We start from the raw sequence: 288,358 nt of genomic DNA, 5'->3' as shown, positions 1-288,358 counted from the left end.
TCCGGTGGTGCCACGCCGCGATCTGAAGCCGTCTCCCTTTCCAGTGGTGCCACACCGCTATCTGCAGCCGTATTAGGGCTCTCTTCGATCCAAATATACTTCATTCTCTAGATAAGTAGATATGGCTACTAAAACTTCCATTTTTTCCTTTGTTATATTTGGATCTCCTATGATTACTTCGGAGAAATTGGTTGGCAGTGACAATTATCTTTCCTAGTCTGCCTCTGTTGAACTTTGGTTTATGGGTCAAGGATATGAGGATCACTTGATTACACAGGAGGCAGATATCCCTAGGGTTGACCGCGTACAATGGAGGAAGATAGATGTACAATTATGTAGTGTATTATGACAATCAGTTGATCCCAAGATTCTTCTTCATCTTTGGGCCTACAAAACTTGTTTTAAATTTTGGACTCAGGCCAAAGGATTATACACGAATGATATCCAGCGTCTTTATAAGGTGGCTTCTTCTATTGTCCATATCAGCCAACAAGACTTGGATCTATCTACTTATATTGGCCAGATTGCCTCTCTTAAGGAGGAGTTCTTGACTGTGATGCCTCTTACTCCTGATGTTGGGGCTCAACAAACACAGCTTGACAAGTTTTTCATGGTTCTTACTCTTATTGGCCTCCGTCCAGATCTTGAGCCTGTCCGCGATCAGATTCTTGGTAGTTCATCAGTTCCGTCCTTGGATGATGTGTTTGCTCGCCTCCTCCGTATCTCCTCCACTCAGACTTTTCCATTTGATAGCACTTCAGATTCTTCTGTATTAGTTTCTCAAACTAGCTCTCGAGGAGGCCGCAGTGGTACCCGAGGTAGAGGTCAATGTCCTCATTGTACCTATTGCAATAAACTTGGCCACACTCACGATCGTTGCTATTAGTTACATGGATGACCTCCTCGCACTGCCCATGTGGCCCAGTCCTCTGATTCTCCGCTGCCTCAGCCTCCGAGCTCTTCCGCATCTCAGGCTTCTGTTACCTCTATTGCCCAGCCTGGTAATGCCTTTGCCTGCCTTACCCACACATCTTCTCTTGGACCCTGGATTCTAGATTCTGGAGCTTCTGATCACCTATCTGGTAATAAGGATCTTTTTTCCTCTATTACTACTACCTCTGCTTTACCTACTGTTACCTTAGCTAATGGTTCTCAAACTGTGGCTAAAGGTATTGGTTTGGCCCTTCCTCTGCCTTCTCTACCTCTCACTTCTGTCCTTTATACTCCTGAATGTCCTTTTAATCTTATTTCCATCAGCAAAATCACTCGGACTCTTAATTGCTCTATTACCTTTTTTGATAAATTTGTGACCTTGCAGGACCGGAGTACGGGGAAGACGATTGACATAAGACGTGAGTCTCAAGGCCTCTATCACCTCACCTCGGATTCATCTCCTGCAGTTTGCATTTCCACTGATGCTCCTCTCCTCATTCACAATCGTCTGGGCCACCCTAGTCTCTCCAAGTTCCAGAAGATGGTCCCTCGTTTTTCCACTTTGTCGTCGCTTCCGTGTGAGTCATGTCAACTTGGGAAACATACTCGTGTCTCGTTCCCAAAGCGTTTGAATAATCGGGCAAAGTCTCCTTTTGAGCTTGTCCACACTAATGTTTGGGGTCCTTGTCGGATTGCGTCTACTTTAGGATTTCAGTATTTTGTCACTTTCATTGATGACTATTCTCGATGTACTTGGTTATTTTTAATGAAAAATTGAGCTGAGTTATTCTCTATTTTCCAGAAATTTTATGCTGAAATCCAAACCCAGTTCAATATTTCTATTCATGTGTTACGCAGTGACAATGCTAGGGAATATTTTTCAGCCCCATTTACTTCGTTTATGTCTCATTATGGGATTCTTCATCAGTCTTCTTGTGCTCATACTCCTCAACAAAATGGGGTAGCTGAACGCAAGAATCGACATCTTGTTGAGACAACTCTTACTATCCTCCTCCATAGTAATGTTCCTTTTCGTTTTTGGGGGGACGTTGTTCTTACCGCTTGTTATTTGATTAATCGTATGCCCTCCTCTGTCTTACACGATCAGATTCCTCACTCTCTTCTCTTCTCTGACCAACCACTTTATTTCCTTCCTCCTCGTGTCTTTGGTTGTACTTGCTTTGTTCATATTCTCACTCCTAGACAGGACAAGCTTTCCGCCAAAGCCATGAAGTGTCTCTTCTTGGGATATTCCAGACTTCAGAAGGGTTATCGTTGTTATTCCCTTGAGACTCATCAATACTTTATCTCCGCTGATGTCACCTTCTTTGAGGACTCACCATTCTTTTCCACCACTTCTGAGTCTCTTCCTGTTTCTAAAGTCTTGCCCATTCCCATTGTCTCCCCACCTGATGCTATGCCTCCTCGACCACTTCAGGTTTATCATCGTCGCCCTCGTGTCGTTGCTCCTCTCCCTTTTGCTGAGGCACCTGCTGACTCACTTCCTATTCCTTCGGCTTCACCTGCCCCGACTCTGCCTTCTCCTAATGACTTACCCATTGCTGTTCGGAAAGATACTCGCTCTACTCGTAATCCTCATCCTATTTACAATTTTTTGAGTTATCATCGATTATCTTCACCCTATTCTGCTTTTGTTTCTACTATATCCTCTGTTTCTCTTCCAAAGAGCACCCATGAAGCTCTTTCCTATCCAGGCTGGCGACAGGCAATGGTGGATGAAATGGCTGCTCTACACTCTAATGGCACTTGGGATCTTGTTGTTTTACCCTCTGGTAAATCTACAGTTGGTTGTCGTTGGGTCTATGCAGTTACGGTTGGTCCTGATGGTCAGGTTGATCGCCTTAAGGCCCGCTTAGTTGCTAAAGGCTATACTCAGGTCTATGGTTCTGATTATGGTGACACATTCTCCCCTGTTGCCAAGATTGCTTCTGTCCGCTTGCTTCTCTCCATGGCTGCTATGTGTTCTTGGCCTCTTTATCAGTTGGATATTAAAAATGTCTTCCTTCATGGTGATCTTGCCGAGGAAGTTTATATGGAGCAACCTCCTGGTTTTGTTGCTTAAGGGGAGTCTGGTTTAGTGTGCAGGTTTTCCCGTTCTCTATATGGCTTGAAACAATCTCCTCGAGCATGGTTTGGCCGTTTTAGTTCTGTTGTTCAAGAGTTTGGCATGCTTCGCAGTACAGCAGACCATTCAGTTTTCTATCATCATAACTCCTTGGGGCAGTGTATTTATCTAGTTGTTTATGTGGACGACATCGTCATTACAAGCAGTGATCAGAATGGTATTCAGAAACTAAAGCAACATCTTTTTACCCACTTTCAGACCAAAGACTTGGGGAAACTCAAGTATTTCTTGGGAATTGAGATAGCTCAATCCAGTTCTGGTGTGGTCCTTTCCCAAAGGAAGTATGCTTTAGACATCCTGGAAGAAACCAGTATGTTAGACTGTAAATCGGTACACACATCTATGGATCCGAATGTCAAACTTGTACCAGGACAGGGGGAGCCTTGAGGAGACCCCGGGAGATATCGACGGCTCGTAGGTAAATTGAACTATCTCACCATTACTCGTCCAGACATTTCTTTTCCTGTGAGTGTTGTTAGTCAATTCCTACAGTCACCATGTGATAGCCATTGGGATGCCGTAATCCGCATTCTTCGATATATCAAAAGTACACCAGGCCAAGGTGTGTTGTACGAGAACAGAGGTCATACTCAGGTTGTTGGTTACACAGATGCAGATTGGGCTGGCTCACCTACAGATAGACATTCCACTTCAGGGTACTGTGTTTTTATTGGAGGTAATCTAATATCTTGGAAGAATAAGAAACAAGATATAGTGGCCAGATCTAGCGCTGAAGCCGAGTATCGAGCTATGGCTTTGGCAACATGTGAACTCATATGGTTGAGACATCTTCTTCAAGAGTTGAGATTTGGAAAGGATGAACAGATGAAACTCATCTGTGATAACCAGGCCGCATTACATATTGCATCCAATCCAGTCTTTCATGAAAGGACCAAGCATATTGAAGTTGACTATCATTTCATTAGAGAGAAGATCGCATCAGGATGTGTTGCTACAAGTTTTGTTAATTCAAATGATCAACTAGCAGACATCTTCACTAAATCTCTCAGAGGTCCTAATATTAAATATATTTGTAACAAGCTTGGTGCATATGACGTATATGCTCCAGCTTGAGGGGGAGTGTTGAATATAATGTTTTTATAGTATATAATCTTTCTTTGTTAATATAGGTCACATGTATGGTAGTTAGGACTCCTAGCCTTGTATATATATATTTCTCAATTGTAAGTAGACATTACATGAATGAGAATTAAGGTTTTTCTTCTTTCTCTCTCTCTCAACAATAATCATAATTAAAGTATTAGGGTATCAAAACCAACTTTAAAACATTTTAGAAATCCTTTTTAGATTCAAACACCAAATTTAGAGAGATATAAATATAATTTTAAAACTTATCAAAAATAATTTTTTAAATTAAAAATATAGTGAAAATTAAATTAAAAATTACAAAGTAATTTTTAATCTAATTTCTTATATTAATCATTTCAAAAGCTTTAGCAAACATAATATTTACCTTAAATTTTATGAGTTCAAACAATTCGAATCTTAATCTAATAAAGTTCGAAGTTGTATGAAAACAAATAAGTGACATTGTCAACTAAATAAAATGCATGAACATGGGTGAATGAAAGTCTTATAAAAATTACGTGTCTTTGTTAATCACTTCTTTAAACTTTTAATCTAAAGGGAATTTTAGATTTGCACAATTCTGGCCTCTAGCATGCTTTTAATTTAGAGTTGTATAATATTTTACCCTTGAATTTTCTAGTTTTTACTAAGTGCAAAAAAAAATAAAAACAAAAACTGTGTATTTGCAAATGCTGGTATAATGGTAATATTTTTCATTACAAAAAGAAAAAACAAAAGTTTCTAATTGAATAATTTTAATTTGATTTAAATGTCAAAAAGCACAAGAAAAAAACAATGAATGAGAGATTTAAATGCTAAAGGGTTAAAGTAAAGATAAATAATGGACGATGTATAATTTTAAGACTTTGTTGACTTAAAAGATATCGATTGCCTTCATGGAAATTTAGGGCGTCCTCAACCTTCAACATCAAATTATCTTTTCACATCATCATTTCCTTTTCCTTTTATCTTTTTTTATTTGTTATATTTTAAATGAAAACAATCTCTATAACAAAAAAATAATTCTAATATATTGAATGAACTTCTATTTGATCAGATTACTCATAGAAGTTCATTCACCTTTAGGCTTTAACCACTTGAGTTTAACTTAGTGTCAATTAAAAACATACTTCATAAAGGAGAAAGATTAAAAATAATAGTAGAAAAGTACAAACAAATATAGAAGAATACTGCATAAATGCAAAAGCAGAATGAAATATTATTAAATGTAAAAAATATAGATAAAAATAAAAAATAAAAGCATTGAAAATTGAAAAAAAAGAAAAAGAAAAACCACATTAATAATGACAGCTATAAGAATTACATCGGGGCAGTGATATGAACAGGCACTGCTGTTTGAGCCACACGAAATTTTGTTGACTATTGGGTGGTCCATATCTCCTTTAAAGATTTCAGAAAATATCAAGGATATATGGTGGGTGGTTCTTCCCGCCCACCATGGTTAAAAGTCTTTCCAATAAGCTTCCTACCTATTTCTCAAGGCTAAGTATCATCCTTCCCCTCTTTCATACCTTGAAGAGAAATCAAGCCTCAAACTTCTCTTCTTATGACCCAAAAATGGCTTCCATGTGCAACCTAATATCCTCTTCTTCTACTTCTGTCCTTCGATGGAATCATGATGTTTTCTTGAGTTTTAGAGGTGAAGATACTCGCTACAAGTTTACTGATCATCTGTACGCAGCATTGGTTAATAAAGGCATACGAACTTTTAGAGATGATAAACTCAAGAGAGGAGAAGAGATCGCACCGTTACTCTTGAAAGTTATTGAAGAATCAAGGCTTTCCATAGTTGTATTTTCAGAAAATTATGCTAGTTCTAGATGGTGTTTAGATGAGCTGGTAAAAATCATGGAGTGCAGACAAAAAATTAGACAAATATTGGTACCAATTTTCTACCATGTGGATCCGTCCGATCTTCGGACACAAAAGGGGAGTTTTGAAAAATCTTTTGCCAGCCATGAAAGACATGGAAGGGATTCCAAGGAGAAGATACAAAGGTGGAGGGCTGCATTGACTGAAGCAAGTAATCTATCAGGATGGCATCTCTTTGAAGGGTAATTTAAATTTCTTCCTTTTTTTCATTTATAGTTGGATTTTATTCACTTGTACATGAATTCTAGAGTCTTATTATTATAATGATAGGCTGAAAGCCATTAGTTATGGACAAGTTCATTAATATTATTAATTATAATTATTATGATTTTTTACTTTTATTGTCTGTCAGAGCAACAATAGAGTTAGTATAAAAAGAGTAGTAGAATAACAATTATATGGCTTTCTAATTATAATAAATGATAAAATAATATGTGGAACTTATTAAATGTCAATGAAGAAGTTTTAAAATTTTAGAGAATAATTAATAATAAAATAATCAAATCAAATCTTATAAACTAATGTTTCAATTTTCAATAAGCAGTCCATTGATCATACAAAAATTAACCAATTTATTTGAAGAACTGTTTGAATAATTATACAACCAACAGTAAAAAGCTAAGAACAAAAAATAAATAAAACGTACTAACATCTATTAAAACAATTCACAATGTAGAACAATTTAAATTTGTGCAAAAAATCATGTCCAGCATTCAAAATTTAAATTGATCAAATTATTCTGTATCTATAAAACAATTTAATCAAATAGTAAATAAAAAATTGATATATAAAAACAATATTTTCTCTATGATTCTAATTACTAAGGTGGCATTTAATTTTTGGTCTAAAATCTATTAGACCTTACTTAACTTAAGATTAAATAGAACTTTAATTGAATTAAGTATTTGTATGTTTTTTTTATTAATGTTAAATATTATTAATTATCATTTATTTTATTAATGTTTTAATGTTATTATGTGTTATACGTAAACGATCTTTATTCTTAAGAAAAATAATAGTTCTGTCTTAGGTCACAAATAGGCGCTGAGTATCCGTGGAGTAAAACTCCAAATGTTAAAAAATATGATTAAATATTAAAAATAAAATACTTGAAGACCTTTCCACATATAATATAATTTAATTATATTTAATTAAATATATATAATATGAATTAGGGAAAAAATGAAATATCTCTCATGTTTAATATTATTTGGAGACTTTTCTACAGTTTATATTTTAATAATTAATTTTTATTTCTTAATTAACAATATTTATAATTAAAATATTTAATATTTGATAAATAAAAAATAAATTATAATGCTAAATGATATATATTATATTATATATCTAAAAACATTTTGTATATATTGAATATTATATTAACTAATTAATATTACGGTGAGTTATAATATATGTATATATAATAATATGAAAGAGAATGGAAAAAAGAAATGAATTTATGATCATCAGATATGTGCATCTCATATAAAATATTACATCTTATGTATAATAGATATAAGAAATATGCTAGAAGCCAATCCTAACTTATTTTATCTTAAAGCCAACTAAAGATGAGATATTAATATAAACAAATTAAAAATTAAAACAAAGGGATGAAATAAATAAATTTATGATCATAGGATATGTGGATCTCATCTCTCAATCAAATTATTATATCTTATATATAATAAATATAAGAAATTGACCTAAACCAATCCTATATTTTTTTTTTCCATTGTCAACTAGAAACCGATTATAATTATATATATATATTGGAGAGCTTTTTAAATGTGCTAGAATCCATGATAAAAATGGTTGGAAATTTATAAGTTTTTTTGTATTTTATAATTTATATCTCATCACTCACCATATGTGCTTTATAATTTGCAGATATGAGTCGGAGCACATAAAAAAAAATCACTAAGAACATATCAAGTACATTGAATTGTAAACAATTTGATGTTGCCTCTAAGTTAGTTGGTATGGATTCTCGTGCTAGAGAGATAAGTTTGCGATTGGATTTGGAATTAGATGATGTTCGTATTATTGGGATATGTGGAATTGGCGGAATAGGTAAGACAACCATCGCCAAAGTTATATACAACCAATTTTTTTATCAATTTGAGCATACAAGCTTTCTTGAAAATATTAGTGAGATTTCCAAAAATCAAGGGTTACTTCATTTACAAAATCAACTTCTTTGTAATATCTTAGAGGTGGAAGAAAATATATATATAAGTGCAATTGGCCAAGGATCTAATATGATAAAAAACATTCTCCGATCTAAAAGAGTTTTCATCGTTTTGGATGATGTTGATGATTCAAATCAATTGGAATCCTTAGTCGGAAATCATGACTGGCTTGGAAATGGAAGTAGGGTCATCATAACAACTAGAAACAAACATTTGCTAACAGTGCAAAGAGTAGATGAGTTATATGAGGTTGAAAAATTAAAATTTGAAGATGGTTATGAGCTCTTCAATTGGCACGCCTTTAGACAAAATATTCCCAAACAAGATTTTATAAATCTCTCATATGATGCAGTATGTTACTGTCAAGGCCTTCCATTAGCTTTGAAAATTCTAGGTTCTCTTCTGATTGATAAGACAAGACCTCAATGGAAAAGTGAATTGAAAAAATTGAAAAGAGAGCCAGACAAGAAAATTCACAATATCCTCAAACGAAGTTTTCATGGGTTAGACCACACACAAAAGGATATATTCCTTGATATTGCATGTTGTTTTAAAGGCAAAAAAAGAAATTTTGTTTCAAGAATATTGGATGGTTGCAATTTTTATGTAGAAAGAGGACTAAAAGATCTTAGTGATAAGTGTCTTATAACCATTCTAAACAATTGGATAAATATGCACGATTTGATACAACAAATGGGTTGGGAGATTATTCGTGGAAAGTTTCCTAATGAGCCTAGCAAATGGAGTAGATTGTGGGATCCCGAAGATATTGAACGTGCATTTGCAACTAGTGAGGTAAAAACCAAGTTATTTTATGGGAATATATGAGCTTTAATAATATCACTTTTGTGATTTATTTCTTTTGTTTTTTGCCTTATCCTTTGCTCTTATTTTTCAGGCAATGAAGAAAATGGAGGCAGTATTCCTAGACTTGTCAAGATTAAAACAAATGCAATTTAATACAAAAGTTCTTTCAAAGATGAATAAACTTAGATTGCTCAAAGTTTATTGGAGGAGGCATTATGGTCATGTGAGAAAGGACTATAAATTGACTCTTCCTGAAAACTTTAAATTGATCCTTCCTGAAAACTTTGAATTTCCTTCCTATGAGTTAAGATATCTTTATTGGGAAAGATACTCTTTGAAATCTTTGCCATCAAATTTCAAAGGTGAGAACCTTGTGAAAATCAAATTGCCGAATAGTAATATAAGACAACTTTGGCAAGGAAATAAGGTATGATTACCCTTAGTATGTTATTATTGTTTTGTCTTATATTATTTTATAGAATCTTATTTATTAAAACAATTTTCTTTTTTTTCTTTTACAGTGTCTTGGAAAGTTAAAGGTCTTAGATTTATCGGATTCCAAGCAGCTCATTGAATTACCAAACTTCTCAAATATATCAAATTTAGAAAAACTAATTCTTCATAACTGTAGAAGTTTGGATAAGATTGACTCATCTATTGAAGTGTTGAAGAACCTTAATGTTCTAGACTTGAGTTGGTGCAAAAAGCTTACCAGTCTGCCAAGTGGCATGCAGTACTTGGACTCTCTTGAAATTCTTAATTTAAATGGTTGCTCAAACTTGGAGAAATTCCCAAAGATTAGATGGAGTTTTAGGAAAGGCCTAAAGGAGATTCGTTTGGATGGTACTCCTATCAAAGAATTGCCCTTCTCAATAGATGATCTCACCTTAGTTAAGATTTTATCTATGGGTGACTGCAAAAACGTGAGGAGTCTTCTCAGCAGCATTGGTAGTTTGAAATCCCTTCAACTTCTCTATCTCCAAGGCTGTTCAAACCTAGAGACTTTTCCAGAAATCACAGAAGACATGGCAAGTTTAGAACTCCTTAGTCTATCAGAAACAGCTATAAAAGAGTTGCCACCAACCATTCAACATCTAAAACAGCTCCGATTACTGTTTGTGGGTGGCTGTTCAAGACTAGAGAAATTTCCCAAGATCCTGGAGAGTCTGAAAGATTCCTTAATAAATCTAGATCTTAGCAATAGAAATCTGATGGATGGAGCAATCCCCAATGAAATATGGTGCCTATCCTTGCTGGAAATTTTAAATCTGAGAAGGAACAATTTTCGTCACATACCTGCTGCTATAACTCAACTTCGTAAGCTGACACTCCTAAAAATCAGTCACTGCAAGATGCTTCAAGGTTTTCCAGAGGTTCCATTAAGTCTAAAACATATAGAAGCACATGACTGCACAAGCCTGGAAACTTTATCAAGTCCATCAAGTAAACTATGGTCTTCTCTTCTCCAATGGTTCAAGTCAGCAAAATTTCAGGTATGATTCTTATTTAACAATCATATCAACTTTTTATGCAGACACCGGATTTACATGTTAATTGTTGATTCTGCAGGATCATGAAGCGCAACCAAAGTGTGCAGGAATTATGATTCCCGGAAGTAGTGGAATTCCAGGGTGGGTATTGCATCAGGAAATGGAAAGAGAAGTGAGAATAGAGCTTCCTATGAATTGGTGTAAGGATAACCACTTCTTGGGATTTGTTTTGTTCTGTCTTTATCAAGATAATGGCACTGATCCATATTTAAGCTATGATTTGAGATTGCATGATGATGAGGATTCATATGAAGCTGTGCGTCGTGGATGGTTTGGTTGTCAATGTGACTATTATCCTAATATTTATAGTGGTGTATTAGATGAATTGTGGGTGACATATCATCCTAAGATTTCTATTCCAGAAAAGTACCATTCCAATCAGTTCAAGCACATTCAGACTTCATTTTCTGCTTTAACTGTTGGAGTTATCAAAAGTTGCGGGATCCATCTTATATACTCTCAAGATCATCAACAGAAAAATACCGCATTACTAGATTCTCTTGGCACTCAAGATGATGATCTTCCCGACAATTTTCAGGACAATACTGAATCAGTAGCAGAAGATACGAATGGTAATGTCAAGAGACGCAGAATAAACCCAAGCAGAGGAGCCACCCCATAAAAGATTGAGAACATCCATCTCTATCTTTAATTCCTTCACTCAAGTTGTCATGAAAAATTTTCGGTAAGTCTTCCTTTCTCTTCGTAGTTACTAGAAGGGGTCGAAGTTCTTTACCATATCTTTTTCTTATTTTTCTTATTTATTTTATCATGAGATTGATATAAAAGTAATTTAAAGGACTAAGGCCAACTAAATTAGAAACTCAAAGGCTAAACATATATAATTTTTTTTTCTTTTTTTTTTTTTTATTGCTTTCTTCCATTTTATTATTATTTCTTTAATATTTTTAGGACTTATTTTTAGAAACTCATATGTGGAATGTGTTATCAAACTCAAAGAAGAAGAGCATATGCAATTTAGAACTCAAATTTGGAATATATTTAGGTTATATCAAGTCAAGAAAAATAATAATAATAAAATTATTTTCTCATATTTTATTTCACTAGGAAAAATATATATAAAAAAAATCAAATATAATGAAAATTAGTAAAAAATTTATGTATTTTTAAATCATATAATCTTTATATAATAAAGGAAAATAAGTGAAAATGAGTTTGAAGAAATATATAAAAATAATTTATTAACTTTGAATTTCGTTTTTTTTTTATTTTATTTCTTTCTACTTTTCCTTTAAATTCCCTTGCATTTTCTTTCAAATTTTTCAAGAACCAAACATAACTTTAGGATTATGCTTATATATATTTCCATCCACTAATCTAAGTTAACCATAAAATTATGATGGTTGATCTTACTAGATCAAATCTTTTATCTAAAGATTTTTGTATTAGTAGTTAACAAACATGACATGTTTCAAGTCATTCACAAGTTGTGCCAAGAATGTCTCCAAACGGCATCCTCAAAAGACTCATGGGTGTGTCAACTTCCCTTCTTTAAGTTTCAAGGACAAAGGGATTAAAGTAGCTTAATTTATTTATGTATTTTCTTTTGGATTTAAACACATGCTTGCTACAAAAACCTTACTCATGTCACCAAATTTCTTTCCCTAACCACCCTTTGTAAATCCTAGATTTTTAGATAGGCATTTTTTTTATTGATTTTTGAAAAAATACATAAATAAATAAAATAGTTTAAAAGCTAATTAAATTAAAAATAATTAAGAAAATTAAATAACCTCAAAATTATACAAACATGCTAGAAAATTAAGTTTAATTAAGGGGGAATTGTGTTTTGGGCCCAGCTGGGCCCAAAAATTAACAAATGGTCCATATATCTAACAAAATTAAGCCCACCACCCAAGTAAAGTCTCAAAATTGATAAGAAGGATATCCCATTTATAATATTTTGAAAATGCCCTTGGCTGGGGATTTTAAAAAAAACCTGAAATCCACGTTGGATTTCCCTTTGTTTTCCCCAAATTGGAGTTGTTTTCACATTCCCGGCTTCGTCCCCCTCTTCCGCCCAAAGAATGCCCTAATCCTCAGTCCCAATCTCGTAATCTCTCAAGCTCGTGTTTCTCGGCCTTCTGATTGTTGGTGTAGGCAGTCTCGTTTTTCATCTCTATCGATCCATTGGCGTCGACGATCACAACTAGATTTCGGCTCTGTGGCGAAGTAGTTTATAAGTGAGATTAGTAGGTTGATCAATTTCATTTTATGCTTCATTTCGGCTATCCGGACCATTTGATTTTAACCCAAATACATTGCCCTAATTTATCTCGCCATTTCAGTTTGCCATATATTGTGCCCTGATCCATCCTCACCGGCGGTGCCCTCCGTATTGGTTATATTTTTTCTATTTTTTTCTCCTTGCATTAGTGCAGACATATTTTTCCTCCGTTGGTTGAAATCAAATCTTTTAGCATTATAGTGACTTCATCGTGTGGCAGTCTAGTTAAGTACAATAGTTCATATGTTAACTTTCTTCAATAAAACCCAAGTTATGGTGACCCTATAGTATGAGATATTGTGGGCTACTTAGTATGTGTAGATAGATTATCATTTCCAACTTCATGAAATCTGTAGCTAACATGAATATAAGTGGCAAATAAAGAAACAAATCAGTTGAATTCATTCAAAACACTAACCACATAGCCATCATATGTACATTTATGAGTGTCAAAAGTAACTGTTATGTTCCCATTGGGATCCAGAGGGTGATAGCAGTATGCAAAAACAGAGAAAGAGTCAACCAATTTGTGAAAAAAAAAATAATAAGTGAAGTAACAAAAGGAAAAGTATATGTATAAATGATTTATTATATACTTGACATGGCGACTAATAATAATGTCAACTTCAAAGCCAAAGGCGACACGGGAGAGAAGATCAACCCCATTTTCTATACTATGCATAATTGATTGTTCTATAATATGAAATTTCTGCTATGTTTGTATAGGTTGATGGACGCAACTAATATGATATATTGTTACATTTTTGTGGGAGGCAAACTTGTCCAAAAAAATGATGGGCAATGGGAATACGTGGGTGGAAGAAGCAAAGGTATTCACATATATAAAGGAATACCATTTGAAGAATTCACCAAAAAAATCTTAGAAAAATTCGACATCTCGTTTGATGCGATGAAGATGCACTACACCTTCAAGTTCAACCCTAGAGTCATCCAAGATTTAGAAGATGAGGATGACTTGGATAAGGTGGTTTCCCATAGTGATGACTTTGCAAATGTATACCTAGTAGACTTACCCTGTGTGGAAGCCATTGAAGCAAATATACCGAATACAGAATTGGCAATTGGGTAATGGATGTTAACATGAATGTCTATTTAAAATATTGTGAATATCATTTTTACGCATCACGTAGTTTAATTATGTTAATGTATGTAAATGCAGAGTTCCACCTGCGTCGTTTCCTTCCTCTAATGCATCATGCGATGCAATTCCTAATACTATGATGCTATCAAGAGGTTTTGTGTCGCGTTGTGCAGATAGTGAGCACACCCCTTTGGAATCAATTCGTTTTCGTGAGGCAATATTAGGGTCGGGACATACATTTAAAAATGCAGAGGATTTTCGCAACGCAATTTATCAGATGTCATTAGGTGGAAGGTTTGAATACAAGTACAAGAAAAATTCTCCTACGCATATGTCTGTAAAGTGTTCGGTTGAGGGTTGTCCTTGGAAGATAACAGCTCACGCTGTCGAGAGAAATGTCATCTTGCGAGTTCATGCTTACCAAGTGAATCATAATCATATAGCTCAGGATGAGTGTTCATCTAAGGTCAAGGTTTCTTCAAAGAGAGGTGCGGTTGTTGTTGAAGATGTGTTTAGAACCACTCCAGACTATCTTCCCCGTCAAATTTGTGAGGATTTTGAACGTGATCATGGAGTTCAATTGACATATAACCAAGCATGGCACCTTAAAAAGAAGGCAAAAGAGCGCATATATGGAGCTCCATGTGAGTCCTACACGTTTGTCCCTTGGTTATGCCATAGGTTAAGGGAAATCAACCCCGGCACAATTGCGGAGTACACTACCGACGAAGGTCACTTCATGCAATTGTTCATTGCCCATGCATTTTCAATTCAAGGGTTCATCAAGGGGTGTCGACCAGTATTGGCTATTGATTCTTGCCATCTAAGCGGACCATACAAGGGAGCTCTTTTGTCCGCCATTGCATATGATGCAGATGATGGAATGTTCCCTCTTGCCCTTGGTGTGGTCAGTTCAGAAAATTATGAGGATTGGCATTGGTTTTTGGAGAAATTAAAGGGGGTCTTAGATGGTAAAGAAGTTGTTATTATATCTGATAGACATCAAGGAATCTTGCATAGTGTTTTCGAGTTGTTCAGGATAGGATATCATGCATATTGTTATCGACATGTTAAGGAAAACTTTTCTAGCTTCTTGAATAAACAAAACATTAGAGGAAAAAAAGAGAAAGAAGATGCTTTATTACTTCTAGACAGCATTGCATATGCCAGGTTGGAGATAGACTACAACGAGGCATTTGAAAAACTTGTGCGCTTCAATGACAACCTCGGTAAATGGGTTGCGAAAAACAATCCGGAACATTGGGCAATGTCAAAGTTTCTAAAAAAACGATGGGATAAAATGACAAGTAACATTGTAGAGTCCTTCAATGCATGGTTAAGAGATGAGCGTCACCAAACAATTTATACGTTATTGTTAATGCATATGGATAAGCTTGTAGCCATGTTGGACACCCATATGCGTGGTACAGAAAAGTGGAAGAGCGTGGTTGGACCGAAAACTGAAGAGAAGCTAATGTCAAATATCATGAGGTCTGGTCCGATTAGTGTGTTGCCATATTTGGGGGGGACGTTTAAGGTATTTACCTGGGAGGTTTATTTGGTTGTCGATATCAATCAACATACGTGTACTTGCATGACATGGCAAATGTCCGGCTTGCCGTGTTCACACGTATGTGTTGTCATCCGCACACTCAGACACGACGTGTATGACTATATTGACCCATGTTTTAATGTCTCCACCCAACATTTGATTTACTCTGGTCAATTTCAACCATTACCAACACACAATATGCCGAAAGTTTGTGAGGATGGGAGTTTGCAAGATTGCGCTGGCAACTTCTTTTCTGCTCTCCAACCCCCTCATGTCAAACGTCCTCCAGGAAGACCCCGCCAAAGACGCATTAAGTCACAGTTTACTCATAAGAGAGCAATTCATTGCTCTCGATGCAATGGCATAGGTCACAACCACTCTAAATGTAATAATTCGTTGCCGTGACATGTGGCTTGTTTGTGCTTGTACGATTCTCATACTTTGTATCAGCCCATACGTTCTATTGTAGGGTATACGGTACGGTATTTTTGTTTTTCGTTCCTATGTATTGGGCTGGTTATAGGCACGATGCACTATCTTGTTATTTTCATGATTTATAGTTGCTTTGCTTAACCTACTTAATTAAAAGTGCAATTTGAATGTGGTTTCTTTAAAGTTGTTATTTAATTCCATCAGTGTGTCTACATTATCAAGCATTTGTGGTTCCACCTACTAAAAAATGTCTTTTCATTTGTCTTGAATGAGATATACTCGTTTCACACTTTGTAAGCATTGTAGTTATTATCTTGTAATTCATATGATCTGTTGGCAGTAGCATAGTACTTCACTCACATGTTTGCACCCAAATTGTTAGCGCTTTCCTTAAATGGTTTTATTTATTTATTTTATTTATTTTTACCTTATACATCTGAATATGGTATAGCCTGACGAAATTTTTCCAACTGATTAATGGTATGATAGTGAAATGACCTTTCCCTTTATTATTAGTCTCTCCAGCTCATCGATCACTACTATAGCACCCTTTGGAAGTCACCGATTATTCTAAAGTTCAAACCTCCAGCACTAAATTCATTCTTCAATAGCCATTGTGGAGATATTGCATTATTTCTTCGTTATTATTTTTCATTATTTATTTTGGATACTTGATATTTTAACCTACTTAACACAATTACTTGTTATGGGTCTTACATATTCATTATCAGATAAACATCGAGTTGTAAATTATTCATCCGCATTATTTTGTTTGTTAGTTCATTCAATTGTATTTCCTTTTGCACCACGTTTATGTATTGATATTGTCTTTGTTATTTTTATGTTGATTACTAAAATGCATCTGTTATGTCCTTCACTTTTAATGCAGCCCACAAGATTGTTCACACGTTGTTCATCTTCGAGATTCTTAAAACTATGCAACAGGCTACCAGTTGATAAATTGGAAGTTGTTCGAGACCTTCAGTTTGGAGGTCTTCTCAACTTAAATTGCAAGGAGATACGACATAATATATGTTTATGGTTGATCGACCATTTTAACGTTGGCTTTAGACGCATAGACATATCATTCGACAAAAGCTATGATCTTACTGCTGTAGATGTTGGCCTTGTATTTGGCCTCCCGACAAGCGGACAGATTCTACAAATTGCATCAACCCCGTCTGAGCATCCATTTGGTACACTCAACACTTGTGAGGAGAGACTCCTCAACTTACCTGTCGGGGAAGAGTTCCGTAGATGCTTCCTTTACTGCGCATGTGCGACGATATTGGCGCCAATGTCAAGGATAGATGGATGTCGAAACTTATGGCATACCATCCATGAAGATGGTTTTCGAAACGATGCCAACTGGGGCCAATTTTTTGTTGACCAGCTGGTTGAGGGTATTAGACGATTTAAACAACGGAACAGTATTTGGGTACATGGTTGCATCCCCTTCCTCCAGGTATTGCTCTGCTTTTACATTGATAACTTGGTCACTTTTACATTGTTCACATCACTACCATCAAGTAACGAATCCACATTTGTTTATTTCCATTGTGCAGCTCCACTACGTAATTAAATTCAAGATTCCTTCAGTTCATGTTCCCATGACAGTGCCCCTCCTCTCCGCATGGTCAGATGAGTTGATAAAGGAGCGCTTAGCTGCTGAGATAAGTCAGTTTGGTAGTTTCGAACATGGCGAGGTAGCCATTTACTCTATATTCATTTTGTTATGAAGTTTGATGACATAGAAATTGAATACCTTGAAGGTTTATACTTCTTAATTTGCATCATGAAATCAATTGTAGGGGTTTGATTATTCGTCACCGCCCCGTACGACACCGCCCTGTACACATGTGGAGTTTGATAGTGGCCCGACAAGTAGTCATGTACGGATACTGTTTGTTACTTTACGCATTAACTCCGTCTGAATGCCATTACAATTAGGTTTACTGACTCAATTGTTTGAAACCATTGGTTCTAAATATTTTCTTCAATATTTTTATAGTAATTTATGTGCAAGCTATTCGTTAACATGTCACATGAACTACTTGAGTAATACTATGCAGCATAACGTGCAATAAATCAATATCAAAAGGGCATTCAGCACCAGCTAGGCATCATGCATGGTGTGATGCATACATTGGATGGCCAAAAACAGCGAAGTCGACCTTCGCTTGCCGCTGGTGACTCAAGCTATGTAGCCCATGAATTTTCGCAGCCCGAACCGCATTCAGACTATGGCGGAGATGACATCGCTTCCCATGGCACTATAGACGTACCTGACACACCAATTTGGCATCCATCAGATATTGGTAACAGTATGGGGGACATTCATTACTGCATGAATTTGTACATAATAACTCATATTATATTACTCTGCATTATGAATTAACTGTTGTTACTCCAAACTAACAGCCGATGAAGAAGTAGTCGTCCTTGAACAGTTGCCTTTGCAATCTATGGTTGTGGCTCCATCTGATAGGAGTGGCAGGCGACGAAGAGTGCGTCAGTTGGCTCCCAATCTATTGTCACCATTCATAGCGCAACCACAAACCCGCCAGTATGCCATCAAGATGGGCCTCAAAGAAGCAGCTGCAATTGTTTTTTATGGCGCCTTGGACCCAAGGTTTGACATAGCATATAATACTCCACTTTCAAATGTATTCACCTCCACATATTTGGTATTACCCTAACGTTGATAGTTTTGTTGACAACGAGGAAATTGTTGCAATGCATGACACGAGTTTAAGCAGAGGCAACCTCGCCTCTTTCCAAGGAAACAGCTGGATTGGCAATCATGTTAATATATCAATTTCTCCATTACTTTGCAATATTTTTAATTTAATATTCATGTACCATCTTGTCATTAGTGTCTCTGAATATTGCTTACATATTAATCACTTCTTCTCTTAGGTCGTGGATACATATTGTAGATTGTTGTAATTCGATGATGTATCAAGGATCAAACTCTTTCTTTCGCCATACATAGCTGTAATGGAGGGCTTTGATGGACACTACAATTCAATGTTTTGTTGTTATAACATGTCAACAAGTTTCCTTACCCTATAAAGCTTAAACTTTTTTCATATCATATGCAGGAAATGGTCATGCGTTCCAACGCCAAACATTTGATGCACGAAGCAGTAATTGGCCGTTTTGAGCCATATTTGTATCCTTTCGATGTTTCCTATCAGAATGTTAATGAGGTCAGCTTAAATGCATTGTTCGAGGTTTCTACACTTGTCATCTCCTTTACCTAATATATGTTGTAATCCATTCTGAGTGGCATCATGCAGGTCTACTTACCAGTTTTTCTCAAAAACCATTGGACGCTTTATGTTTATGACTTACATAACAAACGAATCCAGCTCTTGGATTCTCGACTTGGAAGGAGAAGGAGTTGTATGAGTGGGATACAACAAAATTTGGTAAAGTAGCTATTAGTTGCGTAAAATTTTTTGCTTCCATTGTACCTAAGATGGGAAGGTTGAATGCATCTACATTCTTTATTTAAGGCCAAGGTTGTTCTATGGCTTGTTTCCTACAAGAAACAAATGGTGGATGTAGACTTGAAGATGTTCTGTTTTGTCATGCCAGACGTACCAAGTCAACCAAATGAGTTAGTGTTTACTTTGCAGTCTGTGACTAGATTTAAATTTTATTGCAAGTCAATTTATGTATATTATCGTTGCTATGTCACGCCTAATAAATAATTACCCGTTACTTTGTGTGATAACAATGACTGTGGAGTATTTGTTATGAAATTCATGGACAACTGGTCAAATGGAGGCCTCTCCAAATCCATCGATGTGGTATGACCGTACACAATTTTAATATACCATGATTATATCAAAGTTGCATTCCATGGCCAAAATATTTAACATTTCCTAATATGCCTTTTAAACATTAATGAATGCAGGGCAAGATTAAGAAGTATAGATTGAAGATATTGGGGAGATTGTTGCTTTCCTCACATAATGCACATCGACATCGCTTTCTCGTGGATTGAAGGACACTATTCAATTGGTTGTGCCAAGGATATTTTCAATTGATTGTACATTATTTTGTGAAACCTAACTATTTTCAATGTATTGTATATAGAAGTTAGTGATGAATGCACAGCTAAGGTTAACAACAGTACGATTTATGTTTAAACCAAACAAGTTAAGCGTTCAAAAGCCCTTGGCTTCATAAGTATTCAGAAATGAAATTGGGATTGCTACTTGAAATGTATACAGTATACAAAATTGCGTCGGAATAAGAGTTGTACTTTGATTGGTCATTGCATGGATCACACATTGCTACTTCAGTTGACATGAATCTCTCTCATTCTCACTCTCACTCTCACATGTCTTTAATTTCCACTGTGATAGTTAATATTAAGATGGAAAGAAATAGGAGGAAGAGAAAGGACGGACATGATGAAATGAAACATGCCCATACAATTTCTCTCATGGACCACACTATCACATAATCTCTCTACCAGCTTTATAGAGAGGGTGCAAGGGAGTTGAAGTGAGGGTGAGTCTCGTGGGTTCACTTCACTCACAAGGCCCATTTTACCCATAACGTACCTATTTTTGTTGTGAGTGCTCACTGGGGTATGACTATATGAGGGCTACGTCATAAAATAATGTCATAAAAAATAGATTAAATAAAAAAAAACAGTTATCGCGTCCGGAGATCGACCGGTTTGCGATCGGGTATGCTTGCCCGGTCGACCGGTTACTAAACCATCAGCTGATCGCCCTGTGTTGCACAAACATGCACTCGACTGGGATTCGACCGGATCACGTCCGGTCATGGGGCTTCACACGACCGGGAACACACAACCACTAGGAGAGAGATAGTGTAAAAAAAACTCTTTCGATCAGAATTCGACCGGTTGTCAACTAGGAAGCCTCCCTCCTTAACTGGACAGACACAGCCACTAAGAGAAAGAGAATGTAAAAAAGACTTGCGACCGACATTCGACCGGGTATCGACTGGTACGCGACCGGTAACAACCAGCCACTGGGAGAGAGAGAGTGTAAAAAATGCGCTCGACCTGTTATCGACCGGGTATCGATCGGAACTCAACTGGAAGACCTGATTCCTCGATCGGTCACAAGCAACTACTAGGAGAGAGAGAAAATGACAAGCGCTATTTGACCGATGGTCAACCGGCCGAAGTGAGCCGGTCGACCGGTCGATAAACCGGGCGCGCAGATCTTCGACCGGTCGACCTAATTTTGCCATTGTTTTTGCTATGAAAAAATAGGTGTTTTGTATTTAATTATTGATAAAACATATAATAGCTAGAGAAAGAAGGTTAGCTTTATGTTTTATTTTATGATTTAAGCAAAATTTGATTCTAAGAAATAGAGGATTTGTGTTGTTTTAAAAAAATGATCATTAATGCTAAGAAATAGAGAATTTTTTTTTTACGTGATACTTGATTTGGGTTTTTTTTTCTCTCACAAAATAAACATAAATATTGAACAATAATAAAATAATAATTTTTTAAAATTAAAAATACCATTAAAACTAAAAATACTTAAAAATTTACATTCTTATTCTCTATTTCATGAATCCAAACATGGCCTAAAATTCTTATTTACAATTTAGTTTGTAACATCTTAATTATTTTTTAAAATTTAGGAGTGGTAAATGTTATTTTTTAAAAAATAAAAACAAAATATCCATTAAATTATATTTAAATAATAATAAAATTTGGATTTTCACAACATTAAAACATACATATATAATTATAAAAGAATGTATATATATATATGTTAGAAACTTTTTCTCGTATTACTTTTTTTTTACCATTTTACTTTATTTGTGTCGGTTTTAATCATGGACATGTTCATGGCCCATGACGCACAAAAGATTAAGTCATATCTCCGATACCAATAATGGTCAACAAATTACACTCTTGTGATTTATTATAAACATTAAGGTTTGAACGGAAAACTTTAATTATTATATTTTCTAGTTATTGGCATTTCAACATCGATATACCTGTAACAATTTTCATGATATACCTTTATTTGCAGCAAATGTACAAGGTGTAGAGATATTTATTTTGACCACCACAACAATTGATAACCACAAGATAATTCAAGTTTTCCTATTTTCTTTTCTTTTTCCCATTTTCTTTTTCCAATGATTTTCATATTTATACTTTAGTTTATAGTTAGTTTTGTTATATTAGTGGTTTAAAATACTTATATAATAAATCAATATTATTTTATTCAATAATAAGATTAAAAATAGAAAATAAACATTAAGCCAACCCCAAAAGAAAAAAAATAAAATCAAACATTTTTCCGGAATTTTTTTATTTTATCTTAGTTTAATTTACAAAATGTAATTATCTTCTACTATTCCAACAATTTAAGAAAACTTTATATCTCAATATGAAAATTTCTTAAATTATTTATTGATTTATTTATAATTTGAAATTATCACTTATATATATATATATATATATATATATATATATATATATGTTTCCACTCATAGGTATTCAATTGAAAAGAAATCAATTACAAATGAAATTTAAATTCAATTTCATTTAATTGTTATAGAGTGTCTGAATTCCAAGAGACAAAGCAACTCTCACACTTTCCAAGCCAAAGCGACTGTTCGGTTTCTTACTTATAGAGGGGGTCAACCGCTGGTGGACCGGTCGAGCGATTGGTGGGGTTGTCTTTTGAAATACCCTCCCCCCCCGCGCGGCATTTTGACAATCTCAGGCTTCAAGGGTTTTGGGTATTCAGCTTGGGAAACCTACTTTGAACGACATTGCAACTATTTCATGGCTTCGGAGTGGGTTTTGAAGGGTGTGGAATGATCTTTGGGACGTCGGCCGAAGGGCTCCTCATTCAGCACGCGTCAAAGGCAGTTTCTCACCTATTCCCACGCGCCAATCTGCTTAGCTTCGGTTTGTTATCACTTTGATCTGCTCATTTATTTCTCTACCATCCTCGTCCTCTTCAATTTGACTCTCTGATGCCGCCTAGGAGAGATACGACTGCCTCTAGGGCACAGGGCAAGCGCCCTACTGAGCCATCTCAGCCCGGTGAGGCGGAGGCTCGCCGAAAGGCAAGGTTTGACACCGGTCTTTTCACTTCCATGGAGGAATATCAAAGGTACAAGCAAAAGTTTTCCCATAGGAAGGTTGTTCCAGGAAGAAATATTAATTTCTCCCAACTACAACATTTCGACTTTGAGGGACTATTCGCACGTATGGGGTGGCTGCCCTTAGTGACTATTTCGAGCCGATATTTCCGACATTAGTGAGGGCATTCTATTCACGAGTGACATATGGACATGGAGGGCCGATTGTTTCGACCGTTAGAGGTGTGCAGATCAAGCTTGACCCGGAGAGCATATGCCGCATTTTAGACATCGCTCTAGTCGGACTCAGGGTATATGAGTCTAAGGCTTGGCCCACTCTGGCGGGTTTCGAGCCTAGAGAGGTGATACAGAGAATGTGCGGCCTTGTTAACGCGCAGGGGATGGGCAAACCATCGGCACATAGCCTGACAGTCAGATGTCGCATCTTTCACCACATGATCCTGTACATTCTCTTGCCATGAGGCGGCCACCGAGATGAGGTATCATATCTAGAGGCATTTCTCATTGATTCGATTATGACGGGGAGATGGATTGACGTTGGATATGTGATGATGATGCACATGCTTGCATGTTGCGAAAGCTCCACACGCGTTCTCCCCTATGGCCACTTTTTGACACCAGTATTCAAGGATGCGGGGGTTGATTTGAGTAGGGAGCAAGACTTTGAGGCCCCAAGTAGATATGACACATATGATGAGCAATCGTTGGGCCGTATGAAGTTTGAGAAGGGCCCTGATGGATCATGGATTAGGAAAGTGGAGCGACCAGTAGCACATCCTGCCGTTGAGGAGGAGGCGGAGATTAGGGAAATGGAGGGTGGGGTTGCCCCTTAGAGAGATTATGAGCATACACAGACTAAGTTTGATATCCATGCACAGCAGTCCGAGGGTTTCCAGTTGGGAGGCGACTGTATATTGACTTTGAAGGTTTGATTGCCTGTGGGATTGAATATTTCCACCACTCCGTTGGGATGCACTTCATGAATTATGAAAGGACCCGTCCACCTGGATTTCAATTTTCCTGGAAAGAGATGAAGTTTAGAGTCATAAAGCAAAACTTTTTGTCCTTTGGTAAAATTTTTCTGATTTACCAACTGATCATGCCATTTTTTCAATCTTGCTTTGGCAATTTTTGAATTGAGGTATGCATCATTCCTCATTTCCTCCAATTCATTCAAATCCAAACATCTCTTTAACCCGGCTCTTGTCAAATCCATGTTGAGCTTTTTGATTGCCCACCATGCTTTATACTCAATCTCTACTGGAAGATGACACGCTTTGCCATAAACAAGGCGATAGGGAGACATTCCTAGAATGGTCTTGTAAGCGGTCCTATAAGCCCATAAGGAATCCAGGAGCTTGATAGACCAATCCTTTCTATTCACATTGACCACCTTCATCAATATATTCTTGATCTCACGGTTGGCCAACTCAACTTGGCCACTTGTTTAAGGGTGATAAGGTGTAGCTACCTTATGCTTAACCCCATACTTGGCTAGAAGAGTCTCAAAAGGTTTATTGCAAAAGTGGGTTCCCCCGTCACTTATAATGGCCTTTGGCACTCCAAATCTTGCAAAGATGTTGTCCTTGAGGAATTTAAGTACCACCTTATGATCATTGCTCCTACATGGGATTGCCTCTACCCACTTAGAGACATAATCCACTCCTACCAAGATGTAGGAATGTCCAAATGACATTGGAAATGGTCCCATAAAGTCTATACCCCAGACATCAAAGATATCCATTATTAAGATGGGGTTCAAGGGCATCATATTTCGGCGTGTTAGCTTACCAAGCCTTTGACACCGATCACATGCCTTACACATAGAATGGGCATCCTTGAAAAGAGAGGGCCACCAGAAGCCTGATTGGATCACTTTCATAGCTGTTTTCTGGGAGGCAAAATGACCTCCACATGCATTATCATGGCAATGGGAAAGAATTCCCGATTGCTCTTGCTCAGGAACACATTTCCTTATAATTTGATCTGCACAATATTTGAAAAGAAAAGGTTCCTCCCAATAATAAGCATGGATCTTAGCCAAGAAATGCCTCTTGTCTTGAGCACTCCACTCACTTGGTACTTCTCCAGTAACCAAAAAGTTTGCAATGTGAGAATACCATGGAGCTAAATCTACTGACATGAGAGACTTCTCAGGGAAGTCATCATTGATAGGTAGACCATGTGAGTCATGTGCTATCACTAGTCTGGACAAGTGGTCAGCTACCACATTTTCTACCCCCTTTTTATCCCTGATTTGGAGATTGAATTCTTGGAGCAAAAGAATCCATATTATCAATCTTGCCTTGGCATCTTGCTTGGTTAGCAAGTACTTCAAAGCAGAATGGTCAGTGAACACTACTATAGAGGACCCTACCAAATAAGCACGAAACTTATCCAAGGCAAAAACTACTGCCAACAACTCCTTCTCAGTAGTTGTGTAGTTCTTTTGAGCCTCATTCAAAGTTCTGCTTGCATAATAGATCACATAGGGCTTTCCATCTTCTCTTTGGCCTAAAACAGCCCCCATAGCAAGATCACTTGAATCACACATTACCTCAAAAGGTAATTTCCAATTTGGGGCTCTCACTATTGGTGCAGTTGTGAGGAATTGCTTCAATTCCTCAAAACTTCTCTGACACTTCTCATCCCACACAAACTTGGCATCCTTTACCAAAATCTCACACAGAGGTTTTGAGATTTTTGAGAAATCCTTAATGAACCTCCTATAGAATCCTGCATGTCCAAGGAATTGCCTAATTCCTTTAACATTTGTGGGAGGTGGCAACTTAACAATAAGTTCCACCTTTGCCTTATCTACCTCAATGCCATTTTTGGAGATGATATGTCCTAAGACAATTCCTTTTTGTACCATAAAAAGGCACTTCTCCCAATTTAGCACTAGGTCTTTCTCAATACATCTATGGAGAACAGCTTCTAAATGCATCAAACACTCCTCATAAGAACTTCCATATACAGTGATGTCATCCATGAAAACTTCCATGATGCGTTCGACCATGTCACTGAAGATGCTTAGCATGCATCTTTGGAAAGTTGCAGGAGCATTACATAGACCAAAGGGCATTCTCCTATAAGCAAAAGTACCAAAGGGACAAGTGAAGGTTGTCTTTTCTTGATCTTCCAAATCAATTAATATTTGGCAGTACCCTGAATAACCATCTAGAAAACAATAGAAAGGATGTCCTGAGACTCTCTCAAGGACTTGGTCCATGAAAGGCAATGGAAAATGGTCCTTCCTAGTCACTGAATTCAACCTTCTATAGTCTATACACATCCTCCATCCTGAGGTAGGACGTGTAGAGACTTCCTCCCTTTTCTCATTCTGGATCACAGTGATTCCAGATTTCTTTGGGACTACTTGGGTGGGACTCACCCACAAGCTGTCTGAAATGGGATATATGATCCCAGCTTGAAGTAGCTTCAAAACTTCACTCCTCACCACCTCTTGCATGTGAGGATTCAGTCTCCTTTGGGGTTGCCTCACTGGTTTTGCATCATCCTCCATATAAATATGATGGGTGCACACCAAAGGGCTAATCCCTTTCAGATCAGAAATTTGTCATCCAATGGCTTTCTTACATTTTCTGAGGACTCCTAAAAGATTATCCTCTTGATCACTAGTGAGGGTTGAGGAAACTACCACTGGACATTTCTCATCATCCTCCAAGTATGCATACTTCAACTCCAGAGGAAGTGGTTTTAAAATAAGCTTTGGAGGGTTCTCCACAGCAACTCCTTGTGAGTCTTCCTGGTTGAACAGTGGTAAGATCTCTTCCCGTCTCCTCCAAGGAGACATAATGGCTAGCACATCAGAGGGTTCAGGGAACCCATCTTCAAGGACTTCCAGGTTTTCATTCAAGCTCTCCTCTAAACTCTTGTCACAGTGCTCTTCAACCAAAGTGTTGATCAAGCACACCTCCTCAAATCCTTCCTCCTCTTCAGGGTAAAGATGCCTCTTACATAAGTGGAATATGTTTAATTCCAATGTCATGTTTCCAAATGTGAGCTGCATCACCCCATTCCTACAATTAACAATAGCATTGGAGGTAGCAAGGAAAGGTCTCCCTAGGATGATTGGTACATAATTTTCTTCCTTGACAGAGGAATCAGTATCAAGCACCACAAAATCCACAGGATAGTAGAATTTGTCCACTTGAACTAGAACATCCTCTATCACTCCCCTTGGGATTTTGACAGACCTATCAGCTAAAGAGAGGGTCATGGTTGTGGGCTTTAATCCTCCTAGTCCCAGTTGCTTATACACAGAGTATGGGAGCAAATTCACACTTGCTCCCAAGTCTAGTAAAGCTTTTTCCACATGTGTCCCTCCAATGTTGACTGATATGGTGGGACATCCCGGATCTTTATACTTAACTGGGGACTTACTCTGAATGATAGCACTCACTTGCTCAGTGAGGAATGCATTCTTTGTCACCTGTAAACCTCTCTTGACTGTGCACAAGTCCTTTAGAAACTTTGCATATGTGGGGACTTGCTTGATCATATCAAGTAAAGGTATATTCACCTTCACTTGCCTCAGCACTTCAAGAATTTCTGATGAATTCTTGATTTCTTTCTTTCCATGTAAAGCTTGAGGAAAAGGGGGAGGCATATGTTTCTTCATCATATCCTCCTTAATCACTATCCTTGGTTCTTCTTCAATGCTTGATTTGGATGCACTTTTCTTCCCACTCTGCTCTTCTTGGTTTTTGCCCTCTTTAATCAAGGGTCCCTTTGATCTGAGTTCTTCATCAGGCCCCAAGTTAGGCAAGGGTTGATCAACCTCCTTTCCACTCCTCAAGGTTATCACAGCTTTGACCTCCCTCAACTTTGAAGAATCCCCCTCTTGGGTTTCAACTTCATGAACACCCTTAGGATTTTGGCTTGGTTGAGAGGGGAATTTTCCTTTCTCATTCACTGTGTTGAGGTTGGTAAGTCTAGAGATGGAGTACTGAATATTATCTATCTTATGATATAGATCATTTTGCATCCCATCCATTCTCTTATTTAGAGAACTCTCAACATTCTCAATTTTTTGGTGCAATTGGGAGTTGATTGCCCTTTGTTCACCCACAAAGTCATTCATGACTTTACTTAGGTTTGCAATGGCTTGCTCCACTGAAGATGATTGTTGAGGTGCTTGGATTTGGCCTTGAGGTTGGTATGGAGGTGGTCTTGGTTTCCAAGAGAAATTTGGGTGGTTTCTCCAGCTTGAATTATAGGTGTTACCATAGGATGCACTGTTGTTAGGCCTAAATTGCCCCACAACATTGGCTTGATCACCTAACATTTCTCTCACGGCTGGCATGGTTGGGCACTCATCTACCACATGATCACATGATTGGCAAATGGTGCATGGCATGGCATGGGCTTGAGTCTCGGAAATAGCTTGGACTTCATGCATCTTTTTCAACTCAAGTTCTTCCAACCTCCTAGCTAATGTTGCCACTTTAGCTTTCATGTCCACGTCTTCACTCAACATGTACATTCCAGCCTTTGGATTTTGGGTTTGTTGAGAGGGAAACTTTCCTTTCTCTCTTGAGTTGGGTTCATCCCATCCTCTTGACACCTCAGCCACATAACTTAAAAAGTCCATGGCTTCATCAGGATTCTTACTCATAAAATCTCCCCCACACATGGTCTCAAGAATTTGCTTCATGGAAGAAGACATTCCATCATAAAAATAGCTCACTAAGAACCATGTATCAAAACCATGATGAGGACAAGCATTGATGGCTTCCATATACCTTTTCCAACACTCATGGAACTTCTCATTTTCTTTTGCAGAAAAGTTTGAGATTTGTCTCTTCAACCCATTAGTCCTATGGGTGGGGAAATATTTCTTCAAAAATTCAGCTTGAAGATCAACCCAATTCCTTATGCTCCTTGGCCTTAAAGAATTAAGCCATACTTTTGCCTTATCCTTCAAAGTAAAAGGGAATAGCTTGAGTCTCATCAAGTCTATTGAAGCTCCTCCCTCTCTAAAGGTATTACACACCTCCTCAAACTCCTTGATGTGAGAATATGGATTCTCACTCTCCATTCCATGGAAAGTTGGTAGGAGGGGTACAATATGGGGTCTTATAACCAACTGCTCAAGAGGGGGCAGGATGCATGAGGGTGCACTCATCCTTGGGGGATGCATTCTATCCCTCATGGATAGGTATGCATTGGGATTACCCCCTTGACCTTGTTGAGAATTCTGATCCTCTGGTGGAGGGTCCATGATATTTACACAAATATCCAACTCTGTGTCTTGAGGATTCTCAATCTTTACTAATCTTCCCTCTTGGTCCCTAATCCAATAGGGCATGCACAATTTACTACTTACCTGAAATAAGACAAAAACAACAAAAACAAAAGGAATCTAGAAAAAGAAAAAAAAAATTAAGGTTAGAAAGAAAATGAAATTAAAATTAACAAAAGGAAAATGAAAGAAAATGAAATTAGTGAAAAAGGAATTCACCTAACTTGTGATAAAAATCACAAGTAGCCTCTAAAAGGTTGTATCACTGTGTTGTGGCACCATCCCCGGCAACGACGCCATTTGATTCGCTTGAATTCCCAGCCGGGTCTTTTAATCAAAAATATTTATAAAACCTATGACCTTATACTGGCGTAGCAAAGCTACTATAGTATAGCAGTTCTAGGGTCGAACTCAGGGATGGGTTTTCACTCTATCAGTGACAGACTCTAAATTAGAAATTGATTCTGATGATTTCCTTTAGCACAAACTTGAAATTTAAAAGAAACTAAAATTGTTTTGAAAGTGGTGATTTAAACTAAACTCACATAGAACTAAGTAAAAAGTGGAAAAAAGAAAGTCTCCCGGAGCTAAAGGTTGCTAGGTTCAAGTACCAGATGCAAAGTGGAAAATTCCGGATTTTTCTCCTCGCATTGGGGATTTAACCTATAGTTATTTCCCGAACCGGTATAGGTTTGACAATGAAGTTTTAATCCATAAAAAGTCACTAGAGATGGTAGTCAAGGTCCATTAATGGCTTAAGACACTATGGGCTATCACCTTGAATCACTTTCCAATGGCTCGTACATGATAACTAATGGACTGATATGGATCTAGCAAAAAGCATCCACAGAGACCTTAAGCTTACCATGTATTGGCCAGTCAAAGTGATCCTAAGGGATTTAAAGCAAAACTTTGAATTTAGAAACCATTTATGGACTCCAACTACCTGAATTTAATGCACGGAAATTTTCCACCTTTTAATCTGGACTTTTCACCTAGCTTCCTTTACTCCAAGAAACTTTTGGTTTAGCCTCTCATCCTCTGGGAAAACATCCTCAGAGGGTGTTTGGCTTGCAAGAAAATAGAAAATAGAAGAGAGAAAATAAACAAAAGAGATCTCTGTATAACAAAGTTACATAAGTTGGTCTCCTGGAGAAAGCTCCCCGAAAGATCCATTTTCAGTGATTACAAGAGAATTTATATAGGAAGGTAATTTTACCCTTCCATGGATACTTCCTAGCTAAGGAATTACATGAGTGGTTGAATACAAGGAGAAAATGGAAATTTAGACACAAAAATATCAGAAGAAAAAGAGTCGGCAAAAATATCAGAAGAAAAAGAGTCGGCAAAAATATCCAATTTTCGCACGCTGAGTTCCAATTTCGCACTTTGGTTTGAGGTGTGTGAAATTTTCGCACAATGGACTGAGGATTTCGCACCTTGATTTCCATCGTGCGAAATTTTCGCTCAGCCTGATGCAGTTGTCTTCCGAAGGCCATATCTTTCTCATTTCAGCTCCAAATCATACATGGTTTGAACCGTTGGATTCTTGACTTTCTGAGATTTGAAATGGTATATAGAATGTAAAAAATGGACTTCGGGAAGTGCTCCAAAAGTGCAATGAAAGACTGCAGCTGTGTCCCCTGTTTTCATCCCCTGTTTTCCTCTTCTCCATTGTTTCTTCCTTGTATACTTTGAACCACTAAGGCAAAAGATTATGAGGCTCCATAGCTTGATTTCTTCATAAATTTAAGCTTTCAAAAGCTTTGCCCTGAACTATAAATAGTTCTCCCTCATTCTTAAATTGCTTTGGTGAGCATAAAGCTATCAAAAAGCACCAAAACTTAACACAATTGTTAGAAACGATTGCAAGGGCTCCTAACATGCTAATTGGGTTAAAAGGTAATAATTACTACTCAATGGTGTTTAAAAGAGCTAATTACAAGCTACAAAATAGCATGTTTTGAGTAGTAATCACGCATACATCACCTCATCAAGCTCCATACGGCCCTAGTCAGCCTTGGATGGATTTAGGTGCTCAGATCAGCTCACTGGGCACTCGGATTGAGGAGCTTGCAGTTGTCAAGGATATGCGATTCTACTCTATGGAGTATCGCATGGATCATTATCAAACAGGCTTCACTGAGCAATTCCAGTGTATGCAGCAGAGATTTCAGAGTATTGAGGATCGCATGGATCAACAGTAGGCTACGTTTGCGCATATCCTCCAGAGGCTTGATCGCCAGGACAGTCAGCATGAGGACATGATGGCTTACATCCGATCGGTGTTTCCACCACCACCTCCTCAGTCGTGATAGCAGCGAGAGCTATTTAGGATTAGCATACGTAGATGCAAATCATTGCCATCTTTGTTTTAGTTGTCTATGTTTCCTCTATATTTCACTTGACTATATATATATGTCTATGTTTATGTCTATATATGTCTATGTTTTCTCTATATTTCAGTTGACTATATATATATATGATTTCTTTTGTCTTATGTGAATTATACGTTTACTTTTGGTTCCACCTAAACCCCTCCCATTGACATGTGTGGAATGGAGCAAGACATAGCAGCATTCTGTTTAGATATATGTGTACATGCTATGTTTACTTATCATGTTGTTTTCCTGTTAAGTGTTTTTTTTTTTAAATGTTGAGTGTCGCACTTCGTACTCGTCATTTGGATGCTTCAGGTGGAATTGGATGATGCATAGATTGTTTCAAAGTACCTGGGAGATTTCATTAAATGATGGAAAATTTGATCTATTGACGGTTATGCCTTTAATTTTATTCCTTGATTAGCAAACATATAGGTCAGTTTCTTGGCAAAAGGGGGCACTAACAAGAAGCAGTTATGGAAAAATAATTATGTTGTAGCTTTTGTATCTCCTTTATATGTACCGTTTACTTGTTTAAATCACATTTGTTTTCTTTGTATTGATGTTGGTGTCCTGCATTCCATTTCAAAAGATCTCTCATTTTCATGGTAGTTTTATTATGTTTCAATAAAATGTACCTTCACCATGAAACATTATCATAATGAAATTTAAAATTAGTGCTGAAATCGTATGAATAAAAGTGTGGATGCTCGAAGCCTTAAAAAGTGATAAAATTATGTTGTGTCCATATGCACCCAAACAGACGTAATGTGCGATTTGCTGCTCAATCCTACAATCCTTATATAGCACTTTGAGTTCATGAGGTATGGCTGTTGAGGTTAAATAGGGAGAAAACAATATTGATGCAATATATTAATTTCCACCCTAAGCTTATATTATATTGAATTTGAAGCTGATGACTTTGGTATTAGTTTGATTGATTGCTTAGGTATCTCTCAATGGGATACCCTCAATTCTAAATCATACTCTTATATGTAAATTAGGAGACTTATGCTTGACACACACCCCTTAGGAAAAAATATTTAAACAGAAAGGCAAGTGGGAAATGAAAATTTTTGTTGGCAGATTGAAGTTGCTGATTAACAGTTGGTTTATGAATTTGAGACTCTAATTTAAACAAGTTGCTTGCAAAATACTTATAATCAAGAATATCAAGATCATCCGAAGTCAAACTTTCATTTTGGATTAGTATTATATGGCCTTTGATTAACGCGTGATAAATGGATTATCGTGTGATGGTACTCATTGTAATAAATACTGGAAAATTTTTTATATGATGTTGCTGGTTTTGGGCTGGTCTTCTAGTGAGCTTTAATGCCTCTGTAATTAAGGTAGTCAAGGTCATTATTGAATTTTTTTTCATAAACTTGGGTTGGTTGCTCAGAAAACCAAACCAAGACCAACAAATTTGCCCTCTCTAGTAGAGCCATCTTTATGATCACAGATAAACCTGCTTGCTCAAGTGTTTAATATGAATCTGTATCCCTCCTTCATTATTGCTACAAACATGATGCAGAAGAATCCAATAGGATTGAAAGGACCAAGTTGCTTAAGCTGGACTAACAGTTAGCTTGGATTTGTAGTCCCTATTCTATATGAATTTGTTTTGTTTTGTTTTGTTTTGTTTTATTACAGTTTAAGAGACAACTATTTGGTTCCAATTCTTTTCAAGTAGAGTATTTCTATTTAAGCGAATTGGACTCATTGGTTTGCTTCTTTCAACCTAACACATGATATGAGGGATCCTAATTTTGTGAAAAATTACATCATGGGTCATTAGGTCATCAGATAACTAAACAAGCAAAAACAGTTTTCCAATGAAGTATTTTTCTCTTAAGCGGTCATGTGAGTTTGTAAGTAGTGTGAATGGCCAAGATTAGAGTTGAAGCTTTGTGTTGTGAGGAAGTTGGTCTAATGGGATTTTAAAAAAAGAAATAGAAACAGACTACTCATTTTATAGAAAACTAATGTAACAGTACCAAAAAAGAGGCTAAACTATAACAATTATCCTTCAATTGGGATATGACAACATAAACAGTACAACACAAAGGAACGAAAAAAACACAACAGAAACTAACAAAGCTATGCAACTCAAGATGAGAAAAAAGTCCTAAAAAATGGCATTAAAAGTGAGGTCCCACATTTATTAGGTTTGAATTTATGGGTTGCAGAGATAGAGGTTACTAATCTGTATGGGTCTTGGTTTCTCTTTGATTCCTGTTTTAAATGGGAGCTGAGCTAGTTTTAGCTGAAAGTGGGAGAGTCCTAAAAGGTGAGTTGTTTGTTAGGTTAATCAGCCTTCGAGTTTATTTATGGTTCAATGAATTCTCCAGAGAAGTGGGTGATCGGTGTTTGGTTTCAAAATCAATGAATTCATTTATGGGTTCAATGAAGGCATAGTAAAGAGAAGCTGTTTTTATTATTATTATTATTATTTTTTATTTTTTTATTTTTAATGATTCTCATATTAAGAGGCCCAAGGGCAATTTTCATGGGGTTGGTGTCATTATGCTTTCTGCTCCTATTTGGTTCAGAATAGCTGTCAATGAGATGGGCTTGATTTGGGAGATGGGTTGGTAAGAGTTCATCATAGAGGACTAGGCTTCCTGGTATGAAGCCTTGGTGGAGAGATAAAGGCATGGACATGCCAGATCAAGATGGATAGATGAGTTCAGACATGTGTTCCAAATTTACATCCACGAGGGAGGGATTCTCAAGCATCAGCCATGAAACACATCATGGTACTCAGGATACTTGGGTTTGACATAGGTCCTATGGGAGTTGAAGGATTTCACATTTAAATTGAAGTTAGATTTGAGCTTGAGTGTGAAGTTGGGCCAATGCAAAAATGTGTTGGTCTTGGGACCAAATTTTTTTCATAAATTTGGGTTTTTTTTTTTCATTGTTTACAAAACTCAATCATGATGCTAATCAAAATTATTGAAAAGTAGTATACAATGTGACATAACTTCAAAAGGAAAATTATTTTTATGCCCCGCTATAGAGATACAACAAAGAAGTCCTAAATTTGATTTATTTTACAAATTATAAAGGGTATTTAATGGGAAATGAAATGAATTTCCATTATTTTATTTTGTTATATTTATTCCAACCATGGAAAAGGGTTGGGAAGATTAGAAAAAATTAAAAACCCTAAAAATTAAAAATTTTAAAATAAAAGAAAACATAGAATTTCAAATGTAATTTTTTTAACTATTTGTTTCCAAAATCAAAACAATAAATATGTGAAAAAAAAATATGTGGGTGCTAAACAATAACTATTTGTTTCCAAAATCAAAACAATAAGTATGTGAAAAAAATTATGTGGGTGCTAAAAAAATTTGTATGAAGTTAAAGTAAAACCTCCAGCTTTCAACTGATCCATCTGATCGGCTGTTACAGGCGAGGGTGTGTGCTACCGGTCGTCCATAGAGGTAACCGGTCGACCGGTTACACTTGCCCGGTCGATTACCGGTCGAGTACCGGTCATGGACCGGTCGAGTATCGGTCATGGACCGATTGAGGTGCCCAACTCATTATCTCTCACATAGTTGCTTGCATCTTAGAGAGTCAACATTGTATGACTGTGGTTTTGCATTACATGGGGTTAAATTATGAACTAGTAATTGGTTGTTGAAATGACATGGCTTTTTAAGTTTTCAATGTGATTTGCCTTGGATCCATGTCCGAAGGGCCTAACACAGGGCCGGTGAAGGGGATAATACAAGGCACCATTCGAAAGTTATCATTGCCCTCACAGAAAGGCTACGGTTACTTCAATTATGCAACCGTATATGGAAGGGGTCCTTCCAATTATATCCAGTTATAGTATGGTTATATAATGCATTCCAATAAAATTTCAAGATTATAAATACAGTAACTAATTGATCAACATGTCCATTATGTCAAGACTTAAGTAATGGTAATAATTCAAAAAACATTATGAATTATGTATATCAATTGATATTTTGTTGTTGTTTATATTTAATTCAAAACTCCTAACACAAGTATGATCATAACATGTTAATTCAGTTTTGTTCCTTGTAGTCTCCACATTCGTTTTCCTCAGCTGTAGCAACCATCAACTCATCAAAGTTCTCGGTCTTGCGAACTAAAAATTCAATTTGAGAGCGAACAAAACAAAGAGGGTAAAGTCAGTCTCGCATCCTCCAAGGTGCCTTGAAACAGTAGGAATTAATGACTCATAATAAATTAATATGACATCATGTCACAACTTGGATGTTTTCTTCCCTTTTTTATGCACACATACAACACTTACATAAATCAAGGCATTTAGAAGATACTATGTCACTCGAAATTAGTTTGTCATGGTAGGCAACATTATGTGACATCGAAAGTAAGGAGGATGAATATAGGAAGAAGGGAGGTTTGAAAGAATATTGAAAAAAGATATGAGCAAAGAATTTTGCGAAAATCGTTTGAAATCCTTCAAGTTAGGTAGACTTGTACACCCTTGTACAGTTAGCACATTGGCCTTGTACACTTAGTGTAAATGCCTTGTACAGTTGGAGAAATCCGACATAGGTACAGCTGAATGAGTGTAAATGGGCAGGATAGCCACTCGCTGATGTCATGGGTCAGTGAAAAAGGGGAAAATGAAACCCAATTTAGGTTCCCATTCATCATACGTGTGCTAGCACATTCCAATGAATGTGTACGAAGGGAAATAAGGGGGGAGTACGAGGCATGTCCCCCTTTGACAAAAGAAATGAGCAAATAATTTTGCAAAAATCGTTTGAAATCCTTCAAGTTAGGTAGCCTTGTACACCCTTATACAGTTAGCACATTGGCCTTGTACACTTAGTGTGAATGCCTTGTACAGTTGGAGAAATTTGACATAGCTACAGCTGAATGAGTGTAAATGGGCGGGATAGCCACTCGCCAATGTCATGGGTCGGTGAAAAGGGGGAAAATGAAACCCAATTTAGGTTCTCATTCATCATGCGTGTGCTAGCACATTCCAATGAATGTGTACGAAGGGAAATAAGGGGGGAGTACGAGGCATGTCCCCCTTTGACAAAAGAAATGAGCAAATAATTTTGCGAAAATCGTTTGAAATCCTTCAAGTTAGTTGGTCTTGTACACTCTTGTACAGTTAGCACATTGGCCTTGTACACTTAGTGTAAATGCCTTGTACAGTTGGAGAAATCCGACATAGGTACAGCTGAATGAGTGTAAATGGGCGGGATAGCCACTCGTCGATGTCATGGGTCAGTGAAAAGGGGAAAAATGAAACCCAATTTAGGTTCCCATTCATCATACGTATGCTAGCACATTCCAATGAATGTGTACGAAGGGAAATGAGAAGGAAGTATGAGACATGTCCCCATTTGAAAAAAGAAATGAGCAAAGAATTTTTCAAAAATCGTTTGAAATCCTTCAAGTTAGGTAGTCTTGTACACCCTTGTACAGTTAGCACATTGGCCTTGTATACTTAGTGTAAATGCCTTGTACAGTTGGAGAAATCCGACATAGGTACAGCTGAATGAGTGTAAATGGGCGGGATAGCCACTCGCCGATGTCATGGGTCAGTGAAAAGGGGGAAAATGAAACCCAATTTAGGTTCCCATTCATCATACATGTGCTAGCACATTCCAATGAATGTGTACGAAGGGAAATGAGGAGGAAGTACGAGGCATGTCCCCTTTTGAAAAAAGAAATGAGCAAAGAATTTTTCGAAAATCGTTTGAAATCTTTCAAGTTAGGTAGCCTTGTACACCCTTGTACAGTTAGCACATTGGCCTTGTACACTTAGTGTAAATGCCTTGTACAGTTGGACAAATCCATAATAGGGACGACCAAACAAGTGTATATGGGTGGGAAAACAATGCTTCCACTCTCATGGATAAGGGCAAAGGATGAAAAAGTTAAGCCTCGTTTCGCTTCATATGCATCATTAGTAGGGGAGCTAATATAATGAATTAACATGGTAGCCATCACATAACACTATAAGAAAAAAGGTCATTGTTGACATATATTGTCTTGACTTAAGGTGATATATGTCAATATTATCTATTTAAATGAACAATAATGACATAAACCACTTGTTTAAACCAATAATGACATATATAAAATTTATTGAATTCTTTCATGACTTGTATAATAGAATCTTGACAGATAATTTATAAGTCAATGTATAGTTAATATGTTTATATGTCAAGGTACTTAAATAAAAACAATAATGATAACACTTTGTTTGATATGTGTAGATCTAATTTACTTACTAAGTATTATAAATTGAAGTGAGAACAATCTATTTTGATTAAGGAAGTCAATGTATATTTAATAAATTATTTTAGTAATGCTAATATCAATCTTCATTTTTTATTTATCAAATTGATTAAATCATTTTTTAGTCTATACCAATAATAATGAAATAAATTTTTATAAATAATTTTTTATTCACTAATTTTAGTGAAATAAAATTTGCTACATTATGGTTTTTTTAATAACTGATATAAATAAAATCAATCTTAATAAACTATTTTTTTTATTCATTGATGTTAATGAATATTTTGTTTTTGAGTTTGTATTAATATAATCTATTTTTATAAACTATTTTTTTATTATTGTTAAATTAGTAATTAACTTGTATTTAATTTAAAATTAATTAATTAATTTATGTGAACTTGAAAATTAAGATAATTGAAATTATAATTTAAGGGACACGACATTGTGTCCACATAAGGGGATAGTTGTTACAAAATCTATAATATTTTAATTAATATTTAAATGGTATTATTTGGTAAACTAATTTTCTAAATATAATCTAATTAAGGAAAATACAATATCCAGACCATAATTAAGCTTAGCCCATTTCGATATATTCGGACCTAGTCCAAGTGAATATCCAGGTCCTAGCTTATATTGGGGTTAGGGTTTCATTGACTACAAATTTCCTCGGTGAAGAAGGCAAAACTTAGAGAGAGAGAAGGAAAGAAAGAAAATCAATGGCGTCGACAGTGGGATCAGGTGCGGCGGTGCCATTCTAGAGAGCAGCGGCGGTGCCGTTCTGGAGAGCGGCAGTGCCGTTCTGGAGAGCAGCGGCGGTGCCGTTCTGGAGAGCAGCGGGGATGACGTACATATCTTACTCGAACATCTACGCGAATCTGGTGAGAAACTGCCTCAAGAAGCCATTCAAATCCGAAGACCTCACTCACGAGAAGGTCCATTTCTCCATTTCCAAATGGGATAATGGCGTTCCCCAGAAGCCCAGTAATCCTTTGTCTCTTTCCATTGTTGGTTTTTTCTTTAATTTTTTTTTGTCGATTCGCTTGGTTGCCGAGAAAATTTGTGAGGAAAAAGATGAGGAATTAAAGCATAAACTCATCGTAGCTTCATTTTGTCTTTTCCATTGAATTTAGTGGTTTGGTGACTCTGGGTATTTTTAGAATGCTTTTCTGGATCTGTTTGGTTGCTGAGAAAAACTGAGGGAGAATGAGATTAAAAAAATTGCATAGAAAATAATCATAAGCTCACTTTTTTTGTTTCAATCAGTTTTGGATTTTTTTTTCTTTTTTCAAATTGTAGTGTATGTCATATTTCTTGGTAACTGATTGTTTGATTAACGAGAATCTTGGTTGAAATTAGGATTTGTTTGGCTGTTGAGGCATTTTGAGTAAATAAGGGTGAAATTTTAAATTATTTTTCATTGGCCTGAACAAAACTTAGACTAGGCATTATAGGAATTTTTTTTTTCTTTTTTCTACTGGAAATTGAAACAGCAATGTAAAAAAAAAATTCAAATTTTCACTTTTTTGTTTGTTCCTTTGATTCTCAACAAGCAATTGGCATTCCCATGTTCACACGACTACCACCATTACTCATCGCCCTCTTCCTTTCATAGGCTTCCACCAACGCACCTCAGCACACTGCCACCAACTCTATATTTGCTTGTGGAGAAACAACAGGAAAAAAGAACTAATAAAGTGAGAGCTTTGAATATCCTATTATTTGAATTTGTTCTTTTAATTTGTTCTTTTCTAAGATTTCACAATGTTCATGTATTGGTGAATTTTACTCTGTTATTTTCTCTATCATCTTTCACTTTATCTTTTCCCTTTTTACTCTCTTTGATTATAGAAAAACTAAGGAAGATAACTACAAAATAATAATAATAATAATAATAATAAATAAATAAAGAAATCTTGGAATATCCTATTTTATAATTTTTTTTTTCCCATTCTTTTCTACGCAAAGTGTTTATTTGGTTCACAATTTTGAAACTTGAAATTCATGTTCAATTTCATTTTTATGTTTCAAATTAAGTTTATAGGCATCAATGGTTAATGCAATTATGTGTCTCGTTTTTGTTGTGCCAAAAATAATGTGACATCTAACGAGTTCTTTTTTAATCTTTTGTTTTCGTTTTCTGCTAGTAAAAGATGATGTTTCATTTTCTTTAAATTGATTTATATGTTGATCTATAATATTTGGATGTGTTAATTGAAATAATTATGAGTAGATTGCCGTTAACTTTTATCTCTACTATTTCCTTTACAGGTGTATAGCAATACCATTGGATTTTTAATTCAATTTGAAGAAACATAACTATATATTTGGGCACACAAAAACAATTTGCATAATGTGATATGGTTTTCTCTTTAATATGGTTAATTGTTTAATTTTATTTATTTATGCACTTGAATTTTTACTTGGGTTCCTTTGGTTTGGTTCTTTCTCTTTGTTTTTTTTTCCTCTCTTTTTAGGGCTAAATTTTAATGTTTTGATTCATGATTGTTTGAAACTCTTTCTTTAGTTAAATGTTGATATGCTATTTGATTGATAAGCAATAAATCAACCCTCACAAAATTTTAATTTTTCATTTCATAGTCACAAGCCAACTAAAATTGTTTCTATAGTCCTTAATTAATTAATTAATTTCTTTTCAAAATTTATAGATTTAAGCTCTCAACTAGATAGCTTGTGCATTTATTAATTCTTGAAATAAAGACAAAATTTGCGCACATAATATCTATTACCCAATTAGAATTGAATGAGAATATCCTTGATTTTTTATTTTGTTAAGTTTAGATGCATTTGGTGCATGAAATTAATAGTGAGTATGATTTCTATGGATTTGAATTTAGATATTTCATTATTTGTGATTGAGATAATTAAAATTTCTACTCAACTTTAATTTCAATTATTTCTTGGATAATGTGAGTTTTTATCTATTTAAAAGCCAAAATAACATGAAAGATATAGTTGGAACTTTCTTTTTCTCTTTTCCTTTTTGCATTCCTTTTAGAAACAAAAATAAGTATATTTTTATAGCTATTTAGGTCCATAATATAAAAGCACAATAATTAAACTTAGAATTCATTCTTAAAAATATTTAATTGTAGTTAGATATCTAATTTCTCAATTTGAGTTTTCTTTTTGTTAACATGGTTTGTTTTTTCTATCATAGGTTTGAGATAGAGGTGTTGGCAAATTTTGGGGTCTTTTTAGAGGGCAATGCTTGAAGATTAATGCTAGAGATATGGTATCTACAAATTGCATATATGTTTGATGTATTCTTGTAATTGAAAGTACCTTATAATTTGAAAATGGCTATTTTGATACTTGTTACTTACTTTTCTATTAATGTTGTGTCTATCTTATTAGGTATCCAAGAAATATGGCAAAAAAAAAAAAAAGAAGATGATGAAGAATTAGAAACCCTCCTACGAAGATAGTATTGTACTTTTTAATTTAAGTTTGTATATTATTGATTACTACCCAAAAAGTGCTATTTTGCGCTTTTAATTCATTATGTTTTAAGCACTTTTGTGTAGTAGTTCTCCATTTTTATTCCAATTGGCATGTTAAGGACCTAGCAATGACTTCTAATCATATTTGTGGCTAGTTTTAGTGTTTTGACAGCTTTTTGGTTCATTAAGACAAGCCAAGTAAAGGAGAGAAGCAAAGAGGAAAACAGAGTGAAGAAAATAGAGGACAGCAGCTGCAGTCTTCCTTTGCACTTTTGGAGCACTTCCCGAAGTCCATTTTCTACATTCTATATACCATTTCAAATCTCAGGAAGTCAAGAATCCAACACTTCAAACCGTGTACGATTTGGAGCTGAAATGAGGAAGATATGGCCTTCGGAAGACAACTACACCAAGCATGTGCGAATTTCGCACAGCAGCCCAAGCTTGTGCGAATTTCGCACAACACCTTCCCCTTGTGCGAAATTCGCACCAGCCCATGCGTTTTTGGTGCGCAATCTCCTCTGTTCTGCCGACTCCACATGAGATCTTTTCTTCAGATATTTTTGTATAAATTTCCATTCTTCTCCTTGTAATCCACCAACCATAAGATTTCTTAGCTAGGAAGGTTGGAAAAACTTCTCTATATATATTCCCTTGCATCCATTGTAATAAATATATAAGTATGTAGAATCGATCAATATATAGAATATACAGAGCCTTGCTCTATTTTTCCTTCTCTTTTATTTTTCTTTTTCTTGGAAGCCAAACAACCTCTGAGGATGTTTTCCTAGAGGATGAGAGGCTAAACCTTTGGTTTCTTGGAGTGAAGGAAGCTAGGTAAAAAGTCCAGATGCTAAAGTGGAAAACTCTCGTGCATTAAATACAGGTAGTTGGAGTTCATAAATGACTTTTAAATCTAAAGTTTTGCTTTAAATCCCTTAGAATCACTTTGAATGGCCAATACATGGTAAGCTTCAGGTCTCTGTGGATACTTATTGCTAGATCCACATCAGTCCATTAGTTATCATGTACGAGCCATTGGAAAGTGGCTCAAGGTGAAGACCCATAGTGTCTAAAGCCATTAATGGAACTTGACTACCATTTCTATTGACTTTTTATGGATTAAATCTTCATTGTTAAACCTATACCAGTTCGGGAAACAACCATCCTTTATGTTGTTGTCCCCAATGCGAGAAGAAGAATCCGGAATTTCCACTTCGCATTTTGAACTTGATCCTAGCAACCCTTAGCTCCGGGAGACTTTCTTTCTTCCATTTTTACCTATTTCTATATTAGTTTAGTTTCAAACACCACTTTCAAAACAAATTTTATTTTCTTTTAAACTTTAAGTTTTTGACAAAGGAACTCATCAGACTCAATTTCTAATCTTGAGTATATCACTGGTAGAATGAAAACCCATCCCAGAGTTCGACCCTAGAGCCACTATGCTATAGTAGCTTTGCTACGCTAGTATGAGGTCATAGGTTTTATAAATGTTTTTTATTAAAATACCCGACTTTCACGGAATCAATTATCTTAATTGAATGTTTGTAATTAATTTTTTTTTGTATATAGAAAATAGAGAGTAACTAGAAAAATATTTATTCCATTGTGTTTTTAATATTCAAATGTATATATAATAATTTTTTTCCTTGAGTAATAGTTCATTTGTCTGATTTTAGGACTTAATTATTATTATAATAATTAAATAGTACCAAATATGGTAATAGGTTCATTTTCCATTAAAAACTAAAAATTATAATAAAATAATATTACATTTTTCATAGGCAACCTTGACAGATGGCTAATGCCCAACATTGACATCTGCACTAGCGAGAAACCTTGACATATTATACTTATCCTTAACATTTGTTGCAGCAACCTTGATAGAAAAGCGAGTTAACATTAACATAAGATCAAAGAACCTTGACATATGTTGAATCCAACTATGACAAAAGTGAAAGAGACATTGACATATGTCATACTAACAAAGATTCCATAATTAGTAGAAATAGAAACAATCTTGATATATGTAAATGTCAAGGTAGATTTAAACTTTTCTTGACACTGGCATAGATGACATATATGAATAGTAACATACCTTGACAAATATACCCTATCTTGATGGTGAAAAACTATCAATGAAAGCCTTTTTTCTTGTAGTGTAAAATGCGTGCAATGAGGCACCATTCAAGCAATATGTGTGAGCAATGTCCCCGACGATTGGAAAAAGTAAATGAGTAAATTCTTCAAAATCACTTAAAAACCCTTAAGATACACGCCCTTGTACACCCTTGTACATTTAGTACATTAGCCTTTTACACTTAGTGTAAATGCCTTGTACAGTTGTAGGAAATTGACCTAGGTACAACTTAACCAGTGCATATGGGCTGGTTAACGACTTCCCAATGTCATGGCTTAGTGAACAGGATGAAAATGAAACTCAATTTAGTTTCCTATTCATCATAAGTGCACTAACTAGTCCCCATAGCTTACCTTCTGCACCATACCCATTTATTCTCTAGAATATAAACCCAACAACCAGATTATAAAGTGAGGAATTTTCAAATAGCTGAAATGCCAATTTTTAGGAGATCTTTTCCGACGGATTAACTGGAAGTTTCTTTCATTTACTTAGCTTGTGCTTCATTCGTATGAGGCAAGATGGATATGATCAAAGCCTCATTTATACCCCACCCTGCACCCTAAAACACGTTGTTATTAAGTTCAAAATTTTTTAAGAACACCCCAACACTAGATCAAAACGGATGTCTTTCCTCAAACCTTGTAAACAAACATCCACCACATCATCAAAGTAACCAACATGAAATCAAAATCTCAGAAAATTTAATCACACCCACCCTCATTTCGATTTGGGAATGATGATGATCACATATATGCGAAGGCTTTTCTAAGTTGCTCACAATCCTCGGCTGCACGATTAGGGGACATTCATAGTTGGCTTCGTCTTTGACCATGGTGTTTACAGAGAGAGAGAAAGGGGTAGGAGGGTGGTGACCCTTTTTGCCATTTATTTGAGATTTTTTAGTCAGCATGACATGGCATTTCAAGTTTAACCACTTTAATTTACAACCAGCTGACTTGGAACTAATGAAGGGCATATTGGTCAGTTAATATCTCATAGCCTTCCTATTAATTTTGTTAGATATATGGACCATTTGTTAATTTTTGGGCCCAACTGGGCCCAAAACACAATTCCCCCTTAATTAAATTAGGAGTGTACTAGAAGTGATGTCATACTTAAGGGTTGTCAAATGTCATATCTAAATACATGTAGAATTGGGCACCGCAAAACAATGGAAGTATACCTTAAATTTTGATGGCAATCAAGGGTAGTTTGGTTACATCCTAATATAGATAAAGGTAGTTATGTCAACTCATATTTGAAAAGGAAATATAAAAATGGAAAAATATAAAGAAAATCATTTCTCTTCATGTTCCCCTAAGGTTCTTCTTTCTCTTCTTCTCACCTCCTCCTCCTCTTTCTTTGAAAATTTATTGGCAAAAAAGGGTGTAGAAGTTGGGTACAAACATCAAAGAGTAGAGATTTTTCTCTCAGCTTAGAAGAGACATTAGAAGTTAAATAATCTCATATTATATTTTTCCTTTTTCTTCACCTATTCTTTGGGCAAGTGTTGTTAGAAATTAAGTTTTTGTATGTGTGAATTTTTTTAATATTTTCAAACCATTTTTTCTTACTTTTTGGTACTAAGAAAGTGGAGGAAAATATTTTATTTTAAGCTTGATTCACATGTAAATTGTTGAGAAGTAAATGAGAATGATTTCCTATGATGTTGCTACTCAAGGGGTATTTAGTGATACTTGTCAACCCATAATGGGTGAACCCTAATTTGTTTCAACATTAGAAAGACTCAAATCAAGTTCAAACAATCTAATATAATAAATTGATTTGGGTTTATGGAGGTAACTTTGTGAAAAAAAAAAAAAAGGATTTCCCAAGAATGAGAAATACCCTATTTTTCTTTTTTAATATTCTAACCAGTTAGTGATTTTTTATTTTTTGGGACTTTTTGCTAAAATATTAAAATTCTAAATTATTTTTATCAAATAGTAGACTTGATAATGAGTCTAATTACCATTCAAGTCTTATTACATTTGGACCATATTTGCCCTATGAGAAAATTTTGAGAAGATTGGGAAACACGAGGGAGTGGTTCACAAAGATGGTTTAGATTAATTATGTTTCTCAAAATTTTTGGGATTAGATTTGAAGAATATTATGCTCCAATTTTTTTATATATAATATTAGACTCCATAAGGATCTAACCTATAAATTTCACCCATTTAGAAATTGATAGCTTAGTATGAAAAATTACAAAGCAATGGATAAGAAAATAACATGATTCAATTAAAATAATTTTGAACCACTTAGGTTTCTTAAAATTTTGGAATATTTTGGTTAAGTATCATGATTCTTAATTATTTTTATATGTTGTTGCACTCAAAAAAGGAAACTATAAAGTTTAATTTCATATGATTCCAAATTTGTTTTCATAGGAAAACAATTAAGTAATCCTTCATGGATTTTTAGTTAGTTATGGTGACATAGTTTTTATTCTTAAGAGTTTTAACATTATTATAATTTGTTTTAAGTTTATAAATTATTTTAAAAAAATGTAGACTTATCATATATAAGATTTGAAGAGTTTTATAATTTTTAGAACTTTCTTGGTTGGTGAGAAAATTTGAGAAAATGAGTAGCATAACAACATACTATGTTTTTGGACAAATCCGGAACTAATTTAGGTTAAGGCTTAATTGATGGTGTTTTAATGACCATTTGACTCAAAAATTAATTTATGAAATTTCTAAACTCATCAATAAATTCTTTGACTTAAGTTTCACCTAAATTGAACTTCATTTGTCTATCCTTTAATTTTTAGGAAAATTACATATTTTAGTGAGTGTTGTCTAGTTAAGAAAAAGTTAGGAGAACCTTAGAATCATAGTTCCCTTTTTATGGAATTTTCAATTCTCTAAGCCCATTTAAATTTCTTTTGTTAAGGAGGATTCAGACTTTGTGGAGCCATCATACTACAAGTTCTACTCTAGTTTTGATTATGAGAATTTCGTGAGTAGTTAAGCTATGTATGATTTTGCTAAATTTTTCCTAAAATAAATATCTTTTGCATATGTTATAGATACTACTTGTTTAATTTTTCAAAAGGCACGAGATATATGTTGAATTCTTATTTGATCAAAATGCACATGATTTATGTTGAGTTGCAAAAATAATTCTTACCTTGCTTTCAATAACTTATTTATTACTATGCAAATGTTTACCACTAATGACATTATAAGATATACCCTCACAAAGTGTTTTGTGTAATTTGTTCCAAGACTCCACACCACTTATGTAGCAAAGAGGGAGGCCTTAAGATGAAATTGTGGGTTATGATGTCGAGCTAGGAGGTAAAGCCTAAAGCAGTAAAGTATGCTTTGTTGTGCCCTTAATGGGATGACCAACAGATGAGCTCTTTGGTATTGTAATCTAGGGTAGTGAGACCCTGAATACCATGTAGATGTGGGGTTCAAGGGTAATAGATTTTTGTATGGTCAATCGATTAACCATAAATATGTCTAGACCTATGATTGCATATTTTTCATCTCATACATTCTTTAAATGTTATTATGATTATTCTATACTAGTTTGTAAGTATCAAATTTATTATAGATATGTTTTAGAACCTTTAATATGGATTGATTATCCTAACACTTGTGTATTATGACTATTCACTGAACCTTGTGTTTAGCCGATAGATTTAATATTTTTTTTTTCTTTTTTTTTGTCATGAAGACTTTTGTATTCTTGTTGAAGAGAATTAACTTCAAAGAGCAAGTCACAAGGCATCTAGCTATAGTGTTTTCTTGTTAGACCTATGGGACATCTAGTCTATCTCCATTATGCATTTTAGTTCAACTTAGTTAATCTTAGTCATGTGGCTCATCTTGTAAAACTTGTTTCTGTTATCATTATATCTAATCGTTGTTTTATTAACATTATCTAGTAGTATTGTTTCATTCTTTTTATGCTCCATACAATTATTAGAATGATGATTTCATTTTAAATTTTGATCTATAGTGGGCTCACTATTTCCTAGCGAACCCTTGTTAGGGATGGTCGCTACACCTGTGGTTAAAAATCCATATGCCTAAATTTTCAAATCATTTTGATTTTATTGGAGAAACTCCCAAAATGTCTACTATAGGGTCACATTGGCCTTGTCATGTACCTATTGAAACATGCCCTGTTTTCTAAACAAGTTTAGTGGATGAAATTATGCAATTTCTTGAACTTTAGTATGAGGACTTAGATTCTAGGTGGGATATCTTTAGTGCCTAATTCTGAGCATGATATGTTAGTTTACACATCTCAAGTAAAATTCCAATTTTAATTAAAGGGAGAATTACCCTTAAGGGTAGGTTGGGAAAAAAATTACCGAGAATGATGGGTAGATTTGATAATTCTTCTGAAGGCCTAACATTTTTATTAGACCAATTTACCCTGAATTAAATTCTAAAATTATAATTTTTAAAGAATAAAAGAATTTAAAAAAAAAATGGGAGAAGACTACCGTTCCAATGTCTTTCCTTTGAAACCTTCCCTTTCGCATCTTTCCCGTCAAGGCTTCCCTTTTAGATCATCTGGGTGTTTTCACGGTGGTATCATATTGTGTGAGATACTGAATCTCGCGTAGGCGTGTATAGTTCCATTATTCTAGTGGTGACCCCATTGAAGACTTCCATTCTGCATCATTGTTGGCATGTCTCCATTTTGAATATTGTGGCTTTGACGATGTCTTCAACCGCTTTTTTTTTTTTCATCGTATCTGAAAGAGGCGATTTTTTTTTTCATTTAAATATGAGAAATCTTAGATTTTAGTTTCTAGGGTTCATTTAAATTTTTTCATCATATGATTTTAGTTTCTAGGGTTTATATGGAGTACCTATTCACTGAACAATTGGATTATTGCGATGTTATGTTCTTCGATTTGTAAGAGAAATGGAAAGATAGAGTATGAATGAAGTTTGATTGCGTTATTTAAATTGGTTATTTGGGGAAAACCAATCTGACTTCTTATTGAAGTTGTTGTAGTTATTTTCATTATTTGTTGTAGGTGGTCATTGAAAAATGAAGGAGAAGAATGGAAAAAATAACTTAAAATCTTATTTTCTTTTCTAGCTTTTAGTATTAGTTTCTCAAATATGTTATCTTTTAGATGTTCTATGTAATTTGTATTATTTCTTTAGGATTGTGTTTCCAATATTTTCTTAGGGAATATTGGACATCATTTTTTAATGCAAACAAAGAATCATCTCTTTTTCTACATTTCAATTCTTTCAGATTTAATATATATATTCTTGGGAGTTGTTAGACACCATATTGGATGGTCAAGGGACATAGCATATGAAAAAATAAACATAAATAAATTAAATTATGTTGTAATATATTGTAATGTTAGTGTATTTGTATCGTAAGTATAATGCATTTATGTTGTACCTATTTTTATAAATTATATACGGTTTAAAAGGTTAGCCATGATGAACATTTACAATGTGTACATATTAGATTACCATCAAACAACTTAAATGTGTTATCCACTAATACAATGCCTCAATGTGTTTACAATAGCATGTATGTAACGATATGTGGGATCACTAATAGTAGTTATACCAAAATAAATAAGAGTACAATACAAATGCCCTATATTTACAATACAATTGCACTAGAAGTACAACATATAACAACATTACTTGATTCATTATACATTTAATTATGACAATTGATTATTTGATATAAATTCTATAGTGCAGTGTGGAGTATAATACATGGATAAAAGGCAAAAAATCATACAATACAACCAGGTTTGAACATTCTTTTAATTAGTATTATTTTATTTCAACTATAATAATGTTTGACATTGTTGTTTAATTTTACTGTATTAATTTTTATTTTATAATATCGTTTATTTACTTCTACAGGAGGTCAAAATAAATAGTCGTTGCTCCACCAAAAAACTTAGACATCTACTTGATGATCTAAGTGATGAAAAGAAGAATATAATTCAACATATTACCTTTGGTGGATTGCTTCAGCTCTCTTCCATAGAGATAAGGCATAACTTATGTAGATGAATGATAAATCATTTCAATATAGCCCACTGTAGGTTAGACATGGGACAAGAAAGACAATTTCTAATTACTTGTTTTGATGTAGGTGAAATTCTGGGTATTCCATATATTGGTAGGAGGCTCCTACTTTCACCTACCAATAAGAATAATAGGATGGAAAACCTATCAGACCTTATAGATAGGCTGATCTCAATGGAAGACATGGGCGACTTCAAAAAAAAATTTATATTCTTCTCATGTGCTACATTACTTGCTCCAACATCAAAGTTGGATGGTAGTCATGAGTTATGGTGTACTTTGCTTGCTGGAGACTTTGACATCGATGTTAATTAGGGCCAATTTGTACTTGACACATTGGTTGTTGGAATTAGACATTTTTTATTGGGTAAAGGCTCATGGTTTACAGGTTACCTTATTTTTTTGCAGGTAGATACCTTTTTTTATTAAATGCTGAAGGTTTCCATATCATTTTCTATGTTTTAATAAGTCTTTTCTAAATAACGTATTGATGTGTGGAATATTTGTGTATCAACTTTTTTATGTAAATAAATTCTACATTCCAACCATGTTGGTGCCATGTACCATCCCAATATGTGCAACTTGGAGTGATGACTTGATGAAGAAAATAGTGTATGCAGAGTTGTAGGATTATGGTGACTTTGGACTAGCCGATGTAAGGGACAAAATTTTCTTTAAACATTTTCTTTTATTTTCATATTTGAAAAATAATTTTTTTTAAATTGTATATTCTTTATATTATTGTAGGTTCAGGAAGATGAAAAGGGGAAGATGCGCATGAAGACCCTGTTAATCAAGTAGATGAAGTTAAAGAAGAGACTAGTGATGTGAGAACCTTCTACATCTATTATTTTATTTAAAGAGCAAACCAAATATGTTATGCATAATAATATACATCTTTTACACTTTGTACCATTTTATAGGAAATTATAGTAGAATATAATGCAACGGAGAGATAGATTCACTAATTGCTTCGAACAATGAGAGAAGCAATTGATAAACTAGCAAAGTGGCATAATACAAATAAAACCCCATCATCTTCTCATCGAAGCGGAAGTCATAGCCAACTTGATATCAATGATTCTTTCCCATCACCACCACATGGTAGTACGGTTTTTATAGCACTAGTCATTATAATTTTGTATTACTTTTAATTTAATTGCAAATATTCTATAATTTTTTTTTGGAAAAATTAATTTTGGTTGTTATGCAATTTGAAATTAGTTTATGGATCACCACTGAATGATTGTTCCGCTAATGGTGAAGATAATGCAGGCCCATCGACCTCACAACCAGCAGCACAACATAGCAGTATACTTTCTTCATTTTTATTTTTTAATATCAAAATAATAATGAGTACATAATAATGGCTAGTATTTCTTGTGCATGTTATTTTCGTTAATGAATTTTATTTTCTCTTATTTTCTATACATATAGTTGAAGATGAAGTTCAAACGAATGCTATTATTCCTTACCAGACTGGACATCCTCCATTACGTTCATATCGGCTACGTCGACATGCTATTGCCCTATAATCACCATATGTGGTACAATCGTCAATCAAATTTTCAGCGTCTTCATCTGTAGCAAAGCAAGTTTTGGCATATGAATTAGACAATACACGTGATAAAAGGTAAGGTTAAACTTAATTTAGTATAAACAAATACAATTAAAATAGCCATTTGAAATAATTAGTTTTAATTTCTAACATCTTAATTATTAATGTGTAGCCAAATATTATGTTCCATGTATGATTTCTTCTTGACAAGGTTTGACTTCAAATGCTCGGGACCCGACAAATTGGTTGACAATAAGGTATTCATATTTAGTTATGTGAAGTTAGGGTAAAATTAATCTAAAACTATATATCTAATTTTCATTAATTTACATGAAGGTTGTAACCATGCATTGTTGAATTTTGAATGGTATGAATAAAGAAAATAGGAAGCATCTCTTATCTCCAAACTTTGCGGTAAGATATATTGTAAGAATTATAGATTGGTTTTCTTGTTTTACGTAGATTGTTTTACTCTAATGTATGTTTTGTATTTTTTTTTTATTACAGTCTGATGTGGAAAAGAAGAGGGGTACATTATCTCCAAAATACATATGTGACAATTTATGGAAATATTTAAAAAATACTCGGTTGCACACATATGAACGGGTTTTATTTAGTTTAATGAAAGTCATTTGTAGTTGGATATTTTTAAGTATTGTGTAGAAAATACATTAACACAACTAATTTGATAAAATCATTGTTTTTTTATTTTTTTGTTCATTTTAGTTGTTCATACCAATATGCAAGAAAAATCATTGGTACTTAAACATTTTGAATATTCATGCAAAAAGAATCGAGTTGTTGGATTCATTAATTGACGGAAGGAAAAAGCGGATGAATGCCTTCACTGAGAAACTGGTAAATATAGTTATAGTCTAATTACTTATGTGAATTGTTGTCATTATTTTTTAAAGATGTTCATATTTATAATTTTATATTGTGTTAAGGTGAACGTTTTGTCAACTGTCATTAGGATTCAAGAAAAAAGACCATCAATGGACATGATAGAATTTGAATTCGTTGTTCCCGAAGTTGTCCAACAATTGAATCCGTAAGTTGCAAGATTTGTATTCCTCTTTAACTATGGAAAGAAAATGAGGTTATAAATTTACTAATTTGATGCACAATTTACTTATAATTTCCTTAATTACTATTTACAGGATGGATTGTGGCATATTTGTAATCAAGTTTATGCAATTATGGAGTAACGATGGATTTTTTCTACAATTGCAAATGTATTATATTGTGTTGAATAAAATATTTTTTATTTTTTATGTTCGTGAATTTTCGTTAATATTCTATTATATACTCTTTTGTATAAGACAAGGTCATAAAGTACAGGGAAAAACTCCTAACACAACTGATAATGTCTCCAGAAAATGAAGTCAAGGAAAATGTCTACCAATCTATGGATGAGTGATGTTGTTTCATTAGATAATTAGGCTATGTTGTTTCTGAAATAAGATTTATTTAAGATTATATAAGTTGAGAAAAGTCATTCTAGGAGTTTGTTTGGTCTATAACATTGTAAGCATGATGAAGTCACATTTTGAAATTATGGTTGGCAGGTGGATAATAGTTCATACAAGCAATAGTTTGGAAATGGAAGTTCTATTATGATTTTCTTATTTTTTTTGTTCTTTTGTTGGTTTATAGTAGTTGATTTTTTTTACAGTCTAATGGAGTTCTAATTCCAAATTTACTAGTCTGATGAATGATATAGATATTGAAATGACCATTGCCTATTTTATGATTTTTTTTGCAAGTGGAAAATGATGATTGCCTATTTTACCATCGTCATATACCTTCCTAACATTTCAACCTTGACATGGTAAAAGCTACCATTTTGAGTTCATTTGAACCAAAAAAAAATTAGAAAAAAATAGAAAAAATAATAAATAGATTTTAATTTAATAAAATAAAATTTTAATTTGACATATTTGTATAATTTATTTCTACACAAAAATAAGTTTATAAATACTCTATTCTATAATATTTTCAGATCGTTGCAATTTAAAAAAAAAAATACAAAAGCTCATTATCAAAGCTAAAAAGACATTTCTAATTTGAGGTTACAAAAAAAATTATTTTAAGACATACTTGGTAAGAAGGATATGATTTTCCTTCAGTATTATGTCTTGGTATTTGCCTTTGAAAGACATTATACCAATCGTCGTGAAAAATTACAAACATAAATCTTTCAAAAAACAGGTGAATATGGCGACCAAACTTTTCAATCAACTTTTCTCTGTTGCTTTTAAGTAGCTTCACATTTGTTGAACCATTATATATAAGAAATTGGTAATCAACCCAACAAATTGGACTTTATTTAGTCAAAATATCGCATTGTTAGTTTATGTTGTAATTTATCATATGATTAGTGTTTTTTAAGATAATGTTAGTGAATTTATGTTGTAAATGTAATAAAAATGTAGTGAAAACTGTGAACTATTACAATTAAAAATCTAACACAAATCCACATGATGGAGATAATTAACCTATTACAAATAACTACAAATACAAATAGATCACAGTACAATAAAATTAAGCATTACATGTATAATCCAAAACATAATAGACATGAAGTAAGTGTATGATTAAACAATTTTCAAACATAGAACAAAAAATAAAAGTAGTCCTACTAAAATTACTTTCTGCATGAACTCAATTCTTGTTCAAATATGTTTAAAATCTTCATCCACTCCATACATTCTTCTTTGAACAACCTTTTCTAGTTCTTGGTAGGTGTTGTTATCACCAAATCTTTCGGGGAATGCCCATTTAAAGAAATGATAGTCATCTCTAGTATTTGCATATTGACAACAATAATATAACCTATTTGGGTTATCCTTTGATTCGGAAATTCTAACAATTGCCCTCTGTCTTGGTGAACATTTACACGTTCAGTTATGATAAAGTAGATATTCATTGTTTCTAGTATTACCTCTTGTATTTCTAAATGAAGCACTTGAAGATGTCATGATATAACCTGTATTTCAATGGAAAAAAAAGTTAAACAAATGTAATGAACATGTACAAAGTTAATAAAAATAAAAACATGGTTACAAACCACCTTAAATAATGATAAGATCATAAGTCTAACTAAGTGACATATGTAATACAAACATCTTTGTCATGACAATCAAGTAAATAAGTAAGTTCCAAAACAAATTCTTACAAATTCTAATTTCATAAACCACACATATCATCACAATCAAAATAAGATAAAAAGTAGCATGCCACCATACAAGCATAACACTAAAATCATGGAACAGGTAATGGATTTTTGCATGACGCTCGATTATGGCCTGCAACTTGACATAGCAAACAAAAGGTAAGCCTTTTTTAACTAAATTGAGACTCTATTCAACGGTGTCGAGGCCTTCCAGGTGGTTGTTTTGAGCATGGAGGTTTAAGTGAAGGATATAAGCGACCTTGAGCATCACGAACACATCCATCAGCATCAATTATTGGCATATTGTGATTTGGAATTGAATTGAATGTCTAGAATATATCAACTCTTGCATTGGAAGCTTGAAATATGAGTTAACATATTCATAAACATCATGTTTCATCTCGCGTATTGCTGCACATGCATGCACACAAGGTATTCCAACCATTTGCCAAGCCTTACAAGTACATGTACGCTCTCCCAAGTTCATGTCTACATATACCTTCATATTGAATACCTTAAACACACCACCAACATAGGGATATACAGGAAATGACCAACTCTTTATAATGTTTTCCAACAACTTTTCCTCGGTCTTTAGGCCAATTGGAGCTTTCCAATTTATGTAGTAGTCATATGATCACATGCTAGATGAACAAACTTATCTAAAAGTGTCATTACTAAGTTGAAAATTGTGTAATGACGTTCCTCCATCAGCCAAGCATTGAATGATTCAACAAGATTAGTTGTCATCTTATCCCATCGTTTTTTGGCAAACTTTGACATTGCCCAATGTTGTAGACTGTTCTCTTCAACCCACTTCACTAGGTCACTGTTATATGTCTTTAATTTATCCATGGCTACAACATAATCGTCATCTAACCTAGCATACTCAACACTATCAAGTAGTAACAATGCATCCACTTTACATTTTTTTCCCTTCATACTATGTTTCATCACATAGCTACTAAAATTCTCTTTCATATGACGATAGCAATATGCATGATTTTCTACTCCAAAAAGTTGACAAATACTATGAAGGATTGCTTGATGCCTATTTGATATTATGACTACCTCTTTATCTTGAAGTATGCCCTTTAATTTCTGCAAAAACCACAGTCAATCCTCATAGTTTTCTGAACTTACAACACCAAATGCAATTGGGAACATGCCATCATCGGCATCATAAGCTATTGCAGAAAATAAGGAGCCCCTATACGGTCCACTCAAATGGGTTGAGTCAATTGCAATAACAAGTCAACAACCCATTGAAAACCCTTGAATTGAAAAATAATGTGCAATGAACAATTGCCAAAAATGCCCATTTTGTCTGGTAGATTCAGTAATCGTCCCTGGATTAATGTCTATCAATCTCTGACATAACCATGGCAACAACATATATGAGTTTTCTGGAAGACCATATATTCTCTCCTTTTCCATTTCTTTGTATGTCCAAGCTTGCTAATAACTCAATGAAACACCATACCAACTCCTGAAATCTTTGCAAATTTGATGAGGCAAATACTGAGAGGTTGCCCTTATTACTTGCTCTATGACATGAGCACCTCTCCTTCCCCGCATTGAAGGTTAGCTTGAACACTCAACATCTGCACAATTATTATGTACATTGTTGAAGATGTTAACTTTCAAAATTTTGGTTGTGCCTACTGAATTAGCAGTTATTCTCCAAGGGCACCCATCCACTAAACAACACATAGATATTCGCTTTGGAGAGTTCTTTTTTAATTTGTATTGAAATCTACCAACTAATGACATTGTATATAATGCATTTCTAAATCCATCTGCATTAGGAAAACTATGCCCACTCTCAATAACAAGTTGAGGACAAAGACTTAAATCATGTGGCTCAACTTCAGTTTCTGCACATCTGGACATGAAGCCTTGAGAAAGTCCTAAATTAGACTCATTGTTTGTTTGACATGATGCAACCGAATTATGTGTCTTCTCCATACTATTATGATTGTATTTTATAGCACACTCAATTAATTAATATTATAAGAACCTTGCATCATGGAATTAATGACAACTAATACAAGATATATCACTTACCAATAATCATTTTTCACATTGACTATACCTTCTTCAACTTCTACTCTTTGAGTTCGTTTTAATACATAAATACGAGCATAATCATAACTATGGGATAACATCATATACATGTCCTCATCATCATCCAACTGTTGAAGTGCAGATGGATCAAACTCAAGGGTGTAATGAAATGTATATCCATTTGAATTAATATCCAACCGTTCACATGCCTTTGAAACAAAATCAGCATATGACATCCCTTATCCAATGTACATGTCTTTTTGTTGCCCACCCTTGTATTATATTTGTTTATCCTCCTTAGGTACAATCTCCCTTCCTTCATGAAGGTAGCCATAAATGGAATTTCCCAAATCCATTTACCAATTCATAAGTACGTCTTCTTTCACCGACAATCAAATCAATCCATTTCACAATATTACAACCAAGGAAAATTTTACAACAAATACAAAATAAACAAATAAAAATTATAATCAATTGAAACATATTTTATATAATAAAGAACAATATTTTTTGTATATTAGACATGTTAGGGATATGCCAAAGAACCCACAACTGCCCAATTTCATAAGAATTTTGAAATTTTCAAAATTTTATCTTATCATAATGTATAGTAATGTTATTGTATTTGTATTGTAATTGTAATGTATTTTTATTGTACCTCAATATTTTTATATAAAAAAAATTAATTTTATAGATTTTTTTTATCCATCATTGGATTATCATCAACAATTGCATGTATTGAAATTACAATAGTGTATTTTTGTTGTCTTTTTATAATTTTGACTTGCAATGATGCTTTATGATAGGAATACAACATGATAGCCTAGAAATGTCAGTTCAGCAAAAAAAAATTCAATATTTTGTCATTTTGGTATATTGTAATGTATTGTAATGTTAATGTTTTTTCGTTATAACTATATTGCATTTGTATTGTACTTGTACTTTATAACTGAAGTAATGGTTATTTTACACAACCTTCAAACTACTAGGCATTCAACTCATCATACCAAAATAATACCTATACAAAAAGGTAACAAATTCATAACAAAAATATAGTGATCTTAACTTTTTAACAAATTCATAATAAAAAACAAAGTGGTCCCATACAAAAGGGATTTCAGTTTTCAATGAAAATTCAAATATGTTCATAAATACACAAACAAAGTAGTCTCAAACAAGCATGAGACAACTGAGAAAATTTTTTCTTCTGCCATGTCAAAAAAGTCTTAACAGCAAAACTAAAGTGCAAAACTTTTCAATGGAAATCAATAATAATCATATCAAACAACCCACCCAGAAAATAAATTAAAAATAAAAACACATCTTCAATATGACCAAAATAATATAAAAAATTCAAAATAATAAATTTAAATAATATTTTACTCAAAAAAAAATGTAATTTCTTTCTCAAAACCTCCTTCAATATTTCAAATCTAATATCTTAGATCTACATTGTTAAAATTGTTAACTTTTCGTTCCTTCAATCCGATTTTTAAATTATTTATTTATTTATTTATTGCATAAACTCACGTATTTTTGTTTTTTTGGCATTTAAAAAAAAACTTACCTTTAATGGATTTCCTGCTAGATTCACAAAAAAAAAAAAAAAAAAAAAAAAAGCTTGTTAAAAACGATTTCAGATCATGATTTGAACTGTTTGACCTTTTTCCTTTTTCTCTTTTTTCTTCTACAACACCGACAAACAGTAGGTAGGTTAAAGAAGACTTTTTTTTTTCTATTGTTTTTCACTTATTAAGGGTAGTCTTGACATTTAAACAAAATAAGGCCTTTGAAAGAATTATCATAATTTCACCATATCCTTCAGAAGAATTATCAAATTTATCCACCCTTCTCGATCATATTTTTCCCTAGCCTACCCTTAAGGGTATTCTCCCTTAATTAAATGTTTCCTCCTCCAATTATTTTTTGGTTGCAAATTGATAAGAGTACTTTATGGTCCATTTCTAAGTGGATATTCCTTGAGACTATGTCGGAAGTCTATGTTTAAATGAGAGTCCCTTAAGAAACATATCATAGCAGTCTACAAGTTCCTACCAATTCATATAACCTATTTAATAAATTTGATATGCCATGGTCACATGATTGCAAAACGACATAAGTATTTATATGTTTGAGTCAACTGTAATTATATTTATGTCATAATGTCAACCCATATAAGTTTTTTAATAAATTGACTACTCAATTTATTTAACTCCTTTATTTAATCTTAAAATGATCAAACCAATTATCTCCTATTTAATTTTTTATTTTTTATATTTAAAATTATAAAAAAATTATAAATATCATATAGTTCAAAAAAAAAATTAAATTACTAAGAATTTTATATTTTTTAAAAATTATAAATACTACAAATATTTATAATTAAAAATACTATAAATTAATTAAAATAAATTTATTGTAAATAAGTTAATTTTAATTATCTTATTATACATTTTATATAATAATTAAATACAAGATAAATATAAATTTAAAAATAAAATTATCAAAGATTTTTAAATAATTTTTTTATATATTTAATAATGTTTTTGTATTTTTCAATATATTTAAACTAAATATAGAGTTTGTTTGATAATGATTCTAGAAAGCGTTTTTTATATTTTAATACTTGAAAATTTTTATCATTTAAGTATTATAAATATTAAAAATACTTTCTAAAATTACTTCCAAACGTACTCATAATATCGTTTAACATTAATATATTTTCAAATTCGATATATATTGTTAATGTTACAAAATTATTGTACACATCAATTTCTTTATTAAAAAAACTTCCATATATATATATATTATTGTTTCGCTTCTTCTATTATTTTTTGGATTTTTTTTAATATTTTAATAAGTTTTGATTAATTTTCATGAACCTAACACTATCCCTAACATAGATGTTTTCAATTATAATGCAATTAACATTATTTTACTTTTCTTACCAAAAAAATTAAATATAATATTATAAAATTAGCACTTAATCCTTATGGCATTGGTACAACGAGAGTTTAACCCTTTTCACTAGCCCAACCATCCTTTCTCAGCATAGCGATTGGAATTACTTTTATTTTGAAAGTGTTTTTGAAAATAGTTTTAAAAATTAATTTTTGAAAAATATTTTTAAAATTTATTTTGTGATTTTTTATAGAATAAAAATATATTTAATAATTTGAAATGTTATTACCTTATTTTTTAAAATAATTTTTATGATTGTATTTTAACTTTAATTATCTTCTTTATTTATAAAATTACTTTTTAAAATAACTAAAAATGGAAACAATTAAAGGCATTGAAAAGAATTAAAATGTGTTCACACAAAACATATTTTATAAAACATGGTTTCTTTTTTCCATTTTTTTTTCTTTTTTGAAAATTGAAGACAGTTTTTCATAAGTCTCTGGTGTGCTTTGTTCTCTACATTGACACTCTCGTTTCTCTCTGTAGCTTTGTAGAATTTTCGTTCAAATCCTGAATTTGCAGAAGAATCCAACCACGTTTCTCTCTTTCTCTTCAGGTTTCTCAGGAAACTTGGAGTGTGGAGAATTGATGTGTATTTGCAATCTTAAATCAAACGGTACATTTCTCTCCATTTAGCTTTATCTCTCTACAGTACAACTTGATTGGGTGAGTGATCCGAATTTTTTAGTGATGTTTTTTCTGTCGGAATGGCGCAGATGTTGGGACGAACCCCTGAAAAATCTCTGTAGGAGAGCAGGTGCGCATTACCGCCATTCATGCAATCGAAAATGACGTTGTCGCAGGTTCTCTCTGTAGCTTAAGGCTGTGAGTGTGATTTGGAAAATAGTGATTTTCGAATTTTGATTTATTTGGCCTTTTTCTTTTTTTTTTTTCTTTTTTTTTTTCTAATTTTATGATTTGCTGCAATTTTGTGGATCTTCCTTCAATTTTATGAGTTACTGCAATTGTGTGTTTGGGTTTTTAATTATGTGATTTAGATTTAGGAAAATGGAAAGTTGTGAATTCTGAGTTCTTCTCTCTTTTTCCCTCCTTGAATCGTAAAGAATAGCTAGAATGTTGTTCCTGACTTCAGTGACCTATAAATGAGGGGCATCCTCTCTATGAACATAGGGTCTGGCAATATCAAAAAGGCAAAATCCTTGATTTGATAAAAAAAATAAAAAATAAAATAAAAAATAAAAAAATTGCAAATAAGGAGTATTATCCACATGATGGTGTTAATTTGAGAAAGAAAATGTGTTAAGTTGTTCAAATTGCAGACTACAATGGGTTAGCATAAGGACATTGAAGCTTATTCAACAAGAAAGAGTACCCGACCTGTCTGCCCACTCATTGAGGAAAGCTGATTCAAATTGCAAACTAAAAAGATGGAAGTGCACCTAGTCTTATATATACCAATCAGCCTTTTTCTGCAATAGCACTTACTATAATATGGTGTGGAGACAACAGATGGAAAATTACAAGAACAATAGGTTTAATTCCCAATTTTACTTACATTTTTTGGGTTTTGTACATTAAACATTTCTGATGTTAAAATAAGGGTCTCTTTGCTGTTTGTTTTGAGTTGTAACATAGGATCAGTACTCACAAACTTAGCATGCATGTCAGAGACTGTGAATTGGTATTTTCTTACCTATTCCACCTTTTTCTTTTTAATGAAAAATGAACTTCAATGTGGCAATGGACTCTGTAGCTAGCTGAAGGTGATAAACTCCAGAGAACTGGATATTGTCTTTTGAAAATTGTCCATTCTATATCACTTGTTTGGGTTCTCTCGCACATATTGTCTTGTGTTCTTTTTAAATGCTTGAATTAAAGAGCGAGGCTGAAGAATAATATTTCATTCTTCACAGAATACTTGTCAACAAGTATTTTAAAAGTCACAAGCTGATTGGATCTCTTGTTGTTTTTATGTTAAATGTAATCCAGAATTTCCTTTGGATCTTTTACTTCCTCTGAAGTTGAATTATTAATAACAAATTCCTCTGATTTTTATGTTATTTAGACTGCTGTTCCATCAAATAATATCATAACTCAGTTACTGTATTCTTTTATAGAACCATTGGAAATTTGTGCTTTCCCTATAATTTGGATTCAATCTAATGTCTGCCTAATTGGCTCTTGAAATAAATATGATCATTTAGGTATTTACAGTGCATTATCTTTCTGTTGCTCTTTCATAACACTTGAGTTCTTGCTTTTTACTGAAGAAGTTCCTTTAACTTGCTGACTAGAATTTCACACAGGTCAAGGATAAAACTGTTGAGCCAATAGGTGATACTGAAGGTATGACCTCTAGACTTCTTTAATATGTATTTCTTCTGTATTTCTTAATTTAAAATGGCCTTTGCAATCAAATATTTCTGTAAGGTTTTATAGCCATAGTTGACGGGGCATCTGATCTTTAATTTTGGGATGCATTTTGCTAAAGCAGTTAGTGGTTTCTATTGCCAAGAGGAGACTTGATTCATGCATGCACATATTACTTGGAAAAAAGGGAATTACCTACATTGACCTTACCCTTTTAACTCATCAGAAGGACCTTTCCCTTTTGACCTGCTATATGTTGCGCTCATCCCAAACTTTCAAGATTTTTAAAAATGAAGAAAGAGCTTAAAGCACCATATATTTATTTTTCCGCATGCATATCATATCTGAACTTGCTAGAGGGAGGACATGAGAGAACCTATTCCAACTTACAAGACCATTTTATATATCTTTCTTCATTGAGCAAAACACTGCAGTGAAAATCTGAATCGTCCAATCATATTAATTTTAATGAATAGATATTTATGTGGTCCAAATTGCAAACTAGGACATATTAGTGTTGCTTTTACGAATGTGCATGCACAGTATGTACCTATGACTTTTTCCCTATAAGTATTATTTTAAATGGGTGTGCAACTGTAGCCTAAGCTTAAGACAATGGAAAAAAATGAACATGGAAGAGGAACACAAAGCTGTCTTATTGGTAAAGCTGGAGAAGCTGAGTATTTGCACTCTCTGCAGGGCCAAATTGAGAAAGCTAACGTAAATGCATTTAGCTACTTGACTAGATAGATGTTTATAGAATTGATTTGGACAGATGTTTACAGAATTGAGAAAAAGGCAAACTAGCTGGGTTCCTAGTAACAAAGATCTTGACTAGACAAATGTTTATAGAAGTGATCCAGCATTGTGCTTTATAATGACTGAAAAACCATTACTGAGAAACAACAAAAATTGAAATAGCTTAGCATTGCGCTTTGCAGTGATTGAAAAATCATGACTATGATCAATGAAAATTGAATAGTAAGCTATATCAAGTATAAATTCATTGATTTCTCCAAATTTATATGTTCATATTGCAAAAGACAGTTGTGCACACATGTTAATTTGTCCTTTCCATATGGAAAATGTCCCACTGATCCATGGATGCCTCTTCTTATTTTCAATGTATTTTTCACATGCTTGAATGTCTTTGTAGAGCTAAACACAAGGTAGAATTGGATCTTTGTGCATAAAAAAATGCCGATCAGTTCCATGATCTTGGACTTCTCCAAAGGGCTGGAAGAAAATTAGCACTAGTAGTTTGGAATCCATTACATGAACATATGGAGACACTGAATGAGTAAATGTTTTACTCAGATGCTCAACACTAATAGATGCTCAACAAGCATGAAAGAATTGATACACAATTGGAGTAACTTGTATATTGTTTCCATGAAAACTATGTTAGGCTTGGTAATGCCCTTATCTGATGCTATACATATGCTGATTGAAATAATGCATACATACAATTACCTTTCCATTGTTATTTGGTTTTTAACTCTAATACTTGAGGCTGAAATATATTAGATGTGCTAACTTTTATGATTCATCACAGAAAAAATATCATATGAGAGTGTACACACATCAAAGCACAGATTACCTCCTGGAAGTTAGACATTTCATTTTAGGTGCCTTATAGTCTGAGGAATGATGTAAAAAAGTATTTCACTATGCACAACTTGTAATTTTATACACAAGTTTAGATATATATATATATTCTTCTTATATCAGGTATTCAGATTTAGGCTTTTACAATATATATGAAATCTACATGCATCAAAACATGAAAAAGGAAAAAATATAGTATAAAGGGGAAAACAGATCACTTGATCCCGAGAGTCAGTAGAGCTGCTGAGATATTAAGAGCCTCATAACCCTCCTCCACAAAGGCAATGTTAGGACTATCTTGTGGGATCATGTCCTCCCTTTTGAAACTCTCTTCATTGCGAAGAAGCTTCTCACTGCCATACTCCACTAAACCTCTGAGAATGATGGTCTTGTGCAGGCCAACAAGCAGGTCTTCATAATCTGTATCCCCTTTTTCCCCAACAAACACCACCATTTTAGAAAGGTCAATTCCCCATCTAACTGAAAGATACCTGCAGAAGACATAAATGCAAAGAGTCATTAGTGTTTTTTATGTGTGCCATATGTATGGGAAAAAGATCTTACCTTAGTGCTTGGGCCCTTGATGCAAATAAGGGTACCACATTCAACCTTGATGTAGCATGCGTATAGACAAGGTTGCAACGGAAGCCTCTCATCCGCATCCTTTGGTGCAAGTCATCAATTCTCCGAGTCTGCCATTCATTTATTTAAATAGGATCAAGCAGTGCATACTAGCCTCTACAAAAATTTTCATAGGAAATGGTTAGCAACAATCTTACCTTAGCTCCTGGTTTCACTCCATAAGAGTAGCACCTAGTACTACACACACCTGCATACTCCACAATGTCATCCTCAGCCCCCCCTTCTCCCTGAGCAAGCCTCGTCACTACTGATCTAACATTCTCACCAGGCCACCGATACTCCACGTGGGCTTCATACTCCAAATCAGCTATCAAATCCCTCCATGGATAGTAAATTTCACTCCCACTATTGCAAACCAATGCATCAATTTCTTCTAAGTTCACTTGGCAACACCTTAACTTCTCTAATATCTCCTGTAAACTCAAACCAGTCAACAATACAAATCCTATTAGGTTTAAACCAGAGCTTGTAGATTTCATCACATTTTTTATAATTGCTGGTAATCTCTCAGTGCAATCTCCATTGCTATCATAACAATCTGCTGCTATTACAAATAGCCCTTGCCTTCTTCCTGAATGATAGCTAACACTAGAATTTCCATTAGAGGAAGCCATGCGGGTTAGAGCTTCAATGAGTTCTTTCTGTCTAGTTGCTGCATCAAGCTCTCCATTAAGCTTGAAGTCTCCATCAACAGAAAACTTTAGAGAAAGGTCTTCTAAATCCCTTAGGGAGTCGCTCATGGGTTCTTCAATACTAGGTATGATCCCAAGATGGGTGTTGGGGTGCCGGTTCCGGCAATGCTCAACATGGGACAAGTAGTTACGACAGTGTTCCGGCCATGAAAACCGGTGGATGTTCTTTAGCCCATTTTTACGGCACTCTAACCATAAGTTCTTATCAGCAAGGAGCTTTAGAAGGGCATCTGCTATGCCTTTCTGGTCATGTGGGTCAACAAGGAGGCCATTGTTGAGTGCCTGGTAGATTAGAGTCCCTTGTTAGATAAAACAAATAGGTATGTAGAAGAAAACTAGTGAAGGTCCAATATATAAATTCTAATGACCATGGGTCAGGATCTAAACAAGCAAAATCCACAGGGTTGCTAGCCCAATAATTACCCATACTAGTCTAAAATTTACCTTGATAATATCCACAGGCCCACCGTTTTTTGTAGCAACAACAGGTAAACCATAAGCAGCTGCCTGTAAGGCAATAAATAGATTAGAATAGCAATCAGGAATTCATTATTATTCTTCTGTTAGAAAACTTTATATAGGTCAGAATGTTGTAGATTCACTATTATTTAAGCTAATAGGCTGCGAAGAAACTCAAGCTGTACCTCTATAAGTGTGAGACCAAATGGCTCCACAAGAGCAGGGTTGATAAAAACTCCCTTCAAAAGAAACCCACCACAGAAGTGTTACTGTTAGGAGTTTGTATATCACAATGAAAAGACAAAACAAGAAGGTTAAGGCATGGAAAACCATAAGTAGGAACCTAAGCGATGATATGTGGGTCTTGCAATTGACACAAAAAAGCTTAACCGAGCCATTTACACATAGAGATGATGGACCTTAGTTTTTCCGTTATCTTCTCCATCAATTCATATTATAAACTTTTAGCTAACCATTACCAACATCAATTTTTTGGATCGTAGTAGCTCTATTTTGGATCTTAGTCATCACAAAGTAAACCAGTGCCCACTACTGTTCTATCATAGTTCTCAGTGTGTTGAATGTTCCACAGGGGTTATGAAATTCACCTTGGTTTTAGCAGCCAACCTATATATCTCAGGAACTTCAGACTGTTTGTGATGCTTGGGATAGGCCACTTGACCATACAAGTCATACTTGTCTATGAACTTGAGCGCTGTTGTAAGAACAACTGAGCTGCTGTTTGACATTTCTTCTATGTCATCTCTGTTACCTAGAATCAAAGTCTGCAGAAACAAGACGAAATTAACAAGAAATTCAGCTCAGAATGAATGTTAAAATTGTATTTATTTTGTGTTTGGATAATGAGAAAAGGCTTAGAAGTGAAACTTTTTACCAAGTTGGCTAGCTCTCGGAGCTGTCGACACTCTCCAAAAGCCTTGAGCAGAGTGGTGACATTTTTCTTAGGATCTGGCCGGGACAGTGCAAGTATCATGGGCTTGTGTGGATTTGTGAAAAACCGCATAATCTGCATCATACTCAATTGAATAATTTCTCTTCCAGTTCAAGGGATTAACAACAGAGGATGCAAAATAAAAAAAATAAAAAATAAATACAACTAAAAGAATGTCTACCTCAGACCAGATTGGAGGTAGATGCCTTTTGTTTTGAGTTTTGTCAGAGCCGATTAAGGACTTGAGGTCACTGTCACCTTCTGAATCTTGGATTTTAACATAGCTGAAGTCCATCCCCGGTGGAATAACCTAAACCAGGAAGTTTAGTACCATTTGGTTTAGTTAGTTAAGCTATGGTTCTGAAGGGTTATCCAATTTTAGTAAAGCGATGCCATTTTAGAGCTCGTTTTTCTCTACCTTAGGCACAACTAGGTGCTGTTGGTTTTGTTATTTTAGGTCATTGTTGTGAGCACAAGAAGTAAAGAGAATGTCCATACCACCATCCTAGGCATGTTCCTTCCAAAGCAACTCACTCCTCGACGTCTCCTAACCCGAAGCTTCCTCTCCAACTTGAGATCAAACCCATCATACAGTCCCCATTGCTCTTCAATCTCTTGCCTTGTGCTAGTCACCACCATTTCAGCTGCATCCAACCCCAGCTCCTCAGCCTCAATTCTCCTCATTATCTTGTAAGTTGAATTTATGTCCTCCCTGGATAGCCTCCCTTGTTTGAGTAATTGCTCAAATTTGTTCCTACCCAGTGAATGTCCAGTTAGCACCATTGGCACATTCAAGGCCCCGGACAAGTGTGCTGCTACCTCCCCAGCATCAGCATAGTGACCATGAATAACATAAGGCCATATCGGCTTCCCTGCATCCACTTGTTCACCCAAAGCTCTTGCCATGTTGACAATGTGGCCTAGAGCCCCATCCACAAATTCAGGTATGTATGGCCATAGTGACTCTTTTGGTATGTACCTACATCAAAGTTCTTCTCATTAAGCCCATGTTTTCACCTTGTAATTACTCTAAAATCACAATGAAAACAATGCCAATATTGATGATATAGTTACCTATCACGAGGACCACACGGGATCCGGATAATATATGCTCCACAACTGCCCCCACCATCTGAAGGGCATGACAACATCTCAATGGGCTCACCATAGCTTGAGTCAACCTCTGTTGAGGTAATTTGTCTAGTGAGGAGGTCCACCCGATACACTCCCTTCGTATTTGCCAGAGCCCTCGCTAGTTCTACAACATATTTCACCTGGAAATTTCAACAAGACACCAAAGTTGGATTCATTTTTAGGCTCCAAACTGAGATAATTTAAACACCCTCTGGACTCAATTTGCATGAGATTGGCCTTGAGTTATGTGAAATAAAGCTTTAGTTATTTCTATGTCACAGAAAAGGACTCTTATACAACTTACTTGACCACCTGTATCTGAATCTCTTCCAAGTTCCATGTTTTCTCCACGTACTAACCCATGAATACTACACAAACAATAAACGTTATTTCTCAAAATCACATCATATTCAAAAATTTTGGCATTGTACGAGTATCTCATTTATATAACCATCATGATTCACATTCCATTTTGGTGATTATGCTTATGACAAAATACTGTGTAATTTACCTGATTAAGATAATATATAAGTGTCTGGACTTGTCATCATCTGACCATATATGCATATCAGAATTGATTCTGGTCATTTGCTCCTTGACAGGTTCTATTTGGTTGGGATCTCCTTTCTCCTTTTCCCCTTCAGAGAGCTCTGAAAGGTCATCAGCAGCATCATGGCGACCTTGCTCCCGCTCAAGACGCCGCTTTGTAAGCCTCTGTGCATCATCCCATGCAATCTACAAAACATAATACGTACTTCTTAATTCAAAAAGTATATAATTTAGAACTAAATTTATAGACACACAAATACAGAAGATTAATGTGGAGGCACTATAGCTCTTTAATACCAAAAGGGGTGATTGTTTTAGAATGAAAAATGGTGCGTGCAAGACTTTGTGGTCCTATGTTTTGTCAAGTTTTGAAGCAGCCCAGACCAATGGCCTGTTAACATTCAATTTCATTTGGTTCATGGCCCGGCTCATGCTCAACTCTGACAAATTCTAGGACAGTGAAGCACCTAGAGAGCTTGAGACGAACCTTGTCAGAGACAAGGATTTTGCTAAATTTTCTATAGGGCTATGCCCAAGTGTGGGCCCAAATTCACCAATTGATGCCTTTTTATTTCGATAATTCAATGAAATTTTGAAGCCAAATATTTATATATCGTGATTGGTCAGATATTTCTTAATATAAAGAGCAAATGGTAAGAAGTGTGGAAGGGGGACCTGCTTCTTTTTGCGAGCAAGATGCCAAATGCGCCAGCACATATTCTCAAGCCTGTTGCTCCTATCACGTGAGTTCCTTGTTGCTATCACCTGTCATTCACAAGTTATTTCCTTTCATTTCTCCTTTAAATTAAAACTTCTTAATAACATCAAAATCCACCCCCCACCCCAAACCAAAAATGAAGAAAAAAACCCTGGATGATACAACTCCCATCTCTATTATTGATGTTTCTTTCCCTTCCTTGTCAATTTTCCATGAGTCCATGTTCAAACACATTTTGTTATGAAATTTGTGCTATAAAGCATAACCCTAAATCACAATTTGTTTATTTAGAATCTTTCTATTTCTTGCTTAAATTGGGTGACTGCCAAAACTTAGAATAGGTATAGATAAATGTTTTAGACCCCCAACTTTCCTATAAAAGGAAATGACCTGACTTGAAATAAACCTCTTACTCTTTCCCCCTCAATAAATTTTCAGCAGATTATGTTTACTCTTTTGGAATGAAGTACTTTTTAACTGTTTTATTCAATAACACTAATATAAAAAATATACTTAATTATAAAAAACAGATTCTTTTCTAGGTCAAAAAAGGACAAGCTTTACATCAACCTCACTATAACCTTTATGTATATCATATATTTTTCTTTTTTTCTTTCTTTTTTTTTTGGGGGGGGGGGGGGGGGGGGGGATGGGGGGGGGATGCATAATTATTTGCTTTAGATGGGATGAGACACTTTTAAGGATAAGAAAGTTGAGTATGTTTTGAATAAAGGAGAAGATATGATGCCCATGCAATCCCATAACAACTGTAACCAAATTCTCTGTGTATGTATTCTCACTTGAAGACAGTGTAGGTCACTTTACAAGGTGCTAAATATCTTGATATAAGTATCTTCTTTTTTAGTACCATAAATTTAAATTAACATATATTTTACTTTGATGAATGAAAGAATCTAAGGGTGGTGATAGTGGTGGTGATAGTGGTGGAGAGTGGGGACAAACATGGTGATGCAAAGCTATGGATTCTCTCCATTGCATTTTAACCATCTTTGGCTTGAAAACAACCCCATAATTTGTCTACAAGTTAAGGGATTAAAGTCCATATAACTTAACATACAAACATTTCATTAAGGATGAATTTGAGTTTAACAAAAATCAAATGATTAATGTCAGAGCTTCGACCTTGACGATATAATACAATGTATAAATATTCTTGATTTTATGAAAGATTATATCCATGTCTATTATTATTTTTTTATATTCTCTTATTATGTTTTAATAAAAAATATATATATTAAATTCCATAAAATTAGTAAAATATTTTGGTTAGATTCTCATAAGTGACTTTCTAATAAAGTATCATGAATAACTATTCTTAATTTTGAAAAAAGTTATATCACATCAAACTTCAATTATTATAAAGGAAAGGAAAAATAGGGAAGAAAAAAACAGTTAGGAAAAATAAAAAACCAAAGAAAGGATTATGGAATTGAAAAAATAGGTGAGAGGAGAAGCAAGGAGCAAACCTTAATCCATGTCCTATGGAGATCAGATTCATCAAAGCTATTAACAACTTCTTCTACAAAGTACTTGGTGGGATTAAACACCTCCTCCTTCTCCTTCTCCTTCTCTTCCAACCTTCCAATTCTCACCTTCCCCTCAACAAATCTTCTCCTCCTACTACCATTATTCTTGCTGTTGCTCTTCTCATCACCATCTTCAACAACTCTCAGCCCATTTCTGCTACTTCCGGCATCCAATATCGCTTCCAAGTACCCGTTAATCCATTCATTTCCAGCCATTTTCCCACCCCTTCTCTGCTTCTTGGTGAGAAACAGTGGCTTTGAGAGTTCTGCTTCTTGGTGAGAAAGAGTGGCTTTGAGAGTCTGCAGTGCTTTGAAGAGAGGTAGAAGAGAGCGTTGGCTCTTTATAAGGCTTGAAATGTCTATTTTTCTATATATTGTGAAAAAAATTGACTTAAGATGTGAAGAGATTAAATAACTTGGATTGGGTTGCTTTGGTTCTCTGTCTCACCATTTTTTTTCCTCCCTTGAAGAGCATATTACTCAAACATCCTTATTCTTGTATTATTCTCTACAAGACACCTTATTCTTCTAATAGCCTCCACCACCCACCACACCTTTCTTTTTAAGGAAAAAAAAATTATTTGAACAACTTTTCAAAAAAATAAAGGGCAAAACTAATTAAACACATTGAACGGTTCATGTGGTGGAGAAGGGTTAGCCTCTTATATTTTATAATAACAATAATAATAATAAAGCTAATATGGAATATTCTGTGTATTAAGTGTGTTCAAAATTTTTGTGGTTTGACACCAGTGATTTGTATGCGCAACAAAGTAATAATAGTGTCATTGTTTTTTTTTGGTGGTGTTAGACATGGCATTGTAGTGTTATATATTCTTTTGGATATTCTTGGATGAGAATAGGAGAATAAAAACAATTTTTACGTGGTGTATTCTTTTTTTTTTTTAATTATTTTTTACTCTGAATATGTTTAAATTTACCTTAAATTTAACTGAAAATTGATATAAAAGTATCATTGAGGTGAAGATTTTAAATGGAAGTTAAAATTTGAATATTTGAAAATATATTTTAACTTAAAAAAATGAACAATAAAACAATGAAATTGATTAATAGTTTAGATAAAATAAATAAATAATAAATAATAAAAATTAATCTAGTAACTAATTATGGGAACAATTTTCTATTCTTCGGAATTAAAAAAAAAAAAGATAGGAAAATATTATTAACAACTAGAAAACAGAAATTATGGTATGTTCATATAACACTTTTATTTGTTTTTAATTATTTTAACTTATTTTTTTATGATATTTTTTAAATAATTATATAAATATGATTAAAAATAAATTATTATATATAAAAATTATTTTTAAAACATATTTAAAAATATAAAAAATATTTTAAGCTCTCAAACAAATATTTGTTATACAAAATATTAAAATACAGTTTTAAAAATTATTCTTAAAAGTTGGTTTTTATAATTGCTTTTAAAAATTGTCATCGAGGCTTCAAATTAGTTTTTTTTTGTATGCTACAATGCATTTCAATGAAAATAACAAGCTTTTATGCCTTTTCAAGCCCCTAAAACCCAATTTTCTTTGCTTTTGAATTTCTTCAAACTCCAAACGATAACTATATATGATCTCAAAGAACAACGATTGTCTATAAAAATTCAAAAGTCTCAAGTTCAAATTATGGAAAAATTGGGGGTGACAACAAAAAAATGTAAGAAGACATTTTCACTTGGTGGGAGAGCCCATGATAGATGGGCCCATCCTCCAACAACAATAACTAATTGAGAGCACCTTTCGGTTGTACATGGAGATGTTTCTTTTCTTTTTGTTTTTTTTTCCCTTTTTTCTTTTTCTTTTTCTTTTTCCTTTTTAATGGTTTAATTGATCAATACTAATGAGATTATTTTTCCTTAGCAAAAGATAATTTCTCATAAACGATGAAATGTATAAAGATCATAAAGAGCTCTAACAAAGAAGCAAATTCATATCAATACAATCTTGGTTCATTTTGCTTATCAATATTTTATTCGGTTTTAGATTTCTTAAAAAAGCTAAATCAATAAAAGAAAATATACACAATGAAACCAATTTTATTTTTTATTTTATTTTTAAATATACATGTATATCTATATATATATATATATATAATGTGAATAAACATTACATCAATGGTTCATTGGAATCTATGGTATCATTTGCACATTCATTTTCATGGGCTCAAGTCTACATCAAAAGGAATATGTAATTTTAACTACAAGAGGAGGGTCCTTTTAGTACTTTTCTTAAAGTATTGTTTTGTTTTTTCTACTTTTCATAGTTTTGCAAGTGCTTGCATGATGCATACAAAAACACATTCATTAACTATTCTTGTCCCAATATTCATAAGAGGACAACTCATTTTATTGCCAAGTTGGTTCCATTCTTCTATGATCATTTTTCCTTACCATCATTGCAACTATTAGTTGTTACCAATCAAGAAGAGTGTCATTTCACATTACGGGGACTTGCAACTAATTTCACAAATCTTAGCCGTAAAAATCCATAAATTATATAGCAAAAAATGTATGTTAATTTATGGGATGAACTTGACATTGAAGTTTTCTTTTATTTGAACGGAAACCCCATTCATTAATACTGGGTTTGGTTTTAGTGATTTATGTGAAAAGTATTAAAAAAGAAAAAAAAATCGAACAAATGAATAGATCTTCAAATTCTCTAATTTGATCTGTCTTTAAAAATACAAAATAATAATAATAATAATAATAAAATATAATGAAAATTATTTTAAAAAGATGTTCAAGCTTCAATTGTATATTAAATAAATTTTTAATTTCTTTTTCTCTTTTGCTTCCCTCAAACTTTCCAAATTCCAAAGGGGCTTATAGAATTTGGCATAGTGAATAGAATTTGTTTAGCATGATATTCTAGTATCCTTCCATTGAATATGTATGGCTTGTGTTTGAAGTATACCAATTTGCTTTCAAACATGACATGTTTGTGGCCATTCACATTCGCCAAATAATGCAATGCTCCAAGCCAAAAGAAAGAAAGAAAGAAAGAAAAAGACTCACTCAAACGGCAGTAGGAAGGCCCCATCACCATCCATGGACCATGGTTGAATAACCTCTACATTATTCATTATTATTGTTATTTATTTATTTATTGTTGGAATCAGATACCTACAAGGCATCACAAGAACAGCCCATTTGGGTGATTATGACAGGCCAAGGAAAAAAATTAAATAAAATAAAGCTTTTCCCAATAATGATTATCTAGAAAAGATAGAAGAAAAGAATCTAAGGGAAAGAAAGAAAATGATAAATTAAAAGGGAAAATGTTAATTAGACACGTATAATCCTTATTAATTCTTGCTTATTTTCATCTCTTTTTTTTTTCTTCAAATAAAAGGTTATGTGGATGGATTAAAATATCTTTCTCTTTTTCCTGAATTTCCATCAAAATCGTACTCAACTCACATGTTCTTAGTTTTCCCTTTTTGTTTCTCTCATCTTCTTCTTCACATTTTTTTAATTAAAACATTAAAAAGAAATTCGATCACAATACTAAATTGATGTGCATGGAAAGGCGTAATCAATTTGGTCATACCACATATATATTTTGGTTTCATTTCTTTGTTCGTCATATTATTTATGCCTAATAATCTTATTGTTCATGCTCTTATACTATAGTCTAGATTTTATCATGGCTTTTAATAACCCAAATGCAAAATTTAGTAAATGCCTTTTTGATAATTTAAAATTTTTCTAAAAACTAAATTAAAAAAGAGAGAAGAAATAGGGTTTAGACTAGTTTTTACCACCGGTCACAAATATTAAAAGTAGAACTTAATTTGAAAAAAAAATCTATTTGGATTTATTACTATTATTATTTTTTGTTTTGGCATCAAATACCGAAAGGCAAACCATTTGAGTGATTAAACTACGAAAACGTACACATTCTTCCAAAAAGGATTATATAGAAGAGATAGAAGAAATGAATCTAAGAAAAAAAAGGTTGGATAAAAACAAGAGAAAATCAAAGGCTATGGTGAGAGATTTTGGTTTATGGACATGGTGGGTTGGGAGGATTACATCATGGGGTGTGCACATAGAAAATGAAGTAGGCATCATTCAGAATAGGAATGAATTGAGGGAGGGGGAACACAATGGATATTTCAAGGAATATCCAATTTGGTATAGACTCTTATCATCATATTTTGTGGTCATTCAACCCCTTTTCTTTTCCATGTTCTTTGCCACCTTTTTGACACTACAACCACTTGATTTGGGAATTTTTTTTCTTTATAAGTATTATTTAAAAAATGGTTATTTAAACAAATAAAAATAAAAATATAATATTTTTCACAATTTGTTATATTTTTACATTAAACTTATCTTTTTAAAAGACGAATTTACTTTTTTTATTGAACCCATCTTTTAAATAAACGAGTTTAATTTTTGTATTAAATTTGTCTTTGAAAAAATCGAATTCATTTTTTACGAATTTGCCTTTTAAAAACATGTTACTTTTATGCTAAACTAATTTTTTCAAAAAACGAGTTATACTTGAAATTAAAAAATATAGTAATTTTAGAATTATTTTTTATAATACAATAAAAAGCCCCTTGATTAGGGCTCACAATCCATGCATTACTTTCTATTATTATTATTATTATTATTATTATATAGTGTCAGGTCAAAGATGGATATTTTTATTTATTTATTTTGTAAAAAAATCAAAGAAAACAGACCCAAAAAATTATATAGAAAGCTATTTCCTTCTCTCTTATGATCTAGGAATACTTAATATTATTATACTAAATGATATATTATGGAATCACTAGGAAGCATTGATTTCAATAGAGGCAGAAAGCGACTGGAGATTAATTGAATAAAGTATGGCTTCAAAAGTGGCCTTTCTGAAGTGTCACAAGATTTCTAGAGTAACTAAGAATAAATTTTAAGGAAAAAAAAATGACCAAGGGTTTAAACTTAGGTATAATCTGATTCCTATGCACATATATAATTAGGAACCCATATGGACCCCAAAACATATGCCAAAAAATTCCCTAACAGATATATATACCTACCCCACGAGGAGAGACGCTCTAACGCTATGTTTGGTTAATAAGAAAGTTGAGGGAAAATGTAAGAAAAGGAAAATAAAAAGGAAAAGTAGAATGAAAATAAAAAAATAGATTCAAAATTGATAAATTATTTTTATATAATATTTTAAACTCATTTCACTTCTTTTAACTCTTTAATATAAAATTAAATAATCTTAAAATACATAAGTTTCTAATTAATTATATTTTTTTATTTTTTTTTATTTTCATAAGATAATCAAATATGATAAAATTATTTATTTTACCACTTTTTTTCTTTCCTTATAACTATCCAAGAACCAAAAATAACCTTAGATTATGTTTGGTTTTATAAATTTGAGGCAACAAAATCAAGAAAATATATAAAATAAAAAGTAAAAAACATCTATAAAATTCTCTCTTATTTAATTGTTTATAAAAAGGTTAAAAAATATACATGTTGTTTGAAAAGTGTTTTAAAAAACAATTACTTATATAAAGATTAACAAATAATTTATTAAAAAAATATAAGTTCTATTTTGGAAGTATTTTAAAAAATAGTTTAAAAAAAAAAGTTTCTAAGAACAATTTTTAAAAATTGTTTTCATGTTTTATGAAACAAATGTTTACTTGGAGACATAAAATACTCTTAACTTATTTTTTTATGTTTTTAAATATATTTTAAAAATAATTTTTATCTGTAATATTTTATTTTTTATATTTTCATAATTATTTTTTAAAATAATCCTTAAAAAATAAATAAAAACAAATAAAAGAATTACTCTCAAAATACATTGTTTTCTATATTTAAGCATAAAAAACTGTTTTCATATTTTTTCCATGACACCAAACATGAAATTAAAGAAAATGTTATATATTTTTTTTTAACTTGAGGGCTTTTGAGGTTGGAAACGTAGCCTGGAGAACCTTTAGTTGAAGTGTGTGAGAGAATTTTAGAGCAATAGACTATTGCAAAACGGCATACATGTGAGGATTGTCTGGTGGCACCCAATAGAGAAGTTGTTGTAAATGAGTGAGTAGGCCACTTGCATATTGAGAACCTATGTTCATGGAGACCACCCTTTATGCCTTACACTTTATATAGTAAGTTCTTTCAATTTGACAAATGTCTTTCAAAATAGGGAAATATATGGATCTTCCAAGCATCTACTAAACATCAAATCTCTAATAGTTAAGCTATATATATATATAATATTTTTTAAATATGATTAAGAATATGTTTGATAGTGTTTATATTGGAAGTATTTTTTTCTCAAAGTATTTTTAAAATAATTACTTATCAAGAATTTCTATTAAAAAAAATATTATAAGTGATTTTTAAATATTACAAGTAATTTTTAAAATTTTATCAAATACCTAAATTTTTTTTTTAAATATTTATTAGGCTAAAAACATTTTCTAGAAGTACTGTCAAACGAACTCTAAGAATTCATTTGATAGTCTTTTGAAAAGCACTTCTAATATAAAAAATATTCTTGAAAAAAAATCAAGTGTCGGATAAAATTAAAAAACACTTTTTAAAAGTTTAAAAATCACTTATAATGTTTCTTAGAGAAATGATTAATAGGTAATTTTCTTAGCAATATTTGTAGAGAATAATATTTACATTAAAAGCATTTTGAATAGAGCATCTAAATTACTTTTTCAGTTTCAACATGATTGGGTTAAGATATAACACTATGAAACACACTGTATAAAGTAATTTTTAGGATTAATTTTATTTTCAATCTCAGAGCTTTAGTGTAAATGCACTAATCCACCATTGATTTTAAAGTTATGCGGGTGGCACCCTAATAGATTATGAGATTTAGTGTAAATACACTTTCTTCCGGTAGCATCCTAAAATATTATTTCATATATGTTTACAGACAAAATTTGAAATCAGTAGTGGTTATTTTACAAAATCTCAAGAGGCTTGATTGAAACTAATCCTTAGTTTTAAAAACTCGAATCTTTTAAGAAGTACCATCAAAATTTTCAAATCTAGTAATAAAATGTTCATTGATGATGAATCCTGCAAACTAATGTTAAAAAAATTAGTATTGTAGTTGTCTCACAAAGGCTAAAAATGTGGTAAGAGTTAGTGGCCTACTGCAGACTAACTTATTTGTCTATGAGAAAGGAATAAGAACAAATGCTTGATTCCAATCCAATAGCTTGGTTCTAGAAACAATTAGGTCAAAAAATTTGGATGGTAGTATTTCATGGAAAGATAGATATAAGTTAAGGTGACAACTTGAGGTTGAAGTTTGGCTTGGGAACATATAATTCAATGTACAAGAATTTGGGTGGAAAAAAAAAAAGCACATAAAAGGCATATTTTTAAAGAATTTATGAAACATCTATACAATAATTTGCTCATTCCAAGGGTTTTAGAATCTCCAAGAAGCTGGCAAAGTGGAGAGAGAGATCATGTGTGTTATTCACTAATCATCAACTTAATTAGATGTACATTCACTCAAACTTAAGATACTAAACATTATGTTATCTTAGTTTAAAAAATTAAATGTATTGTGACATGTAATTAATGACACAAAAAAGTATTAAAAAAACCCCTAAAAATGACTATGCAAATATATTACAATAATTCAAGTTGAAGCATTGGCTTTGAAATTTTCAAGCACAAATTATGGGACTTTATTTAGACTATGGAAGGTATAAGGGAGAAAAAGGAGGAAAAAGGAAAAATGGAAGAATATAATTTATATTCTTTTTTTTTCCGATACTTATGTGATCTAAATCTAATTAAATCTTAAAATATGTTGGATAATTGTTTTTTAAAACTATTCTTCAAAATAATAATAATAATAATAATAAAACAGGTTTGACAATAAAAAAAAATAGAAACTATTTCTTATTCTTAAAAACAAAAAATAGAGTGTTTTTATAAAATATTTTTAAATTGATTTTATTTATTTTCTAAAGGTTATTTTTAAATATAATTATACAAATATGAAAAATAGTTAAAACAATTTTCATTTCAAATTGTTTTTTTTTAAACAATTTAAATATAGTTAAAAATCAGAAAAATTATTTTTTAAAACATATTCAAAACATATTAAGAACATTCAAATTCTCAAAGTGATTTTTGTTTTACAAAATATCATAAAACAATTTTCAAAAACTATTCTAAAAATTATATATAAAATTATTTTTGAAAACATTTTCTAAATAGAATCTAAATTTTTTAACTTATGGTTAAAGTTCAAGCTTAGTTTAAATCATTCATAGATATGATAATAATAGTAATAATAATAACAACAACAAAATATGATGCTACAATTTTTACTGTTCTTATTCATCCATGGAAATTTCTAACCTTAAAACATATTTTGCAAGCGTAATAATCTATGTTAACAACCAAACTAACCTAGGAACCAAAATTTGTTTAAAAAAAATGAATAATTAGAGAATAATTTTGAACCCATTTGCTAAAAAAAAATAAAAATAAAAAGAACAAAGAAAAAACATAAATAGTATAAAGAAAGGGAATATAATGGGAAGTCACAACATGATTATATGCCATAGGCAAAGGAATAAAATTAAAATATAATGTGTGACAAAATATTAATAAGATCATACTAATACAAAGGCAGCATTTGAACTTGACCTCTAATAAAGAGACTAATTAAATCTATAAGTACTACCTGCAGAATCTCTGATATATTGGAGCATATATTCCATTGATTTGTACTTTAAGAATCAAGAATATGCCTGAAATTGAATTCTTGAGTGTCATTTCAATACATGGAACATTGATTTGGTCTGAAATCTTGATGAATTGGAATAATTTTGTTGATGGTGAATCACAAATATGATGGACTTTGTCTGAAAAAGCTTGGGGGGTACCTGTATGATTGACATGGAGCACAAGCTTTTTCCCATATGAAGCTTATCTTTAATTTGCAGTGTGCCATGTTTTCATTAAAGTTGACATGTGAAACTTTATCTTTATCTTCAATTCATAGTTTCATGGAAATACTAACATGTTTTTCAATCGAAGTATTACCCTCCATAATTGTTTAAAAAAAAAATTGGAGGAAGTTTTTTGTGTGGTCTTTAGTTGATAACTAATTTTAATTAAAAATAGCTAAATTAATTGAAAGTATGAAAGCATCTAAAGACTATTGAGAGTGTGTGTATGGTTATGGGATGTTCAAATAATTTTTCAAAATGGTGGGTTTCATAGATAACAAAGATGAATTTACAATGATATTGATAATAGATTTTTTTTTCAATAAAAAGCTTCACCACTCTCAACTTATTTATATTAGTTGTTTGAAAAAAAATCCTAAAATTTATTTTATTATTTAGAAAGATTAAGATTTTTTTGCTATAAAATTTATTAAATTTATTGAAATTATTTTGGAAATGCTTCATTGTGTTTGGAAGTATTTTCTTATAAAAATTAGGTGTTTCATGGATTTTTGAAAATTACTTTAAGAAATATAGAAGTAATTCTTGAATAATCACCTGGTAAATTATTTTTCCAAAAATATTTTTTTCTCGTAAAATACATCATCAAAAATTAGGTTGGATTGATTGATTATCAAGTCAATTAGTGGAATGCATTGCATCAACTTGAGAGCATTAGTCAATCTCATACATTAAAACAAGTTCTTATTCTCATTCCAATCTAGTCTAACTCTACTAACTCCCCCTTCTCAACCCCTATCTTGCTCATTCTAGAAACACGTCTTCCTATTCCCTCTTTTCTCAAATATCATTTAATAAAAGAAATAGATACTTTAAAAGGAATACCAAAACCTAGTTCACTCGGTGAGTCTCTTTGCATTCATGATTGAATGGTTAAAACGTCCAACCTAATAGAGGGGAAAATTCCTAAATTCGATTCTTGGTGGATGCACTTAGAAAGTTCTGTTCAATCACAACATGAGTAACTTGAGTCAAACTCAAATTAAGAAACAATCAATTTAATTTGAAATACTCAATCCAATTTTATTTTTTTTAATGTCAAGTTGAGTTGAGAAGGTTGTATGATTCAAAATTTGTTTATAATATTTATTAAAAAAAATTTTAAAATCTATATTTTTTAACAAAATTTAAATTGTAAATTGAATAAAATTTTAAGATTGTAACCAAAAAACATAAAAATAAATTTATATATCTTTCTAAATAAAGTGAAAAGGCATATGGTATAATTATGGTTTGATTTAATTTTTATTTTTTGGTGAAAATCTAAAAAGATAATAAATATTATTATTACACAGGATAATATATATTATAATGGGGTTTAAGTTAAGTTTGGGTTGTTTGAACTTTGACATGAGCTCAACTCAAAATAATTTCGAGTTGATAAAACTTAACTCAAACCCAACTTGAATATTAAAAATAATTGCACGAGTCTACTCAAACATTATGTTAAGTCAAGTCAACCCATCTAAGTTGCATCCCTACCAAAAAATACTATTAAAGCATTTTTTTTAAGTTATACTCCTACCAAAAATAGTATTAAATCATTTTTTTAAAAGATTTATATTTAAACTAAGCTATTTTCTTTAAAACATTTTCAATGGAACGGCTAGTAAAAAAAAACGTATTAATTGTAATAACTCTCGGATGAGTTCTAAGTGATTTCCTTTAAAAGTGTTTCTAATGGAGTCGCTTCAACAGAAGTACTCCCAAATAGATTCAATGCAGCAATGAAAGCTTTTTACCATCAAATTTTCCATTTGAATTGTTTGGATACAAGGGCCCAGAGGGGCTGCCTAGGCTGAGTTTGCGCTTAGGCCTCTCGATCTAGGCCATGCTCCGGCCTTTAGAGCTGGGCTTGGCTCGAGCTGCTAATGAGTCCAGAGTTACAGGGTCGGGCCGACTTTGGGGCCACTGGAATACTACGTACAAATTCAACATATAGGGTCCGAAAAGGTGCTACCTTTGATTAATTTCATTACCTCTGCATTATTGATTGAATCTTCCATATTCCCTTTTCCAATCACTTTCTTTTATTCATCAATTAGAAAAAACCATAATTCACCCAACACCTCCATGCATGCTTGAAAATGAAAAAAAAAAAAAAAATGAAAAAGAAAGCAAAAACAACCATAGCTCCTCCTCCCTTCGATTGCTAACTTAAGTCACTGATCCCCAAATCCTGTTCTCTCCTTCATAAACTCCCTCACCTCCTCCACCATCAAGCCACTCTCCGGCAGCTCCGGAAATACATAAAACCCATGAATCCCATTTCCATATTCCACCACCTTCACTTCATTCCCACTCATCTTTAGTCCTTCACAATACCTCTTCTGCCACTCTTTTAACGGATCGAAACCTCCTATAAACACCAAACTTTTCGGAAACTTCACCCCCGATATGCCGCTCGATTTCGGCCCGAATACATTCGCCGCCGCATGGTCTCTGTCCGACCCCTCCGGCAAAAACGCCCTCCAGTACCAGTCAGTGAGCTTCATTGAAAGAACCGGAGCTCTGGCTAGTTGGGTTTCCGATTCGGTTCTCTCTTCGCCGCCGAAAAAGGGTTGTATCGGTATGACTCCGAGGATTTTCAAGTTCCGAAATTCGAACTCGCCGGCTCTGGCTGTGACGTGGTGGGCGAGGTTGCCGCCAGCACTGTCTCCAGCGATGAAGCACCGGGTGAGATCGGCGTTTGCGGGAGGGTTGTCGTCTAGAAATTTAAGGGCGTCGAAGCCATCGTCGTATTGGGATGGGTAGCGGTGGTCCGGCGAGAGGCGGTAGTTGACCGAGACTACGATGGCGGGGAGTTTTCGGGAAAGCCTGAGGCAGAGGTCGTTGTACGGCTTCGAGTTGGCAGCGAGTAACGCGAAACCGCCGCCATGGAAGTAGACGATCATGGGGAGGTTCTCTCCGGAGGCGGCCTCGCGAGGCCGGTAGGCGCGGAACCAGATGTTGCGGGAGGAATCGACGGTCGTGTCGGAGGTGGTGACGCCCTTGATGGGTTTCTTATTGGTAGAGGATTTAAAGTCAACAAGGCTCATGAGGCAGCGGTTGACGGTACCGTTGCGGCGAAGAGAGACTTTGGACACGGCGGAGAATATGGCGAGGGACAGCCGGAGCTTCAAAGGTAACTCCGGTGATGTACGGACTTCGCTGCCGGCCATCTCAGTCTATGCAACGTTGGAGGGAAAAATCAAAGGTAATAATGTAAAGACGGCATGTGGTCTCATAATATTAACAACAAAAAATAGTTATAATATTATTATCATTTTATAATTATAAATGATAATTATTTAATAATTAATAATATTATTGTAATAATTCTTATTATTATTATAAGAGAGCTTAGTAGGAGATGAGGATAACAATGATACTCTACTAAGAGATTCTTGTCATCAATTGCTTCTTTTTAAGTTATTTTTATTTTTATTTTTTATTAAATTAATCCATTAAAATACAAATAATTCTTATATTTTAAAGAGTAATTAATTTTTAACATAAATATTCTTAATCATTTCAAGTATTTATAATATGTTTTAAAAGAAATAGTTATTTTCATGAGAAAACAATGAAGGTATTTTTATTAAAATAAAACTAAAAATGATTGAAGGCTTAGATTTCTAAAATTGGTTTTTTTAATAATTTTTTAATTGGATAACCTTTTTTTATTTGATAAAAGGAAAAATATTGAACTTTATAAGTTGGTATTTATAAAGGATAGATAAATTTTGAAGAAAATAAAATTATTTTTTATTTGAATAGGTTGTCAAGAAATGAATTAGTAACAAAATATAATAAAACATGTTTTTGATATAAAGCCTATAAAATTTCAAAACTGATTCCATTTATGCTAAGTTAAAATTAAAATATTTGAAAAAAAAAACTTTATACCTTACCCAATTGAAATAAAATAATTTATTAGGGTTTACTATAAGGGTTTAAATTCTTGAATTAAATTATTGGGTCGGTTATTTATTTATTTATTTTTTGTGATCAATTTTATACATATAGTTGCTAACCAAAATATTTACCCATCATCATTTATAAAAATTAAAATTAGCGATGAATTTAAGAAATTAATGGAGAAGCTTCCACTAATAAACTTCTTAGAAATATAGGAGAGTAGGCCAAATTCACAAACAAGAGGCCGGCACTATGTTCCACAATCCCAAATTAACTAAATTAGTGCCATCCCATAATCATCCACCTATGTCTATATATATTTGGGTTGGGTCCATATGAGTGATTTTGAGAGGACGGAAAGTATTTTTTATTGTTGAAAATATTTCTTTTATAAATTAGATATTTAATAATGTTAGAGTTTGGTGAGTGGGAAAAAATTTTTGAAGTCCGTGGCGGTAACAAAATGGGCATGCTTTGTTAATTACTCTTTATTAATATATATTACAAGTGGGGATATATTTATATATTTACGTCTATGCAATAGCGGCTCACATTTTTCCCTTCTTGTAATAATTTTTAACATGATAAATCTTCTTCTCCTCTACCCGTGATTTTTCCTATCAAAGGTTTTCCACGTAAATCTACGTGTTCTTATTTTGTTTTTCCTATTGTTTATTCTCCTTTTTCGTAATAAATAATCTTTTAGAAATCATTGTTATTTTTTTTTAAAGAATTATGATTAAAATGTATTTACTACTTTGATAAATTAACTTGATATTGATTTAATAATTTGATTTAAGTCGTTAAATATGATAAGAATGTGTTTGAGAGTGTTTTATTTAAAATGTTTTTAATAAAAGTGTTTTTTTTAAGGCTATGTTCCGTTCTCATAAAATTTAAAGGAAAATACAATGGGAAGAAAATATAGTAGAAAAGTAGAGGAAAATAGAGGAAAATAAAAAATAAATTTAAAGTAAATAAATTATTTTTATTTATTACTTTAAACTCATTCATTAAGCCAATCTTTCACCTCTCCATGATATGCGGTTTCCTTATGCACATTCAATCTCATCATGTGTCATGGTTCATTTCATACACCATAGTCATGTCGTACACCACTTTTCTTTCATTTCTTGTATCACTTTATAAAGACAGAATTGTCACGTTCAAGCTTAAGAAAGTGTTGGATTAATTCGAGGAAATCCACAGCCTCCAATACTCACTGATTGCAACTGTTTTCATACCTTTCTCATTAACATGAAAGACTTAAATACAACTGAAAATAACAACTGACTCAATCCACGACGCTGATATTCAACTAACAACCCAACCTAAAGACCTATTCTTAAGCCAAAATACTTGGCTGTGAATTAACGGATGATGCCCACATACAATTATTGGACCCAAACAATTAAATTAATCAACTCAACATGACTCTGACTCAACCAAATTAAATAATAAGCAACCAACAAATTAAATAATAAGCATTACACAACTAGGCCCCAAGTGCACATGACATTGCCCCCCTCATTAAATGACCTTGTCCACAAGGTCTGGAAATTCATTGACTAAGGTAGAATATTCCACCCAAGATGCTTCATCTTCACCGAGCCCCTTCCATTTCACCAGTACTTCGGTCACCGCATGATTTTTTTTCTTCTTCAACCTCCTGTGCAATATTTCTTCTGGTTCTGGTCGAATAACTCCATCCTTGTCTGCTGGTGGAAGAGTAACAACCAGCTGGTGCCTTTCTCCCAACTTCTCCTTTAAGCAAGATACGTGAAACACCGGATGTATTTTTGCCTCAAGAGGAAGCTCAAGCCGATAAGCAACAGTACCGATCTTCTCCAGCACTCTATATGGACCATAGAATCTTGGAGATAATTTCAAATTCCTTCTTTGCACCACCGATTGCTGCTTGTATGGTTGTAAGCGAAGGTAAACCAAATCCCCAATGTTGAAACTTCTCGCAGTCCTCTTAATATCTGCAAATTTTTTCATTCTATCTTGTGCCAACTGCAAATTTGTACGAAGGATGCGGATGATTTCATCTCTGGTCTTCAAAGTATTTTCTACTTCTTGGAGTTGTGTGGTTCCTGGCGTATAAGGAATTAATTTTGGGGGTGGGTAGCCATAGACAGATTCAAAAGGGGATAATTTGGTAGATGCATGAATGTTAGTGTTGTACCACCACTCAGCCAACGGAAGCCATTTAACCCATCCCTTTGGCTTGTCCCCCGAGAAACACCTAAGATATTGCTCAACCATCTTGTTGACAATCTCTGTCTGGCCATCCGTTTGAGGATGGTAAGCTGATGAAAATTTCAAAGTGGTTCCCTGCAGCTTAAAGAGCTCCTTCCAAAATGTACTCGTAAAAGTAGGATCTCTATCAGTAACAATGGAATTAGGCAGCCCATGTAATTTAAAAATATTGGCTAGGAACACCTGAGCAATCTTTGAGGCAGTGTACGGATGAGAAATAGGAATAAAGTGAGCATACTTAGACAGCCGATCCACGACCACCATAATAACACTGTAGCTTTCAGAGTTCGGTAATCCTTCAATAAAATCAAGGGAAATATCAGTCCATACCTTAGTAGGAATTGGCAATGGTTGCAGCAATCCAGCCGGGTGGATATTCTCAGACTTGTTTTGCTGACATATATCACATTCCTTGATAAACCTTCTGACCTCCTTCCTCATTCCTTCCCAATAAAATTCAGACTTAGCTCTATGGAGAGTCTTGTGAAATCCTGAGTGTCCTCCTTGTGGGCTACTGTGCAGCAAATAAAGAATTTGTTCTCTCAACTCCTTTGAAGCTGGAATATACAATCTTCCTTTGTAAAATAATAATCCATCCCTTTGTTTATAATTTTGGGATGCAAGACTTCCTTGTTCCAAATTTTTAATAATCTGCTGCAATTTAGGATCTATAGCATAACTGGTTCGGAGTTGTTCTAGCCAAGTGTTAGCTGGTGCAGTAATAGCATATAGCTTTCCTTCCTTCTGATCTTCCATTTTTCTGGACAAGGCATCAGCAACCTTGTTTTCCTTTCCTTGTTTGTATTCTACCACAAACTCATATCCCAAAAGTTTGGTAATCCATTGTTGCTGAAGAGGAGTACCCATCTTTTGTTCCAGCAAGTAATTGAGACTCTGCTGGTCCGTTTGTATCTTAAAGTTGTGTCCTAAAAGATAAGACCTCCATTTCTTCACTGCTAAGACCAATGCCATCAACTCCTTCTCGTAGGTAGATAGTTGCAAGGCTTTTCCATGAATTGCTTGACTCATGTATGCTAAGGGCCTGCCCTGTTGCATTAATACAGCTCCAACACCAATACCAGAAGCATCACATTGAATAGTAAAAGGAATAGAAAAATCTGGTAAAGCTAAGACAGGAGGGCTAGTTACAGCATGTTTAAGATCTTGAAAAGCCCTTTTTGCGGATTCGGTCCATTTGAAGGAATTCTTTTTCAAAAGGGCTGTTAAGGGGGCTGCTATAAGTCCATATCCTTTGATAAATTTTCTGTAATATCCAGTTAAACCTAGGAAGCCTCTAAGGGATTTAAGGCTGGTAGGAAAGGGCCAGTTAAGCATTGCTTCAATTTTGGTAGGATCAGCTTGTACCCCATCTTTTGAGATTAGATGACCAAGATACTCAATTTCAGAACATCCAAAACAACACTTAGATTTTTTTGCAAAAAGCTGGTGCTGTTTTAAAATGTCTAAAACAGTTTGTAAATGATGGACATGGTCAGCAAGGTTTTTACTATAGACAAGAATGTCATCAAAAAAAACCAATATAAACTTTCGTAAATAAGGTTTAAAGATGTCATTCATAAGACTTTGGAAGGTTGACGGGGCATTGGTAAGCCCGAAAGGCATTACCAAGAATTCATAGTGGCCTTCATGGGTACGGAAGGCTGTTTTAGGTATATCCTCTGGGTGGACCCTAATTTGGTGATATCCCGACCTTAAATCTAGCTTACTAAAGATGGTTGATCCATGAAGTTCATCAAGAAGTTCGTCAACTATAGGTATAGGAAATTTAACCTTAATGGTTTCTTTGTTAAGGGCTCTATAGTCAACACAAAGCCTCCAACTTCCATCATGTTTTCTTACTAATAAGACCGGGGATGAGAATGGACTTTGGCTAGGTCGAACAATACCAGATTGTAACATTTCATGAACTATGTTTTCAATTTCAGATTTTTGAAAGTAAGGGTATCTATAAGGCCCTACACAAACTGGTTTTGCACCTGAATGTAATACAATATGGTGGTCATGATTTCGAGTAGGGGGCAATCCTTTGGGTTCTGAAAACACTTCTGGATATAGGTTAAGAAGGTCATATATTAGTGGCTCAGCAGAAGTTTCAATGGACAGCAAACTGGAATTTTCAAAATCAATAAGCTGAATAACTAGTCCTCTTTTATTTTGCCTAGAAACTTTACCAAATTTTTCTCCTTCTACTAATGAGATACCAGTTGGTGACATACCTTGTAGTTTTCGAGGTTTGTCCTAAACTGAGAACTCCATTTGAAGTCTTGAGAAATCCCAAAGGATAGGTCCCAAGGTTTGAAGCCATTGAACACCCAGAACAATATCACATCCTCCTAGGGTCAAAATGTAAAAATCAATGGTATAGAGATTACCCTGCATATGTAGAGGTACTGCTGCACAACTCCCCTCACTACGAACTGCTTGCCCATTAGCCACTTTGACAGAGAGCCCTTCTGTTGGATTAGATGGTAGGTGAGCCCTTTGAATAACAGATGGGTCCATGAAATTGTGTGTACTTCCCGTATCAACCAAGATTACTACTGCCCTTCCACAAATGTGCCCCAAGAATCTCATTGTTTTTGGGTTTGGTGACCCAACTAATGCATGGATAGATATTCCGGGTTCTATCTCCACTATAGGCGTTTCCTCCTTAGACTTGCTCGCACGCCCTTCTGCAACTTCAGATTTGGGCACCTCATCATCACTTGATTCATCACACTCCATGATAAACAGTCGGGCTGATTTGCACTTATGCCCCGGGGCCCATTTGTCATCACAATTATAACAAAGTCCCTTATCCCGTCGCTCCTTCATTTGGCTAGGTGATAATCTTTGGACCGAAACAATGGCCCTTTTTTCAGGTGGGCTCGGAGGCCCAATAGCCAAACGTGTAGGAACTGATCCTAGCTTTGCAGTTCTTCTAAGAGCAGCCATATTCTCTTCTTGCATTTTTGCTAAACCAAAAGCAATATGTAAATTTGAAGGATTAAGCATACGTACCATAAACCGAATATCTTCCCGCAACCCACTTAGGAAACAACTGAGTTTGTAAGACTCAGCCAGTCCTCTAAGTTGGTTTGAAAGAGCCTCAAATTGGCTCTTATAATCTTCCACTGTTGAAGTTTGCTTTAACCGAATAAGAGCTTCCATGGGGTCTTCATAAGGTGATGATCCAAACCTTGTCTGAAGTGCACGTACAAATCCCTCCCAACTACTAATTCCCCCTGCAGCTTCAATGTCCTGGAACCAAAACAAGGCCTTCCCTTCCATATGGAAGGATGCCAATAGGACTCTGTGATGTGGATTGGTTTGATGGTAATTGAAAAATTGATCAGCTCGATAGACCCACCCACTGGGGTCTTCTCCATTAAATTTAGGAAAATCCAACCGTACTGCACGAGTCTGAATTCCCCCATTATCTTCAAAAAGAGGGTTAGTCATCTGTCGTTTAGACCCTTCTGAATCACCTGAATTATGCTTAGTCTTCATTTGCACTAATGTCTGCACATTGGAGGCAACCACTTCTAATTGATGGGCCAGCCCTTCAACCACTTGTTGCAAAGAATTATGATTTTGCTGATACTGCTCTTGATTTTGTTTGACAGCTGCCAAAGATTCAGCAAGCTGGGAATATCTGGTACCTGTACCCTCAGCCATTGGAACGACCTGGCTCTGATACCAATGTCACGTTCAAGCTTAAGAAAGTGTTGGATTAATTCGAGGAAATCCACAGCCTCCAATACTCACTGATTGCAACTGTTTTCATACCTTTCTCATTAACATGAAAGACTTAAATACAACTGAAAATAACAACTGACTCAATCCACGACGCTGATATTCAGCTAACAACCCAACCTAAAGACCTATTCTTAAGCCAAAATACTTGGCTGTGAATTAACGGATGATGCCCACGTACAATTATTGGACCCAAACAATTAAATTAATCAACTCAACATGACTCTGACTCAACCAAATTAAATAATAAGCAACCAACAAATTAAATAATAAGCATTACACAACTGGGCCCCAAGTGCACATGACAAGAATAATTAACTCTACCTTAACAAAAAATTCATTTTGCAATTCTCTTGTAGGTTATGTTCTTCTTTGCTCTTCTTGAAATCTTGCTTATCCAAACATATTCAACCAAAACTCTTTCAAACATTTTTAATCAAGGTTTTTTTTAACTTTTTTAACCAAAGCTCTTATGGACATCTTCAACTAAGGCTCTTTACAACTTATTGTGCATGTGAAATCTTTAATGCAAACATAAAAATAAAATCATCAACACATAAAAGTATACGAGGTTTTAACATAGTTCTACCATATCTACCTTCATGGATGAAAGATAATATTCCACTATATGATGGAGAATATTATTGAGGATATATAGAAACAAATATATTAACATTGAGTCATAAAACATCTCATGTTTCTCCATTCTTTGCATCTTCATCCTAAATCATGTGTCCTTTTGCTCTAATCAGTTTCTCACTATTTCTCACATCTACATCCTTAATCTCAAACCTACTTACTCCATAAGATGTATCTTCATCTTCCTTACTTCTCTATCCTATATGGATACTCTTTCCAAGTTTATATCTTTCTCACAACTTTTTCCCATCATGACCTAGGATATTATATAAAGAATCTAATTACAATCATATATGAACTTAAGAAATAGTCTATATAACATTCCTTACCCAAAAAGAAATATATTTGAATTAGGAATTTGTAATACTTCATAACACTTTCCACCTTGAATCAAATTCTAGTAAATTAATTTTTCACCCCTATATGAGATATATGGTTTCCTTGTGCATGTCGCTCATCTAATGTGCCATGGTTTGCTTTATGCACCACAGTCTTATCCTGCACTATGATCCTCTCATTTCTTCTATCACGTTTTGATGAGAGAATAATTTTGTAAAAAGAAATATACTCTAATTAAGAGATTGAGATGTTTTCCAACAATTTTTAAATAAAAAAAAGATAAATGTAGAATAGCTAATTAACTTTTCGTTAAAATTTTTTTAAAAAAAATTTTTGCTTTGGAATGGAAAAATAAAAAAAAATGGAATAATTTATAATGAGTTTCATAAAATATTTTGAGTTAAATTCTACTTGATAAATTTCTTAAATATTAAGATGTCAAATTTTTAAATATTGAAGCAGCCATAAAAACATTTCTTACACTTTTTTAATATAAGAAAATTGGAACAAAGTTAATGCAAGATATATATATTTGTCTAGTTAAAATTTAGAATATAGAAAATAATCTTTTATTTTTAATCAAAATAATTTAAACATACAATTCCTATATATATATATATATATAAGGCCTTTATTTATTTATTTATGATAAAATTATTTCTTCATAAATGATTGTAGGAGATACTAATCTATATCAAATCCAAAATAGATTCATTTTATTTGTATAAATCAAAATTATATTCCCGTAAAAATTAAATTATTAAATTGAATATGATTTTTTTTTTTTTTTTTGACATAATGGAGACATTATCCGTTTGATTTGTGGAGTGGTAGACTGACTGCCTTCCACTTCTCTCCTCCACAGGAGAAATGTCCGGTACGTCCGGCAGCGAACTCCGTACCTCTCTGAAGCTTCCATGGAGGATCCGGTTCATCCTTGCCGCCTTGAACGCCATCTCTAATGCATCTATTCGCCGTAATGGCACCGTCAACCGCTGTCTCATGACACTTATTGACTTCAAAGTGCCCCCCTCCGACAAGCCAGTTAAAGGCGTTACCACCTCCGACAAGCCAGTTAAAGGCGTTACCACCTCCGACACCACAGTCGACCCCTCCCGGAACCTGTGGTTTCGCTACTTCCTTCCTCGTGGTACCACTTCCGGGGAAAATCTTCCGATCATCGTCTATTTCCACGGCGGCAGCCTCGTGTTCCTTTCCCCCAGCTCCAAGTCCTACGATGACCTCTGCCGCCGCCTCGCTGGAGAACTCCCCGCCACCGTCGTCTCCGTCAACTACCGTCTCGCTCCGGAGCACAAATTCCCCTCTCCGTACGAAGACGGCGTCGAAATCCTCAAATTCATTGACGAAAACCCCCCAGCCAACGCCGATCTAACACGCTGCTTCATCGTAGGCGACAGCGCCGGCGGCAACCTGGTCCACCACGTAACTGCAAGGGCCGGGGAGCACGACTTCCGAAACCTGAAAATCGCCGGAGCCATACTGATACAACCATTTTTCGGCGGAGAAGAGAGAACAGAATCCGAAATTCAGCTCGCTGGAACTCCGCTATGGTCCGTGGAGCGCACGGACTGGTGCTGGAAGGCGTTTCTGCCGGAGGGGTCTGACCGAGACCATCCGGCGGCGAACGTATTCGGGCCGAAATCGAGCGATATATCGGGGTTGAAGTTTCCGAAAAGTTTGGTGTTCATGGGAGGCTTTGATCCATTAAGAGACTGGCAGAAGAGGTATTGTGAAGGACTGAAAGGAAATGGAAAAGAAGTGAAGGTGGTTGATTATCCAAATGCCATTCACTCCTTTTATATCTTTCCTCAATTGCCTGAATCAACTCTATTTCTCACGGAGCTTCAAGATTTCATTTATTCTCAATAAATTTTCTTTTGATTTTCCTTGGATTTTTCTTTTGAGTTTGCTTGTTGGATCAATTTTAGTACTGTGTTTTGTTCAATAAATTGTGAGTGAAATAAATTAAGCAAGGTTGTTCAGTTTTTATTTTTTATTTTTATTATTATTATTATAAAAATGAGATTTTTTTAAAAATTAATTTAAGGGTAAAATAAAAGTACATTTAAAAAAAATTATTTTAGTGCTTTAATTTTTAAATGCACCTAAATTATATGATTTATAAAGTATATATAGATTATCATTAAAATAGATATTAAATTGAATCATAAAATAATTTAAATGAGAATTTAAATTAATATGTCCAAAATAATAATATGATTACAAAGAAAAAGACAAAAAAATGAAATATACATATTTTTCAAATTACATAATAGCTTAAAAATAAAATTGAGAAAACAGGAGAAGAAGTTAGAAAAAAGACATGAGATTTATTATGGAATTATAATTATTTATTGATTTTAAGCTATCATAAGGTGAGATAAGGCTAATTAATTAGGTGTGGTTTGAATGCAATTTTCTTATATATATACTTTTAAATATTAATATCAAATTTTAGATGGAAGGCAAATGTAGAATAGTTAATCTACCTTTTTTTTAATGATTTATTTATGAGTTTGCTTTAAAATGACAAATTTATAGTTCATCTAGACCATATCTTCATCAAATATTTCAAAGGTGTTTCATTAAAATATTTTTTGCTTGAATCCCATTTGATTGATCCTTTAAAAATTAAAACCACCTTTACAATATGTGTGAGTGTGATTCTGAATTTTGCCAATGGATCATGATAAGTTTCTATAATACAACAAATTCTCATCTTTTATAATACTTTCCCTTCGACAATAATAAGAACATGTCTCAATTAAACCTTAGTAGGAGAAACAAATAGGAAAAACTCTAACAAAGAAAAAAAAAAGTAGAATATTCACAATATTCTTTAAATGATTTCACTATTAGGACTCATTAAAAATCCTACTAGCAAAAGCTGGTGAAACAAAACTTGGATGAAGGTAAAATAATAATAATAATAATAATAATAATAATAATAATAATAATATAGTAGATGATAACATTTTTATGAATAGATCCGCTCAATAATCACACGATCGAGTCTATTGAATATCAATTTCATTGTGCTCTTAGAGCTTATGCATATAAAAAAACTTGTGAAAGATATATTTAGTTCTGTCATTTTTTATAAATCCTCCTTTAATTTGTGCAATACAAGAAACATTCTTTTTATGTAATTAACTTGGTTGTATTATCTTTAATGGAGGATAGTCTACATGATTCCCAAATATATATATTAGATCATTAACCTTAATCATGCACATTCACGACTTCATGAATTACAAATATCTTTAAATGATTTGAAGATATGGCTAATATCGATTATGTGCTAAATTGATCTCCATGATATTGCTACTCTAACATAGGTAAATACATATTCTATTTGAGATTCGGTTTTGTGAAAATTTAAAAGATGGAAAACATCCCCATATCGAAGCAATTGAGATTTTACTTCTTTCAAATAAAATTAAATCACATCAATTGTTCCACAAAAATATCATAGTACATATTTGATTTCATTCTAATGTCTTCGAGTTGGTGCAAAGCAATATCTTGCAAGCAAGTTGACAAAGAATGCTAGATTTGGTTGAGTTAAATTTGCAAAATATATTAGTATAATTATATAGCTTCGGACTATGCATAATTTTGTTTACAATAAAAAAATTGCTATACAATATTTGATTTTTTCATAACTTTTGCTTATGAATAATAATAATTATATAACTTTTAACTTTACATAACAACAAAATATTTTGGCAAAACTTATAACATTTTCATAACTTTTGTCATGATTAATACCAATAATTGTATAGTTTCCTATTATGCATAATAACATAATTTTTTCCTATATAGCTTTTAGTATTTAGTTGTACATAACTTCGAACTATGACTAATTAAAATTTGTGTGGTCTTCCTACAAAGTAAGACAATAGACTATTATAATAATTATGGAAAATTTTATATTGCAATGTATCTTGCCATATAGTTTGAGGTAGAAATCTTAAAAAAAAAAATGATATTTCAAACTATTGGTTAAAGTATCATACTTATAACATGTAAAATAAAAGAATTAAAAGAAGAAACAAAAGGGAAAATTTTTGAATACTCAAAGAAAATAGAATAACATTTCTTTACCAAGTCTCCCAGTTAAGAATAAATTAGTTTACATCAGTATAAAGGATCATTCATCATATAATAAATTCTCATATTTCATAATAATTTTAAGCCTTTTTAAAATAATTATTTGAAATCATTTTTAACCGCTTAATGTTTTTTAGAAAAAAAAATCAAGAGAAGTCATTTCATTAAAATTATGAAAAAAGTGAAGTTATTATTCATTACTTTTAATAAAAATATAATGATCAATCACTTTCATCTATTTGAAAGTAGAAATTAGTAGAAAATTTTGAAATATATAATCAATTTGAAATTATTATAATTATTAAAATTATTATAATCATCATCATCAACTCCTCTCATAAAGTGAAGATGTTATATTTTCTTACAATTTATTACAAGGTGATGACAAATTATAAATTTTTAAATACTAATTTTAACTCTAATAGAAAAATCCTATTTAATAATAAATATCGAAATAGAAATAGAAATAATAATAATAATAATAATATATATATATTGAAGAACCTTCTTAATTTATTCACTCAATTTATTGAACAAAACACAATAGTGAAGTTGATCCAAGAAGCACACCCAAAAAAAAAATTGTACAGGGAAAAACGATCCTAGAGACAAACTCATCCAAGAAGCAAAATCAAAAGAAAAATTATTGAGGATAAATGAAATCTTGAAGCTCCCTCATAAATAGAGTTGATTCAGGCAGGTCAGGGAAGGCATAAAAGGAGTGCATGGCGTTTGGATAATCAACCACCTTCACTTCTTTTCCGTTGCCTTTCAGTCCTTCACAATAACTCTCCTGCCAGTCTCTTAATGGATCAAACCCTCCCATGAACACCAAACTTTTCGGAAACTTCAACCCCGATACATCGCTCGATTTCGGCCCAAATACATTCGCCGCCGGATGGTCTCGGTCCGACCCCTCCGGCAGAAACGCCTTCCAGCACCAGTCCGTGCGCTCCACTGACACTAGCGGGGCTCCCGCGAGCTGAATTTCGGATTCTGTTCTCTCTTCTCCTCCAAAATATGGCTGTATCGGGATGACTCCCGCGATGTTCAAGTTCGTGAAGTTGTGCTCCCCGGCTCTGGCGGTCACGTGGTGGGCGATGTTGCCTCCGGCGCTGTCGCCAACGATGTAGCAGCGGGTTAGATCGGCGTTGGCCGGGGGGTTTTCATCGAGGAATTTGAGGACGTCAACCCCGTCTTCGTACGAAGCTGGGCAGCGGTGCTCCGGGGCGAGGCGGTAGTTGACTGAGACGATGACGGCGGGGAGTTCTTTGGCGAGGCGTCGGCAGAGGTCGTCGAAGAGCTGGGAGCTGGGGGAGAGCATCACGAAACCGCCACCATGGAAGTAGACGGTGACGGGAAGCTTCTTGCCAGCCTCGGCGGCGCTAGGAAGGAAGTAGCGGAACCAGAGGTTCCGGGAGGGGTCGACGGTGATGTCGGATGTGGTGACGCCGTTAACTGGCTTGTCGGAGGGGGAGATTTTGAAATCAATGAGGTTAATGAAACGGCGGTTGACGGAGCCATTACGTCGGAAAGAAGCGTCTGTGAGGAACCCGAAGGCTGTGACGAAGAGTCGGACCTTCCATGGAAGATTCGGCGGCCACATTTCTGGAGACAGGATGAAACCCTTCTGCACCTCCACAGTCTAAATATAATGGCATAAATTATTATTTATTTTGTCAAATTTAATTATTTTTTAAAACATTATAACGACTGCACGTGGTGGAATAAATTATAAATATTTTAATTCTATCCTTATGGTCGGTGGAGGCACAGACTCCAATGAATGAATGTGATTTTTTTTTTTTTTTTTTATGAAGAAAAGGAATGTAATTTAGAGATAATTTTTCCACTGTGTCGAAAATAAATAATTTTTTTTTTCATATCCCATTAATCTTATTCATTTTAACTTCATAATTTAACTCTTAAGAGTATCGTCTTTGTTGGAATTTTTTTCATATTAATATTTATCTACTAATATTCTCATAGAGAAAGAATTTTCTTTTTTTGCCACAATTACAACTTAAAATTAAAATCAAATTTATAATTTTAAAAGGGTAATTATTATGGCCAAATCAAAAGAAAATTTTCTTCTATTCTTCACTAAAAATATGTTTGTGGTTGCACATAACTTCTAGTTTTGGTAATAGGAGCAATAGACGTCTTTTCACGTTGAATTTATCTCAAATTTTCCTAATAGGAAATCAAGTTATGAAAAATAAAATTCATAATTTTAAATATTATTTTTTATATTTAAATATTTTTTTTATAGAAATTAAAGTCATATTTGATAATATATCATGAAATAAGATGAGAGAGATGGTAATATTCATTGATATTTGATCTTAATTATATGAAATTAAGGTCATTGATCGAACATAACATAAGATATAATAAAAAAAATATATATATATATATATATATATATATATATATATATATATATATATATATATTTTATCATATATTTGGTTGATAGGATAAAATAAGTTATCCTACCACTAATTTTATTTTATATTCAATCAAATCTAAGATAAATTGTGGAATGTAATATACATATTTTATTTTATTTTTTTATTTATTTTATAAAATATATATAAACATAACATATCATATTCCATTGGATTTATTATATTAGGATATCATTTCTATTGAATATAATATTTAAAAATATCATATCTTATTAAGAATCATATCATAAAATATATATTTTTTATTTAATGGTATATGATATCTTATAATATACATATCATATCCTATTTTTATTCTACTAATTAAATGTAACTTAAGGGTAAACATGCTACGGGACTAAACAAAACTTTCTCCATGCTATATCAAAAAGACACCGATACCAATTAGATGGTGTCATATAACATATTCAGGTTTTAATATTCAGGTCTTATTTGTTTATATTTTAATTATATTTATCTCGACTTTTATACCTTAATTTGATTTATTTGTACCTTAATCCAATAATATAAATTTTATCATGCAGTAGCTCAAATTTGAAGTTTTGAAGGATATAGATTCTATATCTTAACATTTTCCCGATATTAAAATAAAAAAATATTTAAAATGCCACTTTTAATGTTTAAAAAGTTTTGTTACATAAAATTAAAATAAAAAGTTATTTTGATCGATAAAATTACAAGAAAAGCAACCTTTAAAAAATGGGGTCTTCCCAAAAAGCAAAGTCAAAAAAAGTTTGAATTTTTTATTATCTTAAACTTGATTTGAACACGAGTCAAACTCGTTTCTAACACAGAGGTCAGAAAAGATACAAGGAAGGAGGGATGGAAGGAGTCTCCCACTACACTTCTCTAAGGTGTTTTTTTAGAAATTAAAAAAAAAAAATGATTGACATTGATGATCTTTTCCTCCAATGTGACAATGTTATATTATTAACTTTAACTTTTGTTTATGTTTAAATAATAGACGAGCTTAATCATGTGAGAAATTTAATATTATTTTATCAAACTGATTTAATTCCCAGAAAAAATTAAAAAATTGCGGGGCTTAGGAATGAGTGCAGGTGAGAATAAAGACATTTTTATAATAATAAAAGAAATCCTCTTGATACTTGATCTTCTATCATATGTTACATTTTTTAATTAGTCAAATACGCATTGGATTAGTTGGGTAAATTGATATGATTTAGCCATTTAATTTAAATTATTAGTTCTATTGAATGTATTTGATAAAATAACTTAATAATGTTATTTAAAAACTAAAATTAAATTAAAGTAATAATTAAATTAAAAATAGTATTATATACTTGAAATATCAAAAGAAAATTTCTTTTAACTTCTCTCAAAAAAAACTTCTTTTGATTATTTTTTTTTTTCCCTTTTTTTTTAACAATAAGATTTAGATGATTCAATCAATAGACACTACTTAGAGTTAAGATTGTATGTTGGAATAATTATTGATAGTTGACACCCGTATTTATTTTATTTTCTGTATCTTTGGTTTATCATTTTATAAAATTTATGTGTTTTATATTAACGTATAATAATTTCTTAAGTATCTAAAAATTCTATATTTCATGGGTGGCAAAGCCATTTTACTTAAGGAGGCAACCATTAATGGTAAAAAAATAATAATATTTATAAATTATAAGTACAAAACAATTTATTGATCAATAACATTTTAATTGAATATATTTTATAACTGTCTTTGATGAGTTTTTATATTTTAAAAGTTTTGCATAATAGTTTCATTATCATTGTTATCAAATATATCTTTCTCTACATATATAAGTAAATGATAGTTCATTCATTGATCTCATATTCCATTTAGCAGTCGATTCTTTACAATATTCATAACAAAAAATATTTTCTTCACAATTGCATTTGCAATAGGTAGAATTAGATCCAATGCTAGTTTTGATAATAAGTGAGAAGATAAAGTATAACCTATTTCCCATATTGGTTTTTTTAATTTAAAAGGAAGGAAAATGGTGTATTTATTTATTTATTTGGATTATGAGAAGTAACTCTTTTAGATATGAGTACAAGTAGGATGTTTAATATTAATCCCAACTAACATACAATAGTTAATAAGTATTTGAGAAGTAAATTCACCAACATTATCAAGATTGTTAACTTAATTCGATAATTTGGAAATTGTTCTCACAATCAAATTATTTATTTAACGAACCTAACAATGGCAACGTTATGTGTAAAAATAAGACAAACGTGCGACCGCCTAGTAAAGGCACCAATTAAGACCATTAAATAAATGAGTTTGTCTGAATGGTGGGATGGATAGGCTCACATATGTCCTCATGTATTCTTTTTAAAAAGATTGGTAACTTGAATACAACTTTAGTAAAAGATACTATGATTATCAATTTGCCATGTAAGTAAGTAGCATATTGAATATTCATTAAGCAAAAAAATCCTCTAATTTTTTAATAAATACACATGTGAATGCCCTACTATTTGATGCATCATTGAGGACCCCAGCTGGCTTAACAAGTCATGATAAAGTATAAAAATGTTTGTCTTTGTGAACTTATAGTTCACAATAACATATGATTCAATAGGTTTTATGGTTGTATGATATAAGTTAGAGGATAAAGTCAAAAGCTTTTCCACATGCTTTTACGTAGAAATAATAGGAGTAATGTAAATATATTCTATAGTACATTATTCATAATTTCAATATGATACACATTTCTATGGATATCTTTAAATCTGAGAAGTTTCTTTTGAATTTTCTCTAATATAAAACATCATTTATATAAAATCTAGTCTCATTTGATATTGTTATATAAAAGCCAAGAGCTTTTACACATGCTTCTAGGTAGAAATAATAGAAGTAATGTAAATATATTTTATAATACATTCATTGATAGTTTCAATATGATACACATTTATATGGATATCTTTAAAACTAAAAAAAAATCTTTTGGATTTGTTATAATATAAAACATTATTTTATATAAAATCTAATCTCGTTTAATAACATGATATAGTACTATCATTAACCTTTGCTAATCTTAGATTGAAAAAAATATATTTCACCTTAAAGAATTATGTGAGTGATTGCATAGTCTACAAGACATAAATCTTTCTCGTTTATCTTGAAATAGCATATGTAATTTCATATAGGACTAACTACATTGTATCCTTTTAATTTTTTGTATATTTTACACTTTGCTCCCTCGTATTCAAAATCCAATATTTTACCTTTCAAGGTATTAGAAGTAGTACTTTGCTCTCAAAGGTGAATGAATAATTTGTTAAGTGAAGAAATAAAGTTGAAATACAAAGAAAATCACTTGTTGTCTAAGTTTGAAGATGCCACACTACACACTTATATGCAAAAATTATGAATAGTCATGAGAATATTTCTCAAAAGTCAAAAATCAAAACTGGTGGCTAAAATATTTCATAAGTGTTTGGGAAATTCCGCTCCAAGGCTACTAATTCAAATTTGGTTATACCTAAATACGAACTAGTGTTCAAATCATAGTGACAAAGAGATTAATCCCTTTTATAATCTATGAAGGGTTTGTAAATAATATTGAAATGTTACTCTTTAACAAATTTAGGGGCATAGTGTTGGATTTTCAATGTGAGAAGACAAGTAAAAGATTGGAGGAATAAAGTGTATTTAACTCTTTCATCTATGAAAAGTATATGAGAAAAACATAAAACATATTTCGCAAATTAAAATAATATAATAAATGTAATTGAAATATATAATATAACATCAATTAATAAGAATATGTTCATCATTTTCTAGAAAATCAAGTTTTCACAAGAACATTTAAAGAAATCCCTTTTCATCTTCTTTTTACTTTTATTAAGACCTTGTAAAAGTCAACTAATTATTTAGGTGTACGCCAGATATATGACCAATACTTTGTCATATTACACCCATAATAATTCTTAATATTGTGTCACTTCTAGTAATATGGTGTAATTTATTTTGTTATGTCAAGTTTCACTTTAATATTAACAATTAAGGAAGGATATTTGCATTCATTTCTAGGAAAAACATTACATTTGCTTTAGGAAATGAAATTGCATTCAATTCAAACATATATTGACTTTAGCCTTTGGCTATTAACAATTCTTGTGTAGCTTCACGTTATACCAATATAGTTTTTTGCTATATAAAATGCATATTGACAACTTTGACATATCTCTTAACCATATGAAGAACGTCATTATTATGTTTTTTCATAACTTCTAATAATGAATAACAACAATTATATAGCTTCCGACTATGCATAATTTTAATTATAATAATACATTTTCTATATAATTTTTCATTTTTTCATAACTTTTAGTTATGAATAATAATTATATAGCTTTTAACTTTACATGATAACAACATATTTTGATAAAACTAATAACTTTTTGTCATGAATAATATTAATAATAGCTTCCTTTTGTGCATAATAACACAATCTTTTCTATATGGCTACTTACTACATGACTTTTAGTATTTAGTTTTACATAGTTTCAAATTATGAATAATTAAAATTTGTGTGATCTTTCAACAAAATAAGAAAATAGACTATTATAATAATTATGGAAAAATTTTATATTCTGATATATCTTCCCATGTAGTTTGAGACAAAAATCTTCAAAAAATAAATAATATTTCAAATCATTGGTTAAAGTGTTGTACTTAAACATGTTGTAAGATAAAAGAATTAGAAGAAGAAACAGAAAGAGAAAGAATTGGAATACTCAAAGAAAATATAATAATATTTCTATAGCAAGTCTCTCCTTTTATAGAGAGTTAGGGAGAAATTAATTTATATCAATATTTCATAACAATTTTAAGCCTTTTTAAAATAATTATTTAAGTTCATTTTTAACCACTTAATGTTTCAAAAAAAATAAAATAAAGAAAAGTCATTTCATTAAAATTATGAAATAAAATGAAGTTATTCATTACTTTTAATAAAAATATTTTAAAAGGATAATGATCAATCACTTTCATCTATTTGAAAGTAGAAATTGGTAGAAAAGTTTGAAATATATAATCTTCGATCACTTTCATCTATTTGCAAGTTGAAATTGGTAGAAAAGTTTGAAATATACAATCATCAATCACTTTCATCTATTTGAAAGTTGAAATTCGTAGAAAAGTTTGAAATATATAATCATCAATCACTTTTGTCTTTTTAAAAGTAGAAATTGGTAGAAAAGTTTGAAATATATGATCATCAATCACTTTTGTCTTTTTAAAAGTAGAAATTGGTCAAAAAGTTCAAAATTATGTTTATTATTATTATTAGTATTAGTTTGAAATTATTAATTATTATTATTATTATTAAGAATAATTGTGTTTTGGATCTAGTTGGGCCTAAAAATTAAGATTCGACCCATAAAAATTACATAATTGATAGGAATGATATAAAATGTGAACAGATCAATATACCCTTCAAAACTATTTTGAGTATTTTCTATTACAATGTTTGACAAACTTTTTTATCTTAATTTTTTTTTTAATTATTGTGAAAATTTATTATTTTTAGAAAACTAATTTTAAAAAATATATATATCATTTAAAAAAAATAATTTTGACATAATTTTAGTTATTTTTTACACACACAATTTTAAAAATATATATTTTTCAAGATGTTTGATTTTTAAATAATAATAATAATAATTTATTTTTATTTTTTTGGAAAATTGTGTATTTTTTTCCAAATCACTAAATTAAATTAAATTTTATTGAGGTTTAAAAAATGAATAAAATTTGAATTAATATTTTTCTACTTTTTTTTTCATAGTCAATAAATGTCATTTTTTTTAAAAATAAAAAATTCATATCCTTCTTCTCAATTTCCACACTTCCTCTAGGTCTTGAACTTAAATGGTGAACTTATATGGATCAAAACTTAATTTATGGGCCCAATTAGATCTAAAACGCAATTGTCCCTTATTATTATTCACTTATTCCATAGAAAAGTGTTTGGTATGTTTAAAAAATTACTTATAGTATTATCCTAAAAACAAACTCTTTCATTTATAGTACTTTAAATAGAAATATTGTCAAATTCACTCTTAATATAACTTAATAGCTAAGAATAATTTGATTTGATTTCGAACAACAAATTTTAATAACTAATTTACCAAAGAGGTCCATAGTGTTTGAATATAAATTTTAAAAGTGTTTTGAAAAAGTTTTTTTGGTAAAGTGTTATTACAAAAAAAAAAAAAATGATTGAAGAATCACTTACCAATTAGAAACACTTTCAAAGGAAATTACTCAACATTTATCAAATATCTATTTAGAAAATATGGTTAACCACTTTCAAATTGGCTTTAAGCATGTTCTTAACCTAGAAACAATAACACATAATAGCTTAAAATAGAAGAGAGAGCAGGGAAGCAAAAGTTAGAACAAAGGCATCACATTTATTATGGATTTATAATTATGTACTCATTTGGCTTTTAAATTATCATAAAGCCATATAAGAAAGTGTTGGGCTTTGTGGAGCCTAGTTTTGTTTTATCCGATTTGACGACCCGACCCAAATAATATTGCATGATTTTTTAATGGGAGATTTACTGAGACATGTTGGGCCCGTTTAGCCCATTGTGGAACCACCTTTTGTAATTAGGGTTTTTTAGTGTGGTGTGGTTGTCGTGTTATATATAGAAAGAAAATATTGTAGATGTTGTGGTTGTACTCTGTATTATTCCCTGATAATACTGATATCCCTACAACTCTGTGGATGTAGGCATATTGCCGAACCACGTAAATACTGTCTTGTGCGTATGATTGTTTTTATTTGGCGTGTGTTTTTCTCTATTTTTGTTTCTCACAGGTTGGGAATTCGGTTTAATTCCCTACAACTGGTATCAGAGCCTAGGGTTAAGTTTGAGTGGGAGCAATGGCAAAGGAAGCAGGAAAGGTGTCTGGAATAGAAAAGTTCAATGGCACAGACTTTGCGTATTGGAGGATGCAGATTGAAGATTATCTCTATGGGAGGAAATTGCATCTGCCTCTTTTGGGGACAAAACCTGAGAGTATGAAGGTTGAGGAATGGGCGCTTCTTGACAGACAGGTTTTAGGAGTTATTAGGTTAATTCTGTCTAGGTCTGTTGCACACAATGTTGTAAAGGAGAATACCACAGCAGATCTGATGAAGGCTTTGTCCGGTATGTATGAAAAGTAGTCCGCAAACAATAAGGTGCATCTGATGAAGAAATTGTTCAATTTGAAGATGGCAGAGAATGCATCAGTAGCACAACATCTGAATGAATTTAATACAATCACAAATCAATTGTCGTTTGTAGAAATTGATTTTGATGATGAGATTCGTGCTCTAATCGTCTTGGCTTCTTTGCCAAATAGTTGGGAGGCAATGAGGATGACAGTAAGCAATTCTACAGGAAAGGAAAAGCTCAAGTACAATGATATAGGAGATTTAATTATGGCTGAGGAGATTCGCCGAAGAGATGCAGGCGAAACCTCAGGATCTAGCTCTGCCCTAAACCTTGAGACAAGAGGCAGAGGTAATGATAGAAATTCAAACCAGGGTAGATCAAAATCCAGAAATTTTAATCAGAACAGAAGCAAATCTAGATCAGGCCAACAAGTACAATGCTGGAACTGTGGGAAAACAGGTCACTTTAAAAGGCAATGCAAAAGCCCTAAGAAGAAGAATGAAGATGATTCTCCTAATGTTGTAACAGAAGAGGTACAAGATGCATTGCTTCTTGCAGTAGACAATCCACTTGATGATTGGGTTTTGGATTCAGGAGCTTCGTTTCATACCACTCCACACCGAGAAATCATACAGAATTATGCTGCAGGTGATTTTGGTAAGGTGTATTTGGCTGATGGTTTAGCCTTGGATGTTGTGGTTCTGGCAGACATCCGGATATCGTTACCCAATGGGTCTGTTTGGTTACTAGAGAAGGTTTGACATATTCCTGACCTGAAGAGGAATCTAATTTCTATTGGCAGCTTGATGTATGCTATCGTGTGTACAAGGCCAGACATTGCACATGCAGTGGGAGTTGTGAGCAGATTCATGAGTAGGCTTGGAAAGCAACATTAGGAAGCAGTCAAGTGGATTCTAAGATATCTAAAGGGTTCATTAGATACATGTCTTTGCTTCACAAGTGCAAGTTTGAAACTGCAGGATTATGTAAATGCTAATTTTGCTGGTGATATTGATAGTAGAAAGAGTACTACTAGGTTTGTTTTTACTCTAGGTGGTACAACTATATCATGGGCTTCAAATCTACAGAAGATTGTTACTTTATCTACTACAGAAGCTGAGTATGTTACAGCAACTGAAGCTAGAAATGAGATGATTTGGCTGCATGGTTTCTTAGATGAATTAGGTAAGAAGCAGGAGATGGGCATTCTACATAGTGACAGTCAGAGTGCAATTTTTCTTGCCAAAAATTCGGCTTTTCATTCAAAGTCGAAACATATACAAACAAAATACCACTTTATCTGTTATCTTATTGAAGATAAACTGGGAATACTTGAGAAGATTTGTGAATCTAAGAACCCAGCGGACATGTTGACTAAGGGTGTCACTATTGAGAAGTTGAAACTGTGCGCAGCTTCAATTGGTCTTCTAGCTTGAGGACAGGAGGATGAGTTGCAGGGATGAGGGATTGTTTCTTGGAGGATAACGGTTTGATGTTGGTGATTGAACTAGTCTCCAAGTGGGAGATTTGTTGGGCTTTGTGGAGCCTAGTTTTGTTTGATCCGATTAGACGACCCGACCCGAATAATATTGCATGGCTTTTTAATGGGAGATTTACTGAGGCCTATTGGGCCCGTTTAGCCCATTGTGGAACCACCTTTTGTAATTAGGGTTTTTTAGTGTGGTGTAGTTGTCGTGTTATATATAGAGAGAAAATATTGTAGCCGTTGTGGTTGTACTCTGTATTCTTCCCTGATAATAGTGATATCCCTACAACTCCATAGATGTAGGTATATTATTGAACCACGTAAATACTATCTTGTGCTTGTGATTATTTTTCTTTGGCGTGTATTTTTCTCTATTTTTGTTTCTCACAGTTTGGGAATTCGGTTTAATTCCCTACAAAAAGTAATGTGACAATTAGATGTCATTTAAATGCACTTTCATTTATATAATTTAGAAGTAAAAAAATAGCATAAATATTTGTGTCAAAAATGATAAAATGATCCCAAATCTTTAAAAAAAATAATAATAATAATTTTCACTTATTAAAAATTATAAAAGTAACCTCTATTTGATGTGAATTGTGGATAAAAAAATAATAAACGGTATTTTTATCTAAAAATAATAATTTTGAAATTCTATATTCTTTTTTTACATTGTTTATGTTAAGACGTTGAGTCTTATTTATATTTTATTGGTAATTTTGTTCTTATTCATCCTAACGTAGAAAATTTTTTAGAAAGTGACTTATTTTCCACTCAAGATCCAAAATTGTTGTTGGCTCAATTAGAAAGTTACAAGTCTAAAAATGTTTATTTAGTAGCAAATTAGGTAACTAAAGGCTTAAAGTGAATTGATATTTTTTTCTATGAACTAAAAATTGTTGAATTAATGTTTTGGAAAAAGCAGAAGATGCTCAAGCAATGAAACCAATGCTCAAACATTGGAATCGCTCAAGTGCTTATCCAACGCTCAAGCGCTCAAGACGCTTGAGCAATGGTTAATTGTGTTTGCCCAATTATCTAGATGTCTCATAATATAGCAAAATTCATTTTCTAGATACTGATCTCTTAAACCTATATATCTATATAAACCTTCTCTTAACCTATTTAGGATTGGGCACCGAGAGAATCAACTAACTTACCTTACTATTCACAATATATCAAGAAAGAATTCATAAGATTGAATGTTGGGTTGTTGAAAGGACCAACATACCTTTAGAGGCCGATAGAAATCTATTGGAACAATGGAAGTATGTGTTATGGATGTGGATCAAGATATTGGTGATTTTTTATTTTCTTTCATTTTTTTTTTACCTTTTACTTTTCCTTTCTATTTTTTTTCAATTGTATTTTCTCTCAAATTTTCCAACTAAACAGTGTGCTTTCTAGAATATCATTTTTCATTGGATGATAACAATTTTGAAGTCCACATCACTTTCCTACTTCAACTCATCTCATAGAAGAGAAGATGTTATATTTCCTTACAATTTCTTACAAGGCGATGACAAATTATAAATTTTTAAATAATAGAAAATTCCTATTTTTGTAATAATAATAATAATGATATAAAATATCGAACAACCTCCTTAATTTATTCGCTCGATTTATTGAACAAAACACACTAGTGAAATTAATCCAAGAAGCACACCCAAAAAATAATGTACAGGTATGCAAAATCAAAAGAAAAATTATTGAGGATAAATGAAATCTTGAAGCTCCCTCAGAAATAGAGTTGATTCAGGCAGTTCAGGGAAGGCATAAAAGGAGTGCATGGCGTTTGGATAATCAGCCTCCCTCACTTCTTTTCCGTTGCTTTTCAGTCCTCCACAATACCTCTTCTGCCAGTCTCTCAATGGATCCAAGCCTCCCATGAACACCAAACTTTTCGGAAACCTTAACCCCGATATATCGCTCGAGTTCGGCCCGAATACATTCGCCGCCGGATGGTCTCGATCCGACCCCTCCGGCAGAAACGCCTTCCAGCACCAGTCCGTGCGCTTCATGGACACTAGCGGAGCTCCCTCGAGCTGAATTTCGGATTCTGTTCTCTCTTCTCCGCCGAAATATGGCTGTATCGGGATGACTCCCGCAATTTGCAAGTTTCGTAAGTTGTGCTCCCCGGCTCTGGCAGTCACGTGGTGAGCGATGTTGCCGCCGGCGCTGTCTCCTACGATGAAGCAGCGGGTTAGATCGGCGTTGGCGGGGGGTTTTTCGTCGATGAATCTGAGGACGTCGACGCCGTCTTCGTACGAAGCTGGGCAGCGGTGCTCTGGGGCGAGGCGGTAGTTGACTGAGACAATAACGGCGGGGAGTTCTCTGGCGAGGAGGCGGCAGAGGTCGTCGAAGAGCTGGGAGCTCGGGGAGAGCATCACGAATCCGCCACCGTGGAAGTAGACGACAACGGGAAGCATCCTGCCAGCCTCGGCTGCGCTTGGAACGAAGTAGCGGTACCAGAGGTTCCGGGAGGGGTCGACTGTGGTGTCGGAGGTGGTGACGCCGTTAACTGGCCTGTCGGAGGGGGGGACTTTGCAATCAATGAGGTTAATAAGACAGCGGTTGACTTTGCCATTACGTCGGAAAGAAGCATCTGTGAGGAACCCAAAGGCTGTGACGAAGAGTCGGACCTTCCATGGAAGATCCGGCCATTTACGGACTTTGCCGCCGGCTGTACCGGACATTTCTCTGGTTCGTGGAGACAGGATGAACCCTTCTGCACCTCCAAAGTCTAAATATAATGGCATAAATTATGATTCATTTTGTCAAATTGCATTATTTTAATTAATTTTTAAAATATGATAACGAATTCACGTGGTGGAATAAATTATAAATATTTTAATTCTATCCTTTTGAACGGTGGAAGCAGAGGCACCAATGAATAAATATAATATTTTTTTATTTAAAAAAAGGAATATAATTTAGTGATAATTTTTCCATTGTGTCAAAAAGAAATAATTTTTTTCATATCACATCAATCTTGCCACAATTACAACTTAAAATTAAAATCAAAATTATAATTTTAAAAGGGTAATTATTATTACCAAGACAAAAGAAAAAAAATTTATATTTCTTTACAAAAATATTTTTCTTAACATTGCATATAACTTCCGGTTTAATTTAATAGTAAGAGTAATAGACGTGATTATTATTATTGGAGAGTTGGAATAAAATCATAAACACATCTTTTCACATTGGATTTGTCTTTCAAATGAGAAATCGTGCCATGAAGAATAGAATTCATAATGTTAAATTTTTTATTTAGGTTTAAAAGTGTCTTAAATTCTAAATTAGTAAAAAAAAAAATTGTAAAGAATATTATATAGAATATTTTCTAAATTGATATATTATTATAATATTAGATTCTCTTATAAAATAAGAAAAATTGTTAAGAATCTCTCTATAAATATTTTAAGTCATGAGAGAAAAAGTTATAAGATGAAAATAGTCTATTATGGTGGAGCGAGAAGAGCGTGATATGGTATAAATACAAAAAGTAGGAAAATATGAAATATTTCAGAAATCTAATAGTTGTATTTGGTTTTGTCATCTATAATATTATTTATTATATAATAAAATTATTTTCTCTCATTACATAGGTATGATTGATCGAATCACGTTAAAACCTCGTATGATTATAAATTCTATATCTTAATATTTTCCTAAAATTAAAATAGTATTATATATACATATGGTTTTCGCATCTCCGAGGAAAAGTATAAAAGGGTGTCTTCCTTACATTTTGAAGGACATGAAATATCAAAAGAAAATTTCTTTGAACTTCTCTCAAAAAACTTCTTTTGATTATGTAATTTTTTTATTCTTTTTGTAGACAATAAGATTTAGATGATTCAATCAATAGACACTATTTAGAGTTTTTGTGGACAATAATAGTATTTACTTTATTTTCTATATCTTTGGTTTATCATTTTATAAAATTCATGTGCTTTACATTAACGTATAATAATTTCTTAACTATCTAAAATTTCTATATTTTCATCTTTAAGGGAGCTAGCATTTTACTTAAGGAGGCAACCTTTAATAGTAAATAAAAATAATATTTATAAATTATAAGTACAATAAAATTATATTAAGCCATAACATTTCAATTGAATACATTTTACAATTGTCCTTTGTCATATTTCAAAAGGGTTGCGTAATAGCTTCATTATCAATGTTATCAAATATATCTTTTTCTATATATATATATATATATATATATATATAGATATATATATATAAGTAAATGCAACTGGAATTTTATTGGTCATATTGCACTATGATCCTTTGGGAAAATGGTTGCATGATTTAGGAGGTTAGATGGAAGTAATTTATAAATAAATGATTTTACCACATTTGGAATAACTTTCCTTTTTCTAATTTTGGCCAATAGTTGTACGTGAGGCCAAAACCAAAATTTTTAAAAGAAAGTATTAGTATAATAAATGTTTTATTAAATATAAAAGAATTTTTTTATAAATAAATATAGAGTTTTTTTTTTTTAGTTATAATCTCCTTAAATAAAATTATTCAAATAGACATTTTATGGAACTTAAAGAAAAAAACTTTTGACTTCCCCATAAATGGATCCAAATATCATTGAATGAAGAAGAATGGATTATGTTTCTAAGTTGGCATTTTGATTTATAACATCATGTTAATGATGAGAATAAAAAACTCATTTAAAAAAAAAAAATTCAAATAATTTCTTTGATTTTATTAACCAATTCACTTTTCTAAGATTCATAGGATTTTAATGTATGGACCAACATAATTTTCTCTTACCCAAGTCTTTCAATATTAGAATTTCCTTTATTTAGGATCTTTTCAAGTTTTATATTTTCATATTTGATTCCATATAATTTTCTTTACTATGATGAATTCATTTTGGATCGATACTAAATTATATTTGATATTTGTTTGGAGAAAAACATGGAAAGGAGGAATATGAAATAATTTTTCATATAAGTCAAAATAGAATTTTTACAACAACAAATATTTTTCCAACTTTTATATTATTAAACCATTTTCTTTAAATAAAATTAGTCAAATAATTATAAAAGCTCGTATATAATTTAAAAAAGAAAAGTTTTTTACTTCTCAGAAGTTCATCTAAACCGAATCACAACATAATTGAATGAAGCAAATTGAATTATATTTCTAAGTTAGCAATTTGATTTTAAACCTATTAATTCATGTTTGCATGGAATTAAGAGTGTGTTTAGTAATATAATTATTTAAAGTATTTTTAATAGAATATTTTTAAAAAAAATATTTTTCGGAGCATTATATATCAAATATTTCTCTAAAAAAATAATATAAATGGCTTTTTAATATTATAAGCTATTTTTAAAATTTTTAAAGATGTTTTTAAAATTTTGACGAAAACTCTTTTTCTTTTTTTTTCAAAAACATTTTTTAGATTAGAAAGTGTTTTCAAAAAACAGTCAGACCAACTCCATCTTGATTAGGGCTAGGAGATTGGACTAGTGAACTTACAGAAAACTATGGGTATGTTTTGATGCTTTCAAAAACACTCCCAGACTCCATTTCCCCTTCATCTCTTGGGCCTGTGAGAAAATATCTGCACCATAACTCTAATCAAAGTGGATTTTTGTGGGCGCAAATGTATGTTGTAGCCCGGAGCCCATCAAGTTACACCCAGCACTCTGATATCCTTGGGTCATTAATGAAGAATTCCTTGATTGCAAACTGCTTTTAAAAAATCTGGGAAACTAAAATGGGCTGCAGATTTCTGGGAAGAAGACTGTTTTTTTTTTTTTTTTTTCTCTTGTCCCTTTTTGCTTTTTGGGTTTGATTGGAACGAAGGGGATGTGGGATTTTGTGGGTGACATTTTGTTTGTTTTTATGTTGAGAGAATAGCAGCACTCTGTGAGAAACAAGTGTATATATATCAGAAAAATCGACAATGGAATTTCTAAGCTGGATGAAAATTTGTTTATGTTTATATTTAAAAAATTTTAAATTATTTATTTACAACATGTAAATCATGAGAAGAAAACACATAACTTATGTTTGGTTCCCGGAAAATACAAAGAAAAAAAAACTGTAAAAAAAAATGATTTTTTCATATTTAATTGTCCTATCAAAAATATCAAAGAAAATCTAATTTAATTAAAACTAGTTAAAAAATTTTATATTTTTAAATTATTTAATTTTTATATCAATAACTTAAAATAAGTAAAATAAATTTAAAATAATAAATAAAAATAATTTATTGACTTTTAATATATTTTTTATTTTTTATTTCCTTCTAGTTTTCCTTTGTATTTTATTTCTCTTACACTTTTCCTCAAATTTTCCCGAATCCAAATATAATCTTAATATTTTAAAAAATTTCAAGCAAGAATGTTTATTTTACTTATTTTATAGAATTGTTTATATTAAGTCCACCAAATATTTTTTTTTAAAGAATAATACTTTTTATAATTTAATTTTCAAAAGTAATTTTACTTCTATAGAAAACATAAAACTATTTTTAAAAATAATTATTAAAGAAATGTTGTCACCTAGCGCTTGTTATATCAAATGTTAAAACTAACTTCAATTTTTTTTAATATGTTGTTTGGAGGAAAAGAAAGGAAAAACACACACAACCCATAAAAGGACTTTTTTAGTATTGTATCAAGATAAGATAAAGATGGATGAGTCTTTCAAGAAAATTATTTACAAAATATTTTTTTATTATCAATAGAAGCTTCTTAAATAATAAAATAATATAAAAAAAATATTTTCACACCCTCGTTTACATATAATTATAAAATAGAAACTCTCTAAAAATATTTTCCAAATACGGTATCTAGAATAATCAAAAGATAGTAGTTAGGATGATCAAATATAAAACGTAGGATGGTAAAAAATAATACTATCTCATTCAAATGTAACACGTAAATAATCAAATATGATATATTTGACAAAAAAATATATAAAATATTAATTATTTTTAAATAATTATTTAAATATTGTATTCTATAAACTTATATTCCTATAATTTTATTCATATTGGTATATGAAACACACTTTTCCCTAAAATTAATTTTTTTTCATGTTGAATATGACTTTGATATTTAGAGAAAATTCTCATTATTTGTCTTGTAGTATGAATTGTTCTCCATTGCTGTCAAAAATAAAGTTCTATATTTTTTTAAAAATAATTTGTTAACATATACTTATGTGTAATAATATAAAAAAAATTAAATATTCTCTATAGTTTCAATTGTGCTTTATAATGCTTTATGAAAAAAATACTTAAAAATACCTTCAAAATTTTTAAAAAACACATGTTTTATAACATTTTTTCAAAAACAAAAATAATTAAAAATTTATCAAAAAAACATTTTTTATTCTAAAAAACCAAAGATTGTCAAAAATAAGAAAACTCTTACTAAGAGACACTTCTCATACTTGTCCTTATTCTTCTTCTTTTTTCTCCAATAGAAAAAATATCTGATTAAAATTTGATAAAATATTAAAACTACCCTTAGCCCCAAAAAAATAATACAATCCAATGATAATTAGTTCAAATTTTAGAGTTTTTAAGAATTTAAAAATAATATTATAATTATGAATTTTAAAAAAAAATTAAAGAAAAACTTACTTAAAAAAATATATTTTACTCTAACAAAACCCAAAACTAAATTTGAGGGGAAAATGAATTGAAAATAAAAATTATTCAAAATAAATGAAATTTCTAACCTCCTTGATAAACAAGCGTGATTCAGGCAATTGAGGAATCCCATAAAAGGAATGAATGGCATTTGGATACTCAATCACCTTCACTTTTTTTCCATTTTTCTTCATTCCTTCACAATACCTCTTCTGCCAATCTTTTAACGGATCAAATCCTCCGATAAACACCAAACTTTTCGGGAATTTCACCCCTGATATGTCGCCCGATTTCGGCCCGAACACATTCGCCGCCGGATGGTCTCGGTCTGAACCCTCCGGCAGAAACGCCTTCCAACACCAGTCTGTACGCCACACCGACACGATCGGAGATCCGGCGAGTTGGATTTCGGATTCCGTCCTCTCTTCTCCTCCGAAATACGGCTGTATCGGTATCAGCCCGAGGATTTTCAAGTTCCGGAATTTGAACTCGCTGGCTCTTGCAGCCACGTGGTGGGCGAGGTTGCCGCCTGCGCTGTCACCGGCGATGAAGCAGCGGGTTAGATCAGAGTGCAGTGGAGGATTCTCGTCCATGAATTTGAGCACGTCGAAGCCGTCGTTGTACTGGGAGGGGCATCGATGCTCCGGCGCGAGGCGGTTGTCGACGGAGACGATAGCGGCGGGGAGTTCGCGAGCGAGGCGGCGGCAGAAGTCGTCAATGGGCTTGGAGTTGGCGGAGAGGAACACGAACCCCCCGCCGTGGAAGTAGACGACGACGGGAAGATTCTCGCCGGCGGAGGCGGCTTCTCCAGGGAGGAAGAGGCGGAACCAGAGGTTCCGGGAGGGGTCGACTGTGGTGTCGGAGGTGGTGACGCCGTTCACTGGTTTGTCAGAGGGAGAGATTTTGAGGTCCAGGAAGCTCAAGAGACGGCGGTTGACAGTGCCGTCACGGCGGAGACAGGCGTCGGAGATGGTGGTTATAATGGCAAGCGAAAGGCGGACCCTCCATGGAAGATCTGGCGATGCGCGGACATGGCCGCCGGCGGTATCTAGCATTTCCTAGCGGTAGTGAGAAGTGGGAAGAAATGAAAGATGATACAAAAGCAAGTTTGGAGTAGATTGCGATATATTTGTAATTATTGGAATGTGTCACACATTCCTTATCAGTATTAATTCTTTGTATATAGATTGTTATAATATTATACTTCCATATAGAACCCAGAAAACATTGGTATTCGAGCCATCCGATCTTTCAGAACGTCTCCACGGGATCGATCTCAAAATGTGGGAGTTGTGGTAGGATAGACGTACATATCATAAGATGCTCCCACGAATGTAGTCTTCCTGGATTGACCCATTCTTTTTTTATTTCTTTCATTTGAAATAGGGCCCGGCCTGCTTCCAACGATTTGTTTAATCCATACAAATTGTGACCCAATCTCGCAGATATTTCGATTCCAGCAAATGATGACGCTATAGCTTCAATCCGATTAATTCTTAATAAATTAGTATTCGCTAAAAGTTGATAGGAATATCTTGATGGAATACGATGGACTTGTATCGCGGCTATATGAGGTGAACAGTGAGGGAGAACGATTTTCTTTGTGAAAATATTATTTCATTTTTCAAATTAACAAATTATTCTTATTTTCTATTTCAAATTCATTTCATTTATTTTTTTATTTTATATAAAAAAATAAATAATTTAAATATATATAAATTTTCTTTCATGTTTTTAATAATAAAATTAAATATAAAAAAATTATTTTCTTTTAGTATTTTTTTAACTTTAATTGAAACCAAACTGAATTTTAGTGTCTTTTTTAAAAATACAAATGGCTTCCAAACTTGTGGCTTCCAGGGAGGTGGGGGATGATGTTGGAAAGTATATCAAATTTCAAATTAATAATGATTTTTTTTATTTAGTAAAGAATATTATATGGAATATTTTCAAGAAAGTTGTTAGGAATTTTCTTATAAATATTTTAGATAAAAAAAAAATTATAAAATGTAAATGAACTTATATGTGGATAGAGATATGATGGAAGACGTCCAATGGATTGAAAAGACTTGTGATTTAAAATATGGATATAAAAAAATAAAAAAATAAAAAATATTTTGAAAACTTAATTAATTGTATTTGATTTTATTTTATGTAATATTTATTATAATATAATAGAAATATTCTCTTTCATCATGAATGATCTTATATTAAACTTCATGCATAGTAATTGTTTATATTAAAAATTTTACTAGCACATAACAACATAACAAATTGGTATTAGAGTTTCTGTTCACTCAACAAATAATAATTCAAATGGTTAATTATTTAAAGATTAAAAGCATAATACTCGAGATGAATTGAAAAATAAATATTTAATAATTTAAATTTTCTTTATTCACGCATAATATACAAAGCAGTCCTCTCTTATGTGCATATAAGACAAGTGGACAAAAAAATGGCTTTGACACTATTCCTAGGAGGCTAGGACGGAAAGCTTTTGCTTTCTAAATTTTTAGCTTCCACCTCATGATAGTTCTTATTTGAGAAAGATAAAAAAGAAAAGTATATAAAGATATTGCTTTGGAACATAATTTTCATAATAGCAAGTTCTAGGGATAGGCTGGCCCTAGTTTTAGGTTAATCCTTTAGACTATATTTAGCTCCCAAGGTTTGAAAGGAAAAAAAATAAGAATAAGGAAAATTAGAAAAAATAAGGTTTTTTTTTCCTACCTTTTTCCTTGCTATTATTTGTCCTAACCTTTCTTAATACTTTTCAGGAACCAAATCACAGCCTTCCTAGGCCTAAAAACTTATGACTAGCCACATTCCTTCAATGGTCCTTTCTTCTTATACTAAATAAATGTAATAAAAACTAATTAAAAACTTCTACATTTTCAAATTCCTAGTTCTTTCTTTATATAAAAGGAAAAAAAAAACATAAATAAATTATAAAAAGATTTTTAAAATAGTTTTATTTTCTTCCACTTTTTCTTGCCCCTCAAGCTTTGTGAGACCTAAATAAAAGCTTAAATGATCAAATTTGTTTCTCATTATTCTTGCTAATACTTCATATTATTTAGTAATTTTTCTTATTAAAATTTATCAACTTATAGCCTTCTTTATTAGAACAAAAATTATGAATAAGCTCACTATAGAATGAAAAAAATAACAAAACATCTGCCTGTTTCAATCACAAAGGTACACCACATCTCCTCTTCTTTTCAGACGAGTAGACTGTGATTAAATTGAGTGTACAAAACCCTAGAACCCTCTATATAATACATAAACCCTAATAATCCAAATAAGTGAAGAAATGCAAATCCCTAATATACAAATTCAAAGATGAAATTCTTCACATTGAATCAGTTTTATAAATTATAAATTCTAAAATACTAAAATAGCATGTCTCAAAGTCAACTGCATTAATTAAATAAAAAATAGCAACACAATTCAACCATAGTAAGATACAAAGGAAACTGGTATAATGACAAGCCAGGTCTTTCTTTTTCTTTTATGAGTAAAAGCCAAAAGGTAAAATGTGAAGAAAGCAAATTGAAGAAAGATATACCAGACTCTGCAGTTCTCTTTTATGGGCTAATATCAAGCATTTCCATGCAACTCCAGATGGAATACTTGACAGGATATTGTGATTTGATCATTGACACAACTCCAATTAAAACCTCCCTGGGAACTTTCTTACCTGACAGTGCATTTTAAGAGTGAGGAGCATTGAACTTCCTTGCCTTTCTGATAAAAATATGAAAGCATCTAACATTTTTTCAAATGAAATATTCTTTGAGTATACTTTCATGGAGTTTAGGAGTTAAAAATATAAGTTAAATATCCCACAAGATATGATCTGACTTAGCAAAGTAAAGGGAGGTGGAACCCTATCACACATAATCTCACTCTTGATGACAAGAATCTTTTCCTCATAGTCGATGTAATTTTCTAATAGACATGTTCTAGAACCCCCAGAAGCTCAAGTATCCAGGGGCTTTCAACTCTCTTTGGGTAAGGAACTTGACATATTGACCATATGCTTCTACATTATTTCTGTTACTAGAATACTTTTAGAATGCCTATAGCATTGTGATGAACTTAGGCCACCATTTTTTCATGACTAAATGATACTGTGCTGCTCAGTGAAGATTCCGGCAATGGGCAACATGACTAGAGGACAATTAAAATCAGAGTGAAATTATCCCAGCCTAATATTCGATATCAAATTATGGCAGTTGAAGAAGTACTAGAAAATCACAGTAAATGGGTGGCATGAGGGCCCCTTGTATGATCACTATAACATGGAGTCCTTAAAATAGATCAAATTATGTATCTCATTTAACTTCAGGAAGAAAAATAAAAATAAAAATAATAAGAACAAAAATTCATATACCTAATTTCATGAAATAATGAATGGTGAGATGTTGAACCACATGGTATTCAAGAAGTTTGTATGAAAGATTGATGGGAGGAGACTACAAACCGTGTCCAAGTCCTCATTTCTTAGTTTTATCAAGCACTTCAATGCATCTCTTTGGGATTCCATATTGTTCAACTAGATGTTTTGCCAGATCTTCAATCACACCTCCTTGAACCAGAACTTCATGTCCTTTCTTACCTGAAAGGGGCAAAATGAAAACAACAATCTCAAATTAACATAGAACATATATTTGAGGGGACATGTAGCAGATCAGCTGAATCCAAGAAGATAGCAGCTAAATGTCAGATTGAGCCCCACAAATATCTCCAGGCCATCAATTAATACAAGATGCATACTACAGGATAATTTTAAAAAGAAAAAAGAAAAAAGAAAAAAGAAAAAATGTATATCAGAAGACCACGTAATGAATTGATCAACTTTCCAGCTCCCCTAGTGACATAAGATACATACTACAGGAATTTTTTTTTTTTAAAAAAAAATGTGTCAGTGTAAATTCATAAAAACTTATGTGTGCGCCTAAAGATGGATGACTAATGAGGATGACTATAGCAAATAATTATAGATGGGATTTTTACCATTTGGTGAATACATTCTTTTTAATTTCTAACCATTTTTCTCTAATTTGGCTGAGCAAAATCATGACCAATGTCAAGTGCAACACATGGGCACATTTAATCTTACTAAAATATAGGAAATTACCAACAAATTTGAATTCCTATATTACATGCCATAATGATATGTTCAAATCCTTAAAAAGCTCTATTGTAATTGGGAACAAAGAGGACCAAAATAACATTTCTAAACCTAATTTTAAAAAACAAGGCCATCTTAAGAGTAGGGATTATTTCCTAAACAACGTTCATGCAAATAATAATAACAACAATACAATAATGATAATAATAATAATAACAAGACATTTTAGGAAATACCTGGCAGTTCTGCCACTGTCGTACTGCAAGCAAATTTCTTCTGCAACTCTGATGCCAAAGCTTCAGCATCCATCAAGAATGATTCAAACCCTGAGACTTTAGTCACCTTCTTGTTACCCTGCCTCCGTTCTGTCATTATCTGAATATTTTTAAGGGCACCTTTGCGAACAACTGACTCACCTCCTCTTGTCACTACATGATGAGCTTGCATGCGATTCACGAAGGTATGTCCTAACTCCTTCTTATGAATTGCAGTTGGGTAAGTTGATCCCTTTTTAATAGCTCCTTTGAACAAAGCATCGCATAATATTGCATCTAATACCACCATGGATTTGTCTGTTGGTTTGACCAGATTTTCTTTCTCAATATATCTGAAGACAATATCGGTGGCTTCAGAGGCACTGAACAGTTTCCCCGTATCGACTCCCACAGAAGCAAAAATAGGATTGACATGCACACTCGGTTTGTATATCTCAGCCACTTCAAGTGTTTTATGTGATCGACTTTCACTAGCAGCATGGTCACTGGTCTGATCACTTTTTTCCACTTGCCGTTTCTCAGGCCTGAAAGATGTGTACTCTGGATGATTGCGGTTGACAGAATTTAATACCACCTCTTTTTTATGTTTATCCTCTTTTACTGAAATCTGTCCATGTGGTAGAATCAACAGAAAACCAAAATAAGTTCAATAGCAAATTCAATAAAGATAAGTTACTAATCTTAATTTAGTGGTACTAACCCTCGTTTAAAGTGTGACAAGATTTGGAACCACACATTTACTTTCATGCATAAAATGTAACCAAACTGAGAACCAAAAGTATCTCTCATTAAAATTTAATACAATTTTAAAGTATCAAAGTCAAAGCTTTCTATTCTCATCATCCATTCAATTTTCTCATAAGCTCATCCATTCATAGTTCTAAATCTTACCAAGGAACCAAACAGAACTTCAACCTTTTCAGAAAGGTGAACATTCAAGATGATCTAACAGTCTTAATCCTAAAATTTGATGCCTCAATAAGCACTTCTATTTCAATTAAACTCTCAAGAAATGTTCAATAAGAATATAGCAGTCTTTGAAGATTGCCTCTGATTAAAATTTGGAAGTGCTCTAATGAGCGGCTTGATAGTGCTATAAAAAAGGTAATAGTTTCTCCTGAGTTGGAAGGCAAATGTTCTTTGGCCTATTTAGTACTTGTTTGGCCAGGTAACAGTTTGTTAGCCCACCTACTTTTAGTTGTTTAAACCACATTGGCTATAATCAATAAAGTGCAGATAATTCTGGTCTTATTTCTATATATTCCAACTCTGTGCCAGAGATGAACAAAACTAATGATAAATTGTGGGCTTCAGGTTTAGGTAAGGATCCACTGAAACAACTTTTAGTCAAGAAATGGAAGATCCCAATTCTATCTAACTTCAAGCCTCACTCAGTTCAGTAAGGCTTTCTTGCAAGCTGATGTAACCTGAACAAAATACCACACCTAACCTGAACTGTTACTCCACAATGTCCTTCTGACAGCTAGGAGCTAAAACTACTAAATTTAACCTACTAGGTCATGTCATATCAAAAAATGGCCAAGTATGATTTCACACGTCAATTAATTCTAGAACCTTGTGAACCAAAACTCCAACTTGATGTGCTCCACCCATATATAAAAACCACCAAGCTATAAGCCATCTACAAAAACAACCATATCTATAACAGAGGAAGCAAAAACTTCAGCAAGCCCCTGTCAATAGTTTGCTGGTTGATCAAGAGAACCACCAAACTAAGGTAGCTCAGTTAAAGAGTATTCTCTATCATGTTGGTTTTTTATTCTAAAGTAGTTTGCATAAATACATGCAGAGTCTTGAACATGTCTAAATTCTCAATTGAAGAAACATCCCAAGTTATTGGGCAGCATCCTTGACTTCAGTTTATCTCCTCTCACAGCTAGACAGATGCAAGACTAAGAGGAAAATTCACAATCATCCAGAACCCTCTTGTGCAAATGGAGTTGGCGTTATGCGGTTGAAAGAGACTCATATTGGAAGCTTATTATTAGTACGAAGTATGGGGTTGAAAGAGGAGGGTGGAGCACGTGTGGGGCTAGGGAGGGCCATGGGGTTGGGCTTTGGAAGGATATCAGCAAGGAAGGTTTGCTACTGCTCAATAATGTATCTTTCTCGGTGGGGGATGGTAAAAGGGTGAGGTTTTGGAAAGACATTTGGTGCGGGAACACCCCCCTTTGTGAGGCTTTTCCCTCTTTGTTTGATTTAGCGGGTTCTAAAGATGCGTGGGTTGCGGACTATTGGGATCCAATGGGGGAAGTGGGAGGGTGGACTCCACTTTTCCTTAGACCTTTCAACGATTGGGAGGTGGAGGAGGTGGAGAGACTCCTATCGTCCATTCAAGGGAAGAGGTTGGATGCTGATGGGGAGGATAGGATGCTGTGGAGAGGGACGAAAAATGAGATTTTCACTGTAAAATCTCTTTACAAGTCTCTTGATCATAGCTGTGCAGTCTCGTTTCCGGGTAATATTATTTGGAGTCCGTATGTTCCTTCAAAGGTGAGTTTTTTTGCTTGGGAAACTTCTTGGGAGAAGGTCCTTACTCAAGATCAGCTTAAGAGGAGGGGCTGGATTCTAGCCAATAGATGTTGCTTGTGTTGCGTTGAAGAGGAAACGATAAATCATATCCTTGTTCATTGTTCTAAGACGAAGATTTTGTGGGATCTTTTGCTTTCTCTTTTTGGGGTCAATTGGGTGTTGCCGTTTTCGGTGAGAGACACTCTATTAAGTTGGCATGTCTCTTTTAAGGACAAGAATCATAGAAAGGTTTGGCGGGCAGCTCCTCTCTGTTTATTTTGGACAATTTGGAAGGAAAGAAATAGGATAGTCTTTGATAACGAGGCTTTGTCGACTCAAAGATTGAAAAACTCATTTGTTTGTAATCTCTTATCCTGGGCTAATTCCTCTATAGTTGTAGGCCCTTTATCTTTGTTTAACTTTGTGGATTGGTTGGGTTCTTGTTGAGGGCCGGTGAGTGCTTGTGTTTTTGTTGCTTGTTTTAGGTGTCTCTTGTATACTCCCTGTATGCTCTGGGTTGCCTTTCAAGCTCCCTTTCTCTAATATATCTTTGTGCTTTTGCCTATCAAAAAAAAAAAAATAAAGGCGAGGCAACTGTTATCTATCATGAGTGTGAAAAGTTTTCCTTTTTCGAAAAACGAATAAAAGGTTTCCATGCCAAAAATCAAAATGACCAGCTTGACTATAGATCTCACTTTATCAGAAATGAAATATGAAAAGAAAAAAAAAATCCCAACCAAACAGCATTATATGATTCCATTTCACAATCTTTGGTACAGAACATACACACTTTATATGTTTTTTTTTATTGTTATATATTTTATATCTGAACGAATTTAAGAGAAGAGAAAAGAGACACACCAATGTTGTGGAGGATTTAGCCTGTAGCCACTTTGATAATTTCTTGTAGGATGACTTTTTTATATCAAGTGTGATGCCTGAAGGCCTACAAGGTAATACATGGCCTGCCCTGCAGCAGCACCACAAACAAATAACATTATTTCTAAAAAACGTAAATGAAATGTACTCAAATGAAGTAAAACATTCATAGATTTTTCTTTTTTTAAAAAGTAGTTTCTAAGATTCAATGATTTCCCAACCCTAAGTTTCCATATTTTAATGTTATTATACCTACTATTTGTCCAGTTTTCTTTATGGTGGTTTGGGTTGTAACAATTCATAATCAACAAAAAGACATCATAAAAAATTGCTTCACCATGAAAACAGTCTCTGTAAGATTTAATCAAGATTTATGGTTTCTGATTTGTAAATGAAAGGGACACACACAGAGTTCATGTATTTAAGAACATGTTATCAGACAGCTTGGGGATTTGAACTGGCAATCAGCCACTAAAATAGTACAGATCACACTGAAAGCATTTCATTAATGTTTTACTTCAAAAAGAAAATTTGAAGGTCTGAAATGTGAGTCCAGCTTGGAAACTTTAATGTGAAAATTAAGAATGCAACCTAATTCATGCTTCTATTACATGTTCAAACTTTTCTTATCCATTTCCTTTTAATACAAACTGGATCAACCAAGCCAACTCATGGTTGGACTGGTTAAACCTGTGATCCAGTCACAAAACAGCTTGATGGTCAATCCAAGTTTAATTCCACTAGGAGATTTTAGCAATAATATCCAATTTCATCTCCATAATAAGGTCACAGTGCCACCCCCAGGAGAATTCATGCACAGGAGTTGCCATATGTAACATACCACAATGTGCTTCCAGGCATTGGAAGGTCTTTATCTTTAACCGTTGTATGCAAGGCTTGCAACAGACATTTGTCTAAAAGTGCATCCACATCTTCAGTGGATAGAGTGTGATGAACCTCAACATTTGACTCCTCATCAGTTACCTTCAGATCATCCACATTGGCAGTTATTTGTTCAGCAGGATCATTGCTAACATCAAGCTGTGCTGTTGAAGATGGGTTAGCTTCCGAAGTTAGATCCAAGACATCAACAGATTCACCCTCTTTTTTATTGCTAATGTCGTTTTGTGGATCACTTGAAGCCTCATTAACACCTTCGCATGAATCAGAAGCCTGACAAGCTGATGACAAAGAAGGATCTTCAAACACAACATCTTCTAAAAATCCTGCATTTGGCACATAATGGCCCTCAACTAATTCCCTGCAAGAATAATTCCCAAGCAGAATATCAATCATAGAACAATTTAAATCATTAATTGCAATCAAATCCAGTTTCCCCTATACTTGCCAGAGTGAATCTCGATAGTAATGAGTTATTCTCAAAGCTTTTCCACGCAGACCAGCTTTTAATGCTGCAGTGCTACTCATAGTTGTGGTCCCAACCTGCAAAAATTTCAAAATTCAGCGGTAACCTACTAGTGAGCTTATCCAATTAGATCACCACTCAAGACAGATTGAGATGTAAAAGCAGTCAAAAATTGAATAAACATACAGCAATTGGAGCCAGATTGCCTGGAACTTTAACTGCCCAAGGCTCCCCCTCTGCAAATGAAGGTAGCCCTTCAGCAGGAATGCTAATACCAGGGAACATCAGATCAGCACCTCCAATGACAAAACGAGAAACCTCACCCCCCTTCAGGATGAAAGCAGGCAAAAGATCAGGAACCTTCCAGAGGGCATAAACTACAATAGTGGAAAAGGAGTACAATCAGGACCGATAATTATGTCAATTTTCAAGACATAATTGAATTAAGGTTCTAAGTTAACAATAAAGCACAGGCATCCAAGTGGGCAAGGTTTATTTTCAAGCTATCCTTCAAATGACACTTTTTAGAGGGCAAAAAATATTTATTAAATGTAAAAGTGACAAAGAAAAGAGAGCTTCCCACAACATTTTTCATACATATACAGGCTTCCAATAAAAGAAAACCCAAACACAGATAGGTCATATGAAATTGCACTAATATCTATGTATTATAATCCTTGTCTTTAAGAACCAGAGAAATTGTCCCACCAATTTCAAGGAACTTCCACCCAATATGTGACTTATCTAGCAGCAGGATGTTATTGTTAACTTACAAGTTTCTCGCAAGCTATTATTGAGAAGCTAGAGTCAAATATATCCACATAAAATAAAACAAAACATTAGGCAAGCTTCACAAGTTCCAGGAAGAAAATGGCAAGGTAAAACCACACAAAGTACAAGGGGTTAATGGTTGAAGTCATAAGGAAGTTACCCTCAGGAATGCTTCCTTTTTAATCTGGTGGAGAATGGGGAAAGTGAAGGAGAAACAATAGATGGATGACTAGTATCACACTAGTGGGACTCTAAGAATCACTCTTCTTACACTTTCACGCATAGGTTCAGTTTAAATCACACAAACAAGATAACATTAAGCAGTAGAATGTTCCATGTTTTTCATTCATTAATTTAAAGTCTGACCAACTTCATACACTAAAACTCTAAGACTCAACTATTTGGAACAAATCACGGTAACAATAAAGCTTGTTAACTGATAGACAAAATCAAAACACTCTTGAAAAATTAAGACATTAATGACACTGAAAAGAACAACACTTATCACCCTCTAACTAGACTTGTAAAAACTCTTGGACCGAGAAACGATTTCTGCAGAACAGCTATGGGTTGAACTCCACATTAAATTACATAACATCTCAACTAAGCCCATTATCATCCAAAGTATGCCAAATCAAAATTTGGGTCTTAGCTTTCTATGCCTTTGGTAAACTTTCATAGGTGGTCGTTGCCACTTGTCTTCATCAACTCTCCCTGGCTTAGGAAAACTCAACCCAAAAGCATGGAATTTCTCATAAGGAGTGCAATTCAATTGCTGAACTTCATTATCTATGATCTGGGTATAATCAGGATGTGATCGTCCCTACTATTTCACAAGATACTTTTGATAACCCCCTCCTCTAGTTGAAGCAATTTGGTATGAACATCTTCAATCTCCTCTTTCAATCAAGGGGCTGGTGGGAGATGAGCATTTTGATCATCATTTGATATAGCAGTTTCAAAGCCATGGTATAGGGCAAAGGCCTACATATTGAAGATGTTACTAATGCACATTTTTTCTAGCAAGCCAAGTACATAAAAATCAGAGCCTATTTTCTTGAAGAATTTTGTAGATTTTGTCTTAAGCATCTTCAGGATATTATTCAGGCCTTGTTCACATTGTAACCCCATTTTCCTTGTTTTCCAGTTGAAACTTCTTAATAAGAATGTGAAGTGAATTCTTCATGACATGCATAACCTATATCGACTTTCCTACTTAACAATGGTTCATTTTAGCAACAGTCATTGGCTTCAGCACAACTTTTCTGTTTTTTAACATGAAATTATACATATTTTCTTTCCCACAATGATGCACATCCAGATCATAAAGTCAAGGACGATCGAGAATGCTATTGAGCACTTTCATAGCGAGAATGTCACACCAAATACAATTGCTAAAGAGGCCACAGAAAAGAGAAACAAGGTAGCATTGGCTTACAGGAATAGAAATGTTGTTATCCATGCTACCTTGTATGGTTGTGGTTTAGTTCAACAGGAAACTAGAGGTGCTAGATTGTGGATGTTGAGACAATGTTTATGCAACCGTCAGTGCCAATGACTCAATAATAAGTTTGCATGATTGGTTTCTGCGCCAAACTAACATCTAAAAAATATAAATGTTCACCTCTAATCTTCTTCCTCAATTTTGAGACTGCTAGAATGCGCCTGACAAAAGAACTAGTGAACCGTCTACTCTCCACTCTTCCAGGTAACCAAGTTGCTCCATCACCCAAATTAGCAGTATCTTATCACATTGACTATCAGATAACCTTCCTCTAATAATTTAATCATCATCCAGGCTGCTCTGATACCAAAATTGATGCAAACCAAAAAAAGTAAAAGAGAAATGATAGATCAATAACTACTATGACACTAGTGGGACTCAAGGAACCACTCCTGAAAACCTCAGGCTTCACACCTAGGTTCCGCTTTCATTAATTTTCATATGTTTGACCAGCTTCATATGCTACAATCCTAAAACCATAAGACTCCTTCGAGTAATAATAAAGCTTGGAAATCAACATAACCAAAACAAAATTAAAAGAATTTTCAAAAATAAGAAATTGATGACATTAAAAATAAGAACACCTATGATCCTTTGACAAGACTCATAAGCAATTCTTGGGCTAAAATTTAATCAAACCCTCAAACTCTAAAAAAAGTTAGCACTACTTTTATTCACCAATACAAAGAATCTAGCATTGAAATATACTACATAATCCAACCAATCCAAAATCCATCTTGCTAAGAGAAAATCCCAATTGGCATGGTCATAGGCCTTCTTCATATCTAGTTTACAAAGACACTTTGTTTAGAGCTCTTCAATCTTGAATCTAAAGCTTCACTTGCAATGAGCACAACATTCAAAATTTGTCTTCCTTGAAAAGCACTCTAAATATTGGATATCGCTCCTCCAAAAACCTCCTTAGCTTGAAGAAGTTTGTTGGAATAGCGATATTAGCCCATTTCTTTGCTAGAAGTTCATACAAGATGCGCACTAAGCTATTAGGTCTCAAGACTTCTAAATCTTCCTTCCACAAAGATGGTTGCCACCTGTCCCCATCAGAATCTCAGAGGAATTTTGTGTCTTCAATAAGCTAATAAATTATGATGAATTCAAAAGGCAGGTTTCTAAATATGATTCAAAAAGTTCCCCCTTGCCCTACTTCAAACCATAGGTCTCCCTCCTTTCTTAAGCTTCTTTAAAAAACAGTTGTTTCTCTGGGTTGCGAAGCTATCATGTGGTTGATTAGGAAAGTTTCATGCTTAATAAGAATCTTTTGATTTAGAATGAAAAAGACAAAAAGCAAAAACTAAACTATGAAGGCTAAACCCAACCCAAAAGACTCAAGGAAGAAGGACATCCCCAACAATCTTAGCTAAGATAGCAACCTCTAAATTAGCTAATCTAGGCTTCCAAATGAACGATCCTTAGATAAGTCCAAAATCCTACTTGTACCCTAATTTTGCTACAGGGATCCTCCCACCCTAGATCACCACCAAAGAATCCCATTCCATCAAGAGGTCCCTTTTACCATTGGTGAAGCATCTTTTAGACCTTTCAATGGAAATAATAGTTAGCTTAACAAAGCTTCAAATCAGCTTGCCCTTCCAATCTCTAATAATGACACACCTATACAACACATTACGCATTGCACTAATTGAAGCAGAGATCAAGGCTTACATCTTAAGGAAGAGTCCATTAGGTATTACTAACCCTTCTTTGAATACCTAAACAACAAGCCCTCACCCCATAGAACAATCCACAGGGATAATATTGAAAAGCTCATAACCCACAATGGATTTGAATACATCATCCATAACCTCAATCTTATCAAACCATAATGAATGCAATCCTCATTTTTTTATTGACTATAATAAACATAATACTCATATAACTTTGTTCCATTGTTTCTTTTAAAAGGCCAATTGAAACAATAGAATAAGATAGCCATTGGTTTCTAGGATGAGTCCAAATCTGGTCTTTTGCCATATTAAAAAGTGATACAGTTTGAAGATGTGCATATATGCATCATGTCTCTTTTCACAATGCCGATTAAAATTGTGAATAGTCAAGGAATTCTAAATAGACTTTCTCTTTAGGAAATTTAAATCCAATGAGAAATTGGGAGTATCAGAGGAACCTTATGAGTAAATTGGCTTTCTGTAGGCATGATAGGTTTAGAAATATCATTAATGCAAAAGTACACTCATTAGAAAATCTCCAGCCATTCCTCTATGCATAAGGAGGGTAAGGAAAGGGTGCTACGTCTGGTAGTTTTGAGAATGTTGAAGTCATTGCAAGAGGATGGACAAGAAAGGGACCCTCTTATTAAGCATAAGGTCTTGTAAAGAGAAAATTATCCGATTAAAAGAAATGTTAGACAAGGGCATTTTTTTCAGAAAGAAAGGATGGGGCTAAATGCCTCCTAGGATTGTGGAGTTTAATTCATGAATGAAAGACATTTCGTTCTAATTCAACTTTAAAAGGAATGAATTCTGGAATCAAGTTAATCTTCGTATAGGCAACTTGTTTTCTATGAATATGCATCATAGCAAAATGCAGAAAGAAAGTGGCTTTCAAGTTAGCTTTTCAATGGTAGCATCAATAATCTATAACAAAATAAAAGAGCAACATTTTGTAGCTAAAAGAATGAATCAAGAAAAGAAGATATAGAATTTAACCAAGAATTAATAAATTGTCAACCACCTGTTGGGAATATTTCTGTTCCTCGCCCATCAATGTCAAAAAACATAGGAAAACCACCTTCCACACCATACAAATGAACTCGATTTTGTAACTTCACAATTGTTATCTCAGCCTGAAACATAAATGACACATCAATGATAAGCAGTCAATCATTTGGCCAACAACAATTCAGGGCCATAAACATTAAAAGAATGTTTCCCATTAAGCATCATAAAGATGTGTGACACTAGAACATCAAATAATGACTAAATTGCAAACTAAGGTAGGAAAAACCATCTAGGCTGTGTTTGTCTAACCAAAATTCAAAACTCTCAAAATCATGTGGAATATAGCACATGCTTGGTTTTGATCTTCCATGGAAAAACTTCATTTCCTTGGTGCCTATGCTTAATTCAAAGTTTGAACTTATCTATATTCAAGTTAATTTACTGCTTAGTTGCTTCAGGTTGTAGTCCATGATTTTTTTCTTTATTCTACATTTCTTAGGTGCCTCCTAGAACTTTGAAAGAGGTTCTTCTTTGTCAGCATGTAAATGCTATCAAGAAAAACATATAATCATCTTCAATGATAGTACAAGTGCAGAGGTATGTCTTTTAAATAATTTTTTGCATTTCTTTTCGCATTTTTTGAGTTGGAAGAATCAGGTATCGCAGATGGCATTCAATGTTACAAGGTCAAATGTTTTACAAATGTCTAGCACAGTACTTCCAAATATACTTAGAATGTTTGAAACTGTATGTCCTGACAGTTTTATAAGCATCTGGAACTGTACATCTGGACACTCTATCTACCAAACAATTGAACTTTGTTCGCCCTTTACATCCCAATATTTATGTTGTGTCTAGCCTTCCAATATCAGACATCTCCTCATTGTCTGGACCTCTCCACTGTGTCTGGCCTTCCAAGTTCAAACACCACAAAATGAGGTTTTTTTTTTTTTTCATTTCTATTGCACCTTTTCACAATTTCTCACTTCTAAATTATTGCAAAATTCTTCCTAATTGTTTTTCAACTATTTTTACAACAAGCTTTTTGTTAAAAATTACATAAAAAAAATAAGCTCAAAGATATTTATGCGGTATATTATATGGATTCAAACAAAATGTATTGAAGAAAAAATAGATTTCTCTTAGGGTTCATGGTTGAGAAAAAATAAGTTGAGAGAAAAAAGAAAGAAGAATATTGGTGCGAGAGAGAAGAATGGGAAAGGTGTTTTAGGTATTTTAAAATTGTAGGTGAATGTATTAATAAGATAATTATTTTTAAGTGGACATGTAAATAGGGTGGATGCAAATATAATTCCCCTTAAAAAAATAAAAAGAGCAGTTTAAATAATAGATGATGATATTAAAGGGAACAAAAGAAAGGATGACAATGATGCTAGAGAGAGGGAGAGAGAGAGAGAGAAAGAGGAAAATTGTACCAAGTTTCATAAATCTCAAAATGTAGAGAGGTCTAGCAACATTAGCTTGGGAAAAATAAAATAAAATAATTTAGCTAGAAGTTCTAAATGCTTTCAATTTTTGCGGAAAAAGATGGATATGAGAGAATTTGAAATTTAAATAAAATCCCAATTTTCCAAACTACCACCACCATTCTTTGTTTACCTAGGTTGGTATGTTTTTCCTCCCTCTCCGCCATCATCTTCTCTATCTCTTTTGATTTATCATGCCAAATTAGCTGAATTATGATCTATTAGATTTTCTTCATTTTTTTTTTTTTTTTTCATTTAACAGATTTTGAAGCTCCATAGCTGGTGTTCCGAGTTTTGCATAAACATTGTTTGCAATGAAAAATGCATTGTTGCCACTAAGTATCACTTCCCATGAATTCAAAAGTCAGTTTGACTTGATACCTTGGACTGAGAAATTAAATAGGATTAGGGTTTGTTCCTTCATTTAGGTGGTGTTTGTTTCATTGTCTGAATAATATATTTGAATTTGACTTAAATCCAAATAGAACTAAACATTAAGTATTTAGACCATTTGATTTTTACTAATGTCAATGTTGTTAAATGTTAAGTTGTTGACTTTTATTAGTGTCCAAATACTGTGAAGTGTTAAATATATTTATTTTTACATGTTAATTTATTTTGGTCTTATTGTACAGCAAGAAGTTGAACTTTGAAAATTTGTAGTAAATTCATTTCTAAACAGAAATTTCTTATTTCTAGTGTTGTTTATTTTCATTTTTGAATGAGAAGTCTACATAGATTTATGGAATATAATTTCATTGAAAATTGGATGAATTTTGAGCAAAAATAATTGCTACAAGTAGTAGAATTTCTGTTTTGATTTGGAATTTTGTGACCTTTAAAATTAATTTGAATTTTTAGATCCAATTTATTAGGAAACAAGAGAAAAAAAATAAAACAAAAATAAAAGCTATTTTCATTTTCAGTTTTTTTGTGGATGACAATTTTGCTAATTTATGCTAAATTCATTTTTTATTCAAATTGCAAGAAATTAAGGCAGATTAATTAGTTTTTAAAACAAGAGTTATCCAAAATTTTCAAAAATGAACCCAGTTTTATTTTATGTGAGAAATTGGAGGGTATTATAACAAAGTTAAAGGTTGAAAATAGAAGGGAGAAAAAGTAACTTTTTGATCAAATTATTAAAAAAAAATCATTTTTTCTGTTAAAATAAAATTGTCTTGAAGAAGTGATAAGTAAAAAAAAACAAACAACTCTAAAATGTCTCAACTCTTAAGCAATTTGCTTTGATACTTGAGTAAAAAATGAGAATATTTTAGGCATTGCTGCTATTTATAAGAGTTAAAATGAACAACTCTAAAATGTCTTAACTCGAGCAATTTGCTTTGATACTTGAGTAAAAAAATGAGGATATTTTAAGCATTACTGCTATTTATAAGAGTTGATTAGTTGATTGCAAATAATAGTATTCATGTTTTATGATAGCTATGTTGATACTCTTAACTAACTAATAACAACTATTTAACTTATATAAATATTTTTTAAAAGTGTATAAATTATTATTGAAAATAAATTGCTTTAGTTCTTCTACATTTATTCAACAATAGTGCTTCTCAAAGGTAGAGAATAATGATTAAACAAGTATTAAAAAAAAAAAAAAAAAGCATCTTCATTTCAGTCTCCTCTAGTGCCAATCAAGACGAACATAAAGAATCATTCACATTTCAGTTTCATCAAATGATAAGCAATCCAATTGATCTCATTTCCCTTCCATTAATTGAATTCCTTTCTAACAATCATTCAGTTATATACCACAATGTCAGCAATTTGGTTCCAAATCCTCTCCAAATTTCCTTTCCTTTCCTCCATTCAAACCACGGTGTAAGCAACCAACAACCCGAGTATCCAATTCAGTCATTATTCAATACTTAAACACCACAAAACGCATAATCCAGTTTCAAATTCAAAGAAACGGTAGTTTCCAAATCAAAAATAAAATATTTTCACTTCACAGCATTTTCTGAACAGCCAAACAGACAACTAACCACTCTAACACATCGAATTGATCAAATAAACCAGATACAAAACCAAATAGAAGCAATTTCGTATACCTTAGGAGGAAGAATCGAATCGATTTCAGAATCGGAGGCGTTACGAAATCGCTCTTTGATTGTTCGCTTCAGCTTTTTGCGGTCTGCGCCGGACAACCGCTGCTGCGACTTCGCCTCCAACGATTTCTTAAACATAGTGTGCTCTCCGCAAAACGTTTCGTTTTGAGGACTCTATGTCCCTCTGAATCGATTGAAGGCTTGCGACGAAGTTGAAGGTTCTGGAAATTTATACGGGTTCTCCAGTGGCGGTGGGTGCTGATGGGATTGGACGTTATAGTGTTGTACCTTGTAACCTGGTGCTTGTTTTAGTTGTACCTTGAGAATATATAAATAAATTTTTTCATTACGGACTATAGCATGATTTAGTATCCACAAATGAAGCAATTATATTATTGGTTTGTTTAAAAGAATAAAAGATTACAGATATTGATTTTTTTATTTTTACTTTCATTTTAAATTTAGCTTACTTTTGTTTGGATAATCAAATTCTAAAAAGAGAGCCATAAAGAAGGTACCCATTTTTTAAAATTTATTTTGAAAATAAAAATAAACTTAGATGAAATTAATCAATTTTTAATTTCATGATAGGTGAATTTATTTTTATGGTAGCTTTTTAAAAAAAACATTTTTAATGGTATTTAAAAAATCAATTATTTCAAAAAGTAGTTCAATATTTATTCATTTTGATTCTAAATTTAGATTGTCTTTCACAATAATTATAGGAAGCGCATTTAAATTAAAATTTGTTTTTTAAAAAAACAAAATAGAATGTATTTGATAATGATTTTTGGAAATATTTCAATTTTTATAATATTTAAAAACTAAAAATTCTTAAGTATTAAAAATGTTAAAAGTGTTTCCTAAAATCACAATCAAATTAATTTTAAAAATACGTTTAACAGTGATTTTAGAAAATGTTTCTAATTTTCTAATACTTTAAAAAATTTTATCTTTTAAATATTAAAGATGTTAAAAGTACTTTTTAAAATTACGTCAAACATACTTTACATGTTTGATAAAATTTAAAAAATATTTTTAAAAAATTGAAAAATTAATAATAGAGTTGAAAAACCATGTATAATAATGTTTTTCCGATGTAACATCGGATGGATGATACTTTTAAAAACACTTTAGAAAAAATACTTCCATCAAACCGGTGGTTGTTAAAACTATTTTTTGAAGTTTTGAAAACGGGATGTTCTTAGTAGTTCGGTTTACAACTTCAAAATGTTAGTTTTGAAACCTTGATATTCAAATAAGCCTCAAGGAGAATGTGTTGTATTTTGAGAATCGGAGCTTAATGGAGCAGGGACCAAAGATACAAACAATGGTGCCCCAGCACGTGGCCGAATGGGTTGCCATGGGACGATGGATCAATTGAGCAGATATGTTTCTCAATGGTCACCTAATTGCATGAAGACTAACTAGACCAAGAGGATTGATCGGAGTTTAGGGAAATTGTTTCTAATGATTAATTGACTTTTGTTTTTATATAAATTTCTTAACTCTTATTTATTAATCTCCAACGATCCAAAATTGAATCTTGTCCCTTATGAGAGTATCAAAATCATAAAGGAGTGCATCTAATTTCAAGTTTGCAAATCATTGATTACACCCTTCAGATCCTAACCAAGTTCTATTATGATATTCCATTTGCGTAAGTGTTAAGTCTTGTAAAAATTACCTTGACTTGACTTAATTTTCTTTGTATTAGCTTGTGTTAGGATTATAAAATAATAAGTTGTTAACTGTTAGTTTACTAAGCTGTTAGTTTGTTAGCCGTTAAGAGGATGTTAAATTGCTATTAACATATTGTTAGTGTTGTACACGTGTAAGCAAGTTAGTTAGTGAGAAGAAACTATTGTAATATAAATCTTGAGGTTTGCTCCGTAAACCAAAACAGAGGATTTCTTCTAGATTGAATTTGAGTAATTTCTTTCCCTCTTTCTCACTTCTTTCTCTCTTTATTATCTTAGTTCTAACCGCTTGCATTAACAAGAAAGCAAAAAGGGAAGTGAAAGATATCCTATAGTGTAATATAGAGGTTCATTGAAACATTAAAATTCAAGCATAAAGAACGTGAAAACTCTCGAAGTTGGATGAAGTGGACGTAAATAAATTATCGAACCATTATAAATATCGTTTATTCCTTCTCATCTCTCCTTATTTATTGTTAATATTAATTATTACATTGCATTCATCTTATTCTTAAGTTGTTAAAATTGATCAAATTTTTTAAAATACAACCAACGCCCAATTCACTTTCTCTCTTAGGCAAAAACTTAGGTTAAATTAGTTTGTGTTCACAATATTTATAACATTTTTTATTTACGTTAATAATTGACAATATAAAAATAAAATATATCAAAATACATTTCTAAAAATTAGTTTTGATCTCACTTCAAAGTTGGATATTTTTGTAATTACTTTTTATTTATTTTACTAAATACTTTAATTATAAAAAGTCATTATAAAAGTGATTACATGGGACCTAAAATCAATGCCAGAAGTAAATGCTATGATGGTTATATCACCATTTTGGAGAAAACAGATTAGTTGATATGGAGGGCATGAAGCGAGATGCAATCTATTAGGAAGAAAGTAATCAATTTGCAATTAAATATATTTTTAATGTGGATGAGAAAAGTAAGATAAGGACAGACTTAATTATTGTTTATTGTAACAAGGATGGTTTAGAAAATCCGTTTATGGATTCACGGAAAGTATGATAAATCATAATATTTCAAGAATATAAATTTACAAAGTGTGAGTATCATACTAACAAATAAGCTTGGATGACTATGCATTATTTTAAGAATATATTTAATGATTTGACAGACAAATGGATGGTAAAAAAGTTATTTTACTTGTTGATAATTATACTACTCATCTAAAAATTGAAGGATTGAAAAATATGAAATTACTTTTTTTTACCGTTCCATATAATATCTAAAACTTAACTGACAAGAATCATAGAAGCTTTCAAGATGTATCATCTTTGTCTTTATCTGAATATTATGGAGAAATATGAAGTGTGACAAACAAATTCCAAAAAAAAAAACAAAAATAAAAAGAGAAAATGTTCTAGATGTAATAAATTTTGCAATTTTGGCTTCGACAATGCATGTTTAGACAAATACAATTGCAAATTTTTTCAACATCGTAATATTAGATCCATGGATAACATGATTTCAAAGAATTTGGGTAAACCCTTAGATGGTGAAGACATTCGAGAGTTGAAAATACCAATCAAAGAGTTGCAATGTGTTAATGGAATGGACTTCAAGCACCTTTTCAACTATCGCAAAGAAAACCATACAACTTCATAGATTTTGAATAATAAACATATTATTGGGACTCATAAAAACTGATGGGGAGGCCAAAGTTCAAGATGATGCTTTTACTACTAAGTCTGTTTCGTGTAGAGAAACATTCAAAGTGATGATGACGTTAAACAATATTTTGTTGCAATGTGAATATGTTGTACCATAACTTTTTTTCACATTATAAAAAGTTAAAAATGATATCAAAGTTGACATTAATTTCAATAAGAAACAAGCAACATTGGGCATTTTATGAGGGCCTCTAAGACAAATCATTTGAATTTAATTTCTAATATTATGTGATAATATAGTCACTAAAGTTTGTGATGGATTTAGAATCAGATATGCCAATTATTAAAGTTATTCCTATAGTTTATGACAAAGCCTTATTTTTTATCACATAATATTAATATTATTTCCCCATATAATAATATAATATTATTATTTACAAAATTTAAATTATAGTCATTGGAGGTAATTAGCATTGATTGATTTAGAAAAATTAAACATTTTTTTTATTTCATATATGTATTTTCAAAAAAATTATATAGTGTTAATATTTTTTAAAATTATATTCACTCATTTAATTAGTTAGTTTGAATTTAATTAGAAATTTTATTTCATTAAAAAATTTAATTAGAATTATTCAGGTTTTAGTCATGATTCAAGTAGTCTTACTGCGTTATCAAAAAAACTATTTTCAAAATTAGAAAAATGTATTTTCTTCTTTTTTTTTTAAGTTAAAAAAATGTTTTCAAAATTAATTCCAAACATATATATATTAAGATTATTTTCTATTTTAAAGAAGAAAAATATATTTTAAAATTTTCAAAAAAAAAAAAGACATCAACAACCATGTTTTTCATCATCCATTTTGGCTCAACTCCATTGTTTTGGGGCCAAACTCAATGATACAAAATTTAAATTCAAACAGCTAATGGGTCGGGCGGCTAGAGGCCAATTCCCTTTTTAGATCTACACCCAATTTACAAAGTCACTTTGTGACAGGGACAAGCAACCAACACTATTTCAGGTGGTCCCTCGATATTTCAAACACCGACCTTATTGAATATCACAAGGAACCTTTGAACCAAAAGAACCTTCTATCATTATTTCTTGGCACCTTACCAACTCATACATACTCATATATATATATTTGAAAATTCTTTCTTTGATTTTTAAAGGTACTTTCCTTTTGTAATAATAATATCTTTGTTTATAGACTTGCTTTCTTTATTAGAAACTTATTGAGATAGAAATTATTTTTGAAAATAATTTTCTATTTTAAGGAATAAAAAATTGCTTTTTATAATAAATTTGAAACGTTTTCAATTATTTTTCATAAAATGCGGTGAGTAACAATCGAAAATAAGAAGAATATTTTGAAAATTTTTATAGTATATAAATAAACTATATTTTTAGAAAATAAAGAGATAAAATTGTTTTTTATATTTGATTTATTGAATAAAATATTGTTCTTATGAATAATTGAGAACCATTTTTTTAAACTATTTTTTTATAATGGTTTTCAAATGTCTTATCAAACCCATCTTATATTTTTGTGCAATTTATTTATTTATTTATTTTAGTTTGGCTAATTGCTCTTGCATAGTATTTAGATGGAATGACATGTAGTCAAAATGTACAACACCATCCTATAGAAGATTCAATCTAGCCATCTTAGAGTCACTGATTTTATCTTTCATCATGTTTTTGTGTGCATGATATGTACTAATCAATTTGATCGTTAGAAGTTGATATTTCAATTATCCTTTAATTTCTATACTTTTATTTTTGGGGAATTAATTTAATTAGCATACACATTATAAAGGTTATATGATTTGAATTTCACTATTATGATTTTTACGATATACAAAATTCGATGGATTTGGTTTCACGTTATCTCACTAGGGTTATGTTTTTGGATTATCGACGTATGAATGTCTAAATTTTTTACTATTTCACCCTACCTAAAAAATAAAAGAGTTTAATTTTTTTTCTTCACATATTCGATATTAAAATCTTAGAAGTTTGTCATTTTGCAAATAGAGGTTAAAAAAAAAAATACTTCATTGAAAATTACAACTATGTTAAATCTATATCACATGTCTAGTAGAAAGTTATATTATTCCATATCATCACAAAAGAGTAATGCATGAAGAGAAAAATAATTGTTAGTGAACCAAAGGAAAATGATTATAGGCAAAAACAAGTTGAAGAAGGAACTTGATATTATCAATGGACCATCACCATATATGATTAAGATTATTTTATTTTATTTTATTTTATTTTATTTATTTTCTTAGTAGGAAATAATTATTTATGTTATTTCCCATTAGGCCTCCACTTGGGTTTCATCCCCTCTTTCATTGTATCTTTTTCCATCAATTATTGGAAAGAGGCATTTACACAATCACCTCTCCCTATATCAATTCACCTACTAAAACTAGTTCTATAAAGTAATTACCAATTTCTAAGACCGTATTTCATAATGTTTTTATTTAAAGTATTTTTAATAAAAGAGTTTTTTCTATTATTATTTTTAAAATAATCATATAGCATTTTTTATAGTATGTCGTATAACACAAAAAAAAAAAAGAAGAGAAATAATCGCTTCTAAGTAATTATACATGGATGAAGCTTTTAAAAATATATTAAACACATCATTTGTATAACGAAACAGTTTTAAACCTCTTAAACAAAAAAAAACATCTTCTCCATTTGAATTGCAAAGTTGCAACTCGTTTCTATGAAACTAGAATAATTAATAATTAGTGATCAATCAATGAAATCATTATCCGACCTTATACAAATCATTCCCCATATTATGACAACTGACCATACTCAAAATTGTTATCTTAATTATATAGACGAAAATGCTTAAAACACGACTAGTGATTGGAGTGATATGATGGATAACAAGTCAACAAGATAGTCATGAGAAAACTGTACTCAAATACGTAATTAGATTTACTTATTTGTCTCTTATGAGTAATTTAAAGATAATTGGATAATGTTTTTAGAAAACACTTTTTAAAAATAATTAAATGTTTAATAAAATTTAAATAATGTTTTTAAAAAATTAAACATGTAGAGATGACTAAAAACACTTCCAAATACTCGTTAATGCAATTTTAATATATTATCATTTTTCATGACCTTTTTAAGTTAATTAATAAAATATGGTAATAATAAATGAAAAATCCATTAACCCATCCACGTTTTCTCCATGTACAACGTCAAAATTAGTTCGTTTTTACTATTAAAGAAATTATGTAAGACTAAAAACAGCTGCTCATAAATTTTAGAACGTTAGTGAAAAAAGATAAAAAGGAAAAATAAAATAATAAAGAAAAAGCCAAAATATATGAACGTTTAAACACTATACATTCTTTTGGTATGAGCTTGGGCTTGGGGCTATAGACTTGGATACCATTTCCTTAACGACAAAGGAAAATCAGTGAAACCGAACCCAATAAAGAACAGAGAGTTGAAAAAGAGAATTAAAAAAAAAAAAAAAGAAAGGAAAAAAATCAAAACGAGTTAGACAAAAATACATTGAATTCAAAACGCGAGAGAGTGGAACAAACATTCAAATCAAGAGAGAGAAGGAGAGGAGAGAGAGGGGGCTTCTTCGTTTACGTTTAACTTTTTTTTTCTCCCGGAACCTCTCGATTCTCTGAATCTCAAAGTCTCCCAATCTCTCGCGCCTCGATCCACGCAGATCTCCGATTTCTGCTATTGTTTTTTTTTTGTTTGTCTTCGTTGAATTTTCAACCTAGGGTTTTGATTTTGTCTGTTCCAGTTGTTGCTTCGATCTCCTCGATCTCGGCTCCGAATTCACCCAGGGTTTGATTGATTGTTGGATTGTTTGATTGTTTGGTTGATCTCATGGAGGCGATCGACGAGCTCGTGCAGCTGTCAGAGTCTATGCGCCAGGCCGCGGCGCTGCTGGCGGATGAAGATGTGGACGAGAATTCGAGTTCCAGTTCTTCTCGCAGGGGTTCGACTTTTCTTAACGTTGTGGCTCTTGGAAATGTCGTAAGTTAATCTGTCCTTTTGTAGTATCTGTCTGGACTGTGGATTTGTATTTGTGGATGTTATTATTGATTTAGTGTGATTTTATTTTGGTGGTTGAATTTTGATTTATGTATTCGGAGTGATGGATCTTTGGATCTGGCTATTTTTTGGTTGTTGATGGCGTTGGTATTCAATGGGATTAAGTTCTGAAAAAGAGAGATGTTTTTAGCTCTATTTGGTTGTTTGAAAAGTGGGGGGAATGGAATTTTGAATCTTATGTTTTATGTTGTATTGGTTTCGGATACAAAAACTAAGGTGGAGAAAAGTAGAAAAAGTCATCTCATTATATGAGAAGTCGAGTTCTAAATAAATTAAAATCTAGGATTCAAAACTTTCATCTACTTTATTTTTTCATTTCCTTAATGTTAAGGACAAGGGAAGAATGCGTTTTTGGTATGTGAGAACGGTTAAAGGTGAGAAAGAAAACGTTGTTTGCATTATACTCCGTTAACTTCTTGACACTGTAACTTTTGGACGAACAATGGAATTTGAATCTATAAATTGTGTTCTCCCTAGGATTTAGGGTAAAATGATACGAATTTTGTGTTTTTTTTTTCCTTGTTTCTCAAATTTCCATTCCTATATGTTCTTTAAGCATTTTGTAATTTTATTTGATGCTCCTCATGGTTGGACCAAGTGGCAAGGGGTAAGAGTGGGGATATGGGGGTTCCATGATTGTTTGAATTAGCCAAAAAAATGTTACCTAAAAATTTGATAATGTTCTAGTTGATGAACCTTGAGAGGGATGCTTTAGAACATAAAGGGTTATGGTTAAGCAGGACTAACACATGATTTTATATGGAGTATTGGAGCTTAATTTCATGACTAGAAGTAGAAATCAGGATGTATTGGAAATCAATGGAAAAGAGATGCCCAAAGGTGGCCTGTTACGTTGGACAGATTGTCTAGAAGGGTGGGTTATTTGGGACTTCGCTCGTACAATTAGAGAGTAGGATGAATGAAAGGTAAGAATCTTCTTAGACCACTATGAGGCCACTGATGGGTTTGGACACAAGATTTTAGTCAGGTAGATGTTCAAATTTCCATTCGTATATGTTCTTTATGCATGTGGTGCTTTTACTTGAAGCCCCTCATGTTGGATCAAGAGGCAAGAGATAAGAGTGGGGATATGGTTCCATGCTTGTTTGAATTAGCCAAAAAAACGTTACCAAAAAATTTGATAAAGTTCTAGTTGATGAACCTTGAGATGGATGCTTTAGAACATAAAGGCTTATGGTTAAGCAGAATTAATGCATGTATTTATATGGAGTATTGGAGCTTAATTTCATAACTAGAAGTAGAAATCAGGATGTTTTGGAAATCAATGGAAAAGAGATGCCCAAAGGTGCCCATTTTTGTTACATTGGACAGATTGCCTGTCAGGGTGGGTAATTTGGGACTTTGCTCATACAATTAAAGAGTAGGATGAATGAAGTGGAGAACTGCATCTGAGAGTAACTGGTAATTGAATGTCTATCTAGTTAAAGGGAAGAATCTTTTATCAAAAAAAGGGGAAGAATCTTCTTAGACCAATATGAGGCCACCAATGGGTCTGGACACAAGATTTTAGTTAGGTAATCACTAAATTGTTCAAGATATGAATGTATCCAATGTGAATGCGTTGAAATGGATTGACAGAAATGCAAGAAATGATAGAGTTGTAAACGGATACATTTTTTTAGAAGCTAGATTGCTACAAGTAAAGGCATGATTGATGAAGTTGTCCAGGTGGTGATGATCTTGATACAATTTATTCCTTGAACTGAGAAAGGTAATCCACACACACACACACACACATATTGAAATGAAAAAAATATACCAAAAGCCCTAACTGAAGGTGCACCAAAGAACATTGGCCTGCCAAAGAACCCACTTATTATTTCCAAAAAGTAATAGTTTGAAGATTAGGAGAGGAGGAAGATATGAAGTGAACTCCTACTTCATTGTGAGCCAACAATAGGATGTAGGGGCCTTCTTGATACCTTCTTCCCATCCTTGTCATCAGAATTCCCCTCTGTGTTAGTCTGGGATATCACAAGTGCCTTCTGAGTTGAATCAGTAGAGTACCATATAACACTTGCGCTTTATGCTTTAGCTAAACTGGGTTAGAAGCTGGAGTCATTTATTGGAATCTACGTTCATTGTTCATCATATGGCCTTATTGTCCTACATACTGTTGTTCCTAGTCAGCTTTACTATAGATGTAGGAAGGTTAGAGGAGAGGAATTATTCATCAGACTAGCCATATTGTTGGCCTGACAAGATTAGATGTAGAAGTCCCGTTTTTAATTATTTTTCACCTATCATGATGACTACCTTTTTCCTCTCGATTAACTTGGATCTGAGAAAGGCCTTGTAAGTAAAAAAAGCCATAGCTTGGATGGTTGCTTGTGGCAAGCTTCAAAGAAAGAGATGCCTAAAGCCTTTTTTCTGTAACATGTCTGTTTTGTGACTAAGAGAGTTCATCATTTGCTCATAGATTGCCTGGGGCATTTTTCACTTAGTGGTTAGAGATTACTAGAAAAAGATAAAAGCATTTTCCATTTGGAAAAATTTATTCAAGCAAGCCTTAGTATGCCCTCTTTCACATTTCTGCTATTTTGGAAGGTTTTATTGCTGAATTTTTTGATGATTAGGAAAAGGCATCATGAAACCTTTCCATTTAAAGGTTATTGTTTCATCAGGTAGAAAGAATTTTAGAACTTCCGTGAATGAGCTTCATGAGATTTACTCCATTTTGTGTGGACTTAAAGTCTTTTCTCTCTTGATGGTTTGTTTCACTACTGAATCCTCAATCACGATAATGGTCCCCAAGAATTTTTATCAGCTGACTAGGAGGTGTGAGAGCCTAATTAAGGTAGTATGGCTTGATCATGTGGTACTTGTTTTATGAGTGTTGAAATTGATTAATTGAATTGCTGAATGGATCTTATTTTTCTGTTTTTTGTTTCTTAAGTATGCTTGTATTATGCAACAGTAGTTTTTGGTTCTATGAAGATCCTGATAGTTTTTTCCCTGTTTCTGCACTAATTACTTAGGGTGCTGGTAAATCTGCAGTTTTGAACAGTTTGATTGGACATCCTGTTTTGGTAAGTTACATTCCTTTGTGTGATTTTGCACATCTTTACTCATGGGAGTTGATTAAAGTTTTTTTGTTTATCCTGACATTTCTTTCCTTTTTTTTCATCCAGCCTACTGGAGAAAATGGTGCTACTCGGGCTCCAATATGTATTGATTTACAAAAGGATGGTTCCCTAAGCAGCAAGTCAATCATCTTACAAATTGACAACAAATCTCAACAAGTTTCTGCAAGTTAGTACTTTTAATAAACTCCATGTAACCTTTGTCTTCAGGGGCTTAGTGATTTAACATGGCTTATTTTTTCATTGAACCTTAGTATGAGAAACCTTCACTGGTCTTATGATGACATAATGGAATTCTGATTAATTTTTTTTTTCATTATTAAAACTTACAAAAAAAGAAAAACCATGAATTTTAAGCACAAGCAAAGGATGAGAAATCCTTCCAAAAATACAAAGGATGATAAAAAAAGGGAATACCTAACAAAAGGAGTAAGATAGCTATACAAATCAAGGATTAAACTAGAAACTGTACATAATATGCCAACAATATGCAACTCAAAGGAGTAAAAAATCCCTTACAAAAGGAACCATTTGGTTGGCTCCACGTTCTGTCTAATTGATCCGAAATATCATTAACTGAACATAGGGACCAAGAGAAGGAACAACCAAAGGTGCTAGGTAGATCTAGGATTCAAAGAAGCCACATGTTGTATTTCCAAACCTTGGCTTGTGACAACCCTCCAAAGGAGCTAAAATCTCTATCTCAGCCAATCCCTCTCAAACTGGTTTAGAGAAGGCTTTCAATACTTTATAATGGTGATCCCAAATCACACCTCAAATTCCTAGCTGGCTGGGGTTACTTAGAGCAAACCTATCAAAGTGTAACTTAATGAAACCCATTGAATTGAATTCCATTATTATTTATAGTTATTTCCAATTTTCCTTTAGGTTAACTTTATGATATTGGTATCACTTATGTAGTGATTTGAGAAAAGTTGACCATGCGATAAAAATATAACACTATTTTCTGCTTGTTTGAAAAATTAGGGACAATAAGAATGTTTAAGTGCATGAAGTTAAGGTGTTAAAGGCTGTTAGATTTGAAGGCAAAAGCATACTGACATAGAAGGTCAGGCATATAGCCAGTAGCATGAGGGGAGATTTCTGAATTTGCACCATGGTTGAGTTTAATAATTAGCTTTCCATTTGGATGCATTCTTGATTTATGAAGAACCTTGAAAATGCATTATTGGATTGTTATGGTTGTTATTTAACTTCTCTGTTTGTCTTATTACAGGTGCTCTTCGACATTCTCTCCAGGACAGGCTGAGTAAGGGTGCCTCAGGCAAGAGCCGAGATGAAATATATTTGAAGCTACGGACAAGTACAGGTTGGTAATATTGGATGGTTTGGAGTCTTTTCTTATTAATCATTGGATAGATGTGTGGGTTCTATAGCTTAGTTTTCTGAGAGATTGCATTATTATCAAATTGGAATTGTATATAAACTTTTGTAAGTATTGCATTAATAGCATTCACTTAGCTTAGGGATATACATGAAATTTGGAAATGCAAGTATATGGAGTTACCTTCTGTGGAAGCATGTGCAATTAGAGTAACATAACTACAACTAGATAGTTTAGTAACAAGAATTATTGTCTGGTAAGCCCTGAATGCTGATATGGTCCTTTGCATTGCTTGCCTTATATAGACTGGAAAAAAGTTTTAGCAATGTGCACATGTAGGCAGTCTATTGTTGATTGCATTTTCTTTCTTAAAAAAATGATTACAAGTTAACTTCAACTTTAGTTTGAGATCATTGGCTTTTTACATATAATTTTTAGTTTGTTCATTTGGTCTAGTTCTTTAATTTCTAATCTAACACGATTTATTCACAGCACCTCCTCTGAAACTGGTTGATTTGCCTGGATTGGATCAACGGATTATGGATGAGACATTGGTAAGTGGTGGCTATTGTTCTATTCCACATCACAATTTAGAGATTTATGTATGGCTGAGCATTTATGTAAGACGGACAAAAGTCTAATGTCTCACATCAGTTGATTACCAATGTTGGTTGGACGTTATATGTGGGACTAATACCCCCATTAGCTTAAGCTTTTGGGAGTGTATGTGGTCCCATATCATTTGGTATTAAAGTGAGGTTTGGCCAAGCTCACCTTGTGCTTGCTGATGTGGGCTTCAACAATTGAGTGAGGGTGTCTGATGTAGGACAAACGGAAGTCCAATGTTCTACATTAGTTAATTACCGGTATTGGTTGGGCCTTATGTGTGGGGCTACCTCTACCCCCCATTAGCTTAAGCTTTTGGGAGTGGATGTGGTCTCGCATCAGTTTATCAGTTTATCTTATTGATTTCTCTTTAGTATTCTTGGTGATATGATTACCTAGTCTACTTATTGTATATGATGGATGCTAAATTTGTATGCTCAAAGCCATAAATAATAGTGTTAATAATGCTTTGGCTGGTCCTCTTGTTTTAGGTGAGTGACTATGCTCAGCACAATGATGCCATTTTGCTGGTTATTGTACCTGCTGCCCAGGCACCCGAAATTGCTTCATCTCGAGCTCTCAAAATTGCCAAGGAATATGATGGAGATGGTAATCTCAATATTTTTTAAAATGAGTTTTCTATTCATTTTTTTTTCTTATCTAATTAATTAATTTATTTGTATGTAGGTACAAGAACAATCGGTGTAATTAGTAAAATAGATCAAGCTGCATCAGACCAGAAAATCCTTGCTGCTGTTCAGGCTCTCCTGTTAAATCAGGGTCCTAGAAGTACATCTGAAATGCCATGGGTTGCTTTAATTGGGCAATCTGTTTCAATTGCCTCTGCACAGTCTGGATCTGTTGGTTCTGAGAACTCGTTAGAAACTGCTTGGAGGGCTGAGAGTGAGAGTCTTAAATCCATACTGACGGGAGCCCCTCAAAGTAAGCTTGGGAGAATAGCTTTAGTGGATGCCCTGGCTCAGCAGATACGCAGTCGTATGAAAGTCCGACTTCCAAACCTCCTTTCTGGGTACATGTTTTCGAGAAATTGTTCAATATATATTTTTTTCTTTTGTCTTTTCTACTGGTTCTCTTCTTTTTTCTTTTCATGTAATGTCCCTTTTTTTTGAGCTTCCGTCATTTTTTTTTTACTGAAATATGGTTACTTTGTATGATAAAAGCATTGCCTCTATATAGTTTATTTTTTAAAAAAACAATTTTTAAATAATGGATTTAGGATGTAAGATAAGTGACTGAGAATTTCTTCATAGACATCTTTTCAAAGACAATGTTCAGCAAGCGATTTTGTGTTTTAAAATATGTAAAAATGATAAAACAAATTTTCTAACTTACTGAAATATGGTTACTTTGTATGATAAAAGCATTGCCTCTATATAGTTTATTTTTTTAAAAAACAATTTTTAAATAATGGATTTAGGATGTAAGATAAGTGACTGAAAATTTCTTCATAGACATCTTTTCAAAGACAATGTTCACCAAGCGATTTTGTGTTTTAAAATATGTAAAAATGATAAAACAAATTTTCTAACTTACTGAAGCTGTAGGTTGGTAATCATATTTGCCTCTCTTGTACAATAGTATTTTCTGATTCAAGTTCTGTGAGTATTTGCATTGTAGAGTGCTGCTCACATCCCACTTGACCCATTGCATCGGATAGGTTTTCATTTGTTAACAATTCCATATCTCAGTGTACTACTACAACTTTGATATGATACCTCATTTCTAATCAGTTGGTCATAAACTTCTTCTGATACCACAGCTCAGGAACACATATAGATTTTTCGTCTCTGGACTATGGCAGTTATTCTCCTTGAGTTCCTAATATCTCCATTTCTTTACCCTTCTGTAGGTTACAAGGAAAGTCCCAAATAGTTGGGGATGAGTTAGCAAGGCTTGGTGAACAAATGGTCCATAGTTCTGAAGGCACTAGGGCTATAGCTTTGGAACTTTGCCGTGAATTTGAGGATAAGTTCCTCCTGCACATTGCAGGGGGTGAGGTGAGTCAATTTTTTAATGTGTGCACATTCTCTTGCAAATACTAATATTTTTATATGCAAAACTAGGGAAGAATATACCTCCTTACTGCCAAAAATGCTCATACAAATCTGTTAATGGATATTAAAATGAAAGAGGTTAGAAAATGTATAGATGAGATGATCTTTGGTTTTCAGAGTATGAAATTAAGAAAATTGCCCATCAGAAAAAAAAAAAAAAAGAAAAGAAAAAGAAAAAGAAAAAAGAAGAAGAAGGAAGGTGGTTTTCAGAGAATTCTGCTATTGCAAAGGAATGCTTGGTTAGAACAAATGCCCCATTTTCTCAGTATCGTTCAGTCAAAAATTGAGAAGGAATGAACAGTTTAGGAGTAGTGGCGCATAGATTGTATTTTTATATCACATGTTTTGGGATTTCTCAGATGTATGTGAAAAAGAGTGGTAGCATTGTTGTAACTATGAAAGCATATATCTCTTTTCTTCTGTTTTTGCATGGAATATGGTTTTGAGCTGCCATGTTTATATCACATATTTTGGGATTTCTCAGATGGATGTCAAAAAAGTGTTTTTGTGTTTTTTTTTTTTTTTTTTTTTTGATAACCTGTTTTAATAAGAATGAGATTGAAAAAAAGAGGGAGGCAGATGAGCAGGTTAGCCTCTTTTTTGTAACTCTGCCTGACTAGAAAATTTCTGACCTTGAGTTTCTAGGATTATGAGAAATTGAATTAGTCATGGTGGGAATTTGAATCATTCTCACAGTATTATAAACTGCTCAATGGCATTCATAGCACGCCACTGTCCTATCATTCTCATAGTATGATAAACCGTGCAATGGAATTCAATATCATAATTCTTTCCTATCCTGTGCTTATAGTTATAGCAATATTTAGTGCTATGATTATTCGTTCTTAAATTTTATATGTTACATTTACGTGGCAGGGTGCTGGTTGGAAGGTCGTTGCCAGTTTTGAGGGGAATTTTCCTAACAGGATCAAGCAGCTCCCTTTAGACAGGCATTTTGACATCAACAATGTCAAAAGGGTATCTACCATTGTGTTGTTCGGTCTCAATTTTATACTATATTTTGGATTATTTTTGAGGTCTAATTACTTTGAGTGATTTTCCCCCATTTGGTCACAGATTGTGTTAGAAGCTGATGGTTATCAACCATATCTTATATCTCCTGAGAAAGGTTTGAGATCGTTAATAAAAGGTGTCTTGGAGCTTGCAAAAGAGCCATCACGGCTTTGTGTTGATGAGGTAAGGATAATTATTCATAACTTCTGAGTTTCCCCTTCTTTTGAAGAATGGATTTGAATAGCCTTGCGGAGTTGCTTTCGATATTTCAGATGCTTTGCTGCTTCTGCCTTCTTTGTGTAAATGTTCAGTCTTCATGCTCCTCTTTGATACCATAATTCAAATTTCACCCCTGATAACTTGATGATACTGCCACAACCCTCTTTGTTCTAGAAAAACTATAGCCATTCTGGAGGGGTAATTTGACAACTTTTTTTTTTTTTTTTTTTAATTGAAAACAAACATATTCATTACATTGAATGGAAAATAAAAGTTGGATGTATAAACCTTCTGGAATGTGCAAGCGAATCAGAGAATAGAAATGTATGCACAAACTATAAGCAGAAAAAGAATATGCGCACATTACAAATGCTCTATGCAATTAGGGAGGAAAGAAGCCTCCAATAGAATAAACTAACTGGTTTGCTCCTTGTTTGGGTAATTGTTCTAGCTTGATTAGCTGAGCAAAGGAACCCAAGATAAGAGCATTCCATTTTGTGAAAACAGTCATTGAACTTCTATGAGCCTCTCTTCTAACAGGCGGCCTAAGAAATAACAACAGAAAAATCTCTTTCTAAATTGAGGTTGGATTGACACAAATATTTACCCTGTAAGCCCCCTAGTAATGTTAGTATCTTTGCCTTTGGTAGCTAAACCCAGTACAGCAGGTTTAGATAAGCCCTTTGTACTGCACCATAGCTTGTGTTCCTAATTGTTTAGGATTACCTAAAGAATGACCTTTAAAATTTAACTTAATGGAGGTAACCAATCATACATAGTCTTCCCAGGTGATCTCTTGGAGGAGCAAACATTTTTCCTATCTAGCAATAGAAAGTTCAAAGAAGTACTTGCAAAAGGATAAGTGACAGATGCTCAAAAGGAGGACGAGGAGTAAATTATTTCAAGTAGCCTCCATGGACCTCCATCTATCCTCAAAGATACTAGCATTTCTCTCTGCAGTTTTACCAATGAATCTTTCATTCTTTATTTTGCCACCACCTTTTTTATCGTCGTATGTATTTCCAAATAGGAAACCCTATACATACTTTTAATGATACTCAAACCTTTGCCTAATACTTGAATTTTCCCTTTGTTATTTGATGTCTATGTGGCCCATTGAATGGAATTCTTTAACCACCTACTGTGTTTGTTGCATACTGATGACTATGAAACATAGGTGCACCGTGTCCTGGTAGATGTAGTTTCTGCTGCTGCAAATGCTACGCCAGGTCTGGGGAGATATCCTCCTTTCAAGAGAGAGGTATATTTTCTTTGATTGCGCACCTGTTCTTGTGCTGGCAGTATTTATTTATATATTCAGGATTGTGCGTAATTTTAATCCTTCATACCTAAAAAATCTATTCGATTTTTTATTTTATTTTTTTATTTTTTATTTTTTATTTTTATTAGGTTGTGGCAATTGCAACTGCTGCACTAGATGTGTTCAAGAATGAAGCTAAGAAAATGGTGGTTGCCCTAGTGGATATGGAGCGAGCTTTTGTGCCCCCTCAACACTTCATTCGTTTGGTGCAAAGAAGGTACTGGGAATATGATATAAGCCTATATTTTTGGATCCATTGTCAATAAGTAGAAACTTTTGAGCTATTATTGTTACTGTTTCAGTAAACTCAAAAAAAAACATTCTTAGGCCATATCTATGTTTTAGACTGTCGAACTTAAAAATCATAGAGTAGCCATTTCATGTTTACAAATTTAATACATCCTATTTGATGGATTTTTCACCTCATGTTTAGGAATTAAAAATACCTTGTTTGATGGATTTATTCATCTCTCTCTCTCTCTCTCCATCTCGCCATCTCTTCCTGGTTTGCCATTGTCATATGCTGCTGTTTACATGTATGCTATAATGCCAGTGATCTCAATATATTGAGTGGCTTATGTTTGCCTACGGTTTATCTATTTGATTTATGTGCTTAATTTATATTAGGATGGAGAGACAGCGACGGGAAGAAGAGCTGAAGAACCGATCCTCAAAAAAAGGACATGAGGCAGAGCAATCGATTTTGAATAGGGTATAATATTTTTCTCTAATCCAAATATGAGTAAGAATTATTTTAAAAATATTGCTGAGTTACCAAAGTTGCATGAGTGGTCATCTTGTTATGATGCAGTTCTTTTCTTTGTATAAATCATTGTAGTTTGATGGAGTTAATGCCTCCTTTCTCTTAGTTCCTTTCCAATCATTTGTCAAAAAGAATCCCATTCTTACTGTCTACTATGCCCTTATACTTAGGCAACTAGTCCTCAAACTGGTGGTCAGCAATCCGGAGGAAGTTTGAAATCAATGAAGGATAAATCTGGTCAGTCAGAAAAAGAAACACAAGAGGGCTCAGCTTTGAAGATAGCTGGTCCTGGTGGTGAGATCACAGCAGGTATGCTTCTGTACAGCTCAGTATTAGGCTAGTAATTTTACTGATAGTGAGTTGCTTTTGTCTCTCCTTTTGAGGATCCTCAGTTCAGTGTTTTGTGGGGTGTGTGTGTTTCCCTATATAATGGCTAGACCCCTCTTAGGATTGTGTTAATTTTTATAGCATCAAAGATCCCAAAAAGCAATAACATTTGGGGATGTAACATTTCCTTAAATGGTAGTATGTTTCTATATGGTAGCTTCAGCTTTTGAGGAAAAATTTTCTAGTTACAGAGGTTCTAAGTCATTTCTATACCTTTCCTTTTTGGTCATGTTTAAGTTTTCTTTGATTGGTATTTCCTTATTTGTTTGTCAACTGAAATGATCTGTGTGGGCTGTGCCTTTGTCAAGTTCTCTTACCCATTTCATTTTTCATAAGTTATAGAGTGTCTCCTGTGTGTAGTGTCTTCCTTGTGACTAAATGCACTTGGCACAAGAATTTATTGTGTGAAGGGCAGGTGATGCCTTGAGCACATGGATACCTTTTTGATATTTGTTGTGGTTGTCGTATCTGTACAGGCATGTGCAGAACTTGATGCTTACTGGTACAACTATATATTTCTAAGGAATATAATATAAAATAGAATCTGTTTTGATAATTTACAATCTGTGTGTATGAACTTCTAGCCAATTCTTGAATCTGTTATATCACGTTATCAAGCTTCCAAGGATATCTGAAGTCACCCTTACATGTATAATGGCATGTATTGTGCATCTTCTCTTGTATCAACATCTCTCTCTCTCTCTCTCTCTCTCTCTCTCTCTCTCCAACCTTTTACTTTATACATATACAGGCTTTCTATTGAAGAAAAGTGAAAAAACTAATGGATGGAGCAGGCGATGGTTTGTTTTAAATGAAAAGACTGGCAAGGTTAGTAAAGTATCAGTTCATCACTGGATGTGCCCTTTTTGTATTCTTTCATTGGTTCTTTGCACCATTTTTGTCTCCATCAAATGTATCATTGAATTTTAAAATGACAGAGTGCCGTATTTCATCAATATGGTTGTCTTTTTGTTTCACAGCTTGGTTACACCAAAAAGCAAGAGGAAAGGCATTTCCGTGGTGTCATCACTTTAGAGGTATGGATTGCAATAAATACCAATAACCAGAATTTTTTGTCCTGTTGTGGCCAAAATTTTAACCATTGTAAATATTGAAAGCAAAGTTGGGTTTATATTGGAGGCTAATATATCTGAGTGTGCATGTAGGCCAACTCCATTTTTTTTTGAATTATAACAAGTGAATGTTTTCTACAGCTTTTTTCTTGATTGCTCTTTGGAAATTTCATTTTTTAAAGTAGTATCTAGGATAGAAAAGTTTCGGAAATCACCTTACTTGAATATTCTTGAAGAGTTGACCATCATTTTGGACTTTTTGTGTCATCTCTGTTTGTTTCTTGAAAATAGTGGCACTCTTGTGTAATTGTTGTTTACATTTCATAGTTTCTTGATTCAAGTGTGCACAACTGCTTGCTCCCTGCCAAAATGATTTTGAAGGAAAAGTTTCTTCCTCAAGTGTTTTGATTTGGTTGAGAGCTCACGATGAGGTGAACATCAATTCAATGCTTTGAGATTCAAGAGAAAGGAAACCTCTCTCTCTGGATATTTGCTTTTTGTGCAAAATGAGTGACAAGACTGTTTGCCTCTTTTTCTTGCATTCTTCTTTCATCATCACACTATGTCATAAAAAGTGGTACATTGCTATGAGAAATCCTTTCATAAAGTATTTCTTATAGCTAAGAAACTAACAGTGGGTGGATCGTTTTGAATTTCATTTTAGTGGTTCCATTAGTTAAGGAAATTAGGGTCATTATTGGTACTCTCTAGTTTCTTATTGTATTTATATACATATTTTTTTGATAAATTTCTTATTGTATTTACACACACACACACACACACACACATATATATATTGTTTGTTTGTTTTCATTTTGGTTTTTCCCTTTTTTAAAGGTTTGCTTTGGCCTATGTTGGGACTTTAACCTAGAACCTCTCACATCCCCACCTCAACCACTTTCCTTTATTCCTATACATCTTACCATACTAAAATTTATTTTTATACTAAAATTAGTTATGAGCCATGGCACCAAGCTGGAACCTTGAAAGGTTATGAACCATGGAACCAGGTTGGTTCCTTGAAAAGTTTACTAGATACCGGAGAACCTTTTCCTTTATATTTATCTACGTGCACAAATTTGAGACTTGTCCCTATTTTAAACAGGCAAATAGTCTTCTAAACGTTTTTGAAAATTGGGTCATAACCTTCCTTATCCAAACACTAGGCATGGATGGAAAACCAATTGTGATACACTGTATGGTGGATTTTGTTTTCAGTAAGAAAGGAGTGTTTTAAATAATTTTGATTTATTTTACATTGCCTTTGTGACTACCATGTTTTGATAAGAATAATTATATTATGACCATAAAAATGCATTCTTGCTATAGAGTGGATTATTATTAAAATTTTGGATTTCTGTGCAAGTTATTGAACATGCCTCATTTCATTTATGTGCCGTGCAGGAATGTAACGTAGAGGAGGTTTCAGATGAGGAAGAACCTCCCCGAAAAAGTTCGAAGGATAAGAAGGCCAATGGGCCTGATTCAGGAAAGAACACCAGTCTTGTTTTCAAGATAACGAGCAAGGTTCCATATAAAACAGTTTTGAAAGGTTTGTTCTTGTCCTAGTTCATTGTGCTCTACTTAGGTGGATAGTCCTCTGGTTTTTGTTTTGACTTACAATTTTAAATAAAACAAATTTTTAATTAATCTTGCAGCCCACAGTGCTGTGGTGCTTAAGGCAGAGAGTATGGCAGATAAAGTTGAATGGGTAAACAAGATAAGCAGTGTTATTCAACCTTCCAAAGGGGGTCAAATGAAAGGGGCATCCACTGAAGGTGGTCTTACCATGAGGCAAAGTCTTTCTGATGGTTCCCTGGTGAGTTTTTCACTCGTGCCTTCTGCCTGCTGTCTCTTGTAGTGTATATGCTTCGGCTTTGTGAATTGTGTTTAAATGCTAAAATCTCTTGAAAATTTAATGACATTTGTGCCTGATGCGATTCTAGTTATTGGTAGATTAACTTTTGAAATTTCTTTAGTTTGGGACTGCTGTTTATCTTTTGGACATTGAAGCTCCTATTGACATTTTTTTTTAAAATTATGCCTTAAATAAGCAATTTAGTTCCCCTATATTATGGTTCCTTGTATGATTGTTGATCTGAAATTGCTTTTCAGGATACAATGGTCCGAAGACCTGCCGACCCAGAAGAAGAACTTCGATGGATGTCTCAAGAAGTGCGTGGCTATGTTGAAGCGGTTTTAAACAGTCTGGCTGCTAATGTCCCTAAAGTAAGCACTTGTCCCTGAATTCTCATTTTTGCATCTTTACATCTGGTCACTTACAAATGCTTGAATATGTGATCGATTGGTTGGCAGGCAGTTGTTCTTTGCCAAGTTGAGAAAGCTAAGGAAGACATGCTAAATCAGTTGTACAGCTCAATCAGGTAAAGAGATATTCCCATATAAATAAACAACCCATACACAAACTCATCCTTTACTTTTTATTTGTATAATGTAAAGGCGGAATTTGATCCTAGTCAGTACCATGCACTAGCAGGCCTGAGAGTCGTTTTTTCTGCTCTCCCTTCTATGCCAATGGCATGAATTCTCTTTGTGTATGCAATGATTGATCAAATGAAGTTCTTTATTATAACTGTCCTAGGAAATATATCATGTCTCCTTTCTGTTTGTCTGGACAGCGCACAAAGCACAGCAAGGATCGAAGAGCTCCTTCTAGAGGATCAGAATGTAAAGCGTAGGAGGGAGCGCTACCAGAAGCAGTCCTCCCTCCTTTCAAAACTAACTCGCCAACTCAGCATTCATGACAATCGGGCAACTGCTGCCTCTAGCTGGTCAAATGGTGTTGGTGGAGCAGGTATGAAATGGGAAGTATATGAAGTTTATGCCTCCATTGCCTCTTTTTAAACACAAATTCCTAGCTCTCTCTTTGCTAATTTCTGCATCAAGTCCAAGAATTTCAAACCATTATTAGGACAAGGAAGAAAACACTGACTTTTTTTTGTCTTCGGTTTGATAAAACTTGTATACAAATGTGGCTGATTTCAGAATAGATCAGAACACACAGGGATCAATGAATTAATGCTCGCTCTTACTGCTTTTGGAAACATATACAGAGAAACTCTTTTTGGAAAACATAATCAAACAAGTCTCTTGGCTTGAAGAACTTTATTCTCAATTCTAGAAAAAAATGAATTTTGTAAAATGAATGGTATCTTTTTGTGTTTTTGGATGCTGATGAGTTCAATGAGGACGGTTTTTGCTAGGAACTTTAGGTCCATTTAATAGGAAGATAGGGTTTGGCTTGAACATCTAATCATGATTGTAGCTATTGGACCTAGGATATCTTGATCTGTTCGAACTTAGTCATTTCTTTTTACTCTTACAACTAATATTAGGGAAGCAAATCTAGCTATCATTTTCAAGTTAGTACAATTATGTTAAAAATTTCATTTTTTCCCTTTCTCATTATGCTTTTCAAATTTCTGTGTCTTTTCCTTTTTCATTTTACAAACTCTCCATTTCACTGTGGTCCATGGAATCCCCCTATTTGAAATTCTGAAAAATTTGGTTTTTACTTCATTTGCAGAAAGCAGCCCAAAAACCAGTGGTCCATCCGGTGGTGATGACTGGAGATCAGCATTTGATGCTGCAGCCAATGGACCTGTTGACTACAACTCTGATTTGTCTCGGTCTGGTTCTAATGGTCACAGTCGGCATTACAGTGACCCAGCACAGAATGGTGATGTCAGCTCCGGCTCAAACTCCAGCCGCCGTACTCCCAACCGGCGGCCGCCAGCACCACCCCCGTCAGGTTCCTCAGGTTACAAATTTTTTTAGATGTCGGACCGATCAAATTGACCATTCATATATTCAACACATTCCTTGTGGCCAAAGATCTGCTCTTTGCACTTCATGATCCCACCATTTGGCCAAAGCTCAGATTCTATTGCAGAATCTACAGAGAGTAAAACAGGGTGCTTGTGTACATAGAAAGGCTACAGTCCCATAATATCAGTTTTTTTTACGACGTGCCCACATTGGATTCAAGGCATACTTGAAATCCATTTATCATTATATTCCTCTATTCAATATTTTTCTTTTGGAGGTTTTCTTTTCTATTTTGGGGTTTCACTCATTTTTGGAAGCTAGAGATGTAATTTGCATGTATTCCATTCTCATTTCATGTACACTTTTCCATCTTTGATGGATCTGTAACATTTGGATTATGGCCTCTTTGAAGGCGGGACACACCCATATTATCACTTAAAAGTCCCTTGTTTTGGTACTCAGAAACCAATTACTTAATGGTTGTTACCCTTTGGGGGTTCAGATTCTTAGTGTGATGATGATAATCTCATTTATTTTCTGACCGCTCGTTTTATTAGAATCCAAGCTTTATAGCCGTTTGTTTCATGCCATGGAGTGGTTGGTATATTCAGAGTTTCCTTTTTCTATTGATCAGTGTTCAAACAGAACAGGCGGAAGATGAAACAAATGGAGAAAATGTTGAATATTATAAAAATATTGAAGAAAATAATACTATCAATATTTATACAAATGAGAGAAGTCAGGTCTTTTTTTCTGCACATATTTTGCAGCATTGTCCTCGAAGAACTTGGAATGATTTTGAAGGAGGTTGAAAATATTTCATAATGGGAATGATTTAAAAGAGGTTAAAATGTTTTATAACATGTGATTATATTTTCATTTTTGTAAAAACTAGTATGGTGAATTATTGGTATGATAAATTTTTGAAAATCAATATAAAAAAATTAGAAAAAATCACATTTTTATTGTATATTTATGTTTTTAAAAAATCAAAACATTTTTTTACTTGAGTTAATTTCATGGGGTTTAGTATAAGACAATTTGCTTCAAATTTCATTAATTAACATTCTTATAAATATTTCATTTTAAAAATAAAAATTTATTTTTAAATTTTTTTTGGTAAATGTGTTTAATAACCAAAATGTTTTTATATCAAAAATAAATTTTATAAACAAAATATCTATTAAGGTACTAACGGAATAGATTTAAAGCCACCAGTGGGTTAATGTATCCCGTTAAACACCAGGAATATAAATAAAATTAAATTTTTTTTAGAATGTGTTTAACAATATTTTTATTTAAAATATTTTATCTAAAAGTGTTTTTAATAAAAATCACCTATTAGATATTTCTTTATAAAATATGATTTTTAACACTACAAATAATTTTTACAATTTTTAAAAGTATTTTCTAAATTTTACCGAACATTTAAAAATAAAAAATATATTTTAGTTTAAAAACACTTTTTAGAATCACTGTCAAATGTACTCTTAAAGTATATTTGACAATGATTTTAATAAACATTTTTAAGCTTTCAAAATATAGGTTTGATAGTAATTTTAAGAAGTGTTTCTAACTTTTTTAATACATTAAAGATAAAATTTTTCAAGTATTAAGTTTAAAAGCATTTCTTAGAATCATTGTCAAATGGACTCTAATTCTTTAATGACAATTTTTTTTTTAAAATGTTAGAAAGGTTATAAATACTTTCTAGAATCACAGCCGAACGGGCTCTTAGTTCATATCTAGACATTAATCCATCCACCTTAAAAGCATTTCCAAAGAAAATACATGTAAATAAAAGCGATGAAACATTAAAACCTTTCATCCAAAATCACGCTCAAAGAGAGACTCCAAACCCACCCCAAAGCCCAAACTATGGCATAATTATCAGAAAAATATGATCATTATTCAAGGTACCCATACGATCTTTTGATTCAACCCATGATCTGATAGTTTCTTAATGTATGATGAATCCATGATCCCAAATCATTGTCACATATAATTTTATAAATAAGGCTGAGGAAAATTGATATATAGATATATAAATATATTACCATAATTATAATGACAGGATCACAATAATAATGCTACAGCTCAATAGCAGGAATACCCAGGAAGAGCTCGTCCCACAAAAATTCCTGGATTTATCTGATCTATTATTAACACTCACCGCCATGTAAACACTCAACATCATATCTACCAATAGCCTCGCAAAAGCCCAGAATCCGAAAATTAGGCATATAAGAAACACTGCAATACCCTTATTCTCCATGTGTGTCTGGTCCTCCTGAACCTTTTGGACCTCCGCTCTGCAAGTTAATTCCAACAATTAGCACGCAAAAACACCCACAAACCCGACACCTAACAATAAGTGACAATTTGAGAAAATCAGGAAGTCATTAGGCTATGTTTGGTTCAGGGAAAGTGTTAAGGAAGCGAGAAGGGAAAATGTTAAAATGATTTGCCTTGGAAGAAGGTGAGGGAGGTCTAGAGAAAGCACATTTTTCATATATATAGTTTTCTTTTCTTCAAATTTCCATTCACAATCAAATAAGATACGAATTTTATAATTTTTTCCTTACCTTTTTCTTTCCTTCAAACTTTCTAGGAATCAAACATAGGCTTACAAATCATTGATTAAGCAATAATAGTACCAACGTATATTTACAGAAGAAATAGTAAGGGAAGCAGTTCAACACCTAAAGAATTTCTCCTCTTTGTCTCTCTAATGATTTTGAGACAAGCGTTTTATTGAACACAGCATTATATCCTCAAAAGCCTGGGCTTCTCTTATTTTATATGCAAAAACTAAAGACAAATTTAAGTTCAAACCTCTTTTAATTGGAATGTTTCACTTCATGCCTCTCAACATCTTTTAAATTTCAAATTCAATGGGACTAAGTGTAAGAGCCTTGTTAAGTAGTGGGGGTTTTCGAGTTTTAAAGCCATTCTTTAGTAGAAACTAGGGTATCCATTTTTGATTAACTTGATAGGATACATGCATATTTTGAAATAAGAATAGATCAACTACACGGTTTTAGACTTTGTCATTTATTTATTTTTAGGGTGGCATTTCCCCCAAACCAAAATATGATATCTTTGAGCATATTGACATATATCAGAGGATCATTCAAGCTGGTTTTATCCCTAAAAAAATATCCAAGCACTGCACATCTAGAGGTGAGTCAACCTTTATCCCATGTGCTTAGGCATTAGGATATGAGGCTTAATATAACTTCATTTAAAGGAGCGTTTTACGCTGTTGAAGTTCATTGGTTAAGTTACATCATTTCTTTGGAGCATGATTAGAAACTTGGCACTAAAAAGTCTCTCTTGGGCATCAACCCTAGGTAAGAAATTTTATAGAAAAATTAGAATTTAAAGCTCCATAGGAGACAACCCCAACAGAAGAAAGACTAGCAAAAAAAAGATCATTTTGCCTAATTTTGAAAATTATGCACTTCTATGTAATGAAAATTTCCAGGGCCAAAACACCCACATGGTAGCAAAAATCACTTATAATTATAAAGTAAAATATAAAGAAAGTTATTCAGATAAGAGGCTTATAAATTTTCTTATCCAAGAAATTAACCCCCCCAAAAAAGTAAAAAATAAAAATAAAAATAAAAAGCTGTAAGGTCATCAGGCAAACTCATATTATAAAATATAATAGAGTAAATGATGAGATGTATATGGTGAGGGAAGGAAACCGACCTGAGAAGAGCATTGTCCTTGAGTAGATTATCCAACTGTAGGGAAACAAGGGATTTCCATGAAATAAGATCACTGACATCTTTGGTCTGCAAGAGCATGAGACATTGTAGGAGTTAAAAATCAACCATCATAAAGAAATAAAGCAATTAAAAATGAAAAGGTAGTGAGTTACATACAATAATCTCCTTGCTATCAAGGAAGTTCCTTATGTCTGATCTTATATTCTCCAGAAGAACATCTTTCTCCTCAATTTCTTTGTCAAATTCTTTGAAAATGTTACCATATCTGGAGTTCAAATCCTCCAGGTATCGCTCCAAAACAGACAAACTTAAATCAAGTGATTGAACTTTTTGCATCAGTATCTTAAGAACAGTGTCCCCAGGCATCCTTCCAACCTGTTGATGACGAATTTCTTCAACTGGATCTGGCATGTTACTTTTAATAGCTTCAGGTTTGTCAAGTAGAGGGTCAGATTCTGTTTCACTAACAGGTTTCTGATACAGATTATTACCCTCAGTGGGCTCCGGCTGGGAGGGAATTGACTTTTTCTCAGCAGTAATTTCCTCAGGTACAAATGGATTATCTTGAACAGAGATCAAATCCTCCAGCATTCGCTCAACAGCATCCACTCCATATACTTCCACAACACTCAGTGTGCAATAGAATTCTGTACCATGATGGCTCAGTAGATTTAACTTTAGATATCTCACCCATTTTGGCTCGTGAAGAGCAAACCTCTGAGCATGCTTCACATTTGCAGCAGTAAAATTCCCAAGCTTGACCCACTCATCTGTTGGAAAAACCGAACTGCCCAGCAACTCAAAATCTTTTGGATTAGAAGAGTAATGCTCAAAATTTGCAATTTCAATAGTATCCACCAAGGTTTCTTCTGAAAGTTCAATAACGACAAATTTCTCTTCAGCAGAACAGGGATTTCTAAGGTACTTGTCCTTGTCTTTGCCTAAAATATTTGAAGCACCCTTTGCTTCCTTGTTAGAAGCCAAGACCTTCGCTCCCTTTGAAGCTGAAGCATAATTGTAATCTGCACCCCCAGGCTCTACTCTATGTATGACGTTTCCAGCCTGACCAGTTACAGATTTACTTTTATAACTAATTGCCTTGCTCTTGAATTCATCAAGGCCCGGTGGCACAGCACGGGATAACCTGTCATTCTTTGGGGTATCCTTTTCGGATTTTACATCTGAACTGGATTTCTCCACCTCAGATCCCTCCTCAACAGGCAAGGTAGATTTTACATTTCCTTTGCTATGTAATTCATTGGTGAAATCCTTAGTTTCAGCATCATTTCTGGAACCTTCATAAGAATTGTCAGAATTGGTTTCTATCAAAGAATGTTCATCAACAGAACAAGAACCTAGATTAAGGCCCTGCTTTGCTTCATCCCAAGTTGATATGCCAATGAGAGGCATGCCAGATCCATCTAAAACCATGCAAAGAGCAGAGAGTGGCTAGTAAGAAAAGAATGCATACAGATATTAAATTCTTAAAAATTAAGATATTGTCTTCCTAAAATAAGACTAAAATTTAAAAATGGTGCATTCTAGAAACGCCCAAAGATTCACTTAAATCCAAAGAAAAGATATAGAGTAGCTAGTGAGAGAAGATATGTACACATGGTGAATTCCAAAGCAAGACCAATTTTATGTGTCATGGAGTATGTTCTTTTTTTTTGGGGGGGGGGGGGGGGGGACCAGATACTTGCTCTTTCCTTTTTTGTTTTTGGTACATGGAAGCTCCACATCCCCCCTCCAATGTCTTGCCACTTGAGCCAGGCTCAGTAGCTTCATGGAAAAATAAGACAGAAGATGTAAAGTTCTCGAAACACAGAGTACTTGTGTTAGTTCAAGCATGTCAGCTGACAGAAAAAACTACTTTAGATCCAATCTTCTACTATGTGTGGCATCTGGGAGCAATATTTAGGTCTGTTTGAAATTTGAATCCTATTTCTCAGAAACAGTTAAGCTCTTCTCATAATCATGCCTACAGAATAGTTAAGCCTGATTGGTGAATCACAACAACTAGTCCACATAATTGAGAAGCAATCACTCAAGCAGTACTTCTATTCACTATCAAACTGATCCAAACACAGTATTGACTGGTTTTATGAATTTGATGAACTGATCAAACTTGTCTACAACATAGTGATGATCAATGTGAGAGATGTAACAATAATCTTATATGTGAAAATGCTAAGCAGAGGCATTGAATTTGATTGCCTAAATACTGTTACAACTTAGAAGCAGCATAGAAACTCAAAACGTATAAATCTATATAAATCATCCAATATAACCTTATAAGAAAAGAGAAGCTTGGGTTCAATTGGTATATATATTCAAACAATTTTCCAGAATTCAATATTAACACAAAGGAAATTCAAATGGAGACTCACCTTGGTATCCATCACCATGACTGATCCATAAGCTCAAAAGAAAGACAAGGCCCCACAACACAAAGACCAAAGACAATGAAACCTTATACAACCGACTCCGGCCGATGATAGCTTTCTCTAAAGCTCTTCGTTGCAGAAGAGCTCTACGTGATCTCTGCATCGTACATCAATTCATACTACTGCTGAACCAGAGCAGGTAAAAGAATGAGAAACACCTCCACCTACACCAAACAAGACAAAGGACTCAGCCTTTATTTCGTAATTCCAACATGTATGATATATAATATACTCCATAAAAATAACCCAAAAACTAGAAGTTCCTTGTTTGCAAATTAAGCTCTAATCCAGGTCAAATTCAGTACATTGAAATGGGCATTCAAGCATACATGTAACGGATATCCTTTACACACACACACACACACACACACAAAAGTATCTACTCTTTGAATGAAGGAAAATACTGCTAAAATTCAAATGCATATATGTAAAGGGTATATTTGAATATTACCAAAAAGACATTCTAAATATATAACATTCTAATATACAGAAATGGGCATGTTCTCCACATAATATAAAATGCATTTGGTATGTCATTGAAGCTAAAGACTTTTGAATCTGCTTACACAAGCAATAAAGAAAACATTTCCCGAGAAAATACAAGTATGTAGCTTATGAATGAAGCTCAGATCCACACCCAATTCAGGGGATTTCAAATGGGTATTTTTCAATGCAAGCAAATTCACCCTTTGTTCACAAGAAACACTGTTTCACCAAGATTGATGGTAAAATGACTCAAATTGACCACTTTACTTCCATTACAGACATTCATTTTAGGTGTGATTGGCTTCTGCGAAATGCAAGAAAAACAAAAAGAAAATCAATTCAGTCTCCAAACCCATCATATTCTTTCTCGACTTGGAACACAACACACCCATATCCTTTCCCCAACGAATCTCCCGAATTGAATCGACAACCCCAACACCACCAAACAAAAAGAAATTTAAAAAATAATTCTTTTCTTTTTCTTTCCTTTTCCTTTCCTTTCTTCCCTCAATTTTCCCAGTACCCAAACACAACATAAATCAACAATTCAAAGATTACCCACCTCCGAAAACCCAAAATTCTCATATGAACTGAATTCTGTAGAGGAAAAGAAACAGATCTCAATCGCAGAGAATCCGACACAAGCGTCAACAATCTAACAACAGATCTAATAAAAATGAAAAAAAAAACCAATGCCCTTTCCTTAAAAAACCATAAATTAATAAAAAATTACTCCAAATTTTTTTTAAAAAAAAACAATCCATCACCACCTGAACGACTGTACACAGGGAGCATTGGGATCGCCAAAAATGACTCAAGGAATTTTCGAGATGAGCAGCAAAGGAGGACTGAAACGACGTAGTTTCGAGAAATGTTCCGCGTTTGCTTGCCGCTTTGAGGGCTTTAGGCTTTTGAATATGTATTTAGTTTCATATAGTTTTTATTATTATACTTATAATCATTATTATAATTCAATTAGTTGTCACTCCACCAACGGCTCATTTTTTTGTTAATAAGTTAATAAAAAGATATGATGAAACAATTTCTCTCTCTAAATTTTTTTGAAATCTTTCCACTATTGTCTTGGTGGAGTTGACTTGGCTCTTTCCTTTCTTACCACCCTAAGGAAAATAAAGGTAAAGGGATTTTTTTTTTTTACATAATATTTAAATTTAATATTTTTAAATTTTTAAAATTATATGACCAGTCTAAAACTTATTTTTAAAAACTATTTTTTTAACTTAAAAATAAATTTTGAAAAACATGACTATAAGGGTTCATGTTTTTCTTTTATTTTAAAAAATATTTGAAAATAATTTTTATTTATTTTTTAAAAATTATTTTCAATTTTACTTTATTTTTAAAATTTATTTAAAGAGAATAAGTTATGTTTTCAAATAGATTCTAAAATTTTTAATTAATCATTTATTATTATTATTATTATTATTATTACTTTTTTGTTGGTGATATATTATAAAATAAAATAAAAAATTTTAAAAAATATTAAGTATTTATTTTTTATAAGGAAAATACTTGAAGACGTAAGAAATTGTAAAAGTTTAAGTGATTAAATAATAGGTGTTGATGCCTCGAGTCCCTGGCGATCCACGCAATTGCTGAATGGATGGACACGCGATCTCAACCCTCAAAGGTTCTTGATTTAGTCGTTATACCTGCAAAAGACATCCGGAAAGGATGTCCGGACGCACCCTCCGATGGTTTTGTTAGCCATGGTTAAAAGAGGGAGATATAAATCAGTTGACCTTTCACTAGGTATCAGGAGATTACCTTCTTCTTCGTGTGAAGGTTCATATATAGTGCCAGGAGTACTGTTCCTCTCATTAATGGTGAGGAGATATTTTATGTTTTGTCATGATGACATTCGGAGGCAGCATGGTCATCGCCACCCTATTGGCGGCTGTCAGAAACCGTGGTAGGTGATGTTGCTGTCAGAGATCGTGAGAAGTGACTTGTTGTCACCTCAACTTGTCTTTTCACTCTGCAGGTGATGGGACGTGGGCTATGACTGGTCGTTGCGATAGCGTGTGAGACTTGCTTTACTTTAGTCAATGATCAGGACAACCATATCCGGATAGCCCATGCTGGTATCCGGATGAATTGCGGAGCGGACGCATTAATGGAAGCCGTCCGGATGCCAATGCTTTGTAAGCGTCGTTTGCTCTTCCTTGAGGCAGTCCGGATGGGAACTCGCGTTATGTGTGCTTTATAGGAAGATCCGGATGAGGGTTACCCGGATGGCAATGCGTGCCATGTGTCACTGCAAGATGCGTGCCACGTGTTCTTAGAGGGAGGGGTCCCTACAATAGGAATAGTTGGATACATGTGTAAAGTAATATTATTAGTTTATTATATTCAAAAGTTGAAAATTTTAAATAATAAAATGAGATTATTAATAGATAGAGTGATGGAGAAAGTAATAAAAAGTAATAACTAAAGTATGGTGGAAGAAAAGTATGAGTTGGATGGTTTTAGAAGCTTATAATTAGTATTTGAATGAATTTTCATTGTAATTTAAAAAGTAATTTAGAATTTTTTATTTTTTTAAAATTTAATAATTGGTTTTTTCAAATTTGTTGAATAGTTTGACTTCACCTCATATTTTTAAATGTATAAAAATAAAGAATTAATTTTATTTATGTGTTGAGGTTTTGATTAAATATATTTAATTTAAAATAATTCAAAATTTTATTGAATATTTTTTTAATTTATTTATTTATTATTTTTATTTATATTCATTCTCATTAAAAAAAAGGTATTTTGAAGAAATTTCAAATTAATTCTAAAGGAGATGTGACTTAAATTAAGATGAGGAATAAATTATGATTTTTTTTTTAAATAAAATGAGAAAAATAGGAGGATGAAATATAATTAACTCTTTTTATTTTTGTTATTATTAGTTATGAAGTTAATAATAAATTTAATTTTTTTTAAATAACTTAAAAAGATTTGAATAGATTTGGAATATTTACAATTTTTTTTTATTTAAATTTTTGGGTTTTAAAGTACTTGACGGGGAGACCCAATTGACAGAACGGTAAGAGAAAAAAAAAAGTCGACGAAGTGTCGTTCACGTGGAACGGATGACGTGGTGGGAGGCAGAAAATGACAAAAATGGAGAGACTTGAATGTGGTGGTGCCCACATGTATGATGAGGTGGAGAATGCTAGCAATTGCCTGGTTCCACGTATAGACGGTAGTATTAAGTTTTCCTTGTCATGTGTGGGTCCCAGTGCTGTGGAAATTTGGAAGGGTGATGTGGCTTGTCTAGATTTCTCGTCACGCGTGTCGATAAGGGATGCCGACACCATTAGACACGACTAATCTCAAAGGTTTGGATGGAATTTTCACATAAATTTATTTATTTATTTTATTATGAATTACAAAACAAAGTTTACCATACCCCGCCTTCATTTAATTCCTAAATTTTAAATTTTATATAGTTATAAAAAAAATGATTTTATTTAAAATTTTCATAAAATAAATAAATAAATCCAAAATTTTATATATATTGATGAATTATGAAGTTTGAATAAGTTTTATTGCGCTTTGAGATGTGGAGATTGAATTTCGATGGATTTGTGAAGAGATTGAGTTGCTCAATGAGCTCGGTTGAACAGACAACAACCTTAAATTTTCTTTATGTGGTGAATGACGATTTTGCTCATTATATATTTAATCATATTACAATTTTTTGGGTTTTTTTTTCTTTAGAAAGCGCAATCGTAATTGAGAGATTTTTTTTTTTAAGAACTTAACTATTCCAATCATTCTTTTCTTTTTATTAATGAATTGTTGAGTGTTGATGTACTTCATAGACGTAAAGATCATATTAATCGACAAACCACGTTAAAAATTTCACGTTTTTCTTTATTTTATATTCATGTGGTTTTAGTTAACATATTTGTCACATAGGTTTTTTAATCAGGATCTCACAAAAAATTTTACAATTTTACAATAGACGTAAAGAAAAATAGATGTTAGATTGAGATATAAATCAAAGTATAATGATGAATTTTACAATTTTCATTTTTAAAAATTTGGATTTAACTTGAGCTACCACTAGTCAAATCCTGCTAGATCTAGAACAGATTGAACTTACTCCAAATTTATTTATTTTTTCTCTAAATTATTTCATTTTTGAAATTTTATTTCCTATATTTTTATACCAAAATTTAAATAATAATTAACTATAATACAAAAAAAGCAATAAATTGAATATATAAGGTAAGATAATTTACTTAAAAAAATTGTAAGTATATATATAACTAGAAAAAAATTAATATTATACTGTTACTATGTCTGTTTTAGAGAAGTAGTTTGACCGGTTTCAAGAAAACAGTTCATTGTCTTGTTATTTTATTTATTATTATCATTATTATTAATTAATATGAAAGTCTATAAAATGCTCTTTATTTCTTTTTATTATTGATTTTGTTCCTTTTAAGAGTGTTATAAATGAACAAAAATTTTAGAATGAATAGTGAATAATTAATTTCTAAGTAAAGTATTTATTACATAAATAAATGGCTAATATTATTTATATCATCATGATAAGTTAAATGAAGGTCTTATTTATAATTTTTCGCCTTAGCATATATATAGCTTGTTTTGAGAAAATTTGAGAAAGAAAATAGAAAAAAAAGAGGGAAAATCAAAAAATTAAATTATGCAATTCCAAAAAGATGATAAGGAAAGAATAAAATGCTAAGTTATGTTTGGTTTTTGAAAAATTTAAGGGAAAATACGAAAGAACGAAAATAGAGAGGGAAAATGAAAGAAAAGAAAAAGTGAAGAAAAATAAAAATTAGATTTAAAGTTAATAAATTAATTTTATATACTTTTTCAAACTCATTTAATTTATTTTTCTCCATTGTATAAATATTAAATAATTTAAAAATATATAATTTTTTAACTAATTTTAATAATATTTGATTTTCATTCTTATTTTGTGTAGTGAAACCAAACACGGGAAAACCATTTTTCTTAATATTTTTTTTCTTTTATTAGTATTTTCTGGTAATCAAACATAACATAAAGAAAATCAAATATAATTAAGAGTTCATTTGGTAATGCTTTTAGGAAGCACAGTTGACTTAAAAAGTGTTTTTGAAAAAAAAAATTAGGTGTTTGACAAATTTTAGGAAACATTTTCAAAAAATTGAAAAATCACTTATAATTATAAAACATCAGAAGAAACACTTGAATGACGATTTTCCTAAAAAAATTTCTAAAGAAAACACTTGGTATAAAAACACTACCAAATACATTGTAAAATTAGTTGGAAACTTATATTAGTTAGAAATTTATGCATTTTCAAATTATTTAATCCTTATATTAAAGAGTTATGAATGAAATGAGCTTGAAGTAAAGAATCAAAATGATTTATTGATTTATTTTTTTTCAATATTCTTTATTTTTTCTTTCCTTCCCATTTTGCCTCTCCTTTTTTTTTTTTCCTTACATTTTCCCTCAAATTTTGGGAACCAAACATAACATAAATAAATTTATTTTTTCATATTTGATTTTACCATAAAAAAATATGAAAGAAAATCAAATACAATTAATATTAGTCAGAAATTTATGTGTGTAGACCCCCATTTAGGCACGGGTCACTCATTTTCTCTATTTGTTTTTTGCAGATCACATTTTTAACCACGTGTCACATCCTTAGTGGCCGTAAGGAATCGACCTCGCTTTTTGGAGTTGCGGTAGGACTTTGACACATGGAGGAACTTTCTGAAGGGGGGTCCCGCAGGCAAAAAAGGTGGCTGCAGAAGGAAGTGTGCAAAAAAGGTGGCTGCAAAAGGTGTGCAGAGAAAAGGTGGCTGCGGCAGAGATCGTTGGGAAGGCAAATCCGAGATACAGAGAAGGAAGAAAGAGGAGGAAGAAAAAGAGGGGAGTTCAGCTTGGAGAAAGAGCAAATCAGAAGAAGAGAGGAGAGTTTTAGCCTGAGGGGACTAGGGGAGAAATGAGAAAATGGGGGGTTTTTTTTCGGAAGGAGAGAAGAAGAGGAGAAAAAGGGAAAGAAAAGGGAGATACAAAAAAAAGAGAGAAAAAAAAAGATGTTTTCAGAAGGGAGGCTTTTCTGAGCTGAGAGAGTAAGCTACGGAGGAGGGATAGTGAGTTCTTGACGGTAGAGAGAGAGATTTGGGGTGAGCTGCTTTACTTGAGGAGTCTTTGGAGAGAGAAACTCATTGAGAGAGCTGAGACTTGATTTCTTTTTGCTTGAGGAACCAGGTATGTACGCAGTTTTCTCCTCGTCTCTCATTATTCATTGATTTCCCATAACATAATGCTGTTTTGGGTGGATGTTGAAGGCCACTGATCTGTTTGTTGATATGCATGCCTGCATTTGTGTAGATTTGTCCATCTTTTAATTTGATATGCTCCTGTTGTGGTTATGAAATGCTTGAGAATCATGAGGGTGGTTGCATTTGATATGGTTTACCCACCGGCTCAGAAGATTCATGGATGATTCATGAAATGGATTTTCTGAGATTTTTCTTTATTTATTCGTCTTCTTTCACTCTCTGTTTCTCTACTTCCCTTGTTTCTTGATATCTGTCCATGGTACGCATCCATTTTCTCATCCCTGCTCGAAAGAGATCCTAGAAAATCTGGAGTAGTTGCCATGGCAGCAAAGCTCACCTCATCAACATCCTCATACCCATTGTTCATCTATCCACCTCTCTCTCTAGGTCGTCATATCCATTTCCTCACTCAAGCTTGTAGGAATCAAGCATCCTCCACCACACCTGTTTTCCTCTCATTCATTCTCCATCCCATTCCCTCACTTGCATGGAGTCTCACGGGTGCATGTTGTCTTTCACCCTTTCGCATACCCATTAAAACCACTCACCCAAGCCTCCATATCCATGCAACACATACCTATTCTTCATGCTACTCATAACAACGTTCTACCTTATCCGGGTGTCTTACACCGGGAATTCCTCTTCGCCGTCATTTCATCCGGGTGTCTCACTCCCGGAATTCCTCTCCGCCACCATTCCATCCGGGTGTCTCACTCCCGGAATTCCTCTCCGCCGCCGTTCCATCCGGGGTGTCTCACTCCCGGAATTCCTCTCCGCCGCCGTTCCATCTAGGTGTCTCACTCCCAGAACTCCTCTCCGCCGCCATTCCCTCCGGATGTCTCACTCCCAGAATCACCCCCCCATTCCATCAGGGTGTCTCACACTCGGAATCCTTCTCCGCCGACATTCCACCCAGATGTCTCACACCCGGAATCCTTCTCCGCCGACATTCCACCCAGATGTCTCACACCCGGAATCCTCCTCCGCCGACATTCCACCCGGATGCCTCACACCCGGAATCCTACCCGCCGACGTTCCACCTTTTCCGAATGTCTCACATCCGAAATTCTATCCAGCTGACGTACCTCCTTTTTCTTCATCCTTAGAGCATTTTCTTTAGGTTCCAAAATCACGTTTTTAATAAAAATTGGTTGCCACTTTCTTTTTGGCAAGCCATTTTCACACCTCCTCTGTTTTAAAAAATGTTTTGAAATAAGCAAAGAATCAAATTTTGTAATTCTGAATAATGGAATTTACGGATTTGGTCCATGCAAAAATGAACTGGGCTTTGGTGGGGGCCCCACATATGTGACTGATGGATTGATTGATCTGTTTGATTGACTTGGTTATCATACATGATTTATTTATCCTGCTCTCTAACATACATGCGATTATTCCTTAACTGTGCACTAACCTCACTTCTTGATAGCGCTTTATTGGATCGCTGCCCCGGTACGCATCTACATCTGCTCGGGTCATTTTTTGTATGCATGCTTAGGTTCTCGTATGTGCATGATAGTTCCGGGTATTCATCGATTCCCTCATCAATTGCCATGATTGCTTCATTTTATTAGTAGAGACCCATTTTAGGGGCTTAGAGGGGTGCTACGGTATTTACTGTACCTTCCTGATAAGTAACTTAACCCCTGAACCCGATCCGGTTTTTTGCAGATCACCTTTTCCAAATAAGGAGTCACACTTAGGGTTTTTCTTTCTTATTTTGTTTACCCTTAAAAAAATAAAACAAAAATAAGTGGCGACTCCAAGTCATTTTTTTTAAGCAATTAAATCATTTTTCAAAATGAAAAATCGAGCTCACCATTCGAGTGGGAAACTCATTGAGCTGAAATGCGGGGTCCACAATGTGCTTTTAAATTTTTAATCTTTATATGGAAAAGATAAAACAAGTTTAAAATAAGATACAAAAATAATTTATTCACTTTAAATATGTTTTTATTTTCCTTCACTCTTTTTTTTTATTTTTTATTTTTTATTTTTGCTCTTTAATTTTCTTCCGCTACAATTTCACTCGATTTTTTTGGGAATTAATTATTTTTATTTCTTCAAACTCTGTTCAACTCTATGATATAACATATTAAATAATTTAAAAATACATAAGTTTTTAATTAATTTTAATTATATTTATTTTTTCATATTTTTAATAATAAAACATTCCCCTCCATACCTTTTTTTTCCTTAATAATTTTCTTGAATTAAAAATAGCTTTCAAGTATTATTTATAGTATTAAATAAAACAAATGTGTTTAGCATGGATGCCATCTAATAACAAGATTCAATATCAATTAAATTGTTTAAAACATATGCATGACAAAGATTTCCTTGGTTATGTTGTTGCTTCCTCGTCTCATCTCTCACTCTATAAGTGCCTTTGGAGGCCTTGGATGCCTTCCAAGTAAAGTCCCAAAACTATAGTAACTCTTCTTTGTTGGGGGAGCTCTCCCTTCCTCATTTTTTCTTTCTTCCTTTTCCCTTTATTTCTCCTCCTCTTCTTAAGCTTTCTTTTGTCTCATCTCACTTCGTAGCATCTCCTACTTTTTTTTTATTTTTTTTTTGTGGGGTGAGCTCTCCCTTCCCATTTTTTCCTTCATTTTCTTCCTTCTTCCTCTTGCTCTCCTCTTCCTAAGCTTTCTCTATGGCATACTTGGGCAAGTACTTCAAAACAAATTTTTCACTAAGGTCAAGTGCTTGGGCTGATCTTGACAGTCAACGGAATATCAGTTGGGCAGGTTGCAACTTTGAGCAACTCGTCATCATGGCAATTCAAATAACTCAAATTTCGAACACCAACCACCCAATTAATGAACTCAATGTTTAGCAAGTATGAAGAAACCCATTTCACTATTTATCCGTGGGTTTAAAGATTAATGACATGAACTAAGAAACTTTGAGTAAATGCTAAAAGAAGAATCTCAATAAAATATAGAACAGAGCAATATACAGGATAAGCTTCACATGAAATCAAAGGATATGAAAGAAGAATAAAACAGTATCAAAACCACAAAATAGTCTAAGATCATCAAAACGTGCATGTGGCCTTAGTCATCCACACCCAAATAGGTCAATGACATTTAGAGATCAACATGAAATATAGAAGAACAATAAGAATCCGAATAAGTAAAAAAATCCATAACATTCATACTTGGAAAAGCTCATTTCCAACTTGATCATCTGAGCTTCTAGCTCTCTTCTTTTGTTCTGCTCTCGAAATCTTCTCCTCCAGAATCCACCGACCCACAAGCCCCCTCATCTTGCTCTATTTCTTCCTTCTCCTACTATAAGCTTCTACCAACTCCACTACTCACCCTTCAACGAAGATGTCACCACCCTCAACCACCACCATCGCAAGTTGGTAGTCCTTGCCACACGTCTCAGCATGCAACTCACCTGGAAGCCGTCCCCCACTCCTCCAAATAAAAAATCCCAGCTATTCCCGGGTGGCCAACGAATATCCCTTGGTCCAAGAGGGGTCTACAGTACACAATGAGTAGTATATAAGTTATGTAGCTAAACATTTATGTTAGATAAAAAAATCCAATAATTTTATTACTAAAGTTTTAAATTGTTTAAATAACTAAGTTTATAAATTTTTATTTAAAATTTATCCCTAACATGATAACATGATAATGCAAGCAACCATCCCTAAACAAAATTATTTAATAAACATATAAAATATTAAAATAAAATTCAATTTTATAAAAAAAAATTAAATAGAATATACTTTAAATAATTATGTAGTTATTTGTAAATTATTATCTACTTAATCAAATTTAAAAATCTAAACATTTAATGAATCTTAAAATCAAATAAAAGATATCCCACTACTAAAAATATTTATTAAAATATCAACTACAAAATTACAAACAAATAGAATTTATTTTATAATATGTATAAGGGTTTAAATAAAATTAATTTTATAAATATGAAATAAGATTAAAACTAAAATAAATGAATATTTTATGAAACATATTTAGTATCTATTTAGTATTTATACTTCTCGCAACCCATAACTTATATTGAGAATCGTAATTCAAAATTCTCTTCTTATGTTTTAAAAGAAAATATTTTATACACTTTTTTAGAGTGTGTTTAATAGTGATTCTAAAAAGTATTTTTATCATTTCTAATATTTAAAATTTTTTATTTTTCAAGTATTAGAAATATTAAAAACACTTCCTAAAATTACTGTCAAACACATTCTTAATTATCTTAACAAATGTACCATATGAGAGCAAAACAAGTACTAAAATTCATGCTTCACCTAATTTAACTCTTTAATAGAATTAAGTAATCTAAGAAACATATCATAAATATAAAAAGAATTTAAATGAAAATTTGCCCTACAAAATCAATAACCAAAGAAAAATGAGCTATGGATTATCTTGGAATCCATTAAAATGATATTACAATATTTAATAAAAATCTACCAAAGAATGAATAATTTTCTTATGTAGTAATACATTAAATAACCATTGTAACAACTCTATCATATCGAGCCAAAGGAACACATCCCAAAAACAATTAGTATGATCCATTTCGTTCTAGGGTGAACATATTTAGTATATGAGAATAAGAGTACGTTTGAGAGTATTTTTACTTAAAGTGTTTTTAGTAGAAGTGTTATCTTGAGCAGTGTTTTTAAGAGAATCAACTATTATGTATTTATCCAAAAAACACTACAACTGATTTTTTAATATTATAAGTTTTTCAAAATTTTTAAAGTGTTTCCTAAATTTTATCAAATATCTAATTTTTTTTTTAAAAATATTTTATAAGTTAAATGTGTTTTCTAAAATCATTGTCTCTAAGAATGAAAATAGGAATATAAATAAAGATAAATCACAATAGGATGTGGGAAAGAAAAAGCCACATCTTGTCAAGAGTGAGTTTCTGCTGCCATTGTCATGAATTTGTCAATTTTATTTTCATTTGTAACAAGTAGAGCAAAAGGAATTAAAAGCATAAACCAGCAACAACCACCCAACATCTATCAGACTTCAAAAACTCGTTACTAACACCACTAATACCCAAACCCAAAACACTTCTAGAGTTTTGATGATATGTTTCCAAAATGTTAGAAATTAAAGTATTGTGGTAAAACAACTTGAAATCAATTTAAGGAAAAGAAACAAAGGAAGTACACAACTCACCAAGAGCTGATATGAGAAGATTTGGGTGCGTATCAAGCATTTGTGTGGCGGGTTCCTCCTCAGCAGTCAGCAGTCAACAGTGGGGTCCCCCTCGTCAGCAGAATAGTAATCAGAGTTCTCTGATTCTGAGCCATCTGTATTAGAGCACTCGCATTCACTACGCTGTCACCACCACTCGTGGGTTTCTTGAAGAACAATAGTAAACTCTGTAGGAGGAGGAGGAGAAAAGATTGAAGACTCTCTGATTCTAATTTCTCATTTTTTTTATTATTATCTTGGGTTATAACTTTTTAATTATACTAGACTAATGAGTTTATCATTTCTATTTAATTATTAAATTAGTTCAGGATATTGATATTTTGGTTCACGTTTATCACCAAAGTTAAACCAATAATCAACAAACATATTTTAAGACTTTGAGATGTTTAGTTTTTAATATTTTATTTTATAATATAATTTTTTATACATATTTTATAACAAAATACAAATTATTTAAATGAAACTAAATTTTATCAAAAAAAATTGTAACTACTTCATTAAATTTAAAAATCTAAATATTTAATAAATCTCAAAATCAAATTGAAGATATTCATTCACTAAAAGTATTTACTAAAATGCCAACTAAAAAAATACAAAAATAATCATTTTTCAAAATTTATTTTATAATATATATTAGGATTTTAAAAAAAAAACTAAGTTTACAAACATTAAATAAAATTTAAAATAAAATAAATATTTCATAAAATCTATTTAATACTGTGAGAACAAAATAAGTAGTTAAATTCATGCTTCACCCAATTTGACTTATAACGTAATTAAGCAATTTAAGAATCATATTATAAATATAAAAAAATTCAAATAAAATTTTAGCCTACAAAATCAATTGCAATAATTTTCTGTGATGATATTTCCACATTCCAATTTTGCCTTCTAAAATGCGTACTTATAATTTTAAAAAATATGAATATACGAGATGATTTAAATGACTTGACCATATCTAATACTACATTTGAGCTCCATATTCTCTTAGCCATGTAACAGTATTGAAACTTATTGTCTAGTAACTTGATTTTGTAAAATTATTTTAAATTCAATTTATATAATATTAATTAAATAATTTTAATTGAATTCTTGTTGAAAATAAAAATAATTTTTTAATTACAAATAAATTAAAAATATAAAATTTTAGTAAAACATAAATAGTAATATTATAATAAAATCATAAATTATATTTGTAATAAAAAATATACTATTTTATTATATGTTATAAAAAAGGATATTTTATTATATTTATAAATTTAAATTTTAAATTATTTTTAAAAATTAATAAACTTGTTAACAAATAAAATACATTAAGCCTTATTTAGTTTGAAGTGAATTTGTCTAGTAAAAAAAAAAAAAATTAATAATAATTCTATGTAGAAGAGAAATAATATAATGTGTGTTGGTATATTATTTTTAAAAACTGATGAAAATTTTTATTTGTTTTTTAAAAATTGTTTTCTATTTCACTTTGCTTTTAAAAACTAGAAATAAAGAACAATAACCAAACAGTTTTTAACGGTATTATGAATTTTTAAAAATTGTTCTCTATTTTTAAAAACTCCGTCCAACATACCCTAAATATTGCATTTTTCTTCTACATTAAATAATTCATTCTGAAAATATGGAATAAGTCCTAAGATGTTTTTAAAATGCAAGATACTTTAAAAAGAAAAAAAAATGGAGTTTCAGCTTTCAGGTAGATCGAAGTGTGCTGGTGTCAAAATTCCCTCAAATTTTTGGATAATAAAGAACAAATAATTATAATTAAGAAAAAAACACTCAGCCCATTTAAATGACTTGACCATATAAAACACCATATTGCTAGAACTAGTCTAGATATTTGTTTTTCACTAATTGTATTAAATATTTGAACCTCCAGGAAATAAAAAAGAGAGAATACGTACCTTTCGGCCAATCGAACCTGTAGGGAGAAGCTTGGAAATCACAGGAGATGTCTTGATCTTTTCTGATGTGGATCCTCATGGCTTCAGGCCCATGGCTCTGATTCTGTTGGTGATAATTTTTGGAGTATATAAGATGTATCCCACAAATTTCCACTTCAACGACTTCGATACGTGCTCTACGCTTAGCGTATCGATGCTCACTTGGAATGGCAAACTTAGGGAGATAGGCCACGCACAATGGTGGATCCGATGTGCTACCCTCAGATGATAAACTACTACTACAGCATGTTTCAAACTGGAAACAACTCATTATTTTAATTACCCGTTCCGATTGATCATCATGGGATATCCTCAATTCAAATTGTAGAAAGCGACCAACTTCATGCGAGTAAAAATCAAGTGGAAGATGACGGAAGAAAACAGCAAATCCCAAGAAATTGTTATCTTCATACCGATTCTTTGGGAGCTCTATTATTGCTTGGCGTCCCATACTCTGATGACTTATCCACTCTGGTATTCCACCACTTCCTGGAATAACAACTTTAGGTACATGGAAGTACCATATCATGTAGTTTGAGTCTATTTCGCATTCACAATACTGCATAAAAGTAGCATGTAAATCTTATGCCTCGATTTAAAAATAAAAAATAAAAATTAAAGGCCATATATAGAATTCATACCTGAGTACGTGATTTGAAGAGGTTGAGGAGAGAAGACCAGAGTGGGCTCGAAGGAGTTGATAAAGTTCCCACATGTGGACAACCTGGTGCTTCTAAGACTTCTAGCCTTGATGGAAGCTCTGGAATTTCTTCAAGCATCTGGCAGTGATTCATCCTAAGCGTTCTCAGGTTAGAGAGTTGGATTATGTTAGTAGGTATGCAAGGAATAGGGCTTTCGCTCACATCTAAAAATCTCAGTGAGGATAGGCACCATAAATCACTAGGAATTGCTCCTTTCATCAGATTGCAACCAGCCAGATCCAGTCTTCTTAAGCAACATTGCAAGCTTCTCAAATTGTCGGGCAAATTGTGGAGCTTCGAACAGTTACGAACACAAAGACTACGAAGATGTGTCAAATTACCAATGCTATTTGGAAGAGTCACAAGGTTCTCACAATTGTTCAATACCAAGCGTCTAAGACCTTTTAGATGTTCAATTGATGGTGGCAGCTCTGTTATAGGCGTTTTACTTAAAAGAAGTTCTCCTAAGTGTTTCATATCCTCCATGATTTCTGGAAAAGCCACCAGATTTGAACAGCCATTGATATTGAGGACTTCAAGTGATTTCAACCCACAAATGCTATTAGGAAGACTCCTCAAATTTTTGCAATTTTCTAGATTTAAATCACGAAGTTTGGTGAGATGACCTATTGAGCATGGTAATTCTTTAATAGCAGTCTCGTTTAGCCGAAGAAACCTTAGACTTCCCATATTTTGGATCTCAGGAAACTCCTCAAAATTTGAGCAACCACTTAGGTAAAGAAATTGGAGAGCCTCCAAGCACCCAAACGCGTTTGGAAGTTCCTTGATGGCAGTATTATTTAACCAAAGAATCTCTAAACGTTTCATAACATGGATCTCTGGAAAGTTCTCCAAGTTTGAGCAATCATCGAGGCAAAGATTTTGAGGAGATTCCAAATATCCAAAGCTGTTTGGAAGTTCTTGAATATCAGCCTTCTTTGCTTGGATGAACCTTCGATGTCTCAAATTCCCAAAATTATCCTGAAATTTGTCAAAATTTCTGCATCCCCAAAGTGTAAGAAATTCAAGAGCTGGCAAGTACTCAATACTGCTTGGTATTTCCTTAATTCCACTCTGACCTAAATAAAGTATCCTTAAACTTCCCATATTTCCACGGATCTCAGGAAATTTCTTCAACCTTTCACAAAAGGCGAGGTAGAGCTCCTCAAGATTCGGCATGCTTGATAATTTGGCATTTTGGTGAGCAATCTTGAGTCACTTAAGTCAATGATCTTTAACTTTCCAAGAACCTGTAACAAAAGGAAGTTTTGATTAATAAATAAATTTTCATGAATTTTAAAATCAATAGAAAGCAAATATATATAACTAAATTACAATGGTACCTTACGCCCTTTCCAAAGTTGTTTTATGGTGCTGTTTCTCATGTGGAGCTCAACAAGATTCTCTCCATTAAAATTTGATGGCAAGGTTTGCAAAGGGTATGCTTCCCAATAAAGATATCTTAACTCTTGAGAAGGAAACTCACAGTCTTTGGGAAGGAACACTTTATATGTCTTCGTCATAGAACCATGATAATCCCCCCAATAGAGTTTGAGAAATCTTAGTTTCTTCATATTTTCATAAACCTTTTTATTCACCTGTATGTCTTTTGATCGAGACAAGTCATATGATATGGCTTCAACTTGTTCCATTCCCTGAAAAATAAAATCAAAGAATAAGAAAAACACAAAATATGTAAATCCTAACTAAAGTCAAATAGACATGATTTTTTGGACAAAAAAAGCATGATATTATTGAAGTTTATATCTTCAACTAAATCTTAACTAAGTTCTTGCATTTAATTAATTCTTACCTCTTGTGCAGATAATGCTTTATGAATATCATCTATATCCCACAATCTGGTCCTTTTGCTGGGATGTTTTTCACGAATAATTGACCAACCCATTTGTTGTATCAAGTCATGCATTTGTACCCTCGTGGCAGAAATAGTTATTAGGCATCTATCACGAAGAACTCTTATGTCATATTCTGCATGATCATCTAATATTCTCAATATACAATCTTTAGCTTCTCCCTTGAGAAAGCATGCGATATCAAGGAAAACCTCCACTTGAGAATCATCAAGCCCATCAAGGCTTATTTTAAGCATATCATTAATTTTCCTGTTAGGGTTTTTTTTCAATTTCTCTATTGCACTTTTCCATTCATCTTTTGTCTTGTTATAAAGAGAAGAGCCCAAAACTTCAAGGGCTAAAGGAAGGCCTTTTGCATAATCTACCAAACGGTTTGACATGTCTACATAATCTTCACGTATGTTTTGTACTTTGAAGGCATGCCAACTAAAGAGTTCAATAGCTTCTTTATCCTCTAACACTTTAGCCTCATATGATGCATGCACCCCATACTCATCTAGCAATTGTTTGTCTCTGGTCGTTATGATGATTCTACTTCCTGGACCAAACCATTCATAGCTTCTAACCAATCTTTGTACTTTGTCCGAATCATCGACATCATAAAAAACAACAAGAACCTTTTTTGAGCCAAGTCTACCCTTGATCATATTCATTCCATCATAAATACTTTCTAATTTTAGATGTCCACCCTCCATAATGCCATGAAGAAGTTCTTGCAGTAATTGAAGTCGATCATTGTTACATTGGGATCTATTTTTGACACCTTCAAGAAAGCTAGCACCATTGAATTGACATAGGATGTCATTATAAACCATCTTGGCAATAGTAGTTTTGCCAATTCCACCAATTCCATAGATCCCAACCATGCGAACATCATCCAACTGCATTTTTAACAATGATTTTAGTTCTTCCAAGTGAACATCCATTCCAACCATGTGCTCCTTAATAGGCAAAAACTTAGGATTCAATCTTTTGAGGATGTGGTTAATAATTTCCTCAATAGGCTTTGACTCATACCTACCAATTATAAAACACAATGAAAGATGATGTGAGCCATAAGAAGTTGCAACAAATAATAAATATGAAGTAAATTTCATATTTTTAATTTTATCTATACAACTAAATTAGAGGTATATAATAGAATGTAATGCAAATGGATCAAAGCATATTTACTAAATTTGCAAATATAAGTAGCATTTCATTAATGTCATATCGATTGAGTATGCATGGGAAAGGAAAAAGGTGAAAGAAAAAATAAAAAAGTGAAATAATATATGATTTGTGTGAGCTTTGCTCCACAATTGTTTGGAAGGTTCTTACTAAAGTTAACCTCTCTCAAACACAACTACCTTTTTATGATAATAATTCCAATCTTATTACACTGGTGGAGACAACCACTGTTTTGCCAAGTCTAAGCTACCAATTCCCATTCAAGCTTCCCAATCTAGTAGAGTATTTGTTAATTGTAGCACTTGCCACTATTATATGTGACCATGCGACTATTTAATCGTTTATTTCACAAACTAACAAGTTGCTCATGATTCGCCTTCATGTCTATTGGTCTCCACGTTTTATCCACTTTCCACTTGTTATATAAACGAAATCGGTCATATCCCAATTTTTTCCTAAAGGAATAGAGTACAGTTATGAGGAAAATTTCTATAGTCCAATTGTCGACAAAAATTGATAATGATACTCAAACAGAAAAAAATATTGCAAAAGAATACTTTAAAAAGGTAAAAATGCATGTTAAGATAAGGTGTTTCCATTGGAGAAATACAAGACAGATGTGAGACTAGATTTATTAATAACTTCATTCATCACTACAAACATTGAAAATAAAATTATAAATAGAAAGCAAAAAAAAAAAGAAAAAAAAGGGAGCAGCAAATTTTAATATATATAGGATGCCCAACTTTGGTTAGCTAGAAAACCAATATGTTAATCCATTTATACACAGAAAGCAACAAGTGTTGAGCTTAGTATTAGCTAATTGTCACTGCATTTTAGAATATTAGAAAATGCATCAATAAAGAATGCCAGTTTCATCATAGCACAAAATAAAAAAACTTGATATTCGAAGAACCAAATGAACTAAACAAATTTGGCAATAGACAACTTTTCAAAGAAATTGTCTATAAAATTAAGGAAATGACAGTTGGCCCAACTATGGCATAAGAGATCTGACCTAGCTAGACGGTTAAGGGAAATGTACAAGAATTTTTATATATAGTTAATATGAGATCCATGAGGCTCCTGAAAGAGCATGAATATCAACAGGATCCTATATTTTTTATGTCGTACTAATTTCTATATTCAGTGTTACTAAAATTTTCTTTTTAACTCCTTTTTCCAAAACTTAAAATCAATAGTTACAAAGAGCTAATTTAAGAATTCAAAATTCATATATATAATTAATTATAACTAAAATAAAAAGTTAAAAGGAAGTTGAAACTACTCATGATCCTTGATCACATGCCAACCACTTAGAGAGCCTGCTTCAGTCATGGCAGCCCTCCACCTTTGCACCTTCTCCTCGTCTACAGTTTTTCCATGCTTTGCAAATCATGGTTCAAAGTCGCGGTATCGGTCACTGACTCGGAGGGTCCCGAGGCGTATCGGTCTCGGTGTATCGGCCTGGTATCGGGTGATACGTAAAATAAGCTAATTAGAAAATTCAAAAAAATATAAAAATATTATGTAAATCATCAGAAAAATATATACAATTAAATAAGCTAAAAAAATTAAAAAAATAAAATTGTCTCACATTTAACATTATTTAAATAGTTATAAAAGTATCTACTCAAAGTTATTTATGATAATGCTAATAAAAAGAAAGTTATTTTATTTCAAATATAATAACATTTTTACTAACAACACATACAATACAACAATCAATTCCATGTTGAATGACGAGGGGGTTCAAAATCATCATCATCATCAGTCTTACGACGAGCATACAAATTGGGGTGGCAATTCCCGTAGTGAGGATATGATTGAAAGAGTGGTTCATAACTCAAATATGGTGGGTGAGATGATTCGCTTGATGATCCATAATCAGGAAAATATGGTTTCGAAGGCTGTTCGGGATCAACACCAGCTTGATAGTATCCAAAACCTCGATAAGCAATGCTACTGCTACTAGAAGATTGATCATATCCATATGAGTCACTAGCTCGTGTTCCAGTATTTGAATATCCCTCTGGATGCATCATTGGAAATTGATTAAAATCATTTCTACTAAAAGTACTGGAAGAGCTATCACGGTCTCTAAAGTTTTGATATGATCTATCATCTACCCCTCTGAAATATGGCCTTGATCCTATACCCAAATTTTGTAAGTGCTCATCAATACGGTGATGATTTGATCTATGATAATCATGCCCACTAGAATAATCATCATCGCTGGGAAATGTAGTTAGTCTTTCCAAATGCTTTCGTTGTTCCCATATCCCTGGTCGATATCCATGATCTGTATCTTGTGTGGCATAGTAATTTTCACCTCCTTGTGCCCATGACATGCCAGGATCTACTTGACTAACATAACCGCCCCCAGTGCTACCATCTCCCCCAATACCCTCACTAGTGCCACCAACTCCTCTATTGCCCCCACTAGTGCCACCACCCCGCCTACTGCCCCTATTATCACCATCATCACTACTAGAACTTGAAGAAATTGTTCTAGAAGCCTTACCTTTACGACGGGAATCAACATCTCTTTCTCTACCTTCTTCATTAGTGGGAAGACCTTTATCCAACCAATCCAAATTATCAGATGATAAAATAGGCTCCTCTCCTTCTCGTATCCACTCATCTAATATATCATCATCATTAAAGATATGATTCAGATCAATTGGATTGTATAAATCTTCATTGCTTCGCTCTTGCATCAAATTCTTAACTCGAAGTCGCATATTGTAGTGCACATAAACTAACTTATGCAACTTTTTCATTGCCAAACGGTTGCGCAACTTTGTGTGAATCAATGACCATGTGCTCCAATTTCTTTCACAACCTGATGAAGAACAAGTTTGGCTTAAAATTTTAACAGCAATCTTTTGTAGATGTGGACCTTCGTCGCCATAGTTGTTTCACCATTCAGCTATAATAAAGAAAATGCATACTTATTAATCACTATGATATATTTAACAAAAAATGATGATAACTTCTTATTTGTAATAGACATAAATGTATTAAGTACCTGGAAGAGATTGATTTATTGCTTTCTTTGTGAGTGCACTTCCAAATTATCCTTGGCCGTCAACAAATAATTTCACCTACATTATTAACAATTTTTTTTTTTGTTAATGCACATTACTGTGGACCCGCATTTTTCACGTGTGTCCCCACTCGATAGGCGAGACTCGCTTTCTATTTGTGAAAAATTAATTTTTTTAAAAAAGTTGGAGTCGCCACCTATTTTATTTTTATTTTAAAGGGAAAATAAAACAAGAAAGAAAAACCCTAAAAAGTGACTCCATAGTTTTGGAAAAAGCATGTCTTTGAGAAACCTGAGTCTAGGTTCGGGGATCAGGTTACTTATTGGGAAGGTACCTCTAGGAGGTAGCACCCCTCTAAGCCCTAAAGAGGTCTCTATTGACTAAGTTAAGGGAAGTGTGACCATTAATCGGTTAATTATAGGTACCTAAGTAGGCTAGGTGATTTCAAATATTGCATGCCTAACAAAAAAACAAACCATAAGAGAGAAAGGTTAGGATGCGTACCCGGACCGCTTCTCAAGCGCTATCATAAAACATCGATGGTTAGTGTAAAATTGTAGCACACAACATATGTTTTATCCAAGATAATAAAACAAGCATCAAATATGCATCAAGGCAATCAGGCATGTCATCAATCAAGGGCATGGTACACAAAGATATGGATATTCATGGAATTTCGAAAGTGGGGAGATGGAGAGCGTACCTGGATAGCAAGCTAATACTCCTCTATGGGAAACAAAGTTAGCTCAATAACTAATTCAAAATAATCTCATATATAACTCAAAGAGGAAGCACAATCAATCAATTATCAAACAAACACTATCGAAGAGAATATCATGAATGTCGGGCTCCCACCAAGGCCCTAATTAATTTTGCATGAATTGATTCCATAAATTCCATGATTTGGAATTATGAAGTTTGTTCATGCTTGAGAAAATCGAGAAAAATCAAGAAAATCCTGAAAAATAGTTGAAAATGGTGAAAATGCATGCCGGAAGGGAAAATGGCAGCAAATAGTATGTTAAAAATCTGGATTTTAGTGACTAGAAGGGCTCTAAAGATTGATTTCTCAAAGCTGGAAATGTTTAATTGAGAAAAAAGGATTCAAAGATTCAATTTAAAATAGTGAATTCCTAATCAAAGAAACAAAAGGAGGAGGTGTGTGTAGCAAGGTAGGTATGATGGAGGGGAGTTGGGAGGTTTGGTTGTGACTGCATTGCTGGTGATTGCAGGTGTTGCTGTCATTTTCTCTGAATTTTTCCTTTCTACTCTGGTTGCATGCATTCCAGCACCATACGTCGCTGCATTCCCGGGCCTTTTCCGATTCCTTGAAATTCCTTATATGCGGACTTACTTCCAAGAGCTTTGGCATTAATTCCCCATATGAATCTCTGAAATTTGCTGAGAAATTTAGTCTTTCTGGACTGCCATTTCTGATAACTAGAGCACTTCATATTCATCTGTTAGCAGCCTGTTTCAAACTATCCCATTATTGCACCAAAGACTTCCCTTTTCTAACTGCAACATTTAACTTTTTTCTCGAAGAAGCTGACTTCTGCTCCTCCTGATCAAGTGGAACTTGCATCTCCTCCCTTTTCTGATCCAATGCTTCAACTTCACATAGCAAAGATTGCATCTTCTCCATATACCTATCTCTCTCCCCTTTGCTTCGGTCAGATCACATCCAGACGCATTAAACTCTTTCTGAATATGAGTTCTTTTGATCTCTCCTGTAGAGGTTTTCACATCTACGAGGTAGAGCAACCTCTGTAAGCCTTTCAGAATCAGCAGTCTGTTAGTGTGCAGTCACAAGGTCCTGAAATTCTTGGCTTGACGTCAACAACTGATGATAAGGTGCCGCATGTAGGATCTTCCCATCTGATATTAACAAAACAGAACCAAAACAGGAAGAAAATCAACTTGGTGGGTCATAAGTAGGACTGTTTTCCTTGATAATGCACTCATTACATGTTCATTCAATAGATTCATTTCAGTATGTGCTTCAACTGCACTGAATGGGACGTCCAAGGGATATATACCGGCATCCTGGTAGAGTGTACGAGCCAATTAGATTCGCTGTCTTTTAGGTTTTAACGCATCAGCTTCTCGAACAAGTCCTGATGTTTGGTTATTTAAATGTCTTCTATTACTGTCACTTCTACCAACCAACCCTCATTGAACGTTTCAGGCCTGATCAGGTCGGAATTGCTTGAATCTGTCCACCCAGGTCAGCATCGTTTTCAATGGTCTCTTCATAAATAAGTAAATCATTCAAGCCTGGGAAGATATGTTCTGAATTTATGCAATTATAAGTTGGATAATTGACTATTCCCAAATCAACTAGTAGAAATGCTGATATGTCCTGCTCTCTATTAAGGAAGAAAAGCTTCAGAGCGCGCCAAACAAGGGACTCTGTTTTGGAAGAGATCCGAACACAGATTCCCGTTCTGTTCAGAATTGTTCTTTATAGGAGTGGGCATAATCCATCTTCATAAGTAGGAAGAAGTGAGGTAATAAAACCTTGCTTTCTTGTACCAGTCTCTACTCTAGGGTAAGGCGCTGCTGCAAAGTGCTTTCTAATAGAGCAGCCACGTGCACTTGCTCTTTTGAAAATATGAAACAGAACGTGAATTAACGGAGAACCGATAATAACATAGATGATTTGAAATAAGCTCTTGTCGCCTGCATGCTTAACTCTGGAACCTTTACCTTTTCTCCTTGGCAATAACTTCTGGTTCACTTCAAAACTATCGCATACTTCTGAGCATTTGAAGCATGAATCATGACCTTCAAAACCCTTATCATGACAAGGATCACCATCCTCATTGTTGCCTCTTTCACTGCATATCTCATTTAATAATTGGTGTCGTCATCCTTCTGAACAAAACCAGAGATGATGATAGCCCGGGAAACTACATTGCGGATTGGCATTCACAAAAATTCCTTCACAACTTGACCTATATCCCTGCATTTGGTATTCAAATCAATGACGGCAGTCCCCACAAAAAAACAAAAAAAAGCATCTTCTCCTCGAATCTGAAAACGATGTCCTGAAGTGAAGCATTGCATAGGGAAAAAATGTTGCTTTAGTCACAAAAGCTTTCCACTTTCTGTAGCATCTTTAGGATATAGAACTACACTAATCTGCTGAGCTTGAGAATGAAGCTGTGCAGCAGCTTCATATTATCCATCATTGAAGTTGCCCATCTACCCAGAATTGCAGCATTCTGCTCCCCTACAGCATTCTTATGATGTCTCGCATTCAATCAAATATGGAGAGCCACCTCAACAGTTTCAGAAACTCTCTTAGCAAACTCTATGCCCAACATACTGCCAATTCCAAAAGGAATTTGTTTATCATGCGCTGAATGCATGCTTCAGTCCAATAACCATCAGGTATGGATGTTACTATTGCTTCAGACATTTCACGGTCACTCTTCACTTCAAGTCTTCACTTCAAGTCTAAGAGTTTGGACGGAGAGTTCAACAAAGAGACCAATGACCTATATGCACTGTGCCTTAAGGTCAGTTCATTGGATGACATATCATATATACAACGCGACAAAATGACCAGTGCCTGATTCTCTGAGATATTATTAAAGAACTCCATGCTAATCTTTTCATAAGCATAAACTATGGTGTCATAATCCAGGCCACTCGTTTCCATAACAGAGGTCACATTCAATTCATTTATGAGATTTGCCACAGAGAGTACCTAAGGGTCAGTTTTAGCAAGATCACCAAGAAGGCCACAAATAACCAAACGTATATCCAGTCTAGCAGAAATTAGCAGAGGGGAAGTGGCATTCAAGATTTTTTTTTTTTTTTTTTTGGAGAAGTTTCACTCCCTGAAACTGGTATAATATCTCGAATAATTTGCAAAGCTTCTACACATGCATCAGAATTCTGAGCTTTCTTTCCTTTTCGATAGTGATGTCTTCATCATCCAATTCGTTATCAATGTTCAACAGATTCTCAATAAACTTAAGGACACAAGATATAATAACTTCAGGTGCTAACATCACCAATCTCTGTTTCTTCTTCTTCAGCGAGCTGAACCTCAGGCAGTTCCTTCATAGAAATCTACCCTTCACTGTTTTCTTTGGTGGAGAGAGATCCATGAGACTTCTCTAGCAGATTCTAATCCAATTTTTGAGGTTCTACTTGTACATCATTTGGAAATTCCAATACTGTTACTGCATTCTTATATGCATTTACAAGCTGCTCAAATGTTGTCCTGGATGTCAAGAGCTTCTCATAGCTTCCTGATTGAGTTATCTATCCAGCTTCCGCAACCAGAATTTTATCGATTTCAAAGAGAAACTCCACTTGATGAGTCACTAGACTGACGATTTTATGAGCAAGGGCAGCTATGACGTATGCATAGAAAAGAATTGCAGCTGTATGTGCATCCACTACACTGAAGGAATCATCTAGGAAATACACATCTGAATCGTTTCCTTTCTTCTCACATTCAAACTAGTTTTAGATGAGAAAACTTCTTTTCCTTCAGTTCTGTCTTTCAATAGAGCAAATACGATAATATTCCCAAAAGTCTGATGACCAGCAAACGTCCCCAGAATTCCTTCTTTCGTCTTGCTTTGAATTCCCATCATCAGTCTCTGCCAATGAAGCATGAGCCCCATTAATTGTAAAGCAATTTTCTGGTAGTTGTAAAGGAGGTCAAAACTGATTAAACCATCCCCTGTCCACATAAACAATTCACCGGAACAAGGTTATGAGAATCTAATCATATTAAAACATGGAGAATACTAGGACATCTGTTTTTCATATTCAGTCTTTAAAGGCCAGTAGCACGACCAAGGTCCTAAAACTGATTTTGAGGTTCAAAGATTTGAGATTTGATACTCCATCCTGATATTCTCCTCCTCAACAGCGGGTCAAAAAGCTGCACAGAGGAGTTGGGTCTTTGCTTTTCATTAGCGTTCAATTCTGATTCGTTGTGACTCATCAAATGAACTAGCATCACCACCTTCTGTAGGTTGACTATCATTGGACAGGGGAACATCCAATTGTTGATTATGCTGAAGTTTTGAATTCCCGGGGTACGGTTTCTTCATTAAGCCCTCATCATCTCTCCCTTATTGATGTCACAGGGATTCAATATGGACAGTCAAATCAACATGCTGCATAACCATTTCAGCTGTAATCATGGCTTGAGATTTGGACTCACATACTGAAATCTGAACGGAGCAAAACCATGAAAAGGGGGGTCCACAACTCTTGCAGCAGTTGCGCCTTTAGAAATTGCACTACCATTCGTTAAGATGCGGAACAGTTCAATAATGAATTGGGTGCAACGGGGAATAGCTCAAGACAATTAAAAAAAAAATACCAGCTTTGACCATATCTAGCTTAAGGGGGAGTTAGGTCATTGTAGGGCATTTTATCAAACAACTTCCGAGCAAAAGTAAAATCTCCCATCTCGACACATGCACTGACCATTGCAGTCTGACACACCAAATCCGGCTCATGAATTGATGAAAACATCCAATAGCAAGCAGTCAAGCCACCCAATCCTACGTACATGTAAATTGAACCACTTTGAACATGTGAGTCATGCTCAAACCCAATATTTCAGAACAGCACCATATGCAGACGAACTGAAACTTTCACGCAGAGAATACGAAGCTAGACACATCGCTCGTCACTGATTCCCTCATCCAATCATCCTCCTATGTCTTCTTCTCAAATTTAACCCCTGATTTGCTCAAAGATAATAAACAGAAGACCCCACAATTAATGGTAAACAAGCGCAAAACTCCTCTGCCACATACGAATCTTTAAAATCCCATTAACAAGTCAATCACGGTTCAGGATTCAGCAATAACATCAATAGAGAATTGGATTGTTTGAAGGGATTGTCGGGCTTGCCAAACAAAATGTCTTTTGAAACATCTTTGCATCGGAAAAATTGGCACCATTAAACTATGGCAGAGTGGCTTGAGCGGAGCTTCCATCTTTAATTTCTCAGCAAATTATCAGTAGGTTCCAGAATTTTCCAATATCCGGAATACACTAGAATTACTATACATCTCATCCCTCATATCGACACTTCCGTCGTTCCCCAATGCGCACCCAAATACAAAGGCAAGGATTCGAACACCGTGTGGGGAAAGGAATATAGAATAAATAAAATAAAATAAAATGAAGTAAAACTCGGAGAAGGAAAGAACAGAGGATATTGGTCAGTAAGCATAAATAGCCCCCACTTCATGTGTTAATCCATGGGCTAAGAACAGAGGAAAAAATGCAGAACGATTCAGTCGAAAAACAGAACGTGATCACATTCAGGCATAGAGTTATATACTTCCGAAGACATCGATGACACCAAAAATTAAAACAAGGCAAACAAGCAAGCAACCAATCTCAACAAAACAAATTGTGGCCCTTTTCGTCCACACCAATCAACAACACATTGAATTTTTAGAAAAAACCAAATGGAGAGATTGAATATGGATAAAAACACCGAGAGTAACTAGAAGCGTACCTGGACAATCTTGGTTGCAATTGCTCTTCTCCGTTTCCTCTGTTCTTCTCCCTCAAAAATTCTCCAATGCGTGCCGCTCCCCTAAAAAGAATCTCCTCCCTTAATAAAAAAAAAAAGCTCCTTTTTCTCCTTCCTCTCTCACGTATATATACGCCTTTCCCTAAAACTAAATCTCCCTAAAAAAAAGGCCAAATCTCCTATTTTCTCTCTTCTTTTCTCCTTATCCTTTTTTAAATCTTCCAATTCAAAAGCAATCTTCCCAACTTCAAATTCTCCTCCAAAACCTTCCAAGGAGAGTCCCACTTTCCTTAAACTCCAATGGTAAGTTTCCTTGCAAAAACATGAAATTTTAGAAGTTAAATAATTGCATGAATAGATAAATAAGTAAATAAATTAGAAAATGGTAAAAATAATAAATAAATAAATAAGTTGAGGAAAATAATATAAAGAGGAAAACGAAATAAAATAAAATAAAATTAAACAAATTAACAAAAAAAATGGGCCCTACGAGCCATGCAAACACGCAAGTCAAATAAGTCACGCTAAAAATGTCCAAATGGGTCAAGTGTGCCTAAACGGGCCTATGATGAGACTAAGCGGGCCTAGGGTGGTGCCTAATGGGCCAAGTGTATCTAAAGGCTATCCTAAAAAAAACAAGAAAAGCCTAAGTCTAAATTAGGGCTGCCAAGGGTCACGATAAGGGATCAAATAATCCCTTAACCAAAGTCTCCAAGGTGACTCAGAAAAAGGTAAGTCGTACGAGTAGTAATGGGCCACCAAGGAACTACCGTGGAGCACTGGAAGTGGATTTAAAGACATGTGCTAAAAGGGCAAAATTGAGGGTCTACAATTACATATACAAAATGCATTATATAAAGGTCACAAACTATTATTATACCTCATTAATAGCTTTTGCTTGTCTATCCAAATCTGACTCTAATCTCTTGATAACCTCCTTTAATCCAACTTTAATTTCCGGATGGTTGGAGAAATGCTTTGAATATTGGAACATTGGATTTAAAAAATATGCTGCCATAAGTTAAATAATGATCAGTTTATAATAATTTGTACTTAAAAAAATTAATAAAAAATATATAAAGATTTTTTTTATTACCTGCAGCATGCAAATGTCTGTGCAATTGACATTCCCACCTTCTATCAATGACTTCCCAATACTTTTTCCATTGCTTGACCGATGCCTTGATAGCCAATTTAGCTCTATCCATTGCTTCATAAATGATTGATAGTGTGGGCTTTTTATCTTGATCAACCAATTTCAATACTTTGACGAGAGGTTCCATGATGGTTTGAACTTCTTCGGCCTTCTTCCAAAATCGATCAGTTAAGATAAGGTTGGATACCTTATCTCTTACACTTTTTCTGCTCCTATCTTTATTGAATTCACGCCACTCATTTGTTGTGCACATTCTCTTCAAATCAGCCTCATAACGTATAAGACTCTCAAGTGAAATGAATTCAGTGGCAAAACGGGTTATTCCTGGCCTTAACAGATCTCTATCCTTGGTGAACACTTTCATCAAATTCACCACTTTCAAGCTATTATAAATAAATCCTGTGATCATCTTAGCTTGATCTAATGTCTCCTTAATCTGCTTCATGCTTCCAATATCTTCAAGCATTAAATCAATACAGTGGGCTGCACAAGGAGACCAAAACAAATGCTTTCGCTTCTCCATCAACAACATGCCGGCTGCTTTAAAACTTGCCTCATTATCAGTGACTACTTGAACAACATTTTCCTCCCCAACCTCCTCTACAACTTTATCCATAAGGGAAAAGATGTAGTCTGCTGTCTTAGGTATGTTGGTAGTGTCAACTGAAGAATGGTATATCATACTTCTATCACAATAAATCATGAAATTGATGATAGGCTTTCTAGTTCTAGAACTCCAACCATCACACATGATTGTGCACCCATATATAGGCCATTTAGCCTTCAATGTTGTTATGTATACCTCAAGTTCTTGCACCTCCTCTTCCAAATATGTATTTCCGATTTGGTATCCCGTGGGACCCTTGATGCCTGGACCTGCTTCTGCTATGGTATCAATCATTGATTGATAGTAAGGCCCACTGTCAGCTGCATTAAAGGGTATTGCATTAAAGAGAAAGAATTTAGAAATAGCTTTACCCACTTTCTTCACGCCTTCAGTAGAAAACAAGCTTTTTATTGATTTCTGCTTTGATGGGAACATATAGGGATCAATTCCTTTTGGAGGTATGCTAGCTCCTTCTCTTACACTGAAGCTACGTGTCAGTCCGCGCTTAATCCTAGCATTAGAAGGTTGTGAGGAACTACCACCCTGCTGATGCTCTTGTCCACCTTCTTCAAAAATTCGACGACTTTCTTTCATTGCTTGTTTCATTTGTCTTCTTTCAAAATCAGCCATAGCAACTTCCTCAATTTCATCATCAGAATCACCCTCATCAATTTCATAGAAATTATCTCTATTTAAGGAATTCAAAAGTCGTTCTTTTTTTTTCTTTAACTGTGCTTTTTCTTTTGAAGTATTAGACATATGTTGTCTAACACTATGTGACACTTCTACCGATACACGTGGACATCCTTCCACTTGTCCAGATATATGTGCGATGTGTTGCTTTAATCTTGTTATACCGCCATGTATAACTTTCCCACAATATTTACACTTTGTGGTTCTTCTACTACCACCAACAGGTTCTGCATGCTCCCAACCAATATCATGTTTTGAAGCCATTTTGAAATTTTAACCTAACCATGTATAAAAGGAAAACAATTTACTTTTCAAATTGAATATATATAAACACATTTATATAAAATTATAATATTCAATTTTCCACTCACTTATATGTTTCATATTGTTGCCATATAAAAATAAATTGTACTAAAAAAACAATAAACATGATCTCACCTAAGTTCATCATCTTTTGTTTTCCACTTATTTATATGTTTTTTAAATTAAAATCAATGTAATTGACCATGTAAATGCATACCCTTCATTCCGTATTATTAAATCATTTATGATTATTTGAAGAAAAAAATTTCAATAATGATTAATTTTGTATAGTAATTTAATTTTGCGATATAGTATTAATGTAATTGAGTAATAGGGAAATTTTTTGTCACTAATATAATCTAAATTTATTTATACTAATAGAAAATTGAGTGATATTTTTAAAGTATTCAAGACAATTTCTTGTACATTATATTTTTAAAAATTTTAAAATTCATGAAACAATTTAAAATTATTAATTATGTCTTATTTAGTTTATAAGACATATAGGAATAATATTTGAAAAGAAATAATATATTATATATAGCAACAATATTAAACCATATATAGAGAGTATATATATTAATTTGAAAAGGAATAACATATTATATATATGATATTATAATAAAATCATAGGTTAATTTTATTTTATTTTTATAAAAAAAATACTATTTTAGCATATGTTAGAAACATAAAAATATTAACATCTTTATCATTTTTTGGGTTAAAAATTAATAATAAATATTTAAACTAATAATTTTTCATAATATTTTATTTAAATTGAATAATTAATAAAGTTTAACTTTTTAAAAATGAGTCAAAATTTTCATTCCATGTACTCATTTAGAATTGGATTATCAACATAATATTATAAAAAAAATTATTTTATATGTAATTAATTAGATTGGTTTTTAAATTTCAAAATTATTTTTAAAAATTAAAAAATTCATGAAATAATTTAAAACTATTAATTATATCTTATTTAGTATTTGAAAAGAAATAATAGATTATATATAGCAACATATTAAACCATATATAAAGATTATATATATTAATTTGAAAAGGAATAACATATTATATATATGATATTAAATAAAATTATAGGTTAATTTTATTTTATTTTTATAAAAAAAAAATACTATTTTAGCATATGTTAGAAACATAAAAATATTAACATCTTTATCATTTTTTGGGTTAAAAATTAATAATAAATATTTAAACTAATAATTTTTCATAATATTTTATTTAAATTGAATAATTAATAAAGTTTAACTTTTTAAAAATGAGCAAAATTTTCATTCCATGTACTCATTTAGAATTGAATTATCAACATAATATTATAAAAAATTTTATTTTATATGTAATTAATTAGATTGGTTTTTAAATTTCAAAATTATTTTTAAAAATTAAAAAATTCATGAAATAATTTAAAATTATTAATTATATCTTATTTAGTTTATAAGATATATGGCGACAATATATGAAAATGAATAACAAATTATATATAGCAACAATATTCAATTATATATAAAGATTACATATATTAAATTGAAAAGGAATAATATATCATATAAATTGGGAACAATATTTAAGATTTGCAAGACTAAATCCTATTAAATCAAGTAATAAAATTCTAACCTATTGAATTAAATTATTAAATATTCTGTATGAATTTGTTACCTAGGTCAAACGACTCAAACCTCCTCTTGCCCAGGCTGCCCTAACCCCCTCTGTTTCTTCTTCTTCCCCAGCAACACCACGCCTCTATCTTCTTCTTCTTCCCCAAAACAGCAACAACCCTAAGCCCTTACACAGCAACACCACAAAGGCCCTCTTCTTCTTCTTCCCCAACTCAGCAGTCAACAACACCACGAAGATGCTGATGCTCTGATGCACTGATGCAGCCCTCTGTCTTCTTCCCCAAACCACGAAGACGCAGCCTCTCGTGGCACGATCTGCTACCTTCCACCAAGCACCGCACCAAAGATGAGGATTATAGACTCCGGCAATGGTGGATTTCTTCAACCGAGCCTCTTTTTAAAGGCTTTTGAAAAATTGAAAGGGTCACAGACTCACAGGTTTGTCAAATCTTCACGGGTTTTTTTTTTAATTTTCATAGGTTTCGTAGGTTTTCTTTTGCAGAGGAATCTCTGATTTCTCTGAAAAATCAAGATTTGTTGTGGGGCTTTTTGCAGAGAATCCATTGAATTTTTTCCCCGAGTTGCCCGAGTTAACTCGGAATATCGGTCGACTCGTCCGAGTCCAACCGATTCAGGCCGAGTCTAGGTATCTGGTATCGGACTCGTCGCGGTCCACTTCGAGGCGGATACGACTCGGCCGAGTCGTACCGGACTCGGCCGATTTTTTGAACGCTGTTGCAAATGCTTTTCCAAAACTCCCTGTTTGTTTCCGCACATCAGAAGGATCCACATGGTAGAAGACTGGCAGGACTACTTGATCCATTTCTTTTTTGCACTCCATGATCTTTGTAAGCTCATCCAAACACCATTTGGAATCAGCATACCTTTCCGAGAAAACAATTATGGAATATCTTGATCCTTCAATAGTACTCAAAAGTTCTTGTGCGATTTTCCCTCCTCTGTCAAGTTTATTATCTCTGAAAGTGTTAATACCCATCCGATCCAAACTTACAAATAGATGATCTGTAAAACTGTAGCGGGTGTCTTCCCCTCTAAAACTCAAGAAAACGTCGAAGTTACATTTTAGGGTTGGAGCTGAAGAAGAAGAGGGTTTTTGGGTGCTTGAGGAAGCCATTTTGGGACAGGGTTTGTTGGAACTGGGAGGCTACAAGAGAGTTGAGGATCGACTTGCACAGAGTGACTACCAATGTCCCTGAAGAGGGTCTTTGAGTACCCTAAGAGTTTGCAAAACCTCACTCACTTTTCACAGACCTCACGTGAAGAAAGTAAACTTTGCCTCCCAATACTAAAAGCTCACCCACCATTATGGGTTTATGTGCTCAAAGGCCTCATTTGTAATTACGTATAAAGAATCACTTTAGTGCAACCCCTTCTCATAAAAAATATATAGTTTATTTTCATATAAATTATAAGAAATAAAAGTGTTATTATTTATAATAACATACTATATCATACAAATCACATAGAAATCAGAATGTGCAACTAAAGGTCTATTAAGGATTATTTTCAAAAATAGGTCTCAAAAACAATTTTTAGAAACAAATTTCTAGTATTTTTTAGATAAAAAATCTGTTTGAAAACTTAAAATATCCTTAATATATTTTTATATTTTTCTTAAAAATAATTTTTTATTTTCAGTTATTTTTCATATTTATACAATTATTTTTTAAAATACTCTCCAAAAATAATTAAAATATATTGTCAACGTACACCTTATTTTCAGACCAAATCTTAAAAAAAAAAAGGTTTCTGTGTCTTAATTAAAGGATCTTCTTAGAGTATTTGATTACAATTAAGACTTGACATGATTTGTGTTGTAAAATATGAGGAATATGAAGTAAATGTAAGGCTGGGCGAAGGGGTGGAGAGAATGCCCATAAAGACAACAAATTCCCCATTTTGGACACGGAAATCCCAATTTTTTATTTTATAATTTTACATTTTAATTTTTAAATTTTATAGTCAATAAGGGAGGCTCTTGAGTCAAAAAGTAATGACTGGATTTCAAAAAAAAAATAGAAAGCATCTTTGTTTCTTCGTGTGTACGGTAGGAAATTTATCTCTTTTCCTTTGTACCATCCCATGGTTAACCCATTACACTCAACAAAAAATATAATTTTTTTTTTAAAAAAATATGTTTTTTGAATATGACAATTCAAAAAAATTTCAAATCTACGGAAATTTGGAATAATCGAATTATAAATTATCTTCTGAAAAGATAATTTTATTTTAATTTTGACATTGTTTTTAAAAAAACCAATTTCAATATTTAATCTGAAGTTTTTTTAAAAAGTCAAATTTCAATTTATACCTTAAAAATGTTAGGAGATTTTGAAATAGTTTTGACGTGGATAAAATGAAAACACTAATATTATAATTCTCATAAAGGAAAGATTAAAAAGGTAAATAAGATTTAAAAAAAGGAATAGTCCAATCTAAATATTTCCCCACCTCTACCTTCTAATAAATTAAGTCGAGAATAAGTGCATATGTTATAAAATAAATGAAAATGAAAAGAATAATATCCTACCGATACTTATCAACTATAAAACCCCTTCTTTGTTCTTAAATTATTTAAAAATAAATAAAACTTATATGTTTTTTTTATAATTATTAATTTCATCTTATCTTTATAAGTTATATGTTTTTTTTTTTATATAGTTATCAATTTCATCTTATCTTTATCTCTTTTTCTTATAATATTCATCTTTTGCTACCGAGAATAATATTAAATATAAGGTACTTTTATCACTACTATGAAATTCAAAACTCTCGATTAATTGATATATTGAAGCTTCTCAAAGTAATGTTTGATTTAACTTTTTTTTTATCTATAAATTAATTAAAACGATTATCATTAAAGAAATTTAAAATAAATATTCTAAAGGTAACGAAGAAAGGGTAACACCATAAATTAAATTCAAGAAGATACATGCATATACATATTTTATTCCCTTTCCTTATTTTAATATTTATATTTATATTTATCATTATCCTTCATATATTAAATTAAATTCACAATAATAATGCAATGTGTTGATAGCAAAATTCCCCCGCTGTAGTAGCAATTATCAGCAGCAGAATCTCGATCAACGCATTACAGTGATTTGTCCTTCCTCCTGCAAAAAAAGATGTTCGGATGGGTTGTCCGGACACACCCTCCGATGATTAAGTTAGTCTTTTGGAAGTTATTTGAAAATAGATTTTATATTTGGGAATGTTGCTCCGTGATTTTCTTCAAGGATGCTTACACCCCCCTCCCCTTGTGAGAATCTCCTTAGAGTTTATATATGAGTCAGAGAGTATGACCTCGTTGTGCTAGTGGGTCCCATAGTCATGATTGCGGCTCATAGGGTGGTGAAGCAATCATGACCCTTCTGGTGCGAGGTGATGGTTGTCAGAAGGGTATTCAGGCGGCGGTTGTCACCTCAATTTATGATTTTCGATATCGGGAATGCGTCAGGCAATCTGAGAAGATTTGGGAGTGTCTTGTCAAGCGTATCTTGTATTGAAAATGAGTGATAGTTCAGGAGACTTGGTCAACAATGTTATCGGAGTTTGCTTCTTGATTGTGGGCAGAAATGGATCCGGCAAATCGCGAGTGTTTGACGAGTCAAGTTGTCCGGGGAATCTGAATCGTCGGTCGCGGATGTACTCCGGGTAAGCGTCGCCAGCAAATCCGGACATGTCTGACCGGGGAAGTTGAATCGCACTTCCCTTCCATCCGGTGGCAGGCGTCGGCTATGAAATATCCGGAGAAGGTGGAACGTCGGCCGTACAGAATTCCCCCCGGGTGGAATGAGCGATGCCACGTGTCGCAAGGGGGGCCATCTGCGTGGCCAAGGGAGAGGGACCCACGTGGCACTTTTTAGGGAGGATCCCACAATGCCCCCTTTTATATCACATGTCTGGCCCGGTCAGAAAAGACGGGATAAAAATGCTATCTTTACAAAATTTCTCTTTCATATGGAAACCAATGGCACGTGGCGTTTTCTCGTTGTGGGAGCTAGTGAGGTGCGCCGACTTTGAAAACTCTGCCAGATGGTGTGTCGTTTTAAAACTTGGTGCGATTGGGTTTCCTGTTGTTTGGGGAATTTCAGGGGTTTTGTTCCTATAAATAGAGGCCCAGGGCCCTCTGTTGACACTTTTCAGTCTGCTCCCAGCCTCCCAAGTGCTTCCAAAAACGCTTTAGAAAAAGATCGAAAGCGCGGCGACTGGTCTTCGACTTTTCTTAGAAATTTTTGAAAGGTTTGCCATTTCACTCTTTCTCTCTCTTTCACCTTGCTGCTTGTGATGTTGTTTGCTTGCCCTTGAGGGGATGGATTGGGTTGGTAGAAGTGAGCGGTATAGGACGTTTCTGTCAGAGTCCGAGTCTTGAAGAGGCCGTCTTGCTGGGGCCGGGTTGCGCTGGGGACTGACAAGGTGTTCCTGGTGTATTTTGGGGCTTTTAAGAGGTTTCTTTGAATATGAGGTTGCTGAGAGAATGGTTTTTTCTGGCAGGTCTGCAAGGTGTCGCTATAATCTTTGAGTTAGGGTTCATGGGTTTATGGTTTTTATGATGCGACTTGCATCGAACGCGCTTTGACCGGTGCTTTCTTGTAACGCAGGTTTTGCGTAATCGATGATGTCTTCGAAGAAGGGAAATGTGGCGACTGGTGCGGCCGGGCAAGGTGGTTAGGGCGGGCAAACCAAACGTATTGAGTTTCTAAGCGAGGAGGAGTTTCGAGATTGCTTCGGTATCCCAAACGGAGTGTCCGTTTAGATGCTGGAGGGTAATGCCGTGTCTACTGTCAAGTCGGGGGACAACTCCATTTGCTTCACCAAAGAACAATTCAATGCGGGACTTCGTTTTCTTCTCCCTTCACTTTTCAAGCAATTCCTCCACTACACCAAGATTCCTTCGGCTTTGATCCATCCCAACGTTGTTCGGGTACTGATGGGTTGCAGCGTTCTGGACATGCTGTTTAGCTTGGGCCTGTCCTTGCTAGAGGTCCTTTTCGTCTACTCCATCAAGAAGGCGAAGAATGATATCTTTAGCTTGGCCGCCAGCATTCCATCACTTCAGCTGGTGACCGGCCTTCTTGACTCGACCAAGGGGGCTGCCAGAGGACATGTGCTGGTCAAGGGCCCATGGGTGGGCTTGATGGTGCATCCAGATAAGCAGTTTGTTCCCAACCAGTCATTGAAGGTCCCAGGTATGAATAGGTTATTCCCTATCCTCTCGCGGTTGCGAGTTAGGTCAGCATTGTTAGGTGGTTGACATGCTTTGTTCTCTTGGGTGCAGGCACGGATAAAAGGGGTAAGTTGGTAGAGTAGGTGGAAAAAGCTTCGTTCGACCGGTTGAACAAGCTGTTTGAGATAGCAGCGGACGAGAGGAGCTGTCAGACGCTTCTCTCTGCGCAGAATCTCCTCTTGGTTACCCAAGTGTCCCAACCGTACGTACTAAACATAATCCCAAGGCGGCTGCCCAAAAAGGTGGTGGTCGGATAACACTTTGTTCTCAAAGATCTCCCGTTCTACTCGGGGGCGCGAGCGGCAGACGCCCAGGCACTCCAAGCACGTCTCAACCAACGGGAGGAAAAAATGCAAGAGGGAACTTTGCGGAGGGCACCCGGTGATAAACGTCCCACACCTTTTCCTCCCGCTCGCATCTCAATGGAAAAGAAGAAGAATGTTCCCACAAAGGGAATAGTAATAAGATCTCCAGTTCTTTCCTCCTCGTCCGCTTTTTCAAGCGAATCAGGCCTTCCTGAACGACCTTTTGCCTGTCTGGGTGGAATCGTCGGATTTTTTGTCAAAGGGGCTTTGAGGTGGCTAATACATTGAGCCAGTGAGAGGCGATGCTCGGAAGTATCCCGGACATGTTCGAGTGGGCCCAAGCAAAGATATCGCGATTTTGTTGAAGCACCTTTTGAAGCTCGAATCTTTCGGCTGGCGGTAGGAGAGTACTGACGTACATGAAGCATTCATCTCCTTCTGATATCTAGACAGCTTCCAGTGGGTCTGCTGTCGGGGGATCTTTGTCCGCCGGGTACTGTAATTGCTATTGGTCAGGAGAATTTGCTTCTTTGGGGGAGTGTTCGCGGTCGACGTTGGGTCCGGCCTCACGAGTGATTTGATAACATTGCTGGGCAGCGAGTTGGCTTCCGTAAAGATTAATTTGCCCATATTGGGTGATGAAGCTGACCATTTGATGGTATGTGGATGGAATGACCTTCATACCGTGCAACCACGTGCGTCCCAAAATGACATTGAAAGGGGATAAATTCTCAACCACAGAAAATAGAACATTCAGGATGATTGGTCCGGCTTGAACCGGCAGTGTTACATCCTTAAGAGAGGTTGTGGAAGAACCGTTGAATCCAGACATGATTCTTCCGGGATTCTCCAGGCTGGAGGGTAAGAAACCCATTTGTTTGACGACTGCCACTTGCAACAGATCCGCGGAGCTACCTTGGTCAACTAGGATTCTTTTCACATAGAAGTCTCCAACCCCTAATGTTAGGATGAGAGCATCTCGATGTGGCTGCAACACTCGGGCGGGATCCACAGCAGGGAAAACAATGGTTCTATCTATGGGGTGGATGCTTCTACTGGCTAATCTCGACCGGATGGAGCTTATGTGTTCCCGAACAGTGACCGCCCGCAGCAGTCTTTGTCTTTTTCTTTTGGAATTGTACTCGTCATCCAAGGGTCCCCCGTGTATGTAGTTGATTACTGCTTTAACAGGAGCCGTTGGGGCGCGTAGGCCTTGACCATGAGAAGATTCTTCACCTTTAGGCGCTGTTCGGATGTATTGCTTCAAGTGTCCCGCCTTTAGAAGATCCTCCACCATATAATGGAGACTTCTACACGTTTCAGTGGTGTGCCTATGATCTTTATGGTATGCACATTTTTTATTGCGGTCCCTCTCTGAGGGGTTCGATCTTACTGGTCCTGGCCATCTGAAACTGGGTAGATCGCGAATTATAGGAAGCAGTTTTTCGTATGACATGGTGAGAGGCGTTTGAATGAGTGGCAGACGTCGCTCATCTTGCCCCCTATTGGATGACCTAGGATGGTTAGGTGCTTCGAAGCTTCTGGTGGCTTCGCTTCTCGCGGCTTGGCCAGCGACCAGGACCTGCTGTGTAGCGGCCCGGATGTCGTCCTCTAACATGGAGTATTTACCTACACGTCGGAATAAATCGTCCATGGATGTAGGAGGTTTTTTGGCGAGGGACTCGAAGAAAGGGGTCCCTAGGCATATGCTCCGTTTGAAAATTTGGAGGACTGCGTCTATGCTGTACGACTCTACTTGTGAGACAGCTTGTTCGAAACGCTTCACGAACTCTCTCAAAGTTTCATTTTTTTGCATTTTGATGTTCTGCAAAGTGCTGATATTTTGTTTATGCCTGGCTGAGCATAGGTACTGCCCCACGAAGACCTCGGACAGATCCCAGAAATTGTCAATCGAGTTCGTAAGCAGTCGATGAAACCACGAGAGAGCTTAGCCTTATAGGCTTGCTGGGAAAACTTTGCACAACAACATATCATTCCCTATGTCTAGGGTCATGAGCTGCCAATAATGCATTATGTGATCAAAAGGATCGCTAGATTCGTCATACGTGGAGAATTTCGGGACGATGAATCCTCTTGGGGGTTCATATTTAATAATGCGAGGATTGAAAGGCGTGGAGAGCATGTCGTCCAAGCGCCTGCTGATAGAGCCCGGAGGGGTTGTATGCGAGGGATCTTTACCAACCCGCGACATGGGTGGGTGGGCGGCATGTCCCTGTGAAATAGGCGAGTTTGAGGGCTTGGAGTGTGCCTCTAGCTATATGATGGTATGAGGCCTGTTTTTGTTGGGTGTTTGGGGTCCCAGACGCGCGCGCATTGCGTCAGATATTTGAGGCCTTTTCTCACGTTGTCGCTTGGACGAGACTCGAGTAGAGCCTGAACTTTCCTCTCGTCAGACTTGACGAGCGTGCATCGGGGCTTCATTAGGCCATGCTTCATGCACCTCGAGGGGGAATGGAGCTTCCTGGTTGTGATAGGGATTCTGCATCCGATGATAGTGCTAAGGTTCGGAAGAGACTTGGATCCTTAAGACATTGTTTTTTTCCCTGAGTCTCCTCATTTCTTGGAGCAAAACTTGCATATATCGTTCATTTTCTCGCTATCGTCTTTCCATTTTGTTTCGCCATTCAAAGTAACCTTCGTCACCTCTGGCAGAATAACGACTCCTTGAGGGTGAAGTCATCTCTACAGTTGGAAGGTATAGGATTTACTGAGAAGAAAACTTCCCACAGACAGCGCCAATGTTGATAGCAAAATTCCCCCGCTGCAGTAGCAATCACCAGCAACAGAATCTCGATCAACGCATTACAGTGATTCGTCCCTCCTCCTGCAAAAAAAGATGTCCGGATGGGTTGTCCGGACACACCCTCCGATGATTAAGTTAGTCTTTTGGAAGTTATTTGAAAACAGATTTTATATTTGGGAGTGTTGCTCCGTGATTTTCTTCAAGGATGCTTACACCCCCCCTCCCCTTGTGAGAGTCTCCTTAGAGTTTATATATGAATCAGAGAGTATGACCTCGTTGTGCTAGTGGGTCCCATAGTCATGATTGCGGCTCATAGGGTGGTGAAGCAAACATGACCCTTCTGGTGCGAGGTGATGGCTGTCAGAAGGGTATTCAGGCGGCGGTTGTCACCTCAATTTATGATTTTCGGTATCGGGAATGCGTCAGGCAATCTGAGAAGATTTGAGAGTGTCTTGTCAAGCGTATCTTGTATTGAAGATGAGTGATAGTTCAGGAGACTTGGTCGACAATGTTGTCGGAGTTTGCTTCTTGATTGTGGGCAGAAATGGATCCGGCAAATTGTGAATGTCTGACGAGTCAAGTTGTCCGGGGAATCTGAATCGTCGGTCGCGGATGTACTCCAGGTAAGCGTTACCAGCGGATCCGGACATGTTTGACCAAGGAAGTTGAATCACACTTCCCTTCCATCCGGTGGCAGGCGCTGGCTGTGAAATATCCGGAGAAGGTGGAACGTCGGCCGTACAGAATTCCCCCCGAGTGGATTGAGCGATGCCACGTGTCGTAAGGGGGGCCGTCTGCGTGGCCAAGGGAGAGGGATCCACGTGACACTTTTTAGGGAGGATCCCACACAATGGTAATTGTCTCATTTATCATTTATGAATTTAAATATATCCCTTTGAGTTAATAATGCTCGTTAACTATACTGGAAGATAGAATATTTAAAAGAGAAGTTTCTCTATTTTTTTCTTCAATTTAGCCTTCTAATTTGGATTTAACAAATATTTTTTAATCTTTTATTAAATAAATATAAAAAATTTGTGAATATAAATAATATTATTAACTTCATAACTTAAAAGTTTTTGGAAAAGGAAGGAAAAAACAATATTAAAATTACTTTTATACCATGAAAGAATTATGGTAGAAGATGAAAATAAAATATTTATTTATTTATTTTAAATTTTTTTAAAAAAATATTGTCAAATAAACTCCAAAATTATAACAAAATTTGAAAAGAAACCAAAAGGAAAAAACAGAAGTCTTTGAATCTTGAATGACTTTTCTTTGCCTTCTAAAATAAATTTAGAGATTGGTGGTTAGATTGTCCCTTTTTTCTCCCAAGTATTTCTCATTAGCTGTATCTTGTATCCCTATAGCATTGAATTGTAGTGGGTCTACATGTGCTCAAGATGTTATAAATAAAATGAAACTTTAAACTTAATGCTTTATAAATTCCAAGATCTTGACTATCATGATTTTCACAAACATAAATAACATACCTGAATCCATAGCAATCTCTTTCATTTAATTCTTGATCTGAAAAATTGTAGAATTCTCCAGGATATCGGTTTCTCTCTCTTAGCCCTTTTTCTTTCAAAATGAAAATTACATACCACACACGAAAAGATGGAAACTGTGTAATGTTACTTAAATGGGTAGAGAGAGGACCCATTTCCTTTTTGATAACTGCCAACATTTTAGTAATCGCTACTCCACTTCCCATCAAAGTCAGGAGTAAACAAAAAATAGGAAACTACTTCTCTAATTGTATAACCAAAATTTTAGAGATTAGATTAGATAACTTCATTTAAATAAAAGACTAAAGCCATACACGTGTCATGTGGGACATTAGAAGAAAAATATCTAACATTCTCCCACTTATCCCATATGACTAACTTTATTTTAGCCCCAATGAAGTCAACATTATGCGCATAAAAAACTAATCCATTTCTAACTCAAATTGGTCATCATAAATACTATGGTCAAATGAATCACTAGTATGAGTCATGGCGGTTGTACATTAATAAGGCAACATAGTCCCTTCCATGTACTACAACACTAGCAATCCAATCAACCATGGTTCATAAATGAGAAGTATCCAAAATTGGTCCAACAAAAAAATGTCTTTGTAAAAGACTTCCTGTTATCATTTATCCAATCTCATAGATGTACGTACAAAATGGAAAACATGATTAATGAGATCTCAAAATGTCTAATAACATAAACAAACATTTGCAATCCAAACATAATAGGCATCAAGGGTTACAATCAAGACCCATTCTTTTAACATGTTCTTTAAATGTCTTTGGTGGTAACCCTTTAGTTAGTGGATCTGCAACCATGAGCTCAGTATTAATATAAACACACGTTGTTTCTGAACTTCCTCCTTAACGGCAAAATACTTTAACTCCATGTGTTTAGCACCATTAGAGTATTTGTCGTTCTTGGAGAAAAATACAGCTGCAGAATTATCACAATAAATCTTCAACGACTTCTCAATAGTGTCGACAATAGCAAGCCCTGAGATAAAATTTCGCAGCCATAAACCATGAACCGTGGCCTCAAAGCATGCCACAAATTCAGCTTCCATTGTGGATGCAGCAATGATAGTTTGTTTAGCACTTTTCCATGAAATTGCTGCCCCAGCCAATAGATATACATAACCAAAAGTTGATTTTCTACTATCAACACATCCAGCAAAGTCTGAATTTGTGTAGCCAATCACCTCCAAATTATCAGACCTCTTAAAAGTAAGCATGTAATCTTTTGTTCCCCTCAAGTACCTTATCACTTTCTTTGCAGCTTTCCAATGATCCATTCCAGGATTACTTTGGTATCTGCCAACATACCAACTGCAAAACTGATGTCTGGCCTGGTGCAAGTTTGTGCATACATCAAACTTCCTACGACAGAAGCATAAGGAATTCTTTCCATCTGTTTATGTTCCCATTCATTTTGTGGACATTGCATGAGACTAAATTTATCCCCTTTCTGAATTGGGGCTACACTAGCTGAACAGTTCTTCATACTAAATCTCTCTAAGATTGTTTCAATATATTGGTTTTGAGACAACCCCAACAAACCACGTGAGCGATCACGGAATATTTCTATTCCAATCACATAAGTTGCCTCACCCATATCTTTCATTTCAAAATTCTCAGAGAGGAATTTCTTGGTTGTGTGCAATAAACCAAGATCACTACTGGCAAGCAAAATATAACGAACATATAAAATTAGAAATATAAACTTGCTCCCACTAACCTTCAGGTATATACACCGATCAACGATGTTTTCCTTAAATCCGAAGGAAGTAATAGTATCATTGAATTTAAGATACCATTGTCTAGAAGCTTGTTTAAGTCCATATATTGACTTATTTAATTTGCAAACCATCTGTTCTTTTCCCTTTATGGAGAAACCTTCAGGTTGATCCATATAAACATTTTCTTCTAAATTCCCATTAAGAAAAGCAGTTTTCACATCCATTTGGTGTAACTCTAAATCAAAATGAGCAACTAAAGCCATAATGATTCTAAGTGAGTCTTTCTTGGATACAGGAGAGAAGGTCTCCTTATAATCAATACCCCCTTTCTGAGTGAAACCTTTGGCCACAAGTCTGGCTTTATGTCGTTCGATATTGCCTTTTGAGTCGCGTTTGGTCTTAAAGACCCATTTACAACCAACTGTTTTATATCTTTCAGGCAATTCGACAAGTTCCCAGACTTTATTTTGATCCATTGATTTCAACTCATCATTCATGGCATCAATCCATTTATCAGAATCACTACAGCTAATGGCTTGTGAAAATGAAACCGAGTCTTTACTTGTCCCAATATTATAATCAGATTCTTGTAAATAAACCACATAATCATCAGAAATAGCAGGTCTACGTTCTCTTTGAGACCTTAATGTTGATTGTTGTGGTCCTTCCATAATTGGTTCATTAGTGATAATCTCATTGGAGAGTGACTGATCATTAATTTGTTGTTCAACATTGCCAAATGATTCTACAATTGTAGGAACAACAATTTCTTTAGAAGTTATGGGTAGTGGGACTTGCACCCTAACTTCTTGAATATTTGTTTTTTGTAATTGATCACTCCCACGGATTTCATCATTCTCAATGAATCTGGCATTACCCGTTTCAACAATTTTCGTACTATGATTAGGACAATAAAACCTATACCCTTTGGATTTCATTGGATAGCCAATAAAGTAACCACTAATGGTTTTGAAATCCAATTTCTTTTCATGTGAATTATAAATCCTAGCCTCCGCTGGGCAACCCCAAACGTGCAAGTGCCTTAAACTTGGTTTCCTTCCTGTCCACATTTTAAAAGGAGTCTTTGGAACTGTTTTAGTTGGAACCCTATTCAATAAATAAATAGCGGTCTTAAGGGCTTCCATCCATAATGAAATGGGTAAAGAGGAATTACTTAACATACTCCTAACCATATCCATCAATGTACGATTACGCCTTTCAGCCACTCCATTTTGCTGAGGCGTACCTGGCATAGTGTATTGTGCACATATACCATGCTTTTCTAGGAGTTTAGCAAATGGGCCAGGGCATTGACCCAATCCATCATTTCTACCATAATATTCACCACCTCTATCTGATCTGATAATTGTCACTTTTTTTTATCTAATTGCTTTTCAACCTCAACAATGTACACCTCTAGGGCATCCATTACTTGAGATTTTTCATGCAATAAATAGATATAACAATAACGTGAAAAATCATCAATGAAAGTGATAAAATATTTTTCTTTACCAAAAGATGGTGAGTCAAACGGCCCACAAATGTCTATATGGATGATTTCAAGAAGTTCTCCACTTCTTGTAGCACCCTTCTTTGTATGTTTGGTTTGTTTTCCCTTAATACAATCCACACACACATCGAGATCAGTAAAATCTAGGTTATGCAAAATCCCATCTTTCACTAATCTCTTCATTCTTTCTTTGGATATATGACCCAAACGTTTGTGCCACAAGTAAGAAGAACTTTCATTGATCAGGTTACGTTTAGTTCCGACATTATGATGCAGGGTTAGAAGGCTTTCAGCAAAACGATTATTAAGATTCAGTTTATACAAACCATCACATAAACTTCCGGAACCAACAAAAGAAGAATTTTTAAACAAACTGAATCTTCTATTACGAAATGAAAATGAATAACCTTCAAGGTCAAGTTTAGACATAGAAACCAAATTACAAGAAATAGAAGGAACATAAAGAGTCTGAAACAAATCTAGATAACAATCAGTGTCTAGAAATAAACGAAATGTCCTGGTAGCAACCACTGGAACTTTGACTCCATTTCCCACAACTATGGAACTTTCATTTTGGTTTAAAGTCTGGATTATAAGGAAGCCCTACATCGAATTAGAAACATGAACAGTGGAACCTGAGTCAATCCACCAAGTATTAGAAGGAACTTCAGTAAGATTTGATTCGAAACATACGTAAGCTAAAGGCTTACCTTTCTTCTCAAACCATACCTTACGTTTGTGGCAATCTCTCTGAACATGCCCAAGCTTCTTACAGAAACGACACTTGATACTGTTTTGTCCCCTTTCATGAACCTCTATTCTTTGAGTTGGCCCATTGATCTTAGGTGGTTCTGCCATTTTGCCCTTCTTAGGTTTCTTCCACTTCTTACTAGCTCCTTTACTTATAAGGTGAATTGAATGATGTCCTTGTTGCTTAAGTCTTGTCTCTTCTTGAACAAGCATATTGGCCAATTCATTTACATTCCACTTGTCCTTAATAGTGTTGTAATGAATTTGAAATGGCCCATATTGAAGAGGTAAGGAGTTCAAAATAAATTGAACAAGAAAAGACTCATTCACATTCATCCCAAGAGCCTTTAGTTTAGCAGCTAGATTTGACATCTCAAGGATGTGCTCATGCATCCCACGAGTACCATCAAACTTCATGGTGGTAAGTTCAGCCATTAATGTCCCAGCAAGAGACTTGTCAGCTGAACGAAAACGTTTTTCCACAGTCTTAAAAAATTCCTTAGCAGTGTCATGTTTAGGAAGTGTTGACTTAATGTTGTTTGCTATACTCATTCGCATAAACATAATGCTCAATCTGTTCAATCTTTCCCAAGAATAACTTAAAGTTTTTTCTTCCGCACTACTTTCCTCAGTAATAGCAGGCGGTTTCTCAGTCCGAAGTGCCAAATCAAGATCCAATACACCTAGGTGAAACTGGACTTGCTCAGACTAGTCTGAGAAATTTGTTCCATTAAGGATTGGAACAGATGAAGCGTGAGAATGAAGCGAAATAGGAACTGAAACTGCAATTAAATATATGCTCACACATTAATGCTTTGAGTTAAATAATAAATAATAAATAGTACTATTGTAACATATCTTTGGATGAAAATTACAACATACAAAATTAAACTTTTGACTATTATGGTGATTCCCTTTCACCTATCAAAAATAATTAATAATGTATCCATAATCCGATAGGTCCGTTACCTTTGGGTATCCGATTCCAACTCTCAATTAAGGGTACATATTAATTATTTTACCTCAATATGTTAATCACAAGAAAAATGGTGCACCTTTGGGCCAAGCCAAAATATTCTCATGATCAAAGATACATATTAATATCTATTCAAAAATTTGCAAAGCTATTTTCTTAATATGTGGGATATTAGTATTAAGATCCAAAATACAACTTAAAACCTATGACTTTCTAGTTGGTTCACTTTGGTGATCACCAAACTATTTCATAAAATAGGATTTCGAGTTGAAATAATCACTTTGCAAAACAATTTATCATCAATCACATCACATTATCATCTAAACAGTTTCATATAAGTGACAATTTCATGTTCATATAAACTATAGAAAAAAATTATAACATATCAATACAAGAAATGTCACTTATAAAATCTAGACATGAATCAGATTTGTAAATGATACACATTCCGTGCACTGTGTTCTATAATTATCAATTTACTAAAAGATAGGCATGTAGCATGTAGCATCACGTGGAAAAAAAATGCACGAAAAATATGTGATTTGTTTAATAAATTAAAGTAGCCAACAATATCACTAGAAATTCTCATGGAAATAGCATCATATATGAATTACCCAGAAAAATAAAAACCCACTTATCTAGGAATTAGTTAGTCACTGGATAATATGTTATAAATAATGTAAATAAATTAAATAAATAAAAATTTAATTTGTCTTATATTTTACGGGTATTTTTCTGCCACTCCTTTAATGTGATTTGCAGATCTTTATTCGGCATCATGAAGAAGAGCCACAGAATTTCTAAATCCTAGTAGTTTCTATCTCTGGCTTTATTTTGGCCGAATTTTTTTTTATGTCTACTAGAAGATGGTTGCTGCATAACTTCAACTATTATTTTAGGATATGAAGAGATTTGAAACTAATTCTCAAATGGACCCAAGTGAGTGCATCCCGTGTGAATCCGTTTTCTCCATGTTGTCCAATATCCTAATGGGGACCAGCTTTTCACTACTGCTAATGCTGCTTATCATTGTGAAATACAAGTGCATCCATTCAAGGATGCCAAAATGGCCCATTTGAGGAAAATTCAGGTGGTTTCTATTTTGCTGTGTTTGGTTACTGAAAATATTAAGAAAAAAAAACTTCCCCAAATAATTGATTCCAACAAATAGATCATAATGGAAAATCATGAAAGTCTTAACCTTGCTTTGATACCACATGTTATAAATAAAATGAAACTTTAAACTTAATGCTTTATAAATTCCAAGATCTTGACTATCATGATTTTCACAAACATAAATAACATACCTAAATCCATAGCAATCTCTTTCATTTAATTCTTGATCTGAAAAATTGTAGAATTCTCCAGGATATCGGTTTCTCTCTCTTAACCCTTTTTCTTTCAAAATGAAAATTACATACCACACACGAAAAGATGGAAACTGTGTAATGTTACTTAAATGGGTAGAGAGATGACCCATTTCCTTTTTGATAACTGCCAACAATTTAGTAACCGCTACTCCACTTCCCATCAAAGTCAAGAGTAAACAAAAAAATAGGAAACTACTTCTCTAATTGTATAACCAAAATTTTAGAGATTAGATTAGATAACTCTATTTAAATAAAAGACTAAAGCCATACACGTATCATGTGGGACATTAGAAGAAAAATATCTAACACAAGACCCTACTTCCCTTCATCGTTAAGTCCAAGCTTTCCTTACTATTTTGCAATTTTGAATTTTCATTGTTATTTTGTACATTTTTTTGTTACTTGTTCTTTTCTTTTTCCAATTGATCATATAATAGCTAAAGTATTTTTCTAAAAGCATAAAAAATAAAAATATGTCAAATCCTAGTGGCTAAATTTATTTAGGCCATAAGACCCTTTCAGGTATATTAAATTGAGGTTATTCAATTAATTTTTATCGTTTTCATATATATATATATATATAACATTCAAATAGACAGAAAAGGGCATGTTCTCCACATAATAAAAAATGCATTTAGTATTCATTGAAGCCAAAGACTTTTGAATCTTCTTACACAAGCAACAAAGAAAACATTTTCCGAGAAAATACAAGTATGTAGTTTATGAATGAAGCTCAGATCCACACCCGATTCAGGAGATTTCAAATGGGTATCTTTGAATGCAAGCAAATTCACCCTTTGTTCACAAGAAACACTGTTTCACCAAGATTGATGGTAAAATCACTCAAATTGACCACTTCACTTCACTCAAATCTTTCTACTATTGTCTTGGTGGAGTTGACTTGGACTCTTTCATTTTCTTACCACACGAAGGAAAAGGAAAATGAAGGTGAAAGGAATTTTCTTTTATCTTATTTTTAAATTTAATATTTTAGAAAATTTTTAAATCCTCAGTCATTTCCTATTTGTAGTTGGTACTACTATTCATATGGAACTTAATTATATTTGTCTTAGAACTAAATGACATCAAAATTAGATTATATTAGACTGGAAATGAGTCCAAAACAGAGCCATCAATGGGACACCTCCAATTAAGAAAATTGTTTGACCATTTTCCAAAATTAATTTTGATTTCCTGTAATTTTGTTGTGAAAGATAATCTTTAATTTATAAAAATCCTTTAATACTACAATAATTAAGATACTAAATAATTAGAAAAGCTTATAAATTAAATTAAATTAAATAATTGAATGTATAACATTCTGTAACAGTAAGATGACTATTAGATACAAATATTTTTTAGTTTGAATTACTAAAAAGAAATATAAGAAAAAAAATTTCTAAATCAGTATCATGAAAATGAAAAGCAAATGTGAATAAGTATTTGGAAAAAAAAAATGTGAAAGGAAAACAAGAGCTTTAAAATATGATTAAATTTTATTTTCCTTCATATTACATTTATAATTTTTGGCTATGTGCTTCCATCATTTTTATTTAGTGATGGCAACTGAGTTGTGACTTTAAATTTTCAAGTATATTTTGTGATGATATTATTTTATTTTTATAATTCTTATTTTACATTATTGTCATGATTATGCTTTGAGATTAATTCTAATTTGAAAAATTAAAAATATTTTTATATACTGTTGTTATTATGTTTCTAATTTCCTTTTAAAAAATTTATTTGGTGTTAAACTTTTAACAAAATAATAATAGATAAAATAATTAGACTCCTAACGGGTAGAATAAACATGCTATTAGCTTTAACTCATGATTTGTCGAGTAATGATTAAAATTTCAAAGTTGGTATGATGGTTTGGAGGATTCAAACCATAATTATTCAAGTTTTAGTACATCAACGAAAGACCATGTGATGATTGTTCATAGAAACTCTACACTTCATGGATCATGGTTTTATATAAAATTATTAGTGCAGATGGTAGGGTGTTCCTAAAAGGGTTTATGGACTTTAATTTAAAACAAAAAAAAAGAATTAAACCAAAGCAATATTAATTGGTCATTTATTTAAAAAAATATTTAAAATTAGTTGTTAATCAATTTATGACATATTTTAAGAGTCATTTGTTCACCAGTGTGTTAAAATGTAATGAATGGGGATGCATGGGCAGAAGACTCAGGTTCAATGCTTAAAACTCTTACTTTACTAAAAAGAAAAAGTAAGAGTTAGGTTGGTTTTTGTCATCTCTAAAAATTCTAATATCTTTAGTGGGTAGAAATGTAACTTCACAAGAAGGAAACATACTTTGTTGACAAACATGGGTGTCCATTTTCTAGGCTTTTTCCATTATACATTGTTTTATGAGGCATTATGAGATTATTATTTATTTTAACTTACAATTTAAATGAGTTTTATTTTTAATAAGAGGGTTTTTTATGGAATAATTATTTTCTTATAGATGTGATGCAGATTTTTACTCATATTAATATCATTACATCATAAATTATTTTGAAAATAAATAGAAATAAAATGATAGTTTGTTTATGAAGACACTAACACCATAATTATCATAAAATTGGTATTTACAAAAGTCATATAAAATAATTATTCTTTAGAATAAATATCTAAAACTCTTGAGAAAACTTGTTAACATCTTAAAGTCAACAAATCAACACATTAAGGATCATTTTGTCCTTTTAGTGTTTTTGTGGGGTTGCCTTAGTACCAACAAATCAATACTGGTTTGCTTTTATTTTTCTTTGAGTAGGACTGTAGGAGTCAAAGGTCTTCCCATGCTTGTTTTCTACTTTTGCTTTTGGTTTTCTTATTTTCCCACACAATAACAAGGTCTTTAATGATAATTTCCTAGGGGTTTCCCAGCAATAATGCATACAATAATTGATGAAAGCGGAGATTCAAAAGAGTTTTATAGGGAGTGAAATTATACCTTTTTATATTTATATAATATGGAGAGAGAAATCAAGTTTCACTTAGTAATAATATTTTTTTTTATTACAAAAAATCAAGGATATCCTATTACATCTTTTATTACTTTTAATAGTATAAAGTCTATATAATATTTTACACAAATGGTCAACAATCGCAAATTGTTATCCTTTTTAAAAAAATAAATTATACCATCATTTGTTGCGCACTAATTTATAAAGATTGTGTAGACCCCCATTTGGGGCTCACTTTCTGCAGCTAATTTTAGACAGGTGTCACAATCTCAAGGAACCACGTGTCACCCCGTAATTGACCTTCAGTGAATCAGGTAGTGGAGTTGAAGGAGCCATTGAATGGTTGACACCTGTAAAGGGGATTTGAAAAAAAAGCTGCAGACGGTTAAGGGGGGGAGCGTTTCTGTTATAGTAGAAGAGGCCAGCTGCAGGAGAAGGGGGAGCTTTTCGGTGCTGGTCTGGGAGATGTTTTCAGGGGAGAGTTTTCCTTGCCGGTTTTCAAGGATTTTTTGGGAGAGGAGCAAGCCGTTAGAGATATTGGGACGAGGAGGAGATATTTTGAGAGAGAGGTGAGAGGGGATATTGGGTAGAAAGTGAGGTTGCTTTTGAGAGAGGGGGAGAGGAAGAAGGATTCGGGGGAGAGTTTTGGAGTTTGGGCTGAGGTAGAGAGAGATTTTTCTGGGATTCCATTGCTGTTAGAGAGGGTGTGCTTTCTCTGCGTTGGAGAAGGTGCTCTTCAGGGGGATTTCTGGAGCTGGGGGAGGAAGCAAGTTAGAGAAGGGAGAGCTGAAACAGAGGAAAGAAAGGGGACGTTCTCAGGTACGTTTGCTAGACCTCATTTTGATTGCCATTGATGTTTCTTTTGGTTGCTGTGACTGTGTTGTGACATATCCGCTCCCTGTTCTTCATGTGAGGTTTGATTTAAAATGAGAATTCTTCTTTTGATATCCTTTGTGTGTTTGAGTGAGATCCTTTAATCTCATTCCCACATGGTTTAAATCTCGTTTTCATCTGGTTTCTTTTCCCACCTATGCATAAGCCTTGTGGATTCCAATATGAAAGGGAGCTCGGGTCAGTGTTTTCTTTGGTTCAGTTGATACTCTGTTTTTGTGCTTGTTCCTTTGTTGTTCATACTCTGTTCTCGATGGCCATTCATGCCCTCCAAGGAGAAGATTTTTTTGGCTAGCATTGCTTTGATTTCTTTATGGGCACAGTTTCTGAGTTTGGGTAGCAGTTTGTTTCGTTTGTTCGTGGGATTGCTGGGTTATTTTGCTCAAAAAGATTGGTGACGGCCATATCAGGGCATTAGTGTTATCTTTTGACTGTTGGAGGTTCAGGGTACATATTTGGGTCTTAGCAAGAGGCAATGTTGCCTACCCATTAGATATGAGATACTGTCACTTCGAGAACAGGGTTTGGATGTTCAGCTGAGAGTGTTAACAGAGAAGAAGAGGCCTCCTGAGAGTGAGGGGCTTGAGGGAGAGGATAATGACTCTCACTCTTCATTAGGTGATTCAGTGTTGGACACTGCAGGTACAGAGATTGAAAAGACAGAGAAGGAAGCTCCAAAAGAGAAAGCTGGAGCTTCGGATGACCTTGAGTCCAAGGAAGTGGAGATGGATGATTGGCTCTTTGGGTTTACTCAATTGTTCAGAACCCATGTTGGTATTGACCCAGATGTTCACATTGACCCGCATGAGCTTGGGATGGAGCTCTGTTCTGAAGCTCATGAGGAGACAATGACAAGGCTGAAATAACAAAATGTGAGATAACAGAAAAGGAAAGCAGGGAAGGAAAGGAAAATATTATGATGAGTGCCCCTGAATTTGCAGGCAGTCTATCCGAATCCCAGGTTGCTGCAGAGGATGCTATGAATGTGCCCGTGAGGAACTTACCTGAAACTGAAAACAAGGATTTGTATGAAGTTTCAGATCCAAGCAGAGTTGAAATCGATGTAACAGAAACACATTCTTGCCTTTAAAACCAGGATAAAGGTTCTCAAGGACTTGGTATCAGTAAGCATGATGAGGTAAAAGTGCGATGTTTTGGGTGCAGTCTGTGGAGTTGCTGAGCCAAAATCTTGAGGGTGAGGAATTAACACAATGCAGAAAACCTGTCAATGCAGAAGACTAGAGATTTTGAATCTTTTGTTCAATGTTCGACCACTGTTGAAGAGGACCATACTCAAATGCTTGGTGGGGAAGCTTCTGGTATTAGTTCATCAATGAAAGAGCCCATGCTTTCATCTACAGAGATGCTGAATATTTTATTCAGAGTTCAGTTGCTGTTAAAGATGATTGTACCGGATTGCTCGCTGGGGATGCCTCTGGTATTAGTTCGCCAACAAAAGAGCCAAAGCTTTTGTCTGTTGATGCTGAATCTTCTGTTCAAAGGTCAACGACAGCAGTTGAAGATGATCAAACTAAAGTGCTTGGTGGGAATGGTTCTGGTGTTAAGTTAGAGACACTGCAAGTGAAACAATTGAAGTACATAAAATGATGGGAGTGTGCCAAGAGATCATACCTAATCAAGGGGCCACATCCATACCCCGTTTCGTTTCTCTTTTGCCCACCATCTCCAATGTCTTCACTTCATCATGTCTATCAGCTTACCCATTTTTTTTTCCTTACCACCCATTCTCATTTGTATACCCATGTCACCCATCTCCCTACTCATTCTCATCCCCATACTAACCACGTACATGTACTTCTATCCATCCTTTCACCACCTCTCACCGTTCAAACCCACTTTTCCATATTCATACATGTCATCTATTCCTTCTAAACCAATCAGACTCGCTCCATTGTACCCATCATCACGTCTACCTTCTCATACCCATATACCCCTATCATACCCATTAAAATATTCACCACCTTCCATCACAATCCCTATGCCCATGCGACATGAACCACTCTAGGACATAGAAATCTCTCATCAGAAAATCCACCCTGCTTTACATTGGTGATATCTCCAATTAGAAAAGGGCATGGTGCAAGTGAACATCACCCATCACCTTCACACTCGTCACCAGTCTTGCTCCTAAGGTTCAGACCACTTGGCACAACACCCATCATATCGGTAGTAGGCTGAACTGGGGCAGGAACCATACTGCTAAAGACATCAGATTCGGGGTTGAAGTTCGAGGTTTAATACTGCAGTCAAGAATATTTGTGCAAACCTTGCGAAATAGGTTGCAAATACCATTAATAATGTGGCAAGAGATGGTACCACCTATGCTACAGTACTTACCCGAGCAATATTTACTGAAGGGTGCAAATCGGTAGCTGCTGGAATGAATGTTAAGGGATCATTCTTTCAATACCTGAAAATCACAGAAACCGGTTCATGGAAAGAGCAAGCAAAGCTGTCCTCGAACGACGCCGGCGGCTTGCCGCCGGCGACGAAGCGCCTCTGTCATCACCGGAACGCCAAGCAACCACAGCCATGCTACTCAGGATCTCTAGAACTCCATTGCAGCAGGGAACTATCCCGAGTGGAAACTTCTGCAAATGAACCATCAAATTCAAAATCAGTTGACTTTCTCGCGTTTAGAAGAAATAGATGATGCCTTGCTGTTTGACAGATGTTCGCAATAGGAGCTACATGCTATGCGTTAAGTGCGCTTGATTGCTGCCAGGGGATGGTTTGGTCCAGAAAATGCCACGGTGTCAACGTGGATATTCATATGTGGAGAACGGCTTGGAAGACGGCACGAGCAGATCGGTGCATTCTTTTCCACCGCTTTGAATGATGGCAGAGTGTTGTCTCTGGCCAAGCCCGATGCAGGAAAACTGGCATTTGCTACAATTGCTCTATTGATTGCGTCCACATCAAGTATTCTGATTCCGAAGTTTGGTGAAGAACCAAAAGGATGTAAATCATTTGGCAGATACTAAACAAAGCATAGAAAATGCTGCCGAGGAGAGCACAAATGTGAGTAACCTTCTCGTCCATGGAAGCTTGTCCACAGATGAGGATTTCCGACTGAACTGGGCCACTCTTGGTGCTGGTTCTTACATTCTCTGGATGCTGGTGATGGTTCCGACGGGTTAGGCAGTAGCAGCAGTGGGAGCACTTGCTCCAGTTCTACACCGATGACGCTCCAGGCTTGGAGATTACTCTGATGGTGGTTCTCGTGATGAGCCTTTGCTCTATTGACTTCGTCACTACTCTTCATGTCTTCGGTGAAATATATCGCCATAGGATCTGGTGGAGTGGCTTGATCAAGGACCTCTTCAGCGTCTTTTCTAACACTGTGGCATGTCTCAGTGTTTTGGACCTGTTTCTTACCGAGCACTTGGAGGTATTGACTAAGCTTGGCGATTATGGTGAGTACAGTGGCAGTGAACTTGAGGCCACGTGCTCTCACCCACTTTTTCTTCCCGTGATTTTCAATATAATCTTCCTTAATATCATTTTCTTTAATAATTCCTCCAATCGTTTTTTTTTATAATGACAAATTTCCAAATTCTTCATCTTTGTTTTGTTTTCTTAATTGTTTTCTCACATTCATAGTTCTCAAAATAACTTTTTCTTAAATTCTCATTTTCTTAAATAATTTTCCCAATTTCTAAATCCTTTAAATACTTTTAGTTTTTTTTTCAAATTCTCATCCTTAGGGTTTTAGGTACCAAAATCATTTTTTCAATAAAATTTGGTTGCCATTCTCTTTCCGGCAAGCCACTTTTGAATTTTCTTTGTTTTTTAAAATGTTTTAAAATACGCAAGAATCAAATTGTGTAATTCCTAGTTATGGAATTTACAGATTTGGTCCATGCAAAATAAATGGGCTTTGGTGGGGGCCCAACATCAAATAAAATTTCTTTAAAATAAAAATGAATTTTGAGTGGAGCGCCATGCGTGCCTTTGATGATTTTGTACTCGATTTAGTGACATGTGAGATGTGTTTATGCTCTTTATTTTGCGCTAACCCTCTCTCTTGATAGCGCATAGTGGCTCGCTGCTCAGGTACACGCTCATTCATACTCTGGTTAGTTTATATGCATTTTCTGACTCCCGTATGTGCATGTTTTGCTCTGAGTATTCATTGGTTTATTCATCCATTGCCATGCCAGCTTCATCTCATTAGTAGAGACCCGACTTTAGGGACTTAGAGGGGTGCTACGGTCTTTACCGTACCTTCCCGATAAGTAACCTGACCCCCGAACCCGATCCGGTTTTCATAGACCGCCTTTTCCAAAATAAGGAGTCACACTTAGGGTTTTTCTTTCTTATTTTGTTTACCCTTTAAAAATAAAACAAAAATAAGTGGCGACTCCAAGTCATTTTCAAATAATCAATAAAAATCAATTTTTCAAAATAAAAATCGAGTTTCACCATCGAGTGGGAAACGCATTCGAGCCATCGAAATGCGGGGTCCACAAAATGGCGACTCCACTGGGGATCTTTAGAGGGTCAAGCTTGAACTTAGGATGAAGCAAATGTGGCTTTTGATGAGTCGATTAGTGGATACTCACTTCTTGATTGCACATTGAGGGTTCTCGAGTTTTCATTTGGGACATTGACATGATTGATCGTATAGGTCTATTATCTTGATTGGGGATTATGATATAGCCAGTTTTTTCATGCTTCATTGATATATTTGTTTGAGATATTTGACATGCTGATTATGATGATTGATTCCTCTTGATAGAGGATTCTGAGATAGATATTTTCTCTGTGCTTCATTGCCATATTCGTTTGAGATATTGACATGCTGATTGTATTGATTGCCTATCTTATTTCGCTTAGCATAGTGATTCTGATATTTGCCATGACTGTTTTGATCGCCTTGCATGTATAGATTCATTGGTATATATCAATTGATTTGGCACGTTGATTCACTTGCTTGTATATTCTCTCGGTCGTCTTTGAGCATGGTGTTCTTATCACTATTCATCCTGATTGTCATGGCTTGTATGTATACATGAGTGATATATCTTGTACTCTGCCTGATCGCATGTCGCATGATTGCCCTTCTTCTGCTTGATTGCATGTCGCTTGTCCGTGTGGGCCGCACATCTATCCCCTTACCTCCAACTCTCTTGGTTTCGGTCACTCCTTTCATCTCGGTTCTCACTATTGCAAGTGTGAGACCTTCTGTGTGTTTGCTCTCTGACCGAGCTAGAGATTAGGAGTAGGGTCTAGCGACGGGCTATATCGATGCACGGGAGCATTCTGGAGGAGAGCGACACTTTGATGTCGATTGGAGTCCGATCATTGAAGACTTGTATAGCCCGGAGCTAGGTTTCATGGATATTTGTGTAGCCAGTGTGTTTCCTCTTCTGTTTTAGCTTCCTAGGGTTTTCGGATGCACCCACACCATTCACTGTGCACTCTAGTCGACCATTGAGCGTTGAGAGTTTGAGAGATTTCACCATAGGAAGCCCCCTGGGATGCGAGGTAGTGCATGTGTGGAGGTGATGACCACCTTGCATGGAAGCGCCCCGTCTCTTCAGAGGCGTGCAGAGGGTTGCGTACCGCCGGAGGGTATGATCGCTTCTGCTAGGGACCTTTAAAATCCACCCATATCCATTTAGAACCACCTTGACCTCATAGGTTGAGCCGTAGATCCTTCGATTAGGACTCCCTCCCTACACGTGGGTGCATCTGAGAGCTTTCAGAGCCTCTGTGGTTACACTTCGGATTTGACATTCCCTCTTTTTAGTCTCCAGTTGAGAATGCTCGGAGATCGGTATGAGTTTGAGTACGGTTGGGTCACCTTTCGTCTTGTCGCCTTAGTTTGTGTTTTTCATTTGATGAGTTTAGCATGTTTTCTCCTTAGGGCTTTCGTTCTCATTTCTTGGCTCGGCACACCCCTTCACTTTGTTGTCACTCACTCGATACTTTGGGATATGTTCATTGATCATCTTTTTACACTGTATACCTATCATGGGCTCAGTACCATATTCTTTGTTTGATCCTTGGTTCGATTTTCGACTCGATGCTCATATTTTCATTACAGAAAGGTGAAAGACATTTTCATATTCACACATTTTTCGAGAGATTCGCCTTGATCACCTTATCATTTTGTCTCTTATGGAGCTCGAGTTGAAGGTTGAATCAAGGATATTTTTGGTCTAGACTGAGTATTGATCTCGTGATAGTGTTGTTCTTCACACCCCATTTACTTTCTTCACACCTCGATCATTTTTTGGATCATCGATAGAAATTCTTTAGTCATATTTGTAGTCGTCTCACACTGGACACTCATGTGACTCTAGAGATTCTATTGTATATCCAAATTTTGATTGTCACCATATGATTGTGTATCGCACCCTGTCATGTATTGAGTTGTGTTGTATCATGCATTGGTCATTGTTCGTTACATCCCGTGTCATTGCATGAGTCGTGTTTGAGTCATTTTGTTTGGTTCTTTTGTAGGGGTCTGTTTGTAGTCCTAGTCTTGGTTCAGTGCCCTGGGTTGAGTGGGAGGTTGATTCGTATTGCTGAGTTGCTATAGACGGATTTACAGTCAGTTTTGATCGGTTAGCTTATCGCTTCTATGGTTTCGATTCAGGGGGCATTGACCAGTTTGAGTTAGAGGATGGATTGTCAGCCGAGTAGGCATGTAGTGCTCGAGGACATGCCATCTGATTTAGTGACACCACCTGTTCTACCTGTTCAGATGCCAGCTACACAGACGTTGCCTACTGTTTCACATGATCATGCTGTTGTCATTCCACCCATGGTCACACCAGTTACCGTTATTGAGGATCCTCATTCTCGCATGGACAGACTCGAGCAGAGGATTAGACGGATGAGAGATCCTGATGAGATGATTTCATGGGATGACCCTGGCGATGTGCCAGTGGCCACTTTGCCAGTCGGTTTCAGGATGCCTGATATAGACAGATATACGGGTGTTGGATGTCCTCGTATTCATCTCAGACTTTATAGCACAGTTATGAGGGCCCTTGGTCTAGATGAGGCACAGTTGCTCACTTTGTTCCCATTGTCATTGAGCGGCGCGACACAGAGATGGTACGCTTCATTAGAGTCATCTTGTCGGAGAACTTGGGAGGACTTAGCACAGGAGTTTCTGAGACAGTATTCCTTCAGCGGTGATACGAGTGTTACACGTAGAGAGCTTGAGTTTCTTAGACAGGGATCAGATGAGTCTGTTTCTTCTTTTCTCTCCCGCTGGAGGGAGAAGGCTGCAGAGATGATTGAGCGACCTATCGAGAGAGATCAGATGAGCATGTTTTTGAGGAGTTTGCACCCTAGGTTTGCTCGGCATCTGACAGGAGTCCCATTCCAGAATTTCAGATCATTGGTTCAGGCTTTGCTCGATGTAGACGATGGCCTATCTAGAGGATTATGGTCAGATATTATTCCTTCTTCAGATACTGAGAGGGAGGGAGTTGGTGGATCATCTGAGAGCTATGGAGACGTATGTTCTGCGGACTTTCAGCATCGACGACCTGGTTATCATTCCTATGCGAGATCATTGCAGATACTCAGGAGTGATTTCCCACCTTTACAACATCGTCATCCTCATCCAGTTCAGTTGTACCCTTCTACGCATCCTCATGCTGTCATGGTGCGACCTTCATTTCAGTTTCAGCGTCCACAGACTGGCATCCCACGGCATGAGCAGTCTCGTCCCCATCGGCGACATCAGAGGACTTATTCTGATTTGGGGATGCCTTTGGATAGAGCTTTTGAGCGACTCAGATCTACTGGTGTTTTAGTACCATTGGCCCCTAGGCCACTCCCGAGTACCTTGCCTCCGCGTTTTCATGCTCATGAGTTCTGTGCATTTCACCAGATGGCGGGCCACCGTACTGATTATTGTGCTTCTCTGCGTCACACCATACAGGATCTTATTGACAGTGGAGCAGTTAGCTTTCCCATATCGACTACAGACACTGATCTTGGTCCAGATATGTCTACTGATTCCTTTCCAGCTTAGTCCACACATGCAGTTCCTCCTCCTTCGGGCTTATACCATCATATTTTGGACACCTAGGGCACTGATATTCACCAGACACTTTGGTATTGCATATCTTGTTGGTGTGTTTTGGGACTACATTGTTAGTTGGTCGTTTGAGTTTTTGTTCTCTTTTATTTTGTATTTGAGTCTTGTTTTATAGTTAGTGTTTTGAGTTCGCACCTTGTGCTTCGAGAGTAGACCCTTATTGTCTTATTATTTTGCATGATGTACTCTCATTTCACTTAGTGATATTGTTGTTTTCTTGGGTATGTGTTTCTGTCTTCTTTTTATTATTATCATTGTTTCGTGTCATGCATTTTATGTGTTGTTATCTTGTGTAGCATCTTGTGTTGCTTTGTTTTGTCTCTTGCATGTGTTTGTTTTAGAGTCTTGGACAGTTTTAGTGTCGTGACTGGTCCCCGAGCAGATATTGATGGTATGATGGTTATGATATAGAGCACATTGAGATTAGACTTCTTCAGTTGAGGTTCACCATGTCGGACGAGATCGCACCCATTACTCTTACTACTCTTTACGAGATGATGGTGGGTTTGACACGGAGGGTTGAGAGGATTGAGCTCATTTTGTCAGGGCATCCGTCATCATCGAGAGGAGCTCCAGGAGCAGCGATGCCTTCATTGCCACACATGGCTTCATCGACACTTGTTACTTTGGGTGCCTCACATCCACGACCTCGCCCACTCCAGCAGCATTCCTCATCCATTTCATTGGCTACGTTGGCGCGACCTCCATCCCAACTTCGGGGCCCTCCGGTCGTTACAGTTCCTCAGGAGCGATTTCGCCCCCATCGACGATGTCGGAGACACTTTTCAGATTTGAGCGCACCCCTGAGCAGAGTTTTTGAGACGTTCCAGGCCATGGGATTTTTGGCTCCTCTGGCTCCTAGGGCACTTCCAGATCCTATGCCCCCACAGTTTCGTCTTGATTTATATTGTGCGTACCACCAGTCAGTAGGACATCACACTGATCGTTGCACTGCTCTACGACATGCCATACAGGACATTGTTGATTCTGGGACGTTTGGGCATCCTCAGTCTGATATGTCTCTTATTTCTACCCCAGCTCAGGCCATGCATGCAGACGCCCCTTCACCAGCAGTCCCTGATCTTATTGATTTGGGCGATTGACTCATGATTGGCTTACCTTGGTGTGGTGGCACTTAGATTTTGTTCATTCTGTGGCCAGAGATGTGATGACAGGACCAGTCACTGTTTTTGTTTTTGTTTGTTTAGTCTTGTTTTGTTTTTGACTTTTAGAGACTATAACTCGATTCTTGAGTATTGTCTTTGTTGTCTTTCTTTTACATGATGTACTCATCGGATTATCCCATTGGATGCATTTTCCTTTATGGACATGTGTTTGTGTTTTGTGATAGGATGTGTTGTATTTTTTTACTTGAGGCATCTTTTCACTTGCATATTGTGGTCTCGAGGCTTGACCTATCATGGGGGATATTGAGCCCATTAGCCTAGGATCAGAGATTTGACTTAGGGAGCTCGAGATTGTGACACATCTTCTTATGATCAGAGCAGTACCTTGCTCACTTCCCGCACTTTGACTTTGCTTTGACCTACATCCATCCATTGTGAGCTTTGCACAGCATCACCCTTTGAGACCATTATATGACCTTTCCATCCTCGGCTTTTCTAGTTTTGCACATCCCCTCTCTGATCCGACCAGGTAGAGTGTGAGGAGTTTGAGCCCAGGGTTGATCTTGCATGGCGAGGGATATCTTATGATCTTTGGGTGGTTTACGATATGTGGATTGGTCGATTGCTTGATGGGACTGTTACTTATTTTGCCATGAGTATAGAGATTGATATTGTATGATGAGAGTTGGCTTGTGATAGGCACTCGTGCCTGATGAGATCACCGTTCACTTTGCTTTGAGAGGATCATCTTTGAGATTATTATAGAGCATTTGGAGTACGATTTGATGCATGATTCTAGAGGTTTGACATGGTTATATCATATGGACATCGATCTTTAGTATTGATCAGTTGAGGACTTGATAGCACGATGTTTGAGACCGTGGTCGCAGGATGGGTGGCCTTCATTTCGGTTAGCTCACACCTTATTACCTTTATTGACATATAGACCATTGCTAGCCCTTTGAGCCTCGCATGAGCATCATAGCCTTTTATTTCTTATAGCCTTGCTCACCTTCTACACCGGGATAGGGGCCCTTCAGTGTATGCATGCATTGTTTAGGAGTTTCATGAGCCTTGGACCGAGGGGCACATCTTTCTCATTATCTTTTCCTATCATTGCGTCATTGCATTTCGTCACATCTCGTTGGTTCTTCATCCTCTTCTTTATTATATCTATCGTTTGTTCCGCTTCATCTTCTCCCACCCCGAGTGGTGATCATCCTCAGTTCATTACATGGAGGGTGGTCATGTCATTTTCCACTATCTATCCTACGGACGTTGATCCAGGGATCCTTGGCTTGGGAGGGTCACATCATTAGAGAGAGTTTGTGATATATTGATATTTGAGGGCATGTTTATTCATTTTTTATCCCGTCTTTGGGTCTTTCTTGGTTTGCTTTAGAGCATGTATATTTGTATATATGTAAAAAAAAAAAAAAAAAAAAAAAAAAAAAAAAAAAAAAAAAAATTGAAAAAAAAAAAAAAATGAAAAGAACAAAAAAAAAAAGAAAAGAAAAAGAAAAGAGGCACATGTGTGTATTATTCTCTATCATTGAGTATGTGTATATTAGTGTTCGAGGGGTCGCTTTGTTGGATATGTCTATTGATGGGAGTTCGTATGTGAGCTCCTCGGGACCTTTCATTCTTCGTATTCATTTTGTTGTATGTTTTGAGAGTGAGATGAGTGGCCTTCTCTTAGGAGCTCTGGGTCATTGTCCATTCCATCATTGTGTTCGTTATTGACGTGACCTCCTTTCATATTTGATTTGAGCAGATCATCACTTGTTCTCGTATTCTATGCTTCATCATCATCCTCGTTTTCACTTCAGTTTCATCATTTTCATTCCACTCCTTATTCCATTCTTACAGTGACCTCATTTTCGTGTTTGATACCCTCTTCGCACCATCATTATACATCTCGTCATGAGTTCGATTTTTCTTCATTGCATCATCATTGTTACCATGTTCACAGTAGGCATCTTCGGGTCCATGGCTCACGATATTTTCTATACATGTTGCATTTTATACATGAGGGCATGGGTTTTGATCATTGGGTATTTGAGCCTAGTTTTCCTTCATTTCTATCACCCTATCACCCTAGCCTACGTTATGTCCCGTGTCTTAAGATCACCCTGAGGCCATGACATCACACATTATGTTTGATAGCTCTTATGTGAGCGATACTTGAGATTGATTCGAGAGCATTCTGATTGTGACAGACCGGGAGTTATGGTATGACCTTACACTGGGGCATAGCCATCTCAGAGAGTTTTATTATCGGATGATCATTGTGTTGAGGCATACTCTTCTCAGTCGATGACAGATTTTTGAGTCATGTCCATTCCTCGGAGGATATCAGATGTCCTTTTTTCACATTGGAGCATGAGACATGATCAGTACATTTCACCTGGTGTACTTTACACAGGGGCATACCCCCTTTCGGTCCATGATGGTTTTTAGGCATAGTTGTTCCTTGGAGGCGATTAGATTCATTTCACATTGGAGTACGAGATATGATTGGGTGATTTCTTTGATGTGATCACAGGAGCATGACCCTCTCATCATTGTTGACATATTTTCGAGATGATTGGATCAGGACACGGGCACTTATGAGAGCATGCAGTAGAGTTTAGTCATTCCAGGGTTTGCCCTATACTGGGGCATAACCCTTTCATCGGAGGTTGATCTCAGAGACACCAGTTCACATCGAGACATGCTCTTTCTTTAGAGGAGATCAGATATTCTCTTCATATTACCACGATGACTTTGAGGAGCAGAGATTCATTTCGATCAGATGATGTATGATTGGTTGTACTCTTCTCATGGATGTTTGTTTTGGAGATGCTTACACTGGGGCATAGCCCATTCGTCTTGATGATGATTTTGTGATATGACAGTTTATGCCAGACGCTTACTTTCCAGATGATCATTTTGCATTGAGAGCTTACCCATTCTGAGACGATGCATTCACACTGGGGCATAGCCACCTTGCCGATTTTGACATTGAGATTCCACTTCCTGTTTATGATTGCTGCTTTCGATGGATCATAGAGTCATTGACATCCTGGGCTCAATCTTCTCAGCGTACCTAGTTTGATTTGGATATTCACTTTCCTTTGTTACACACCTATACATCCTACATTGGACTCTGTTATACCTGCGCTCATCTTATCAGAGCCTTACATCTTTTGAGCCCACAGATTCCATCGTCTTGCATGACCTTACCCATTCTCTTGATCAGAGGAAGATATGGGCTAGTCTTGAGCTTTCTGGTTGAGTTTTCACATGCCTTTGGACATTAGGTTCAACATCTTCCATGATGGTAGGACCTATTAGATTGTTGATGCACTTGTGATGATGTACTCATATTGATAGTTGACATGTCATGTTTTGATTTGCTTGCATTTCAGTCTTAGAGTCTCGGTCAGCATTTGTTTGGGGCCATTATTTTAGTTTTGCTTCGTCAGCATAGTTTCGGTGGTGTTTGGACTCGTTTTAGCGTTTGTTCATTGAGGCTACGTATATCATTTCCATTGCATCATCATTGAGCATATCCCAGAGTGTCTTGTATGGTGAGATTCCGTGTCTTATGTTAGCTACTATCCTACACTGGGGCATACCCCCATCCTTGAGTTCATCGAATATTTTGCAGATTCTCTCACTACTCGATCTACTTTTTGATCTTCATGGGTCATCACACTGGGGCATACCCTCCATCCTTGAGTTCATCGGATATTTTGCAGATTCTCTCACTACTCGATCTACCTTTTGATCTTCATGGGTCATCACACTGGGGCATACCCTCCATCCTTGAGTTCATCAGACTTTTTTGCAGATTTTCTCATGACTCGGTCTATTTCATGATCTTTGCGAGTCGTCATGCAGGGGCATACCCCCTTTAGCGCTTTTCTACTGGGGCATACCCCCTCCCGTTGGGTTTGTCATGTCTCGTGCTGATTTCATGATTGTCAGACGCATTTGTCGATCTTTGCGAGTTATCACTTAGGGCATCCCCCTACTGTCATCTTGTCTAGGACATCCCCCTTTTGTCATCTTGTCTAGGGCATCCCCCTATTGTCATTTTGTTTAGGACATCCCCCTACCATTAGTTTGTCTAGGGCATCCCCCTTCATTCAGTTATCACCACCATAGATCAGACATCTATGGGCCTTTCAGATTTTCACCACCATAGATTTTCATCTTTGGGCATTTCAGATTCACCATCATGGATTTTCATCCATGAGCCTTTATTTCAGATTCACCACCATAGATCTTCATCTATGGGCATTTCAGGTTTATCACCACCATGGATTTTCATCCCTGGGCTTTTGAGATTATATCACCACCATGGATTTTCATCCTTGGGCATTTCGAGATTATCACCACCATGGATTTTCATCCTTGGGCTTTTGAGATTATCACCACCATGGATTTTCATCCTTGGGCATTTCGAGATTATCACCACCATGGATTTTCATCCTTGGGCTTTTGAGATTATATCACCACCATAGATCTTCATCTATGGGCATTTTAGGTTTATCACCACCATAGATTTTCATCTATGGGCATTTCAGGTTTATCACCACCATAGATTTTCATCTATGGGCATTTCAGTTATTTCACCACCATGGATTTTCATCCTTGGGCTTTCGAGATTTTCACCACCATAGATTGGCATCTATGGGCATTTTTATTGTATCACCACCGTAGGTCTTCACCTATGGGCCTTCTAGTTTAGTGTTTAGGGTTAGTTTTTTTGGTTTGGCTTGCAGAGCTTTATTTTCTTATTTTCTAGTTTAGTGTTTAGAGTTAGCTTTTTTTGGTTTGGCTTGCAGAGCTTTATTTTCTTATTTTCTAGTTTAGCGTTTAGAGTCAGTCTTGTCATGCAGAGTCACAGCTCCTAGCATTCCTATTCACTGGCATTGCGCATCTTACCTTCATGGATTTGCACTTATTCTCACTCTCCTCACCTCGTTACCTTGTGCTTATCGCCTATTCATCTCGTAGTCCACATAGGGCAGTCTCCTTTAGACGCATTCTTGTTCGTGCTCCAGGGTGGTTCGACCGTTACTCACCTTTGACATCGATCTTCGGGTCACTTTTGGAGACGTTTTAGAGGGAGTTTGGATCCTTAGTGTGGCTTCAGAGGTATTTTGAGACACCCATCTTTCTCTTTTAGGATTAGAGCCTTTGTGTTTGTCTTTTGGCCTGAGTGAGTTCACATCTCACTAGTGTCCCTATGGGGGTCTCCTTCGTTCTTCGGTAGAGTTCACTTCATTCCACTCACTATTCACACTTACCTTTCACTTCAGTGTTCATATTCTTTACACTCGTGAATTCTACCGAAGAGGGGCATATTTGTAGACCCCCATTTGGGGCTCACTTTCTGCAGCTAATTTTAGACAGGTGTCACAATCTCAAGGAACCACGTGTCACCCCGTAATTGACCTTCAGTGAATCAGGTAGTGGAGTTGAAGGAGCCATTGAATGGTTGACACCTGTAAAGGGGATTTGAAAAAAAAGCTGCAGACGGTTAAGGGGGGGAGCGTTTCTGTTATAGTAGAAGAGGCCAGCTGCAGGAGAAGGGGGAGCTTTTCGGTGCTGGTCTGGGAGATGTTTTCAGGGGAGAGTTTTCCTTGCCGGTTTTCAAGGATTTTTTGGGAGAGGAGCAAGCCGTTAGAGATATTGGGACGAGGAGGAGATATTTTGAGAGAGAGGTGAGAGGGGATATTGGGTAGAAAGTGAGGTTGCTTTTGAGAGAGGGGGAGAGGAAGAAGGATTCGGGGGAGAGTTTTGGAGTTTGGGCTGAGGTAGAGAGAGATTTTTCTGGGATTCCATTGCTGTTAGAGAGGGTGTGCTTTCTCTGCGTTGGAGAAGGTGCTCTTCAGGGGGATTTCTGGAGCTGGGGGAGGAAGCAAGTTAGAGAAGGGAGAGCTGAAACAGAGGAAAGAAAGGGGACGTTCTCAGGTACGTTTGCTAGACCTCATTTTGATTGCCATTGATGTTTCTTTTGGTTGCTGTGACTGTGTTGTGACATATCCGCTCCCTGTTCTTCATGTGAGGTTTGATTTAAAATGAGAATTCTTCTTTTGATATCCTTTGTGTGTTTGAGTGAGATCCTTTAATCTCATTCCCACATGGTTTAAATCTCGTTTTCATCTGGTTTCTTTTCCCACCTATGCATAAGCCTTGTGGATTCCAATATGAAAGGGAGCTCGGGTCAGTGTTTTCTTTGGTTCAGTTGATACTCTGTTTTTGTGCTTGTTCCTTTGTTGTTCATACTCTGTTCTCGATGGCCATTCATGCCCTCCAAGGAGAAGATTTTTTTGGCTAGCATTGCTTTGATTTCTTTATGGGCACAGTTTCTGAGTTTGGGTAGCAGTTTGTTTCGTTTGTTCGTGGGATTGCTGGGTTATTTTGCTCAAAAAGATTGGTGACGGCCATATCAGGGCATTAGTGTTATCTTTTGACTGTTGGAGGTTCAGGGTACATATTTGGGTCTTAGCAAGAGGCAATGTTGCCTACCCATTAGATATGAGATACTGTCACTTCGAGAACAGGGTTTGGATGTTCAGCTGAGAGTGTTAACAGAGAAGAAGAGGCCTCCTGAGAGTGAGGGGCTTGAGGGAGAGGATAATGACTCTCACTCTTCATTAGGTGATTCAGTGTTGGACACTGCAGGTACAGAGATTGAAAAGACAGAGAAGGAAGCTCCAAAAGAGAAAGCTGGAGCTTCGGATGACCTTGAGTCCAAGGAAGTGGAGATGGATGATTGGCTCTTTGGGTTTACTCAATTGTTCAGAACCCATGTTGGTATTGACCCAGATGTTCACATTGACCCGCATGAGCTTGGGATGGAGCTCTGTTCTGAAGCTCATGAGGAGACAATGACAAGGCTGAAATAACAAAATGTGAGATAACAGAAAAGGAAAGCAGGGAAGGAAAGGAAAATATTATGATGAGTGCCCCTGAATTTGCAGGCAGTCTATCCGAATCCCAGGTTGCTGCAGAGGATGCTATGAATGTGCCCGTGAGGAACTTACCTGAAACTGAAAACAAGGATTTGTATGAAGTTTCAGATCCAAGCAGAGTTGAAATCGATGTAACAGAAACACATTCTTGCCTTTAAAACCAGGATAAAGGTTCTCAAGGACTTGGTATCAGTAAGCATGATGAGGTAAAAGTGCGATGTTTTGGGTGCAGTCTGTGGAGTTGCTGAGCCAAAATCTTGAGGGTGAGGAATTAACACAATGCAGAAAACCTGTCAATGCAGAAGACTAGAGATTTTGAATCTTTTGTTCAATGTTCGACCACTGTTGAAGAGGACCATACTCAAATGCTTGGTGGGGAAGCTTCTGGTATTAGTTCATCAATGAAAGAGCCCATGCTTTCATCTACAGAGATGCTGAATATTTTATTCAGAGTTCAGTTGCTGTTAAAGATGATTGTACCGGATTGCTCGCTGGGGATGCCTCTGGTATTAGTTCGCCAACAAAAGAGCCAAAGCTTTTGTCTGTTGATGCTGAATCTTCTGTTCAAAGGTCAACGACAGCAGTTGAAGATGATCAAACTAAAGTGCTTGGTGGGAATGGTTCTGGTGTTAAGTTAGAGACACTGCAAGTGAAACAATTGAAGTACATAAAATGATGGGAGTGTGCCAAGAGATCATACCTAATCAAGGGGCCACATCCATACCCCGTTTCGTTTCTCTTTTGCCCACCATCTCCAATGTCTTCACTTCATCATGTCTATCAGCTTACCCATTTTTTTTTCCTTACCACCCATTCTCATTTGTATACCCATGTCACCCATCTCCCTACTCATTCTCATCCCCATACTAACCACGTACATGTACTTCTATCCATCCTTTCACCACCTCTCACCGTTCAAACCCACTTTTCCATATTCATACATGTCATCTATTCCTTCTAAACCAATCAGACTCGCTCCATTGTACCCATCATCACGTCTACCTTCTCATACCCATATACCCCTATCATACCCATTAAAATATTCACCACCTTCCATCACAATCCCTATGCCCATGCGACATGAACCACTCTAGGACATAGAAATCTCTCATCAGAAAATCCACCCTGCTTTACATTGGTGATATCTCCAATTAGAAAAGGGCATGGTGCAAGTGAACATCACCCATCACCTTCACACTCGTCACCAGTCTTGCTCCTAAGGTTCAGACCACTTGGCACAACACCCATCATATCGGTAGTAGGCTGAACTGGGGCAGGAACCATACTGCTAAAGACATCAGATTCGGGGTTGAAGTTCGAGGTTTAATACTGCAGTCAAGAATATTTGTGCAAACCTTGCGAAATAGGTTGCAAATACCATTAATAATGTGGCAAGAGATGGTACCACCTATGCTACAGTACTTACCCGAGCAATATTTACTGAAGGGTGCAAATCGGTAGCTGCTGGAATGAATGTTAAGGGATCATTCTTTCAATACCTGAAAATCACAGAAACCGGTTCATGGAAAGAGCAAGCAAAGCTGTCCTCGAACGACGCCGGCGGCTTGCCGCCGGCGACGAAGCGCCTCTGTCATCACCGGAACGCCAAGCAACCACAGCCATGCTACTCAGGATCTCTAGAACTCCATTGCAGCAGGGAACTATCCCGAGTGGAAACTTCTGCAAATGAACCATCAAATTCAAAATCAGTTGACTTTCTCGCGTTTAGAAGAAATAGATGATGCCTTGCTGTTTGACAGATGTTCGCAATAGGAGCTACATGCTATGCGTTAAGTGCGCTTGATTGCTGCCAGGGGATGGTTTGGTCCAGAAAATGCCACGGTGTCAACGTGGATATTCATATGTGGAGAACGGCTTGGAAGACGGCACGAGCAGATCGGTGCATTCTTTTCCACCGCTTTGAATGATGGCAGAGTGTTGTCTCTGGCCAAGCCCGATGCAGGAAAACTGGCATTTGCTACAATTGCTCTATTGATTGCGTCCACATCAAGTATTCTGATTCCGAAGTTTGGTGAAGAACCAAAAGGATGTAAATCATTTGGCAGATACTAAACAAAGCATAGAAAATGCTGCCGAGGAGAGCACAAATGTGAGTAACCTTCTCGTCCATGGAAGCTTGTCCACAGATGAGGATTTCCGACTGAACTGGGCCACTCTTGGTGCTGGTTCTTACATTCTCTGGATGCTGGTGATGGTTCCGACGGGTTAGGCAGTAGCAGCAGTGGGAGCACTTGCTCCAGTTCTACACCGATGACGCTCCAGGCTTGGAGATTACTCTGATGGTGGTTCTCGTGATGAGCCTTTGCTCTATTGACTTCGTCACTACTCTTCATGTCTTCGGTGAAATATATCGCCATAGGATCTGGTGGAGTGGCTTGATCAAGGACCTCTTCAGCGTCTTTTCTAACACTGTGGCATGTCTCAGTGTTTTGGACCTGTTTCTTACCGAGCACTTGGAGGTATTGACTAAGCTTGGCGATTATGGTGAGTACAGTGGCAGTGAACTTGAGGCCACGTGCTCTCACCCACTTTTTCTTCCCGTGATTTTCAATATAATCTTCCTTAATATCATTTTCTTTAATAATTCCTCCAATCGTTTTTTTTTATAATGACAAATTTCCAAATTCTTCATCTTTGTTTTGTTTTCTTAATTGTTTTCTCACATTCATAGTTCTCAAAATAACTTTTTCTTAAATTCTCATTTTCTTAAATAATTTTCCCAATTTCTAAATCCTTTAAATACTTTTAGTTTTTTTTTCAAATTCTCATCCTTAGGGTTTTAGGTACCAAAATCATTTTTTCAATAAAATTTGGTTGCCATTCTCTTTCCGGCAAGCCACTTTTGAATTTTCTTTGTTTTTTAAAATGTTTTAAAATACGCAAGAATCAAATTGTGTAATTCCTAGTTATGGAATTTACAGATTTGGTCCATGCAAAATAAATGGGCTTTGGTGGGGGCCCAACATCAAATAAAATTTCTTTAAAATAAAAATGAATTTTGAGTGGAGCGCCATGCGTGCCTTTGATGATTTTGTACTCGATTTAGTGACATGTGAGATGTGTTTATGCTCTTTATTTTGCGCTAACCCTCTCTCTTGATAGCGCATAGTGGCTCGCTGCTCAGGTACACGCTCATTCATACTCTGGTTAGTTTATATGCATTTTCTGACTCCCGTATGTGCATGTTTTGCTCTGAGTATTCATTGGTTTATTCATCCATTGCCATGCCAGCTTCATCTCATTAGTAGAGACCCGACTTTAGGGACTTAGAGGGGTGCTACGGTCTTTACCGTACCTTCCCGATAAGTAACCTGACCCCCGAACCCGATCCGGTTTTCATAGACCGCCTTTTCCAAAATAAGGAGTCACACTTAGGGTTTTTCTTTCTTATTTTGTTTACCCTTTAAAAATAAAACAAAAATAAGTGGCGACTCCAAGTCATTTTCAAATAATCAATAAAAATCAATTTTTCAAAATAAAAATCGAGTTTCACCATCGAGTGGGAAACGCATTCGAGCCATCGAAATGCGGGGTCCACAGATTGATATTAGTCTAAACAAATTTGTCATCCTATCATCTTCAAAATTTAACAAGATTGATAATTAAATTGGTGCTAAAATTATTAAATGAAAACATTTATTTTTTTTCATTTTTTATGAAATAAAATAAGAAAAGCATTTTTATTACAATTTCTTCTAATCCTATGAACCGATTAGTATATGTGGTGCATTGCTTTAGATAACATGAATTTAAAGAGAATATTTTAAAAAATAAAAATAAATAAATCTTACTCTTTCATGTGATGATTGTTCGTAGAATCCCTACACTTCATGGACCACAGTTTCATAGAAAATTAATTGTAAAGATGGTAGGGTGTTCCTAAAAGCGGCTATGGACTTTAATTTAACAAAAATTAATTCATATTATTAAATTTTGTAAGTCATCCAAGTAGCTCCAGACATATTGACTGAGGTAAAAATTTTAAAAAAAATTAAAATTAGTTGTTAATCATTTTATGATATAGTTTAAGAGCAATTGGTTCACTAATGCTAATGAATGGGGATGTGCATGGCTAGAAGACTCAAGACAAGACTTAAACCCTTTGTTTGGTAAAAAGAAAAGTGAGAGGTAGGTTGGTTTTTTGTCATCTCTAAAAATTCCAATAGCTTTAGTAGGTAGAAAATGTGACTTCACAAGAAGGAAAGATACTTTGTTGACAAACATTGGTGGCCATTTTCTAGGCTTTTTCCCTTGTACATTGTTTTATGAGGCATTGTGAGATTATTGTTTATTTTAACTTACAATTTAGATAAGTTTCATCTTTAATAAGAGAGTTTTTTATGAAATAATTATTTTCTTGTAGATGTGATACACATTTTTACTCATATTAATATTATTATATCATAAATTATTTTGAAAAAAAAAAAGAAATAAAATGATAGTTTGTTTAGTTTCTTATGTGGTAAGATGAAGTCATTAATATCATAATTTTCATAAAATTGATGTTTACAAAAGTAATATAAAATTAATTATTTTTTAGAATAAATATTTAAAACTTATGGGAAGACCCATTAGCATCTTAAAGTCAACAAGTCAACAAATCAAAGATCATTTTGTCCTTGTAGTAGTGTTTTTGTGGGGTTGGCTTTAGTACCGACATATCAATACTTGCTTTGCTTTTACTTTTGTGAGCGGGAGTCGAGGTCTTTCCATGGTTGTTTTCTACTTCTTGCTTTTGGTTTTCTCATTTTCCCACTCAATAACAAGGTCTTTAATGACAATTTTCTAGGAGTTTCCAATTTTATTTTTTTTCATATATATGTTCTCAAAATTCAGAAGAAAATACATAGAGTAATTTCTTATTGATGTTTACCATCAACATTATCTTTTTCTTTTTAATTTTTTTTTTACTCTCAAATTATTCAAAAACTAAGATCATAAGAGAAAAATGATGTAAATAGCTTCTTAAAAAAATTATATAAAATTATTATTAGTGAAAAAAAAAATTTCTTTTTCATTTTTAAAATACTTGTCTTTTAATACCAATACAAGATCAAAATTAAAAAGACTATCCAAACATGTCTCCTTTACTACTATTATGAAATTCAAAATCTCTCTTACTTGATATATTGAGGTCTCTCAAGAAAAAAAATAAAAAATTAAGAAATTATATTTAACTACCTGACAAAGGATTTATATGATCCACAATTTTAGTAGTGGAAAAAAATGAGTACCATGGCTTAAATTCAAGGTAGAATATAATTGCAAATAAATTATTGCATTGACTAATAAATTCCAACCTTTTATATATATATATAGAAAAATGTACCTAACAAAAGGTGAAGAAAACTTTAATCTTGATGCAAAAAGACACTTGAAATTTCCACGAAATTCTCAAGAAACTTCCTTTAAAGGGGTAAGGAAATATGAAATTCCTATAAAATTTTCATGATATTTCATTCAAGAAACGATAATGCTAAGAAGTTAACAAAGTTTAAATTCTCAACCGTGCCTTTACATTGAAGGACTCACATTGGCACACAATATTATCTTCCTTAATTATTTTCCTTTTACTTTTATCTCTTATGTGACTAGGTGGAGGATCTCATAAAGTTTGTCAAAAGAAGATAGAGTCTTTCTTAGTCTTTTGGTCACCCATAGGGTCCAAACAATAATGCATACAATAATTGATGAAATTGAAGATTCAAAAGAGTTTTATATTTATATAATACGAAGAGAGAGATCAAACTTTACTTAGTAGTAATTTTTTTTTATTACAAAAAAATCAAGGATATCCTACAAAACTATAGCAAACTATTACATCTTTTATTACTTTTAATAATGTAAAGTCTATTATATTTTACACAAATAGTCAAGAATGTTAGCTAGTTAATTTTTTTTTTTATAAAAATAAAAAAAAAATTATATCACTATTTATTGTGAACTAATTTATAAAGATTGATATTAGTCGATAGTGAATAAACTGGTCATCCTATCATCTTCAAAATTATAACTATTGCCGACAATTTTCATTTAAAAAAAACAAGAATTATATCTAAACGACACCAAACTTTGTTTTAAGATTAATTATTCATCTTTTAATACTAAAAACATGAAGGAGCATTAGAAGAAAATTATTTTTGTAAAGAAAATAGTCATATAAAACAAAATTCAATTCCCATATTTTGAAATGATATTATACAAAAATTTCTATCTTAAAAGGTAATAATAACTGAGGAGAAAATACCCTTGTATATATATGCACATCGTTACGAGGAGAAAATATACTTATATAAAAGTTCATACTTCTCTTATTGAGTTGAGACTATACTACGTGTTTTTGAAAAATCATACTTGTAGATATGTAGCCTTCTCTTTAGAGATGCATTATTGGTTGCATCTCAATCATCTCTAGAGACTTCCACCTAGAGATAGACCATAAAAAGGAAGGTTTCAATAAGCATAGCACAATGGCCATGTTACAAAGTTTCTCATAGAAGTACGTAAATAACATGAGAATCACATGCAAGCAATACATGATTCATATCAATGAAACTTAATACATGCTCCTCAGCATGCTCAAAGCATGACATGATTAAGGACTTCAAGATATGCATATATCATGATTTTTACTTGTGAAATGAAAGAGTTAATTTAACAAGAGTTTTGGTTTAGCAAAATGAATAGCCATAATTTGATAATTAATTTTGATTGCTCATTCATTCTTCCATTACTCTTATTATCTCTATCTAAGACTAATTTTGATTGTTCGTACTTTACATGAATTCTACCAGTTATAAGATGATTCTCAAAAGAATGGGAAATAAAACAATTTAGAAAAGAAGTTTCAACTTTTAGCTCGAGGATTAGGATTTCATTAAATCATTTAGCCATAGAAACAAAGAAGAGAACGATGGTGACTTACTAAATGCTTGACATAAATATCTGGTCATCATCAACTATCCTCTTCCTTGACGTTAGTATCTTGCACAACATATCCAGTCAACAAAATTCCAAAGATCCAATTACGTGGGGACATGGTTCTGGGAACCAAGAGCATTGTCATTAATATTCCATGCCATTGGAGGATGGTTGAGCTTGATGCCTTCTGTGTGGTCACAGATGACCTCAACATGAATATTGGTAAGTCCAACAGCTGATCTATGGTCACCCATATTCCCGTGACAAGAACAGGCTTGTAGTACTTGGGGATGCTTCTGTTCATACTCTTCAGCATATATAATATGGATCCCACACTCTTTTACTTTCACTGTTTTACCACATAATCACCAAATGAAGCATTCAACTGCTTCAATTCATTGGAGCCATACTCCTTTATAGCAATCTTAGATACTAAATCACCCATACTTGTTTTGATACACCAATCATCATCACTACATTCGCACCAGCATTTGTATCTGAGTTTACCTACCAATTGAAAATGATGACTATTGAAAGTCATTTCATATTCTATACTCCAAGTTTCTTTCATCTCTAGTCTATCCTCATCCTCAGATTCATCATCAGGTAACATGAATAGAGCACAAAGCAAAACCCAAGAAGTCACTATTTTCATACCAATTCTGAGGAAGTTTTTTTTGCTATTGTGGATCCCTTTTTCTGGTGCCTTGTCAACTCTGGAATTCCAGTACTTCCAGGAATAAAAATACTAATTCCTGGGCCAAAATAGCAAACTTCAAGTATTTCTTTTGGATTGCTAATCCGGCATTCCAAATCCTGCAGAATATTTGAGTACCATGCAAGTCTCATGTCTGTATAAAAAAGTCCATGGCCCATAAATATCATACCTGAATTGCTGACTTCAAGCATTTGAACAGAGAAGAACCAAGTAGACATGATGGACTTTACGAACCGAGTATACTTAATGGAAGCTTTGGAATTGGGAGAATCGTCTTGCAGTGACACAAGTCAAGATTCTTAGCTTATGAAGTTGCTTAATCCCAGACCGTATGTTACTAAAAGGGTCCCCCTTCAGCCATTATAGTTGCAATGATGGCAGGTTTTTACAATGACTCAAGACTCAAAAATTCAAGCTTATTCAAATGTTCATTTGATGTTGGCAGCTCCTTTACAAAACCGGTGAGTGGTTTTGTTGATGGATCCCACACTTGATGGAATCCAACAGGAACATAAGTGTCTTAGCAACTATCAGACTAATGGTGCCATTTGGATCAATAGCTTCCCACAATTCAAGCATCTAATCACCATCTTCACCAATCTCTCTCCTGCTAGCTTATCCCACATGATGAACATTTAGATATCTGATCAAGCATAATGTCTCATCAGATATTTGCTAGCTTGTTTGAATGTTTTCTCATCAATAACTTCTTTCAGATTTCAACTCTTCAATCCGTCTCATTGCAGCCTCTAGTTTGGTGTTGATGTCCAAGTTTTCCTGATTTTCATTTCAGCCATTGCCTTCTCAATAGCTTTAATTCTGGTTTACAATACCTGCAAGTCTGAATATCCTTCTGGCACCATGACAATTTGATCTTCACTCAAATCTCGACCCCTTTCAGCACACAGGTGACTTACCAATTTAAGCATCCTTCTATTCCACAGTGTCTGCTTTATGAAGCTTTGTATGTGAAAGGGTATCATTTTCCAAAGCTGATGCAAAATCTCTGAGAGAGATGATGATATGATATATGCAGCCAACTGAGTTTTTGGTCCTCCACTGTCACCTTCCGATTTCTTTCTTCCCACAGTTCAATCCCTATACCCATAACTGAGATCCAATTTACCAACAGCATTCAGATGGGGCTACACTGACAGCACTGTTTTCAGGCTTTGTCGTGCTTGAGTGAGCAAAATCCTCTATTTCAAAGGAAACATAGAGCAGGGACCAGAAATTTAGGAATGGTGAAGAGTATAGGGAAAGCCATGGTAGAAGCCATGCATGAGAAGCCATTCCATGAGGCTAAGGGAGAAAGACCAGTGCATCAGGCAGGAAATCTGCTGCTCGGTCAGAACTACATTAAGATGAACAGGCCATGGGGAAGTAATTTTTGTGATCAAGTGGACAGATTCAATAGAAAGAGTGGCTTGGTGGATAAGGTAGTGAGAGGCCTATATCCTGGAGGCCATTCTCATTTTTCTTATATGTTTATAGCTTCATCTTGATGCTCTCTAGTGGACCCAATGGGTTGCTAGCATAAAGAAAATTCTTAGAAAGTTAATATTAATTGATCATTTTAAAGCAATGGTCAGATTCATCTTGATGATCTCCGCTATGTTCAGTAATAGTGGTTTGTCACCAATAATCATTGCAAGAGCACACCTTCGCTTTAAAATGGTGAAAACGGTTTGAATCTCTCACAACAATCTCCATGTTAACAAGTTCTGATGCCAGCTTCATAAAGTTATGACAATCTACACAAATTCAGATATTCTTCATAATCTTTATAATGTTCCCACTGCAACATATACTACCTGCATTCATCAAAGAGAAAACCAAAGCCATCTTCTCACTGTGGTAATACAGTTGCTCCTCTTTATGCTCATCTTCTATGTCATGCAAGGCCAAACTTATTTGAGGCACGTAACCCAAGTCCTTCAATTGCCTAACTAGCTCTTCAAGCCTGGCACATAAGGCCTCTTTTTCTGGATGTTGTTGGCCTCCAGAGGCAAACTCATGTACCTGATTTCCAACCTGAATCCAACTCAAACCTGGTTCCTTTCTCACTGTCTTCCTTTCCATCTCCCTTCTTATTAATCTTGCTTCATTAAAATGACCATTTGTACTAAATATGTTTGACATCAATATGTATCCTAATGAATTATTGGGATCCAACTCCTTTAGTTTCACTGCAGCTAACTTGGCAAACTTGGTTTCACCATGTTTCCTACAACCTCCAAGCAAAGCACTCCAGACCATTGAATCAGGCTCCATTGGCATTTTGTCTATAAGCTCCTTTGCCTCATAAATTCGACCAGCTCGACCAAGAATATCAACCATGCAGGCGTAATGATCAAGTTGAGGAACAATACCATGATTGTTAGACATTGCCTCAAATATTTTGGCTCCTTCTTCCACCATTCCAGCATGACTACAAGCTGAGATGAGGGCAACAAAGGTGGCACCATCAGGTTGGGCATCCATTTGTGAAAAAAGCTGCAATGCCTCCTTACCTTGCCCATGCATAGCATATGCCTTCAACATTGAATTCCAAGAAACTGTATCACGGGATCCGATTTTGTCAAAAGCTTGCTTTGACAATGCAACGGAGCCACACCTAGCACAGGTATGAATCAAGGCATTTGTAAGCACAATGTCATCCTCAAATCCAACTTTTAGAACATGTGACTGGACAGTCAATGCATGCCCCTCAGTTGCAAGACCAGCACAAGCTTTTAAGACAATGGAGAACATATGACGATCTGGAGCCAAACACTCTCGAAGAAACTGCCGAAAGAGGAGGAATGCTTCTTCTGGGTCCCGTTCTGCAAACACTGCTATAATCCCAGTCCAAGAAACAACATCTTGACGGCCATCCAATTCCAAGAAGATCCTATAACAATCATTGACCTCTCCTCCTAGACTAGAATAAGCCTTGACCAAGCCAGTGGGCACTTCAATTTCTGAGATAAACCCAGTTTTTGTAGTAAGACACTGCAATTGAAAACAACATTCAAGACCATCACCCATTCCACACAAGCAAGAAAAAATGTTGACCAGTGTGGCACGATCGAACCGAATTCCACCAAAGTGCATCTGTGAGAAGATCTCAAGTGCTCGATTTCCACATCCACAGACCTGAAACCCTGTAATCATAAAATTCCAAGAAACCAAATTGCGAAACCCCATTGCCTCGTACACATTCCAAGCCTCATCCGTGCCACCACAACTCCTGCAATACATCATAATAAGAACATTCCCCACATAAACACAAGAATCAAAAGAAGTCTTCACTGCAAGCGCGTGTACCTGCCGTCCACAGTCGCCGTCCCCGCCACTAGTGCTAATCACGCTGGCAAACGCAAACTCCGTTGGCCGGTGACAAATCAGCATGTCCGTAAAGACCCTAAAACACTCATCAGGCCAACCATGCTGGGCATACCTAGAAACGAGAGCAGTCCAAGAAACAATATTCCTCTCCAGCATTTCATCAAACCATTGGTGGGCATAATCCAATAACCCACATTTAGCATACATGTTGACAACATGATTGGTCAGAAAGAGGTTGAAATCAGAGTTGGGGTTGTGTAAAAGCATGTGGCAGTGGAGAGCTGGGCCATGGGGAGAGAACTGCGGCGGGCGCACGGGTGGAAGAGAGCGGCGTAGGTGTGGTGGGAATGGACAAGTGGAGGTGGTGGGGTGATGGAGTAGAAGAGTTTGAGAGCTTCTTGGAGGTGGTCGTGAGAGCAGAGAAGGCGAATATGGTGGAGAAGATTGATGGCTTCAGAGTTCAGGGAGACGCCGGTCGTGCTGAAGCCTCGGAAGAAACCGGAAAAAACATCCCCGAATAACCCCAACATCACCTTATGAATCGCAAATTCACAGTACATACAGAGCCAATTAGTTGGGAATTTGAACAAGCTAAATAACGTAGTGAAAAAAATATTTTCAAATCTACAGTAGTATTTCTCAACATGAAAAGAAGAAAAAAAAAAAAAGTAAAAATCTTCATTTGAAAAAATTATTTATTTATTTATTTTAAAAAAATATAAGCAAAAATCGTCATTTAAAGAGACATTTTTTTAAAAAAAGATTTATAAGTTAAGGAAAGAGTTTTTTTTATTATTTTTTTTATAAGAAAATTCAAAAAGTCTAAAATGACAATTTCTTAAAAAAAAATAAAGATGATTTCTCACAAATCATCCCTTCAAGAGATGATTTTCAAAAATTAATTTTTTTATTTTTCCAAAAAATAAATTTATTAAATAATTATTTACAAAATAAATAATTTTGTTTTGTTTTAATTTTTAAATTAATCTTATTTGATAAAGATTAAAATTAAAAATGAGAAAAATGAAAATTTTAATTTTTAGAAATCATCTCTTAAAAAGATGATTTATATTCATTTATAAACCCTTTAGTTTGTCTCCGTACATGTTTGGTGTTATTTCATAACTCCATAATAGATTCTTGTAATCCATTACAATCTACTTAGAGACTCTTATGGAAGGAATTATCTAACCCTTTAGGCAATCCATGTTAAGTTTAGGATTTTCCATGTGAGCATATAAGGGCAATATGTGGTGTTGTGTATGATCCATATCTTCTTAAGGTAGGAAATATTGAAAATTTCCTCAATTTGAATATGGTTCATTTAATAATTATGTCTAAATGACTTGACATAAATACTATATGTTTATTACATTAATAATCACTTGTTTAATAATTATATCATAATGATTTGACATGAATATTATTCGTTATCATATGGATAACATAATAGAACCCATTGAATCCCATTAATAAATGTGTTAAATCGAATTGATACAAATAATAAGTTAATATGATCATAACTTATTAATTATGTTAACACAATTTGACCGTATCAAGCCTATGTTAATGCAATTATAACCTAACTAAAATCTTAAATATGTAAAAATACTATTTTTAAAATACTTTTTTGTCGTTTTAACTTTCAAGTTATATATTTTTTTAATTCTTAATTAATTCAATTATTTAATTTTAGTTATAATATAAAACATAATTATACTTAACAAACTAGACTTTACAAATCCATGTAATTGTTGTGTTATGTCAAAATAGCTATAGTTGGATACTAAGAAAAAAAATATTTGAGGAGTTTGTTTAATGAATTTAATAATAAAAACTTTTACAAATAACTTTATAAATATGTTTATGACAAGTTTTCATACAAATAAAGAAATTATTCAACAATGAAAGCATCACCCAATAAACATTCCTCAAGTATTCAAACATAGTTATATTTGTATATTTTATTTAAATTCTTTTTATTATTAAACGGATTTTCATTTATGTTAGTGATATAAAATAAGAACATTAAATATTTAGAGTCATTTGATAGTAATTTTGAAAAATGATTATAATATTTTTAACACTTAAAAATTTTTATATTAAAAATATTTTTTAAAATCACTACCTAACACATTTTTAATAAATTAAAAATAATAATTAAAAAATACCTTATAGTATTTCTTTTCTTTTCTTAATGAGTCAAAAGAAATTAAAAAAAAAATTCTTTTCTTTTCTTTCCTTTTCCTTTCCTTTCTTCCCATAATTTTCCCCGCACCCAAATACAACATAAATCAACAATTCAAAGATTACCCATCTCCGAAAACCCAAAATTCTCATATGAACTGAATTCTGTAGAGGAAAAGAAACAGATCTCAATCGCAAAGAATCCGACACAAGCGTCAACATTCTAACAACAGATCTAATAAAAACGAAAAAAAAAAAAAACCAATGCCCTTTCCTTAAAAAACCATAAATGAATAAAAAAATTACTCCAAATTTATTAAATAATAATAAAAAAAAAACAGTCTATCACCACCTGAACGACTGTACACAGGGAGCATTGGGATCGCCAAAAATGACTCAAGGAATTTTCGAGAGCAGCGAAGGAGGACTGAAACGACGTAGTTTCGAGAAATGTTCCGCGTTTGCTTGCCGCTTCGAGGGCTTTAGGCTTTTGAATATGTATTTAGGCTTTTGAAACGACGTAATAGACAATTTTTTTTCTCTAGATTATTTCATTTTTTAAATTTTATTTCCTATATTTTTATGCTAAAATTTAAACAATAATTAAAATAGTATTCAAATGGACTATAATACAAAAAAAGCAATAACTTGAATATATAAGGTAAGATAATTTAATTAAAAAAATTATAAGTATATATATATAATTAGAAAAAAATTTAATATTATATTATTACTATGCCTGTTTTAGAGAAGTAGTTTGACCGGTTTCAAGAAAACAGTTCATTGTCTCGTTATTTTATTTATTATTATAATTATTATTAATTAATATGACTGCCTATAAAAGGCTCTTTATTTCTTTTTATTATTGATTTCGTTCCTTTTAATAGCGTTATAAATGGACAAAAATTTTAGTATGAATAGAGAATAATTAATTTCCAATTAAAATATTTATTACATAAATAAATGGCTAATATTATTTATATCAGCATGATAAGTTAAATGAAGGTCTTATTTATAATTTTTCTCCTTATCATATTATATATAGCTTGTTTTGAAAAAATTTGAGAAAGAAAATAGAAAAAAAAGAGGGAAAATAAAAAAATAAAATTATGCAATTCCAAAAAGATGATAAGAAAAGAATAAAATATTAAGCTATCTTTGGTTTTGGGATAATACTAAGGAAAGAAAACAAAATATTAAGAAAAATAATTTTCTCATATTTAATAGTAATATGAAAAATATTGATGTTATGTTTGGTTCTCGGAAAATTGAAGGGAAAATACGAGAGAAAGAAAATATAGAGGAAAAATGAAAGAAACAAAAAAATAAAAAAAATAAAAATAGATTTAAAGTTAATAAATTATTTTTATATACTTCTTCAAACTCATTTCATTTATTTTTATTAATTGTATAACTATTAAATAATTTAAAAATACATAAAGTTTTAACTAATTTTAGTAATATTTGATTTTCATTCTTATTTTGTATAGTGAAACCAAACATGGGAAAACCATTTTTCTTAATATTTTTTTTTCTTTCATTAGTATTTTCGGGAAATTAAACATAAAATAAAGAAAATCAAATATGATTAAAAGTTCATTTGGTAGTGCTTTTTAGGAACCACAATTGACCTAGAAAGAGTTTTTGAAAAAAAAAAATTAAGTGTTTAACAAATTTTAGGAAACACTTTCAAAATTTTGAAAAATCACTTATAATTATAAAACATCACTTATATGTTTTTCCCGGAGAAACACTTGAATGATGATTTTCCTAAAAACATTTCTATGTTACTATGTCAGATATTTATGTGCTTTTAAATTTTTAATCTTTATATAGAAAAGATAAAACAAGTTTAAAATAAGATACAAAAATAATTTATTCACTTTAAATATGTTTTTATTTTCCTTCACTCTTTCTTTCTATTTCTTTTTTTGCTCTTTAATTTTTTTTCGCTACAATTTCCCTCAATTTTTTTTGGAATCAATTATTTTTATTTCTTCAAACTCGGTTCAACTCTATGATATAACAGATTAAATAATTTAAAAATGCATAAGTTTTTAATTAATTTTAATTATATTTATTTTTCGTATTTTTAATAATAAAACATTTCCCTCCATACCTTTTTTTTTCCTTAATAATTTTATTGAATTAAAAATAGTTTTCAAGTATTATTTATAGTATTAAATAAAACAAATGTGTTTAGCATTGATGGCATCTAATAACAAGATTCAATATTAATTAAATTGTTTAAAACATATGCATGACAAAGATTTCCTCTGCTATGTTGTTGCTTCCTCGTCTTATCTCTCACTCTATAAGTGCCTTTAGAGGCCTTGGATGCCTTCCAAGTAAAGTCCCAAGACTACAGTAACTCTTCCTTGTTGGGGGAGCTCTCCTTTCCTCATTTTTTATTTCTTTCTTCTTCTTCTTTTAGTTCTCCTCCTCTTCCAAAGCTTTCTCTTGTCTCATCTCACTTTGTAGCATCTCCTACTTATCTTTTTTGTGGGGTGAGCTCTTCCTTCCATTTTTTTTTCTTTCCTTTTCTTCCTTCGTCTTCTTGCTATCCTCTTCCTAAGCTTTCTCTATGGCATACTTAGGCAAGTACTTCAAAACAAATTGTTCACTAAGGTCAAGTGCTTGGGTTGATCTTGATAGTCAATGCAATATCAATTGGGCATGTTGCAACTTTGAGCAACTCGTCATCATGGCAATTCAAAAAACTCAAATTTTGAACACCAACCACCCAATCAAATCTTGGTTTGTCGAAGAAGCAATTGACTTCACCTCTAAATCATTACTTGACAAGCTGAAGACATGGGCAAACTGTTAGAATAATTATGGATTCACATATATTTAATAATTGTTTATGATTAAGCTATTCATATACATTTAATTAATATTTGTTATAAAGTATGGGTCACCTCATGATGGGCCTAAGACACATGTGGCCCAACAGCCCATAAGCATGGTCCTTAAGGCATAGAGGAAATTTATAAATAAGGAATAAAAAAAAAAAAGATTTGGTGATGATTTCAACCTTTTAAAATACAGAACGTTTCCCTCTCTTGCCTCCCATCACAGAGAGAAAACTATAAGGTGGTTTCTTTTTCTATCGCTTTAGAAGAATCATACTTCTTTAACACCCATAATGGATTCAAGTTTGTTCACATTCTCTAAAATGTTCGACATGATTTTTTTTATATGATTTAAACATGAGATTTCTGTTTTGTATTTGGGATGATAATGGAGTATACAACAATTGGTATCAGAGCCACATGTTGAATCATTAAGAAATTGCCACATTTTAATATAAAAAAAAAAGGGCAAGGGAAAATCAGGAATGGAACCTTTAGCCTCATATGTCGGGTTCGAGTCCTATCAACGCATGGGGCTTTGACCAAATTGACTGGTTTAGTTCGCCTTTGACTCCGATCAAATACGTCATCATCTGGAATACGAAATCCGTACGATCTGTAGCATTCATTCCATGCGACGCCGTTAAAAAAAAAATTGAAGATGGTATAGTGGTAAGAGAGCTTGAACGAGACTTTCGACTCATAAGACCAACACTTTAACCAACTGAGCTACAGGACCCTTATGATTGTTTATGATTCTGTACCATAAAAATTATGATTATGATAAATATCCTTATGGCTAGATACCCAAACCAACTAGAGAGCAAATTTATGTATTCCATTTTATGTACCACATTAAATATATGGATTTACCATTTTCTTACTACATTTGTGTTTAACATTTAAAAAATAAATGAATTATGTATATTTGTTGCCAAAGTAACTTATATTATGTAATTTTATTTATTTTGAAATATGTAAACATGTTATTATTTTGTAAAATAATCGGCCCAAAGGAAGATTATTTTAATATAATAATAAATAAAATAGTAATAAATGTGTGACATATAAAGTTTACTTTGCATGCTGTATGTCAGTTCAAAGACAATCATATTGTTTCGATGTTATTGTCAATATTTATGAACAAATTTTGTAAAAGAGTACTAATTACAAGTTGATATTTTGTCCAAAGACTAAATATTAATGTTTGTGCGAGGTATCTTATAATGGGCCCACATACATATGTGTATATATATATATATATGTATGTATGTATGTATGTATGTATGTATGTATGTATATGTATGTTAAATTTTTATTCATTCATATATGTATGATATTTTTGTGACTGATTGTGAGCTTTATTGTTATGGATTCAACATCTTCTATACCTACTAATGTTAATAACATTCCTGTTCTTGATGGCACAAACTTCAAGAAATGGAAGGAACACGTTATAATTGTGCTTGGGTGCATGGATTTGGACTATGCATTAAGAGAGGATCGCCTTGCGGACCTTACTGGTGCCAACACTGCTAAGCAAAGGGCTGCTATAGAAAAATGGGAGCGATCCAATCGCATGAGTCTAATGATAATGAAGCACTCAATTTCAGAATCTATAAGGGGTGCAATACCTTAGGAGACCTGAGACAAGACATTTTTGAACCAGATAGCAAACCGATTTGCTGCAAACGAAAAGGTTGAGACAAACACTATTCTTAGTAAGCTTGTCTCTATGCGGTACAAAGGGAAAAAGAATATAAGGGAGTACATAATGGAAATGTCCAATCTTGTGACTAGACTCAAGACACTAAAGTTAGAGTTATTAGAAGACAACTCGTGCACTTGGTCTTGATCTCTTTGCCTACACAAGTTAGTTAATTCAAGATCAATTACAATACACAAAAGGAAAAATGGACTTTGAATGAGCTTATTGTTCAGTGTGTGCAAGAGGAGGAGAGACTGAAATAAGAGAAGATAGAAAGTGCTCACTTGGCTTCCATATCTTAGGGACATGGTACCAATAAGAAAAGAAAGAGGGACAATAAGGGAAAACAAATTGCATTTTCTGGGACATTTAAGCAAAAGGTGCAGAAGAAACAAAATAAGAAGATAACTTGTTTTTTTTGCAAGAAAGTTGGTCATATGAAGAAGACATGTACTAAATATGCCGATTGGTGTGAAAAATCTCAACTTTGTTTGTTCAGAAATTAATTTAGTTATAGTGCCTATTGACATTTGGTGGATAGATACGAGTGCAACTACTCACATAAGTGTCATGATGCAGGGTTGCCTTTTGGAGTTGAAGGCCAATTGATGGTGAAAGATACATCTATGTGGGAAATAACAATAAGGATGTAATGAAGGCTATTGGTTTTTTTAGATTATAGTTAGATTCTGGATGTAATTTGGATTTAGAGGAGACTTTTGTGGTACCGTTGTTTAGACGAAATTTAATTTATGTTTCATGTTTGGATAAATGTGAATATTTTTGTTCATTTAGAAATGGAATGGTTAGTCTTTATCTAAATTCAAGTGTTATTAGTACCAGTAGTCTAACATATAAGTTATACAAATTGAACATAAAGGCCTTTAATGGTAATGAAACCTTGCATTCAAGTAATTATGGCGTTAAATGAAAGTTAACAAATGAGAATTCATGAATGTTATGGCACAGACGTTTAGGTCATATTTCAAATTAACATATTCAAAGACTTGTGTCAGAAGGAATTCTTGATCCACTTCATTTGTCAAACTTTCAAGTCTGTATAGAGTGTATTAAGGGTAAACAAACAAATGTGAGAAAAAAGGATGCCAATAGGTGTGATGACGTCTTAGAATTGATATATACGAACATTTGTGGTCCATTTCCTACATCTTCTTGGAATGGAAAACAATATTTTATCACTCTCATTGACGATTATTCATGCTATGACTATCTTTATTTGATTCATGAGAAGTCTCAGTCATTAGATGTGTTCAAGAATTTTAAAATCAAAGTTGAGAACCAACTAAGCAAAAAAATAAAGGCCGTTAAATCTGACCGTGGAGGTGAATATTATGGTAGATATGATGGATTCGGTGAACAACGTCTAAGGCCATTTGCCAAATATTTGATGGAGTGTGGTATCATCCCTCAGTACACCATGCCGGGGACTCTAAGCCAAAATGGTGTAGCAGAGAGGCGAAACCGTACTCTTAAGGATATGGTAAGAAGTATGATTAGTCATTTTACCTTGCCAGAATCATTTTGGGGTGAAGCAATCAAAACTGGAGTTTAGATTTTGAAAAGAGTCCCAAGCAAAGTAGTAGCCAAAACCCCATATGAGTTATGGACTAGCAAGAAACCTAGTATTAGGCATTTTCATGTTTGAGGTTGTCCAGCTGAGGCTAGGCCTTACAAGCCAAATGAGAAGAAATTGGACTCCAGAACTGTGAGCTGCTACTTTGCAGGGTATTTTGAAAGGTCAAGAGGTTTCAAGTTTTATGATCCCTTAACTAGGTCTTTGTTTGAAACGAGCAATGCTAAGTTCATTGAGGATGTTGAGTTAAGTGGGAGAGAGCCATTAAAAAAAGTGGTTTTTGAAGAGGAATCTGTTAGTATTCCTATTATTGCAACTGGACATGGTCATATTATATTTGATGACACTATTCCGAATGTACAACCAATAACAAAGATTATAGACACACCTAAAATTCCTCTTACTCAAGTTGTGGAACCAGTTCAAGTTCAGGAACCGGTTCAAGTTCAGGAACCGGTTCAAGTTCATGAAGAGGTAACTCAACAACCTTAAGAACCTCAAGTACAAGTGCCACTGAGGAGATCCACTAGAGAAAGGAGAAGTACAATTTCAGATGATTATGTTGTATATCTTCAGGAACATGAGTTTGACATGAGTCTGGAAGATGATCCAATTTCAGTTAGTCAAGTCAAACAAAGTTCTGATTCTGAAAAGTGGATAGAAGCCATGAAGGATGAGATGAAATCAATGAAAGACAATGGTGTTTGTGACATAGTAGAGTTGCCTGAAGGTGTAAAATCGATTGGTTGTAAATGGATTTTTTAGACCAAGCGGGATTCAAAAAGCAACATTGTTAGGTATAAGACACACCTAGTTGCAAAAGGTTTCACTAAAAAAGAAGACATTGATTATAAGGAGACCTTTTCACCGGTTTCGTCAAAGGACTCCTTTAGAATCATCATGACACTTATGACTCATTATGATTTAAAGGTACATCAAATGGACGTTAAAACTGTGTTTCTTAAGGGTAACGTTGATGAGACAATATACATGGTACAACCTGAGAACTTTGAGTCTAATGATTCAAAGCAACTTGTATGCAAATTAAAAAAGTCCATATATGGTTTAAAGTAGGCATCCCGAAAATGCTATCGAAAGTTTGATCAGGTGATTATTTCATTTGGTTTCAAGGAGAACATCGTTGATCAATGCATATATCTTAAGTTCAGTGGAAGCAAATTCGTTATCTTGGTGCTATATGTAGATGATATTCTACTTGCAAATAGTGATGTGGAACTTTTGCATGAAACCAAGCGATTTCTATCCAGTAAATTTGACATGAAAGATCTTGGTAATGCACCTTTTGTGTTGGGTATACAGATATATAGGGATTGTTCAAGAGGCATACTTGGACTATCATAAAAGTCCTACATCGATAAGGTGCTAAGTAGGCTTGACATGAGCAATTGTGCACCAAGAGACACACCTGTGGCAAAAGACGATAAATTTAGTTGGCACCAATGTATGAGAAATGAACTTAAGATGAAGAATATGGAGAGGTTTCCCTATGCCTTGGCAGTAGGAAGTCTCATGTATGCACAAGTTTTTACGCGTCTGGATATTGCGTACATTGTTGGAATGTTGGGCAGATATTTGAGTAACCCAAGTATGGATCATTGGAAAAAGGCAAAATGGGTTATGTGGTATTTACAAAGAACTAAAGATTATATGCTCACATATGGAAGATCCAATCATTTAGAGATCGTGAGATATTCGAACTCTGATTTCGTGGGATGTCTTAACAATTGGAGATCCACTTAAGGCTACATCTTCATGTTGGCTGGAGAAGCAGTTTCATGGAAAATTGTTAAACAAACACTTATTGCTTTTTCCACTATGGAGACAGAATTCATAGCCTACGAGGCATCAAACCATGGGATATGGCTGTGGAATTTTATCATTGAGTTGCGAATTGTTGATGGAACTAAGAAACCATTGAGAATCAATTGTGATAATAAGGCCACAGAATTGTATTCTAAGAATAATCGAAGTTCGTCAGAGTCCAAACACATTGACATCAAGTTCTTGGTTGTGAAAGAAAGAGTTCAAAGTCTTCAAGTATCAATCGAACACATAAACACAAATTGCATGATTGCGGATTTGCTCACTAAAAGTTTGCCACCCAAAGTATATCATGAGCATGTCATATATATGGGTATTATACATATTAATGATGTGATAGGATAGTGGGAGTTTGTATTTGGTTTGTTTCCTTGATATATTATCATGTTTGTGTTATTTGTATAGACTTTAGTTTTAAAGACTATTGTGTTTGAATACTCTAAATTGAAATGATGACTTTCAGAAGCAGTTTAACATTAAGTGTTGAAAGTGGAATTTGACTATTTTTAGTCATAAAGTAGGACCAATTGGAAATAAACATATTAAAGATCGCATTTTATGTAATTTCCATGCTACACATCCATACTTGATTCATGTTGTTAATTTTGTTAATGTTGTGATCATTGTCGGGTCTAGTTATAATTATGATTAACAAAGACTGCTTTAATCATGTGTTAGCATAATTAGTAGACCGGATTGTATAAGGATATTTGGATAGGATAGCAAAGATGAGCTCAATAAAGTATTATCATGAACACTGTTCGGTAATATATGTGGTCAAAGTGGGAGATTGTTAGAATAATTTTGGACTCACATATATTTAATAATTGTTTATGATTAAGCTATTCATATATATTTAATTTATATTTGTTATAAAGTATGGACCATCTTATGTGTAGAGCCCAAGTTGCATGTGTCTTACATGATGGGCCTAAGACACATGTGACCCAACAGCCCAATGGTATGGTCCTTAAGACATAGAGGAAATTTATAAATAAAGAATAAAAAAAAAGGATTAGGTGATAATTTCAACCTTTTAAAATACAAAACGTTTCCCTCTCTTGCCCCCAATCACAAAGAGAAAACTATAAAGTGGTTTATTCCTCTATCGCTTAAAAGAATTATACTTCTTTAACACCCATAATGGATTCGGGTTTGTTCACATTCTCTAAAATGTTTGGCATGATTTCTTTATATGATTTAAACATTAGATTTTTGTTTTGTATTTGGGATGATAATGGAGTATACAACACAAACTACTTAGCATAAAGAGAGGAAAGTTATATTATGAGAACAAAAATGGAAATGGAGTGATCTATGACCTGATTTCCATTTCCAAGCGGGGAAAGACATTGGCTTTTCATGTGAAGAATTCCAGTAAGCTTGTCCATGTAAATTTTGATGGGTGTCTTCCTAGTTTGAACAAATTTTTCACCTTGTAGTAAATTTCAATTAGTTCAAATATGTACCAAGATGCAAACAAATAAAATAGGTGCATTAAATGTTTAATGAATCTTTTTGAATTCAAATAAAATATTTCAAAATAGATATTTAAAATGGTCATCAAATAAAATAAATTTTGGATTTAACACAATAACTTTTGAATTCAAGTTTATGAAATTTTAAACCAAGGTTCTAAGTTTGAGTCCTTTACATAAAAAATTTTATTTTATTGTTGAGCGTAAATAAAAAAAAAATCTCATAAGTTTTAATCTATTGTAATGACTAGGTAATATATATATATAGGTATTGTGGACCCTGCATTTTCGCACGATGCATTCTTACCTGATGGCTTGACTCGTTTTTTATTTATTTATTGAAAATATGATTTTTAGAAAAAACTTGGAGTCGCTACTTATTTTTGTTTTATTTTTAAGAGAAAATAAAATAAGAAAGAAAACCCTAAAAGTGACTCCTTATTTGGAAAAGACAATATGTGGAAAATCAAAGTTGAGTCTGAAGGTTAGGTTATTGATTGGGAAGGTATGGTAAAAAGACCGTAACACCCTTTAAATCCTTAAAAACGTGTCTCTACTAAATAAAGTGAAGCAAATGTGGTAATTGATAAGGAAATCAATGGAGACCAATGAAATGATTGAATAATAAAACGAATCATGTATAAGAATAAGTAAAGTGGAAGTGAGATCGTACCTTAGCAGCAAGTAATAATGCGTTATCATGGAAACAAGGTTATCTCAAGTATAAAATTATCACATGCATATCAAAGAGCAAGACAAAGATCAATCAATATTCATTAAACATAATAGTTGACAATTAGAAGAGGAAACTCATATGTAGGGTCCCCATCAAAGCCCAATTGATTTTGCATGAATTAATCCCACAAATTCCATTTTTTTGGAATTATTAAAATCATATTCATGTTTATTTAAAATCAAGAGAAATAGAAAATTATTTGAAAAAAAAAATATGAAAGTGCTTACCTGAAGGGAAAGGTAGCAAGTTTATTAAAAATGAGATTTTTTGACCTAAAACCCTAATGAAGGATGAAAAGTGGCAGAATAAAAAAATATTTGAAAACTGAAATGGAATTAAAATTATTTGAAAAAAAATTAGAGTTTTGAAAATTGAAATCTTGAAAATTAAATTTAAAAATTGGAATTTTGAAAAATTATTTGAGAACTAGAGTTTTGAAAATTAAATTTGAGAATTGAAAATTTGAAAAATTATTTGAAAAAGAAAGTTTTGAAAATTAGAATTTTGGAAAATTATTTGAAAATAGGAGTTTTGAAAATTATATTTGAAAATTGGAATTTTGAAAAATTATTTGAAAATGGGAGTTTTGAAAATTAAATTTGAGAATTGAAATTTTGAAAAATTATTTGAAAACGGAAGTTTTGAAAATTTGAATTTTGGAAAATTATTTGAAAATTGAAGTTTTGAAAATTGGAATTTTGAAGAATTATTTGAGAATGAAATTTTTGAAAATAAAATTTGAAAATTGGAATTTTGAAAAAAATTATTTGAAAATGGAAGTTTGGAAAATTAAACTTGAAAATTGGAAATTTGGGAAATTATTCAAAAATGGAAGTTTTAAAAATTAGATTTGGAAATTGGAATTTTGAAAAAATATTTGAGAATGAAATATTTGAAAATTGGAATTTTGAAAAAATTATTTGAAGATTAAAGTTTTGAAATTAAATTTTTGCATCAAAAGATGAAGAAACAAAAGGATGACATATGGCCTATGGTTGGTGCATTGGAGGGTGGCCATGCAGAAGTGGGGCCCATACTAGAGTGGTTAGGTGGCAAACTAGGATCAGTAATATCATGAGAGTAGTTTATGCGACTATGACCAGAGGATCCATTTTGACCAATTTTAGTACCCATCCCAGTTAAAGAAGCACCACTTGACTGGTAGAATAAGCCATTAGGCTCCCACTCCAAACATTGAAGCATCCTAAAAGTATCAAGAGTGAGCTCCGAAAACCTGACCTCATTATGGTGGTAGCTTCTCAATATTGCATCATGTAATCTTAGATTTCTCTTTCCGATAGATATGGAAACTTGAGGTAGACAATCTAGATTGGGATCTAGTGCAAGACTATGTCTCAAAGGCCTGGTGTTCATAAAAGTTGTGTTAGCTTTCAACAATCTAACTATTTCTTGAACCATCAACTTCCATTATTTAAAGTCTACTTCCTGAAATGTCTGCTTACACTCATCAACCAATATTTTGAGCTGACTAACCAACTAATGCACCATTTCTCTTTGATTCAAAACCAAACACACCATCATAAACCTAGCAAAAAAAACCTCAATTGTTTATTAGCAAGATTGAGATCCTGAAGCAATCATTTCTTGAAATATTCCCAACTCAGTATTGCTTCATAGAATACATAAGATTCGGATAAGTAACCTACCTCACTCGTCCGCGTATACTGCCTAAAATAAAGTTGTGCAATTCGAGATGCAATCTCTCGTTCTCAAGTTGCTCATCTCGTCTCAGTCCAGCTCTTTGTTTTTCTCTCAACCTTTCTTGCTCTTTTTTTTTTCCTCATTTTGAACCCAACTTTTCTCTTCCTATAACTTTCTCTTTCTCAATCTTCCTCTTGATAATAAAAAAAGAAAAAGAAACCCCCCCTTTAACTCTTTTGTAGCTCCCTTAATTTTTTTTCCCTAGCACTTTCTTAAGCTCACTGGTACTCCTGACCCTTTTCTTTGCTTCTAGTCCCATCCTTCATTTGTCCCACTGATTAACCACACTAAGCACAACATTCACATATCTCACTGATTGGCCCAGATTCATAAATACCTCTGGTTCTAAGGTGTTTGCTCATAGAAGGAACTTCATGGGTGGGAGTCAAGAACAAGGTCACATATTGGGACTCCATGTGTAGAGTGGAAAAGAAACAAAGACACGTTGTGGAATGAAGCTTAATAGAAAGAGAAATAAACAATGAACTCAATGTTTAACAAGTATGAAGAAACCCATTTCACCATTTATCCGTGGGTTTAAAGATCAATGACATGAACTAAGAAACTTTGAGTAAATGCTAAAAGAAGAATCTCAATAAAATCTAGAACAGAGCAATATACAGGATAATCTTCATATGAAATCAAAGGATATGAAAGAAGAATAAAACAGTATCAAAACCACAAAATAGTCTAGAATCATCAAAACATGCATGTGGCCTTAGTCATCCACACCCAAATAGGTCAATGACATTCAAAGATCAACATGAAATATAGAAGAACAATAAGAATCCAAATGAGTCAGAAATCCATAACATTCATACTTGGAAAAGCTCATTTCCAATTTGATCATCCGAGCTTCTAACTCTTTTCTTTTGTTTTGCTCTCGAAATCTTCTCCTCTAGAATCCGCCGACCCACAACCCCCCTCATCTTGCTTTATTTCTTCCTTCTCATATAAGCTTCTACCAGTTCCACTACTCACCCTTTAGCAAAGAGGTCACCACCCTCAACCACCACCATCGCAAGTTGGTAGTCCCTGCCACACGTCCTAGCATGTAACTCACTTGGAAACCGTCCCCTACTCCTCCAAATAAAAAAATCCTAGCTTTTCCCGGGTGGTCAACGAATATCCATTGGTCTAAGAGGGGTCTACAACATACAATGAGAAGTATATAAGTTATGTAGCTAGAAATTTATGTTAGATAAAAAAAATCCAATAATTTTATTAGTAAAGTTTTAAATTGTTTAAATAACTAAGTTCATAAATTTTTATTTCAAATTTATCCCTAACATGATAACATGATAATGAAAGCAACCATCTCTAAACAAAAATATTTAATAAACATATAAAATATTAAAATAAAATTCATTTTTATAATTTTTTTTAAATAAAATATACTTTAAATAATTATGTAGTTATTTGCAACTTATTAACTACTTAATCAAATTTAAAAATCTAAATATTTAATGAATCTTAAAATCAAATAAAAGCCATCCCACCACTAAAAATATTTATTAAAATATCAACTACAAAATTACAAACAAATAGAATTTATTTTATAATATGTATAAGGGTTTAAATAAAATTAATTTTATAAACATGAAATAAGATTAAAACTAAAATAAATAAATATTTTATGAAACATATTTAGTATCTATTTAGTATTTATGCTTATCACAACCCATAACTTAAATTGAGAGTTCTAATTCAAAATTCTCATCTTATGTTTTAAAAGAAAATACTTGATGCACTTTCTTGATTATCTTAACAAATTTACCACATGAGAGCAAAACAAGTACTAAAATTCATGCTTCACCTAATTGGAGTCTTTAATATAATTAAGTAATTTAAGAAACATATCATAAATATAAAAACACCTAATTTGACTCTTTAACATACTTAAGTAATTTAAGAAACATATCATAAATATAAAAAAATTAAATGAAATTTTGCCCAACAAAATCAATAACCAGAGAAAAATGAGCTATAGATTATCTTGGAATCCATTAAAATGACGGTATAATATTTAATAAAAATCTACCAAACAATGAACAATTTTCTTAAGAAGTAATACATTAAATAACCATTGTAACAACTCTATCATATTGAGCCAAAAGAACACATCCCAAAAACAATTATTGTGATCCATTTCGCTCTAATGTTAGAAGAGACAACATATACTTGAAGGGCGGACATGTTTAGTATATGAGAATAAGAGTGCGTTTGAGAGTATTTCTACTTAAAATGTTTTTAGTAGAAGTGTTTTTAGGAGGATCAATTATTAAGAGGACGTTTGACAGTAATTCTAAAGTAATACATTAAATAACCATTGTAACAACTCTATCGTATTGAGCCAAAAGAACACATCCCAAAAACAATTATTATGATCCATTTCGTTCTACTGTTAGAAGATACAACATATACTCGAACGACAGACATGTTTAGTATATGAGAATAAGAGTGCGCTTGAGAATGTTTCTACTTAAAGTGTTTTTAGTAGAAGTGTTACTTAAGAAGTGTTTTTAGGAAGATCAACTATTAAGAGTATGTTTGACAATAATTCTAAAAAATGTTTATAACATTTTTAACACTTGAATAATAACATTTTTCAAGTATTATAAATATTAAAAATGTTTTTTAAAATTATTATCCAACATGTTCTAGGTATTTATCCAAAAAACACTACAACCGATTTTTTAATACTATAAGTTTTTCAAAATTTTAAAAGTGTTTCCTAAATTTTATCAAATATTTAATATTTTTTTTAAAAACGCTTTTTAGATTAAAAGTGCTTTTTAAAATCATTGTTCCTGAGAATGAAAATAGGAATATAAATAAAGATAAATCACAATAGCATGTGGGAAAGAAAAAGCCAAATCTTGTCAAGAGTCAGTTTTTGTCACCATTGTCATGAATTTGTCAATTTTATTTTCATTTGTAACAAGTAGAGCAAAAGAAGAAACCACATTTATCCAAGGCCAATTAGAAAGCATAAACAGCAACAACCACCCAACATCTATCAAACTTCAAAAACTTGTTACAAACACCACTAATACCCAAACCCAAAACACTTCTAGAGTTATGATGATATGTTTCCAAAATGTTAGAAATTAAAGTATTGTGGTAAGACAACTTGAAATCAATTTAAGGAAAAGAAACAAAGGAAGTACACAACTCACCAAGAATTGATATGAGAACATTTGGATGCGTATCAAGCATTTGAGTGGTCGGTTCCTCCTCAGCAGTCAACAGTCAACAGTGGGGTCCCCCTCGTCAGCAGAATAGTAATCAGAGTTCTCTGATTCTGAGCCTTCTGTATTAGAGCTGTCGCTTTCACTAGACCTCCACGCGTTGATCCACTTGGGGATTTCTAGAAGAGTAATTGAGTCGGTAGGAGGAGGAGGAGGAAATTATTTTAGAATTTTGAAATTTTGGTTTACAGGTTATCACCAATGTCAATAATCAACAAACATATTTTAAGACTTTGAGATATTTGTTTTTAATATTTTATTTTATAATATAATTTTTTATACATATTTTATAATAAAATACAAATTATTTAAATGAAACTAAATTTTATCAAAAAGAAAATTGTAACTGCTTCATTAAATTTAAAAATCTAAATATTTAATAAATCTCAAAATAAAATTGAAGATATTCTTTCAGTAAAAGTATTTACTAAAATATCAACTAAAAAAGAAATACAAAAAGAATCATTTTTCAAAATTTATTTTATAATATATATTAGGATTAAAAAAACCTAAGTTTACAAATATTAAATAAAATTAAAAATAAAATAAATATTTCATAAAATCTATTTAATACTGTGAGAGCAAAATAAGTAGTTAAATTCATGCTTCACCCAATTTGACTTATAACGTAATTAAGCAATTTAAGAATCATATTATAAAAATAAAAATAATTCAAATAAAATTTTAGCCTACAAAATCAATTGCCATAATTTTCTGTGATGATATACACACATTCCAATTTTGCCTTCTAAATTGCATACTTATAATTTTAAAAAATACGAATATACGAGATGATTTAAATGCCTTGACCATATCTAGTTCTACATTTCAGCTCCATATTCTCTTAGCCATGTAACAATATTGAAACTTGTCTAGATAATTTTTTTTCACTAGTTCTAGTGAATAAAAAACAGAGAGAAGATGTAACTTGATTTTGTAAAAATATTTTAAATTCAATTTATATAATATTAATTAAATAATTTTAATTGAATTCTTGTTGAAAATGAAAATAATTTTGTAATTACAAATAAATTTAAAATATAGATTTTTAGTAAAACATAAATAGTAATTTATAATAAAATCATAAATTATATTTGTAATAGAAAATATACTATTTTATTATATGTTATAAAAAAGGATATTTTATTATATTTATAAATTTAAGTTTTAAATTATTTTTAAAAATTAATAAACTTGTTAACAAATAAAATACATTAAGTCTTATTTAGTTTGAAGTAGTTAATTTGTCTAGTGAAAAAAAATAAAAAATAATAATTCTATGTAGAAGAGAAATAATATAATATGTGTTTATATATTATTTTCAAAAGCCGATGAAAACTTTTACTTCTTTTCTAAAAATTGTTTTCTATTCCACTTTACTTTTAAAAACTAGAAATAAATAGCAATAACCAAACAGTTTTTAACGGTATTATGAATTTTTAAAAATTATTCTCTATTTTTGAAAACTCCATACAACATACTCTAAATATTGCATTTTTCTTCTACATTAAATAATTCATTCTGAAAATAAGGAATAAGTCCTAAGATATTTTTAAAATGCAAGACACTTTAAAAAGAAAAAAAAATGGAGTTTCAGCTTTCAGGTAGATCGAAGTGTGCTGGTGTCAAAATTCCCTCAAATTTTTGGATAATAAAGAACAAATAATTATAATTAAGAAAAAAACACTCAGCCCATTTAAATGACTTGACCATATAAAATACCATATTGCTAGTTTGTTTTTCACTAATTGTATTAAATATTTGAACCTCCAGGAAATAAAAATGAGAGAATACGTACCTTTCATCCGAAAGGACCTGTAGGGAGAAGCTTGGAAATCACAGGAGATGTCTTGATCTTTTATCATGGCTTCACGCCAATGGCTCTGATTCTGTTGGTGATCATTTTTGGAGTATATAAGATGTATCCCACAAATTTCCACTTCAACGACTGGGATAGTATCACGTTGACTACGCTTAGCGTATCGATGCTCACTTGGAATGGCAAACTTAGGGAGATAGGTCACGCACAATGGTGGATCCGATGTGCTAACATTGTCGAGGCATATACCCTCAGATGATGAACTACTACTACGGCATGTTTCAAAATGGAAACAACTCATTATTTTAATTACCCGTTCAGATTGATCATCATGGGATATCCTCAATTCAAATTGTAGAAAACGCCTATGCCAATGCGACCAAAAATCATCAAGTGGAACATGATGGAAGAAAACAGCAAATCCCAAGAAATTGTTATCTTCATACCGATTCTTTGGGAGCTCTATTATTGCTTGGCGTCCCATACTCGGATGACTTATCCACTTTGGTATTCCACCACTTCCTGGAATAACAACTTTAGGTACATGGAAGTACCATAAGGAGTCTGAGTCTATTTCGTATTCACAACTCTGCATAAAAGTAGCATGTAAATCTTATGCCTCGATTTAAAAATAAAAATTAAAAATTAAAGGCCATATATAGAATTCATACCTGAGTACGTGATTTGAAGAGGTTGAGGAGATAAGACCAGAGTGGGCTCGAAGGAGTTGATAAAGTTCCCAGATGTGGACAACCTTGTGCTTCTAAGATTTCTAGCCTTGATGGAAGCTCTGGAATTTCTTCAAGCATCTGGCAGTGATTCATCCTAAGCGTTCTCAGGTTAGAGAGTTGGATTATGTTAGTAGGTATGCAAGGAATAGGGATTTCGCTCACATCTAAAAATCTCAGTAAGGATAGGCACCATAAATCACTAGGAATTGCTCCTTTCATCAGATTGCAACCAGCTAGATCCAGTCTTCTTAAGCACCATTGCAAGCTTCTCAGATTGTCGGGCAAATTGTGGAGCTTCGAACAGTTACGAACACAAAGACTACGAAGATGTGTCAAATTACCAATGCTATCTGGAAGAGTCACAAGGTTCTCACAATTCTTCAATTCCAAGTGTTCAAGACCTTTTAGATGTTCAATTGATGGTGGCAGCTCTGTTATAGGCGTTTTACTTAAAAGAAGTTCTCTTAAGTCTTCCATATCCTCCATGATTTCTGGAAAAGCCACCAGATTTGAACAGCCATTGAGATTGAGGACTCCAAGTGATTTCAACCCACAAATGCTATTAGGAAGACTCCTCAAATTTTTGCAATTTTCTAGATTTAACTCCTCAAGTTCGGTGAGATGACCTATTGAGCGTGGTAATTCTTTAATAGCAGTCTCGATTAGAAAAAGTTTCGTTAGACTTCCCATATTATGGATCTCAGGAAGTTCTTTAATATCAGTCCTGTTTGCATTGATGACCCTTAGATGTCTCAAATTCCCAAAATTATCCGGAAATTTGTCAAAATTTCTGCAATAATGAAGTGTAAGAAATTCAAGAGCTGGCAAGTACTCAATACTGCTCGGTATTTCCTGAATTCCACTGCAATCTAAATGAACTCTCTCCAAACGTCCCATATTTTCACGGATCTCAGGAAATTTCTTCAACCTTTCACAACACACGAGGTTAAGCTCCTCAAGATTTGGCATGCTTGATAATTCTGGCATTTTGGTGAGCAATCGTGATCTACTTAAGTCAATGATCTTTAAATTTCCTAGAATCTGTAACAAAAGGAAGTTTTGATTAATAAATAAATTTTCATGAATTTTAAAATCAATAGAAAGCAAATATATATAACTAAATTACAATGGTACCTTACGCCCATTCCAAAGTTGTTTTATGGTGCTATTTTTCATGTGGAGCTCAACAAGATTCTCTCCATTAAACTTTGATGGCAAGGTTTGCAAAGGGTATCCATCCCAATAAAGATATCTTAACTTTTGAGAAGGAAACTCAAAGTCTTTGGGAAGGAACACTTTATATTTCTTCGTCGTAAAACCATGATGATCCCCCCAATGGAGTTTGAGAAATCTTAGTTCCTTCATATTTTCATAAACCTTTTTATTCACCTGCATTTCTTTTGATCGAGACAAGTCATATGATATGACTTCAACTTGTTCCATTCCCTGAAAAATAAAATCAAAGAATAAGAAAAGCACAAAATATGTAAATCCTAACTAAAGTCAAACAGACATGATTTTTTAGACAAAAAAGCATGATATTATTGAAGTTTATATCTTCAACTAAAGCTTAACTAAATTCTAGCATTTAATTAATTCTTACCTCTTGTGCAGAAAATGCTTTAGAAATATCATCTGGATCCCACAATCTGATCCATTTGCTTGGGTCTTTAAGATGTTTTTCACGATCAATTGTCCAACCCATTTGTTGTATCAAGTCATGCATTTCTACCTTGTTGTAGGAAATAGTTATTAGGCATCTATCACAAAGAACTCCTATGTCATATTCTGCATGATCATCTAATATTCTCAATATAAAATCTTTAGCTTCTCCCTTGAAAAAGCATGCGATATGAAGGAAAATCTCCCTTTGAGTACGATCAAGCCCATCAAGGCTTATTTTAAGCACATCATTAATTTTCTTGTTAGGGTTTTTTTTCAATTTCTCTATTGCACTTTTCCATTCATCTTTTGTCTTGTTATAAAGAGAAGAGCCCAAAACTTCAAGGGCTAAAGGAAGGCCTTGCGCATATTTTATCATACTATTTGACATCTCTACATAATCTTCACGTATGTTTTGTACTTTGAAGGCATGCCAACTAAAGAGTTCAATAGCATCTTCATAACATAACACCTTAGCCTCATATGATGCATGCACCTCATATTGATCTAGCAAATGTTTGTCTCTGGTAGTTATGATGATTCTGCTTCCTCCACCAAACCATTTATAGTTTGCAACTATTCCTCGTACTTGGTCCAAATCATCGACATCATCAAAAACAACAAGAACCTTTTTTGAGCCAAGTCTGCCCTTGATCATATTCATTCCATCATTAATACTTTCTAATTTTAAATGTCCACCCTCCATAATGCCATGAAGAAGTTCTTGCAGTAATTGAAGTTGATCATTGTAACATTTGGATCTATTTTTGACACCTTCAAGAAAGCTAGCACCATTGAATTGACATAGGATGTCATTATAAACCATCTTGGCAATAGTAGTTTTGCCAATTCCACCAATTCCATAGATCCCAACCATGCGAACATCATCCAACTGCATTTTTAACAATGATTTTAGTTCTTCCAAGTGAACATACATTCCAACCATGTGCTCCTTAATAGGCAAAAACTTAGGATTCAATCTTTTGAGGATGTGGTTAATAATTTCCTCAATAGGCCTTGACTCGTACCTACCAAATATAAAACACAATGAAACATGATGTGAGCTATAATACGTTGCAACAAATAATAAATATGAAGTAAATTTCATATTTTTAATTTTATCTATGCAACTAAATTAGAGGTATATAATAGAACTTAATGCAAATGGATCAAAGCATATTTACTAAATTTGCAAATATAAGTAGCATTTCATTAATGTCATATCCATTGAGTATGCATGGGAAAGGAAAAAAGTGAAAAGTAAAAATAAAAAAGTGAAATAATAAATGATTTGTGTTAGCTTGCTGCACAATTGTTTGGAAGGTTCTTACTAAAGTCAACCTCTCTCAAACACAACTACCTTTTTATGATAATAATTCCAATCTTATTACACAGGTGGAGACAACTACTGTTTTGCCAAGTCTAAGATACCAATTCCCATTCAAGCTTCCCAATCTAGTAGAGTATTTGATAATTGTAACACTTGTCACTATTATATGTGACCATGTGACTATTTAATCGTTTATTTCATAAACTAACAAGTTGCTCATGATTCGCCTTCATGTCTATTGGTCTCCACGTTTTATCCACTTTCCACTTGTTATATAAACGAAATTGGTCATATCCCAATTTTTTCCTAAAGGAATAGAGTATAGTTATGAGGAAAATTTCTATTGTCCAATTGTCGACAAAAATTGACAATGATACTCAAACAGAAAAAAATATTGCAAAAGAATACTTTAAAAGGTAAAAATGCATGTTAAGAAAAGGTGTTTCCATTGGAGAAATACAAGACAGATGTGAGACTAGATTTATTAATAACTTCATTCATTACTACAAACAATGAAAATAAAATTATAAATAGAAAGAAAGAAAAGAAAAAGGGAGCAGCAGATTTTAATATAGGATGCCCAACTTTGGTTAGCTAGAAAACCAATATGTTAATCCATTTATACAAAGAAAGCGACAAGTGTTGAGCTTAGCATTAGCTAATTGTCACTGCATTTTAGGATATTAGAAAATGCATCAATAAAGAATGCGAGTTTCATCATAGCACAAAATCAAATAACTTGATATTCGAAGAATCAATTGAACTAAACAAATTTGGCAATAGACAACTTTTCAAAGAAATCGTATATAAAATTAGGAAAATTCTGACCTAGCTATGGAAATGAGAGTCGACCTAACTATGGCATAAGAGATCGGACCTAGCTAGACGGTCGAGGGAAATGTACAAGAATTTTTATATATAGTTAATATAAGATCCATGAGGCTCTTGCAAGAGCATGATTATCAATAGGATCCTATATTTTTTATGTCATACTAATTTCTATATTCAGTGTTACTAAAATTTTCTTTTTAACTTTTTTTTCCAAAACTTAAAATCAATGGTTACAAGTAGCTAATTTAAGAATTAAAAATTCATACATATACTTAATTATAACTAAAATCAAAAGTTCAAAGGAAGTTGAAATTACTCATGATCCTTGATCATATGCTAACCACTTAGAGAGCCTGCTTCAGCCATCGCAGCCTTCCACCTTTGCACCTTCTCCTCGTCTGCATTTATTTTATGATTCGCAAATGCTTCTCCAAAACTGCCTTTTTGTTTCCGCACATCAGAAGGATCCACATGGTCGAAAACTGGCAAGACTATTTGATCCATTTCTTTTCTGCACTCCATGATCTTTGCTAGCTCATCCAAACACCATTTGGAATGAGCATAGTTTTTGAGAAAACAATTATGGAAAATCTTGATTTTTCGATAGATTCCAAAAGTTCTTGTGCGATCTCCTCTCCTCTTTGAAGTTTATCATCTCTGAAAGTGTTAATGCCCACCCATTTCAAATGTTTGAATAGATGATCCGTAAAATTGTAGCGGGTATCTTCCCCTCTAAAACTCAAGAAGACATCGAAGTTGAATTTTTCGGTTGGAGCTGAAGAAGAAGAGGGTTTTTGGGTGCTTGAGGAAGCCATTTTGAGACAGGGTTTGTGGGAACTGGGAGGCTACAAGAGAGTTGAGGATCAACTTGCACACAGTCACTACTAATGTCCCTGAAGAGGGTCTTTGAGTACCCTAAGAGCCTGCGAAACCTCAGTCACTTTTCACAGCCTCACGTGAAAAAAAGCAAACTTTGCCTCCCAATACTAAAAGCTCCCCCACCATTGTCGGTTTATGTGCTCAGAGGCCTTATTTGTAATTACGTATTAAGAATCACTTTAATGCACCCCCTTCTCATAAAAAAATATATAGTTTATTTTCATTTAAATTATAAGCAATAAAAGTGTTATTATTTATAATAACATACTATATCATACAAATCACGTGGAAATTATAGTGTGCAACTAAAGGTCTATTAAGGATTATTTTCAAAAATAGTTCTCCAACAATATGTTTTTTTTTTTTTTAAATTTAGATAAAAAACTTCTTTGAAAATTTAGAATATTCTCAATCTATTTTTATATTTTTAAAATTTTCTTTAAAATAATTTTTATATTTTCAGTTATTTTTCATTTTTATATAATTATTTTTTAAAATACCCCCCAAAATAATTAAAATATATTATCAACATACACCTTATTTTCAGACCAAATCTTTAAAAAATCGATTTGTGTGTCTTAATTAAAGGATCTTCTTAGAGTGTATTTGATTACAATTAAGACTCCACATAGTTTGAGTTGTAAAATACGAGGAATATGAGGTAAATGTAATGATAATTAACTCCCACTGGACTACCCAAGTAAGACCATATTTATTAAAAAAGAATAATAAAAAGGGAAAAATTGAAAGTTCACTGGGGATAACAAAAGAACTGTTGAATAGCTTAAAGCCATCCAAGATGGGCTTAGGAAGAATCTTAATGGATGGACCAAAATAAGTCCACCAATTGTGAAACCAAAATGGGAAGGAGGAAAACTGATGCTTAGATGGAAAATAGAACATCCATGAATGATGGAAGCCCCTATTTTGGATCAAAAAAGCATTGAACCATACTCTCTGATAATCCCAATAGTTGAAAAATCTTGGTTTTGAAGGTTCAGAGAACTTCCTTGAGAAATTGGGATTTCCACCCCATTGCTTAACAGTAAGAATCTTATAGATATGATAGGTGAAAAATGCTAAATCCAAATTACTGTATTTATCAGTGTTATGCTTAATTTTAACAGAACCAGTTTCTACGAGGATTGCCTCATAAAAATCTCTTGTTTTTAAAAGGTCACCAGAGGGATAATGAAAATTTTCATGAAAAGCATTTGTTGGTATCTCTCTGGGGTTTTCAGAAAAAAATTCTCTTTCAATCACCAAAATTGGTTGATTGATATCTTTTTGTTAATATCTTGATTTTGTAGAAATGGGTGTGGGGTTGGCAGCCACCATAATTTTCTTATTTGAAAAAAAAAAAAACTTGGTGCTAATTCCTGATGAGAGGGATTAGCCTTAGTCACTTGGTTAAAGGTCTAAGACCTTGAAATAGTTGGGTATTGGGTAATCTTGACCGGTTTAGATGGATCCGAAGGATCATAGTACAAGGTCATCATTTTGTTGGGCATAAGGTTAGAAGAATGAAGTCTTGCTTCTTCTTCAAGTTCAACTTGTTGACTCCAAAGCATTTTATGGGGAAAAGGAGCTTGACTGGATTGGGATTGTTAGGAGCTTGGGTATTCTTTTTAGGGGCCATGGTCTCGTGAACCCTACAAATTTCACGAGTTAAGTAATCAGGAATGAAATTTTCTCCTTTAATAAACTTAATTTGAAAATTAGGGTTTAAAATAATCTGTCAATCAGTTAAATCATGCTTAAAAGCTATATACTTAATTGTTTTCACAAGTGTGAAAATGATTCTTAATAAAAAATCTTTGGTTCAAAACATCAATATGAAATTTTGAAATGCATAAAGAAATGCTTAAAATATTATTTTTAATGAGATTATAAATGAGTTGGGTACCTATTTTCTTAGGTGGAACATCTATTCCAACAAGATTAATTTCTTGATCACAAGGAGTGATGTTTATAACAGGTGGATTGATAAATTCAAAAAGAATTTCCTTATCAAAGAGCTTTGTTCTTATACCTTGGTTATCTACCCACATGGGATAAATAGAGTTTAAGAAGGGGATCTCTAGGAGGACTTTCTCCTTAAGGTCTTTAACAAGAATGAAAGTTTGCTTAATACAGATGTCATGGTTACGGATATGAACATCTGTTAATTTATACTTAATAGCAAGCCTTTTGCCATTGGCTCCAAATAGAGACTGACTTGTCTCTTCACATAAAGGAATAGGTACAAGACCTTCTTGAAGGCAATTCTCGACTGCACCTGAATCAATTAAAGTAACAATATCAAAGACGAATTTATCTTTGACTACTATAGTAGGAGAGACTTCCCACATTTGGAAGATAATCCTACTAACAGTATTTAAAAAGGCTTCTGTCTCATCATCATTAACTTGTGAAGATTCTGGAACATCCACAAGGTTTTCTTGGTTATTAACAATTCTATTGATTTGTTCTTGAAGGTTCGAGAAACCTAAACTTGTGAATTGTCTTAAATCCTTAATTTCTTTCCTATACTGTCTTACTTCATCATGAAGTTCCTCAATGCTTACTTCTTTGGGAGACTGTTGGTCAAACCTATTTAAGATTTCATTAAGGTTATAAGGATTTACAGTCTTCTTACCTTCCGGCTTAACAACTGATTTCTTAAACACTTCATAAAGATCTTGCTTAGTTTTTTCATCTTCAATTTTTCTTAAAATATCTAAGACAAGTTCTTGATCTTGGCTTATGACATTTATGGTCTTAGGTCGGCAATTACAATTACCCTTAATGCAATCTTCTTAGTCACTAGAAGTTTGGCTAGAAACTTCACCACTACTGTCTAGTTGATTAATATCATCTTCATTATCTGAATCAGTCATTGATTCAGATTCTGAGGTTTTTAATAAAACTTCACAAAACATATTTTTTAAATCTTCAGGGACATTAAGATTATTAATCTTTTGTCTAACCTTACAATCTTTCTTATAGTGGCCAACCTTGCCACATTTAAAACAAATAATTGGCTTGGAATCTAAAAGGGTTTATTCCTTTTTCTGGGCTTCTTTGTTTATTCTTCTTTGGACATGTCTTGAATGCTTGGTTTCATTCATCCTATAGTTTCCATAAGTTTCTCTCTTATTATGGTAAAACTTATCTTTGCTAGGCTTCCTGTTTGTTCGTTACTTAGAGGGAGGCTTAGTTTTTTTTTGGATGAAATCAAATTGGCTACAGAATGACCCAAATTAACTCTTGTAGATCCTTTGTTCATTCTTCATTTGTTGTTTGAGCTTAAAGTCATTGCATAACTTAATCCCTTCAGCTGTGACAATGATTATAATTTCACCATACGTTAGTTTATCATAAGGGATTTGACCATTTTAATGTTCTCTTATGTTAATCCTAATTCTCTCAGAGAAAAGCCTAGGTAGTCCTGAGATGAATTTTTCTTTCCAAAAATATTGGTTACAGTCTGATCTTAGCATGACTTTGGTTAGGAAAACTTCCTTATACCATCTAAAGTCATGAAACTTGGGACACTTAAGGTTGGTTAAGAGATCTACAGTCTTATCCTTAATCTTTGTAGGATCTCCAATGAAGTGCTTTGAAATTGAATAGATTAGAGTAGACACTGCATCCTCTATATCTTGTCCATCTTCGTCCTTAACCATTTCATTTTCCTCATTAATCCTATAAGCTTTTAGGATACCATTTATATCCTTAAAAGTGAGATAATTATCCCACCAACCCTTAAGTTGTCCTGTAAACCCAACAACAATTTTCTGAGCTACAACATGGTCAGGTAGTCTATTATTTAACTTATAGGTTGTACTTACCATGGTCATTTCTTGAAGCTTAGTGAGTATGTATACTCGGTCATACCATCTATGTTCCATTCATAGATAGTACCACTGGTGTATGAAGCTTAAGTGTACTGATTTCTTTCCTCAAATTGCATGTCAGGAAAGGTAGGTCTAAGGTAATAATTCATAGTCTTAGGGGCTTCCAAGTTGTTGATACTTTTTAAAACAATTTGATTATGGGGTTCCTCAAACATTTTGATTAGTTCATCAGCCTCTTCTTCTGAACTAATGTCACCCTTAACCATATTGATTCTCTATGGGTGTCTATGGTATCAAAGCCACAGGAAGGGAAGTCGGGTTTGTTTTAGGTGTTTTGAGCTATCCTAGGATAAGTAGCAGTGTGCCGAGGAGTACGATCCTTGCTGGGTTGAGTCTGTTGTTAGCCGTGGATAGGCGTTTGTTAAGGTTGTAAGGGGCTGGGGAGACGTCTCATTAGGTATGTCAATATGCTATTAGGCTCTAGATTAAAATCCTAAAATGAGTTCGATATTCAGAACTATGTCTAGGAAATCCACTGATTCTCAAGATACTGTTGTAAATAGTAAAGAGGTCAATTATCCTAAGATCTAAAATGATTTAGATGATTGGAAGTTACCCAAGGTATCTAATCAAGAAATTTATAAGAAAAGAACCTTTAAGTTTTTTATAGACTACACCATTAGAACCTCTGAAATGTCAGTAAATTTAAAATAAGATGATCAAGTCATAAGACTCTTGGATAGTAAGTCCATAGAGAAGCATAAGAAAGACTGCTATAACTTCATACACTTTGGTATGATCCAAGTTGCCGCTAAGCATTTGATAAGATTAGGTTTAAACACCTCTATTGTCATGTGTCTAAGAGATAATAGACATCTTGACTATCGAGATTCTATTATAGGTGCAGTCCAAGCTGGACTAAATGATGACCCTGTTTACTTCTAGTGTTTCCCTAACTTCACAGTTAGATTAAGAAATGCCGACATCTTAGATTCGGTCGTCCTTCATGTTAAGACCCATGACTTTAAGTTCAAGGAAAGAAACATTCCTATTTCCATCATTACTATATTTGCCTATAAGAGCATGACCACAAGCATTGGATCTAGAGCTCTGTGCACCAGTCCTAAGGGAGAGACTACTCTCTTCCACTCTAATATGCTAGACAAGACAAACTTCATAATCCCCAAAAAGATCAAGTGGAGTGAAGTTGAGTTTCCTGAAAATTGGCATTTTGCTAATGCCGTTCTAGCCATAGAATAGAGATCTGAAAGGATTGAACAAATTGTTCAATATCCTGATGGAAGAAAAGATCTGATTTTCTCTAACTCTTTCCATCATTCTAGCAGTCCTAGAATTTCAGAGTATGAGCCCTCTAGAGTTTTAAGCTCATCTATCACAGTAAGAACCATTAGGGTAGATAAAGGTTCCAGTTCAACAAATCCTAAAAACAATAAGTTAACAGGTGTTAGAAATCACACCAACTTGGCCAGACCCTTTTACACTAATGAAAAGGAGTCTACACAGGAATCACATCAGGATGAGTCCCCTGATATGTCTCCTACGTATTCCCAGATGATTAACACCATAAGCTTTAACGATGAGGACTTTGAGATCAACAAGGATCTTTTAAGAAAGGACTTCTATTCTGAAGCCAATAACAAAAGAAAAAATTGGTTCTTTAGCACTATCCCTAAAGACATTAGAACCCTCTACCAAGAAGAACTCTATATGTACTTAAGACAAGAAAATAAAAACATTAAGTTTTGGATCTGGTTTGAACTCTTCAAACAAGAAGAATATCCAGACTATCCCTGTAAGTATATTAATAACACATATACAAGAGCTAAGATATGGAAAACCAATGATAACATTGTCATAGAATCCACTCATCCTCCTGAACCTAAGATAGAAAAAGATATTAATGGAACCATTGTTAGAGCTTCACTTTTTAAGACTAAGCCAGAAGATAAGGGAAATGCTAGTGCGGTTGATATTAGGAGAATCATGGAATAGAACAACTACACTAATATGTTTCTCATAACCCTTGGTAATCAACTCCATAGGGATGAAGATATTATTGAAACTCAAGATCACATTAAGAATTATTTTGTTAAGAATGACAATAAACCTTTGTTTAAGCCTTTTGAATTCTCTATGAAATTCCAGGAAAATCCTAATATTGATCAAGTTTTCATTGATAAAATCAACCAAAAGGTTAAAGACATCTTTGTTATCCCTAAAACACCTCAGCCTTCCCATAAGAGAATCAATTTGGTTAAGCGGAATATTAGTTCTAAAACAAAGGATAATGGACTAATTAAGTTAGCCAATGAACCTTCTAACCAAACAATTTCTAGGATTAAGGACCATTATGACAGCCAACCAAAGACTATAAATATCCTAAGCCAAAAACAAAAGCTTGCCCTAGATACTTTAACTATTAAAGATCTTCAAGAAGAAATAAACAGTATAGGAAGGAAATTAAGGACTTAAGACAACTTGCAAGTTTAGGATTTTTTACCCTCTATGATCAAATCCATAGGGATGGTATTTACCATAACAATTCTAACTAGGAAGACTTTAAAGAAGTTCTTAAATCTTCACAAATCAATAATAAAGAGGTAGATGCATACTTGAACACTGTTAGTAGGGTTATTTTCCAGAGGTTGTAAGTCTCCCTTACTATAGTAATTAAGAATAAATTTGCCATTGATATTGTTGCTTTGATTGATTCAGGAGCATCTTTGAATTGCTTACAAGAAGGTTTAGTACCTACCTAGCTTTATGAAAAAACCAAACAAACTCTTTTTAGAGCCAATGGTAAAAAACTTGTTATTAAGTATAAGCTGTCAGATGTCCACATCTGCAACCAAGGCGTTTGCATTAAGCAAACCTTCATTTTAGTTAAGGATCTTAAGAAGAAAGCTCTCCTTGGAGTCCCCTTTTTAAGTTCTATATTTCTCATGTGAGTAGATAACCAAGGTATAAGAACTAAGCTCCCAGATAAGGAAATTCTCTTTGAATTTTCCAATCTATCGGGAGAAAGAAGTATAAACACCTTAAAGGATCAAGTGATTATGGCTAAGAAAAACCATGTTAATCTCTTAAAACAGGAGATTACTCTGGTTAGAATAGAAGATCAATTGAAAATTAAGAAAACTCAAGATGCAATAGAAATATTTAAAGATAGGATTGTTAGAGAAGTTTGCTCTAATATTCCTAATTCGTTTTAGCATAGGAAATAGCATGAGGTAGAGTTACCTTATGAGCCAGACTTTAGTGAAAAAAATATTCCCACTAAAGCAAGACCAATTCAGATGAACAATGAATTATTAAGCTACTGTGAAAAGGAGATCCAAGATCTTCTCGATAAGAAATTGACAAGAAAGTATAAGACTTCTTGGAGTTGTTCAACCTTCTATGTACAGAAACAAGCTGAATTAGAAAGAGGAACATCTAGACTTGCCATCAATTACAAGCCTCTTAATGATGCATTAAGATGGATTAGGTATCTTATTCCAAATAAGAAAGACCTCCTTCAAAGATTAGTTCAACAAAGTCTTCTCTAAGTTTGACATGAAATTAGGATTTTGGCAAATCTAGATTGCAGAAAAAGATAGGTATAAGATAGCCTTTGTGGTCCACTTTGGACATTATGAATGGAATGTAATGCCCTTTGGTCTTAAGAATGCACCCTTAGAGTTCTAGAATATAATGAATGAAATCTTTAACCAATTTTCTGATTTCATCATTGTCTACATCGATGATGTTTTAGTATACTCTAATTCTATAGAACAACATTGGAAACATCTCAATAAGTTTGTTGAGATTGTTAAAAGTAATGGTCTAAGCTTGTCAGCCACTAAGATTAACCTTTTTCAAACTACGGTAAGATTCCTAGGTCATCATATTCACCAAGGAACAATCACTCCCATTTAAAGATCTATAGAGTTTGCTGATAAGTTTCCTGATGAGATTAAAGATAAGAAACAACTGCAACATTTCTTAAGAAGCCTTAATTATGTGTCAAATTTCATTCAGGATTTAAGCTAGCTTTATGCCCCTTTAAGACAAAGACTTAAGAAGAATCCAGTACCTTGGAATGAGGATCATACCAAGATTGTCAAAACTGTCAAGTTTAGAGTCAAGACCCTACCATGTTTTACCTTAGCTGACCCAAAAGCCTTTAAGATTGTTGAGACTAATGCCTCAAACATAGGTTATGGTGGAATTCTTAAGCAAAAAATTGATAACCAAGAAAAGTTGGTTAGGTATACTTCAGGAACTTGGAATAATGCCCAACTCAACTATAATACCATTAAAAAAGAGATTTTATGCATTTCAAAATTTCAAGATGATCTTTTGAACTAAGAATTTTTATTAAGAGTTGATTGCAAATCTAAAAAATTAGTTTTACAAAAAGATGTTAAGAATATAGCTTCTAAGCATATTTTTGCTTGATGGCAAACTATTTTAAGCAATTTTGATTTTCCAATCAAATATATTAAATGAGATAATAACTCAATCCCTGATTTCTTAACTCGTAAATTTTTTCAGGATTCACAAAAGCATGGCCCCTAAAAAAGAAAAACAATCTCTTAAGCCCATTAATAAATTTACAACCTAAATGAAACCTCATTCAGCTTTATCTGAGAAATCCATGCCCTTGTATTATGAACATTTTGATGTCGCAGGATCTTGTAGCTTCTCAATTGATCCTATTCCTCCAGCAACTCTTAAACATCCTTCTTCCCCTAACATGGATAAAGGAAACAATTCGAATTCTCTACCTTTTGTGGAAGATTCCTTTCCCACAAATCCATCATCTATCGATACTAACCCCTTATCTGTTTATAAAAGTCTTTGTGAATTGCAAGACAGATGCAGGGCTTTGGAAAGAAAGCTAGAACTAGTTGACTTTCCTAAAGCACATTCGGATGCGCTTAAACACCAAGCCCCATTTTTCCCACTAGGAAATGGAGAGAATAAGCAGTTCACCCCATTGGTGAATGAAGAAAAATTAAGTGAGGAAGAGTGGAGTTTCCTCAATATAAGAATGTATTTTCATAAGAAGCAGATTTTATACTCTTTTAAGCAAGACTGTGTTAGTCTTATAATCTATGAAAAAGCTAAGGCCATTGCAGAGGAAAAACAAGTTTTTATCTCTGCCTATCTTCAAGATCTTCACATCTATCTTTGTGCCATATCTGGTCTTCGAGTTCCAGGTTTAAAATTGGTTAAAGATATGGAGTTTGACAACTCTAAGATTTGCAGAAGCCTTAGTGAACCTCTTCTCCATCAACAAGACAACAAGCAGTTTTGTAACTGCAATAGAAACTTTACTATCAGCAGAGTTTGCATTATCCTACAATATTACCAGCCAATCAGCCTTGCGTTTAAGAATGAAGTTTTAACCCTAACCCAAAACTTCTTCTTGATTATGGGTTAGCTCACTAGTTGGTCTGCTTTGATCTCAGCCAAGCAAGCAATTTCGGTAGAAAAGTTAACTTGGGATTAATTCAGGGTTTTAAGATGAACAAGAAGTTTGTTGATGCTATTATTATCAGCAAAGCTCTTGAATGGATCTCTGATGGTAGTTTTCTCCCAGCACAACATTATATTTCTCTTCATTATCAAAACATGAGACCTATTCTTTTTTCCTGTCCTTTGGAACAACCTGATATCTGTGTTGAGCCACTTATTAAGAAAATCAAGCATTGGAGAGAGTCAGGATTATTAATAGGGATTTTGAGGCCTATCATGAAAATATGGGATATCTTATTGCTGCAGACTCTCTTCATCAGATTTTCTGTAGTAAAAGGATTGATCCTCTGCCTACCAAATCCATCATTAAAGATATGCAGCTACTAATGAAGCACCGTTCAAATTATATTCTTTTCTGATACTTTTTACCAAGCCTTAAGCTCATTTCAGCACTAAAAGCAGTTTGGTCTTCCAACATGTGTGTCCACGATTCAAGATATGGTCTGCCAGCCATTATTTCCCACCGAAAGTAAGATTCCTTGCCAAAAAGTCTAAAGTGTTACAGTAAAATGTTACTATTCACTTTTACTATTCATGCACGGGTTAACTATTCACAACAGCTGGTCAAAAAGCAAATAGTACTTTGTCTGCTACTTTGTACTGTTTAAGATTCTTTCTTCAACTATTTAAGGAGGCTTGATCCTCAGTTGTAAACACGAAAAAATTTCTCCTCTTCTTCTTAAGCTCCCTTTTCTCTTCATGCACTCTCATCATGTAAGTCCTCAAGCCAAAAGCTTTCTTCAAAGCTTTCCTACCCATTTTCATTGTAAGATATCCATCTCCTTATATAAGTATGTTTTATGTTTTCATTATACCTCCTATTATGGATGGTTTTCAAATTATGTAAATAAAGTTTGTGGTTCCTTCTTTTTAAATTTCTTATTAAATATCTTGTGTATTTTCTTATTTCTCTTCTTTGTCTTGAATTTTGGCATAATTTATGTTTTTATTGCATATAACCTTGTCCTGGGTATCTATGGTATCAGAGCCCTCATCCTGATGTGCCAAATTTAGGCGTGACACCAATGGGAACTCTCACCCATGACCTAGAGGTTATTGGAGCAAAGTGGGGCTCTCTGCCCATTGGAGACAGTAACTCCTTTGACGAGGGTTGCCTAGGACTCTGATAGGTACCTAGATATGCTCTTGACACACGTTAGTTCCCCCTTGGTGGTTGTATGGGCAACCGGGTTCAGAGCTTATATATATATATATACAATACTAATGAAAAGAATATGCATATTTTGGTATATGGTACCTAATTGCTAAGTTAGAAAACCAATTTAATATAAAAAAAAATAGTGCTAGAAGTGTCTTTTCTTACAATGGAAACAGTGCTGGAAGTTTCAATAATAATAATAATAATACAATTAACCTTCATATAAACTTGAGGAATAGTAATAAAAGACAAAAGACATAATTAGAATTACAGGATGTTCAAATTGAGTAAAAGACAAAAGGCATAATTAGAATTACAAGATGGCCAAATTTTCAATGCAGGACTTATGGGCTTAAGGAAAATTTATAAACTTGATGACCCTTAATGAGACTTATAGTTTATAGGTGACCTTTTTGGATAATTCTCCGTGATAAATTCCAATCCAGTGCATTGTTAGTTTATTTTATCTTATTTATTTTAAAAATAAGTTAGATAATATTTGTTTTAAGGTTGAATAAAAAAAAATCAAAATATTTAATTTTTTCTATTAAGTTAAAAATAACATATTGACATTAACCAATATAATTAAGAGTTCATTTGGTAATAATTTTATGAAGCTCTTCTAACCTTTTTAGGAGTTAAAAACATTTCTTAAAATCACTATCAAACATGCTTTAAAGTGAACTTGTTATAAATATGTTTAATTTAGTTATATTAGTTGATATGAACATGTTATTTTTAGCTAGATAAAAAGAGTCAAATATTTTGATTTTTTTTTATTCAATCAAAAAGAAAAAAAAAAAAAAAAACCTCCTTACTCATGATTCACTCTAGATTCCTCCAAACAAGGAGAATTATTTAGAATTATTTTTACTAATCAATTCATTGGTTGAAAGAAGTATTAAACAAAAAACACACAATATTAATGATCAAAAAATAAAATAAAAAGAATGAAGCCTCTTGCTCCAGCTAAATATGTAGATAAAAATATATTCAAAAAAATTTAAATAAAAATTTCTTTAAAAATTATTTTACTTATTATCTACTTAATGGTTAATCTTTAATTGTTTGAAGAGATAAAACAACAACTAATTTTCAAGGGTATTTTAAAAAGAAAAATTGTCTACCAAATTTTCTAATTAAAGAACTTTTAATTTAAGTTACATGAAATATTCTTAATCTACTTCTACTTAATTAACTTTCTATTAAAATTACCCTAAATTTCTTTTAGTTCACTTATACTTTAAATAAAATCTCTTATAAAATATATCTTATTTAAAAGAGCTTTTTAAAATTTTATTTAATTTTTTTTGGAAATCTTTTGTTAATGTTTTGTTTCAATTATAAAGATTAATGAGAATTATATTTACACTTTTTATTTATCAAATTAATTATCTTATAAAATTTATTTTTTAAAAATATTAAAAATTTACTAAAATTTTTAAATATTTTGTTTATTTAGAATTGTTGTCTAATCATGCATTTAATTTAGTAAGTTAGCTTTTTTTAAAATTCCATTATAACAGCTACTTATAATATGTGAATTTAGCTAATCCTATCAATAACAATTTATACAAGCCTTTTAAAATATGAAAATATGCAAACATTTATTTAATTTAAATATTGCTCTCCTTTCGATATGAACTTCTAACTCCACCATTGACCGTATGGTTGACTTTGTAATTTCTATATTTTAAAAATGAAAATCCATTAGTGGTTATTTTAGTTTTGATAAACTCATGAGACTTAATTCAAGGGCTCATATTAAGGGTAAACTCCTAACACTTAGGTCGAGGGTTCATACTAAGAATAAACTCATAACACTTGGTTTAAGAAGATTATAGAATCACACACATAATGATAAGAATCATGGAAATAATTATAAAGATGCGTAGAATCAAAGTATTTGTTCTAGTTCATATTTCTATAAATTAAAAGCAATTAAATATTAATAATATTTTATTATCTTAGTTTTAAGAAATAATATTTATTTTCCTTAATTTTAGAATATTCATTATCCTTTCACCTATATAATTTATATATATATATAAAGATAAAACAATAATCAAATAATAATAGATGTATGTCATAAATTTTGAGTACATGATGATAGGAATTTGTTGTGATGAATATTTTGTAAATTATGAGTAAAACTATTAATAATATTTTATTATCTTAATTTAAAGAATTGTTTTATTTAATTTTAGGACACTCATTATTTTTTTTCTTCTTATAACTCATTGTATATTCTTGTATAAATTTATGAAAAATATAGAATTCTAACACCTTCTTTTCGAATTTATCAAACTTCTCATTATTTTGGACGTTAAATTTTTATTTTTTATTTTATCATTTACAGCTGCAATTATCAAACTCAATATGTCATATTGTAAATTGACTATGTTTCTCTAAGTTACAAGTCATTTTAGGTTATTTGATTTTATATTTTACTCTTCAAACTATATACTTAACATAGTTTATGGAAATATAGTGAATACAAATTATGAAAACACCTAAGTTTTTCAATAATCTAAAATGGATATCTTATTTCATAATTATATATAACATATAATTATGAAATAACTATGTATTTATGCATTCAATTTATTGATGAAATTTCTATATTTAGAATCAAAAGGATTTCTTTACTTTTATAAATTTACAACTAATCATTTTTTTTTTTACTAGAATTTGAGCAATACACAAGTATCTCAAGAAATTAGGCATTTGTGTCATGAGATTATTAGCCTTCTCGTCATTTGTTCATGATTATAATTATAAGACTCAAATTTAAGTGCTTATAAATGAAAGCTACTCATAAATAAAAGCTAAAAAGAAGTTACTAAAGTTACCCCTTGTTTATAGGCCATCCAGCAATATAGCCTGCTTCGGTCAAAGCCTCCCTCCACCTTTGTGCCTTGTTCTTCCAATTTTCTTCATAGCTGGTGAATGCTTCTCCAAAACTCCCTGTTTGTTTACGCACATCCGCTGGATCCACATGGTAGAAAATTGGCAATACTATTTGCCTATATTCACGTCTACACTCCATGATCTTTGCAAGCTCGTCTAAACACCACCTTGAATGAGCATAAGTTTTTGAGAAAACAACAATGGAAGATCTTGATTCTTCAATAGCTTTTAGAAGCTCTGGTGCAATCTCTTCTCCTCTTCTAAGTTTATCATCTCTAAAAGTATTGATGCCCCTTTGAACCAAAGCAGTATACAGGTGATCGGTGAAATTGTTGCGGGTGTCTTCCCCTCTAAAACTCAAGAACACGTCATACGTGCATCTAGGGGTGGAAGAAGAATAATCAGACGCCATTTGAACGCTTGTGGAAGCCATTGCTAGCCAGGCTGTGTCTATGTAAAAACAATAAGACAGTCTTCAATTGAATTCTGCCTCTGTGAAAGGTGTTGCAGAGGTGAAGAATTTAAGCTGGAGAAGAAAGACAAATTCTAATCTTAATGACCAGAGAGAAAGGAATCGTAAAATTAGTATCTGAGGAAGGAACCCAGAAATTTGCAGGAAGGGAGGTGGGCACTCTGAAGTCTTAACAAAATAACCTTTCCCCTTTTGCTTTCACACTACCTTTTGCCTGGCATTCATTCATGTGGGCTCTCCAAACTTTTGTCATTTTTTATTTCCATTATTTATATCAAAATAGTGGAAGTCAATCTTCAAGTCTTGTGCATTTTCCTCTTCTTTTTAACCAGAAATACATGGAAGTGGAAGTGAGCCATTAATTAAAATTCAAGAAAATATATGTATATCCATATTCTATTCCCTTATTTATCATTTATAAACCTCATCAACTAAAGTGGAAGAGAGAATATTTATAAGAGAAGTTTCTCTTTTCTTTTTTAATTTAACCTTTCAATTTGGGTTTAATAAATATTCTTTTAATCTTTTAAATTTAAAAGTTTTAATCTTGAAACAAAAAAAATTGTAAGTATAAATAATACGATTAGATTTGTAACCTGAAAATTTTTGAAAATTTTAGTGGTTTCATATCCGACCTATACAATTTTCATCTTTTAATTTAAACATAAAAAACAAAAAATAAAAGAAAAAAGAATCTATGAAGATGTATATTGAAATTACTTTTGTATCATGGAAGAAGATGAAAATAAAATATTTATTTATTTATTTATTTTAAAATTTTATACCAATTTATATTTTCCTAAACTAAAATGATTTTTTTTTCTATTCTAACGAACGATTTTTTTTTTATTCCTCTAATTTCTAAATTTTCTCAATAAAACATGAAAAACATAGAAAGAGATTGATTTAAAAACATATGCTAGTATTAATTTAGAAAAATTAAATATAAAAATTATTTTCTAATTAAGAAAATCTGAAAATTCTTTGATTATTTTTCAAAATTAATTTTACTTTCTTATAGTTTTCCTTTTTTCTTTTTTTTGTTGACGGAGATAATCTTTAATTTATAAAATCTTATAATATTATAATAATTAAGATATTAAATAACTAGGTAAAATTATGAAATAAAATAAATAAACAATTTAATGCACAACATTTTCTAAAAGTAAAAAAGATAGTTTTTTTCTGGTTTGAAGTTCTCAAAAGAAAAAAAAAAGCTACAATCAAAAAATTATAAAATTGGTATCATGAAAACAGAATATGAATAAGTATTTGGAAAAAAAAAAGTACGTGAAAGTAAAACAAGAGGTTTAAATATGATTAAGTTTTCTTTTTCTTCTAATTACATTTATAAATTTTTGTTTTGTGGTTCTATTGTTTTTATTTAGTGGTGGTATGTGACTTGCGACTTTAAAATTTTCAAGTATTTTTTTTTTATGATTTTATTTTTCTATTATTATCATTATTCTACTTTGAGATTACTTTTAATTTGAAAAAATTAAAATAATTTTTTATATTATTGTTATTATGTTTCTAATTTCCTTTAAATTAAATATATTATTTTATGTTAATTTTTTTATAAAATAACAGTAAATGAAATAATTAGACCTCTTTTAAGCATATATTATATACACGATAAATAGCAATTGGAGGGTTAAAACAACAATTACTAAAATTTCAAAGCATCAACGAAAGTTCATGCAATCCTTAATATATTTTTACATTTTATAATATTGTCTTTATCCTTCATATTTCTCTCTCTTTTGTTTAGTTTTGGTTGGGTTGATTTCTTGCCCAGAAGTTAACATTGTCTATACAATTATGCAGTGGGTTTGAAAGGTTAGCTGGATAGGAAATGATACTTATTTATTTCTTTCTTACGATTTGTATAGTAGCAACTTTATTTTTTATTTTACTCTTTCAATTAAGTTACATATTGATTATTTGATGATTTTTTTAATTGAGCATTTGTTTGAAAAGGTAAAATAGCTCAAAATATATTGATTGAGGCAAAAAAAAAAAAAAAAAAAAAAAAAAAATTGATTAATTATTTATTTAAAAAATTATTTAAAATTAGTTGTTAATTTTTTATGTAGCAAGAATAATTTGTTCATCAATGGGTCAAAAAGTAATAAATGGGGTGGTATTTTCCATGTACATTGAATTATATTTTAGGCGAGTCACATTATTTGTTCATTGATGGCCAAAAAGTAATAAATGGAGGTGGAGAATGTGACTTCATGAGCAAAGATTCCTTTGCTTACTCATATAGGTGGCTTTTCCATATACATTGAATTATATTTTAGATTAGTAACATCATTCATTCATCAATTGGTCAAAAAGTAATAGATGAGGGTCGGTGGAAGATGTGATTTCTCAAGAAGAAAAGATTCCTTTCTTTACATGTGCATTGAATTATATTTTAGATGAATTACATTATTTTCTTGCATTGATAGATGAGGGTCGGTCAAAAAGTTTTTGATGGCATCATTATTTTCTTATTAATATGGTACAAATGTTGACTTATACCATTTTAAATATGAGTGCATATGCCATCAAATAAAACTTTGACCAATAGGTTTTTTTTAAAAATTAAAAATTAAAAACAATTGTTATAAATATGTTTTTTATTTTAAATATCACAATTTAAAAAATATTTTTAAATCTACAATAGTTTAGAATAAAACTCTTGAACACACTTTCTAATATAATTTATCCACGTTTTATAAAAATAGAGTTTCCTACTTTTCCTAAAAAATGATGTGCAAGGCAAATCTTCCTTGCTTAAAAATTTTAAAAATATCATAATACATTTGTTAAATATAAAACAATCAAACCTCGGTATTTCTATTTCAAGTACTACTATTAATCACATAAGTTAATTGTTGCACAAGTTTTAATTTCAGAAATTTCGCATATTATAAAATTATTTATAAGAGTTTATTATCATAAATTGCACATATTCCATGACATGTTACACCATGTCGATCCCTATGAAAATGGTAGGATTAGTACAAATTCTTCTTCATTTTCCCTACCAAAGCTTTACATAGTTCTAAATGCACATATTCTACCGGTGTAAGATGATTCACAAAAGAATGGGAAATAGAACAATTAAGAAAAGTTTTAAATTTTAGCTCAAGGATTAGGATTTGATTAAATCGTTTAGCCATAGAGACAAAGAAGATAAAGAAGGTGACTTACCAAATGCTTGATATAAGTATCTGGTCATCATCAACAATTCTCTTACTTAACATTAGTACCTTGCACAACATATCCGGTCAACAAAATTTCAAAGGAAGATCCAATTACATGGCCGGGCATATGGTTCTGCTCATCATCTTGGGAACCAAAAATATTATCATCAGTATTCCATACCATTGGAGGATAGTTTAGCTTGATGTCTTTTGTGTGGTCGCAGCTTATCTCAACATGAATGTTGGCAAGTCCCACAGCTGATCTATGGTCACCCACATTCCCATGACAAGAACGGGCTTGTAGTACTTTGGGATGCTTCTGTTCATACGCTTTAGCATACATTTATAAGATGGATCCCACAAACTTTTACTTTCACTGCTTATCACGTAGCCGCCAAATGAAGCATTCAACTGCTTCTATTCATTGGAGCCATACTCCTTTATAGCAATTTTATGATAATAAATCACCCATACTTGTTTTGATACGCCATCATCATCGCTGCATTCGCACCAGCATTTGTATATGAGATTATCTACCAACTGAAAATGATGACCATTGAAAGTCAATTCACATTCTAAACTCCAAGTTTCTTCCATCTCTAGTCTATCCTCATCCTCAGATTCATCATCAGGTGAACATGAACATAGCACAAAGCGAAACCCAAGAAGTCACTATTTTCATACCAATACTGAGGAAGTTTTGTTGCTACTACGGATCCCTTTTTCTGGCGCCTTATCCACTCTGGAATTCCAGTACTTCCAAGAATAACAATACTAAGTCCTGGGCTGAAATAGAAAAGTTCAAGTATTTCTTTTGGATTGCTAATCTAGAATTCCGAATCCTGCAGACTATTTGAGTACAATGTGAGTCTCATGTCTGTATAAAAAAGTCGATGGCCCATAAATATCCTACCTGAATTGCTGACTTGAAGCATTTGAACAAAGAAGAACAGAGTAGCTAGACATTATGGACCTAACGAACCAAGTATACTTAATGGAAGCTCTGCAATTGGGAGAATCATCTTGCAGTGACACAAGTCAAAGATTCTCAGCTTATGAAGTTCATTAATCCCAGACGGTATGTTACTAAATAGGTTGTTGATGGATCCCACACTTGATGGTATCCAAACAGGAACATAAGTGCCTTAGCAACTGTCAGACTAATGGTGCCATTTGGATCAGTAGCTTCCCACAATTCAAGCATCTGATCACCATCTTCACCAATCTCTCTCCTGCTAGCTTATTCCACAGGATGAACATTTAGATATCTGATCAAGCATAATGTCTCATCAGATATCTGCTAGCTTGTTTGAATGTTTTCTCTTCAATAACTTCTTTCAGATTTCAACTCTTCAATCTGTCTCATTGCAGCCTCTAGTTTGGTGTTAATGTCTAAGTTTTCCTGATTTCCATTTCAACCATTGCCTTCTCAATAGCTTTAATTCTGGTGTGCATGCTTGCAAGTCCGAATATCCATCTGGCTTCATGACAATTTGATCTTCACTCAAATCTCGATCCCTTTCGGCACACAGGTGACTCACCGATTTAACTGACAGCCCTATTGTTGGGCTTTGTCGTTCTTGAGTGAGAAAAATCCCCTATTTCAAAGGAAACATAGAGCGGGGACCAGAAATTTAGGAACATGAAGAGTATAAGGAAAGCCATGGTAGAAGCCATGCATGAGAAGCCATTCCATGAGGCTAAGGGAGAAAGCCCAGTGCATCAGGCAGGAAATCTGTTGCTCGGTCAGAACTGCATTAAGATGGACAGCCCATGAGGAAGTAATTTTTGCGACCAAGTGGACAGATTCAATAGAAAGAGTGGCTTGGTGGATAAGGTAGTGAGAGGCCTATCTTGGAGGCCATTCTCATTTTTCCTATATGCGTATAGCTTCATCTTTATGCTCTCTGGTGAATCCAATGGGTTGCTACTAGAGGTGTTCACTAGGCCGTGCTAAGCCGGCACGACCCGATATTGATCGGGCCATTACCGGCCAACGTGCTAGGCCAGCACGACCCACATAAAAATCATGTCTGGTCGGGCCGACCCATACAAGCCAAATAGGTGGCCTGGTACGACCCATAAGCCCGCAAACTAATTGTGTCGTGCCGGCGGACTGTGGCCCATGGGCCACTCACTTTGCTAAAAAATTTAATTTAGTTTTTTTAAATAATTTTTTCTTAAGTTTTTTTTCATTATTAAATAAAATTTCTTTTTGTTACTTTAAACACCTCTGATAATTATATTTTTTATTTTTTATACACCTCTAATAATTATACTTTTTATTTTACATTTATATTTATTGAGTTTGTAATTGCAAATTTATAGACAGTTTTTAGTTTTTAGTTTTTAAAAATAGAAAAAAATTGTATTTGAATTTTTTTTATCAAAATAACAATAAATTTAAAATAATGGAATATAAAAGGAAATAAAATATAAAAAAATAATTTTTTTATTCAATATTTCAACAAATTACATGAAAAAATAAGGAGACAAAAAAAAATGTGAGAATTGCATCAATATAGTTTGAGTACATTCCAACTAGGTTGGCATCCACCCAACTATCAATCATATGCATTACTCAACCTTTAAAAATTAGCTACATTTAATAGATTTAAAATAAACGAACAACATATAATTCTTCAATTATCATATTCACTTGTGTCTTCTTATTTAATCTTCATTCTTCTTTTTTCATCTCCAATCATCATCAATCTCTTGAACATCATTGTTTGCATTGAGATGCAATTTCTCGAAGCCTTCTTTTAAGTTCATCCTCTAAAGTTTGAAGTCTCATGCGTCCATCTTCCCAATCCTTCAAACACGTTAAAGTTTCTAGCAGCTTTGATGTAAGAGTTGTCCTTCTATCTCCCATTATATTTACAACTATAGAAAAAAAAAAATCGATGCTACAGTAAACACTGGTGGGGTTAGTACATCACATGTCATTTTAGATAGTTCAGGAAAAATGGATTCATGAAATTTTCACCACTTCATAATATCAAAATTTTGTAGTACATTAGGGGATATGTATGAACAATAATCAGTATCTAAATATTTTGAAAGATTATACCTACTTGAAGGACCAACTTGTCGTTTTCCTTAACTAATTGTATAAAGAATTGATCATTTCCAAACGTAGATGAAGTTATGGTACTTGAAGAGACATTACCATATTTATATAAATAATATTTACATAAGTTGTTTAATTGTTTGTATATCTTACCATTTGGTTCAGATGGTTGGTTCATACAAATAGCTATGAAATTTAAAATATTTTCTACACTTTCAACCTTAACCCTTAATCCATACAAGCATCTAAACAATAAAGTGATGGAATTGTCTTCCAATATTAAAAAAAAAAAAAAATCATTTGTACACATATTTCACTAAAAAATGGATGTTCCCTATATTGTTGAAACACATAACTCATATTGCAAATACATCTAAGTGTTATACAAGATGTAGGAGTATATACAACAGAACACATGTTAATAGTATCATAAAAAGCTTTCAAGAAATTTTAAAAAGCAAAACCTTTCTCTCAATCATCAGAAATTATAATTTCACATGTCTTACTATTGACATAATTTGATAGTATATTATGATACCCTACACAAGATTTTAACATTAGGTAGGTAGAATTCCAATGATGACCGATATAACGACGAAATTTTCTCTTCTTCAAACCTATTGATTAACATAAAGTATAAAATTCTTGTAATTTATTAGATGAATCAAGAAATAGTATAGTAGACTGGGTAGCCTGAAATGAGGGTGATATTAATTTTAAATTATCTTGTACTATTAAATTAATTATATGACAAATACATATCACATGAAATATTTCACTTAGTGGCCTTCTCTAATTGTTACAAATAAATTTATGGCACTTTTATTATTTGAAGCATTATCAAAGGTAATGCTAAAAATTTTGCTTTGTACCCCATATTCTCTAACAACACTTGTTAAAGAATCATATATGGAAGGCCCATCATGAAAATGTAATATTTTACGAAAACCTAATTTTTTTTTTTTTGTAATTTCATATTGTAAAAGGTTCATTACTTTGATTAGTCTATATATTTGAGGTCACGAATACAATATCACTATGATTTTAAATTCTTCAATTATTAATTGTTTTTCATTTAGGCAACATTTAATTACATTATTACGAGAAGTAGTCCTAGGAATTCTATGATAGGTTGGTTGGGCATACTTGTGCATGAAATGTAAAAATCTAGGATTTTCTCCAAATGTCAATGGAAGCCCCATACTAGCTACCATTTTAGCTAACCCTTCTCTTAAGAATTGTTGATTGTATATAAAGGGCGTTGTTGAAGATGTACTAGATCCTATTTCATTTTGACTTATTTGGGATTGTCTAGGGTCTAATGCATCATGTTTTTTGGTACATTGTTCGACATGTCTTTTAAGGTGACTTGTGTCACCACTAGTTTTGCAACTATATGTTTTTTTTATTTTATAATATTTACATTATGCTAGATTTTCTACCTCTCGTCTTGTATTTTGTCTATTTATTATAGTGAAGTAATTCCATACTATAGATGTGTGTCTACTAACCCTGGGTCTTTTGCCAGTGAGATTGGGTTGAGGAAGGTTAGAAGGAGGAACACTAGAGAATGTGGGAGTCTTGTCATCTTCAAAAGGATTAAATTCATTACATGCATTAATACCAAAGTCAAAGTTTTCAACATCTAGGTGATGAGGATTTTTTTTAAAATTTTAGAGGAAAAAAAATAAGGTAAAAGGAAGAGAACAAATTAAATTAAATATATAGAATTAAAATAAATGAATGAAATAAATAAATATAAATACCTCAACCTTGTGAATAATGACCACTTGTAGAGTTAGTAAATATCTTTAACACTTGTAGAGTTAGTATATATTTTCACCACTTGAAGAGAATTTCAATTTAGATAATTGTGAAAAAGGAAATTAAAGAGAACTGTAAACGATATAAAGAGAGAGAATAGAGAATTGTGTGAGAAAGAATTAAAATGAATGGTATTTATAAGAAGTATTGGTGAATCATTTATTTATTTACCCCTAAAACTAACCGTTATATAGTTGTTGCGAGGGATATTAGAGATATTTGATATAAAAATATTAATAGTAAGTAATTTACTTATTTATCATTTAAACTAACCATGATATAGTTGTTGGAATGGATGATATAGACACTTTACATGAAAATTGTAAAAATAACTATTGATTTACTTTTTTACCCCTCAAACTAACCATTATATAATTGTTGAAGGAGGTATTATAGACATTTGACATGTAATAAAAAGTAAAAGTAAAAAGTGAATTTAAAAGGATCAAGTGGGTCAACAAGGTGGACTCTTTCTTTAAGCCCAGCAAGGCCTGCTCCTTTGGGTTGTGTCAACCTAGCCTACTATAGTGTTGGGCCATGCCGGCCTGACACGATCTTTTGGCGTGCTGGGCCATGAGCCAAAATGGGCGGCCCAGCCCAATGGACACCTTTAGTTGCTACCATAAAGAAAATTCTTAGAAAGTTAATATAAATTGCAAATCATTTCAAAGCAATGATTAGATTCATCTTGAGGATCTCCACTATGTTCAGTAATAGTGGTTTGTCACCAATAATCATTGCAAGAGCACACCTTCGCTTTAAAATGGTGAAAACGGTTTGAATCTCTCACAACAATCTCCATGTCAACAAGTTCGGATGCCAACTTCATAAAGTTATGGCAATCTACACAAATTCGGATATTCTTCATAATCTTAATAGTGTTCCCACTGCAACATATACTACCTACATTCATCAAAGCGAAAGCCAAAGCCAGCTTCTCACTGTGGTAATACAGTTGCTCCTCTTTATGTTCATCTTCTATGTCATGCAAGGCCAAACTTATTTGAGGCACGTAACCCAAATCCTTCAATCGCCTAACTAGCTCTTCAAGCCTGGCACATATGGCCTCTTTTTCTGGATGTTGTTGGCCTCCAGAGGCAAACTCATGTACCTGATTTCCAACCTCAATCCAACTCAAACCTGGTTCCTTTCTCACTATCTTCCCTTCCATCTCCCTTCTTATTAATCTTGCTTCATTAAAACGACCATCTGTACAAAATATGTTTGACATCAATACGTATCCTAATGAATTGTTGGGATCCAACTCTTTTAGTTTCACTGCAGCTAACTTGGCTAACTTGGTTTCACCATGTTTCCTACAACTTCCAAGCAAGGCACTCCAGACCACTGAATCAGGCTCCATTGGCATTTTGTCTATAAGCTCCTTTGCCTCAGAAATTTGACCAGCTCGACCAAGAATATCAACCATGCAGGCGTAATGATCAAGTTGAGGAACAATACCATGATTGTTAGACATTGTCTCAAATATTTTAGCTCCTTCTTCCGCCATTCCAGCATGACTACAAGCTGAGAGGAGGGCAACAAAGGTGGCGCCATCAGGTTGAGCATCCATTTGTGAAAAGAGCAGCAATGCCTCCTTACCTTGCCCATGCATAGCATATGCCTTCAACATTGAATTCCAAGAAACTGTATCACGGGATCCCATTTTGTCAAAAACTTGCTTTGACAATGCAACAGAGCCACACCTAGCACAGGCATGAATCAAGGCATTTGCAAGCACAATGTCATCCTCAAATCCAACTTTTAGAACATGTGACTGGACAGTCAATGCATGCCGCTCAGTTGCAAGACCAGCACAAGCTTTCAAGACAATGGAAAACATATGACGATCTGGAGCCAAACACTCTCGAAGAAACTGCCGAAA

At 33.7% G+C, this 288,358-nt stretch overlaps 16 protein-coding genes, 2 long non-coding RNA genes and 1 pseudogene across 34 annotated transcripts in view; 6 read left to right on the top strand and 13 right to left on the bottom strand.

Moving 5' to 3' along the window:
* Positions 1-5,616: 5,616 nt before the first annotated feature.
* LOC109121445 (disease resistance protein RPV1-like) lies at positions 5,617-6,356 on the top strand. Its single transcript, XM_059734757.1, has one exon. It carries the CDS (start codon positions 5,627-5,629, stop codon positions 6,245-6,247), a length of 621 nt encoding a protein of 206 aa, XP_059590740.1. The 5' UTR covers positions 5,617-5,626; the 3' UTR covers positions 6,248-6,356.
* A 1,600-nt stretch (positions 6,357-7,956) lies between these two features.
* LOC100243063 (disease resistance protein RUN1) lies at positions 7,957-20,244 on the top strand. Of its 8 annotated transcripts, none has more exons than XR_009464988.1 (13): positions 7,957-9,048; positions 9,152-9,487; positions 9,582-10,553; positions 10,630-11,295; positions 16,834-17,409; positions 17,510-17,650; positions 17,756-17,836; positions 18,017-18,262; positions 18,366-18,576; positions 19,049-19,156; positions 19,247-19,378; positions 19,466-19,762; positions 19,870-20,244. XR_009464988.1 is itself a non-coding variant. In XM_059734756.1 (4 exons), the coding sequence occupies exons 1-4, from the start codon at positions 8,044-8,046 to the stop codon at positions 11,230-11,232; spliced, it is 2,916 nt and encodes a 971-aa protein (XP_059590739.1). In that variant the 5' UTR covers positions 7,957-8,043; the 3' UTR covers positions 11,233-11,455. The 8 variants fall into 8 exon arrangements, 1 of the variants encoding a protein (XP_059590739.1); XR_009464992.1 differs by having other exon boundaries at positions 18,366-18,749; XR_009464991.1 differs by having other exon boundaries at positions 18,366-18,941.
* A 39,570-nt stretch (positions 20,245-59,814) lies between these two features.
* Positions 59,815-67,942, top strand: LOC104877462 (uncharacterized). Of its 4 annotated transcripts, none has more exons than XR_009464861.1 (4): positions 59,815-60,034; positions 60,135-60,243; positions 61,674-61,725; positions 67,839-67,942. It is a non-coding gene; the product is annotated as an uncharacterized LOC104877462 (long non-coding RNA). The 4 variants fall into 4 exon arrangements; XR_784558.3 differs by having other exon boundaries at positions 59,817-60,034; positions 61,686-61,725; XR_784557.3 differs by having other exon boundaries at positions 59,818-60,034; positions 60,135-60,221.
* Positions 63,435-70,349, bottom strand: LOC100232974 (sucrose-phosphate synthase 1; the record flags this gene model as incomplete). Its single annotated transcript, NM_001280928.1, is given in 14 exon segments — positions 63,435-63,848; positions 63,922-64,049; positions 64,137-64,973; positions 65,136-65,198; positions 65,336-65,389; positions 65,759-65,935; positions 66,046-66,177; positions 66,284-66,412; positions 66,601-67,081; positions 67,177-67,376; positions 67,541-67,604; positions 67,748-67,971; positions 68,461-68,550; positions 69,991-70,349. Coding segments are annotated over 14 exon segments (3,132 nt in total). The 3' UTR covers positions 63,435-63,571.
* Positions 70,350-81,074: 10,725 nt separating this feature from the next.
* On the bottom strand, positions 81,075-82,406 carry LOC100265439 (probable carboxylesterase 18). Its single transcript, XM_002268618.5, has one exon. It carries the CDS (start codon positions 82,221-82,223, stop codon positions 81,225-81,227), a length of 999 nt encoding a protein of 332 aa, XP_002268654.1. The 5' UTR covers positions 82,224-82,406; the 3' UTR covers positions 81,075-81,224.
* Positions 82,407-90,807: 8,401 nt separating this feature from the next.
* Positions 90,808-91,968, top strand: LOC100255132 (probable carboxylesterase 18). The gene is made up of 2 exons (XM_059734908.1): positions 90,808-91,019; positions 91,050-91,968. The coding sequence occupies exons 1-2, from the start codon at positions 90,829-90,831 to the stop codon at positions 91,846-91,848; spliced, it is 990 nt and encodes a 329-aa protein (XP_059590891.1). The 5' UTR covers positions 90,808-90,828; the 3' UTR covers positions 91,849-91,968.
* A 2,676-nt stretch (positions 91,969-94,644) lies between these two features.
* LOC100249985 (probable carboxylesterase 18) lies at positions 94,645-95,698 on the bottom strand. The gene has a single exon (XM_002268741.4). It carries the CDS (start codon positions 95,696-95,698, stop codon positions 94,736-94,738), a length of 963 nt encoding a protein of 320 aa, XP_002268777.1. The 3' UTR covers positions 94,645-94,735.
* Positions 95,699-106,870: 11,172 nt separating this feature from the next.
* LOC100855326 (probable carboxylesterase 18) lies at positions 106,871-107,918 on the bottom strand. The gene has a single exon (XM_010645720.3). The coding sequence runs from the start codon at positions 107,916-107,918 to the stop codon at positions 106,929-106,931; it is 990 nt and encodes a 329-aa protein (XP_010644022.3). The 3' UTR covers positions 106,871-106,928.
* Positions 107,919-112,910: 4,992 nt separating this feature from the next.
* LOC100267163 (probable carboxylesterase 18) lies at positions 112,911-114,195 on the bottom strand. Its single transcript, XM_002268825.4, has one exon. The coding sequence runs from the start codon at positions 113,914-113,916 to the stop codon at positions 112,924-112,926; it is 993 nt and encodes a 330-aa protein (XP_002268861.1). The 5' UTR covers positions 113,917-114,195; the 3' UTR covers positions 112,911-112,923.
* Positions 114,196-116,267: 2,072 nt separating this feature from the next.
* Positions 116,268-131,851, bottom strand: LOC100260152 (uncharacterized). Of its 2 annotated transcripts, XM_002271213.5 has the most exons (9): positions 131,581-131,851; positions 128,035-128,146; positions 123,240-123,430; positions 123,036-123,130; positions 122,529-122,948; positions 121,670-121,778; positions 118,238-118,883; positions 117,351-117,485; positions 116,268-116,564 (listed from the first exon to the last, which is right to left on the bottom strand). In XM_002271213.5, exons 1-8 carry the CDS (start codon positions 131,713-131,715, stop codon positions 117,364-117,366), a joined length of 1,830 nt encoding a protein of 609 aa, XP_002271249.1. In that variant the 5' UTR covers positions 131,716-131,851; the 3' UTR covers positions 116,268-116,564; positions 117,351-117,363. The 2 variants fall into 2 exon arrangements, with proteins under 2 accessions (XP_002271249.1, XP_019072301.1); XM_019216756.2 differs by lacking the exon at positions 131,581-131,851 and having other exon boundaries at positions 123,240-123,380; positions 128,035-128,139.
* A 6,505-nt stretch (positions 131,852-138,356) lies between these two features.
* Positions 138,357-155,256, top strand: LOC100255051 (dynamin-2A). The gene is made up of 22 exons (XM_002271249.4): positions 138,357-138,944; positions 142,022-142,072; positions 142,175-142,295; positions 143,364-143,456; positions 143,964-144,025; positions 144,569-144,686; positions 144,765-145,107; positions 145,948-146,095; positions 147,029-147,130; positions 147,230-147,349; positions 148,563-148,646; positions 148,796-148,923; positions 149,334-149,418; positions 149,640-149,778; positions 150,608-150,684; positions 150,837-150,893; positions 152,334-152,481; positions 152,588-152,748; positions 153,045-153,158; positions 153,246-153,313; positions 153,569-153,744; positions 154,477-155,256. The coding sequence occupies exons 1-22, from the start codon at positions 138,795-138,797 to the stop codon at positions 154,725-154,727; spliced, it is 2,796 nt and encodes a 931-aa protein (XP_002271285.1). The 5' UTR covers positions 138,357-138,794; the 3' UTR covers positions 154,728-155,256.
* Positions 155,257-156,738: 1,482 nt separating this feature from the next.
* Positions 156,739-242,435, bottom strand: LOC100249908 (SUN domain-containing protein 4). 4 transcript variants are annotated; one of them, XM_059734441.1, is made up of 6 exons: positions 162,159-162,302; positions 161,951-162,055; positions 160,846-161,066; positions 158,612-159,876; positions 158,436-158,521; positions 156,739-157,030 (listed from the first exon to the last, which is right to left on the bottom strand). In XM_059734441.1, exons 3-6 carry the CDS (start codon positions 161,003-161,005, stop codon positions 156,781-156,783), a joined length of 1,761 nt encoding a protein of 586 aa, XP_059590424.1. In that variant the 5' UTR covers positions 161,006-161,066; positions 161,951-162,055; positions 162,159-162,302; the 3' UTR covers positions 156,739-156,780. The 4 variants fall into 4 exon arrangements, with proteins under 4 accessions (XP_059590424.1, XP_059590425.1, XP_059590426.1 ...); XM_059734442.1 differs by having other exon boundaries at positions 161,951-161,985; XM_059734443.1 differs by lacking the exons at positions 161,951-162,055; positions 162,159-162,302 and adding an exon at positions 242,370-242,435.
* LOC100261990 (disease resistance protein RPV1) lies at positions 170,631-181,622 on the bottom strand. 3 transcript variants are annotated; one of them, XM_059734439.1, is made up of 5 exons: positions 176,921-177,034; positions 175,518-176,827; positions 174,838-175,435; positions 172,889-173,094; positions 170,631-171,209 (listed from the first exon to the last, which is right to left on the bottom strand). In XM_059734439.1, the coding sequence occupies exons 2-4, from the start codon at positions 176,754-176,756 to the stop codon at positions 173,054-173,056; spliced, it is 1,878 nt and encodes a 625-aa protein (XP_059590422.1). In that variant the 5' UTR covers positions 176,757-176,827; positions 176,921-177,034; the 3' UTR covers positions 170,631-171,209; positions 172,889-173,053. The 3 variants fall into 3 exon arrangements, with proteins under 3 accessions (XP_059590422.1, XP_019071779.1, XP_019071777.2); XM_019216232.2 differs by lacking the exons at positions 170,631-171,209; positions 172,889-173,094; positions 174,838-175,435 and adding exons at positions 177,391-178,468; positions 179,910-181,622 and having other exon boundaries at positions 176,602-176,827; positions 176,921-177,232; XM_019216234.2 differs by lacking the exons at positions 170,631-171,209; positions 172,889-173,094 and having other exon boundaries at positions 174,433-175,435.
* Positions 198,661-199,971, bottom strand: LOC109121640 (uncharacterized). The gene has a single exon (XM_019216387.1). It carries the CDS (start codon positions 199,969-199,971, stop codon positions 198,661-198,663), a length of 1,311 nt encoding a protein of 436 aa, XP_019071932.1.
* Positions 219,309-220,676, top strand: LOC104877469 (uncharacterized). Its single transcript, XM_010645736.1, has one exon. The coding sequence runs from the start codon at positions 219,309-219,311 to the stop codon at positions 220,674-220,676; it is 1,368 nt and encodes a 455-aa protein (XP_010644038.1).
* On the bottom strand, positions 237,555-240,395 carry LOC100261890 (pentatricopeptide repeat-containing protein At1g71420-like; annotated as a pseudogene).
* A 1,762-nt stretch (positions 242,436-244,197) lies between the features above and the next one.
* Positions 244,198-245,630, bottom strand: LOC132253239 (uncharacterized). Its single transcript, XR_009465071.1, has 2 exons — positions 245,365-245,630; positions 244,198-244,823 (listed from the first exon to the last, which is right to left on the bottom strand). It is a non-coding gene; the product is annotated as an uncharacterized LOC132253239 (long non-coding RNA).
* An 8,916-nt stretch (positions 245,631-254,546) lies between these two features.
* On the bottom strand, positions 254,547-278,552 carry LOC100241404 (disease resistance protein RUN1). The gene is made up of 7 exons (XM_010645725.3): positions 277,850-278,552; positions 261,357-262,443; positions 260,888-261,199; positions 259,694-260,794; positions 259,002-259,611; positions 257,132-257,322; positions 254,547-255,100 (listed from the first exon to the last, which is right to left on the bottom strand). Exons 1-6 carry the CDS (start codon positions 278,338-278,340, stop codon positions 257,198-257,200), a joined length of 3,726 nt encoding a protein of 1,241 aa, XP_010644027.1. The 5' UTR covers positions 278,341-278,552; the 3' UTR covers positions 254,547-255,100; positions 257,132-257,197.
* An 8,544-nt stretch (positions 278,553-287,096) lies between these two features.
* LOC100263666 (pentatricopeptide repeat-containing protein At1g71420) overlaps positions 287,097-288,358 on the bottom strand; it is a 3,414-nt gene continuing 2,152 nt past the window's right edge. Inside the window, exon 1 of the mRNA XM_002269718.5 lies at positions 287,097-288,358. This exon is cut by the window's right edge and continues 2,152 nt beyond it. Within this exon, the coding sequence (XP_002269754.2) occupies positions 287,198-288,358 (1,161 nt within the window). The 3' untranslated portion in view covers positions 287,097-287,197.

The sequence above is a fragment of the Vitis vinifera genome, chromosome 18 (assembly GCF_030704535.1).
Source record: "Vitis vinifera cultivar Pinot Noir 40024 chromosome 18, ASM3070453v1".
In the NCBI taxonomy this organism is placed as follows: Eukaryota; Viridiplantae; Streptophyta; class Magnoliopsida; order Vitales; family Vitaceae; genus Vitis; species Vitis vinifera.
The sequence above is the reverse complement of the archived record's forward strand: the minus strand, read 5'-3'. Positions and strand labels throughout refer to the sequence as shown.

Coding starts and splice junctions, on each gene's coding strand:
- LOC109121445 (XM_059734757.1), top strand. CDS start 5,627: ATGGTTAAAAGTCTTTCCAATAAGCTTCCTACCTATTTCTCAAGGCTA.
- LOC100243063 (XM_059734756.1), top strand. CDS start 8,044: ATGGATTCTCGTGCTAGAGAGATAAGTTTGCGATTGGATTTGGAATTA. Junction 9,488..9,581: donor AACTTTGGCAAGGAAATAAG/GTATGATTACCC, acceptor TTTCTTTTACAG/TGTCTTGGAAAGTTAAAGGT. Junction 10,554..10,629: donor TCAAGTCAGCAAAATTTCAG/GTATGATTCTTA, acceptor TTGATTCTGCAG/GATCATGAAGCGCAACCAAA.
- LOC100265439 (XM_002268618.5), bottom strand. CDS start 82,223: ATGGCCGGCAGCGAAGTCCGTACATCACCGGAGTTACCTTTGAAGCTC.
- LOC100255132 (XM_059734908.1), top strand. CDS start 90,829: ATGTCCGGTACGTCCGGCAGCGAACTCCGTACCTCTCTGAAGCTTCCA. Junction 91,020..91,049: donor CCAGTTAAAGGCGTTACCAC/CTCCGACAAGCC, acceptor AGGCGTTACCAC/CTCCGACACCACAGTCGACC.
- LOC100249985 (XM_002268741.4), bottom strand. CDS start 95,698: ATGTGGCCGCCGAATCTTCCATGGAAGGTCCGACTCTTCGTCACAGCC.
- LOC100855326 (XM_010645720.3), bottom strand. CDS start 107,918: ATGTCCGGTACAGCCGGCGGCAAAGTCCGTAAATGGCCGGATCTTCCA.
- LOC100267163 (XM_002268825.4), bottom strand. CDS start 113,916: ATGCTAGATACCGCCGGCGGCCATGTCCGCGCATCGCCAGATCTTCCA.
- LOC100260152 (XM_002271213.5), bottom strand. CDS start 131,715: ATGTTTAAGAAATCGTTGGAGGCGAAGTCGCAGCAGCGGTTGTCCGGC. Junction 122,949..123,035: donor TACTATCGAGATTCACTCTG/GCAAGTATAGGG, acceptor TTATTCTTGCAG/GGAATTAGTTGAGGGCCATT. Junction 121,779..122,528: donor ATGCCTGGAAGCACATTGTG/GTATGTTACATA, acceptor GTGCTGCTGCAG/GGCAGGCCATGTATTACCTT.
- LOC100255051 (XM_002271249.4), top strand. CDS start 138,795: ATGGAGGCGATCGACGAGCTCGTGCAGCTGTCAGAGTCTATGCGCCAG. Junction 150,894..152,333: donor GTGGTGTCATCACTTTAGAG/GTATGGATTGCA, acceptor TGTGCCGTGCAG/GAATGTAACGTAGAGGAGGT. Junction 153,314..153,568: donor CAGTTGTACAGCTCAATCAG/GTAAAGAGATAT, acceptor TTGTCTGGACAG/CGCACAAAGCACAGCAAGGA.
- LOC100249908 (XM_059734443.1), bottom strand. CDS start 161,005: ATGCAGAGATCACGTAGAGCTCTTCTGCAACGAAGAGCTTTAGAGAAA. Junction 159,877..160,845: donor TCATGGTGATGGATACCAAG/GTGAGTCTCCAT, acceptor GCATGGTTTTAG/ATGGATCTGGCATGCCTCTC. Junction 157,031..158,435: donor AAGGACAATGCTCTTCTCAG/GTCGGTTTCCTT, acceptor ATTAACTTGCAG/AGCGGAGGTCCAAAAGGTTC.
- LOC100261990 (XM_019216234.2), bottom strand. CDS start 176,756: ATGCCGAATCTTGAGGAGCTCTACCTCGCCTTTTGTGAAAGGTTGAAG. Junction 175,436..175,517: donor TCTTCAAATCACGTACTCAG/GTATGAATTCTA, acceptor ACTTTTATGCAG/TATTGTGAATGCGAAATAGA.
- LOC109121640 (XM_019216387.1), bottom strand. CDS start 199,971: ATGCAAAAAAATGAAACTTTGAGAGAGTTCGTGAAGCGTTTCGAACAA.
- LOC104877469 (XM_010645736.1), top strand. CDS start 219,309: ATGGATTGTCAGCCGAGTAGGCATGTAGTGCTCGAGGACATGCCATCT.
- LOC100241404 (XM_010645725.3), bottom strand. CDS start 278,340: ATGGCTTCCACAAGCGTTCAAATGGCGTCTGATTATTCTTCTTCCACC. Junction 262,444..277,849: donor GGATGGCCTATAAACAAGGG/GTAACTTTAGTA, acceptor TATATTTGGTAG/GTACGAGTCAAGGCCTATTG. Junction 260,795..260,887: donor AACTTTGGAATGGGCGTAAG/GTACCATTGTAA, acceptor CTTTTGTTACAG/ATTCTAGGAAATTTAAAGAT.